The 229,276-nt window shown below is 42.7% G+C and overlaps 4 protein-coding genes and 1 long non-coding RNA gene across 17 annotated transcripts; 2 read left to right on the top strand and 3 right to left on the bottom strand.

Moving 5' to 3' along the window:
- Positions 1–21,457: 21,457 nt before the first annotated feature.
- CCNL1 (cyclin L1) lies at positions 21,458–34,615 on the bottom strand. The gene is made up of 11 exons (XM_061452696.1): positions 34,265–34,615; positions 33,999–34,073; positions 33,619–33,728; positions 27,328–27,448; positions 26,861–26,925; positions 25,439–25,538; positions 25,197–25,301; positions 24,825–24,966; positions 23,119–23,230; positions 22,861–22,959; positions 21,458–21,876 (listed from the first exon to the last, which is right to left on the bottom strand). The coding sequence occupies exons 1-11, from the start codon at positions 34,529–34,531 to the stop codon at positions 21,525–21,527; spliced, it is 1,548 nt and encodes a 515-aa protein (XP_061308680.1). The 5' UTR covers positions 34,532–34,615; the 3' UTR covers positions 21,458–21,524.
- A 25,257-nt stretch (positions 34,616–59,872) lies between these two features.
- VEPH1 (ventricular zone expressed PH domain containing 1) lies at positions 59,873–156,850 on the bottom strand. 11 transcript variants are annotated; one of them, XM_061452669.1, is made up of 16 exons: positions 151,485–151,823; positions 151,093–151,187; positions 148,892–148,962; positions 141,983–142,274; positions 140,007–140,222; positions 134,701–134,875; positions 120,700–120,866; positions 118,940–119,149; positions 109,155–109,375; positions 102,008–102,217; positions 100,702–101,093; positions 86,207–86,346; positions 82,135–82,269; positions 76,660–76,777; positions 65,242–65,378; positions 59,873–61,021 (listed from the first exon to the last, which is right to left on the bottom strand). In XM_061452669.1, the coding sequence occupies exons 4-16, from the start codon at positions 142,118–142,120 to the stop codon at positions 60,785–60,787; spliced, it is 2,496 nt and encodes an 831-aa protein (XP_061308653.1). In that variant the 5' UTR covers positions 142,121–142,274; positions 148,892–148,962; positions 151,093–151,187; positions 151,485–151,823; the 3' UTR covers positions 59,873–60,784. The 11 variants fall into 11 exon arrangements, 6 of the variants coding, with proteins under 6 accessions (XP_061308653.1, XP_061308654.1, XP_061308652.1 ...); XM_061452670.1 differs by lacking the exons at positions 151,093–151,187; positions 151,485–151,823 and adding an exon at positions 156,737–156,850; XM_061452668.1 differs by lacking the exon at positions 151,093–151,187.
- On the top strand, positions 125,349–130,497 carry PTX3 (pentraxin 3). The gene is made up of 3 exons (XM_061452675.1): positions 125,349–125,780; positions 126,171–126,704; positions 129,758–130,497. Exons 1-3 carry the CDS (start codon positions 125,633–125,635, stop codon positions 130,369–130,371), a joined length of 1,296 nt encoding a protein of 431 aa, XP_061308659.1. The 5' UTR covers positions 125,349–125,632; the 3' UTR covers positions 130,372–130,497.
- A 9,145-nt stretch (positions 156,851–165,995) lies between the features above and the next one.
- On the top strand, positions 165,996–180,414 carry LOC133268881 (lysosomal amino acid transporter 1 homolog). Of its 3 annotated transcripts, XM_061452665.1 has the most exons (9): positions 165,996–166,109; positions 167,482–167,565; positions 167,692–167,827; positions 169,083–169,212; positions 170,295–170,385; positions 171,940–172,064; positions 172,956–173,051; positions 173,987–174,172; positions 180,061–180,414. In XM_061452665.1, the coding sequence occupies exons 2-9, from the start codon at positions 167,490–167,492 to the stop codon at positions 180,160–180,162; spliced, it is 942 nt and encodes a 313-aa protein (XP_061308649.1). In that variant the 5' UTR covers positions 165,996–166,109; positions 167,482–167,489; the 3' UTR covers positions 180,163–180,414. The 3 variants fall into 3 exon arrangements, with proteins under 3 accessions (XP_061308649.1, XP_061308650.1, XP_061308651.1); XM_061452666.1 differs by having other exon boundaries at positions 167,482–167,827; positions 169,087–169,212; XM_061452667.1 differs by lacking the exon at positions 165,996–166,109 and having other exon boundaries at positions 167,480–167,565; positions 169,087–169,212.
- Positions 173,480–173,979, bottom strand: LOC133268882 (uncharacterized). The gene is made up of 2 exons (XR_009743202.1): positions 173,827–173,979; positions 173,480–173,608 (listed from the first exon to the last, which is right to left on the bottom strand). It is a non-coding gene; the product is annotated as an uncharacterized LOC133268882 (long non-coding RNA).
- Positions 180,415–229,276: the final 48,862 nt, after the last annotated feature.

Here is a 229,276-nt window from a genome sequence, read left to right as displayed (position 1 = left end):
GAATCGCATCATGAACCTTGACCTTCTTGTTATTTCTGAGTGATGAGATAGTCCTGTATGTGACAAAATGACAGCAGTAGGCCACATCTTCAATGCTGGAGAAAATCAGAGAATTGGTAAATCCAATGACATGACAGGAAATACATTTTATTCAGTAAAATCAGTGGAAGGAACATCAATTTTAGATTTACCCTCTGGAGCTTGATTTAAAAACATGCTCTATCTTGGTTTCTGTTCCCACTGAAATCATCAGTCAGCCTTACCTGATTTCAGCGGCAGCATCCACTGAAATCATCCTCTATTCACAAATTCCAAAGCAACAAAATTATAAAAGTTGTTCTGGTAGCTTCTGCTGCACAGGGATACTCTGCAGGGACCTGGAAGATTGAATGGACTTGAACAGACCTCAGAAGAAACTGGTAGCAAGAACCAGTTGATTGGGGTATGTTAGAATCAAACACAAATACAGTCCCCAGGAGAGTGTAGACTCAGGTTGGTGGAGGTCAGAATCTGGCAGTTTGGCTTTCCTCATTCAGCAGGATCTTGGTGGTTGCTGTGACTAAGGCCTGCTTGCCTTCTCTGTTGCAAAACAGGCCGTCTGTACCTTCTAACTGGAGCATGTGCCAATAGGCTGTATCCTCCATGGGTATCCTCAGTGGAGGCTTGCCCAGTTTACTAAAGCAGAATTATGCTCAATTGGCCAGTGGCAACAGTGAGTCTTAAGCCCAACCAAGATACCTGGCCAGCAGTGGAAGCTGTCCACAGGACCTGCTGGCTTTGCTCAGATACTTGTATTTTTCTTAAGGATGTTGAAAATTTGTAACGTCAAAAGATGTGAAAACAATTCCACTGAAACACAAGCCTCAGGAAATTCATTTTTTCAGCAATCCCACAAATGCAGAATAAAGGTGATGGGAAGCAGTCCCAAAGGTCTGCTTGGAGTATGGCTGGACGGTGCCCTGCTCTGGTCAGTGGTGAAGTTGGTTTTTGTTTAGAAAAGATGCTGACGTCTTCGAGCTTGAAAATTGTTATCCCACTGTCCACCCACAGCCTTCCTGTGCTGAAGTAACAGATTTTCATTGAGGTGGTTCTTAAAATTTATTGCTCTATGATGTAGATTTGTCATAACATTTTTAGATGAACATTGGTTGCATTTTCCAGCCTTACAAGAGAAATTATATAAATCCACTAACTGCTGTTACATAATGTTACGCCCTTCTGCAGCTATGGACCAGGAGTCACAGTGAGCCCTTTGGTAGCTGATGTCGTAGTGTGGAGTTTAATACTGGAATATTTCTGTCAAAGAAAAGGTGGGACCTTTACCTGTGGACTGTTTTGCTGGCTGAGATCATCAGGATGCAGTAATGTCTCTGTGCTTACAACAAAGCCAGAGCATGGGTGTGGAAAGCTACAGAGTATTCCAACTGTTCCTTCCCTTGTGCAGCTGTGGCTGCACAAACAGGTCAGACTTCAAATTTGGGCTCCTCCGACTGCTTCAGTGTTTCTGTTCTGTAGCAGCAGCAATAGCAGAGGATGACGCCGTGGTCAAAAGTTGCAAAGTGAGGAATAGCACATAAAATAATGAGAGCAGTCACAGAAATAATGTTTCTAGCATGAAGGAGTATATAAATCATGGATCCAGACTTAAGTCAGGAACAAATATTTCCCTTACTTCCCCTCCCTCACAGTAACACAGAATTCCTGCTGCTAAGCAATAAACAAAATATATGAATGTCAGGAAACTTTACCAGCTTTTAAAACCAAATAAATTTCATGTAGTCAAGGAAAGTTTAGAGAGTATTTCTTGTAATGGGATGAAACACAACAGCAAAAAATACCACGAAGAATGTGGACACCTAATTATATCCCCACATATTCAGGAAATAAAACTTCCTGGAGGCAATATATCTCGCAGAATTGGTGTCATTTATGAATGGTTTTTTTTTTGTATGCTGGACCTTGCACTGTAGGACTCATGGCACAAGGGAATGCTTAAAAATATCTCCAAGCTCGAAACAAATCTGCCTCTGTGGGGTACAGGGTGGCTGGCACCTGCACCCCACATCCTGCAGAGGCAGGATGGCTGGCTGGAGGCAGCAAGCCATTCTCTCGCCTCTCAAGGTTACAAGAAAACATCCCATGGCAATGAGCTGTCTTGTTCTTGCCTGATGCAAAGGTTTCTGTTTCTTCTTGACAGAGCTGATATTTTTGCCTGATCAAGAATAATAGCTTGTACAGTCCTAAACCTTTCCATAAAGCATTAATCCCACTAAGAGGCTCTGCCTGTTTGCATTCAATGCACTAACATACTGTGCTACTACCAAATTTATCCATTTATTTTTATCCACCAGTCTTCATTTCCAGAGCAGTTTCAAATATTCAGTGTTGTACTATTAACTGGAGAGAATCTACACACCATAGCTGAACACATCATTATTTGGAGGAAGCAGAAATGGTTCAGGCTGCCATTGCACTGGTGGTTTTGTGATGGGAAAAGGAGACGGACAAGGGCAGAGGGACAGGACCTCTCCTGGGTCATTGGCACCATCAGTGCTCAGAGCTGTTCCTTGGCTTCATCTTAAAAAGAACTTGCTGGTTCACTGTGAAAGAGGAGCAGAAACAAACAGGAAAGACTGATGAAGTACCTGTGTATAGCCTGGACTCCCAGGAGATTGGGACCCATAGCAGAACAGAAAGCTGAGTTCTTGGGCTGCACTAGAAGCACCTGGCCCATAGACTCCATGGGCTGCCCTGGGAAAGCTGAATCTAACTGGAGTCAAAGAGAATCGGAGTCCACAGTACCTGCAGCAAGAGCCAGGTATGTAATTTCAAGCACATGTCCCAGGTGCAAATCAATGGCTCTGGACAAGAAATGGTGTGTATCCAGCCTGTGGGGTGCTCGGGTGGGAGAGCCTGGACTTTCCCTAGGCATGCTGCCTGTCCCACTGGAGCAGGAATCAAATTTAAAGCAGTTGGTCTATACTACATTATGGGTCTGTGCTTTTCCACTGAAAGCTGCATAGAATTTCTGGGTTTTCCACAGACATTAGTACAGAAAGGGTCAAATCCTTGTCTGGTGACGTGGAGTTGTCTTGCTGCTCCTTTGACAGGAGATTAACTTATTGCTTGCCATATGTATCAAAGTGCTTGCCATCTGTATCATAGATATAAGTGCTTGCCATATGTATCAAACTTTTATTCCTAATAGGATATTACAAACTAAAGCAGTGATGTGCCTCATGTATTAAAAATTATAAACACATCTTTAACTGAGTTGGTGTGTATGATCTGGGATCCCAGTCTGTGGCTTGCATATGGAGTTTTTCCACAGGGGAAGAAATTCGACTTCAGAAAAATGCGTCTTAGTATCTTAGCAGCATTAAGAGTATACGAAAATAGAAACTGGAGCCAGACCCAGTGCCATATATTATTAAAATGTACTAATCAGGGGAAATAAAAAAGAGAGATCTTCTTGTCATTTAAAGAAACAGTTGTGCTGCAAGATATTATTTGCTCTAAAGTCTTGATTTGGCTCTCAGTGTTTTATAACTAGTTTCCTTTAAAGCTTGCGGTATGCTGCAGAAGCACCGTGCTTTTTTAATACAAAAGAAAGAACAGAAGAAGGCATTTAGTGAAATTTCCTTTCTCAGACAAAACCCACACATCTTTATTTTTAGTTATTTAAAATGGGGACTTACTTACATGATGAAAATGTGATGTTTGAATTTTGTGTTTAATTGTTATAGGTGGTTAAGTGTATTCTACTGAAGAAAGAGTAAACACCGTACACAGCCGCAATGGTGTGAAACAATATAGCCAAATATGCTTAGCACTTATGTGGGGTTTTGTCGTCCTTGAATCAAAGTACAAATTAATTTTGATAGGATAATTAAAAGGGTACTGCAAAATATTAATGCTGAAGAGATTTTAACACCGGAAATATAATTTGTGTGATGGAAACTACAAGCATCTGGCATTGCACTGTGACTGTTCCCAGATAATGAGAAAAATCTTCCAGGCAAGCATGGCCAGTTTCCGCAGATTATTTTTACTTGTCTCTCCAAAGATACCCTCCATCCTCTGAACCACTGCGCAACCACTGTTCCCTCCTTGCAGTTTTCCATCTGGAGCCATGAATGTGTGGTGAATTAAGGTCAGTGCCAGGATGTGGCTGTATTTCTTCCCAGTAAACCGAAGGACAATCACTGAGCAGCTTCCCGAAACAACACCTTCTGTTCTACTTAAGTGGATCCTGTTGCTTTATAACAGTGCGGCAAAACCGAGTAAGAGTTCCAACAGCACGTCACTGGCAAAAAAAAACAGTGTTACCCTGAGGTTAACTGGCTAATGTCACTCCCAGCAACCTGTTACAGTTTGCTTTACACCAGTTTATACGGACAGTCCTTCACAGTGTGCTTCCCATGGAGAAGTCCAGAAAAGCATATTTAGAACTCTAAAAAAATATGAAGATAAAAAGTGTTTACAATGTGTGTTATACCATATCCCTGCACCTTCTGTGAGACAGCCCTTGTGCACTCCACAGCTCTTGTCCACTGAAGGAGGCTTCAGTGCTTTGTCTGGTACAACAGCAGTTCACATCTCTCTGAAGGATATTTCAAAGAGCTTCTTGATGTAAATTGCTGTGTCCAAGAAGTGAGTCATGGCTGTGAATCTCTGTGGCAGGGAAGCCTTTGCTGCCTTTGATACCTTGTAGCATTCTGCAGGGACACGAAGGGTTGCTCTGGAACAGCAAACTCCTTGGGGCTTGGCACAAGGGCTGGAGGATCCAAAGCAGAATTGAAGGACAGGTGGGAGCCAGGGCAGGGAGTCAGGGCTAAGCTGAAATAAAAGCTCAGGTGTCCATTAGAAGTGGAGAAGGGCTTGGAGGGAGCATCTTGCAAACTTATGTCATTTATGAGACTTGGGTGTTACCAGGGTGTGGATTGCACTGTGCACATCACCTTCATTCTTTGCCTTTTTACTGTGGAGTTGTACATGATGACCCTCTGCATAGACTGTAAATTGCAGGTCTTTCTTACACTGCTGGCCCATCACACCATGGAGCTGCTGTATATTCACCTGCTTGTCATACTGTAGGCTGTAGCAAGTGACATTTTGCAGTGCAGTACTGGTCTGTGTGCAGGACAGCTCTGGAATACAGCAGAGAGGAAAAAAAAATAGAATCTTATAATGGTCTGGCCTGAAATGGACTTTAGACAATTGAGTTCCAGTCCCCTCCCATGGACAGGGACACCTTCCACTAGACCAGGTTGTTCAAAGCCCTGTCCAACCTGGCCTCGAACACTGCCAGGGATGGGGCAGCCACAGCTTCTCTGGGTGACTTGTGCCAGCGCCTCACCACCCTCACAGGGAAGGATTCCTAATACTTAATCTAAATCTCCCCTCTGGCAGGTTAAAGCCATTTCCCCTTGTCCTGTCCCTACAGGCTCCTGTACAAAGCCCCTCTTCAGCTTTCTTGTCAGCCCTTTTAGGTATTGGAAGGCTGCTCTAAGGTCTCCCCAGAGTCTTCTCTTCCCAGGCTGAGCATGCTCAGCTGTCTCAGCCTGTCTTCATAGAAGAGGTGCTCCAGGCCTCTGAGCATCTTTATTTTCCCTACACAACCATCTTTCTGCTTGTGAAATGTCAGCATAATCCCATGTCCACAGGTCCTGAATAAACAGATAGTCTACTTGGGGTTTTATTTATCCTCTATTCACTGTCACACAATAACAAAATTAGGAATAAAATGGACATGCTAATGCAGAAGCTGTTTCAGTAGTGCAGCTTAGCTAATTGCACTAGAAACTGTCACTGGGTCAGGTCTGAGCACTGTAACAGCCTCTTCAATAAATAAATTATTATATTTTTGTGTGAGTCATAACCTAACATACTAGAGAATAAAAAAGTAGCCCCAAATCACACTGCAGATGCCATCTAATTCTTACTTTCCTCTTACCCATGCTTGTTCTTTTAATAGGTTGTAAAGTGATGGAGTTATGCTGATTGCTCTGAAAGCTTGTGTAATTTTTATATCGTCTAAAAAAAAATTGATCTCTAAATGTCAGGAACGTGTAGGTGATGACACAAAGCCATTTTAGCCTATAAAACTCCGGTTTTGCTGCTTTCTCAAACCCACAGATTTACAGGAAATGGTTTGGTTTGGGGCCCCCCTATTTCCAAAAAGACATTTACTGGTTTTCAAGTTGATAGGATATCCTGGTTTAACATTAAAGATATGTTTTATTCAGCTTGGAATTCAATTAGTGATGTAATTATAATAAAATCCGATTAGTCCTTGGAAAGTTTCACTTTTGTTTTCTTATTTGTGGAAACCTTAAACTTTTCCAGGGCTGGAAAGCAATACCTTGTGAGACTCAGTGATAAAAACCTGAGTTGGCCATCGCACATGATGCAGAGCATTGCACATGGTGAGTGTGGAAAGAGCAGCAGACACTTCAGGTGCACACCCTCATGTCAATGCTGAGGGGTATGTATGCTGGCTACAGCTGGAAGTGCTTCAAAGCTCCTGAATTCATTGATGTAAGAGTTAAAGAACAATTTGGTATAAATAGGAAGTTGATTGCTGTGGACTCACCAGCTGCAGTCAGTGGAGTGTAAAAGGTCTTTAATGATGCAAACAACTTTTGGGCAAAGTACAAAAGAAGATAATTAAGCAGTTAGGTCAGGACGAATGGCAAGGATACCTTTGTAAGAGTTCCCTTCATGGGCTGCTTTGGAAGCTGCTTGCTCTAGGCACAAGCACAAACATGCAGACAACCTGAAGTCCAGCCCTTTTTAATACCCATTATAAAGCCAAAATCAAAACCAAAATTGGGAATAAATAGGTTATTAGCACCAGGTTTTTTACATCTTTTTGCTTAGGCTGTAATTTATTCAAGATGCCATGCTAAGATCCTGAGAGAGTTTAAATTTAGATGTGGTGAAAAGCGCAGGTGATGTGAGGTGTGCTCCAAGGAGTAGAGGGTTTCAAAGGGGACTTTGAGGTTACAGACCAGCCTGGACAGGGCTGGTCTTAAACAACATTCAAAGTGAAACTGATGTCCTGACACAGGTAGGTTTCCTCAAGTGACACCTTGGCACAAAGCTTTGATATGCAGAATTACAGCTTGTGAGACCACATCTGCAGGGATGAGTGGGCCTGACACAAAATGATGTCTCCATTATAGTGGTATGGTATTTTGCCAAAACAGCCCAATAGTTTGAAGAGTCTGAAAAGGGGAATCAGCCAAGAGCTGGGGGTGACCTTGCAGGAATGCCTGTGGAAGCCGCTTTATCCCAGGTTTCTGTCTTTAGCCACAGCAGGACGTGTTCAGTACTTATTTAGGTTTTAAACAGCAGGCAGGGACAGTCCAGATTCTGAGCCCGTCCCATGGGTGTGAGACAGAGGCTTGGTCTGAAGCTTTGGAGGTCATAGTGTTCTCCTTTGCTTGTCGCTGAGTCAGGAGGGAAATCTTTGCTGTCTGGCTGAACCCTGGCTGGTGGGACTGCAGGCAGGTTTCATGCTAAGTGAGCCCCAGGCAATACAGATGCCTGTGTATTTTAGTTTGTTTGTGGATTTTTTTTTTAAGTAAACTGGCACATTTGATTGAGAGGGTGAATGCAGCAACATCTGCCCCAGGCTGGAGACACCCTGCAAAAAAGCTTTGGAAAATGTGACCATCACTAACTCCAGAGGTGTTTCCAGTGCCCTGCTGGCTCACAGAAAGAAGTGTGCTTTGTCCCCTCCTCTTTGCCCGACATCTCAGTTGGTGCCATGAACAGACTGTGGACTTTGGGTACATGTCACCATCCATCTGTGCCCTTGGTGAGGAAGAAATGAAGTTAGCAAGCACTGTTTGCTGACACTGGTATGTGGTTTTGTTAGCCCATGCCAGGCTTTGCTGTGAGCTGGGAAGGCCTGAGTACTCCCATTGCACTGTTCGATCTGTGATTCACCTGTCCCAGATCTGGGGCCAGCATCGCCACCAGAGCTGGTGGAGGCTCCACCAGCTCTGCTGCAGACACTGAAAGGTTGGTGTAGTTGTTGCTTACTGCAGCTATGGCTATCGATAAGTATTTTGTACGTGGGCATCCCAGGTGTTGGCTAAGCAAAACAGTTCCTAAGTGGTTAAATTGCTGTAGCAGGTCAGTTGGTGGTGGTTGTACCTTGATACCTGCAAGGTGAAGGACCCTAGGTTATCTGGGGCTGGGCAGTGAAATTGGGAAGCCTGCGTCTTGCTGTCATTATTTCTCTTTTCCTTTTTCTTTGAGTGCAGCACAGACAGTGCAGTTGCAAAGGACTAATGTAAACAGGTCACCTCTCCACCCTCTTCCTCCTCTCCCTGTCACTCTGCCACGAGTCACCATCTTCTGCCTCCTTTGGTCCATCCTTCCCAGCAGGTTTGTCAGCTCCCATGTGGATACCCCACACACGCACAGGGGTCTCTATAGGGTGAAGCTGTATACGTGGGGTGCACTCTCTATAGGGTGAGCTGTGGGAACTCAGGGGAGGATGCAGTGTAGAGCCCCTCCAGAGCCCACTGCCTGCCCAGTCCAGGGACGGGGCAGGTGTTACTGAACAATGCAGAAGTTAATTGCCATTTCAGGATGCCCTCAGGAGGACACAACTCTTGGCCAGAGCATCTGGTAGTCCTCCCCATGCAGGCCGGTGGGGTATTGGTGCTGCTGGGCCAGGCATTCCCAAGCCCTGCACTGTCCCTGCCCATCTGCTGCCAGCTCCAGGGCAGGATTGTAATGCCGGAGTCACTGTGGTCTGTGGAGTTGTTTGATGAGCAATAATAGGAAATACGTGGCTTTATAATATATGTGAGGATGGTGGGTATTTCTGGCTTCTGCAGGCTCTGCAGTCCTTGCTCAATCATGCACCATGTACCATGATGCAGGCCTGCAGCTTTACCCCTGAATAATTTGAAGCCAAGTTTCTGATGTTTTTAATGTAAAATTAATTGATCATTCAGGGCAGTGCATTCAGCTGATACATGAGTGTCCCCTGGTTTTGAAAGCACCCCAACCCACACCTTTGTTTTACAAAGGTAAGACTTTAAAATGAAACCCACATATTTCCAGTTTAATTAGGACAGGAAGTTGGAAGTAGGTTATGTGAGTGACATGTTCATTTAATTTGCACACAACCAGAAACTGTGTCCCATGAGTGTCACCAGACCTCTATGTGTGATGAAGACCATTCCCTTGGTTTCCTCATCAATTATAGCAGTTCAGGCTACTGAATTTCTTTTAGCTAATTTATGTGGGTTTCATCTCTTCTGCAACCGCCATACTATGCTTGTGGCTTTAGTTCATATACTTAGAGGTTTTCTGGATTTGTCTAAATGAGGCACAGGCTGAAGACAGTTTGTCCAAGATGTCTTTGTGTCCACTTCTCTAAGCACCAGGCACCACACTGCCTTCTTTTATGTGGGATGTACCTGAAGATCAGAAGTACTCACACACTTTGGTGGTAGGCACAGAATAAAAACTGAGGGTGATATACATCAGCAAAGTGGTGGAATAATTCAGGGTGGTCCACAATGGGAGTAACAGGATGGCATTTAGCAAGGGAAAGTTTCAGTGCAATACAGAGGAAAATGTCCTCACGTGGAGTTGTGTCAGCCATGGAAGATCTCTGTGGGAGTGGTGGAGCCTTGGTGCTTGAGTCATTCAACATGGACAAGAAAAAAGTGATGGAAAATGTACTGTCAGGAGCAGCCCTGTACTGGCAGGAGCTGATGAACCGTATGACCTAAATGGTATTTTCCATCTCCCAATTTATGTGGTATGGAAAGTGATTTATTTTGGCCTACCACCACTTTACTACAATGAATAATGCCCAGCTGACAAGTACTTGCTTTGAACTCTGGGGAAAGAGTCCCTGAAGAAATCTGGTGGCCACAGAGGCACTAGGAGAGGAGCCTTCAGATCCACTGCAAGTGCAGCAGGTTTTTCTTTGCTGATGGGGTTGGTTTGAGGGTTGTGCTCTCTGTCCTGCCCAAATGTCCTTGTCATTGTACAGGTACATAGAAAATAAACCAACTGAAAGCATTCCTAACATGCAGGTTGCCCTCTCTTGACTTATGAGATCACATTTTTTCCATGTCCAGGTCAGCTGAGCGGCACTTAACTGGCAGCAGAAAACATAGATCAAACATACCCCGAAGCTGTGGTGTGTAAATTCCTGCTGCTCTGGTAACACCGCACGTAATGCCACGGGGACCATCCACAGAGCGGTGGATGGGGCAATGGAGCCTGACTCCAGCAGAGGAAGCTCTTCAGGAACCCGAGGCTGACTCTGCTCACTCAATACAAGTGTTCATGAATCCCTGGCTTTTATGGAAATCCTCTTCAGCGCCCATTTATGCAGTTGTTTCCTGTGCATGGGAAGCATTGTGCTGGCTGCAGATTTTGTTTTAAGTTACCAGGACTGAGTGGTCATTTTAATCATCGTAAAGTTCTGAACAAAGAACCACATGTGTGTTTTGGGAAAAGGACCCAAAAAAGGATCATCGGCAACAGCTGAGAAGTGTCCAGAAAGAGGTCATATGTGGAGGATGATTTATGGGTGCTGTGGGTGTAACCAAGTAGCAATATTGCCTCAGTGCTTTCCTAGATCAGCAGTTGCCAACTTCATTATATTTACCAATGTCTTTTGGGGTTTTTTTTTTTGTAGATTCCATCTAAAAATAACAATATCACTTTTGAGGGTAATGGGAGCAGCTAGAAGGAGGCAGTAATTCATCTGCTAAAACTGTACACATGGGAGCATGATGGCGTTTAATTCCTGTGCTATAAAACCAAAGGATAAAAAATTTCTTCTGAAGACCAGGCTTTTCTATGAGTTTGTATTCATAGACATTCATGCAAACACTCTCCTCTGACTATCTTTGGGCAAGGATGCTACTAAACCTGCTGTGTATCCATCTTTCAAGGAAGCAGCACTTTGCCCATAGGACCTCATATAAGGAACTGAACAGTTGCCTGACTTGCAGGGTGCACTGACTATGCAATAGCTGCAGTATGAGAGACATAGGGATCCATGGATGGGGAGGGTCATGCAGAAAGTTTGCAGAACAGCCTCTCACCACAGGCACAGCGCAGTTCATGTTTTATGTAATAAGCATTATATCTACAGAAAATACTTAAAAGCCAGCACCATAAATAACAGGGGAGGGCAAAAGCCTTGGTAGGCTCCTGAAACAGAAGGGGCTGCCCTAAGGCGATGCATAGAGTACAGAAACCAGATTACATCACAGGTCATCCCTCTTAGCCAGGGAAAACAATTCCTGGACCTTAACACCCATGATCACCATAGCCCTGAGAGTGTGAGCAGGACACACTGGCGGTGGGCTGGTACTTCTCACGCAAAGCCCTGTCTAGCTGTGCACAACCTCAGTGTCTGATTTAGGGACTTTGGTTAAGATAACACATCTAGGGGTGAAAACTAATTTCTGGCCTTGTGGTAATCAGCAAAAGCATAATGAAGCAAGGTGTAGACCAACCCAATTAGCAACGAACATCTGCTTTCCCACACCCTCTCCCTTCTCCCTGTAGACAACTCGGACATAAAGAACACTTCAGTCACATTGCTGACACCAGCCTCCCACATTTCTTGTTGCACATTCCCTATCTTAAACCTTCCAAACTCCATCTTGGCCAAGCTGTGTGACAAGCAGATGCAGATTGCCTGCTAACCCACACAACAAAGGAGTCTGACATCAGGTCACTTTGCAAATTGGGTTCCCTAGGATTTAGTGTGGCATTAAATAATTTGTATTTGCACCCAATTCTCCTGCAATACAAAGCATGTTCAAACATGCCTCAGACACACACACGTGTCCTTGTTCAATGGCCTGGGTGCTCTCTCATGCCACATAACTGAGGCTGACTTACCTGCTTGGTGTCTCTCTTTGTGTGCTGTTGTGCTGTTCGTCTCCAGTCACTTCGAGAGGCTGAGGCCAGGAATGACAGAAGGCTTCCCCGCTGATGGGCTCTGCCGTTGAAAGGACATCCTGCTATTTATTCATCTGCCATCGCTTCAGCTATGCAGCCTCCAGGACATCGTGCAAAGGGAGCTCATCTGCTGTGGTGTTCATCAATTGTATATGAGCTCTTCAGTCCCACGGCTGGATGAATGTGAGGTCAATCAGATGAGTCAGGGCTTGGAAAACAGCATCCCCCAGTTAAAACAAGGGGTTTTGTTCTCTTCTTTCCGCCTGACTTTGTCTTTGTGTCTGACAAGTCTCTACATGTGGAAAGGAGAGCCTGAAGGGCAATCCAGTGTATTGGCATCATTTACCAGCCTCCTGGTGCAACGTGGTGAGAAAATGGGATTAGGTTGAAGACATCATGAAGTTGTGCTAGCCCTTGCAATCATGTGAATCACATGGATTACTTACTGACTGGTGCAGTGCTGGTGCTTTTCCATCCCCTTTCATTACCTTGATGAACTCATAAATCTTCGAGTTGAGGATGTGCTTGGAGTCTACAACCTGGTTTTAGCCTTGCAAGATGAAAACATTCAATATATAGGCTGAAAGTCCATGTTATTTTCCCAGAAATGTAGATGAGGGTGAGGCAAGAAGTAATGTGAAAGCATTTGATCTGAGGAGCACTGTATTACTCAAGTTGCTCCCCTGGGGGCTTGAGGAAGAGGACTGCATCTGGAGAGATCATCTTTCCTCAGAAGACTCTCCAAATTTGCTCACTCCACACCGTTTCATTTCATGTAACTCAGGCTGGAGGGTGAGGAACTAGAAATTTCCATTTGAAAAGCTGGAAGCTGTAGGAACCTGCCTTCTCTCCATGCTGGGTGAGGTGCAACAGCCACTGGTGCTGTGCTTCTGTCCCCCCATCAAGACAAGCATTTCAGTATTCACTGAACCTGGATTGTCCTGGGATGAGGATGCCCACAAGGTACTTTCTCGTTTCTTTGCTTTCATTTTGTTGCCATGGAATTGCTCACATCATTTACATTGCTTGCATCAGATTAACACATGTTTCTGTTTCATATTTTTCTACATAATGATAATTTTACTTACAACCACCCCAGCCCTACTCACCCAGTTGCTGTGTCACCCTGTCCTCTCCTGGCATAACCTCGTTATCAAGAAGGGTATTCCAACCTCCTATGCCCATCTCTGCTTGCAGCAGAGGGTAGGGGTTCAGGTGAGAAATTATTCCCTTAATATCAGAGTATTTATTAGTAACCCACCCTGCCTTGCAACACATGAACTAAAACTGTTTAAGTTACACTCCCAGATCCTTGTTTAGGTACCTACATGGAAGTCACTGGTTTTCGGAACTGTATTCACTACAGAGCTCAATGAAATCCGTGGAACCTATAACTGCTTGGCTTTGGGGGAAATCAAGTCACTTTATTTTGGTATGTAAACATGGATTAAGAAGCCTCAACTGCAGCCAGCCAAGCTGAAAGGTCTGCCCAATTCGTGGTGAGCAGAACTCCCACTTTCTCTTCAGATACTGAAGTGCTACAGGCCTGTATCCAAATATGACTAATTGCTCTGGGATATTTTAAGGCTACAGCTGATCTCAAGACACAACCTGTTAGTAACCCAGCTGGCACAGCACTGAGCATCCCTGCCATAGTCTGCAGACTTTTGGTCTCGGAAGATGGGATGCTGGGGAATGTCATGCTACTGAAAGGTAGCCGTGATGCTTGTGAAGTCACCTGTGGAGGAGGGCATCCATGTAGGAGCTGAACTCTCACCCTTACCAGCCACCAGGACTTACATGCAAAGGAATTCATCGCTTTCAGCCCAGATCCTGAAAGGTATTTTGGTGTCCTCCTCTTCCTGAAACACTACAACGCCAGAGGTGCTCACCAAGTACCAAGAGCTGCAGACTGGCACATTTTGAGGCTGCTGGAAACATCCAGTGCTTGGCATCAAGGAGGACTCAAGTTACTCATGTCCAGCTGGGAACACTCCCAGGCAGCTGCAGTCCCTCCAGCCACCTCTCTGCATTTCAGTATCCAACCCTTGTTTTGAAAAGCTTTCAACATCCCAGCAGCTTCTTCCATTCTCTTGAAAACAGGACACTGGTCACCTGTACTCCCTGCACACGAGCAAGGGGGGACTGTGGCCTCCGAGATCTTACTCCGAGTCTGTCCTGGTGCCTAGCACAGCTCCTCAATGCCTGCCAGCATCTGCTGCCAGCACTTTCCTTGGCTGTTGAAGACATGCACGGGGCAGAGGGAAAGGGTTTGGGTCCTGCCGTTATGTTTTCAGCACTGGTATCCGTGTTGCTGGCTTTGCTGTTGCTAGGGGAACCCACAAGGAGTTATAAAACAAAAAACAGCCCAGAGCCGTGTTGTGTCAATTAATGTAACCAGACATATTTCCTCAAATAAGAACCATATGTTAGAGATAACATCTCTGTTTGTTGCTGCTTGTGGTTTCTACTTGTGGCAAACTACTGTGCTATAATCCTGCAGTGTCCAACTCATTTATGAAATCACTACAGATGAAAATAAGAAATACTGTGAGTGCTTGTTTGGGGCTGGGCTTTTCCCCCAGGCTCAGAGCTCCCAGAGAAGTGCCCATAGGGAAGCAGAGGGAGGCAGGAGGATGCTCTTTGCCCGGGGAGCAGGTATTTTATTCTCTTGAAAGGGACTCCTGTGATAGCTCGAGTCCTTCCCCCGCCCCTTTATTCTCCTTCAGTTATATACAGCCTCACGTGTGCTGTCAGGCCAGGTGTCTTCTCAGCATGAGAAGGGTAAATGTTGAAACATCGCCAATTGGCGTAAGATGTGTAAGGGTTTGGATTTTTTGGAGGTATTGTGGCATATAAAAGCCTGTGGGCTTTGAGCAACAATTCAGCTTCTCAGCCTCTAAATCATTTTAAGATGGGACCTAAGACTGGCTGTGAAAGGCATTTGGGTACCTACCTCCTGGTTATATCAATGAAGACCTGAGGTTCCGGGGCCACGTAGGTATTTTAGAAGGATGCACCACTTCACTGAACGGGTGTATTGGAATCTGTGTAAGCCCTTAAGTAGATTCACTTGGTTTAAGATCCTTTTGCCATTGATTTCCCCTTTTGGTTCCTTAACCAATGTGCCATTTGGCTGCATGCACTACCTCAACAGAATCAACTCTCTGGCTTGGCAAATGGGCGCAGCCTTTGCTCCATTTACGCAGACAGGTGCTGCAGCAAAGAAACCCTTCAGCATCAGGATTTGTAAGAGCACAAAAAAGCACAGGAGACAGGAGAATTTAATTATTACATGATTGTTTTTCACTTGGATATCGCTGCTGTCAGAAGGAACACTGGTATCGGTCTAATAATTCTGCCTTGGTCAATCCCTTCTGATATTTACACAGTGGCTGTGCAATATTTGGTGGGTAAATATGGTTTCTTTGATCGATACTCACAGCACTTCGGAGCATTTCACGCTGCTGTTTGAAGCAGGATGCTCAGGTTGGCATCCCTGCCAGGCCGCTGTCCCTGTACCCTCACCTCCCTCTGTGCAAGTGCACTTAGGTTATTTGGCTCCCTCCAAGCCCGACTGTTTAGCTGGCTGAGTGAACAATTTTGACCTGAGGGGAAAAGGCTGAAATTGCAGTTGTATATGTTTTTACCCTGCAAATTAAAAAAACCCAGTAGTCTTAAAGCCAGGCATATCTGAAGTGGCACAGCCCATAAAGCAGGCAGAGCCCTCACAGGCTGCACACTGTTCAAATGGGTATAAATTTTATCTTCCCATTAGCTAATGAGTTCAGACCATTTCCCTTGCTCACCAATTACCTTCACTCCTGCAGATGTATTTTGCTTTCACAAGTAATCAGCAAAGAGCCCACACATGTGAATTGGGTTTTTTTTAACATCAAAGCAAAGGGACTTGCTCCTTGCGCTCTGCATAGGTCTCCAGGCTTGCTGCCATCAGCTCATCCCCTTTCCCCCCCCCAGGTTCCCCAGTCTCACCTGGGTGTCTGGGGAAAAACTTTGGCTGGGATGAGCAGGAGCTGTGTGGACAAATCCTGGAGCTGCAGGAAGGCTGGAGCCCCGGGCTGGCCCACAGCACGGGTGAACTGAGCGCAGCGATGGGACGTGTCTTGGCTTAAGCAGCCAATGTTCTCCTCTGATATTTGGTACTAACACATTAATCAGGTCTCACACGCAGCCTCTCATTGTATTGCTCTGTTTGCACAATTAATTCTGACTGCAGTGACTCCATCAGCCTCAAGGGTCGCTGCTTATGCGCCTGTGTTTGTGATGTGATTGTGGAGGCTGCCTGAACAAAGCAGCGATGTGTGCGGTGTGATTTCAAATTGAAACTTGATGACAAATTGATTATCGTGAAACAGAAGTAGTGGCGAGCTCAGACACGCACAGCCTTGCACAGCCCCCTGTGCAGCCCCATCCACAGTCGAGGGACTCTGGAGGCTTCAAGAGACTGCACAGTGCCTGGAGGAGCAGGACCAGGCACTTGGCCTTGGCCCTGTTCTTGCCATAAGCATTAAAACCAAAGGTGTTATTTGGTCAAGCCAATGTGAAATCCCTCACCTTGGGGATGCCGGCTCCCATCCCAGCACACCTGTAATTCCCATCAGACTTCATCTGCTGCCTGCATGTGCATTCAAGGTGAGCTGCGCTCTGCAACATGCACCCAATGAATGCCAGATACTTTCAGAACAGACAGGTCAGGGTTGCATAAGGGCAAACGTAACTTAGACTGTTCTCATCCAGCATTCAGAGGGCAACGTGGCTCACTCCATGCTGGCTGGGTACTGGGGGGAGCACACAACGCCCACTCCTCGCTCCCTGCTTTACCTGCTGACTGAGGCTGTTGGCATTTCCAGCACAAACCTTTGCTGGTAATAGCATCGTGATGCCACTGCGACGTGACCAGTGAAGTTCCCCTGGTCCCCTTGGGAAGCCTGTGGTCCTGCTGTGACCAGCTGCTTGGAGACACTGTTTGGGAGTGGATATTTATATTATTTGGGAGTTACCTGCTAATGTTTCTTAAAGTCTCCTTCTGTGCTCAATAACACACGCCCCTGCACAGGGACACCTGCATGGCCCCAGGGAGCTGGGTGCAGGTGCCAAGCAGATGCTTTTACACTGACTTTAGCCTGGTTGATACCGCAGTACCTGACACATCTGGTGCTTGATGCCCTCTGCCAAGGCTGCCCACCATCAGTGGCTCAGCTTGAAGTCAGGTGCTCTTCTGTCTGTTTGACCCTTTATGATGGGGCTGCTCTGCCTGCACCACCCGCAGAGCTCAGCCTCCGGGTCAGGGCACTCATCCTCTCCTCTTCCTCTGGTTGGGTTTGGTGTGTTCAGCAGCACGGCAGCTCAAGCCAGGCTCCAGCTGAACCCGTGCATGTGCGCACACAACGGGATACTCGTGTCCGCTTTGCAATACTTCCACCTACAGAATAAAACCCAGAACGGCAGCGGGAGCAGACGGCAGCGGCCCTGGGAGCCGAAGGGCGCACCACAGGCCTGGGGGAGGCCGAGCTGCCGTGGGGGGCTTTAGGGAGCAGCGCCAAGCAGGAGCATGCCGCAGGCTGTGTGTGAGCCCTGGTCCCCTCCAGCAAACCTGGGAAGAGGAATCCTCTGCCCTGGGACAAAACGGTAATTCGTGCAACGTTTTCCCTTCCACTGGAATATAAAAACTGCTCTTGTTCAGGGCAAAGAGCTGCTAATTTTAACTTTTCCAAATGCCCCGCTGGGCTGTGGCCAGGCAGGAGATGGGAGTGGAAAGCTGTTTCCTTCACACAAGTGTTTTTTCCTAAGAGGGCCGTAACTGCCAGTGCTCCTCTGCAACAACACCCGAGCACTGTGCGGACGCCCATCAGCCCCACGGCAGAGAGGGGAGGGCAGCGCAGGGCAGGCAGCGGCTGTAGCAGGTTCATTTCCTGCCCCAAAGAGCTTGCCATCAGCAAGCTTGTGCTTTGGAGGCGGGGAGCAACAAGGAGCCCAGGGAGAAGAGCCGTAGGCTTGGTGGCTCGTGACAGCGGCTGATGTGAAATCACAATTCGACAAACATTCCCTAGCAGGAGCAGGGACCATGGAAGGATTTCCTCAAAAAGGTCCCTTCTGCTGTGATTAACAGCAACGCACAAGGCGCACTGCCGTGCCCGCTGACACTAACCTGTAGGTTTGGGGGAGGCTGAAGCCCTGACGGGTACTTATTGGGCCAACTTCCATCAAGAATATGCTTTCATTGTTCACTAGGTTTTTCTTCCCAAACCATCCAAAGCTTTTGGTCCACGCACATCCTTCCAAGGTCTGTGCCACAGGTGAAAGTGAAGAACAGTCACAACAGCTGGAGTTTACTCATTTGCATAATTTTGTTGAAAAATTAGTAAAAAAATGATTTTTTGAGGCAAAACAATTCTGAGCAACCCAGCCCAACTCCCCACATCCCAGGAGAACCAGTCAGCTGGAATATTTCCCACCAGTTCCTGTGGGCCTCTTTAGTGGTCTCAGATCTTCAAAGTTCAGTGGCAGCAACCTATTTTTGTCGCAGTATTTCTAACAGTGGCTGCAGCATCAGGTGACGCAGGAGTACCTGTACTTCCCAGGAAGATGTCCCCACTGCAGCACGCTGCAGCAAGGGCAGGCACTAAGATGCCATGCTTGGTCCTGGACACTGGAAGGTGTCACCACCATCCCTGAGCTCCTACCTGCCAAGCTCCTGCTTTGCTTACCGAGGAGCCTCCCATGGTCTCCTTTCACTTAGGGTTGCCGATCAGACTGGGCAGCTCGAGGCTTTCACAGCCATTTGCTGTTAGAGCAATGTTTTTCTGGATGCATCCGAGGTGCAGGGCTGTGGCTTGGGGCGATCCATAGATCCTGTTCCTGCTTCACCTCAGCTGCCATCTGCCAAGGATGGTGTCTGCTCTGTCAGCGTTAAGCAAATGTTTGCCTGTGGCCATCTGGGTTCAACAGCGCAGCCTGAGCAACCTTCCTGCCGGCCGTGATGCCTGTGCCCCAGGGACCACATTGCTGAAAATACTGGGAAGATGCAGAGGAAGTACTAAAATATCTTTCATTGCACGTTATCTGCACGATCTGCCACTGGTTTCTTTGGCATCCTGATATTTCATCAGTGCTGGTGAGAGAACAAGCACAGGGATGGGGCAAAGGGAAACAGGTACTGTACTGTGGTACAGCACAAGCCAGGAAAGACATTGCATTCCAATTAGCCGTCCAGTACCTAAAGGGGCTGACGAGAAAGCTGGAGAGAGAATTTTTACAAGGGCATGTAGGGAGAGGACAAGAACGGCTTTAACCTGACAGAGGGGAGAGTTAAGCAGGATGAAATTCTTTCCTGTAAGGGTGGTGAGGCACTGGCACAGGTTGCCCAGAGAAGCTGTGCCTGCCTCATCCCTGGCAGTGTTCAAGGCCAGGTTGGACGGGGCTTTGAGCAACCTGGTCGAGTGGAAGGTGTCCCTGCCTATAGCATAAGGGTTAGAACAGCAAGCCCACCAGGTAAGATGCAGCAGATGGCATCTAGACATTCACCATCACCAGATGTTCCAGCTTTACATGGAAGTTAACTTCAGCTTTGGAGTGAGGGGGGCTGGACACACAGAGGGGTTATTAGCAGTCATGCAGAAACACAAACACAGAGGCTGAGTGAGTCCTCTTCATGGCTCACTGTGATGCACAAACTCCTGACGTTCAACAGAGCCTGAGTCAGTTGCGCTGCTACTTCGCAAGTGGGTTTTTACTGCTGCCTTAGACTGTGTAAATTACTCATATCTAGGGAAAAAAAGCTACTTAAGGTTCCATGGCAACAAACAGTATTTTCCTGAAAGCAGCAAACACATGAAACAATGAATTGCAGATTTTAAAACCCAAGAGGTAACCAAGACTCAGAGGAAGACATTTCTTTCTTCCCTCTTTTCAGAAAGATACTTTTTGTATTTCTAGAGAACAGATACAGATGGGGCCTCGCAGGATGCTGGGCAGCTGCTTATGAGAATGCACCAGTTTCAGTAAAGCTTTTGCTTAACCACAATTTTTTTTTTTCCCTTTTAGGACCTGCAGAACATGTGGCCAAAGACTGGTACTTCTCCTGCAGCACAGGGTACATCTCACCAGCTTGTTTGGCCCTCAGGCTTGGCCCTCTGCTGTGCTATGGGTGGAGGTACCCAGCCAGGCCACCCTGAGACAGACCAGTGCAATTCTGAGCAGCATTCTGGGGGAACAAAGCTTCTTTTATGCTGCATTTGAAGTCTGAGGAGGACTTGGGGGTTTTTGACAAAGAAGCACAACATGACCCTGCACTGTGCGCTTGCATCCCAGAAAGCCAACTACATCCTGGGCTGTATCAAAAGGAGTGCGGACAGCAGGCCGAGAGAAAGGATTCTGCCCCTCTAACTCTGCTTTCATGAGATCGCACCTGCAGCGAGTGATGCATCTAGTTCTGGGGCCTAAAACACAAGAATGATGTGGACCTGTTAGGAGAAGGTCTAGAGGGCCACGGCTGCAAGCACCTCTCCTATGGAGACAAGCTAAGGGAGCTGGGGCTGTTAGCCTAGAGAGAGAAGGACCTGGGAAGACCTTAAGAGTGCCTAAAGGGGCCTACATGAGTTATGGAGAAAGGCTTTTCACAAGGGCATGCAGTGAGAGGACAAGGGGGAATGGTTTTAAACTGACACAGGGTAGATTTACATCAGATAGTAGGAAGTTCCTCCCTGTGAGGACACTGAGACACTGGCACAAGTCACGCAGAGAAGCTGTGGCTGCCCCATCCCTGGCAGTGTTCAAGGCCCAGTTGGAAAGGGCTTTGAGCAACCTGATCTAGTGGAAGGTGTCCCTGCCTGTGGCATAAGCAACCCATCCACAGCAGGTCAGACGCAGCAGACAGGGAGCAGTTTAACTTTCCAGGCATCCCTGCTCTCTTATTCCAACTGCTGCAGAAGTGGACTTGGCTTCCCAACGCCTCCCGAGGGAAGAACACAATTTTCTAGAGCTTTTCAAGTCTTTCACTTGCAATGAAAGCCCATCAACCCCCCAAATGCCCAATTCATGCACAATGGTCCAAGTGATGACAGTTAAAGAGAATTTAGTGTCAATGTATTTGATGTCTAACAGGCAGTACAAAAAAAGCTTTATATTTTATTTCTTGTAAAAATCTTTTAACACATGCAGACTAAAACCAGTGTAAGAAAGTATCCACCATCATTTAAACAAATAACTATACTTAAATATAAGTGTCTGCAATTGACTTGTATAAAAATAAGGTATGTTTTTTACAGATCCATTCTCCAGTTCTCATATCAATAAACAATACACAACTCTAGTACATACAATTTAACTTGATCCTTGTTTTCCACCAATTTGATACTGCTAAGGTTTTAATGTGCAAAAGTTGGTAAGTTTCTTTCCCAAAAAAGAGCCTTCTACATGTTTTAGAAAATTAGATATTGGGTTTAAATTAATCAAATGCTAATCAGTTCCTTTGCTCTCACAGAGTCCACTGCTATGTTATTATATACAGGCCTAGCTAGGAGAGGGTGCAGGGGCTAACTTCAGCGCCTATGCCTGCTGTGTCCTGACCGGCCGCCACTGTGGTGTTTGCCCTTGTGGGACCTCTCAAAGGAGCGGGATCTCTCACGCCGCTCTCTGTGGTGTCCCCGCTCATGCCGGTGCTTCTTGGCAGTGTCAGAATGATCCCTGGATTTGCTCTGCGAACGCGAACGGGACTTTTTCCTTTTGTGACCGTGTCTATTTGCACTCTTCAGCTCCTCCCTGCTGTGTTTGGTGGTCTTCAGGTGCGGTGAGCCGTGATTGTGGTGTCGGCGAGGGCTGCCGCTGTGGCTGCGGGACCTGCTTCTCGATCTTGAGCTGTATGTCCCAGACAGGCTCCGCCTGTTATTGTAGCTTAGAGAAAAGCACTCAAAGTTAAAACGTGCCTTCCACACAGAAGAGAATTACTTTCTCCCACAGGGAGAAATATAATCATTAAGTGATGAATGACAGTGAGCACCTCAGAACATGCCTTTGAATCAAGTTCCTTTGAAAACAAAAGACCCTAAGCCAAACCCAAACCCAGAATGCATCACCTTTCACAACCGCTCCTCCTTGTCAAGAATTTTCCCTCAGTGCCAGACTGGAACCTGGTTATTGCCTTTTTCCTTCAGTGATCTGGCAGTCAGCAATACTTAGGGGAACAGCTCAAGATACAAGCTGGCAGCTTCCAGTTTGGAAGTCAGCCTCAAGATTCTTTAAAAGTACCTACATAAAGCTAGTAGCTACTGCTGCATCACACTGCAGAACTCTGCCCTTTCCCCAGTCACAGAAAACAGGCAGTGCACTGAAGAGCCCAGACAGTACATCTTGCAGCACCGACGGAAGTCATGTTCTCTGGTTCATTTGGAAGAAAGCTGTGAGACATGAAACTGTCTCCTATGGCACTTCTCACTACTTCAAGGTGGACCAAGTTCCAAGAAACTTGTTTTAATTTATAACAAATTCCTTGTGAAGATCATAAAACAGGGTAAAACTACCTTACCTTCACTCCACCACAGACTCATGTGCAGTTTGCACAGCCTGAAGCTTCCATTTTACAGCAAAGCTTTTACAGCTTGAACTATTAACAGCACAGCTACCAACGAAACTGTTCCATGTTAAGAATCAAGAGCCTAAAAAGCCCAACCCAAGTCTCCCAACTTTTGCTGGCCAGCACTCAGGAACTTGTGCCAGGCATCTACAAGCTACCTGGAGTGATCCTACCTCTTGGAAGTGAAGAGCCCTGCCGAGATGTCCCAGAGAACTAAACATGACAAAAAAAGGACACCAACTCCCAAACCCCCTACCCCTTCCCTGCAACCCCAACCAACCAAACAAAAATGCACTACTACTCACTGCCGCCTAGGAGTGTGAGATCGAGACCGTGACTTTGTTCTTGACCGAGATCGACTGGCGCTTCTGCTGCTTCTACTTCTCTTGCTTTCTTTTCTCAAGCTTGAGGTGGAGGGAATTAAATAGGGTTACATTGCTGAGGTACTCATTGCTTCCATTAAGTAGCTCAGAAGTAGAGCTATTTCAACTTCAACTGTACTTCAGTTGAAGTACCAGTTTTTACAGAAGTATTCTTTTAATCAGGAAGAGATTTTTACCTACCCATTGTAAGGGCTCTTTGAAGCTTGCTGCCTCTCTTCTGGATCTTTTTTAAGGGTTTTGGTATTGAGAGATACTGGACTCTTGTCTTGAGCTTTTTCTTCTCTTGGGGAAGCTAAGGAATTTAAGTTCAAAATTAGGTACTTGTTTCACAGACTTTGTCATAAACAAATCGTATCCTTTACACGACTTTACCAATATTTGCACAAAACGTAAATATGAACACAAGAGCCACTATTTCACTTCATTTTTCCATTTGTAGCACATCATTGAAGAGAACACTGGAATACAGCACTTGCAGGGAGAATCATCATTTAAAGCCAACTGCCAGAGGGTGGGGAGAGGAAGAACACTGATCTTCAAGCCAAGCAGTCAGGCCCATCTGAGATTTCATCCACCAGGGCCTGAGTAGTACAAAGAAGAGCTGTCCTTACAGCCCACAGATACAGAAATTGTTAATCTTGGCACTTAATTCCCAATACTATAGGAAGAATTTAGACTGAACAGCAAAACTACAGATTTCATTTTTATAGTAGTCAAACAAATATAATAAACAGAAAGCTTATCTGGTTTAGAAGTAAATCTGTCTCTACAGACAGCTGATGAAGCCCGGAGATGGACTAACCTTGCAATGGAAGGGCTACTATGCAAGACTGATACTTGCTGACAGCACGACAGAGGTGCAGCATCAGGACTTAAACCACAGCTTCCTCACTCAGTAGGGACTGGAGGTTTAATACAGAACTACAGAAACGCGGAATTCTGCCAGCTTTCCCTCACTTTGTCAGCTACCAAGAAGCCTTCTAGAATCCCACCATAGGTCCTGCTTTCATTCTACCTTTTCTAACCTAGGCCCCCTTTTCATAGAAATAAGAAGCTCTCACTGTCTAGTGAGAAATCTGTACTTCCCAGCTTAAAGATCTCTGGAAACTCAGGTGTACTGTTCTTAAGGAGAAGTAACTGCTACAAATACTACTTTTTCTCAGAATACATTCAGAATAAGCTCCTGAAAAGGCCATATAAACAAATAAGAGCCTGTGCCTTCTACTTTACACACCATCACTGGACCAGTGCTCACAGCAGCCTTCAAATTTCATAGGTGGTTTACAGAGCAATAGGATTTTAAGAGGTAAAAGCACCAAGGCAAAACTGTTCTTTATCAACAGAGCTGAGATTTATTGGCTGGTTCAAGATACACACTGCAACAACATGTTCCCGCTAATACCAAGATGGCACCATGACTTTCCCTTTTCTATTTCCTGATGTCTTCTTTCACTGCACTTAAAACACTAAACAAGTACATTAAAAAAGGCAGAGAAAGCAATTTGCAGAGACAGATGCTGCAAAAGGAACCAGAAAGCCTATTGTGACATCCCTCCTCACGGATTAAATCTAGAAGGTCTCTTCACAACACAGTAATATATAATATACTCCTGGGTCTGGACATCTTCATAATTATCTTAAGGGTGCTTATTAATATATCCCTCTCCCATCCATGGAGGAATGGAGTATAACATCCCTTTCCCCTCCTATCTGCTGTTTCAAGGTACTGAAACCGTTTTATAATTTGTTGTGTGAGAACACATGAATTGTTTTGACAGCTCAAGAAGCAAGCCTTCCTCCCCCTCTCCCCTGAACACCCTGTGATGCATATTTAGAAGACCTACCAAATAGTATTACGCAAGTTTCTGTTAAAAACATATACTTACATGGTTTTGACGCAGGAGAAAAGCCACCCAGTGTTGACAGTGCTGGAGTTCCATCTGGATTTAAACCTTTTGCCTTTAGTTTAGCTTCCTGTAGCGCCATTTTTCTCTTTTCTACTTCTTTATCCAGAAATTCATAATTGGGCTGTTGAAGTAACAATGTGGTAAGAAGCTGAACTAATACAAGTCATATTTCCATCTCATTTGTGAAAAATACTCAATTATCTTTTAATCATATGTCCAGTAATGTGACTACCATAATTTGTTCTAACACTCCCCTTACAGGAGCAGCCTTTCCAACATGCTTTGACAGCCATGAGACAAGCCCAAGCTGCACTGATTATTCAATAGGAAAACCAAACATCTTGAAGTTACCTTCTTTCTGGTATAGAGCTTAAGAGTTGTTAAGCATATCTCCTGAATCTCCTCTTCTGTGGTGCCAAAGAGCAAGAACCAGTGAGGACGGGTAGGTAGTGGAATCTGGAAATAACACAACCAAAACCTTAACAATAGAGATTACAGACCATGCTTTTGTTTTCAGTATTTTCATGAATTTTCCTGAAACGAGGTTACTTGCAATCAAAGGCAATGCTAACTAAAGACAGGTGAAGACTCACCTGCAGAGCTCTAGCAGCAAGATAAATACAAGCACATGCTATAGTCTCTGGCTGAAAGCGAACAAACACATTTGTTCGAAGGCTGTCATTCATGTAATTCCTACAACAAAACAAAACAAAATAATTATGAAAGTTGGATCTCCAGTTTGTATCTTTTCATTTAGAGGATAACAAGGATATCAATACTGGAGACTCAATTGACTTTATTATTTTTTCTGTTACTTGGTTTCTTTTGAACTATTGTATTTGATGCTTACATTTGTTACTTCTGTAACAAATTGTGCACCACTGCCATTGTTTTGAAACCCCAATGCAAGTAATAGTATGTCATGGCTACTTCCTAGGTAGGTTACGCTGTGAAGTGTCCACCGAATTAACAATCTAATACAGTACTTTTCATCTGTCCAGCTGTTTGCTTTCAACATCAATGTTCTTGTATTTAAAAATCAGTATGTTTAAAATTCAAATGCAAGCACGAAAGCACGGCATATTTTTAACCTACCATTTTCCAAAGGCTAGATGCAACCTATAAAGTTCATAAAACATTGCATTTCAATCCTACAAGTGCCTCAAGTCACATTAACTTCATCCAGAGAAAAGCATCCAATTTGCTCCCTGAGTGTTGGAAAAAAAGCCTGCAAGTTAGTAATGGGTTTCCCACTTCACTAAGCTACTGTTCTTTCACCATGGTGGCACTACCAAGCAATACATGCCAAGAGAGACATTTAAACAGCAAAGACCTCCATCAGTTTCTAAATTACTGTGCTACAGGAAAGAAAGGAACAGCAGTCAGTAAGTACTGACTCTACAGAAAACCATGCCCAGCATGGCTTCTAAGTAAACATGCTGCATGCACTGCAATTTTCTTTTTTAACTCAAGTTTAGCCAAATGCTAAATCAACTAAACGCTGGCAGAATTCTACCCGATATGTCCTTTAAATACACTACAGCATACAGTAGCTAGGCAATAAAAACATTTAGAAACATTTTTAAAAGTTACTTCTAGAAACAAATATACAAATCCTTTTGACACCCAGACAGAACTAGAAGATGCTGCCCGATGGATATGGACCACTTCAGTGAATCTCGGATGAGAGCTTGCACTGGGTTGGCTGGAGAGAAGGGCAGCCAAACAGGCCATCCCCAGGTCATGGGCTGAGGTGCAGAGGACAGAGCTCTATGACTTACCATCATGGACTACCCTTTAATTAAAGAGTAGAAAAAAGAACAAAGTTAAATTGAGTTCTCCATTATGATGTTGTAATCAAGCCATGAAAATAGTAAGCAGAAACAAGCACTAAAATATTTTAAAAGCATAGATTTGTGTAATAACTTACATATCATTGCTTTGGATATGGATCATCAGGCTTGTTTTTTCTGCTACTATTTTCCTGGCTGGGAAAAGAATGGAAAGTAACTTACCAGGCTGTCTGTACCAGGGTTTGGTTACGCTCACATTCTAAGACTTGTAAATACATAACAATGATCTGAGGAATAAGGGGAAGAAAAAAAAAGAACCCAAAACTCAGTTTTAGTATATAAAGCAACAGTATAATCAAACAGTATTCCAAAACAACTGTGTCTCCTCCTTTTCGAAGTACACTGTAATCTCATATGTCATCCAATCATGTCCATGCAATTCTTAATCTTACTACTTTTTTATGATTTTCAAAACTAGCCACCTTCAACATTTCCCAAGGAAACAAATTCTACCAAAGCCAATGACTATTTGCCCAAGCACTCTTGCATAAGCATTCAACGTAACTACTAAGAAATAAAGAGAAGAAATCAGGTCATTTTTTTTACACCTGCATTTCTTGCTCCACAGCTCGCAATGAGACCATCAAAGTAGAAAAATATTTAAAATTATATTATTTTTGAGAACTCACCTTATGTGGATGCTTGACATGAACACAAAATCCCAACTCCTTCAGTACCCTTCTTTCTGCTTTGATTACTTGATTTTTGGTGTTTATGTAGTTCTGATCAAGTATCAGGGGGCTTGGAGTCCTATAGTTTGCAAGAAATAAAATCAAAACTGTTTTGCATATCCAAAACCAGTGTCATCTCTGTTTTCCCTTCCAACCAACTAATGGCAACAGAAACCTGTTTTCAACTCCTGCAAGCAAGTTTAAGCATTAATCTTGTGCTGTCCAAGTTTAGATCCTGCTTTTGAGTACCTACAGATTAGATGGCCAAAGAATAAAAAAAAAAAAAATCTTCGGCTATTGTGTATGCCAACTGTTCTGGTCCAGCTGTTGGAACAAAGTCAACTTTACAGTGAAGATCTCAAAGAGCCTTTGCACTTCATGACAGAGGTGAAAAAGGAGTGTGATACAACTACCTTTGCTAGGTAGCACTTTGAAGCAAAAGCTAGAACAAGTTGGGTTGTTTTTCTGACATTAAAAGTAGCAAGCTTGTGCCTTATAAACTGCAGTTCCCTACACACTGGATGATTATTCCTATCTCCTGAGAAGATAGCCCTGCTTCTGTGATCTACAAGAAGCCTAGTAAAGAAAGGAATTTAACCTCTGAAATGGTGGCAGATCTGCCTGTGACTCTGAATGCTGCACCCCTTAACCAGTAGGTATGTCACTTGTGCTACTTGCTTTTGCAAACCAAGAGCTCATTTCACAAAGATTTCAAAGTGTAGCACTATTAAGTCCCATTTCCTTCCAGATCAACACCTGAACTCTTCAAAGCCTTTTTTTTAAATTTTAACCATTCTATGCTTTACACACAAGTGTCACACTCCATGCTGTATTCTTTTCCTTGTCCATGCTTAGACTTGACCTTTCAACATTCCACACTGTGCATTTTAATCCACTTCCTCCTAGAGTCAAACTGGCTTTTCCCTCTATTTGTAATATGCCTCACATTCCACACATTTTCCAATGCAGAAGAATGTTTTTGTGACTAGTTACACACTAATAAACCACAGTTTGTTTACATGATAAACCTAGTACACCCCAAGCACTGGTGACAAATTTATTTCACATTACCTTCAAAAGGAAAAAAAAATTCAAAATGGATTAAGAAAAAAACAGCACAGTGTATCTGTTTTATCAGACACAGTGTTTCACTACTAACTTGTCTTTTTTGAATCAATATAAGTTCCACAAGTGGATCACACTTCTCTCCTGTGCTAGGTCACACATAGTATAAAAAAGCTCACTCAAAGCCCCCTAGGTTTCCACCCCAGGAAGAAAGGGTCCATTTTATTACAAGCCTAGGTAGACAGCTTCCCAACTTCAATAATCCACAATTCATGCTGGCTCCTGCAGTCACCTGGAAGGATGCTCATTACCACTGGCCAAAGGATAACAAGCTAGTCACTTCACTAACAAAAGCATCATGTTTTATAGCCATGCACCTGAAATGTGAGCTCCCTCTCCTCTTCCCAAGGGGTCTGATGTGAACTACTGAATTTTCTTGGTGCCAGGAAGAACCTACCATTCAAGTACAAGCCTCACTGCTCCTGTCTCCTAAAAAAAAAACAAAACAAAACCAAAACCAACCAAAGTGTTTTTCTAAATTACATGAAAAAAACTTATTTGGTTAAGTGTTACTCTCGCTCATCAGGCTAAGCTTGCAAAGTTTGTGATTTCAGCTACTCTAAGTATAACCCACTCAGAATACAGGGGTTTTTGTTTGTTTGCTTCTGCAGATCTTTTCCATAAACTGGCAAAGAGTAATCTTTAAAGCTTCTTTATGGTAGCCTCTCAACCAAGTTTTAATTTTACCTTATCACTCCAGCACTACAAGTGCTGTTTGAACACAAGAGCTCTAGAGCGGGAGACTAGAAGAGCCAAGCTGGAGTTCTTCTGATTCACTTCCAATTGATTTCAACTAACTGGGTTTTATAGTAACATTTCTTCCAATGTTGCTTTACACAATTTTACCAAGAGACCACTGGCATTAACAGGATCTGCAAGGGATCATCCAGAGCAAGTTTATGTATCCAGGCTCAGCTTATCCTGCTAACATAACACTTCACCAAAGGCAACAAATCTTGGATGAAACAGGGCAGCTATGGCTTCCAGTCTTGAAAAAAACCAAACCAACAAACCAAACCCCAAAAAACAACACCACTGGGACAACATGACTGCACAGGATCATCCAATAACCTGACAGAGTATCTTCCATGTGTCTTTACATTCTCTGAAATCTATGTAAGAAAGTCAGTATTATGAAAACACAGGTAGCTTGAAGAGCAACAGAAAAGACTGAGCCTTACTGCACAAACAGTTCATAACTTTGGTTAGACATGTTCAACAGCAAAGCAGTAAGAAAGAATGACACTCAGAAGTGTGCTTTACTCTGTTGTCCCATGTTAGCTGGTCACTTACGACACACAAGTTCTAAGTATCTACAGACGTAAGGAAGCCATGAAAATCACTAGTTTATATAGACAGTATTTCAAACAAATGCAGCTTTTTATCAACTTACACAAAAATAAAAATCTGCAGAAGACTTTATTTTGCTCCTCATTACCAGCAAAATCAGGCTCCCCACTGTATTAAGATTTACCGAGTACTTTTGCCATAAACTCCCAAAGTGGTGGCACACGTAATCATTTAGAAGTTGGAAGTTTCAGAGATTTCCCATTGGAAAACTTAATTTTATATTGAGAAAAAAAGAGGAACTTTGCTACTGCATTTGCTGCACTTTGTTCTCAGTCCAAGTAGCAATCATGTTAGGTCTAAGTAGCAAAGCAGAGAAAAATAATTTTTAAGATTATATATAAGATACAATCTTCAAGCCCTTTGCAGCCAAGTAGTAGTATATATTCTTGCTTTGAATCTGTTCTTACAGATCAGCACTAAAGCTCCAGGCAAGACTTTCGAACAGAGAGCTCACAGAGCCAGTCAGTCTAACACCTGAAGTTGCAAACTTCATTGGGATTTAGAGATTGTTTAACAACTCAAAAGATTAACACACATTATAATGTGTTTGCAACAATAAACCAATTACACATACCTGACAAAGGAGACCTAAGTTCTGAAGCTACAGCTTCATTTGATGTAATATTAAGATTTGGTGTCTTTGGAATGCCTAATGCTTTAGAGGAAATGTGCCTTGCATGTAGTTTTGCTCATAATGCAGAGTACTTCTGACAAGTACAGTGTAACAGCAGCATCTCATTTCAAAGACCAGATCCTCTCTTACGCCAGCCAGTAACACAGAAGAAACCAAGTTCTATATTTGTCTCCAACATTGTAAATACAAGCACTGCAGATTTATAGAACAATTTGAAGACCATTAAGTAGTGTGTATGATTAACACAGGCTACTTCCAACCCAACTGCATGAATCTGTTTGCTGCAACAGAAGAACAGCTGACTGAGCATCTCAAACCAACATTTGTGAGATTACACAATGACAGGAGTCATATTTGGTTCCAGTCTCACAGGGACTTTCTACAGCTTTAAGGCACATTTAAGTTAAATGAAATCAACTTCAAACTACATTCTACATGTCAAACAACAGTTGCACTTCGTTCAGAACACAGATGTTTCAGGACACAATTGTTTAAAAAGCAGGATTTTCATAATACGAGCTTTTCTCCATGCACAAAAAATATTTTTACATGCAATACTGTATGACATATGCTCGTGAAAGATCCAGAAGGAAATATGTTTGTCCAAAACACTTTTTAAGCTTTTTCTTACTTCTCAGCATTAGAAATACCACCTAGCAGTAACTCAGTTCACTACAGGTCTTACAGAAAGACAATTCCAATGCCATTCCCAATTCTGCAAACACATACATGTAAGGGACTGCTTACATTGCAATTTATATAAAAATGGCTTTACAAATTCAAGTCTTCTCTATCCATGTGAAGGCATGAATTCAAACTGCAATTATACAGAGCCAGAAAGTAGAACTCAGAACCCAAAACTGTAAGAGAGAAAACAAGCCTACTCAAACTACTCAGACTTCATGTGCAGGTTAAGAGCTTCAGTTAACAGAGAAGCTAGACTACAAGTGAAAAGAAAAGTACAGCAGCCTAACTGATAGTTTCAGTTCTGGGTTGTGTGTGAGAAACTAGCTAGAGCCTAAGTGTTAGCTTCAAATAAAAAAAAAAAAATTAAGCTAGTATTCTAAAAACCTGGACAGCAAAGAAAAAAGCTTATAACAAGATACAGGAGTTCTTCCAAATGGTTCACCAGCGGCCAACCTGTTTGTCCCCCGATTCCAGTGACCTATTCTCAGAGCACTGGCTTCTCCTTGGGGATTTTCGATACTTCACTCACTGTTGCCATGACGACAGCTTCATCTTTATGTACCACTCCACATCACCCAGGCTTTGGTAAATGTAGCTGGTCGCTGTATAGTCGGTTGCAAGGGAAAAAAGAGTTGAAGTTAATAACGTGTACAAATTATATAACTGCAATCTTGTAAAAAGTACAGAAAAATGTTTACATCCTGTTTAAAAGAAAAAGCAAGTCTGAATGTCAGACTTTAACATTTTTAAGATTGATTTCATGCAGATTCACTCAGAATCTCAGAGCAATACCCATTTCTCCAGAAAATAATGGGTAGAAGTGCACGATTTCTCTTGACATGATGCATTTTAGACACCATGTAACATGCACAAGTGACATTCTGATTTGGAACAGGCTAGCTGGAAAGATTCAAGTTCACAGGTTAAGTTCAGTTCCACTGATCCTTCACACACCACCAAGAAACAACTAATTGGTATTCTCACTGCAAAGAAAAGCACTGCATATGATTAATTAACCTTAACTGCCTGGATCAAGGCCAAAATGTTACAAACCACTGAACCAGCTTCAATAATTCAATAATAACCAGACTCTCTTATAACTGCAGTAACAATACCACCAAATTCACATTCAGCATAACTTCACGTAATTCTCACAGGGCCATCAGGGATAACAACTTTAAATAAAAAGAGAGAACAAAGCTAAATGCCAAAGCGTAACACCAAATCATTCTTGTTTTAATCTAAAACTAACTAGGAAAACAAGCACAAGGCAAAGTTTTAGATTCAACAGAAGCATAACCAGGATAAAGACACCAAGAAAAAGCTGGCTTCCCTAACAGATTTCTACTCTGCTCCTCAGAAATGGTTACACAACACTAAAGTTTACATTCCTGCTGTAACCTGGTGATTCAGAGCTGAAAAATAAAAGTGAATTTAAGAATATAGCTAAAAACAAAATCCTCTGTGTAATCATGGATTACCTTATGCTTTAAGCAGCCAACCATAAAAAGGAAAGCTACTTCATTACAGCTGATGTCTCCAATCGCACACTCTAATACTGCTGCATGACAGGTTCAATAGCAACTTAGGAAACTCCTTGCCTTAACCATTCCTTGTTCCTGCCAATATGTCATGTTAACTTGCTCCATACATGAAAACACGTCGCTTTACACACACAAAAAAGCAGTATTAGGCACTCACAACTGAGACCAGCTCTAACAATTCAGCAGGCAATTATCCAGATCTGCACACCGATCAGGTAAGCTTACACTCCACTGACACAAGCACTCAGTACCATAAAAAAAAATCCACAATCTTACTTTTTGCAATTAAAGATGCCTTCAACTTCCGAAACTCAATTACACACTAGCTGTTGACATAGTAGCATTAAAAGCTGCAAAAACTGTAGGCCAAACCATACCTTTTTTTTCTTTCCTAATACTTTCCAAAAACTCCTTTTTTAATAAGCAATGCTGTAATGAGTAGGAAAAACTAAGCTTTCCTCTTTCATGAACTGATACATTATTGGCAATATGACAACATCCGGATGACTACATACTAACAAGAGAAAAATATTAAGACTACTGAACACAGCTAAAAGTCTAGAAAACATACAGCAACCCACTAACTGGTTACTCATACCTAATACTACCTTCCCAAGACTACAAGGCATCAAAAACCAGTTAGCTAAAGGACCTAAAACTACAACCACGGACCTAGAACCGATGCTCATGCCTTGTAGCTGTGTAAGTAACGAAAGCGGATCTAGCTAGTAAACAACACTAACAGTAGACAACACCAGCATTGAACTGTACTGCCTACACAGAAGCCAATGAGCACTCCCTTCTCAGTTTTAGGTCGTTGAACTTAGCCTGGAAAGACACTGTAAACTGAAAATTGCAGCATACATTAGTGACAACAGATGGCTATATTCATAACGAAGCTAATCTTACCTTTTTGCTCTTAACTGACGTAAATGATGGAACACATTGATCACGTCCCTTATACGACGAGGTGCCTCTTCTATCTTGGATGCAAGATTGATGCAGGCCATGGCAACAATCTGAAAATAAAATCAGTTTTCATAAGAAAATTATGTTTAATCCCATTAAGAGCAGAACTGCACAACTTCAAAAACAACAACAAAAAAAAAACCAAAAACAAAACCGTGGCCTGAAAGCTCGAGGAGAGCAGCCTGTTCAGCGTGTGGCTGGCCAAATCCTCTAGTCGCTCAGCACAGGGCCCAGGGCTCTCCTCCTCCTTCCTCCCCTCCTTTTTCCCTTCTCCCTTACCCCACCCTCCCCACTTCCCCGCTAGTCTGTGCCGCACTCACCTCGAAGCTGTGCTTGACGAAGGACTTGGAATAGAAGAACCGATGAAACAGCACCTGCCCCGTCGCCATCGCCACCTATGAACGCAAAACGGAGAAGGCGCAGTAGTCAGTTACCGGGCCCAACCGCCGCCATTTTGTGTCAGGCACCAGCTGGCGCCACCACCCCCCCGCGCAGTCGCCACACACGCCCTTCCCGCCGCACCACAATGGCGGCGCCGGCCCTTGCTCCCCTCCTGCCCCGGGAAAGCCGCGGGGCGCACACCTACCTGCGGCAGGCGGAGAAGGATGCCGGCCGCCTGGATGAGCTCGCACCCCAGGATGCGCAGGTCGGTCTCACACTGCAAGTCCAGGCCGTCCTGCATCGAGGGAGTAGGAGAGAGGCGCTCCTCGGGGATAAGCGAATGATCGATGGTGAGCGACACTTCCGAGTAGAGCCGGTCACCGATAAGGATGCCAGGCGCGGTGGGAGCCGGCGGGGCGGCAGCTGTTGCAGCGGCGGCAGGAGGGCCCGGGTGTGCGGCCGTTGAGGCCATGATGGCGGACCGCGTCCACACCGGCCGCCAGCCACGCACAGACTAACGCGGCCCGGCGCTCTGACGCAGTGCACAATGGCGCCTGCGCGAAGCACGACGGGAAAAAAAAGTCCTCCTGCCCCGCCCCAACGCGCGGCTATTCCCCCCCCCTCCCCCGAGCCTGCCGGAGCCACCCAGTTCCCGTCGCTCCGATCGGCGGCGGCGGAACGGAGAGAGCGCTGCTCCCGGGGGTGGGGCTGGGGCACCGGCCTGCAGATCTCCTTTGGCCAGGGAGGGAGACGTGAGGCTGCGCATGGGCCTGTACGCCCTCCGTGGGGAGGAAGCGGCTGCCCCGGCTATGACTGCGCTGGGGATGGAGCGGGCGGCTGGCGGAGTTTATTCACTTTGTGTTAAACAGCATTTCCCACTGCGTAAGGCTTTCAGCAGTGTAAAGTACCTGCACTGCACGCTTCACGGCAGCCGAAGCAATGGAAATAGGGCTGGTTAAGCTGCGTTTTAAAGACCGCACTGATTCCCCCTTTGGCACCTGCGGCATATCACACGGGGCAGGGGGAATTCTGTAAAATTGAGTAAGAAAATAAACAGGGTGGCTGTGGCGCAATACTGACAGAGGGTGGGCTGTTTGTTCCCGGACAGGAAGTCCTCCAGCAAAGTTACCCTTCATTTAATAGAAAAAGGTTAGAACAGCTACTGCGGGTTAAATCATTGTACGTGAACAGATGGTAAAATGCTGGGGATAAGACCCACACTGAACAAGCACCCTCCCCATCCACTGCATCACCTCGTGTTTGTCTCATGTCACCTGAGGATGTTGGAGTCCCCAGGCCCGCAGAACACACTGTTCAGGGTGACAGCTGGCCCGTTCTGGTGGCTTTTCCCTTATTTGCTGCTCACTCTACAACACACAGGATCAGGGACTCCTTGGGCTGTGAGCAATACTTGGTATGCTGAGTTTTACTTACTAGAAATGGATTATTTTTACAAACTAGCATGTTCGAGTTACATCATGTAAGGCTGCACAGTAGCTCCACTGATTTCTGATGACAGCTGTGCCATGCATAAGGTTTATTTCCAGTAAGTGTTTGAGAACGGAAAACTTTCAGTGGGCCGGGGCAGCTTTACCGTAGTAAGCATTTCCACTGCGATATTACATGCTGCCTGAAAAGGATTATTCTGACAGAACATTGGGTTACAGTCCTGCAAGCTGCATAAATACAGCACCAGGATCTTATAGTGCCCAACTACCTGGCCCCCAACTCCCCAGTTCTTATTTGTAAGTGAAGCTATCGAGTGTTCTGGCAAGGGCAGCTAGCCTGTCCTCCCTCAGGCACCGGCTGTCCGTCTTGAGAGCCTGGAAACGCTCCCTCTGCGGGCCGGCACACTGGGAAGTACAGCACTAGGGTGCTCTAACCGCCCCGCTCTAAGGAGAACGACGAGGCGGCCTCGCCGCTCGGGGAAAGGGCGCAGAAGCCATCACCTCAGGGGGCATGGCGGAGGAGCCCAGCGCAACACCCGCCACTGCCTCCTCCCACCGCAAACCCGCACACGGCCGCTCCGGCCCCGGAGGCCCCACAGATACCGCCGGCTGCGGCCCGCCCGGGTGTGGCGGTCACGACGGGCAGCGGCAGCAACCAAGAGTCTTAAGCCTTTGCGTCACTTCTTGGAAGGGGAGGGCTGCACACCGCCAGCCGTATCCCTCCGCGGCCGGGACTAACTTCTCGCGGCTGTAGCTGCCCGCCAACTGGCCGGTAAATCCCGCCCCGGCGGGGAGCTTCGGATTCTGATTGGCTGTTTGAAGCTGAGTGGCATACCTCCTCGCGGCGCGTGTCCGCCATGTTGTGCGTGGGAGCGGGGCGCTGTGTCTTCTGTTGTCCCCTGGCTGGGGAAGGGCCGCGCCGGCCTCGGCCGGAACAGGGACCAGCTTCCTCGAAGGTTCTTCAGCGCTCTCCTCCTCTGCCTGGTTTATACTCCTGCCCTACCGGCCTGGAAGGGCCCGGTGTCCTGCACACTCGCAGCAGTGTGTTGTAACCCCAATCCCACGAGCCAGCCTGCTGGCTTTGCCCGTAATCCCACAGCAGCTCACCAAGCTGGGGGACTGCAGGTCAAGACAGCATGTGAGCATGCTGCAGCAGGGGTATCTCAAAGAGAAAAACCCAGGGCATGCAGGATCTGCTGGAGGGTACATGCTCCCTACTAGCCAGCCGTGGTAATTTCACACATGCCCATGGGCCACCTGCCGGTCAGATAGGCTTACCGGTGCAGTCTTGACCTTGCGGGGCAGGCCAGGAGCTCCGCAGGGAGGGTAAGGTTGCAGCGCTGCAGCAGGCACGGGAAAAATTATTCCTTCCATTGGTTCAAGGATGGACCTCATGGTCTGATGTGACCATGAGGTTGCCTAACCCCGTGGAACCAGGCCAGGCTGCAGTATAATAATTAATCAAAGCAGAGTAGTTCACTGCTGCCAGGGCTGCGGTGAAAGAGCTTGAGATAAAAGCATTTTGAGAGAGATACAAATCCAAGATTTTTAATCGGGGATAAGAAAAACGGGTGCAGAAACCTAGTCTGACAGGCTTCCAGAGGAATGGCCTTGCTGAAGGAGGCCAAGGTGCCCATGCTCTGCTCTTCCTCAGTGTGGTACACGCAGTAGCTGATCCTGATTTTGGGTCACGGTTACAATGATAAGTCAAACATTACTAGTTTTACAAGAAAGTCTTTTAGCAAGAACACCAGTCCCAGTATACTGTGTTTGCTTTTTAGCTTTCCTTTCTGGTCTTGGTTGGGGTTTGAGAGCCAGTCTGTAACCACCACCGAAATAGTGCTTTTTATAGAAATGAAGCATTTAATTGGGAGGTGCTGTACTTGCAGGTTCATGACTCAGCATGGATTTTAGTTGCGAGGTTTAGTGTGCTCATCCTGTTTTGCTGGTCCTTTCACAAGCTCCCTCCCTTCAGCCACGTACTGTGGTCAGTGAGGTTTTAAAAACAATTTTATATAGGTTAAAAGAATCACACCACCAACCTAGAACATCACTGACCTTTTAGAAACCTCTAACAGTCATCTCTTATTAATACAGCTAAGAAGAGTCCAGTGAACCCACAAGGCTAGCACTATAACTAAGATTATCCATGCCATGGCAAAAACAATTTACAGTCCACTGAGCATACTCAAGATTAAGGAAACAGTAATAAGAGGGGAGCTGGGCAAAAATTGCTGTGGTTGACTCAGTTCTCTAATCCTCAAATTATTCTGAAGATGAAAATACCAGGTACCGTGGTACTTACAAAAGGCAAACAATGCTTTCCATTTTTATAGCAATTAGCAGTGTGTGCCAGATGGGCTGGAAAGAAGGAAAAACAAGAGTCATGCAAGCAGTAGGTATCACTCATCACAGTAGAATTTGCCTACCTTTTTTTTTTTCCATGCACACACCCATCATGCATTAATTTTAATTTGCTTCAGTTTTCTAGGTTACACCTCAATGTTTTAAAACCCCAAAATGTATCTGATTTCCTTAGGTGGCTCAACCTGTCCCTACCACTCTTACCAATTCTTGCTGGTTTTTGTGCATGTGTTTTTGAGTTCACCGAAGTTGAACAGTGTGTTGTCCCATAGCTGTTACACAATTGGAAGTCTTAGCTATGTCAGAAAGTTTTGCTATAATGTGTTTGAAAATAAAGAGTGCAAACAGCATGCAGTAGCCAGTGATGAGGCTGGTACCTGATGTCTCCAAGCTGGCAAACACAAATTAATGCTTTAATTTGCAGCACAATCCACAGAAGGTGGTACCCACATCAGTGGTCCCTGTGCTGTAGAAGTCCACCCAGATGTGCACCATAGACAACTTTGACCTGTCAACCAAGGAGCAGATTAAGTCAGAGCTTTGTTGCCAGGAAGCAGTACACTGATAGAAAACAATGGCAATCAATAATTGTTGGTTGAGTCATCAATATGAATGCGTTAATGAGCTTAATTGTCTTGTGCCCTTTGCTCTGGAACTCTACAGTTCATGGAAGCTCTTTCTTTAGATCAGTTGTATGCAGATAACTACTGGCATTAAAATGGATACTAAAATACGTGTGTTTGTTGTCATGTTCACACAAACAGCCTACAGTCACATACAACATTTGCAGTTTTGGTGTCCATGCAGATTTGGCAGCAGTGCCCTGTTGCCTCCAGCCTTCCCTAATCATTCTTCACCTTCCATAGCAGCTATGGCTGCTGATGCTCCCACACAGAGCAGCACAGGGCTGCCAAAAGGCACTGCTGGAGCAGGAGCCCCATGGCTGGCCCTCTGGGAAGGAACAATTCCCCAGCTCGCCCAAGCAAATAAATGCACTGGGACTGGGATACAGCAGCATATCATGTATTAGGAATCTGTGGTGTTTGTCTTGCAGCCTTTGCACGTTTCTGCAGCATTATGCGTCAAGGCTATTGTGTTCTTCCATGCTTCCAGTTACTGTTACAGAGTCTAAAGCTGAGCAATGAACTGCATTGGCAGAGGATGGCTGAGCTGGAAAGAAGGCAGCTCAGCTTTCGAGTGAGTCTCATGTGAGGGGAATTTTAGGATATCCTAAAACTCCTCTCCAGTGGGCAGTTAGACCACCTCAGTGCCTAAAATCCCCGGAGGACTTCACAGGTTTGTCTGCAAATGTTTCAGGAAATATAATGAAAGAACAGGTTCCTAGGAAAGAACTGCAAATTGTTAACAAGCAATTACCTTAACAGAATAGAAAGGATTTGTTTGGAAAAATAAGTATCTGTGATGACAGTAAAAACCTGTTAAATGACAGATGTCAGTATGTAAGAAAACAGTGGGATGGAAAGGCAGTAAAATATTTTGACATGATCTGATAGCTGAAAGTTTCTGCTGTCGTACCAAGTAGACCAGATAAGACAACAGAGGCTATGGTTCGGTTGATTTGCTCATTGCATTCAACTAATTTTTTACCCTGGAGATTTTAGAAAGTTGGTTAATTTTATTTTCATTTTAATTAAATCATTTAGGAGATTAACTTCAATTCTTCAAGCTGAATCTGATAAATTAACCAAGAATCTAGAATTATTGCCATCTGAGTGATAAAAATAGGTGTTATCAGCTCTATATGGATTTCTGATTGCAAGTACACTTCCAGTATAGGTTGAATACTGGGTTTGTAGTCGTATAAAGGAGCTTGGCACCAAAAGACTTGGCAGCGAAATTTCTCAGGCTTGAGAAATGGTGTTTCACTCTACAAATTATGACTTGAAGGGGAATGAGTTAGGTACTTTTATAAAAGATTTATAGAGGCTCCAATTTTGGACTCTAAATTAACAGCTCAGAGGAACAATGAAGATTATTTGAAATTGCTCCCAGAGGGTGGTTTCTTTAAACTCTTACTCACTGATTTTGCAAGAGAAAAGAGAAATTCAGTAGCGTGAGTTACATCCTGCAGTTTGTACTGTGAATAACTTGGTGTGAAACCAGAAGTGTAATTATGAATACAGCCTTTTATAGAAGTGTTTCTCCATTTCATGTTAACTGATTCTTTTACCTTCCACTCCCTAAGTCTCTCACTCTGTTGGTTTCAGTGGCATTCCTCCTGTTGTTCCTCATTACTTGTTTATTCCAGTGGTGCTACAGCTGGTGACTGTCTTAAAGCCTTTATCCGGAAAAGGTTAAAACATTGTTCCTGTGTGAAAGAAAACTTTTTTTATCCCCAAGGATGCTGTCATCTAGAATGTAAAAATACACTGCTGAACTGGAATATTTGTGTTCTTCAAACTTTCTACTCAAATTACAATATTTGTTACCTTTTGCTTTCTCAATAGAGCTGCATTTCTGTAAAAGTGTTTTACAGAGTTTGCAGAAGACTCCAGTGCAGGCTCTGCAGCATCTGGATGCCAATTGAAGCCTGTGTGTCTCATTTTTGACTTTATGGACTCGGGGCTTCAGGTTTCCTGTGACAATACAGACTAACTGCTTAGCCTTTCATCAAAGAAGCACAAGGCAATTGCAAAATATGTAAATAAAGAATGCTCACCATCTATTAAAATCAGTAAGCTTTTCCTACGGACTGATGTTCACCAGCTCACGTATTTGCAAATGGTGGTTTGATGCATTTGCAAGTTGAGCGTCATGCTTAACGTAATTTTAGTTCAAACCTGTTTTCCAGCGCATTTAAGCCTCAAACCTGTTTTTCATTGAGACACACTGGTATTAAAGAAAAACTGTGTGGAATTTGATTTATCAGACCTTATCGTGGTCAGACAGTGATATGGCAGAATTCAGACATATATTCAGACACAGATCAACTACAGCCCATTTCATCTGCACACAAGCTGTGTGCCTTAAGTACATTGGCTGGAGAAACAGAAAACAAGGTATGCATCCGGCTACGACTGACACTTGAAGTTAATGCACCGGCCTTTGAACCATGGCATGGAACTCCTGAGAAAGGGCAGGGCTGGTAACAGCAGTGCCGTCACCACAAGTACAGGCCAGTCCTTCCCCCTCTGGGGCAAGACTGCCATTCTCATAAGGAAGAGGCAGACAAACCCTAGCCTGTTCAATAGCACCTCAAAGTGGAAAACATTATGTACAACTCTGAGTGCCAAACCCTATCAGAGGAATGGGAACAGCAGGTGACTGAGTAGTGATGCCTTAAACCATGGCAGCTTTATGCCTTAACCCGCGCCTGTCTGCGTCTCTAAAAGTCCCAGTGCCCAAAGTGTGGAGATGCTGACTGACCCTTAAGGCTAGAACCTCATCCTTCAGCAACTTATGAGGCTGGGTACAAGAAGCTTAACAGGCTTAGGTCTTCCACAGGTCATGTTTATCTATGGCGTGGGCCCTGTATGTTCACAAGCAGCTGGAGTTACATGTAAAAGGCAGACAAATATGCAAAAGTATAACAATTGCTTTGCAATGATAGCGATAATTACCCAAAACATGCAACAGTGAGACACTGATATTTCTGCTGCCAAGTGGTTCTGAGAAGCAGGCAGCCCGTGCTGTACATTGTGTTTTACTTAGCACTGTTGGGTAATACCCAAAACTATGGAGGGATATTGCATGAAAAAACAGGTGATTTCATGTCCAGAGATGTGCTGCAGCTTACAGTCAGCTGTTTCAGGCAGAGCTGCCACCACAGAGGCATGCAGTGAGTTCTGCTCTCTCCATCCCTTGGGGCAGCTTGTCCCTGGATCAGTAACACCACCAGCTAGTTTTGGGAACATGGAGATAAGCCCAGCCAGGCTTGATATTGTCCCCACTGGCTAGTCAGCACGCACTTTAAAGAACTGATAAGCTCCGCATGCATGCGTATACAAACGTTTGCCTCAGATCCATGCTGGGGAAGTTACCATGGGTCTGATAGTATTTCTATCTGAGGGTAAGACAACAGCAAATGGGAGAGCACGACGTTGAGCACAGGACAGATTCCCCAAACTCACAGCACAGCCTCTTGCTTCAGCAAGAGGCATTTGCACCCTGTGTCATTGTGACAGTGAAAGCCCTAACTGGCAAAGCACCCAAGTTTGTCCTTGGCATGCAGTCCTCCAGTGCTGACCCTCCTTGGGCACAGATGTGGTTCTCACAAAAGTATCACAGCTGAACAGGCTGGTAGCTGTAGGTGCGTGAACAATGAAGCAAGGGTCAGGGTGTTAACCTGGAGTAAGTCACAGCAGAGCCACTAGCACAGAGCGTGAACAGAAGCAAGCACTGATGGAATGGAAAGAGAACAGGCTGTATCCTGAAAGGCACACATCAGAGACAGATTTAGCTCTGGCTCATGCAGGATATTTGTCACTACAGGGAGAGGCCTATATTATTTTTAAGGGTTGCATCAGGAGTTCACAGCTTTAAAGGACAGGGGAGGGCTTACCCCACTCATGTGGAGCAGAGTCATGCCCATGCAGCCCTGGGAAGCCAAGGAGTGCAAGTTGGCACATACAAGTCACCAAGGGCTGCTTCAAGTACAGTATCAGATTTTATTGTTACTAGTTGCTATATTTGTAGCCTGCAAACCCAGCATCACACATGCTGTCCTCATCTGGGGCCACACAAACAGCAGTTTAACTAGCAGACTGAGCCCAGGTGAGCATTTCCTATTAAAATCCATTTAGAGATTGAACAGCTTTACCCAGGAACTTCCTAACAGGGTCATGCTTTATAGGCTCAGAGCATCGGGAACCTTGCCTCATTTTCTGCCCTTCCAAATTGTGTTAGCAGCCCTAGTCCAGTCACAGTGAGACACTTCAGTCCGACAGCCACCTTGCTCTACAGTAGGAGGCAGAGGTGGTGCTCCCAGCCCGACTGCAGTGTCTCCACCAGCCTGGCTAGGCTCCTTAGGCACAGTGAGGCTGTGGAGCATATTTGTGAGCCTGAGAGAGGCTCTGTGCTACAGCAGTGAGCCTGCAGGACCACATCCTGCTGCAGGGGCTGTGGCTAGGGGGTGGCCATCTCTTGAAACATTATCTGATACACTGCAGGAGCAGCTGAAAGGTGTAGAAAAGATCATACAGCAATCAGCCAGCAGTTTCACCAGGTGTCTCCCCTGCATGGATGCAGTCAGTACAGAAATGCTTCATCTCATGTAAATGTCTAACAAATCTCTCACCGCTTCATCTATTTGTGTATCTGTATTTACTGAAGTGTGGATCAGTGCAAAATGAGTATAAGGCAGGGTTAGCATCAGCAGCACTCTCTGCACACAAGAGTTACCAGAAAAGGCTCTTGGGCTGTCCAAAACTTCTCTGACAAGGTTGTGAGGGTTATCCAAGGGGCTGTATGCTCTCTTCTGTTCTGTGTCTGGTTTATTGCAGCAAGAACTTCCACAGCTCTGGTGGCCTTAGGAGCCTTTCTGTATATAAAGAACAAAAGACTGCTTTTAATATTGAACAAATTGTTGTTATTGCTAGCATTCAAGTACTAAATTAGCAATTGGCAGACAGAGGAAGGCACAGAGCAGAGAGGTGGTAGTGCTGGGAGTGAGTTAAACATATCAACTGGCCACCTATGGGAAGTGCTGTAACTGCCTGTGAGCTGTTCAAGCATGTCTTCATGGTTCTGCAAGCTTTTTTTGCCTTTAAAGCATATTCAAGTGTCTTATTAGCCTCAAGAGGTCTTTTATTCTATTTTTTTCCTCCTAAGGGAATGATTTGAAGCAGAAATAATTAAGTCCATCAGGTCCTTGCCTCTTCATCTCTACTCCTCTTTCAGGAACATATTTCTGCTACAGCATCCAAGTAAAAATGCTACTGAGCTCTGAGTCAGTGGCAAATTTCCCACTGACTGCAGTGAAGTGTGAAATTCTGTCCTTGTGGGCATAGTGGGGCATCTTAGAAAAATAGCACAGCCTCTCAGAGTTTAGGTATCACATTGCCAAAAGTAACTCACTGGATAAAGTGGAAATTTACTAGGAAGACTCCCTTAGTGCTCCTGACAGAAGGAGGTGATGCTAAATATGCTGCTGTTCATTGTAGCATGTGATCTGAGCCATGTGAAAGCTCATGTTGTAGCTCACAGTCCAATGTGAAAGAGATTTTAATAATACATCTTGCAAGTGGTTATTGGACAAGCCTCATTATACTCTGTGGTGTTAACTAGAAGCATAAAGTTAATTCCTTTAGTTGTTTAGGTGACGAACGTGATGTGGCTTTGGTTATACAAGGCAACCCTTTCTGTGGGCTTTGCAAGTAGTTGTTTGCCATCTAGTGGGTTGATGCGATTTCACACAAAAGCGTTTGAACGGTTATTTTGCATCATCCCTGACCAGGCACGTCAGGACAGGCAGAGAAGGGATGCTGAGATATCAAGAGCTTCACTGGCAAAGGGAGAGGAAATTAAATTGATGATGTACGGGCAAGATTTTCCTTATTCTTATAACCATCAGCAATATTAAATACACAGATATTGACGCTGATAGACCACAAGACATTTGCAAATAAACTGGTAATTTGAAGTAATAACTTATAGCTGTCATCAATAAGCTCTCTGTCCCCATAGTGCAGAGATAAAACTGGAATATAAGGATAGACAGGGTGTACATTGCCAAGGTAGACTGGGATGCCAGTATCCCAGCATATTTTCAGTATCAGTTAATTAGAAACAAGGGAAGACTGGAAAATTCATGTTAGCAGGTTATTTATGAGTGTAGGTGGGCACATGTTGTTCAATGATTGACATAAATAGGGATTTCTACCATTAGAAGCAAAGTTTCCCCCATATTCTATAATAATATATATTGGAGTAAGACTTTTGTTTAGTGTAATTCTCCTTTAGTCAATATAATTGACTAATTCTGTCATTTTTGGAACAGATCAAAGTCTGATCTAAGAGATTCTCAAAGATGTTATAAGCCTTACTTAGATTCTAGAAAGGCTGACTGTCATTTGCTAGCTCTCTAAACTGATAAAACAGCCCAACAGGTTTTTCAGCAAGTATATGAGCACATCTTGTACATTTTCCAGTGACCACCTTAGAAGCAGCTCAACACCACGTACTGCAGCAGGAAAAACTAGAGTTCCCAAGGGATTCACCTTTCCACTCACACCAAACTGGGCACAAGCAAAGAGGCTTGGCCTGAGCCATAGCTGTTTGTTGTAATGAGGGCAAGGCAGAAAAGCAGCAGCCTGGCTCTCTACCCGTGTGTAGGTGGTATACTGACAGCATCCTGCTGTGTTCAGAGGTACAAGCATGCTGCCGTGAAATAGCAGGCTGTTTTTTTTATGTAGGCCTTGTGTCCATAGGCAGTTCAGTTTCTTCTGTGTTGGGCAGTTTTCAAAATGGATATCCTATTTCATAGCAAATGGAGCAATATCTGCAAAGCCCTTTCCTACACTTTGAGAGAAAGCAATACTTTACAGTATATTACTGAAGAAAGGCTTTATTATAGGATCTTTTACCCAGCAGGAGGCAGCAGTTTACTACAAAACTAAGCAGAACTTATGGACACTTATGTTTGATCTTGGTTAAAACTAGATTTTGAAGTGAATTGAAGTGGGAAAAGAAAACAAACAAATAAACCAAACCAAAAAAACCCAAAATAACACTCATCGTCTGCCTCCAATAGCTTTGATAGAGGCTTATCCAGGATTTACAAGTGGATCCTACACTAATAAGCCTCAAAATAAGCAGCATGACAGAAGGTGTTGAACCAACTACATGGAGAAGTTGAAAAGCTCCGAGATCTTTAGAAGGGAAATTCCACATCTATCCTACATTAGTTGCAAGTAGGATGGTACTAACTTATTATGTCAGATTCAAAAGATGCTAATTTTGATTTTGTGGCCCTTTTTGCATCTGCAAGTATTACCAGCAGAGTTATAAGAAAGACCTTTTGACTTCCTTTTGTAGCAGAACAAGATTTATGCTGATTCTACACGCTTAAAAAATGCCTAACGACCGGTTTTGGTGTTGCAGTGTAACCCACAGAAGTGGCCAGCATAATTAATTTGTTCCTTTTTAAGCCTAGTTGCATACATAATTATACAGAAATTCACAGTTTACTATAACTATCATTTTTACTGCACTGGAGCTTAATAGAAAACCTAAATGATTCAGTCAGCTGAAAACATCAGAATCTCACCATGTATCTGGACAGTTGTGATTCTCCCATGGCCACAGCACATCAGGATAACCAATATATGATTTCAGATTGGACATATTTCATGGGCTGTGCTCCCCCAAATATTCACTCCTTCTGTATAGTGACTCTGGGGCAGAATGAGGTCTGTGTAAAGGCATTATGCTCCTTTCAGATAACCCCCCATGCATTCAAAGCTCAGTGCACAACACCATTAAAAACTAGGAGTGCAACTCTCCTGCTTCCCTTATGCAACCAAAAGAACACTTACCATGACTGAGGAAGTACAGCCCTGCAAGAAGATGGGGTCAGCTGTTCTGTCATGTCCATAACTCCAGAATGGCTGAACAACTCAGGGAAAACACCTATGCTGCTCAGCATCCTTCTTCTGGCAGTGGCAGGACTAATTTTGAAGAGTCCAAGACCAAAGGAGGCCACACAGTGGCTTTCTTTGGGTAATCATCCAGCTTCTAGTAAATCCAGGATCTTCATGGACTACAGCAGATAACCTCAAACTTTTGGGTAGACTTTTCCTACTGAACATTTCAAGTCTGTGAGCCTGCACAACATTTTATCATCCAGCATTCCACACAACAAGGAGGCACTGAGCTGCCATCACCTCATTCTTACATCAACAACCACTAACCAGTAAAATCTGCCCACACTCTCCATACCCCAGCTACCACAGCCACCCATTTTATAGCTTTCTGCCACCTGCAGTTTATTACCTAAACACTGGCAGCTGGTTCTCTTCTAGCTCCCAGGCACTCACCTCTGTACCCCCACCTCAAGTTCAGTTGCTTCTTAGCAGGTGAGAAAACCTTGTTTGCTCAATCATTAATGGGAACTTTGCAGAGAGTTTTGGCAAAGTCCAGCTGACTGCTTTGCAATGCTATTTTTCCCAAGTCACATTTTGGGATGCAGCTATGATTAAGGGAGAGTGTGCTGTGTAAGCTCAAACATCAGACCAAATAAATGAAAGATGTCTCCAATAGGCCATCCTGGGGCCTGCCAGACTTTAGCCTGTCTAAACAATCTGTAACGTTTAACAAGCTGCTGAAACACACTGGTGGACAAAAGGTATTTCTGGCATTTTTGAACTTCATGTCAAGCTGCATTTGTTAACCCAAAATGTAATGATCAAATCAATATGCATGTATCTGGACCTTTCATAGAATTGCCAGGCCTGGTGGAAAATGCAGTGAATCTATAGTGTTTGATCACATTCTCTGCAGGAGGTAACTTGTTAGTTACACCAACAGCTGTGGTGTAAATAACTTAGCAGTACCTGTTCCTCCTCAATGATTTATGACATACACAGAGACGCTCCACCTAGCTACATCCTGCTTGAGACTTTGCTCATTGTTTCCTTATTCAGAATTACATGAAGATCCATGAAACTTCTTCCTTTGCTCTTTTCTCTGTCTCTCACTTACTACCTATGGCTTCACACCTGTCACAGTGCTGTTCTGGGGGACACCTGAGATAACTTGGTTATCTCAGGGAAGCAGGGAACCTCTATTACGGCAACACTTCATCCCGTAGAGTCTGTAAAGTTGGTAGAAAGGAGCTGGAAAAATCAAACCACTGTTCTGTTGGAAACTCCTTGCAGGCTGGTGGATCACAAAAAATGCCATAAACATATGAGACCTTCTGCCAAAGCTGCCACACTGCATTATTGCCGGTGCCCTTGCAGTCATCGATGTGCTTGGTGGTACCTTCTGAAAAGCTACATGGCAGTGGCTTCTGTAAGATCTGTTCTAAGGAGCTTCCCTACCAAATAAATAGGCTATATCTGCATATAAATGTAGGCATCTCTGCCAACACATTTACTCTGGCAAAGCCTCATCTTTCCTGAAACAAGTAGGTGACCACTACGTTGCACTTTAATCCCATGTGCTCAGGTGCTCACTTTCCCATCACCTCCATTAATCACAATTCAATCTTTTAGATGGAAAGAACAGAGATGAACTTTGTCAAAGAAAAATGAAAAGAGGAGCGGACTAGAGAAGGTGACTGACATAGATACAGAAATGGAAAGAAAGGTCTTGCTATACCATTATTAGAGCCATAGATTTATAGAAAGGAGATTGAAAGGAAGAGGCAAAATATGGCATACACAAAGCCCTCAAATTCTGCTCACAGCCATTCTTCTGGTTGAGGCTCTTTGGGTAAGGCCAGGTTTACAGGACTTGCAGCTGACAATACTTTAGCTGAGATGCGTGTACATGATGAATTCTTCAGGAGCTGTGAAAGCTTAGAAGGCCCATTAGCTGCTTTGTGGGCTGGGGGAAAGACCTATTTTGCTAATATTTCAATGGACATGTGGTTTAGTTTGTCATTACACTGGATGGTATGAAACTCTGTGCTGCTCCTTCTGACTGAAGGGGTCAGAAGAAATAAACAACAGAAAAGTCCAGAAGATCCTGGTGAATTTAAGTGCTTAGATGCAGCCTCAGATTTAAGATAAGCCTAATGATCATGAGTCATCTTCCCTTTGACTCTTCTTCGGTGAGTAAGGGAACTCACATACCAGCTCCCATTTGCCTCCAGCACTTGCTGTGAATGCCCCAGAAAGCTTTCATAATGCCTGCTGGGCTCGTGTAAGGAAACCTCAGTGCTGGGTGACTGAATTACTTAGGTGCTTTTCAGTGCCTCCATGCTGCTATTAGAAGATTTGCAGATGAGGACATTGAAACAATCAGATAACACATGATTAAACAGTGGAACTTGTAGCCACCGAATGTTGTGGAGGCCAAGAGTATGGATGACTTTTAAAAGGATTGGACAAAATTTCATTGTTAAACATAGTGTTTGGGAAGAAGCAGCTGGTGTTAGGGGTCCTTGAAGTGTCTACTGGTGATAGCAAAGAGGATGATGCAGGAAGGGGGTCACTGGATCTTATCTTCTTCTAAGTTCCCCTTAAGCATCTGCTACTGGTTGCTGTCAGAGGTGAGATGCTGGGCAGCTGGTTTTCGTCTGAGACATTGGTCCACCCATCACAGTCTTCCCTACAGTTAGCGGGCTTATGGGTTTTACAGTTTAGTACCAGTACTGATGTTTTACACATGGGTTTTATTTCTCATTTCATAATAGTATGTACAACAGGCTGCTGATAAAATCATAATGTTTTCCCTCATCCTTCCCCACCCCCATTGCATTGCCCTGTCAAAGACAATTGGAGCAGCAGGAGGCTGCAAGTGAGACAGTGAGCTGCTGTGAATCCAGAGTTAATAGATAGCAGAAAGGGAAGCCCAAAAGCAGAAATAAGCTTTTTGAAGAGCATGGCTGCTTTTCACATGAATTCCCTTTAGTGATTAAATGAACTGGGATACAGCCAGATGTGAAGCATTCAACAGAGCCGAAACAGTTTGCAAAAAATAATTTTGAATACACAGCTTCTATTCAATTTGCTGCTTTTTTGTTTATCCACCAGAGTATCTAGAAGGCCGTAAGGTGTTTACCAAACTATTGATGAATTCTGGCTGGAATAACTTTTCAGAGGCCAAATGTTTCTCCCTATCCAATATTTACTATATTTATTTTTTTCATTACCCTATCCAGCAGCATCAGCTGTTCTGTCAGGAAGCAGAAGCATCAGCAAGTGGCCAGTAGTGTGTTTGGCAAAGTGACGAGTGTAAAGTAGTGTGTCCCCTAAAATTACCAGACATGTTCAAGGTAGGTGCAGGTGCCCTGTACTGGACTCAAAGCAATTCTGCCTATGCTTGTGGCATCCAAATGACTTTGACTGATGCAATGAGGTGAGGGTGGCTCCTGTGGCCCCTTCTTGCTGCTCTCACATAGCAGGAGGAAGGGTGCTTCCTAACCTTTTGCCTTTGCCCTGTGAAGCATCACAAGGCTCTGATGGCTCTAACCTTGCCATGAACCCAGTGAGACACCTTGGTGGTGTGTCCGTGAGCTCTGCTGGGGGCTCAGGACTCAGCCCTGCTTTGAGAGAGTATTCTTGATCGTATGGAAGATAGGACAGGCAGATTTTCAGCTAAGACAGCACTTAGGTTATGGACACACATCTTTCAGAGTACCCAAGGCCCGAGCCTTGGTGATAGAATTTAAGTTTGTCAGAGGTCCCCTGGTGTTTCAGACACATAATTTACCTCTTTAATTAACCTAAGTGTTCTACCTGGTGCAGTGCCAAGAGGACGAGTCTCTGGACGAGTCCAGCTGTGGAGCAGGAGAGCTGTGGAGCTCCTCTGAAGTCCTGTCTGTCCTACTAATGGAAATCTCAAACAGACTGGACGCAATTATCCTGGGGACATATTCTGCTGGATCCAGATCTGCAAGGCATATGGTGAAAATACAGTGAGCCCGATATTGTACAACATCCGCCAGAAAGCCAGTGTAGCAGTCGCAGTCCTTTAGACACATGGGATGTGTTGAGAAAGCACTTCTGATTTTTTGTAGTTTGGGTTGCTGTTGTTTTTAAAGACATACCTTGTAGGTATTGGTGGACAATGTGCTTTCACCATTTCTGTGATGCCAGTGTTGGTTCTGATCACTTGCTAACATGGCAGTGGGATGCAGCAGGACTTCATTGAACCAGAGGCCAGAGCAAGTTATCTAAAGCTCGGCTGGGATGAAAGGGACTCTGTTCTTTATTTCCTTATGAAATCCTGATCTGTTTCAGATTCGCTTCTTCCTTTCAAAAGAGAAGAGTGGCTGTACTGCGCTAAGGTCTAACAAAGAGAGAGAATCGAGACCATGTAGACGGGAAAGGAAAGCATTCAGGATCCATGAAACAGGAAAGTGGAATCTGGCAGGCTGTGCAAGTGCATGGCCAAGAGTCAGCACTGCCCTTGGTGTGGCGCTGAGCCATCCAAACCCTGGTGGTGGCTTCTCTGTGTCAGAACTGAGGTGCAGTCATGGACAGCTGGAAAAACATATGCTGCTGTTGCCTAAGCACCACCTGCACCTGAAGAAAAGGATCTTCACACTTGTGTTCTTCAAAGGGAAAACAACACTACTTGCCATGAATGTTTTTCCTTGTGCTGGAAGCCCCAAAGCACAACCAGGGATAGACCTCTGGTTACAGGTCTGTTTTGCACCTTGTGACACATGGCCTTGTGACATGTGGCCTTTCACTGTTGTTTACTCTTAAATAAAGCATCATTCCACCAAATACAGGTTTGCAGCCATTGACAAAAGTGTGATGTGGCAAGATAGAGTCATATTTTGCAAAAAATAAGTAAAAACAAAGGACCCTCTTACAGACACATACTTTCCATGAATAACTGCCAGTAACTAGGAAACAGGGTTTTTTTTTCTCCTAACCTGGAGGCATTGCCGTCCCTTCTGTGATTATGTTTTGTTTTTTTTTTTTTATGATCTTTAATGATGCACTGTGAAATTAAAGAAAAGGCATCCAGAGGTGACCATGGGCTTCAGTGCCACCAACCTTAATGAGCCATCTTCTCTGCAGCTTACTGCAAGCAAAAGCATTGCCTGGATTCTAAAGACCCCTCAGATTCTAATTTCCCCACGCTTTACCTGCAAGTCAGACAGAAATCACATACTGAGGTTGATTTCCCTGTTGAGAAGGAGCCAGAAGAAGAGAGGGGTAGGGATGAAAGGCAGAGATAAAAAACTTGGCTCTTAAACAATAGCTATTGCTTAAACATGTTGGTATTTCTGTCCTAAAAAAGCCAAGTGATTTCAGTGTGTACTAAATGTTGTAGTTAATTAAGTACCAGGATCACCCTCTGAAGGCTTTATATCCACAGAAGGTGGACAGGTGGGCAGTATCCACATTTTAGAAGCAAATAAATCTTAATCTTTTGATAGCTTGAGGCTGTGTGAAACCTTTCAGGGCTCTGTGGGGCTGGAGGGATTCCCCGGTGGGGCTGGGACTGGGACCAGCTCCTACAGTATTGCTGGGGCAGGACAGAGCCCCTGAGCTGGGTTGGGGTCCCAGGCAGGGGCAGGAGTCCCAGGTGCTGCTGGCCAGGGACATCCAGGTCCTGACATGACCAGCCCCAACAGAACTGTAGAATCATAGAATCAGTCAGGTTGGAAAAGACCTTTAAGATCAAGTCCAACCTTTACCCCAGCACTGCCAAGTGCACCGCTAAACCATGTCACACATGGTTTTCTAACACTTCCAGGGACGGTGATTCCACCGCTTCCCTCAGCAGCCTTTTCCAATGCCTGACCACCTTCTCTGTGAAGAAATTGTTCCTAATGTCCAATGTAAACCTGCCCTGGCGCAGCTTGAGGCTGTTACCTCTTGTCCTATTGCTTGTTACTTGGGAGAAGAGACTGAGTGCTACGTCACTGCAACCTCATTTCAGGCAGTTGTAGGTCCCCCCTGAGATTTCTCCAGATTAAACAGCCCCAGTTCCTCAGCCATTCCTCATCAGACTTATTCCCCAGACCCTTCACCAGCTTTGCTGCCCTTCTCTGAATATGCTCCAGCACCTCAGTGTCTCTCTTGCAGCGAGGGGCCCAGAGCCGAAGACAGTATTCAAGGTGTGGCATCAAAGTGCTGAGTGCAGGGGGACGATCACTGCCCTGGGCCCTGCTGGCCACACCATTTTTGATACAGGCCAGGGTGCTGTTGGCCTTCTTGGCTGCCTGGGCACAAACTGGCTCATGTTCAGTGGCCATCATCCAGCACTGCCCTGGTCCTTTTCTGCCGAGCAGCTTTCCAGCCACTCTCCCCCAAGCCTGTAGCATTGCATGGGGTTGTTGTGGTGCAAGTGCAGGACCCGTCACTTTGCCACTGGCCACAGCTCATTGATCCAGCCTGTCCAGAACCTCTGCAGAGCCTCCCTATCCTCCAGCAGATCAACACTCCCAGCCAACTTGGTGTCGTCTGCAAGTTTACTAAGGGTGCACTCAATCCCCTCATCCAGATCATCGATGAAGATATTAAACAACGCTGGCCCTGACCCCGAGCCCTGAGGGACACCACTAGTGACCAGTCACCAACTAAATGTGATGCCATTTGCTATCACGCTTTGGGCTTGGCCATCCGGCCAGCCCAGCAAAGAATCTCCCTATTCAGACCATGAGCAGCCAGTTTCTCCAGGAGAATGCTGTGGGAGACAATGTCAAATGCTTTGCTTATGTCCAAATAGACAATGTCCACAGCCTTTCCCTCATCAACCAGGAGGGTCACCTTATTGTAGAGTGAGATCAGATTTGGCAAGCAGGACCTGCCCTTTGTGAACCCAAGCTGACTGGGCCTGATCCCTCTGTTTGCCTGCTCATGCTTTCTGATCTGACTTAGGATCATCTGCTCCACAGGCTGAGCTTCGGGTGATTTCAATGAAGTCGTCAAATAAATCAAGTCTGATTTTGCTTCTTTCTTCACCTAATTAGACAACAGGGAGATTTATGGTATAATTGAGCCAACACAGTGTTGCTGTAATTTGACATCTAATTAATCAATGTCCAGTTCTTCCACAGGTGAGCTATACTTATTAACCAGTGCAGGATTGTTTCTGTGGGGAAAAAAAAACACAAACCAAATCCAAACCAAAATGGTGAAATTTATTTATTTCCTGTTTCCTCCTACCATTTCAGGATGAAAAGTCAGCTGGAGTACTGTCACTGCCTCAAAGCAAGAGAAGTGACATGTTGCTGGAGGTGTGGGTGATGCTGGATGATGGTAGAAGAGGGAGAGGCAGCTTTTTTCACTGCTACACTCCTCACTGCAAACCTGTTTTATCAAAATTTTATCAATGGGGAGGAAGGGGCTTGTGTTTCTTCAGCTGGACAAATCCAGTGGTTGTTGGTAGCTGTAAAGGGACTGTTATGACAGGCAATGATCAGAGTAAAATTCTGGCCCTATTAGAGTTAATAGGAGTTTTGCATTTGACCTCAGCGAGGCCAAGGATTTTACCCGAAGAGTATTAGTCGTCAGTACAGAGATGAATTAGATGACCTGTCAACAAGAAGCAGGCAAGGTTATTCCCATGGGCTCCTGAGCTCGGAATTGGAAAAGCTGGAAAAATAATGTCTAGCTTATTCCATTTATACCCACAATGCATGTGCTCACTGTATGCAATACCTAAGCATTTATCGCCTGTTTTATTCTGTTCCTGTCAAACACGCAGGAGAACACTTTGTTCAGGGAGGCAGGAGGGAATTGCAGAGTAAAGTTTCCTTGGAAAACTTCCCAGAACTGGGCTCAGCTCTCATAAACAAACCCTGGGAAGGCAGTTTTGGTGTACAACCTATGGTTCGTATTTCTAGGAAATATTGTCGAGCAGAGCTACTAAAGGCCCCATGGAAGTGCACGCAGCTTGGAGAGCTGACAGCCTGACCAGCACGCTCCCGCAGTGCTTCCTTGGAAATTGTTGCTCTGTTGTTTTTGAGAATGTGATCCACTTGAGACTTAGTAAACATAGCAGAAATGTCCCAAATTTTAATTTGAGTTTTCAAGCACAGGCAGTTAGCACTGGGAAGGAAACAACTTAATAAGGAGGTTTGAGGGAGACTGCTTTTGTTTGTCATCTGACTCCAGACGGTATGATCCTGCCATCTGGGCATAGAAATATCCACTCGGGCATGAAGAACTGACCAGCACAGTGTAGGTGTCAAGTGATCAGAAACAGCTATTTGCAAAAAACTTCACAAGAAGGAATACAAGAATTTCTCAGGGAATAATAGGACAAACGTATTTGAAACAAAGACTGAGCTGCTTGCGAGCAACAGGAAAATAGATGAAGTAGTTAAATTTTTCACTTTTTTCAGAAATCAGTGATCACATAACATTTGCCTGACTAAGTATCATTAATCTTCATCTTTATCTCACAAACCTTTTACCGTGGAACTACCTCATTCTCTCTGTTCCCCTGAGGTGTTGGAACCAGTGGGTGTTACTTGTGATACAGCTCAGCCTGTGCAGCAGATATGAGTGCCAGTGTAAGCTGCTTTTGCTTTACCCACTGTGCTGTCTGCTGTGGCTGGATGCAGCAGAGATGAGGCAGGAGAAACAGGGCCCCACTGCTCCTCTCCTTACTGCCACGGGCAGTCAAACCATGCAAGCCATGGGAAGGTAAGAAATCTCTAATATCTATATTCTGGAGATGAGAGAAGAAGAAGAAGGGAGCCAACAGCAGCAGGTGTCCTACATTTTGCATATCTTGGGTGCAGCATCTGCCCTGAGCACTGCACAGTGCTTGCAGTGTCCCTGCTCCAACCCAGGCAGGGCACGGGACAGTCCTCATGATCAAATGGATGTCTTAGTGATGGAGGCCTCACAGGGGCATGGGTCTGCCAGGGGAGACTCGTCTCAGGTTTACAGGGACGTGAACAGCCATAACCAAAATGAGCACAGGAAGAAAGATGGTCATGACAGCACATTTTTGAAGGAAAAATGGTGATGACACACCATAATGGAGACTGGCTTGCTGAGCCCCCCCATCATGGCCAGGACCTCCCGAAGCTTGCCTGCTTTCACAGACCCCAAGGAAATGTCACTACAGCGGCCCCTGAGGAGCTGGAGGGAGTGTGGTACCTGATACACCAGGAGGGTTTAGTGTCCATACAGCCAGGGTTGGGAATTGTTCCTCTCTCCATAAGAGTGAGGCTCCTTCCCTCCACAAACACTGCTGGAATAATAGGATTCTTCAGCAAAGGTGAACTCACCCCCAAACAGAGAGACAATGACATCTTTTGTACCAAAAGTTGTGCAAGATGGAAGGCAGATTGTTTCCTGGCAGGGAGGATCAGATGCTCGGCAGAGTCCCAGCACTGCAGCCATGGAGAGTGTTTGCATCCCTTTTTCCAAGAGCACTGCCACACACACTGGTGAGCCCAGGGACCTTTCAGCGGGGCTGTGGGGAGCTCTTGCATCGTCTTTGCAGAGGGCAGGATGGTTCCTGCAAACAAACCAAGAAAATGCAGCGCAGCAGTGACTGCCAACATGCTCCCAGTTCAGAGGGCAGCTGCTCTTTAAATCTAGAGTGTTTCGATACATGCTATTTTAAAAAGAACTAATAAAAGCTATTTCTATATTTGCTCAAGGAGAGAGTTTGCAACAGTGGGACTTTTTTTATTTTTATTTTTCCTTAAAATCTCCCTGCTCTCATCGTAACAAGATTGATGATTTCTGTGTTTCTCCTTTTAGGAGCATGACAAGAATAAGTTGCCAGCTGAATTTCTCTTTTATTTTATTCCAGGTTTTAATTTAAGACAGGAGAAGTGTGGCTGAGCTTCTTATTTTCTCCAGTTATTTTTTGGCACAGAATCCAGGGTCTCTCACAGCTATGCATTCTGTATTGTTTCAATCACTCTAAGACTGAAAGGAAGCATGTAAGTGACTAATGATGGCCAAGCGCTGACGACAAAACCTTGGAACAGCGGGTGAAGCAGGAGTGTGTTTCCCCATACATGAGTTTCATCTAGCTTAGACCTGGAAATCACTTGATGGTAAAGTGAATGCTAAGCCCTGATTTGCATATCCCCCTACTCTGGCAGATAGGTGACGACCTGTGTTTGTACGTACATGCACATGGATTAGCAGGTGGATTAAACTGATAATGTAATGCATAGGTGGAAGACTGAAACTTGGCATCAATGTCAAGAAATACAAACCATTTTGTCTGTAAAAAATGCTTTTAATGGCTGACTTACTGTATCAAACTCCAGTGACGTGCCTCAGTGGGGGAATTGAGTGTTTAGTGTAGGATCTAATTCTGGAACTTCAAAATGTAAATCTACAAGTCCACACCTATGAATTAACTTCATTCCTGTTAGACTCAGTGGTGTGTCCTGTGGGTAAATTAATGCTGCAAATTAAGTGACTGAAATCTCCTTTCCTCATCTGCCAGGGAGGTCATGGAAATTTCCCATCCTATATATCTTCTTTACCCTTGCACTGCTGCCTTTTAATTGAGGTTTGGCTCCACTGCTTCACTTAAACCCAGAGGCAGCTGAGGTGGCAGCAGTCCAGTCTGCAGACCTGCATTGTTTGTATGGACATAATACACAATTTACTGTAGACTTCCTCTTCACTCCTTACATGCTGTGTGATGTCCTGGCACACAGGATGTTTGCGTCAAGGCTGTGTCATACTCTGTGCATGAGCAATCCTGGACAAACTGTCCCATACCAAGATAACAGTAAATAAATAGTCACAGATGAAAAAGGTACATTTCCTGAAAAAAAACCCCACACTTTTGGTCTTCATCATCAAGCTTGGATTTGACTTCATGTGTTCTAGAGGTTGTAAGTATTTGTAATATTATGTTACTGGCCCAACGCGCACATTGCCTGATTCCATGTAAGCAACAGGGAGGCAGACTCTGCCCAGCCAGGCAACCTATGCAGATGTCCATAGATTTGCTTGGATAGGCTGGTCCTGGATGGGCTTTCAATATTTTCTGTAACTAAATTTAGCTCTAACAAAGTTGTTTTGATCACGTTGCTACATCCTATGATCTAACATCCCCACATTTTAGTTGTTACAAGAATTTTCAGGAATTTGAATATTTCAGCATCCCTCTAGGGCGCCAAGAGCAGCAGGAGGTCTGGAGCCATTGACAGATGCATGGGCCATTGACAGAGGTCTTCTCTTTCACCTCTGACATCTTTAGTGTGAATGCAAGTTTATCTTTTAGATCTACAAACCTATGGCTAGCTTTAAAGTCCTCCCTGATTTTCCATCATCCAGGAATGCTTCAGCAACTGCTTTGTTCTCAGCCGCTGGCCATGTGGTGCAGTCGCTCGGCACTTCCTTTTCCAGTCAGCATGGGAATGTTGGAAATAAAATACTGTCTTTCCAGACCAGGGCTTGCTGACCTCCCTGAGCTCAGATGCCAGGTCCGTTGTTTGACATATGTTAGGAGCCCAAGCTGCAGACATACTGCACAGGTCCCCACGGCAGGAGATCCCTGGGGCTGGAGGAGGACTCCAGTCTATCAGTGCTGGGAGGAACCAGGTCTCAGGAAATACTGGACACCCTTGAGCAAAGCAAAACAAATGTACACGAATCCCTGCAGAAGTCCAGGAAGGAGCATAAGAAAGGAATTGCCAGTTTTGTTTCACTGTCTCCAAGAGGATTTAGGGAAAACATGGAGAGTTGGAAAAGACACGATTTGAGATTGGTCTAGGTGGTGCTCAGTGGCCAAGAAGGAGGACAGCTGGGTGGTACAGGCAGGGCTGAAGGGGTAGTTTGGAAAGGTGGTATCAGAGCTATGGGAGGGAAGCATGGTGACAGCAAACAGGTGTCAAACATCATCTCTGCCACTAGAAGGTCACCATCAGAGCCTGATCACTGCAGATTAATCCTGCTCCAAACCGATTCTGAGCTTGTTTGCTTTTACTTTCCACCCTGCACTCACAGCACCCTGCCATGTGTGGCTACAGCAGAGCCACAGTGCACAAGGTCTGTGCATTTGTCTTCCAGTTCCCTAGTGCATCGTAGTCCCCTGGAGCCTCCATAAACATCATCATCAGGTCTGGGAAATGATTAAAAATAATGGGGAAAAAAAACAAGCAAAGAAGCACAAACATGCCCACGAGAGCAAACAACTTAAAAGTGAGGCACAGAAATAGCAAACAACCTTTCAAAGTTTAGCCTGATTTTCATTTCACTGTAAATGGAAATTAATTGCACTGGTGCTGCTCCAAGGTTCACGGTGTTTCTGCCATAAAGGTTTGATGGTGTTTTAATGGATCAGGAAGAGAAATACCTCTCTGGACCCGCCAACTCTAACTGCTGCAAGGGACCGGGCAGCCCTTAGCTCTGACCTGGCAGCAGAACTCGGGCACTCCTATGGTACCATAAACTATTTTTTTCTCATTCGAATTCAAGTTAATGCTTATTACCAAATATTAGCATCTTACCTGTAATGTACCAATTTACAGAGCTCTGATGGCCAGAGAGACAAACAGCAGCAACACTCAGTGCTTCCAAGTTGTCAAACTCCAAAGAGATAAATATTTATATGGCAAGCTACAAGACTCCACATTTCAGGCTGTAAGCGCCACTGAACAACCACATAAGGGAAGGAGGCACCAAACCATCAAGTCAAATCATTCACATCCCGTTCCCTCCACACTTCCTGCAGCCCCTGCCCATGGGCAGGGTAGGGCAAGGCAGATTGCCTGCTAATGGCCGGGCTCCTGGAGGCAGCCGGGCAGCCAGCCTTAGGTGCCAGCTCTGCCCCAGCTGCTTTCCCAAAGCCAGAGAAGTTCAACACAGGCAGAATAACATTTCTGAGCTGTCCAGAGCCCCATTCTCAGAGCCACCCACCAGCAGCAGGCCCAGGGAAAACAGGAGATCTGGCAACATTTAGCATGGTGGGAAAATCAGGCTGTGAATTCAGAGGTACACACCCATTCAAGCTGCACCCCAAGAGACATAAATCTCGTGGTGACCGCTGGGAACAGGCTGGACTCAGCAGCACCAGCACTAGCTTTACCCAACGTACTTTAACTTGAATTTATTTCCCAGATCATTCCTCTTGCTCCCTTTTGATGACACCTGGCACGTCCTCGCTGTCACAGCCGTCCAGGCAGTGCTGCCACCCTCACTTGCCTCTGCTGCCCTCTGGGCCACAAGCCAATACCAAAGCTCACCCAGAAGATGCTATGGGAAGTCGACAAGAGTATTTCTGAAAGCAGGTTATATTGCTGTGCTCTGCAAGGAGCTGTGAAAAAAGCCATGTGCTCCCTCAGCTACGGGGTGGAAGTTACCAGTTACAGTAAAAAGCATTACACCATTATTTTTTTTCCTGATTTCCCCCTCCCCCTTAAATCCACCTTTTTGGCAATAACTTTTTACAAAAAAATTAATTTTTCTAGGTCATAAAAATTCAGATTTTATTTCTGCTCAGCCTTGCCTGATTTCTGAGTTTATTTCATCACTCTCAGACTTCTCATTCAGTATTTCCCCCTCTTTTCCTTTTTTAGTTTCAATCTTTTCTACAGAACTTTCTCTACTTTTGGATCATTTGACAGTGACACAGAAAAGCAAACTGGGAATTTTCTGGTTTTGGAGAAAATTTGAAAAGTTACAGAATGGAGAAGACAATTAAAAAAAGAATAAAAATAAATTTTAAAATTACGTTCAGGTAGGAAGGGGAGGAAAACAAAGAGAAAGGGGGAAAATCAAAACAGTTAAATATTTTAAATTATTTTTCATCAGTATTAAATCTTTCGAATTGCTCAATATCAAACCTGAAAGGAGCAGCATGGATACATATAAACAGTAAAAGGATAAGGTACACAGAGATTAAATAAGAAGGAAAATTACCTGTTTACAAACAGACAGCGACTGAGGAAAACAAAGTCCTTACATGCTCGAACACTCTTGGCAGTGTCTACAGCCACTGAGACCATGTGCCTCTCAGAAGCAGAGGCTGAGGTGTTGAGGCCCAGGCATGTTTCTAACCATGTTTCCTGGCTTGCAGGCCATTAGGCTGAAGAAAAAACCCTGCATTTCACAAAGCAGTGGAAGCTGTTTTGACCCCAGTACTCGGGAGCACTCCTGCACTGTGGCACTCCATCACCTGGTCATGTCAGACCTTTCACTGCACAAAGCCCTCCCTGGCCATGCTAGCACATGCTCTTACCCACAGTTTCCCATGCTCCAGGAGCCACCAGGGCTTTTGGAGGTAAAAGAGGTCCAGGATATGGGGTATGGTAGTGGGATGCTCAGTATCTGAGTGGTCCCAGACACCTTTGGTTTGCTGGCATGGCCATGGAGGTGCCAGCAGCTCTACAAATAGGTGGTGGCCTCTCGGCTCTCCCTCTCTCTAGCCTGTGCAACAGCAACGTTGATGCACTGAAGCCACTCCTCAGCATTCTTCTCATCTTTGGCCTTGAAAACATAGGTTTTGCTGTCAGTGAAGATCTCGAAGGCCCGGGGCAGGCTGCGGTCCCTGCGTTTCTTTGCCACCACTTTAACGCTCTGCACCTTGCTGAGCTCAATGGGGCAGTCATCAGGGTCATCCTTCTGAAACACAGGGAAGACACACAGAACCAAGTTCATTTGGTAGGGATTCCATCATCTTAATAAACAGTTGAAGTCTGTAGAACTGGTCTTATAAATGTTGCTTATGTGGGCAAATGCACTGATGGAGACTTCCCAAAAGAGCTTTAGGGAAGTTAGAAACCCTGCTCCCATGCAGTGCCACACTCCCCCACATGGGCTGTCATGGTCTACTGTATGCAGCAGCCAAAGGTCCACACTGATGCCCATGAGCTATTCCCCCTCAGCATCTGCACTTTTTAGTTCCAGCTTCAGCTGTCAACACGGGCTTAGATTTTCCTTTCTCTGGCTTTTAATAATGGACACCTTTGTTAATGGTGCCAGGCATGAGTGCCAATGACTAATGCTTCCTAGGTACAAATATCAGCCAATCCTTGTGGACTGAAGAAAGCTATCTTCGCTTAAGCAATGTAAGTTGTTCCCCTTCTCAGTCTCCACCCAAAAATGGAAGCAACAACTCCTTTTATTGGTTCTGAAAACAGAACAGATACCTTGAGTCTGACCCAGGAATGTGAGGCATTTCTCAGTGGGGACAGGACAGCTGCCTTGCAATTTTGTTTGAAAACATATAAAGTAGGTATGTGGAGGAAATCTTATCATCACTGTAAGAAATATGATGCAGGGAGCATAAGAGAATTGTACAAAATCATGGAAGTTTCCTTCAGGAGAAAAGATTTGTGAGCTCATAAAAAAAATGTATGAACTGGATCTCCAGGTGAGAAGTTTAAGCCAAAGGCCCTGATTCTTCAAGAGTATTTGTTTTTGCTGTTCAGCTTCTTATGCTTTTTACTAAGAGGAGTACTAAGTTGAGTACTTAGAGTACTTAGGAGTACTAAGAGTAGAGTACTTAGGAGTACTAAGAGGAGTTACTTTACTAAGAGGAGTAAGGCAGATTTTCCAAAAGCTTTCTGCTGCTATCATACTGGAAATATCTGGACTGATCTGAATGAGAATTAGAGGTTAAGTATCTTTCAGGAGCTGAGCATGACTCTGGACAGGCTGAGGTGTGGGAACTGCAGTCTCCAGAGCTGCTCTGCCTGCCCCAGATTCGTTTGCTCTCCCAGCAGCTCAGGTCTGAAACATGACCAGAACTGGGCAGGGAGATTTCCTGTGCAATAATGTCTCAGTCCTTCTGGGAACGAACTAGGAAAAATTTACTGCTCTAAGGAAAAGCTCATCTGAAAAGACCTTCCAAAAGAAGTCCCAAGCCCAACGGCTGTGATTTCTCTCTAGGATTTGATAGTCTACTACGATTAGAATCATACAATCACTGATCATCAAGTCCAACCGTTACCCAAGGACTGCCAAAATCACCACTAAACCATATCACGAAGGGCCTCATCTACACAGGCTTTGAGCACTTCCAGGGATGCTGATTCCACTACTTTCCTGGGAAGCCTGTGAAGAAATTTTTTTGTAATCTAAACCTCCCCTGGTGCAGCTTGAGGCTGTTACCTCTTGTCCTGTCACTTGTTACCTGGGAGAAGAGATTGACCCCCACCTTACTACCATGTCCTTTCAGGTAGTTGTAGAGCGTGAAAAGGTCCCCTCTGAGATTTCTCTTCTTCAGACTAAACAACCCCAGTTCCATCAGCTGTTCCTCATAATGCTTGTGCTCCAGAACCTTCACCAGGTTTGTTGCTCTTTTCTGGACCCACTCAATGTCTTTCTTATAGTGAGGGGCCCAGAACAGCAGCAATAGACTTGATAAGCAAAATTTTGAACCCTGTGAACCTGACCCTTACACTTAGAAGCCTATCGAGGAAAAGTTACATACTCCCTTCCTAACCATCCTATGATTCTATGATTCATTACCACACAGTGTTTGACCTCAAGTTGCTAGAGAAAATTGACAGTACCCTAGGCACATTTCTGTGGAAGGAGTTTACCACAATTTTCCAGGAGTTTAGGATTTGGCCGTTTCTCAGACCTCTTATGCTTTGGTTTTCTCCTGCCTCCCCTTTACCCACTGGCCATACAATTGCTTACACAGAGCCAACATTGTTCGCATGGTTACACAGACGAAGGGAAGGTTCATGGTGGGGCTCCAGCAATAAGTAGGCACAGCCAGCTGGCCGCCTCACAATACCTCCTCTGTCTTAGGTTTGTACTTTTAAGTAAGCAGTGCGTAAAGTCCAAACACCCACACAGCACTCAGCCCTGCTTCACAGTGCCAGAGGTGGTGGGACAAAGCTGTCCTGCTCTGCCAGGCAAGAGCCCTCTGGCTTTCAGGACCAGAACAGGCACTGGATGCAGAGGGGCAGGAGTCTCTACCACTTCTTTAGCTGGCCACAGACTGGCACCCTGCATCCTGCTATGCTTTTGGCACCTGCGCTCAGCCGGCAAGGTATGGGGCTGGTCCTGCTGCTGGGTGCCAGAGGTGCACAGGAGGGGACCTCCTGCAGGGTCTGAAAATCACACTTTTATTGTCCAAACCACTGTGTCCAGGCTTCATACCTCCAGCTCTGCTTAAAGAGCTTTAAATTTTGTGTTTGGTGTCTGCATTAGTCAGCCCAGGGCACATGTGCAACCTAAACCAGTGGGCTCAGGTTTGCTTCAGGCTGCAACCCAAGCAATGGTTAACGGCGGGACTTGACGCTCGAATTTAGGCCAAAAATATAGAAGTAACAGGATATAAAATGTAGAAGCAACAGGATATAATGCACCAGCTTGAAAGACTGATTACTCAGGCACAGTAACTGATGCTGTCCCTGGGGGGCTGGACGCCAGCCTGCTATTCTAAAGAATCAGTCCAGGTATTTGTTTTCAACTTGAAAAAGAAGCGAAGAAGCCTCGAGTTTTCCGGTTAAAAAGGGAAAGTCAATCTGTTGAGCAAAATCTGCTGTTTAACAATCTAAACTGCCAGCTTCACCTGCCTGTGACGCATTGTACATTCTCTGCATGAATAGGTGGAGCACTGAGAATGCAAATGTAAGGGGACAATTGCACCCAGGTGTAATCAAGGTATTCTGATGTGCTTTATGCCTGGCTTGTTTGAAGAGCTAATTAAAGCCATTCCGTTAAATACATTTCTGTAAGCCAATCAACTTGCTAAATAATGACAATTATTCTGACACTCTTTCAAAAGTGAGCCTTAGCTGGTATTGAGCTGTAGTTATGGTACATGTACGGGTTAAACTGTCTTCAGAATCTCAACAAAAACATCAGAAAAAGTCACTAGAAAGTCAGAAAAAGGCTAATAATAATTTTCATTGTAAAAAGCTGAAGTTATTTTCTAATAATTGGGAAATAATAACTAATGAGGACTGGATTCAACTACCTGCTCTTCCATGCCCTGGGACACACTTGTCTCCGAGTCCAGTCAGTATGACTTCCATACAATTTCACAGGCATTTCAGCAGAATTTCTCTGAATTTAGATGAGGGGAAAAAAGCATTTCTTTGGGAGAAAAACATTTCAGCAGCACCTTGCTTTACACATGCTTACATTTCCTGCACAAATAACACCAATTATAATGCTATCATCTCAAGAGCAGATACTAATGTACAAAAGCAGGAGGCAAGACTTTCAAAAAAGGTGAACCGTGGCTTGATTATGGAGACTGCCCTGAGGTGTTCAGAAGGGCCTGACTTTCTTGCCCCTGAGCGCTGCTGGTCCCATGAAAATTGGGCACCCAGAAATGACAGCTCACTTTTGAGCACATTGGCTGTGGCTGCTACATGCCTTTCTATCCCATGCCATGCACTTTGTAAGTGGAAAAAATACATTTACCTGAGCAGAATTTATTGGATTTGTGTTTATACAAGGAAATAAAGACTCTCTGGTCAAAAGTGGAAACAATTTTTGAACCCACTGTAATTCCTTCAGGAACAGGAGCTTTTGCAATATCTGTGAGGTGACCCTGGGATGCTTCAAGGCAGAGTGACAATGCTCAGGCACAGGTCACCAGTTAGTAGGGTATAAATTACTGTGTCACAATGTTGAGCCCTAGGCATTTGTTGGCTGAACAAGAGCAGAGCCAGTGTGAGACTGAGTACTTGCAAAAATCATGCACTTTTGAACCAGAGAGAAAAATGTAACTAAAGATGGTGAGCAACCCCTTGGCTGAAGTTGGCCATGCAGCATACAGAGACCGCAGGCAAAGCTGAGTGGTAAAAACCGCTGGGAAATGGTGCTGGGGAGGAGGGAAAGAGAGAAATCAGATTGATGGTTTTCTGACTTACAGATTTTCCTTTCCGAAAAAGCAGCTGGTTGCCAGCCAGGGTGAAGTAGCGAGTTTTCCACCTTTTAATAAACTTCCACCGGACTTGCTTCTCTTTAAGCTTGCCTTCGATGAGAGGCTGGCCATCCTGATTTACAACTGAGGAGGTGAACATACAAAGAGGAGGTTATTTCTGTCCTCTCACTCAGCCGAAAGTCAGGCTTTTCCTATGATGCAGAAAAAGTTTTTTGCAGTTTTGCAGCTGCAAGACCACATTCCTCCCAACCTCAAACACGCAGCTGTTACTTCAGAAAGACATTTCAGCCTTTAGACATGTTTTGCTTGGGAGGCCTAGCAGATGGAGCTGACAGCTCGAACTCCTCTGTCCATCACTTTTTCTATTCCTTTAGCCATCATGTACTTAACCCCACCATTACATCTCCCAGTTCTTCCTCAGCCCTGCAATAATAAGTTATAATTTCATTGAACTGTCTCTGATGTCTTAATCCCCACTACAGAGTTCAGTACAACATTTGTGCAGTATTTTGGATAGGAATATTTTGAGGATGTCACTCTCCGTTGTATGCAATAGCTTGCTTCATTGCAGCAGGAGTCCTGTGGAGAAGGAATTAAAAACCAGAAGCAGAATGTCCACATGGGGCTGAGAGACCAGGCACCATCCTACTGGGACAATTGCCAACCTTTCATAGGTAATTCCAGCCCAGATATGTGACTTTTTGCTGAGAAAGTGGTTGGTGAGTCCAAGGGCTTTGTCTCCCAGACATGACACTTCCCATCCTCACCCTTCCAAGACAAGACTCCTTCTTCTCTTGGGAAAGGGATATATTTGTTATCAGCTCTTCCTTGTACAGTGTTCAAGCAATAACCTAGCTCTGCATTCTATAGAGGTCACTCGCTGTTGTGTCTTCGTTATTTTTTCTAGTTCTCTCTTCAGGGATATTTCAAAAGTCATTTAACATTAGCGATCCATTTTGTAATAACAGTCCTTACAGCAAACTCAGAGTTACTTACATCCTGTATATCTCATAGCACTGACTGGTTGGTAACGTGACATTTTCTATCACTTTCACATTTGTAAAATAACACAATTTATTTTGACATCTGTATGGCAAAGGCAAGAGCAACTCACAGCTCAGCCCCAGGGGCCCGGTATCCACCCTGCTCCCTCAGGAGGAGTCAAGGTCTTTTCACCATGTTCCCCATTGAGGACATCAATGTTTTTATCATCTTGAGGCAAAAATTACATACAAACCATTATCGTATCATTTGCCAATAACACTGCCTGGCCTGTGCCCTGGGTGGTAAGAGCTAAACCAGCATTTCTGCCACACATGTGGCAATCCTTACAGAGCCTGTTTTAAATTTGGGATGGATAACTCTGCCCCAAGTCAAATGGGAGGACAGAGGAGAGGGAGAGACACAAAAACTTCTGTCCCCATCAGTGACCTGTGCTGCAGCACATTGCTCAAGAATAATCTAAAATGTAATGAAAATTACTTGGTGTACCGTATCAATATTCAGTACTTGTAAGTGTACAGTACATCAATACTGTAATGACTGTAATTGGCATAGAAGCGGAAATACAGGCACACCCAGCTACTTTACCTTCAGCTCAGCCATTCCCAGCCCATTCATCTTCTATAGTGGTCTGAAAAGTGTCTTCAATTTGCCTTAGGAAAAAACCTTGTATTTGTCACTACAGATTTTTCTTCAATCAACTCCCTTAAAAATAAAAACCAGATAAAGTCTCTAGGAAAGAGAAATAAACCCTTCTTTGTTATCTTTTTGCAAAATTATTCCTATATTTAAAATTACTTTCAGAATTCAAAACAGTGTATGCATACTGGGAAGCCTTGCACTTTCCTTTACAGTGTGTTTGTAAGGTTGTAGCCACCTCTACCTCCAGCCCTGTGACCAGGGTGCTTGCCTGCCGTCAGTATTCACTGACACCTCAGCTTGAAGCGTGCAAGGTTCTAAGAGTTGGAAGAGCATTCCCACAAAAGGAAAATTGCAGCACAAGAAAAGCCGAGCTAGCAAGGGGATCACCATGGGCTATAAACCACATCCACAGAGCAGCCTCAAGCCACTACCCTTCACATGTGGAGCAAGCAATTTAAAAATCCTCTAATGTCTGGGTTTCTTTTTTCCCTTCTGTTTTTTACACCTATATACAAGACACACGGTCTAGTGTGAGGCAGCCCTGCCCATGGCAGGAGGGCTGGAATAAGATGATCTTAAGGTCCTTTCCAGCCCTAACCATTCTATGATTCTGTGAATGGATCAGATAAACTGAAAAGCAGTCCAAGGCATAAGCAGTCTAAGAGCAGATGTTTGTTGATGTGTTAGTTGACTTGGAGCCCTTCCCAGCACCTGTGAGGTAGTCAGTTATCCTATGGCTGGCAGTACCTTAGCACAAACGTTTACCCAGTAACACTTATTCTTGAAAGTGTTCACTATTGCCTGTGCGTGAACCTTTCAGAACCCTGAATACAGTAGGCTGGTGCAATGCTGAAGACATGAAGTGAGCAGGGTGGCCCAGCACAGCCAGTGAAGGTAGCACCTGGGGATTCAAAGGCTTTATAGGTTTTCGGGCACGTAACCTCTATTCACTACCTCATGTCTGGTAGAGTAAAAGCAGTGCAAATACAGTGCATCAGATTTAGATAATGTGTTTTTTTTCCTCAGCACTGTTTATACTGGCAGAGAGGCAGGCTTTGGGGGTCTTCAGTGTGTACTATTGCAATTTCCTCATGAAAGAGTATAAATATTTCTGTCTCTCTAGACAGGGAGCTTTTGGAAGGAGATGGAATGAATGAAAAGGGTAGTGGCCAAGTTTCAGCTTCGATATGGAACTGCAGCTGTGATTTCCACGATAAGAACTGGACACGCTCTGCTCCTTGTAGCCTGCTTCATTCCTAACTTGATGCAGCAGCTCTTTTCTGTACATTTTCATGCCAGCACCAACATGATACACTGCCGAGGCTGGCATGGGACAAAGTAAACAGGCTTGCTTTCTCCCTGTGTAATTTTTGCCACTGCAAAATGCCACAAGGAAGCGAATTTGGGGCTGCAGTCATTTCACAACACACTCTTCAGCAGGATGGAGCCACATTTTACAGTGTGCTGCTTTACAGTAACATTGCAATTTTGTTAACAGCAGCTTTCTGAGCGAAACACATTCTGGGAACAGAAGAGTTGGGTTCTTTTCTTTCTAAACCGCTTTCTAAGGCTATATCAGGTATTATCTGGCATTTCTGCAGCTGAGATTTGCTGGGATACCCGTAATGGTCATCCTAAGGGTCATTCCTGTTTGGGAGTGGAGGAAAAGGGCAGACCCATAGGACCACCAACTGTCTAGCAGGTCTGAGTAGAGGTCCTCATACTCTTGTAGCAGCCTTTTCATCTTCTGGTGACCTTGTTCCCCATTTATGCAATTGGCATTATATTTTGTGAGATAAAAAGAGATAATTTTTTATAATTAGTTTTAAACAGCATCTGAGCTGATACTTTGCTTATTGTGCAAATGCCTCATCAAATTTGTAACTTCATGAGGTACAGGGTAATATCCCTGCCATTCCCATCATTTGCCATTCACTTGTGCACTTTCTCATTGGAAGATGTTTTGCCACCATAAGAATACGCAGTTTGGCATCAGGATATTACCACCTCAGTAGCATGTGGGTGATAATGACAGGGCATGGCTGTTTATCATCTCCCAGGATGAAGTGTCAGAATTGCTGTGACAAAGTCTACCCAGTAAGAGACAGGAGATCAGAAAGCTGTGAATCTGAGAAACTCAAACCAGCAGCACCTAGTAGCAAGCTTTCCTGGAGTGTGCATGAAAGAAAGGGGAGAGAACTTCACTTTAATAAAAATGACAAAGATAGAGACAGAAAAAGGGTTTTTTGCTCCTACATGACAGCTATAAAGAATAATATGCAGAGTAACTTTCAGAGCACGATGACAACTGTATAAACGTCTAGATAGAGCAAAAGGAGGACTTGATATGAAAGGGCAATTGCTCAGTTGTTGGGTCTAGTGCATCTACCTGGCTCCTGGTCCTGTGGGAATGGCTTTGATACCAGTTCCAATGCAGTAGGAACATGCCTTAGTCCAAAATAAGAAGGTGTAAAGCACAAAAAGTTTAGGGCATTGAGGTGGTTGGCGGTCAGGAGTGCAACATGAGAAAGGAAGTGAATGCGTCATTTTGGTCTAAAGTGGATTTTTATGGCCAACATCTTTCAAAACCAGGGTTTACCTAAAGAAATGCTGATCTCTCTTTAAGCACCTGGTGGCTATCAGCAATGCTAACAGATCACTTCTTGCACACATCCACAAAGAACCCCATGGGGAACTCTGATGTCAGCTTCCGAAGCCATCATAATGAATCTGATGCCAGTGTGTCTGAGGGTCTGATTATAATGAAAAGATTCATGAAAGATAAGAATGACGCTCTTCTCCAATATTTTTCTAAGCCCCTTTTGCTTGTTTTCATTGCGGTTAACTTCACAGAATCACAGAATAATTCAGCTGGAGGAAAGCTCAAGGGGTCTCTCATCCAACCTCCTGCTCAAAGCAAGGTCACCTATGAGGTCAGACTAGGTTGCTCATGGATTTATTCATCTGGGACTTGCAAATCTCAAGAACATTTCTAGGCAAGCTGTTCCAATGCTCAATCATATGCATAGTGGGAAAGTTTTCCCTTGTAGACAGTCTGTTGTCTCTTACCCTCCCACCACACACCACTGAAAAGAGCCCTGCTCTGTCTTCTTAATGACTGTCTTGGAGCTATGGACAGACACTACCATGAAGTCTCCTCCAGCTCTACTTGCACCAGCCCTTGTCCCTCAGCCTCTCCTAATAGGGCAAAAGCATCAGCTCCTAAACATCTTGGCGGAGCTTGTCCCCATCCTTACTGGGGTTTTACTCAGTCATCACTGTAGCCATTCAATACCTGCTGTGTGCAGAGTAGGAGTAAGTGCATGGAGGTCTTTGAGCAGAGGACATAATGAGTAAATCTGTATTTCCTCAGAAATACAGAGCTTTACTCTTCTGTCTGTACTCTTTCCAAAATCAAATTCAGTAGCTGGTGATCCTCACTTCTTTACATGGCAGAGGAGGTTATTTGAAAGAAGTATTTGCACATCTAATATGGGTAGAAGATTTTTTAAAAAATGCAATCAAATGCCAATTGGAGCGTGAACATTCCCCTACACATATTAATTGTTGGAAAACTACGTCTAGTTTTGATTTCTTCACCTTGCATAAGGAAAAATTAAAAGACTTCAGAATAGGGATACAAGAATGATATAAACCTGATGTTTTGTATGATTATTCATATCACAGCAAACTAACAAAGTATATTCTCCTTTATCTGTCCAAGCAAATATCAAAATACGACATGATAAAGCCTGATAATGAGATATGATAAAATAGAGATCTTCTGCATAGCAGGAGAGGGCATAATGTGATGCAGTTCTTAGAGAAAGATGAGAAATACACCCACATTTTAACAATACTGTTAAACTGCCTGAGCAACAGATTAGGCATGTCATAGATTCTCCTTCATTTGACTTTTAAAGATTAGGTTTAGACATCTTAATAAAAATATGCAAAAGTAATATAGATCAAAGATAAAAGATTTATTTAAGTATTATTGGACTATATTGTTTGACTATTGTGTTTTAGAAGGTCAAATTAGGTGATCACATCATCTCTGGGCTTGAAATTACTTTGTGTGTTGGTATGCTGCCACGTATGGTGAGATCCTTAACTTGAAAAAAGGAGTTAAAGGATTCAAAATGTTATATTTACAATATATATTTGTCTTTACTTCCTTTTTTTCCTGCAGAACAGAGAATAAAGCTAAAAATATTACCCAAACTCAAAATGAAAATTATTTCCATTGAAATGTAAATGAAAAATATTCATTGCTTCTTACACAGTCTCAGTATAGAGACACTAACTCCAAAATCAATTTTAACGCTGAATGTAAGTGTCCTTTGAAATTATTTTCTGTTAGTTGTATCTTGCTTTCTTTGCAGAACTACAATGCATCAGTCTTTTAGTAGTTTGGGTAATGAATAAAAAGTAAAAACCCCTCCAAACTATTCCAAGATGAACTCAAGACAGATAAAAACAAAGCATTAAATCTTGCATTTGATGAAACATAAAATCTTCCACAAAAATTCAGTCCAATCATGAATGATCTCAGTGATAATAAACTCCTATTAACTTGAAAGAATGTAATGTGTGGGTGGCAAGCAGACAAATTCAATTAACCTAAGGGAATATGGATTCATTCTCTCATTAATCATCACATTTGGTTTTGTTGAAAACCTGGAAAGAACACATTACTGAATGCCACTTTTTATCATTTTCAAACAAGCATTATAGCTGGGATATTTCAGTTCACTAGATAATCACCACTGCTAGCAAAAGATAAATGTATTCAGAAGTTAATATGGTGTAGGCTATTCTGAGTGAATTGCTTTTTTAAAGAGGAACTCATAAAAACTCCTCAGTTTTACCCGAATCATTGCCCATGGGCACAATGTCTCTTCTGCAGCCCACAGGGATTACTGCAATTTCTTTGTAAGCTTCCAGAATAGGAATGTACTGCAATTCCCTCTCCAGTTATCAAGAGGCTTTACTGATTTTTTTTTTGTGCAAGAGCTTGTGAAGCCAACTGTCAATATAGGAGGTTATGTTGAAATGAGGTTCTTAAAAGCCAGCTTTTCCTAACAGGAGGCTCACACTACATTTACCAAAATTTCAAATGCCTTGAATGGTCATCATTAAAAAAAAAATAATAAAATAATAGTGTAACCTGGTTTTCCTAGCTCCGAGGACAGCTGCACAGTCAGGGCACATACGTGTATTTGAGCACATGAGTAGCATTTGTGGGAATGCTCTTCCTGTATAGCAGGAAAACCCAATTTGGGATGACTTAACAGCACTTCTGTGGTTGTATAAGAAGTGCTTTGCAATCAGAAGAATGCATGAGAAATGTTCAAACTTTCTCTGTGTTAATTGCTACTTTGGGTACATCAACCACGTTGCTTAAGCATAACTGCTTCTTTCCCCACAAACTCAGCCTCCAAGTGTAGCTTAGCTCCAAAAATCCTCCCAGCTACATCCAAACAAAACTATCATTGATCTGGCATCCTAAGGCAAGATTGAGGCTTTAAGGCATAATGCTTTCCTAAGTCTGGAGGATAAATGGCATCTTGCAACATGCACCCAAAAAATGCAACAAACCCCAACATTAACAAAACCAAAAGACAATAACAGAAAAAGAATTTGCCTCTGAATTCCTTCTTTAAGAAGAATTAAACAGCATTGTTGAGAGGAAGAAATGACTTTCTTGTCTTTCAAAAGTACTTGAGATTTCAAAGAGTCTGTGCCACTGTGGAATGAAAATAAAAGATGTTTTACAGCCTTTATGTTTCTTATCAATTCAAGGAGCCCTCCAAATCCTCTTTCTTGTGTCAGATTTTATATACACAAAAAGACCGGAGTGTCTCCAGCTCTGGTACAGCTTTTCTCAGCTACAGCAGCTCTACATCACCAATGCTAAGGCAAATTTGTCATTCACCTGCAGATTTTTATTCCATTAAGCACTATCTTCCACATTTCTTTCCTACACCTGAGCTTTCATTTGAGCTATTCAATACTCTGTTTGCTTGGTCTTTTAAAGGCTTTGAGAGCTAAGAAGCAAATCAAGGTATTCACAAGGTGCCATTCTTACAGAATTTTCTTTAAACTGAGACAAAGAAAGTACTTGCTCACAAAAAGGACAGTTACAGTCCAAAAATATTCTGTACTTAGTTCCTCCTGTTCCTGACCATCCTCAGAGGCATGCCTGAACTCTCAGCCCTGGCTCTAAAACAAAGACTAAATGATGATTTTGAGATAGTGATGGCTATTAATGCCTTCTCCTACCTCTCATGGGCTATGGTAGCAGAGACAGCTGGAGGCTGGGCAGGGAGGACAGGCTGAGCACCTTTCTGAATGGGGGAGAGGCAGGCAGACCTGTGGGCAGTGATAGGCCTGCAAACTCCAGGCAACACCCTCTGTGCCTTCAGTGCTTGAGGAGGGAAAACCTCCTCCCAAATGTTCAGGCATCCTCCATGCTCCTGAGTACTTGTGGTACTCAAGAAAAAGAAAGCGAAGTCTCAAGTTATTGTATCTATTGAGAATTCATCATTTCGCTTACAACCTTAGTGCTGTATTTGCATTTTTTTCCATTAGGGTTTAGTTGATATCATACAAATTCAAGGTAGAAAAAAGGTAAACCTAAAGAAAATTATTCATTTTCCCACGTCTAAAAAAGGCACTATAATTTACAAGGGCCTATATAAGTACCAGCTTATAGGAATGAAAGTCTAATTTGTACCTGGACCTGTTGTCAGGCTTGATAAGGGCAGCTGCCCCTTGCCCAGCTGGCCACGTGCTCCCACATTCCTACATCTCCACGCAGAGTGGATTTTGGCACTTCTTGTGAAAGACAGCACTGCTGCACTGCCATTTGGGAACTGCTCAGGTTAGAGGGCAAAACCTTGAATATATTAAACTCTTCTGTTCACACCAATGAATAAATGGAGAACTGTATTTACAAACCCAAGGAAGAGGGAACAGCACATGCATTTTGCTGCAGCCTTTTCACAGCAGCTAAGGGAAATGGTGAACCCTTAGAAGAGATGTGACCTTCTCTCTTATCTCTGTGGAATACTGTGAGACCAAATCTACAACCTACAACAGTGCGATGTAATTTTTCACCAGCCTGAAAGAACGAGTAGGTGAGAGATGTGGCATGCCAAACCCCTGCTGCAGGCTTTCCACAGCAGGCATTATGCTCCCACTTCCTGAGGACCACTGAGAACCACCATCAGGCAGAATATACAGTGTGCACTACTCAAGACATCAGCTCAAGCACTCTGCAAACAGACTCAAGAGCCCCTTGTCAGTGGTACAGAGACGGTCATGCTTTTGTAAGATCTTCTTGTACTTACCAAAGAGTATTGAAGAGGTCAGCAGGAATTTCTGCCTCCTGTCACAGTCTTTTATTGCCGTTTGCCTTGAGTTCAGACCTGTCTGAAGGCACCATTTGTATACTGGTAGTACTGGCGAGGTCTGGATCCCAGACCCAACTTTGTGCATCTGGCAGCAGAGCCATGGTGCTGTGCCACACAGACCTCCCTGCACCGTGTCCTGCTTGCAGCCCTTCTTAGACCTCTCCTTGGAGGATGCAGTACTTTGGCAGGAGAGCAGCAGGGAAGCAAGGTGTCAGCTGTCCTTTGGTATCTCCAGACTAGTGTCATTAGCAAAACCCAAGGTGCCAACAAGGAATGGTGCACAATGTCACCCCAAGGACTGCCTTTTTCACCTTCATCCGCTCTGTTGACTCTACTACAGTTGCCCTATCAGCAAATCAATAGCTTGCTACAAACACTACCCTTTTTGGACTAGTTAAATATCTTTGAAAACTCAGGACAAAGCTATTTTACCAAGCTTTGAAATTTTAAGCAAGATGCTCATAGAGTCATAGAACCATAGAATAGTTAGGGTTGGAAAGGACCTTAAGATCATCTAGTTCCAACCGCCCTGCCATGGGCAGGGACACCTCACACTAAACCATGGCACCCAAGGCTCTGTCCAACCTGGCCTTGAACACTGCCAGGGATGGAGCATTCACAACTTCCTTGGGCAACCCATTCCAGTCCCTCACGACACTTACAGCAAAGAACTTCCTCCTTATATCCAATCTAAACTTCCCCTGTTTAAATCTGAACCCATTACCCCTTGTCCTATCAGTCCCTAAGGAATAGCTCCTCCGCAGCATCCCTATAGCCACGCTTCAATCATTATCATGTAGCTTTATCCTCATTATCCATGTAGCTTGACATGTGTCTGTTACTGATGTGATGGACAAACCACAGTAAGAGCATGGCACTGAGATGAAATTTCAGCTCAAATCATGATTTCTTTTATGGTCATTGAGTCCCATGAGAGCTGTGGAAGAAGGAGATGGTCCCATGAAATGAACACAGGCAGCTTGTGCCTGCAGGCCTGTGGCAGAGGCTGTGCCACTCTTGCAAGACTTACTAAAGACTTACTATATTCAGGGTTGATGAAATATAAAGAGATGCTAGGTGTTAAAATAAATAGCTTAAACAGCCCATTATTCAAAGGCTTAGCCAAAATATTCAAAATTCTTGGCCAGAATTGTGCAGATTTTTACAGTGGCAAAAAACATCTAAGAAAAAAGCCATTCTTCTGAATTTCAGTGCACTGATCCAAAACATACGGGTATCAGAAAACAAAAAAGGACAAAAAAATGTTACTAGGATCTTTTATCTGTGAAAAAGTGTATTTTCCACTCAGCCTGTTTTTTCATATAGTTGAAGTAGTATGGCTGTTGTTAAGCGCTCCCTTGCTCCTAAGAGGATGTGTACTATGGATTCAGTTATACTGAAGCAAATAATACCAAAGATGACATGAATCAGGTGTCATATCTATGCCAATGTCCCCTGACATGCGGCAGCTGTTTAATCTGCAGAGGACCTGGTCCAGCAGACACAGCTGCCTTATCTGGACACTGCAAGATGATGGGTGCAGGTCCTTCCCATGCCCCACAAGTTAGTAGTTACACAGATTTATGAGTCTACATTAATTTTGGATTTTATAGAATCATAGAATGGTGAGGGTTGGAAAAGACCTTAAGATCATCTAGTTCCAACCCCCCTGCTGTGGGCAGGGACACCTCACACTAAATCATATCACCCAAGGCCTTGTCCAACCTGGTCTTGAACACCGCCAGGGATGGAGCATTCACAACCTCCCTGGGCAACCCATTCCAGTGCCTCACCACCCTAACAAGAAAGAATTTCCTCCTTATATCCAATCTAAACTTCCCCTGTTTAAGTTTTAACCCGTTACCCCTTGTCCTATCACTACAGTCCCTAATGAAGAGTCCCTCCCCAGCATCCCTATAGGGCCCCTTCAGATACTTGAAGGCTGCTATGAATTCTTCACGCAGCCTTCTCTTCTCCAGACTGAACAGCCCCAACTTCCTCAGCCTATCTTCATACGGGAGGTGCTCCAGTCCCCTGATCATCCTCGTGGCCCTTTCATTAGTTTTGGATTAGTTTTGGATTTTATCCCTCTAAGCACACACCTAATGAAGTTCGTGCTTGCCTTGCTCATCAGAGAAACTGAGACCAGAGTTTAATGGAGAATTCCAGCTGAAACAAATGCTGTCTGTGCTATGCTGGACAGTTTGCTTTCCTTTTTCCCCAGCCTCTGCCACCACCACCAGAGACACAGCATTAACTAACTGTGAGCTTCACTCCATCCTCCACCCACCACAGCTCCACCACCCCACACACCCCACCAGGGATGAAGGCAGATGACTTACCTGTTGCCTTTTCAGGGTTATTGCACATGAAACACTGCCAGCTTCCTGCTTCCTCGCTGTAGCCGAATAAATCAAAGAACCTCACTTCTGCCAGGTGCATCTGCACATGGTCCAGGTCCTAGACCAGTAATGAGAAAAACCAAACCCACTCATGAGGTGAAGCACTGCGCTCTTAACAGCTCGTAACCCAAAATCACGGAGGGATGCACAGCTGATGCCAGCTAGCATCCTTTTCCATATGTCTCTTGCAGACAACCAACCTGCTGGGGCAAATGTGCTAAGCAGGACATATCTCTATCATCAGTAGTAGCTAATATATAAATTACTTGTTAGTCTGCAGGAGGCAGAGGGCTAGTCTGGGATTTTTTGTGTCTTTTTAGCAGTGCTGCCCAACGCATTTCCCACCAGCTGAACCATCTTTATTACCTCCATCCCTCTCAGGATTTTTTCAATGATCCAAAAAGCAGTGGTCTCTGCCAACACCCTGCAGTCTTCCTCCTGTCCAACTGGACCCCACAGAGTTAGTGGTTGGGGACCACTTTTTTTTTTAAAGAAAGAATAGGGGCTGTGAACACAGCCCACTGCGAGAAGCACTGGTACCAATGTTTAATGTAAATGTTCATATGAGCATTTCCAAAAGCACAGCAACAACAGGACTGATTTAACTCATCCAGAACACATCCAGGAAAATGTGACATTATTCTGCCAGTGAGAAGCCAGGAAAGGATTATGCATCTGCCAAGAAAATGGAATGTCTGATAAACAAATCCTACAGAAAGTATACTTGCAGCTTCAAGTATGGGAAAAGCCAGAGGATACTCCTTTTGACGCAATTAATAACACTGTATAATTCAGTGTATTCTAAATCCCATTATTTAATTTCAAAACAGTTTGTGATTTCACACTTAAAGGTTGGTGTTAAATAACAGCAACCAAGTTATTGCAAACATGAAGAAAAGAGCCAGAACCAGTCAGAAAACACTCCTATTTATTTGTGAAGGGTCTTCATAGATCTGCAACAGTGCATGCTGCAGCCCAAAGAAAACATGGATTTACACAGCCAGTGGGGAAAATACAATTCCTTGCCAGGGACGTTAGTTCACAGGACTGAGCAAGGCTGTGCAAAGCATGTAGTTGTCTGATTTGGGCCTTTTCAGGCAAGCTCTAGTAAAGGAGAGGGAGCAGGAGGCTGGCTGGCTCAGGGAGACCCGGCAGCAAGATGTCTCTCCTTCAGAGCCTCTTTCAACCCAAGAAAAAGCCAGGAAACAGCTGTTTTCACAAGGACCAAAACACCCAAGAACAATTCAGACCTCTGGACATTGCCTTGGGTAACAAGTTCAGCTAAGCCAAACATTGAGTTTTAGCTTAATGGGAGCTCTCAGGTGCCCCCTCTGTATGCCAGAGGCCATCTCCCAGTGGGTTTTAGGCTGTCAGTAGGAAGGATGGCAAGGCAGAACGTGAAGCATGGCTCACGTCATCTGAGAAACTCCAAACAATAAAGGTTTTCTTCCCTTTCCAGAAGCAACATGCAGAGAAATGGGCTTCATAACACACAGGAAGACAGTGATCACACAACAACGGTCTTGGACACACATTAGCTTTGTTTGCAAGAAGGTGCTGCAGGGTAGCAGCCTCACACAGCCAGGCTTTTCAATCTGAGCCCATGTGGGAGATGAGAGTCTGGGCTGCAGCAGTGAGGTCCCCTGCACTCCCTGGCTGCCTTGGTGGGCTCCGCTGTAGCACTCAGCTGTGCAGTTCCCTATGCCTCCTGTGCATGTTCGCTGGGGTCAGGGCTGCATCCATACCTCTGTGCAGTCAGCTGCTGGGCTGCCCTAACCCAGCACACTCAAACTGGCTTGTACTGGCAATCACAGATAAAACTTGGTTGTTTTGCTCTATAACTGCTCTTTATACATTGTTGGGTGTTCTTATTGCTGAAGTTCTTATTTTCCTCCAAAGAGGAATTCTATACAATCAAGAAATTGAGCTGGCTGTTGTGTTGTGCAGCAGGAGCACTGTGCAGCTTCATTCCATGTTTCTCCAGCTGCTCAGTCAGCAATGGATCTAACAGTCCATGTCCCTGCCTCCCTTCAGATACTTTGTGCATGGTGTGGGATCCCCAATAGGTCCTCCCTGGGGTGGAGGGACAGACCACACCAGCCCACCATGGTCTCCTCCCTACTTCAGGCTCCCAGTGGAGGGGCAGATTTCCCTTCAAGAAGGGGATGGCAGAGCGGAGCATGGCCAGCAGTGCACCCTGCCCCAATGTGCCCTGATCTTCCTCCTGTATTTGGGAGGATTCAAGATGTGCAAAATAACAGTGGTACTGCTCTCAGTGGGTCAGCACACGACATTATAAGGGCACACAGATGACGTTGAACAGAAAGTCTAGGAGCTTCTCCATCCTGCGAAAAAACCTTTTAGTGGCTGCAATGAGCCAGCTCTAGACTGAAAGCGAAATAGCACTGAAATGTCAATGCAGCAATCTTTCTTTTCCACTCTGTGCTCAAGTACACTTGAAATAATCTTCAACAAGCCACTTATTTCAAGGAGGGGAAGCACAGGGGAAAAAACCCCAATTGGAGAGAAAAGATTTATCTCATCACCATGTTCCTTTGTCTTGAAAACTTCAGTGCCTCCACTGTGAAAACATAGCACTTCTTTCTGCTACATAAACAGAGATAGCAAACGAAGGAAAGGAAAGAACAGAACAATGGCTTAAAAATGTTAATTATTCCCTTGCAAGGCTGCTCAACAAAAGACTCTCTTAGAGGCATCACATGGGGCTCATAAAGTAGCCAGCATCTCACTCTTCTGACACAGCATGAGTCAACACAAAGAATTCAGAAACAAGCTCAAAAATGGCTTAGTTTTTGTAATGTGTCCTTCATATACTTTGATAAAGAACTATGAAGCAACTGAACGGAAATCTGGAAGGATGTACATCTGGAAATGCTTTACTTCTGGCACATCTTAAGCCATCTTGTATAAATATTTTTTGTGGCATGAAGAGGCTGCCTGGTGAAACACAACACCAGGCAGGTATTTGCTGCAATATCTGTAAGCCAGGTATTTGCTGCAATCCCTTGCACACCCATCCTGGGCTGAAACTGAAAATTGCTTACAGTGATGTAAATCTGAAAATATTTATCCAAATTTACCCTGGAATAAACCACTGGTGTATTTTTTTTAACCCAGGTTTGCAAAATGCTTTAGAATCCATGTTGGAAAAAAAAACAAAACCAACAAACCAAACCCTACATTAATTTATTCTGGATTGGCCACAGGGCAAACAGGGATTGCAGAGCAGTATTGCAGCACTGGCTTTGCTGTGGTTCCTGCTGGCTACTGGGGGTTGGACCTTCCCTGTGTGCTCACAGCACAGAAATTCCTCAATTCTGATAAAGCATTCTGACCCTGCTATAACAGAACACATGAAACTTAATATAAAGTGTAACAGATGACATTGAGGCTGTATTCACATCAACAGATTTCAAAACGTTTCAGATTAAAAGTGTTACCCTTTATTGTAACAACCACCTGCATAATTTTGCTTCCTGCTCTACTGGCAGAGGAATAATATGAACAACTATAATAATTTTGTCACGTAATTCACAACATTAGAAGTTCTATTAGCAATGGGAACAACTGATGAAATGAAAAAGTCACATTACAACAGAAACTCAGTCTGTCAAGCAAAGTATCGACTAGGTCATGGAAGAAATATTCCCACTAGGTTTTCTGGGAAATGTAAAAGCCGAAGGAAACAGCAAGCCTAGGTCTCACTCCCAGAAAACTCAATGGCACTTTTCTTGCTCGGTAAACCAAATGGAAAGTGCACTAGAAACAAACTCAGGTTCTGTATTAATAAGCAAAACCAAAACTGAGAAAGTACATCCAGCAGCATACTGTGGAGACCAAGACTGAATGCTGAAGTCTTTAAAAGTGTTTTAGATCTGCCTGACCTTCTTCAGCCTTCAAAGGCTCTTAAGACAATCTGCAGCTCCCGGGTTTCCAAAATTCAATTCACTGCTTAATTCATTAAATCACTGAACATCAGTATGTCATTTTCCAGCTCCAATATTTTGGGAACTCAGAGATACTGTTACTGTCACGGAGTGATGAAAGTTCCCAGAGTAGCGCAAATGCTAGTATCAGAGCAATAGTAGGATTATGCAACCAATGTTCTGGAGACTAATCCCTTTTCTGGGGTGTTTGATATGTTTTGTAGACTTTGTGTGTGTGATGCACTACATCTAATCCTACCCATGAAGGCATGTTCTTTCCTAAGCTTTTTATTCACCCCAAACTCCTTCATACTCTACCAGCTCTGACTTTTGACTAGTAGACCTTGGCACACACTGAAGTTAAACCAGTATTGAACAGAAAAGCACTTCTAATGCCTTTGGATGAGCTAGCTAGGATTTCAGTAGCAGCTAAAATACTTAGTGCAAGCTCCACTGTGTCTAAGCAAAACTGGTCCATAAGCTGGGTCTCAGATGCGGGGATGCCCTACTCCTCATACAAGAAGTCACAGCAGGAGTTCCCACTTCAATGCAACATTATCTTGGGGGTTCAGCAGGTGTTCCTAACAAAACTCCTTTATTTAAATCAGCCATAGCCTTGGTAAATTAATCTTATTCAGTCAGACATCTTCATGCGTACACTGTTCTGAGAGAGAGCATTTTAAAATCACATTTGACAATTCATTTCATCCAATTAGGCTGGATGGAGATGTTCAGGAATAAATAGATATTTGTCCTACAATCCTACAGCGTCGTTTTCCAAGAAGCCTGATTAACAGCTTTGAAATAGCATTTGCTGAAATCCCAGAGACAGTAAACAGCTTTGAAAGATTAATCTTTTAAACATCAGTAACATCAGGGGTAACTAATGGTGCCTGTGCAAATGATCATTTCCATAAAATCCAAGTCTGTGTTTAACTAGGTGAATTTCCAAGTGGCTGCCAAACAGTCCATAGTGGCAGCTAATTTGAATCTACAGTCTGAAACTGCAAACAGGGAAACATCCGCGTGTAGCATCACCATTTTTAATCCTGTTGGGAACAATCCACAGGAAGCAGGGAGGAGGGGGTGGAGAACTAGCCTGCAGACCTTTCAAAGCATGGTACAAAGGAACACCATGGACCCTTTGCAGAGGTTGTAAATACAATGGCTGGTGAACATTTTTCAACCTCCCCACAGGCGAGTGCTTCTTATAAAAGGGAGGTCAGAGACATGCACCTTACAGGCATCCAGAAGAGGACTTGGCATGTCAGTAAGTGGAAATGCTCGGAAGATGCCAGAACTAAGGCAAAGAAAGGGAAGGGGCAGGGAAAGAAGTTTTGTTTGTCACAATTTGAGCACAACAAGGGCTTGCTGTAGCTATTGTAAGGGTCTTTGTTCAGCTGTTCTAAAGGTCAGGGCAAAGTTCTACATTTTTTCCTAAGGAAAAAAAGAAAACAAGACCACTTACCTTTTGGTGTGGAAATGTAGACTGAATGATGGCAGTTTCAAAACTATGTGTCCCCTTAAGCTGTGTCTTCTCCCACAGGGCTTTAAGGACTTGCACAGGATTACTCTGTATGGACAAAGGTTCTGCAAACAAGCTCTAAAGGAAATGTTGAAAACAGGATTTCAGGCACTTTTAAATTTGTCATTAACAAAGAGCTTCTCATTCTTACAGTGAGGCAGGCATGCAGATAACCGGGGGTTAGTTCATTTCTCTGTGAGAAGTTATGATGGATCGATATGCACACAAGTAGATATATCCTCCAGTATTTCATTTCCTCTGGGGCTTTTCTTGTTTATTGTACATTACACGTCTTTACAGTCTGCGGCTCACCAAATATTATCTATCAACTACCACTATGCGCAGCCACTTGCATGTCATTTTTGTATTGAAATGCTAGTCTATCAAAACACTAGCAGCAGTGGCCTCTGTGAACCAGGTGCAGATCTCAGTGACATGCAACTTTCTGGAAAAGACACATCATTTACCAGTGAATGCAAAGTGATGCTTAGAAGCACTGCAGGTTTGTGTATGTTTATTTGGACCTGACTGCAGCTCTTGGTCCTTGTGTGGGGAAGAGTAACAGTGCAACAATTGTGACTGCACTGAACACACAGCAGGATGAAATGCAAGAGAAAAAACCCTCCACAGAACACATTCAACACAGATTTTGCTGGCAGAGTACAGGAATTTTCAGCCTGTGAACATTCACAAAACAAGATGAAACCTGTGTTGGGTTGAGTCCTTTCACTGCCAAAGCTCCCTGTTTGAAACGAAAGCAAGGATACAACCTTATACTGCTTCGAATTATTCTAGTATTTCAACAGTATTAGGTTCTTTGTTGTATATACTGCACACAACGTCAATGTTACAAGAACACTACTGTGGCTGAGACAGCTTAGCATTTCTACGTCTACTATATCTATTTGCATGCAGGAGCCAAATTAAGAGTGCACAAGACAATCTGATTTTCCATATTTCCAGTATTTGATTTTGCAATATGAACCATGAACCTACTTTTAATGTAGGTTTCCTGGATGGACATTACTCCCTCTCTTTCTAAGCAGAAACTGAACAATCCTAATCCCACTGTTTGGCATCCAACTGACACAGACGCGTTTCAGTAAGACTCAACTGGGAATTTTATCGTGGCTGAGGCAATGCATTTTTTCCGGCTAAACTCTCAGAAACAGCCAGATCATTTTGTTCGAATTAAAAGGGAGAAGCAGCCAGCTCCAGGCAGCCACCTGGCACAGGAAAATGGCAGCCCAATTAGTTTGTGTTTGGCAAATTTATGAGTAACTCTAGAGAAGGTGTTAGAAAGGGACACGTTCGACAGCCCCTTGCTTGCTGGTGCTACCATAGTGATGTGACCCTGTCCTGCTTTAATCATTAATTGTAATGCATTAATCGTATAGCATTAGAGGATTATTTTAATGAATGAATCTGTGAACCAAAGCATCCTATTGAAACCACTCTAATATTAACACTTACTCCATTTTTGTCCCATTTAATCATCACTTAACTGTAAGACAATTTCTCAGATCTTCACTGACATATACTTCTCTTCCTATTGTCCTACAGTAATAATTTGCCATTTCACAACTTCCATTCAAGGATTTTGAAGCATGATAAAACTATTCACTAATATTTTAGAAATTAAATAGAACACAGGGTCATGAAGTTAAGGATCTGTTCTGGAGACCTGAGAGAAAAAGTCTCTCTTGCTTTTACTTTTGCAGAACACAAAGATAAACAGAATATGGAGCGATTGGCAAAAAAAGAAAAAAACATGGTAACTAGCATTGAAACTGTCAGAAACTGTGTATTAGCCATCTGTCTGTAAATCTATGACAGACCTGCTGAAAACGACATTTTTATCACCAGCCTTTCATTTAAGTTATTAATAACACACTATAAATACATTTTAAGTCAAATTTATCTCTTGTACAATTTCGCAGGCTTAAATAACATCATCCCAGGGCTGAATTTAGGGCCCTGTATTTAATTTAGTAATAGTTATATACCCAGTACTTAAAAGCTTCAGGATTTCAAACAAAAGAAAATCATAAATTATCTGACATCAAACACCATCCTGATGCACAGCAGACTTCAATACTCAAGTGCAACACAGGAGAAACCCTTTGTTTAGTTCCCTTCCCTCTTCTCTCCCTCTCCCTTCCTCCCCCCCCCCCCCGAGTATTAAGTGCTGTGTTTACAGCATGCTTGCAAAGGCAAACTAAACTGTGATCCTTTGAGCCTGGCTCTGGCAGCATGGAGTAATTCTGCTGTGGGCTCCTTGGTGTGGGAGCCCAGGGCCAGGAGTAGCACTGGCAGAGCTGGAACAAACTAACAAGACTGCAGGGAAAGAGGCATTGCAGTGGGACAAATGCAATTACCTAGCCCAGAGCAGGGAAAGCAGCAGGCAATGGAAGGACCAGTGTGTAGGGGCAGTGTCTGAAGGAAGCAAGACCTAACAGAGACACATGGGGATGGCGAAGGAGGGCAGTGGGCACCCCAGTGCAGAGGAATGGGGAAGTAAAGTAGTATTTCCCCTGTGAGCTGGGAACTATGTGAAGCTCAATAGTCCTGATAAAAGATGGAACTGGCAGGGCTAAATTCAGAATTACCTGGGAAGGGCTTAAAGGGAGAGATTTTTTAGTGAAGAAATGATCAGGAAAAGGCAAGGCATGAGGCTTTAAAGGTGGAATCAGTGCTTATGTTGTCAGTGTGACTGATTCAAACCATCAACCACAGAAAGAGCAGAGGTCGTTGCGCTAAAGTGCAGTGGCAGGGGCAGCGGAGGCTGCAGAGTGGCAAGCGAGAAAAGCCAGTGCTGCCGCCTGTCTCCTCTGCATCTGCTCCTCCTTTCACATTTTTGTGTGGTTTTGTACTTTTGTTCATACTTTCCAATACCTGATTTCCTCTCATCAGGGATAAAAGGTACACCTGCAACATAATTCATTTGTTCTCTCTAGGTCCTGTTAAAATTCAATCTCTTTCTTCAGGTTTTCATTTGCAGGGTAATTCACCACCTTTATTTTCTTTGCTTCCTTTGCTCTGCTCTGTCACTGTCCTGTCCTTCCCCAGCCACCTCTCAGCTTGACTCCTGACCATCCCCATTCTTCATCTACAGCAAAGCCCCCATTCCCACAAGCAGCTTACACAGGCACCTCCAGATCCAGAGAAACCAATTCTTGTACTGAAACACACAAATACTCCCAGTGACCTGCATCTTTTAAAAACCTTTTTTTTTGTACGTATTTAGGGACTAACACAAGGAAGAGTGATTCAAGCAATTAAATTAACAGCATAACTCACTGTGAATGTTTTAAATTTCAGCTAAATCCTTTGTATTTCTAAGGTTGCTTTAGGGTTGGTTGATTCTATGAACTGCAGCAAACAGCTCCACACAGGTTGAGAAGCTGAAGCTTACCATTTTAACACAAACCCCACCTGCTTAATCTTGAAGTGTGAATGTAGTGATTTCTCTTACAATGTCATACTATTTGTAATCTATTAAGAAAGACCACATAGGTCCAAATACTGGGCTGGATTTGGGAACAGTATTAAATGGGGAAGTGGCTGTAGGGTTGGTAGGGGAATAGCAATAATCAGATTTGTAAATCCTGCTCAGTCAAAATGTCTGCAGTAAAAAGATCCCAGTGGGTGCTGCACCTCAAACCTCCACCCGCAGCCTCAGGGTTGACTCTGTTCCCCTGCAAATGTACTGCAATATTCCTATTCATTTGCAAGGCACCTGGGACTTACTGGAAGTTTTGCCTGAATGAGGGCAATAAGGTTTAGTCCCACTTTTTTATCCCCAGACTTTGTAATCTCACCAGACTGTTTGAATTTGTTGTGTTTAAAAACTTATAAAATGCAAAATCATTTCAAACTACTACAATGGCTTTAGAAGAAATCACAGGGGTCACAAAGCACAGTGGCTTAGAAGTGTATTGAACAAACATTAAAACATTCTTTCCAAGTGCAACGTGAACAATGTAGGGATGCCATGAATTTGTATTGCACACACCTGCTGGAAGAGGAACATGATATGGATCCACAGTGAAGGTTGCTGGCTGATGAGGGTAAAACTGGATTTACTGTACAGGCAGTAATGGCCCTTCAGTGGACAGCTGAAGAACAGCTTTGCTACACAGCTTCTAACAGTATCTAGAAATAAATATACAGAATATTAAAATTAACTACATAAAAGACAAAAACCTAACTGTCCATTACCAGTGAGAGGGCATGCATTTCCACTAAGGGGGTATCTCAGTCTGGGTCAACTCCTGCAGCTTTCAGAACAATACTAGGGAAATTTGGTCTCCTGTGCTTTAAATCTTACATAGTCATCATTTACTTCCAAATGCAAAAGGTACAAGACAGTGCACAGTCAGGCTGTTTACATTCCTATTGCTTTCTCCTGCATTTGATACCAATATTTATCTTACCAAAATAGACATCTGTCAGAACCATTCCCTATTACAAAACAACCACATGGGAGTCTGATATCTGTGGGATCCTTATTGAGACTTTGTGCAGCTAAAAGCTGACATCTGTAGCGATGGAGGAGTGCATCTCCTAGCCAGGAATGGGATCATTCAGCCGCTGGTAAAAGCTACAGTACTTCCCATATGCAGTGGATTCCGCAGAGCAAAAAGGTGCATAAGTCAATTTACAACGCTATTGTGCATGTCACACGTTCTCTGTGCAGGCCATCTTATACATTTATCACCAAAAATACTACCATTTCAAAGAAGAGCATCAGTGAGTATTCACTGAGCTGTGTGTCACCTCAGGGAGCTGAGTTGCCAGCCCCTGCCCAGCACTGTGAGGACTCCCAGCTTCAGTCCCTCTCCCCATCCACCCAGGAGCTGTAGCTCCAGAGCTCAGCTCCACCTGAACCTGCCCATGCAGAGATGCTCTGCCTACAGCCAGGCTTCTAAAGGGTCCAGGTCCTACAACTCCCACTTCTTACCAAGCATATGTACTACAAATCTGCTGGTCATACCCAATTTTTACACACTAGGCCAGGGAGTGGCAGCTTTTGCAGCTATTCTGAGAGGGAAAACCCACGAGGCAAACGAATCATTGCTGCTGCTGTACTGCAAGGCACAACGTGACACAACTCCTATCAGCAAGCCAATGCAAGGGCAGCCACTACCAGAGCCCACTGGCCACAATGCCACACCAGCCACAGACTTTGCAGAAGAAAACATATGGAGAAGAAAAGGCACGGAGCTGAGGTCCAACTGGACAGGAGGCTGCAGGTGCATGCACAGTTACACACCAGGAAAGGTGGGTAATCACCTTTGAATGTCCATTCACAGCCGCAACTCAGTGTCACCCACTCAACACAGAGGTTTTTCTCCAAAAGTGCAGTCTGACTTGCAGTCCCAGCTCTGGGGCACTACAGACAGGCAGAGCGTCTCCAGTTCTCACCACTCTGTTAAATACTGACCATTTATGCCAGCTGTGATCATGTCACCTGTTGATAAAAATCCCGCAGTGGTTACATGCAATCTGAAGGTGACATTTGGGATCAGCTGCTCAGTACAGAGCTATAACGTCACATAATGTTACCTGACTCTGAACTTCTCATGCTGGTTTTAACTGGAAATGAAGCCCTTGAGATGCACAATTGCACTTTTGCAGAGTATTGACCTTGAACCCTCATTTTCTGTCTTTGGATGACTACTCAGAATGATAACAGCATGCTAGGGATAACCTATTCAGACTTTTTATTAACTTAAAATAGTGGTGGTATTTTATAGCCCCTTTAAACAGGAACAAACAGCTATCCAAGGTAAAAGGTATGGAAAACAAGAGACAGAGATCCTTAGTTCATGACCATGATGCAAACACAGGAGAGAGCTGTGCCCTCTTTACTCAGCTGGAGAGTTGAACTTGGAAGGGGAGAGGAACAACCTGACCCACCAGCTAACCCAGTTTCCTAGCTAAAGGCAGGAATGATAGACAGACAGATGAGCTGCCATGAAATGGCTGATGAGCCCACTAGATCTATGCACCAAGCCACTGTTGCTCACTACTCCTGAGGCCTTGGCTTGCCAGCATCTACAGAACCGAGCTGAAGTGTTTTCAAAGAGAAGAGAGCACAGTGCAGGCTCCTGAGGCATTGGACAGCCAGATCTCACCGTGCAGCATCCACAGAATGAATCACCAGTTGAGAAGGCTGACACGGGCCAGCTGCGCAGGCAGCATTACTCAGAGTCTCATGGTATCCTGGTGAGCCCCTGTGCGTTGAAGATGTAGGAATAAAATGCTGTAAGAAAATATCCTAACTGGAAAAATGAGTTGTAACTTTTTAGAGAACATGACTAGGAGGAGAGAGTTTAAATAGCATGACCTTCTGGATCTACCGACAATGAGAGCCAGGAACAAGGAAGACAGATATCAGAAGGCCCTTCTGTCCAGCAACAGACCATCTTGAAATACTTGTTGGTTTTAACATTTTTCATCTATCAGGACATGAAAGCATAGAAGAGAAATGTAATAAACTCAGTATTTCACATAAACCACAGTGTATGAGGAGTGAGTTTACCAGAGGCACGAAAGTCTGGGTCCCTGGAATGAAAGTATCAATGGATCAGATTGTCTCTGAAAATGCAGAAAACTCAAAACTGAGAGTTTGGAAGCTGTCGAAGATGCTGTAGAGTAGCCAGACGGTTGTTAAGGTGGGAGAAAAAACTTCAGAAGCTGGCAAGTGGAAATCACTCTGATATCCTTTGAGAAATCTGTTTGAAATTGCTGAGTGAAGGAGGGCACCAGTACCAAGCTGGGGCTGCAGAGCTCACTCAGACTCCACTGAGGCACAGAAGGAATCTGAGATGTAGAGGCACAGGAAGATTAAAGGAGTTTGCAAAAAACAGTAGAGTCACTACATGTGCTGTGAGGAAACACACACAAGCCAAAGCAATGCATAATATTTGGAAATGAGCACAAGAACCAAACCAGATTGTAGCAACCATAAAGCAAGGGATGACAACAGCACTCCTTCCTCAGAGGAGCTCAGCAACATTACAGCAGATGAAACTTGGATTATCTGGAAACTAATGGGGTGTTCATTAATCTTTAATCACAGGCAGGTGCAAAAGCCAAATAGGGGGCAGAAGGAGCAATAGTGAAAGCAGAAGAAAACTCACAGGCACTAGGAGGTCAGAGGGTCAGACCAGGCAGTAAGCTTTCTTCCCAGAGAGGGAGTTCATGAACCAGGTCAAAATGAGGAGCTGAACAGCACTACAAGCATCATCTGAATCACTCCCCACCAAAGAGACAGGAGGAAGGACCTAGACCAGTCCTAGCTCCCCTAGCCTATGGGTGAGCCAAAAAGAAAACCATCCATATGTGCCTCTAGAGTAGCAGAAGGCTACTTTGAAGATGTTTCTTTTCCTGTGAAACAGCGATGGAAAGAGGAGCTGTCTTCATCAAACACACCAAAAAGAGAGGCACCCTCTGTGGTGTTAGGAAATACGGCACTCTTTCCTCCTGTGAAGGCCTGAAAAAAATGAATATGTTACAGGAGAATGTTGCCTTGAAGGAGGAAAGAACCACACAAAGTGGTGGCTTGATGCCAAGCACTGGGCATTTGTAGACTGCTCTTTGAAGAAAACAACATTAATTGTGCACATTGACTAAATCCTCTGGAATTGTAAAAGTTCTGTTTGGATCACATCAATCAACTAAGCGCAAACATACTCTTGAAATCTACAGTGGGATACTATTAGAAAGGTCTGTATGATCATTAGCTTTCAGCAGTAGAAAGCCAGGGCTTAGCTAAGCCAACAAAGATGCAAATGCTGCTAAACTGAGATAATTGAAAGACGGGAGATTTAGATTAGATATTAGGAAGAAATTATTTGCTATGATGGTAGTGAGACACTGGCACAGGTTGCCCAGAAAAGCTGTGGCTGCCCCATCCCTGGAAGGGTTTAAGGCCAGATTGGATGGGGATTTGAGCAACCTGGTCTAGTGGAAGGCATTCATGCTCCTGGCAAGAGGGTTGGAAGTGGATGATCTTTAAGGTCCCTTCCAACCCAAACCCTTCCATGATTCCATGCTGCTCCAAGGAGGCTGCTGACAGAATACTTTTCCAACAGCGTGGTCCAAACTAAAGACCCCTGTTTTATGCATCACAGATGATAACAAAACTTTAACTTCAGTACACTCAACCAGAAGTAGAGGCTTGGTGGTCTTGGTTCCTGTGTGTGAAAAGTATAATAATTCATTATGGGAAATCACTCTTAGCTAAAAGAGACTATAAACCACACACTGCCACTGCGAAAAGGAGCTGGCAGTCAACGCCTTCCTCTTCAGTTAGGATGGCAGTTATTTTTTCAGTTACAAATGTATGAATTGACAAGAAACACGGGAGACGTTTAAAGGCTGCAGGCAAACATTAGATTGCATTTAGCAACTGCAAGGCAGCAGAGTCCAGAGCTAGATTTCCTGCAATCTTCAGTGAGTCCACAGTAGGTCCACATCAATCTGATTAAATCCCACCTGGGCAATCTTCCAAAGAAGTCATTGCAGCTGGGAGCAGAAGGCTGCAGAATCCCAGGATACCAGCCCCCAGTTAGCAGTTAAGAGAAAGGATGCCCACTGCTAGGTGGGACTGTGTTTAAAGGGACTCTGAAGGAGGTTTCTGAATGCTGTAGAACAAAAAACTGCAAAGGTTATATGAAGACGCAAAAAAACCCTAACAAACTGCTTAGCAAGACATTGTGGATGACATTGAGAAGAATCCTGAGGCTGATAATACATGCCAAAATAAATGTAATTTCAAGGGCTGGAGTCCATGCTGGCTGAGCAAAAAGTTAGTTCCTGGAAAAAAGTAGCATGAATTTGTCAATACCAACTGAAAAAATGCCTCCTACTCAGACACTCTTCCAACCTTTGGCACGAGTGATTACTCATAACTATTTCTGCATTGATGTGCTGAATTTGGCAATATCTAGTAACAAGCCAAGGTTCACTACATGCGTTTTTCAGTGGTTTGCAATGAACTATGAGTTTCAACATAGAACAGCTAATATCAGTTATCCAAGGTCAGCAGAAAGTGGTATTTAAATAATAAACCTATTCTGATAAAAATTAAGATGACCCAGATACATATCTAGCACTGTTACACTATATTCTACTCAAGTACAAGCCAACATAACAGTACTATAAGAAGCCAAACCTAAGCACTGAATGTTTCTAGAAATGACAATATTACTCTTGTGTTTCCCCACTTGTGGAGCAATTTCAATTCAGTCTATTCACTATATCCTACTGTAGCAGAGTAGTAACATTCACCATGGGTTTTGATATTTCTAGTATAATATTGCACTTTTATAATATCCTATTAAAGGATCCCAATGAACCATTATTGAAACCTCAACATGTCCATCACTGTAGGTCATTTTTACTTACCTTGCGGGTAAGTTAGAAGTGTGGCATGATCATTTAGGAACAAAGCATGCATGTGACACATACATGCGTGTGCTTGTGCTCAGACATACTCTGAGTGAAAAAAGGTGCTTTTAAAATCATTGCAGTATTTATGAATTGCATAAATGTATTTCATACAGAAGTATGAATTACTGATGTAATTCATCAGTACAATACACAGTTTAAGAAGATACATTTTGGGCTTTCCTAAAACACATGTGCATAAATCAGGTTAGGTAAGCTATATTGGATACTTTTCCCAGTCCATCATTGCAAGTTATATAAAATACTGTGAAACAAGCATCAACTTTGTCTAATTCCAATGGACTTCAGAGGAGTTAAAGTACAGAAAATACAACAAAGCAAGACCAATTAACACTGTGAGATTGGAAGGCAGTCATTTCTATGGAAAACAGCTTACTGCATTTGCACTTGGCAATGCAGAGCAGCTGACAAAGGGAAATCTGATGGGTGAGCAGGGATCGGGTCTGTAGCTTTAGGTAGGAAAGGGGAGCATACACCAATTTTTGCTAGGAAGAACAAAAGTAAATCACTTGCAGGTTCGGGTTAGCAAAAAAGCTTTGAAGGTGAAAGGAAACCAGTCTCAGCCTAAGAGGTTGGAGACAATGTAGTTCCCTGAATCCCTGTGTAATTCCATGTGTGGAAACACGCAACCACTCACCCTGACTTTACGTGGTAAGGAGAGATTAATGTAGCCTCAAGAAATTTTCAGATTATCAGTAAGGTACAACACACAGGAGAGTCCTGTCAACAGAATCTACTCACTCTGCAACAGCTGTCTCAGTACACAGCACATCTTGATGAGTGTTGGCAATCCAGTGTTGACTAAAGGGCCCTTTGATATGCTTTAGAGAAGTGAAGTCCAAGTTATGGCAAAGCTGGATCTGCAGCTCTTTAAAATAATTGGTCAAAAGTATGTAAGGGAGCGAGGAAGTTAAAAATTAATTGATTTCCCTGAGGACATTAAGTCTATTACATTGGTCACATTTAAGCTACACATTTACAGACTCTAGAACAATTTTTTTTACTTTAAAACCTATTGCCTCTTCTAAATGTGAAAAGCAAATTTGAAGCAGGGTGTTGATGCTGATTTCTGTTTCACCAAATAACCTGTCCCATCTGACCTAAATTTGGAGTTATGGAAACACCATTCCAGCCACTAGATCTGTAACTCTAATAGCACTTCTGTACTGCACAGGCTCATAGAGGCTTTGACTGTAGAAAAAGAAAAAAAGCCAACCCAAAATGAGACAGACTTTGTCTTATGAGTATTTAGGAGTGCTGGCTCCTGGAGCTGGATGATAGATGTAATTGTTTTGTTTGGGGCAGTAAAATCCCTTGCACATGTCAACACATCGAAAGATAACACGAGGAAGAAAGGGACAGCTGAGGGACAAGAAAATATAACATCAGGTATGTCTTTATTGTGGCACTTACTTAGCATAGACAGGCCTGAGTAAATGCACGCATTACCCTGGTCTGCATGCCAGTCATTCCTGTAGCCATGCCACCACTATATTACTGCTGTGAGAAATGAGATTCTTGTGCACCCATGAGTGCCTGATGGCTGAGCCACACTTTGACTTTCTCAGAAACAATTATGGCAAATTTTGTACATCTCATCAGTGCTCCCATTTGTGACATCAGAGAAACCAATTTCTCAGCACTTGGGGTCTCAGTCTGTGACTCCACACGCAGGTGGAAATGTGGCCAGCCTGGATCTAACTCCTACTCAGGGAGAGGCCAGCAAGCTCTGATGCAAACCAGGTCTATTAGGTGAGAAGTCTGGGTATGGGATGAGAGTTTTGTTTACACTAAGCAGCTGCTCAGTTAACTCAGCAAAAGAGAAAAGATAAATTCGTTTCATCTCATTAGCAGCAAAGCAGTATCTGCTGCTGCCGAGTATCTGGTGTAACACACTGCACAGACAGAACAAGTGCTTCCTTTATCCAATTACCATGAATCATCCCTATTGACGAGCACCTCAGAGCAGACCTGAGCCAAGACATTTTAGAGCTCTGTGCATCCCTCCACTCAAGCAGCTCCTCATCACAGCTTCTGCCTGGGCATAGTACCTGGCTGCACCCACATCCTGCTTTCCTGCATCACTGGCAGCAGTGGCTGGTGAAACTTGGGCACACCTTCTCCATAAAGAATGATAAGTTCTCCTCCTTTCTCAGCTTGGCTTTGGCTTGGAAGGAGATTCCGAGTAACACAAAGAAAGGGATTTTAAAAGATGAAGAATGTGTGAAATGGAAGGCACAAAACACCACAGAGTCACCAAATGCCCCAAAGGTCCCCAGGAAAGGCTCCTCCAATCAATAAACATTTCTCATCACATCTGCTGGCAAGTGTCAAACTTCTAGCAAGAGAATCAGCAACAACTTGTTTTTCCTACAGGAAACAAGAGAATATATGTTGCAATTTTAAAGTTCACTACTAAGTGGTTGTGCCTGGGGAAAAGAACAAAAATATACACAGAAGACTATCAGTAGAGTTAATTGTTTTTTATTCCAACTTAATACGCTGGGCTAAAACTGGAGGTTCATAGGCAAGTAGGTCCAGAGCCACTGGTTCTGGGAACAATTAATGCATTATTTGATTTACATTGGTAAACCTTTACTATTAAATAAAATCTGTTAATAGGAGTAAAAGTACGCTCATAAATTTCCTGAACAGAATCAAACCCAGCCATAAACGTGAAATCAGGGAATAAGAAATGGATGCAACTTTTTAAATTTCAGTTTTAAGCTTTTTCCGGCTTCCTCAGTTTTCTTTGCCTGATCTCTTCATTTTGGATTACAAATAAGTGTGCAAACAATAAATACGTTTATAGGAGAAAAGGGTAATTTTTAAAGCAACCAGCTTCAGGAAATGCTGGTTTATATTTTTTTAACACTACCAGCTTTGCATGCGTGCCATAACTCGGTCTGACAGTTAAGTTACCAAAAAATACATTGAGAAGGCATAAATGTAATGGGTTCTGGAGAGCCACCGCAATGCACTCAATACACAGAGTCCAAATCTGAGTGGCAAAGGCCACATTTGAGAATGTACACATCAGCTTAACTTTATAAAACCTTTTAGCTTCCTTCCCTTTACTATTAGGGCAATGAAAATCCTTTGTCATGTGGGAAGATACAACAGGAAAGTATCTCTGCCACATTGTCCCATCTTCAGAATCAAAAGTGCATTTACGTTTCTGCTGCCTGTACTGATACAGACATGCAAAGAACCCATAAGGTGTGCGCAGGAAAGTGGGATCCTGAGAAAATACCCTGGTCCTGCTGATGCCTGGTGCTCGTGTCCCAGCTGCATCCTTCAGCTGCCTCTGCCCAGCACCCGCAGCCTGGCTCACCTTGCCTGCACAGCGGGGTGAGGAGGGACACAGGAAGAACCATTAGGTCCATCCTGGTCCCACCCAGAAGCTCAGAAGTCGAAGTCCTCTGGCTTGGCTTTTCCCCCAAGAGAGTGATTACACCACCCCACCAGCATACTCCCAGCTACCAGGTAAAGCGCATCTGGAGACCAGCCTGTTTAAATTGATGCTTCCAGATTAGGTGTAAAGCACACATGATTTCCTATTATCACATACGTGAAGGCAGCAAGTTATGAGTGTGTTCATGTTCCTATTACGCTCCCAGTTGCACTTGGAGTTTCTCCATGGTCTAACGACACAGCTCACCATGAGTGCAATTGCCATCCTGTGAGTTAGCACTTCCATTCTCACTGCCTGCCCTCGCATTTGGGATGCATTTGAAATACCAGTCCTGTAGAATAAAATGCCAACTGATATTTTCTTTTGGCTGAGCAGCAGCAGAGTTGATCTCTGGAAATGCTGGCCTGAACCTATGAAACTTTGTGATCCCACTGAAGGACCAGAGGTCCATCTGTTCCAAATCAACATTTGGCTTATGGAATGCTGGAATTTATCAGACCGGTGCAGGGGCAAGCACAGCAGGGGAGCAATGAACTTTTCCATCTATACCATCATATGGTACCGATTATCTCTCAGTACAGCATAAAACATAACAACAACCAGATTTAGGGCCAGCATACTGCAACCTGTTTCCCCTGCCACTGCCTCCTCTTTCAGCATTACTATTAATCCCACAAAATGTTTGCTGTTTGTTTCCTCCTGTAGGGCACCAAGGAGCCAGGAGTGACTCACTACTATAAAATGGTTATTTTTCATTGGATGGCATGGCATTTTGAATGTGGCTTCAGTGACTAAGGATTGAATGATCTCCCTGTGCTCTACCCTTTTAAAAAGGTGGGTAGGCAGGCTGGAGGTGTGCAAATCCTTCACAGCATCCTCTACACACAGTTATAAAATGCTTTCTTTTCAGCATCTTGCTTGACACTCAATGCTCTGAGCTGTAGGCATTAATGGTGGCAGTTTTATCCCATTTATCCAAGAGCAAGTAGAACTAGAGTGGAAAACAAAGACCTGCCCTCAAATTATAACCAAATCCAGCAGCTATACAGTCTTGTGTCTGGGAACCATCTGACATCAGCCACTCCCAGAGGCAGAATGCACACACCCATGCATTTTATCCACCATCCCTGTGTATCTGGGAAACAAGAATAAGTCATCCAACATGCACGAGACCTAAAAATTGCCCCATGAAGCAGTAATTGTGTTACACTCTTTTGAGAATGGGTTCAGGTTCCAGCTGGATGTTGTGGCACTCCCTAAGCCAACTCTGGCAGGTCATAACACCAATAATGAGTAATACAGGAATGCCATCTTTCACCTAAGCCTTTCAAAGCAACCTCCTCAAACTGCTGCCAGCCCTATCTCCCCAGAATGGTACATTGAGACCTAGAAAAGCAGAAAGGCTGAAAGACTTTTCAGAGAGCACGTACTGTGGCCAGTGGAGAAACTGCAAATGCAATGTGGGAATCTTGAACACAGTCTCTTGCTCTTAACCACTGGGACCCAAAAACAGCGGAACTCCTGCCCAGTGTATACTGAAAAACAACGATCAAACTCAGGAGTATTCAGGAATTTATAGCTGCACAAGACTGGGCCACTGCTATCTGTAAAATCCTGGAGGTACCGATAAGATGTAAGATCACAAACCATTTGGAAAAATATAGGCAGATGAAAACTGTTTGCTTAGCTCTGTGAAAGCTAAAGCATCTCACAAACATGGTGGCTTTCTTTTTTATTTTTTTGAGAGAAAGATCCACAGGATTAAGAGGATTAAAGTGATGAACATGACATAAAAGAATGCCTCAAATTGTTAAGGTATGGCAGAAATGGGAATCTGGGCAAAGTGGTTCAAACTAAGCAGGAAGTGAACCAAACCATCAGCAACAAACTGAAACAAACTAAAATAAATGGATTTTTGTGGTTTTGAATGCCTTCTTTCTGCCCCAGTTTAAATCCCCTCTATGACTGCAGTGCTAGTTCCAAGAGATTCATGTATGCGTTTACACACACGCATCTGGTAAGCTGTTGTAGCTTGTCTGTTCTTCAAAACACCCTCAACTTAAACATTTCCTTAGTAAAAGACATTTTGGCTAACAGCCCAGCCTTAACCCTGCTTCTGCTGTAGGATCATCACCCAGTGCATAACTCTTCTCTGCTTGAAGCCAAAAATAGTAAATACTAAGTCAGATAAGAGAGCTGAGGACATGTCAATTTTTCAATGTGTATAGGAGACATCTTCAGACTGTCACAGACACATCATGGGTCCACCCTTGCAGCTCTTAATCCCTTCACAGCTGTAAAACCTAACACTTAAGTTAATAATGCATAAATTTTGACACACAGTGTAATTCAAATGATCTTATAAGACAACAAGAAGACTGAAAAAGCACACCCCATAAAGCAAAAACATTTTGTGAGGGTAAGACCTACACAGCAAATGTCTGACTCAACAGCAAAAAAGAAAGTTTACAAATCAGAGACAGTGTTACAGAGCAGAGGATGCAACCAAAGACATGCAGGGAACCTGGTAATCAGATCTGCCCCCTTACCCACACTCAGAGTCAAGAGTGCCTATGACATTGTGAGTTGTAATAATTTGGTTAAGAAAACAAATTTTCTCAATTTTTGTCCTTTCAAGGGATGTTCAAACAGCAATTCTGATTCGAGTCAGAAAGCCCCATCAGGACCTCATCCTGGCATTAGCTTGCAAAGGGCAAGTAAGAGAGCTGTAAGTGAGGAGTGCAAGAACAGAACAAGCACACAGCAGTAACTTCCCTTCTGGTACCTCCATCCGTGGTTCCAGCATTTCCAGAGTTGGGTGATATTATTTTGATAACTCTTGAATGGCTCTGATCCCTGAATTTACATAACCACCTTTGAAAACAGGTACCCTTTTCAACATACTTATGTACTGTAGCAGTCAGCTCTTCCATTTAATTATATGTATATAATTATGTGTTAAGAGGTGCCTGTTTTGTGTATTTTGAATTGGCTTCCTGACAACTTCATTACATGTTCTCTAGAACTCGTATTAGGATAGACAGTGAGCCACCACTCCCAATTAATCTTCTCAGTCCTTTAAGATATTGCAAATCTCCGTCAGCTGTCTCTTTTCTGGACTGCGGAGTCCAAGGCCATTCTTCATATGGAGGCCCCTGAGTATCCTCATACTCGTGCTTACTAGTCTCATTTGTCCTTCAAGATTCAGGCTCCACTTAATGCAGACAATGCCATAATGATGTCATTTGATGTATCTAATTTTCTTAATAATTCTTCTCTTGCTTTTTTCCCCCAGCTACTGAGAAGTGAACTGAATGTCCTCTGTCCTTCTGCAAGGCAGTGACTCCATATTTGGAAAACCTTCAGCAACCTCTTGCTTTCATTCCTACTGTTCTTGGTATCAGTGACCCCATATCTGGCATGGGCTGTACACGCTAATTCTGGATGTACCCAAAGGCATGCAAGCACCTTCTGTTCTCACCAGTGTGTCATCACAGCATCCTTTTGGGGATGCCATCCAGTCTCACTTTTAAGCAGTAAAGCATTCCCCATATTCACAGACAGTCTGCCCAGAGGTTGGACATCATCGTCATTAGAAATGCAAGCAGGGGTTTGAATTCTGTTTAAGTGAACAGAATTTGACCCATTTATTACATAGAAATTCTTACAAGCGACATTAACGGTCTGTTGACCTGTGTGTGAGCTACCACTTGAAAACCCAAGAAAAGCATGACCAACAAAAGGGTATGTGGGGAAATTTGTGCCCTCTGTTATTAGCACACTGCAGTGCTATTTTCTTGCAGCACATTTTGCCACTATTTCCTTTACTCTGTTTCATGGGAGAGTGCTCTTAAGTGCATATCTTTTAATATTTCCCATGGTTTGCATATTAATTTTCCAGTTCAACAAACTATATAAGCAATGTAAAATTAGCCAACTATGTATATTAATATTTTCTAAAATTATTTTACTATTTTCTAAACATCTTATTTGAAAAGTAAGCCCTGCACATTTGAATAGGCCTTTAGAGTGTGCGGGAATCACAGGAGTCCAATAACTGAAAGTTTTTATGGGGTGATTTATTTAATATCTAAAATATTAACAAAACTATCCCCTGAATAGTGAGCCAGATTTCTTCAACATATTTAGAATGAGTCACATAAATCTCCTGATCTGCACATGTGTCCCCACTCAAAGAATTTCCCTAAGAATGCTAGTTGAGGATTTTCAGGAAATTACAATAGTTTGAATGAATTTAGAAATAGTCACATGCTTAGAACATGTCATAATAAGTACTTCAGAAAGGAAACTGAGCAATGCATTTAGAAATATTGAACTTATTGCATTTGATTAATGCAAGGTCATACCACTCAGCACTTGAAAAGCCAGCTTGTTCACTCTCATGTTTCCACTGCAATTTTACAGAACAAAAGTTTTATCATTAATTGTGTCAAGTAACTATTTCAAGTAGTATATGTGGAATTTAAGATATTTAGAATACTCTTCAGAAACATAGCTTTTAAAATACGGTTATATCCCTTTTATGGGTAGAAACTACTTTTCAGTTTCTTGAACACTGAAAAAGTAAACAAACAAATATTTTATCCACAGAAGTTGATATCTGATGGGCCTGAAGTTCTGTAGTATTAGAAGATGAGGTGTTACGTGGCGGTAAATCAGTTTGATTTATGGAGTCACCTACTCTTTGGAATCAACATGGTCCACTGAAGGGCTGAGCTGTGAATAGTTCACAACTACCAGCAAGTGGTTAGATGCACACAAATTCATGTAAATAAGAGTCTCACACACCAACCTAAAGTATTTACTTCAAAGAGAAGTATCAAAGACCCATCAAGCAGTGCATCACCGGCCTCCCCCGCAGTCTCATAAACCCAGTTTTCTCGCACTTGAAAACAAATGCCACCCCTGATGAAAGCAGAAAACATTAAACAACCCCAGGGAGGTGGTGAGATAGGATCCAACCTGATGCACTGGGGATCTCATTCTGTTGTGCCCCCAAGGAGCTTTGTGTTTAGACTGGAATGTGTTGACCTGAGGGTCCTGATTTAATAACATCATGATAATGAGGAAGGAGACACAGATCTGCTCTACACTAGCCCAGCACGCCAAGAAGGAGGCTTAAATATTAGCATGTGCTTATCCATACACCTGTGTGGCCAAGTGCAACCCATGGCACACACAGTCTGTGGTACTTGACTCTCCACAACTGTTCACACAGCTCCATAACTTACAGCCTGGAGCCAGGTCACATTCCCCTTGCTTTTCTGCCCTACAGACATGCCCAGAGGCAGTGCCAGTCCTACCTCACTGCAACATCTCTTCAGCTAAGTGTGACAGTTCCTGCCTTTTTCCAGAGAGCTCGGGGTTTGTTCCCTATGACAGCCAAAAGCTATATCCCTGAAGGAAAAGAACAACAGTCCTGGAAGGTTTCAAAACATTGCAGTTTGGGAATGACACTGTTTTATAAAACTAATGCTCTTCTCCATCCATGAGCTCTGTGCTAGAGAGTCTTTGCTACCCATTTGCTTGGACCTTGAGAGGACTTTCAGCATAGTGTTAAAGTTCTCGTAACTGGGAAGGTTTGGAGCTCTTACCTTCAACAACACACTGATCAGGGATAGGAATTTTTCTCCCCATCTCTGTGACATATGCTTTCACTTTACCCAGGTTTTCCTTCAAGTGCAAGTAGAGCTTATCCTGGTATTCCTTGGGGCTCATCGCTGCCTCTGTGCTTCCTTCGAGGGCCTTTTCTTTAGTAGAGTCTGGCAAATTTGTTGATTCCATGTAATCGATACTTTGGTGTGAAACCAAAGAATTTCCCAGTTGCATTGCTTCAGTATCAGCATTGAAAGGCAATTTGTCATTTTCTTGGCTAATGTAGATCTCCGAGGAGATACCAGCAGTTATCTCCCCATTGTCCTCATCCTGTCCACACTCTGAGTTTATGCCCTTCATGCAGACTGCATGCAAAGCGAGGCTTTTAGACCTGGAAGGTGATAAAGGAAAGAACAAAGGTTTTGGAGTAGAGGTCAGACACAAAAATCACCCAGACACATGCTCTTCTGAGTTACCTCTGTGCAGCTGGCTCAGAGAGCTGAGTGTGGGGCTCACTTAGCCAGAAACAAGTCTCTTTTGGTAGATATGCATTTCAAAAGCAAAATGCAAGCCACAGCTTTAATAAGCAAATGAAACTAAATAATATCCATATATCACAACATCTGCATGCCATGGAGGGAGCTTGTCAGCCTACGTGCAAGAAACTTGAAACCCCAGGACTGGAATATATGTATTGTTGAGCACATCATAAAAATGCCATCCAGTGCCATTTAACTGAACCAAGATTCAGCCTCCAGTTCTTCATTGCCCCATACCTATATGCTGAGGATGAAGTTAAACCTCTGTAAGAGTAAAAAGGGTAGAAAGTGAAGTGGCTGAAAAGGCAAATACTGGAGCAGGAAAAGCTCTGCTGCAACGCTGCAGTGCACAAGCAACTTAAAGACACTGTGGGTGCATGTTGCTGTCTGAGCTGCTATCTAACCCAGGGTCCCAGGAGAGACATACTCATCTCACAGCCCACAGGCAAAACTCTATTCAGACATTTGATACTTATTGTTAGCAATAATACTCAAGAAAAGTCTCTGTATTTTCCTTTCTAGTAATATCTGTATGCAAATATTTTCTCATCCCTTATACTGGTGTAGGGCACAAGAGATTAAATAAATAATTTAGGAAAGTTTTAACCAGCCTTTGAATTCATGGGTATGAGACTTAGTTAAAATTAGAATTACAATGGCCAAAGGCATCAAGTGGGTCAAATACTCAATGTTTGCATAAACTTTTATTGCAAAACTTATAAACTTATATTCATGAAAAGCACTCACACGTTTTACAGAGCCATACCTGTTAAATCTCATATCCTTCCTTTCTTCTTTAGAAACCTGGCCTAAACTGTATCTCCGCACTGAGCCAGGAGTACCATTGTTGACATTTATTTTCTCTTCAAAAGCCTGTATTTTAACTTGAAGCTTTTCATCCTCTTCACTTCCATTCATAACAGATTTTAAGTCATCCACTGGTGCAGGAGATTCTGTTTCAGTATCATTTTGCATCCTAAGGAAGTAGAAAGCAGAGATTTAACTCTGGCACACTGTGTTCATAGTGATGCTGATGCTGCATTCCTGCCTGTGACCTTTATTATGTTTCTGGTAAAATAATTATGTTTCAGCAGAGATTCTCCTAGAGGTTGATTAATCATTTTCAAAAGCATCTTCTGAATCAATGTCTCTGTCAGATGGATCAGAAACATTCAACATCTCTGACAACACCGGATAAGAAACCTCATGTGCTGTATCTGCATAAGCAAAACCCCACTCTTTACCCTGTGGTCCCATAGCAAAAAGTTTTCCAATTGAATTTAAACTATTCTCTGTAGCTTGCTAAACAGCAACTTACTACATTATTTTAATAAATTTCAAGTCAAGCTAATCGTAGAGTTTATAAAAGTCTGTGGTTTTAAAAGTTTGACAAAAGTGCACGCAGTTCCTCCTGAATTATTGTATTCTGAGTAAGGAAAACATGTCTCAAAACTCAGCACAAGTACAGAAACAGGCTCAATAAAAGTTCTAAGCAATGTGATTGAAGTTCAGCAAAAGAGAAATAGAAAACAGTGAGTTTAGATGAACTTGGTAGGACTGCAGGACAAGCCGTTTTGTTTTAAAGTTGACTGTTATGTTAGTTTTAGAATACAATCTTTTAATACACAATTTCAGAGCCTATAAGGATGCTGGGATGGACACTTCATTAGAGACTGTAGTGATAGGACAAGGGGTAACGGGTTAAAACTTAAACAGGGGAAGTTTAGATTGGATATAAGGAAGAAATTCTTTCCTGTTAGGGTGGTGAGGCACTTGAATGGGTTGCCCAGGGAAGCTGTGAATGCTCCATCCCTGGCGGTGTTCAAGGCCAGGTTGGACAGAGCCTTGGGTGCCATGGTTTAGTGTGAGGTGTCCCTGCCCACGGCAGGGGGGTTGGAACTAGATGATCTTAAGGTCCTTTCCAACCCTAACGATTCTATGATTCTATGATTTGAACATAACTTTAAAATAAATTTAAAGGAAGCTGTTAATCTTATGGAACAAAAAGAAATATGCTGTCCAATATAGTGATGTTAAAAATTTGCTTTCTAGCCATTAAAATGTCTTTTTACCAGTGAAAAATACCGTCTTTGCTGGAGGCCCAGCCATGGTGCTGCAGGGGCAGTAATCGCTACTGCCAAAGCCACAGGGCACAGCAGAAACCCTCTGCAGAAGGATCCCAGGGTGACAGACCCACCACCCCTTACCAGGGCAAGGGCAGGCACACCAGTGTTGCACCCTATCCCAAGTGCAGCCTTTTCCATGCCCAAATCCAGGTTTCCTAGGTTAAGGTTTTCAGTCTGACTGCTGGATTCCCCAAAACTGAGCTTCTGAAAATGGAGTTTGTTGGTAGGATCCTACACAGCTCACAGCCCACAGTGAGGCTCGGCTTCTCCAAATGTTGAGCCATTTGCAAGAGACCTAACCCTTGGATATTTGTATTCTTCTTTGAAGATGCTGCTTGGTCTTTATGCAACACCAGGACTGAATTTCCTGGGGGACCAACAGCACATGTGGCAAAACCACTGTTGCTCCTTCCCCTCTTCAGGGGGGTGCCTTCTGTTGGGGATTTCTACGTTTCCATCTTACTCCTGCAACTATGGAGTAATTGGACAAAAAAGTCATGAAGGCAGTATGAAGACAATTAGAAATCTCAGGGAATTAAGGGGTATTTGACAGTATTTACTTTTTAAACTCTACCCACAGCTCTTTAGAGCTCATTTTACTTCTGACCATTTCTTTGTGTGTGTTTGTTTGCTTGTTTGGTGGCGGTTGTTTTTTTTCCTGATGAGGAAACATCTGAATAGCTAAATCTGTAAAATACGGATATGGAAAGCCACAAATAAGAGTTTTAACACAGCCTTTCAAAGCAGCAGAGTCTCAACGTGTCATGCTCACAGTTGGAAAGCCTATTAAAATCTCTCAAATAAGGCAAATTACCAATTGTGGGAACAAAAAAGCATGTTAAAAAAAAAACAAAACCAAACTCACAAATCCTGCGTCACAAAATGCACTTTTTCATTTGTTTTGATAAAGGCAGCTCAGGATATTTCTCAGAGGAGTTGGTAAGTTTTGTCTTGTTTTTAATTTAGGCAAGATCTCAAAAGATATTAACAGTGCAGAACACTGAAAAAAATATTCTTCTGTAATTAAGAACCACGGTTTGACCTTTACTAACAAATCTGTCTGGAGATGGAAGACAAGATTTAATTCGTTAGAAAGCTGTCACTCCAAGATCACTCTTAACGCTGCTCCATTGTGGGAACTATGTGCTAAGAAAAATGTCTTGTTACGTATGTAAATACATATAAAACCTTCTGGCCACAGGGAGGGGGCTGATGTGGTTTTCGAATGACAGACCCAAACCAGCAAGCCCTGGTGATGTTTGGAAATAAAAATGGCCTTTTACAACAGCATTTTTTTGTCCATCATTCTCCTGTTGAACTCTGGTGGCTTTATAAAGGAAATACAAGAAAATCCTTCTAAAGAAACACATTGATGAATCCTGTGAAGCAGCAATAAGTTAGTGCATAGAAGGCTCATTGCCGCCTGGTGTTCCTCAAGCCACCACCTTGGTTTTGACCTGGTTGTTGCCTGCAGTTTCAGGGCAACTGCAAGCACTACATGAGGAAGTCAGAGCACTCAGCCCTGGCATGCCTCTCACATGTACCTGCTTTACATGTTATCAATTCCCAGGAAGCCAAAAGCACATACCCCAAGTGAAACATTCAATGAAGCCTCCACCCTGTGCCCAACGGGATGCCTGGCAGGCCTTCCTGCTGGCCTCCCCTTCCAGCAACAGTAAAATAAACAATTGTTTGAAATCTTGGCAGGAGACATTCAGTACATTACTGAGGTTGCTGGAGCAGGATCAGATTACACCAAAGCTCAGGCTGTTTTTGAGAGGAAAAGGATGCACAAACCTATAAAGAAATCATAAGGACCTGGCTTGAAAAGACAGTACTATGCTACTCACCATTTCACTGCTTTAAAATTCTCTTCAGAAAGAGACCTAAGTATACAGGTCAGCAAGTCCTGCAAAACATTTCTCCAGACCACCAGCACGATTATAACAACACCAGTCAGGTGCTTAAAATGGGAGAAAAGAGCATACACAAATGGAAATTGCTAAAAATACATGTGAGATGGGATTGCTTCCAGGGCTTCAACTCTGTGGATGGAGGCAACACAAATGGATCAACTGTGAGTCCTTGGGGTTCATCAATGAACAGGCATAATCATCTCCCCAAATACAATGGACCTTCAGGTTTGAAGAAGACAAGTGGTGGACAGCAATGGCAATCTCAAAACCTCTGGGTCATGGTTGGGAAGCCCATCAGGAGCTTCCAAATTATTGCTAGGAATTATCATGGAAACACTATCAGCCAGATAATATTTAAGGTTGAGGTTCCACAGGGAGCTGAAGGCTGCATCCTCTGTCATTTCACAGGCAATGCCACTCACAGCCTCTGCACTCACAGATACTGATGGTAGAAGCCGGAACATTTCAATAGCTGTTGCTGACAAACACAGACAGCAGGCAGTGGCAGGTGCTGCGTGCAGGGCAGCTGCTCCTGGGAGCCAGGCAGGACATGAAGTGGCAAGGGATGCTGCATGCAGACAGGCTTCTTGGTGCTTCTGCTGAATTAAATCACACCATAACACCTTACCAGTATAGGAAAGTCTTAGATGCTATTACAGCTCTCTTCACTCCTACATGTTGATTTAAAGGACACTGTAGAAAATGAAAGGCAAATGAATGGCAAAGGAATACCAAATGATGCCATGTGCTAGACCTATCCTCTCCCTTAAGGAAAAAAGATAATTTCATCCAATCATGACACTAAATTGAGCAGCACTGGTATAGCCTGTTATTCTCTGTTCTTACCCAGATTAAGGACTTGGAAGTGCCATTTAATTATCTTACTTTTGTTTCTTGCCTTCTTTCAATAGACCATGCTATACTTCTGGGTTGAATCAGTCCATTAAAACTCCATGTTCTTAAAAAAGTACCTCTGAGACTGAATAACGTGCAATTTTGTGACAGTAAGGGGCAACAGAGCATCACATGGTTTTAATTATATTCTCCACTAACTGCATGTAAAATTCCCTGTGTCAAACAACTCCAAGCCAGCCATCGCTCTAAAGAAATCAGTTTCTTCTTATGTAAACACATGATTCTGGAAGGAATGGTTATAATCCAGCCACACATTTTAAAATCCTGTTTTCCTTTCACAGCACAAATATTCTGGATTGCTGCTCTTTAAAAATCACTGCAGTTCAGTAACTGCAGCAGCTCTGGAGCTAGGAGGGTATTTCCATGTCAGTGTCTGGACCGATCCCACTTTTGCTAGTACAAGTCAGAATAAACTCTGATTAAGTGAAGAGCTCTTAGCCTTATTTGCTGTCGTACTTGTTCTTGTCTGATTTAGCAGATACTTTGCTTGATACAGGCCTGAAATATAAAACCAAATACCTAAAAAATGTAACTGTGAAAAGTCAGTGTTTCACCGTGACCTCTCAGAGCCACACTGAGATAACAGGATGATGGCAGCTGCAAGCAACCAGGGTCACAGATGATTGGTGGGGGATAAAATTACAATTAAACAAAAAAATTAAAATATCAAGCAGCAGATGGAGAAAAAGAAATCATTTCAGAAAGGTTTGTTTGAAAGGGTCCAGGCCCTGCCACTGGCTTGAGACAGCTGCGTGCAAGGCAGACCCTGCTGCAGCAGACGTCCTGAGACACTGGTCCTTACCCAGAGGAGCAGCAGGAACAGGTTTTCCTTCCCAGCACTTCTGGCTACACTCACAGCCTCCTTGTGGCAAGCACAGCTGCATCACAGGGACTGTCTGGTTTCATAATAGCAGCAATTTATCCACAGAAATGTTAAAACCCAATAAAACCAAAACAAAAAGGAAGGAGGAATGTCCTTCCTTAAACCAGAATAACCTCCAAGCAGCCTCAGTGCAGCCCTGGGATAAAGTGGATGCATTTTCATGGTCTGCCCCTACTTTTCACCCTCCGGAGGCTGTCCCCTGGACCCCGTGGCAACTCTTAGACTCCAAAGAAGGCAGTACATTTTCACTCACTTATATGCATGGCTGTGCTCAAACTTGCCATGTGGAAGCAAGTACAACTTAAAGAAGCAAACAACCAAAGCATTTTCCTTTCATGCTCAGTAGAAGCAGTAGAATTTTTCTCCTGAGGGAAAATAAGGATATCTTCTGAAAAATCAACTGAAAAATATAATTACCTCCCTTCTCCCCAGCAAGACTGTCCAACCAAACAGTATCTTGCATCTGTAACCACACTCACACAGATAAAGAAGCTTCTACTCCTCAGTAAAGCCAATCCTTAACAAAGGGGAATTTTAGAGAGGAACAGGCAAACACAATAACATTCTTAATTAAAGCTTTTCTTGCTTTTTACTCATTTTATCAACTAACTCTAGAGATAAATGTTAAGCACATGAGATAATAAGGAATAGAAATATCATAACATTTTAACAAATAATTTTTCTACTGTAAATCAGGGGACCACAATGGGTTCTGTGAAAAATTATTATACTTTATTACTGAAGCCTCAATTCCTGTCCTGCTTCACTGTGGTTCCCAGAGCACGTGACATTCTTCTGGTCCCATTTACTAAGTGACATCTGTCCCAGTTGAACTTGACTAGTTTGGAAAACATGTATGTCATTGTATGCTCATTTTACTATCTCCATTTTTTTCACTATCTCCAATGAAGCTTTATATAAACAAATGCTGAGGGCTTGATTTCAGCTGAGATTACAGCCACCAGGTGAAGTTTTCTTACAGCCTCGTAAAATGAGGAGCTATATCAGGGCTCCTCTCCTTTTTCATTTTTAACTCTCTCCAGGCTACCAATTAATTGTTTCTTGAATGACCTCAATGTTTTGGCTCCAGCTCTACAAGTCTGTCTCCAAGGCTATCCCTCATGGTTATGAATTTTCTGACATCTGTGTTAAATTTTTTCAATTACTATTCCTTTGTGCCCTCTTGACCTACTTCAGTATACACAATGCTAATTGTAAGTCCTTCCTTAATTAAAAGTGACTACTACCATATATTTCAATAACACTTGCACTTTTACTGACAAATGCAGCAGCACTCCAAATGGTTTAACTTTAGGATGCACATTTAAAAGAGGCTGAGATATGTTTAAAAGAAGCTGAGTGAACAGAACATCTTTTCATACAAGTTTGAGAATTTTTTTTTCAGACCTTTTTTAGCAAACCTTTATGAGGCAGCTATGCCAGTCATTGTTCTCATCAGCGTCAGTGGCTATCTTCTAGAATAAACTCAATGATAACTGTGTAGCCTGACCTCACCGATTTATTTTTAACTGAAGAATTTTAGACTGCCTCAGTCTACTTATCTGAGACATAGCTTTCTTCCTACCCTTTAAGCGCTAAAACTTGAACAGCTTCTTTATTCTTCAGTGCCAAATGACGCAATTTCTGGTGTATGATGTTTGGCGGTCATTCTGCCTGACAGCCCAAAGTTGGTGTCTGCAGTGCACCCACAGCTCTTACTGCCACCCTTTAATTACAGAATTCTACTTCAGTGTCAATCATCCTTATGCCTGCATTTGAAATGCATTCCTCAGGTTAGGGATATTGCCCATCAGGTGTTGGTAAACTACTTCGCATGCTTACCTGACCCTATAAATAACACAATCCAAAGGCTAAGTGAGTATATACTGGAATGATACAAGAAGGATATCAAGATCAATATGAAAATGGCAATGTAGTGACTTACAGGAACTGCAGTACTTGTTACTTTCTGCTGATCATTCATTGCAACTTGAGTATATTTAATATAAATTTACGTTGTCTCACACAGCCATAGAGATGGCTGTAGCTTTATCATACAAAAATGAGCTTTACCTGGCTCCAGACATGTTATCATTCTCTAGCTGTCGGACGAGGAGCTTGGCTATGGCTGTGAAACTGTTGCTCATGCGGTAGATATCTCTGCTCTGGGCGCCCAAGATGCTTGAGAAAGTGTCAGTAAGACTCTTAATTTCCAGCAAAAGAATATGGTGAAATGAGTGCTCCATGTTGGCCAGCTGGTTCACCAAATACATCAGGCATATTCTGGCTCGCTCCTAGAAAATGTAAGAAGAGAAGAACAATTTTAAACAAATTAATTCATTGTTTGCTTGCGCAAGGGACATTTGCATGCACGCTGTTGATTAAAACGTCACTGGGGAATAGTGGCTACCCCATGATAAATAACAAAAAGACAACTGCATCAAACACAGTTTATTTTTGTGTACTATTGACATTACGTTTATTCCTCTTGGTATTAACCCAGCCTAACTTTAGTACACCTTGTCACCCCTTCAGACCTAGAGTCAGAGTCCATAAAGCGTTTTTGAAGGCGCCTGCGTTGCTCTAGCATGGTCGATCAGCCTGGGTCAGTGATCACAGCACCAGCAGCAGACCTAGTTCCCCTTTTTCCTTTGATAAGCCTTATGAGTCTGGCCAAGCTACTTTACCTTCCCATACCCAGTTTCTTTGCCCTTTTTCTGCTTTATTCCTTGCTGTTTGTGGCAGGTAAACTCTCTTGTAAGGGGGCACACACTCATGCACGCTGCTCAAGTTCACAGGATCATCTGCCTGAGGGTCTTTTAGCTCGTGTCTGAACCCAACCTGTTGCACATTGAGCTTACACAGGTATTAGCAGAGACACAAACGTTAAAACCTGCAGGCTCAATGGAACCCGCAGCTGAGGTCTGTGCTAGTTTGTGGCATTGTATGACTCACATCCAGCTGCAGTTTTGTGTCTTCATTACAGCCCCCCTGTATTAATGGGCTAATGTTCAGGTTTTTGCTTTTCCCATGTTACTGTCCACTCCATAACTGCAAATAATCAAGGGGCATCAGACAATTGCAGTGAATTCTGCGTATGCCACTAGTTGTTACAATTAATTTTGCAAGGAATGAAAATTTATTTCTCGGACCATAAAACATTTCCCAGTCATGACTTCCTTTCTGGAGCTCTTGGATGTTGCTGATTTGCTATGTTTAGCAATGTCATCTAAAAGCCTGTTGTCACCAGTGCTGCACAGACCGAGCAGGACATCTCCAGCACAGCATCAGCAGAGGAGTGAGGTGCAGTGGGCAAGAGCCGGGGGACTATCGGAATCTCTTTGCACAAGTGGTGAGAAGTTAAAATATCTCATAAATCACATGGTTTCTCTCCTTTCTTAGCAATTCATTTAAGAGAAACACTCAGATTAGACCTGTGACTAACACTGCAACAAAGACACATTTAAAATGAGATTTTGTTTTAAGATCTTATCACATCCGATAAGGTGCCGTCTGGCAAGTTGTATCAATCACTGCCAATGCACTGAAGTCTGATATGCCCTCTGTAGCCGAAGTTTTGCTAGTCAGTTTTTCAGGGGGATGTGATCTTGCCAATTTATCAGCGAGATTGCATCCCCCACAAATTAGGATTAAAGGGGCTATTTCATATAATAATATTAAATATGCAAGGATTTTCTAGCATAGATACTTTATCATCTCTGCTTGGCAAAGGCACACAATTCCAGTTCCAACTATTTCTGTATGTATGTGTACAAATTCACAAACTAAACCAGAAATCCCAAAGGTGAAGAAATGCATTAGAATTCTTCTGTTATAAGTGTATCAGGTCCCAGAGTCCTAAAAATCTCTAAGTGGGAAAAGCAGCAGGGAAAGCAGCAATTAACTTAGGAGCTCATATCAGATCTTCCACTGGGGTAACTGGGTATGTCTCTGCTCAGCAAAACCCACTTGGTACAGAAATGGGGAAATATTTTGCTTTTAGAGCTTGTGATGAAATGCAAGCAAAAGCAAAAATAAAAAATTATCTTCTTCCCAGAATATTAGCAGAAAAGGAGAGGAAGTTGTGTGCCATACATGTACTCCAAACTCTGCGGGGCAATAGCATTATTGCCTTTTCTCTTCTGGGACCTCATAACGGGAGAGAAAAAATTGCTGAAAGTTTGATTCTAAATACAGCTGGGCTATAAAATACATGGGGGATTTTGGCAGAACATGGCCTGAGCATCACAAGACAGACATTTTTTGAAGAGAAAGTCAACTTATTTCAAACAAAAAAGGATCTGCTACACCGTAGCGTGACAGAGATAAATGAGAAAAGCATATCAGACAAATTGCTTCCCTTCAGCCATATGAGGAAAACTACAGCTACATCCTCAGATGGGCTGGGGTGGTGTGATGGAATGAGCCTTTTTTTTCTCAATGGCTTAAGAGGTTGAATTTTTGGTACATATTCACTAGTTTATTTGGAAGATGATCCTCCCTCCAAGAGATAAACACAGGCTCAATTAACATTTAAAACACATTTTTGTTTCCTAAACAAACTGTGCAGCAGACTAACTGGAAGAGAAGTTTTGACCATTTTCATGTCACTTTGATCCAGCTGGACTCCAGCCATGCTGAAATGCTTCGCCTGGAGTGAAGTAAAAGAACAATAAACTACTGAGTAATATAATGTGTAACTGTTACACAAAACAAAATTGCAGCAAAATAATTCAACATGAAAGCAGTCATTATCCCTGCCACAGTTTTTATCCAAAAAAATTTCAGGCAGCCTCTTTGGCTGTGCATAACCCATTGTTATTTTAACAATGCTTATTTTATGCATTCATGTATTTTTTATAAGCATCCCTTGCATGTTATGACATTGTATCTGCCAGCAGGTGAAGGTCTAAACCACAAGCAATGAGGTGTGGCAAAGTTTTTGCTTTGTCTTAAAATCAGGCTCAGAAGACTACAAAAGAGATCACAAGGCTTTCAGAAGTAACTCCAATTTCCAGTTGGTTCAAACATAACTGATGGCAAAAAAAAAACCAAACCCAACTATTAAAATGTTCAATTGACCTGTGCCCCAAGATGGTGTTTTGCTTTGCACAAATTTATGGTTAAGGGACAAGGTCTGATTTCAACTTCGCCCATGAAACTGTCACTAACATCAACAGAAGTGGCGTGTGTAAACAGGAGGGCAACCTTTAAATAAAAGGATCTCTTTTCAGCCAAACCTCTCATCTCTCCAGGGGTCTGTCTGAACTGCCAAGGTGGAAAGAGCAGCTCAGGGAAAGCATAAGAGGTTGTTTCTAGAAGTAAGCAGAAAGGATTTTCTGCTCATATTTGCATTCTGTACCATAAAGGGTCAAAATATCAGTAAACAAAATTCCAACACTACCATTGTCGATCCATTTCCCACTTGTTTTGCTTGGCCAGGAAGGGGATGCTGGTTCACGTCTAAGTAAGATCTAACAGCATATCTATAACATGGCTCCAGTGCAGGAAAAGGAAGAGGGGGAGAAGTGACGAGAGGTTTTCAGGAAGGCATTGCCGCCACGGTGGGCTGTGAGACACCCCCATCAGCAACAGTCTACAGGGACCATTTTGCTGCTTGCATGATTCTACTTGGACCTGATCTAAATACTGGGACACTAACACTTGTAACTTCGCAGTTACGCTTGTGGATCAGAGAACTGTTTTACTTCTTTCTCATGGGTGCAATCATTGTTATATACTGAGCCTTTAAGATCTGTCCAGCTTTTATGATGCCAGCTGTTTTCCTGGTTATTTTATCATAGGTTGATTGTCTGTGTTGCAGTGAGTGATGCCGTCGGCATCAGAGAAATCCAATGGTATTTTTTTTTTACTTTCAAGAAGCCTGATCTGCATGGGAGCATCCAGACACGACCTGTCTTCTCTTGGCTCACAAGAGGGTGGGGGTAAATTCTGCACAAGGAACCACCAGAGTAAAGCAAACAAAACCTTTACAAGTGAAAAGGAGGACTACGGGAGATCCACTGTGTTACTAAATAACACAAGATCCACAAGGACCCTTCAGTCACCACATATGGTCTGATGCAACCTCAGGCAATTGTGGACCAATGAATATCCCACTAATAGCTCCTCATATACCCTCCACCGCAAAACTGCAGGCCACAAAGCACTCAAGTTCTCCTGGGCTAAATAAAATAAAATGAAATAAAAATTCTTAGGGCAAAGAGACAAAACTCACAAATAGAAGGTGAGAGAAAGATCATCAATTATAATGTCTGTGAAGGGAGAACTTGCTATGTGAAAACATTCAGGTGATGTGGAGCAGCAAAGCACATCCCACAACACAAAGAGGCAAAAGCCCCATGAAACACAAGCATTCCATAAGGAGAAAATGGGAAACTTTAACACACACCCCCAGCAACACTATCATAACTTTTGCACCCAAAACAGTGACTTGCCTTGGCTCCAGCATGCAACTCCCAGCCATCACCCAAGCATATTTTAAGGTTCTTTCTGTACCATTTATGTCAGAGGAAATTACTGAACTGGCAGTGTGGCAGTGCAGGAAGCACATCCAAACCCTTGGAGAACACCAGCAATACAGACACACTGCTCCCCCGCCAAGGAAAGGCAGGAGACACCAGGTCTTCCAGCAAAGAGCAGTCGTGCTGGCAGAAGTGGCTGCCCGATTCCTCGCAGGCAGTGCTGGGGCGCCAGCAGACTGCAGGCAGTGCCTGAGACCTCCTGCTCCTCAGGCTACCCCAAAGCTCCTGTATACTGTGCTTGGGCGTCTCCTCACCTGGAAAGCTTGCCTTTGTTTTCTCACCAAAATGTACTCCCTAGCTGGAGGCACAGCCTCTTTCTGCTATCCTGGCTCCTCTGCCCAGAACAAAGGAGACAGGACAGGAAACAGGGGACAACCTCCAGAGAAGGTTCAGTGGTGATGTTCCACAGGGTATGTAATCTGTGTCCGGTGACAGAGATGTGCCAGCCGGACACGGATGTCAGTAGTCTCATGGACTGACAGAGTTCAAACGTGGTTGCAGAAACAAAATCCAGCCACTGGAGCACTGGTAATCGTTAGACATTTCAATCAGGGAAGATCTTTCATAACTCAGAATTATTCAGCAAAATGGAAAGGAGAGGAGATATTCATGGAAAGTTCGCTTCTGCCAACCTTTACATGTTGCTTTTCATATTGAGTGAAAGGTCTCCTGGATGTCACTAAAACTGAACCTACTATAAACAAATGAAAAGCATGCCATCTCCAGAAACACGCAGTGCTTGTGGCAGCAGAGCAGGCTGGAATGCAGTCAGATGCTATGTCAGCAGCTTGCAGCTTCTTATTAAAATAAGATATGACACACGACAATGCCAGTTACTCGACACTTACACAAGAGATTGAAAATTAATTATGCAATGCAGGCTTGCCCAGGCTGCGTGTGTAACAGTAGGTGTGGGTATCTGCACAAACCGACAATTAAAAAATATAAGGAGAAAATGTTCTGCAAATAATTTCGTCGTAAACATTACTGTAGTCCATAATTTCCACAATATATGGAATGCATGCCCAGTTAGGTCCTTGCTTAGTCTTGGTATTAATATAAAACAATAACAACAAAAGCAAAATAAGTCCAGTCCCTTTGAAGTAGCAAAACACAGCAGAAAAGGACCCTCAGAGGGTCCTGAGAAGAGCCTGGGAAGAGCTGGTTTGACACACTAAAATACAGACTCTGAATTAAATCCTTAAATTCTGATCCCAGCTGTGCTCATTTGAGGATTAGATAGCTCTAAGCTGCAAAGCTTCTAGACGTTGACTCTTAAGTAGTAAATGCAGAATTAAATGTGGTCACCTGCAGTCCTTATAAAAGTAAATTTTGCTTGGGTGATGTAAGTAAACAAGGAGAGAACAGCACACATCATTTGGCTCACAGACTCCAATGTGATTTTGGCTTCTCCTCCCCATCCCCTTGCAACAGAAATAAGATTTACAAAGCCAAACCAAATCTGGTTTGATTCTTACAAGATAAATTTTGTTTTAAATGAGTATAAAGCTCAAGATCAGTAGAAACAGCAAGTACAGTGCCTTCCTGTGCTGCATCCACAATGATCAGACACCCATTGTCCAACCAATATATTCTCAAAACTAAGTGCTAACAGAGAAAGGTTTTGCCCTATTGCAAGAAGTGAAATAAGACTTGCATGACATCCATCTGTGCCAGGGAACAGGAGAGAAGAGGAGCTGCCCCAACCCTCTGCTCTTGCCCCACACAGCTTCTCCTTGCCTCCCATCAGGCTCCCCTGCCATGGCCAGGGACACCTTCCACTAGAAGGATAAAGACAGGTCAAAGCCCTGTCCAACCTAGGCTTGAACACTGCAAGGCATAGAGGATTCACAACTTCCTTAGGCAAATCCGCCAGTGCCTCACCACTCTCACAGTAAGGAATTTCTTCCTTAGATCTAACTTAAACCTCTCCTGTTTAAGTTTTAACCCGTTACCCCTTGTCCTATTACTACAGTCCCTAATGAAGAGGGACTGTAACTTCCAGATACTGGAAGGCTGCTATGAGGTCTCCACGCAGCCTTCTCTTCTCCAGGCTGAACAGCCCCAACTTCCTCAGCCTGTCTTCATACAGGAGGTGCTCCAGTCCCCTGATCATCCTCGTGGCCCTCCTCTGGACTTGTTCCAACAGCTCCATGTCCTTTTTATGTTGAGGACACCAGAACTGCACACAATACTCCAGGTGAGATCTCATGAGAGCAGAGTAGAGGGGCAGGATGACCTCCTTCGACCTGCTGGTCACTCTCCTTTTGATGCAGCCCAGGATACGGTTGGCTATCTCGGCTGCGAGCACACACTGAAGCTGGCTCATGTTCAGTTTCTCATCAACCAACACTCCCAGATCCTTCTCTTCAGGGCTGCTCTGAATCTCTTCTCTGCCCAACCTGTAGCTGTGCCTGGGATTGCCCCAACCCAGGTGCAGGATGTTGCGCTTCGCTTTGTTGAACTACATGAGGTTTGTGTTGGTCCATCTCTCAAACGTGTCAAGGTCCCTTCCCTCCAGCATGTCGAAAATATGCTTCAAATTGCATCACTGATCCTTCATCATTGAGCAAAGCTGTTGCCTGAATGCATGACAGCTGCTGGCAAGCTGCTGTACAGGGGCATAGAGCTTGACCCCTCCAATAACATCCACTCCAAGATTTAAGAGACTGACTTTGGTTAGGGGCCAAAAGAAACTACTTTCTGGAGGCAAAAGTCTCTCTGGAGATTCTCCAATGATCACTGTCATTGACGAGAGCACATTATTATCTGTATCTAAACAAGTAAATAGATGAACTGTCACCCTAAAGGCAGAAGATGAATATATGGAGGATTTTCCCCTGCAGAGCAAAATGATGCTACTTCTCCCCCCTCCTCCCTCCAAACTGGCCTCCAGTGGAGTCAAAGGAAGGACAACCAAAAAGTCTGATTCAGAAATGCAAAACCAACAGCCTTTTTGCTGACAAACTCCAGTTGACTTAGTGCAAATTTTGCCTCAAGGATCACTGAAAGGACATGGAAACTGCGGGATTCAGCTCTTTGCTGAAATAAATTATCCAGGTTACTGCATGGCAGGCACCAGTGCCACACTTCAGCAATTGGTTAGATTTATTGCATACCATTCATTTTCTGCTATATAATTGAGTTTTGCCATATCCATAAACATTTGAATTACTTAACAGAAACTCTTTGAGTTCAGCAGAATATTTTTTTTTGCCTTTAGAGAACCATGATTTGAGGTGGAAGGAAAATGTCTAGTAACAGTGGTGAAAGGAACATAAGCTCATACCTGGGAATGAAAATAAAATCTCATTAAAGGCCATGATGTGCCATAAATAAGTTTAAGGAGTTTAGTATTCTCAGGATACCCAAGGTCTTGAGCAATCAGGCAGTTTACAAGCTCATGGTGGTAATCTCCTCCAGGCTGTATTTTTAAGAGCTCGGGAAAGCAGGAGGATAAGACAGGTCTTGTTGGGGTCTAAGGCATTTCCCAGTCCCAGCAGGACAGGGCTAATATCAGATCTTCATGAGTGTCCTGGGTTCAGCTGTAACAGTCATTTTTCTCCATCTTCGTAGCTTGTGCAGTACTGTGGTTTTGTTCTTAGTCTGAGAACAACACTGGTAATACACCAATGTTTTAGTTGTTGCTAAGTAATGTTTGCCCCAACCAAGGACTTTTCAGTCTCACGCTTTGAAAGTGAGGAGGGGCACAAGAAGCCAGGAGGAAGCACAGACAGGACACCTGACCTAAACTAGCCAAAGGGGTATTCCATACCACAGCACATCATGCCCAGTATATAAACTGGGGGGAGTTACCTGGAAGGCCCAGATCACTGCTGAGGTCAGGCTACATATCAGTCAGCAGATGGCGAGCAATTGTATTGTGCATCACTTGTGTTTATTGTTTTCTTTTCCTTTTCCCCTTTTAGTTTTATATTCTCTTCCCTTGTTATTTCCCTTATTTTTATTATTGGCAGTAGCAGCAGTGGTTTGTGTTATACCTTAGTTCCTGAACTGTTCTTATCTCAACCTGTGGGAATTACATTCTTTGATTCTCCTCCCCATCCCTTCAGGAGCAGGGGTAGAAGAAGGCGGGGAGTGAGCGAGTGGCTGTGTGGTTCTGAGTTACCAACTGGGCTTAAACCATGACAATGAGTAGCATCCCTTGCTGCTGGGTACACAGGGTTCTTTGGGCTGCTTGTCAGAGCTGGTATTATGGGGAGGGCAGAGAGCTCTGGGACCTGAGAGCTGCCTGGTGGTTTCTGCATGCACAGTGTGTTTGGGTCTGTTCATGGCACCTGGATTGGGTGAGCATAGCTCCTGCATCCAGACCGCACAGCTATGACTAAAGTTCAAAGCTACTAACTTTAGTGCAAATTCATTACACTGCCATGAAATTCTCATAATTCTTTAGGAGTTAGTCACTATAAATCCATTTTAGGCATCACGTTCCCATTGGGTTACATCTCAAACCAAGATTTTCCTGTGACAAAGCTTAAGCCCAGTATTACCATGGAGTGTTTTCATTATAAAGACGCTTGTCAGAAGTATCCAATTAACTGTGCCTACAAAGCCAAAATATCTGGATTACACTATACAAGGAAGTTCATATCTCACTGCACAATTACAACATTTCTGAAGGTTCAGTGCATCTAAAATATAATATCATACAAAGGGTGTGCAAAAGACTTTTTTCCTTTTCTCTGCCTTTAATTTCACAGGTAGGTAACACTGCAACCTAGCTTAGCTAAGCCTCTGGAATAATGACAATCATGTGCTTTTATCAAATGGGAGGTTTAACTATTCCATAAAAAGAAAGTTCATATAAACAGAATATACACATGCACAGAGATACACAGTAAATAATAATAATAATAATAATTTAGATACTTATCTTTACAGTTATGAGAATTTAAGTAATCTTTTTTTTTCATGCTCATTACGTTCTTCAGAAAGTTTTGTTCCTTCCCATTAATCTAAACCCTGTTTCTGCAGAGCCCCTTTACCCCTATATCAGCCCTACCTGATTGTTCCTTGGTTAGAAGGCAGAAGGACAGTCTTAGTCATAATAAATACCACGTCAGATTTTTGTGCTACCTCCTCTCCTAGCCATACTGATAGTACTATAGTCTAAACCACTCATGGTCTTATGATCAAGAATATGTTCTGGTAGGTTACTCGTGAAGAAAGGAATACTTCAATGTACAGAACACATGATAGAGAAGAAAAAAACAGCCAAACAAAAAGCCACACACAAACTACCCCAAACAATCCAATCCAAAACTACTCAACTTCTTTTGGTTTTGACCTTACCTCATCAGTATGTCCAACAGCTCCAAAGATCTTTGCTGTTTGCCCAATCAAACATGGAAAACTCTCACCAATTTCTTCCAGCATCGGAAGAAAAGCGGCTAAGGCTGTTGGCTCATAGTTGGATATTTCTGTAAGTATGTTTAGAATAATGTCACTATGGTTAAGGTCTCTCAAGTGTCTAAATAGAAACGGTATACACTCTTTCAGCACCTATTAAAAGAATCAGAGAGAAACAAGTTGTGAACATATTTTGTAGCTGTGAACACATATAACCAAAAGAAGTACCGTACATCAGAGTGGTAAAAATAAACACTAGACTTTGATTTAGTAAAATAGTTTTCCACCCTTGCTGACCTTTGCACAGAGCTATTGCTGAGGTCAATCAAAGTTCAGCTCAACATATGGAATAAGGGTAACTGTAGCCTTGAAATAGTGCAGTTATGCATATATAAGTAAGGAAATACCCCGTTGTTAATAAAGACTAAAAAAAAAAAATAAAAAAAACGCCAAACAAAACAAAACCTAACCTCCCCAAATATTTCCCTTGCTCTGGGCCAAACCTATACTTTATTGATTAAAACAACGTGAGACTTGGCCTTCTCCAGTGATACAGAAAATTAAAGCACTAGCTGGAATTTTTGGTTTCCACTGGAAACTAAACGTGACAAGGTTAATAGCTGGAACAGAGGTAAAAATTTGAGGAAAGGTCCTCATTGAATACAAAAAATGCTGTAGGCCAGTTGTCCTTCCTTGTAACAGCACAGTTTTCAAGTCTTTAAAATTGTCTCACAAACAGGACGTGGTATGTACAACTATTTATTGAATAATTATCTTTCAGTTAAACACATACGTACACTCATGCTCCTCTGATTCAGTGAAACTATGTCATCCGTGTAAAAGATGTTTCAACACAGAAATGGGGCATAAACTGACCCATTCTTCCATCATTTTTTTGAGGATGATCGGTTTTAGCAAGTTGATACCTATCACTCAGGCAAAATACCTCAGGTGGGTGGCTGAATAAATTGTTAGTAGTAATAAATGATAATAATAGACTACAAAACTACTTCAGATGTGTCAGCTTCAGTATGGAGCCCTGCAATTGTCAGAGATACACCCCAGACCCCTCCAGCTGACAAATCCCTCACTTCTGAAAGGAGCTGTATTTCCTCTGGGACTGTGTATTACAATAAAGTTTCCTTGACTATCTAGATACTAACTACTATTGATTCTTCTTTTCCAAGGCTGTTATGAATTTCATAAATTCACAAAGCAGGTAATTTTGTGCCTTGTTCTAATGCGCTGGGTGCTGTTAATGACATGCAGTTTTGAAAGCAGGATATATTTTGCCTTAGATAATTATTCTCCATCTTACTTCTTATCAGTTCCTAGCTCATTTTAATTTTCCTTGATATGCAATTTAGTACAGTTCATACAGTCTAACAAAAACATAGTCATGGGAATTCATGCTCAGCTGAAAGAGAAAAAGCTAAAAAAGATGAAAACAGTTCTGGTTTAACACATACATTTTTTTGGTCCAGCAGAGTCATTGTTATATTCTTTACGATTAGATGGAGAATGTGGAATGGAATTAAAGAATTCAAGGAGAATTAACGTAGGAAAGCACTATCATGCATGTTATAGGACTCCTCACTGTTTGGAGAGCAGCTAGCAGACAGACCTTGCCCAGTCATCTGAAACAAACTCCTCCAAAAGGAGTTGCAGTGTTTAGCAATAAGATATTCCAAACACAGCTTTACCCCAAGTTCCTTTTTCCTAGCCACGGTCTGGAGGAGCCTGAGGAGATGATGTTGTTCAGCTTGACCCAGCTGAGCCATCAGTGCCACTAGCTCCCTCAGATGGAGGTTTATCGGCTGCGGTTGCTTCTCGTACAGAGCAGGCAGGACACGCAGCAGCATCGAGTTCCCTGAGAACAGAACAAATGAGAGGCCAGTGACTTGATAGCAAGTCAATTCCCTACACCTGAAGAGCTCCCTGGAAAACTAGCACACACCTGCAGATACCAGTTTTAAAAGAACCATCAGTACAAAACCAGGAACACACAGAACTCACAGTAGAAAAACATACACTGGGCCAAGAAGCTCAATAAATAACCAAAAATGAATGAATCATTGCATGTGTAACAACATGTGTTAAAAAAAAAAGAAGAAAAGAAAATAAAATCCTATAAATTAGAATTTCCATTCTCCAGTATGATATGATGAGAAGGCTGCTTGAGGAGCTTTCAGATTTGGATGATATTCTGTTGAGTTCTAGACTAAACTAAGTGCAATTTAAATTAACAAAAAAAAAAAAGAGAAAAAAGAATGTAGAAAACACATAAAAGCCATATTTCTCCTTTGTTGAGATCTGGGCTTTCAAATTAAATAAGCAGCATGTGGAAAGAATAGTCAGCTATTAAGAGAACTAAATAGGCATGACAGTAAATTTGAACGTAAATAGTTAAGGGTGCCATTTCCAGGAACAGAAAGGAGCCAGAGAGAGTCAACTGCAGACAAAGATATGCAAAACCCTCTGTCACACATTTTCTTAAGATGTCTGTGCATAACTCAAATTGAAGCCCAGGCTCATACCGAAATATATAACTTCACATTGCTGTACATGCCTGCCTCCATATATTTAAGTTTCACTTGAGCAACATATGGAAAACATCTGCCTGTTGCAATGCAGTATGGCTCCTTTTCTGTGAACTTTCGAAAGTCCTTAAGGTCTCTTTGGATTTGGTTTCCAATAGGAATTAGCTCTCTGGCCTGATGCTTTTTCTCCCATTTAAATCTTACAATTTTGGAAGATCCTGCTGCTTTTTCTCCCATTTAAATTTTATGATTTTGGAAGATAAGCAGGTCACTTCATGGATGGTAGAAAAAAAGATATAGGGGCTCAGACTGGACTACATTGTGCTGTTACCAGATACAGAAAATGAACCCCAAGACACTGTTAGGTATTGCAATATCACCCATCACCTCTGAGGCAAGTAATTAACTTATAATTCATTACAGGTTCAGACAACTTTTAGTCAAAGAGCTTGTAATGATCCCTAAGGGGTCCTTAAGCTTCGGAGGAGTGCCTCCACACTATTCAGGCAGCCACATTTCTGCATTCTATCCTGAAGCATTTTTGCTGCTTGAAGAATCATTGGCTTCTCTTTGAAGGCAACTCTGAGCCTTCCACACAGCTGATTCAGCACTAAAGGCAAGGTTCAGATCCCACCTACAGTCCCATGGACATGGTGAATTTCTGTCTTATTCTGTTCTACAAATAAAGCACAAAAGCCAGTTGCAAAGGAAAGAGATTTGCTGATGAATTACCTAAACAGATTAGCAAACTGTTCAGTTCTGGCCATTTTCTAGCCACATTCTTTGTGTAAATCTCTTCCTGGTGTTACAAGTCAATCTGTATAAAAAAGTGTTACCGTTTTCACAGGTGTCACTACCGTACCATGGGAATCCTGTAAAGCACCAATTCATCCAACATTAGAACTACAACGATGAGAGGATGTATTTACTTGAACTTTTCTAGACTCATACCTGAGTTTGAAATTGAAAGCTTATGTAACTGAATACACTAAAAATTTTCTTCTCCAGCTAATTTAGTGTGTACAGAAATAAGTCCTTCCTTTGCACTTGCACACGTTTAGTTTCCACTGGAAATTGTCTGCCCATCTGGAACACACTCCTCAATCTCCAGTGGAATTTTAGCAATAGTAACAATTGCAAAAGATGAAATTCCCATGTTCCTGGACAGGCAAAATTCATCTGAGCTGAACAAAGTGTAGAGGAAAAGAATTCAGCCGAGAGTAACAAACCCTAGCAGCTTTAAACAAGAAAAGACTCTCTAACAAGACACTAACCTGAGACATGCTGTTGCCTAAACTGGGATGTCACAGATCAGAAGGTATCTGGAAAGTGAGACTGATTATTCAATCTGAGAAAACAAGCATTTGAAGTCTTGGATGTATTAGAGGACTGATGCAATTTTACATGACACAACATGACAGATAGCATCCATGAAACTTCTCTGAACAAAAATACTCCACACAAACGCAAATTGGGGCAGCAAACATTCCTGGGTTTATATTCACTAACCAAGAGAAATGAACAGCAAAGGCAATTTAGAAGCAACTCCATCACTTTGGAGTGACATTTAAGTGACCTCACTGACATGGAATTGCCTTTAATTGAATAACCTGAATTGAATTTAAATTTAAATGCACGAACCTGTAAACAGGCAGATACCACAGTTTGTATCTGTTCTTCATATAACTTAAGAAAGGTCAGGAAGCACAACCCAATTCACTATTTTCTTGTATTTTCATGTTTCAAGTTGGCTCCCAGTACCTCTTGCCATCTGTTTGTCACACCTTTTCAGTTTCTAAGGGGTTTACGCACATGCAGCTCACCAACCTTTTGATCTCAGAGCTTGTGCAGTCAGAAACAATATTGAGCCTGTTCCCAAGTAATTCACTTTTTTCCAATCTTGCTTCATCTGTCTAAACTGAGAGCTTGAAAAGTATGCTTGTTGTCTGAGAATGGAAAAACATTATAGTCAACTCCTTAATTACCTCCTTTCCCTTTTCCTTCCTCACCCCCAGTACTTTCAAGATTAGATTTTCTCAGACTTTCCAAGCAGACCACACACTGGGAATTATGCAATTCAGGCAGAAACTAATGTACAGTTGGGGACATTTGATGGCTGCAAGTCAGGCAGGGAGGAAGCACATATGGCAGAAGCAAGCACAACTGCATGCTGCAATGGTGCCAGTGCCCCCCGGCTGCCCCAGGACCGTGCTCTGGGGGTGCTTTGGCCATACTCCCTCTGCACATATGAATTGCAAATGTTGCCTTCAGCTCTGCCTTTGCTCTGCCCAGCCCAGCAGCACAGAGTGCTTGTAAAAACCACTCTGCAAACAGATAGCATGGGCAGGAGGAGCTATACAGTGGTGGTTTGATATTCACTCCAAATTGAGTATTCAAAGATAAAAGCCCAAGCACTAAGACTATTTTTTTCCCCAGAAGGACTCAAGTTGGGCACATACATCCTCAAAAACATTCACCTCTGCTTTATCAAACACTTGAGGTTTGTAACATATTGTGTTGACATTCTTATTTATTATTTGTGTTCGCAGGAGACCAGCTGGAGGCACCACAATGGCAGAAATTCCATACACACATAGGGCAAAACTGCGATGGTGTGGCATGCAGGAATAGCATGGTACCGTGGCTCACCGTCCAATGTGTGGGTAGCTCAGGTTTGCAGAAGCAAAGCTGTGTGCTAGGAGGCATCTGGTACAACATTATCAGACTCTCAGCAGCCTTCTGCAGCCACCATAGCAGTGTGCTGCTCCAGGCTGTATGGAGCAAGCCTGGAGGGGCTGGGGAGCAGGCAGCTCTGGCCCTACCTGCCTTCTCAGCAAAAGGTGACACCTGCAAAGCGCCTCTTGGCCCCACTGCAGGACGGGCAATGATTGAGGCCACACACGCCATCTCTGCTGCTTCATGCAGCCATACCACCCGCTTGTGGCCTGGATATCACAGGCAGAATGAGCAAGAAAAGAAGCACATGGCCCTCTTCACACATTGTGTGTACAGCGATAAAGGGCAAGCCCTGAGACTCAAATGGAAAGGCAACACAGACTGCAAGTTGGATGGAATTGTGTGGGATTATTTACTTTTTTTTGCTATTCTCTATTTCATAGCCCATATATAATTTGTACAATGTTACACCTAATCTTACCTAAGCAATGCATCTCTGAAATAATTAATGGCCCATGGAAATAAAAAGATTTCCAGAATTTACAACAAATTAACACCAGTACCAATAATGCTTAGCACTAGACTAATGTCTAATTCAGGAGTGCCTTGGTTTCAGGGGTTTTTGTCAGAGTTAACAGAAACAACTCTAATCATGCAGCTGCTAATCTACACATACCCCAAACAAATACTAGTAGTGATGTATCATCCACATAGTTAGGATGTTGTTATTGGTAATTAGGACTAGAAAAGCAAAGTGCTAACAAGCTGTCTTTACGAGTTCTCCTTCACTTCTTAAAGAGTAAACTGTTAGTACGTAATAGAAGTTTCTATACATAACTATCAAAAAAAAAAAAGCTACAATATTTAGTTAAACCATACACGTGTATCCAAAACAACACCAGGTATGTTTATTTTTTTACAGATTTCCTCCAGAGTGCTGGTGCATACCAACTACAAAACGAGTTTGAGGAGAACACTTTCCTTTTCACAAATAGCACAGAAGAACATAACCAATGCAGCCAGTGCTTGTAGGCAGCAAACTCTGAGTGATTCCACCCCCCACACTCACCCTCGCATTGCTGAACATTACAGCAATCTGTTCTCGGAGGGGAAGAGGTAGTTAACAAGAGCAGCATTCCCCGTTTCTTCCCCTCTGCGAGCCAGTACATCTCCCCCCAGTGCAAACCTGAAAGGCTGGAATTGAGCAAGCTGCACGCCCCCTTTTCCTCTCAGCCAAAATCAACAGTGAGAAGTGCTCTTATTACAACACTGGCACTAGCACTGCTCATTCATTCAAGCCGAGGCGCTCGGAGCGTTTGCTAGGGGCTCACTGCATCTCACTCGCAGTCTTGTCTCTGCTGAAGTCTGACTTGGACTCAAGCTCCATACAGCACAGCTATTTTCAGGAAGCAGCTAGAGAATGCTGCCCCAAGAAATACTTCCTCTGCTTACCCTGTTCTGTGTTTTCAGGGCTTCTGTTTCTGTTCTGGATGAAGATGATGATTATGATCTCATGTATGTGAACTTGGATAATGAAATTGAAGGTCCAGTTCTTGGTACTGAGGAAAGTAAGTAGATCTAAACTAAATTTGTGTTAAGTGCAGAATTGCATTATTTGTTACCTAGCTCTTGTAGCAGTTATTGTTACAAACATTTTTTCCCCAAAGGAAGAAGCATCTGCTTGTACCAGTAGATTGGTATGGACAGCAAATGCTAAAGCACTTGGATGGTGTGTCTTGGAATTTTCTTTATATTCTTTATTTTTTAGGCTGCCTGAAAAAGACTGCCGATGATACTTAGTTTTAGAATTGCTATAATATATGCTCCTTTACTTTTCTGTTTTGATGTAGAGGGAAATACATTGACAGTCTGGAGCACATAAGCCTTGCATGGAGCCAGATTTTGTCAAATACTCCTGTTTAAAAATGTAAGTACAACATCTGTATCTCCCATTCCAGCTGTTTCATGTGACTGCCAGCGAGAGCACACCAAATGGGACAAGCTCTTCATCATGCTTGAGAACTCGCAGATGAAAGAGAATATGATGCTGCAGGCGATGGATGAGATCCTGAAGGTGGACCTGCAGACCCTGAAAACAGAGCTAAGCCAGCTCACCACCAACCTCGCGGGTACCTTGGACACAACAGTTGAGAAAGTCACCTCCCACATTGTGTCACAGGTAGAGCAGGCGCTTGTGAGTAACAGTGATCCAGCTGGAGAAGCCAAGAGGCTTCATGAGTCTGAGCAAGGAAAGCTTCTCGAGCACATTCTGCTGCTCAGCCACAATGTGTCCAGCAGGCTCGGCCAGCTGGAGAGCTCTTGGCTGAGGAGGTGTGAGCTGGAGGCTCAAGAAACAGCTTTTCATCAGGATAAATTCAGTCCTACCAGAGGAGACGATCCCATTTTGAACTCCCTGTGGAAAGAGCTACAGCAAACCAGGACTGAACTGAAAGCATCACAGAAATGGGTAGCTCAGCACTTACTGCCAGGAGGTAAGTCCACATGTGCTATGCTTTACCAGAGAGCTCTCTTTCGTGGCCCTGTTGGAACGTATATCCTATAAACACCCTTCTTACACATCTTCCTCTGCTTTTGATTCCAAAGCGATCTTACGAACAGCACAGCAGCTTTGGGCAGTCTGCACACATATGGAGAAAACCTATTATCTGTTCTTTAAAAAGAGGTGCTGAGATTTTCAAATGTGGGATCAAAGAAGGGTTTAATCAAGGAAGGCTCCCACCTCTCGCAGGCTGTTCCAGACCAAAATGGTTTCCAGAGAGCAAGAAATATATTTTAAACATACAAATTATATTCTTTCACCTTTTACCTTCCAAGCTGGTAACTCCTTCACATATGCAGTAGTAATTGAGCTCTCCTGTTCTCTTCATGCATGTACCCACTCCTTCTTCTTCCTAAACTAAACATTATCTCCTCACCAACTCCAAATGCCCAAGAGCAGAGTGAGATCTGAAGACACACTGCTGATGTCAACCAGCTAAGCACACTTCCCGCAGCAGGGAGGGCACATTTGCTGCATGCAACTGTCAGGACAGAACATTTCCTCAAGCATGGAAAAATTAGTAACACTGTGGTATTGTTTGGTTTTTGTTTCTTCTTCCAAAATGCTTGCATTAGTCAGCAGGCAAGGCGGCCATAGAAAGATGAGCTCATATCTGAAATTTCATGTTGTTTTTTCTGTGCAGTGTAACAGTACACCCAAAAAGCAGCTACAGCAACTTGGGTATGGCAGAGCAGTCCCCATCTATTCAAAATGTGAGTGTAAAATTGCTACCTGACTCTACCTGTCAGACAGCTCTCACTCTGACAAATTTTAACATGTCCTTAATGACTGTATTTTCCACAAATGTACGTTACTGCAGCTTAAAAACCCCACAGAAATTCACACTCGCAGGATCCCACATTGCATATGCAAATAGGAAGTTGGTGGGGTTACACTAACCTCATCACCAACCCTTAGCAGCACCACCAGCGTGAGCTTCTACATGGATGAGCAAGGAGGATGCTTCTTGTAACTGCTAAAGCAAAGGCAACAACTTACACAAGCCACTTACAATATATACTCAACATAACATTAGTTTACGTCAATGTGTTTAACAATCTAATATGAATCTGTACATTCATGTAGGTCATGAAATCAGCTTTATAAGTAAATTACTTTTATTGCTTTATTTGTCATAAGGCTTTAGTAATGTTTGCATTACAGCAATACTGGGGGGTAGATCTTAGACCGTATTCCTTTCCTCCCCAAACACATCTTGCCTTCCAGAAAGCATGATCTCATTATCTCTCTCCTGTAACACAGCCAGCCTTGCAAACAGTTACTCAGTGCTAGGTGAGAGTAACAAATTTGATCAGCATTAACAGTCTCAGTCTCATCAGTGGAAATCCAGATTATTTTCATTGGTTCCCACATGGTTTTATATAAAATGTTCATAGTTTTTAATTTAAAGGATATATTTTAAATACTTCCAGAGCGTCTCTCTGGAATTTTTTTTTCAAGGGAATTTTTAGCAACTGACTTTAATTTCTCACATCTTGAATTACTGCCAGCCACACTCTTGAGAGATTTTCTAATCACACTTTTTGTTCTTCAGTGAGGCTGGTTTTAATTTTACTTAGGCCTTGATAATAAAGCCTGAAAGCTTGTTAATTAAAAGCTTTTTCACAGTGGTGTTCTTAAGTGGCATTTTAAGGAGTATCCAACAGTTGCTCACTGACCATGCCCCTCCTCAAAAAAACTAATGAAGAAACATAAAATCTGCTCAAAATTTAAAGGAAACAGTCTGCAAAATAACACAGCAGCACAATCCTGAAGGACACAAAGAGTCCTTCATTCACTGAAGCAGAAATTTCCACACACATTTTAGACATTTTAGATCTTCTAGCTTGTTTAAATAAGAAACAGACCAGCCTAATTGTAGCAGGGGGCTGCTTTCAACCCCCACCCCATCACCTAGACTGTATATGCATAGACTATACAGCTAGGGAATAGTACACAGAATACCAAAAATGGCTTGGGTTTAGTAACCATCCATTACTTTTCCGTTTAATTAATTTTTCTTAGTGCTTTTAACTAATTTCTATTATCCACATGTTGATTAGTTGGAGCTGAGAGCTGAACTATTTTAAGAATATCAGTCATTTCCTACATTTCCTGTGCTTAACCAGTGCATACAAAAATCACCAACCAACAGCCCTAAAGGCAGACCCAGGAATGGGAGTCATTATAATAAGCACACATCTCAGCATGCTTCTGCTAGATGTTCCCTGTGCCTGCTCTTCAGTAGCCTGTGTCCTCTTCCCCTCTGCTGCCCAGTTAACCATGGGACATCCACAGGACACAGCTGTGGTTGCTGCTCAAGCCACAACTACCCAGTGCTCCGTTTCTCAAATCTGACCCTGCTTCTCCAGCTGCATCAGCAGTTTCACGCTGCTGTCCCAGGAATGACACAGTTACTAAACCTGCTGTTTGATAGACTACTGAACCCATCCCCACACTACAATGCTGTTTTTATCACTCTGTACCAAAAAATAATACAGAGGCTAAACCATGACCTAAATGAATCAGAGAGACCTATCGAAGATAATTACCCAATATAAAGTGCTAATTTCTCTAGGTGATCCAGCAAAAGAGCAGCTCTCCTAAGAGGTATGTCAGAGCAGAAGGCACCTGCCTCACACAGACCCTCAGGGTATCACAACTTCCCCACGCAAGCACCAGGGCAGACAGGCAGCATTAAATGTAAATGAACCTTTGCACAACCTATGTAGAAGACGCTACTGTTGCAATGAAGGAAGAGCTAAGCCTTGTTTCTGCAGCCTGATTAACCCCTAGACCTATTGCTATAGTGTTAGACCTGACAGTTTCTTCAAAGCATCCTTTAGGATCCCTACATGCTGCTGGATAAGCTGAGCTCTCAGCCCCCTTCGAAAAGCCCTGAAGTGGGCATATGTCAAGGGTCCTAACTGCATGTGTACAAATAGACTATTTTTTATTTACCTAACAATCTTTCTAACTTTTCAGGGTGTGAAACAGCAATTCTATTCCCCATGCGTTCAAAAAAAATATTTGGAAGTGTTCACCCAACTGCTGGAATGACCCTTCGCTCCTTTACTGCTTGCATCTGGATCAAGGTGACTGAGGCTTTGAACAAAACTATCATCTTCTCATACGGAACCAAGTTAAACCCATACGAAATCCAACTTTATCTCAGCCAGGAGTCTGCAGTGCTCGTTGTCGGTGGTGACCAGCACAAGTTAGTTGTCAAAAACGTAGTTGTTCCTGGGAAATGGATCCATCTCTGTGCCACCTGGAGCTCAGAGAATGGATCTGCATCCCTGTGGCTGAACGGAGAGCTTACAGCCACTGCCTTGGACATTGCTGATGCTCATACCATTCCAAACGGAGGGATTTTTCAGATCGGTCAAGAAAAGAATGGCTGCTGTGTTGGAGGTGGATTTGATGAAGCTTTAGCTTTCTCTGGAAAATTAACTGGCTTTAACATGTGGGACAGAATGCTCAGTGCAAAAGAGATAGCAGCACAAAGCGGAGAAGATGCATGCAGTATGAGGGGCAACATTATCGGGTGGGGAGTCACAGAAGTTTTGCTATATGGAGGAGCCCAGTACATTTCTTAAATTCTGGCAAGGCAGTTTCTGAAGCAGGAAACGTATTTTATGAATAGTTGAACACCAGTCCATGCAAGTAAACATGTAGGAGCCCACATTGCTCCAATTCCCAAGGAAGATTAGCATTGCAAGTTTCTGAAAGGAGGTACTGTAGATACAGGATTTTATCTCTGCTTGCTGCTTCAGCAAAACACTGAAAAAACAGTACATCAAGGCATGACATTGGAAAAAGCTGTTCCCGAGCACAGATGACTGCTGTCTCTCTAGCACGGTGTTTTCTGATGTATAAAAGTGTCACTGTGGACATTTCGGAGCTGAATAGTGCCCCTGGCATACCTGCCAAGGCAAACCTATCTAGCTGACCAGCCTTCACAGAAGGATGAACTCCTTCCAAGCTCCTCCAGTCACTGAGGCTTATAGTACTAATGTGAATTGTACAGAAGAACCACATAAACCACAAAATGTGTTTATTAATCATTGTTAGCAATTTGTAGACTGTAAAAAATCTAGCTCATTGTTTAAAACAATATTTATGCCACGGGTTGACCTAACATATAAGAGTGATATACCCCACCTTAATCTGATGCCACATTTGGAGAAAAAGCAGCTGTATTATATTGTAAATTGACTTTTTGATAATTTTATTGAAATTATTTTTGTAAAGTTGTTCTGTAAATAAAGGTACTTTATTATACTAAAACTTTCCATTGTTCTTATGAACTGAAACTCTGAAACTAAGTAAGTACAAATTGGGAATTTTTCCATATTTTGTACCATGCAGTTTTAGCTGCCAATAGAAACATAAACATCTCATACAAAGGGAAAGACCTCTGGAGGACTGAAATCCAAGCATTAGCCAGAGACAGCTTTAAAGACCCTTCATGATAACAATCCCTCTTGTGAACGCTGCCATGTGCAAGGATCTGCCACTCTAGTTCTCCCATGTGGACATGGTCACTTGTACAGAAGAGATGCTTTGACATACTGGCATGTGTGCGTTGGAGGCTGAAGAAAGGATTGGTTTTGACCAAATAAAAAAAAGTCAGTCGATAACCTTTGCATAATGCTGGCCATCTGAGAAGGACATGCTCCGTTTTAATACCCAAAGTAACCAACTTGTTTGGTGCTAACAGGAAGTTTGTACAAGGCTGATTGATGAATATTTGGTGGCAGCAGGTTTCTTTTCTCACATTTACAAGCTTATTCAAAATCCAGTAAAAACATAGGGCTGGATACAGTGCTAAGAAGCAGATGCAGCGAGCCAAGATTTTGATGGTGATTTGTATGTAGAGAACAGAGCAGAAGTAGAAATGATGAACAGTTGTTCACTGGATATGTTATCATTTATGACAAGAAGAATTATTCACTACCTGTTGAAGCCTCTGAACAATTTATTGTTGAGAATGTCTTATTCAAAGCAATTCTCACTCCCACTGGAAGCAGCATACCTTTCTGCTGTATTCACGTTTCTCTTTCTCATTCTCTACAGATGTCCTAAGAATGCGCTTTGAAAAGTTTCTTGACATGTTGCTGCTACGCTTATTCCCAAATACGATGCAGCTACCAGATCCTTCTGCTACTATACAAAAGTAGTAAGAAAAAGCTATGAGAAGGTAATTTCCACTTTACTAAGCCATTCAAAGGGGCTGTCCTTCATACCTAAAGTTGTATGACCTGCTCCAAAGTTTTGGCAATGCTGTTTTTTTAAGATAACTGCTCCAATTGATGGAATTTCTCCTATTACCCTGTAATAAAAAATGTGTCTAAATTATAAATGCTTAGTATGACAAAAAATCCCTTACTAAGTTGTAGCTGTAGGCAACCTTAACTACAGAACAATGAAAGATTACCTTTGTTCATCTCATTTCAGTCAGAAAACAGATCTCCAGAGCTACAAAAGACACTTGATGTCCCAACACTTGTGTAAGTGCAAAGACACTCCCAAATCCTCTTTCCATACAGCGCCCTCCAGTAAATGAAAACAAATGTCCATGAAACAAAGCAGAAAAAGCAAAATCCTCAAAAAGATTACCAGAAGTCCTTCTTGGTTACTTTTCTTACTGTACTTCATACCTGAAATGCTCTTTCTTGGAAGTAACCTTTTCCTGTCTCTGTTCTGCTTTGGCAAATGACCAAATGCAAAGCCAGTCCTCTCATTCTCACTGGCTCAGCTGGAAAACTCTCTTCATCCCAACTGTTTTGCTATTCCTTTATCACTATTGTAGACTAGCAAAGCTTTCACACAGTCTACCCCCTCCTGCCCAGCACTACAAGTCATCTCCACTGGCATGCTTCTCTCTTTTTTTCCCAGACTAACTATATTTTAATTCATCAACAGTTACTTTGCCTGTTTGGGAAACCCTGTAAAATAGTATTTTGAGGGAGTTTGGGCTCCAAACATGAAAAAGCCACTGCAACCCTGCTCTTTCACTGCAAACATAGAAATGAAGGAGCAAGCACAAGACGTGCATGCCTGGGATATGCTACTGAGCCCAGTTTTGCTCTCTAACAAGCCTCTCCGAATGCAACATGCACATTCCTTGCCTAAACTCCTCTGGAAGGTTGAGCAGCAGTGGAAGTCTCAGATTACAGCAACAACTGCAGGGTAGGTTTGCTGCTATCCACTGGAATTGGGACTAAATCTGCCCGATCCCTTATGCTGATGGAAGGTGTCAGCACAGGGCCTGTCAGCATCGAGAGCATGCCATAGACGCTTGCATGTTTAGAAGCTGAGTTCACACTAACTGCAACAGAGTAGGTAAACACTCTTTCTAAAGAGCTCTTTTTTAGCTAATAAGATAAGAAACTAATTATTCAGCCAGACAGTTGCCCCAAGTAATCAAAAAAATCCAGTTAGCTCTCAAACACTCCCAGGCAGCAGGCCAAAGTCTACTATCAGTCTCACTGGTGCCATTAGGCTGAGCCATGTGTGTGCAGCACCAGAACAGGACTCTTTGTCTCCACGCTGCTTTCTAAATTCAGCTTTAGCAGCTTTATCCTCTTGCTATCCTTCTCCCTTCAGCAAACACTCAGTCTTTAAGCGCAACTCTTAGCCTGCTGCAAATCAAATTTTCATGCCTGAAGTATAAATTAATGTACAGTGCAATTAAACCACTATGCAAAACAAAGCAATTTGACTATTCATAGTGCCCTCTTCCAGTCAGGAATTTCCAAACCTGATGTCCACAGCAACATCTGCTGGTAGAATAACATTAATACACAAAACTGAGCAGGCACAGTCATGATAAAACCTTCAGTTGTGGGTAGGTATTACTTTCCCAAACCTATGACTATATCAAAAAACCTTTTACCCTATTAATAGCACTGAGTTAACAAGTGGTAACGCACAATGTTAACAGATAAATACTAACATCACGAGTCTTAAGAGTTATCCATGTGGCTTTGAAAATTGTTAGCAATATTCTGTTGTTGGACTCTACCTAATCAGTATTATCACATAGCTCATATATATTTATCATGTTTGTCACACATTTGTTCCTAAACAAAGCAGACAGAAACATGAAAACTCTTACCATAATGTCATAAGGACAAAATTACTTTCTAGCTTAGCTGTCCCTCCATAATACGCTTGATTATGGTGTTTTTTTTAATAAATACAGAATGCACACATTTAATTTGAGTGATTAACATGTTCACAGCAATGTTCTTGGAATAAAGAAAGAGCTGCTACCTGTACTTGAAGAAGTGATTTTACTATCACAGTAGTACTGTATTGTTACAAATACCATGAACTTTACTACTTCAAATACACTGGACTTCCTTTGTAGAGGTATGAATATTTTTGGCTTTCTAAACCACAAAAGTAAAGCATACAGAGCTTAGCAACAATATTCTTTGTAAAGGTAATAATGCAGGCAAAATTAAGCAGTACAATCCTTTTATATCTTACATCTGACTATTTTGCCACAGAATGGGATTAATTTCATTCCCATCTATATTTTGGGGTATCGTCAATGACACCAAAAGAAAGGATAAGAGCCTGACAACTAGTGTCTCACATCATGGCTTATAATTTGCTGTCCATTAGTATAGTATACTAAGAAGTACAGATGTGTTTTCTGCCCTATGGGTCATCCAATCTATAATGAAACTTCCATATTCAAGAAGGTTCAGTAAATTCACATATTCTCAAAAGGTCTCCTTTGATACAGTCTGGTTTCACATTGTCTTAGATGTTTGCAGATATGTCCATATGTCTGCCTTATACATGCCTCATAGACGTTTTTTTATGTAGCATGTTAAATTGTATATATGCCTAACTAAGCTAATGGTGGGTATGCTGCAGGACTAAAACTAAAAATCTCAGTGCGTTCATACCTCGAAGGACACTGTTGACAATGGTGTCTGTGTGATCAGCCAGCAGATCTGCTTTAGCGATTGCAGCCAAGGACAGATAACTTGACATGTTTCTGCACAATTCCTTATTGCCCCTCTGAAGAAATTTCACTGCCACTGGAACAGCTAAGGCCATTACTGGAGGTCGGTTGTAATTCTGTAAAAACATTGAAAAGCACTGAAAAATAAGGAGCTGTAAAAATTATTAAAATGAAGTTTCGTGCTGAACAGAGTAGAAAAACAAAAATCAAAACAACAAGGAAAACAAGAAAAGAAAAAGTCAAGAAAGGTTATGTTTTGGTAACACTACTGAAGGCATGTTCAAAAAAACAGCAAGTAAAGGAATTTAAAACTAATTCACCAGGAAATGCTAATGACGCACCTATTTTTGACTTCTGCAAGAGGAAGAGAAAATACAAAGTGCACTACTTAAGTGCTAATTGCTGTAGCGTTTCTAACAAGACATTTTGTGTTTGGTGCTTTCAGAGAAGACAGCAGAAGCTGTATCCATCATCCACACAGAGTAGGTAATTTTCATCCCAAAGCATAGCAAACACCTTGGAACAATCACTTGTGCTGGTGACTGGTAAATATTGCCCCCTGCAGTAGGAGAGGCATTGTTGCCTTTTGTTCCTGCGTTGCAGCATTCTGCCCCATGCCCATGTCCAGACCCAAGTGCAGGCTCAAGGCTCAGGGAAACAATTTCAAGCATGGGTAAATCTTCCTCAATGGAAGTCATAGCTTACCTTATCTAAACTGAAGTGTGCTACTACTCTGAGTTTCAGCCTATCTTTATGCTGACAGAAAGTACATGAAGAAAGGACCCCTCTGCCCAGAACAGGATCTCACGAAAAACCACTGGACTAAATCAAAGGCAAACTGGTCAAACAAGGAAAAAGAATATTGCATGGGTAAGTGTACTTGGAGACTTGCTCACAGGGTAACAGCTTTAGCATTGACTGAGTGATGTCCCCCAGGGATCGGTGTTGGGACCGGTCTTGTTTAATATCTTTGTCGCTGACATGGACAGTGGGATTGAGTGCGCCCTCAGCAAGTTTGCTGATGACACCGAGCTGGGTGGTTCGGTTGATACCCTGGAGGAAAGGAATGCCATCCAGAGGGACCTTGACACACTTGTGAGGTGGGCTGATGCCAACCTCATGAAGTTTAACCATGCCAAGTGCAAGGTCCTACACCTGGGTCGGAGTAATCCCAGGCACAGCTACAGGTTGGGCAGAGAAGAGATTCAGAGCAGCCCTGCAGAGAAGGATTTGGGGGTGCTGGTCGATGAGAAAATGAACATGAGCCAGCTTCAGTGTGTGCTCGCAGCCCAGAAAGCCAACCGTATCCTGGGCTGCATCAAAAGGAGCGTGACCAGCAGGTCGAAGGAGGTGATCCTGCCCCTCTACTCTGCTCTCGTGAGACCTCACCTGGAGTATTGTGTGCAGTTCTGGTGTCCTCAACATAAAAAGGACATGGAAGTGTTGGAACAAGGCCAGAGGAGGGCCATGAGGATGATCAGGGGACTGGAGCACCTCCTGTATGAAGATAGGCTGAGAAAGTTTGGGCTGTTCAGCCTGGAGAAGAGAAGGCTGCGTGGAGACCTCATAGCAGCCTTCCAGTATCTGAAGGGGGCCTAGAGGGATGCTGGGGAGGGACTCTTCATTAAGGACTGTAGTGATAGGACAAGGGGTAACAGGTTCAAATTTAAACAGGAAGTTTAGATTGGATATAAGGAGGAAATGCTTTCCTGTTAGGGTGGTGAGGCACTGGAATGGGTTGCCCAGGGAGGCTGTGAATGCTCCATCCCTGGTGGTGTTCAAGGCCAGGTTGGATGAAGCCTTGGGTGAGATGGTTTAGTGTGAGGTGTCCCTGCCCACAGCAGGGGGGTTGGAACTAAATGATCTTGAGGTCCTTTCCAACCCTAACTATTCTATGATTCTATGATCATCTCCTTTCCTGTAATAAAATTTTTAAACTCCAGCCAATTTCTCTGAACAGCAGGCTAAACTGAAATTTTTCAGGACTACTAACTTCTGTTGTCAAAATGGCACCAAGCTTCAGCAATCTCAGGGGTATCTGCACATACACTTGGGGTTTGACATTAAGGTCATAAAAGGTTTTCTACAACTATTTGTATACATGAAACTGTGGGCACAGATTATACACATCTATTAGCCATAAATTCCCATACATAACTGCCCTTGAAACTAGCAGGGTACGCTTATGTGTAACTGAGGACCTATATTCTCTCTGGAGCCTCCTTAATCAGTGCTTTTCTCTGCTTTTCACTCAGATTTGGACGTATCTTTGAAACTGGAGTACGTTACTGTTTTTGAAAATAATCCTGCAATATGATTATTTTTAATTAGCATCTGAAATTACAGGCAGCCACTGGAACCCAGATGTTTCAGAAAGCAAACAAACAGTGCAAAGAAAGGCATCACAGACCGAACATGTGCTCATTCTGGAGCAGCACTGAACAAATAAATTTGGACCTGAGAAAAAACAAATCTGTCATTCCATATACAATGCTACATTGCCTCCTAGGCCAGTTCTGCCTCCATCAGCAGTAACTGCCTTTGCCATCAGTTTCACAGAGAGGACTCACCCCAATTAAGGCTGCATTATGATACTCAACTAATGCAAAAGAGCCAAGTTTAAGTGGCTATGATGGTTTTTCCTTGCAAGGGAGACCTGCCAAGCAATGGAATGCTGCACCTGCTCTGGGACAGCCCTTTTCTGCTGGCCCTTGAGGAACAAGGGGCTGCAACAACATATAGGTGTCAAGACAGCTCATCACGGCAACTGCTATATGATCAAGAGCCACATTTTTAATGAGAAAAGGCCTTGAAATGAATAGCGCTTTATACAGCAGCATGCTTAAACCCACATAATGCCTCATTATATTTGGCTGAGAGGCACTATTGAATAAAGCCAAATTCTGCCCTCAAGTTATACTTTAGGACTCCACACAAAAAAAAGTAGGAAGATAAGGTTTGCGCTTCTGACTAGGGTTTAAAAGATCTAAGAAAATTCCAAAGAACAATTTATTATAGTTCTTTTCCCTACAATAAAGATAAAATGCTTAGTTAAGAACATGCTTGAATTCAGATGGAAGGAAAAAGGTTTCATTTGTTCTATTATAAATATCAGGGCATGAATGCATACTTATGAAAATGGGAAGGTGACAATGAAAAACAGATTTCAATAATATGATATAGTGATGTTTGTAAACCTAGGGGACCTCCCTGCTGGTAATATCAACAGAAACATGCTGTGAGATTCAACCCAGCTGTCAGGTGTTCATTACTACTTCAACTACCCCTCACGTATTATATGAAAACTCATTTTATGCCTTTTTTTTTTTTAATGCAAAGGAGCTCACTGATAATAGCTCTGTTTCAGGGAGCAGTAAACGTACTTTTAGAAGTTGCTCATTTCACTTCAATGAACCCCTTTCTCGAAGTAATCTGCAACAGAATGCAATCCCTCAAAATCAAGCTGTCTTGATCTAGGCCCACAGTTGCCACCAGCAAAATTAGACAAGCCATGGCATACTTTAGAAAACATATTTCATAAGAATGCTAAAGTACTGCAAAGACAACATTTGTGCAGTGTGTACATCTGTGCAGTTGTGCAGTGTGTACATCTCTGCAGATGTACAGTGTCTCATCTGGAAAGTTTAAGCTGCGTAGCTACTGATATCCAAAGCCAGTTACTGTCTCACCTCCAGGGACGCAAGACAGAAGGGAACACAACAAATGCCTCCAGAAACACGCTGCCTATTGGAAAGCGTGGTCCCTGCCAAACCAGTCGCTCACTGGGCAAGCCCTGGTATGCAGATGACCTTCACAGGATGTGGTTCTGCGCCCTGTGCTGGGGTGCAGCTTATGGTTTGTGGCTCAGGGATGCCAGTGTGGTACAGAAGAAATCTTGCTAAGCCTCATCCACACTCTTGACCAAATGTCTGGCTAGAATGAATCTCTGCGCTTCCCAGATTAAAATGAACAGAAACCTAGGCTTCAGAAAAGCAGGTTTTTTCCATCTTTTAATATACTGTAATAACACTTTTTTGTGCCTCTTCAGAGTGATGCACTGGGATTAAACAGAACTGACCACACAAAACTAAAATTCATTGAAGCTAATTCAGCATTGATGTTATTTTTTCTGAAACTCCTTGTTTCTTTTGGACTTCAAACACTTTCAGCCAAAGTAGATGAGTAATCTCAAGTTTATGGAACAATTATGTCCTACAAGGAGCTAAGCAAGCATCATACTGTTTCTCCATCTGCCATGGAACTCATCCCCATGAATTGTACCCACAGCTGAAACTTTAGAAACAGCCCTGATTTTCACTTCCAGTTAGCTAACTGTACACATAGGTTTCTCTGTGGGTTTCTCCAGTGTGTTACATTCCTCACTCAACAGAGAAAGATGTTGCCTGCAGTCCCAGCTAAAAAAAAAAACAACAAAAAAAACCAAACCAAGCCACAAACAAAAGCAAAAACCCTCGTCAAACTCACCCTGATTTAATATCAGGCTTCCACACACTCCCCTTTCAAATGTCTCTTCACCCTCAACTTACTTCTTAGAACACCTTGGAATAGCCCATTCCTATCTCCAAAAGATCTTGCATTCAAGGACCAAAACACCTTTTTGATCATCTTGTTGCCTCCAACATTCGTAAAATATTGTAAGAAAGTACTCCAACACTCTTGGCCAGAGCATAACTTCTTTCTAGTCCTCTGCTTAGAGTAGTAGAAATTGGATTTTAGTTCAGAAATCAGTTTTCTGTGTTGTATCTGGACTCAGCTTTTACAATCAAAATGTTGAGAGATCCTCCTTATTGACAGATAATCTACTGACCTAAATTTCATGTCATTAAAATATCGTCAGCGTTTTGCTGCTTTCCAGAATGATTCGAAAGAATAACCTCTTCCCTGATATTAAGTGGTTTCAAATTAATCTTTCTGTAACCACAGAAAATTATAGAATATTAATATTTACATGAACTGCAAATACTTAGAATTAACAGAGAATTAACAAAATCTGGCACTAAACCTTCAAGACATTTCTGAAGATAAGGAATATGTCAAAAGTTTTTATTCACTGCAACAGATGCCATATACATTGTAATAATATACATTAATATTTGGGGTCATATTCTTGGTTCTAAACAAATGCAACCATTCCCATGCTCTCTCAGAAACCACGAAGTACAACCACATTTTAAAAGATAAAATCGAATAGCCAACAAATTCATTACACTTCCAGCTAATTCTTACCTGCAAGATACAGCTCATGATATCGGATGCAATTTTTGCATGTGGTGCATCCTCATCTTTCCCAGAAGGCTTCAAGTTGTGCTCTAGACATGACTCCCAGAGAGCCACAAGGGCTTTCCCATGCTTTTCTATGGATGCTGTCTCCCTTATGGCAGTGGTGATGCGAGTGATGCAGATTTCCACCACAGCCTGGTCATTGTCATTGTTCTGGTAGTCCTGTTCCAAGTGAAAAGAGATTTGGCAATGAATGCCCACCCTTTCCAAGGACCCAAAAAAATTAACTTGAATACAAAGTTTTTCTAACTGTCCACTGTCTTTTTCTCACTTCCACCTTTAAAACAAATGGTTAGTGTGCTTAAACACAGAAATTACTCATCCCATAGACAATTTACTGGTTTAGTTCTTAGTCATTGTTACTGTAGAGGTATTGCATTGCCAAATGGGTTTTAGTAGTCTATCTTGAAGTATTGTCTTCTTGAGCAAAGACTGCAGCTGCACAGCTTATAACCACTCACACAGGCCTCTTGTCCCATAACTATCTTAAAACTGAAACTGGAATGGCTATATCCACAATATATACAGCCGAATACAGGGTCTCAAATATTTCATATCATGTTGGGTCCCTGATATGAACAGACTTAGTTCCAATTAGTACCAGTGTAACACGAATAAAAGTTAATTAAATAGGCTTTATCACAAAATCCTGTAATCCCTTGTAATTATTGACACAGATGCCATGTGGGCATGAAATATCAGCACTGTGCCATAACTGGAAGACTCAGAATATGCCATCACTGTCCCTCAGGCTAACTTAGGCTGTTCCACCCTAAAAAGCAGCAAAGATGAAAGACAGGCTGAAGTATTGAAGCTCATTGGCTTTGCCAGATGAAGTATGTACATTTTTAAAGGGCTGCAACCAAGTTCAGCGCTAGCTTTTACAAGCACAGCTCCAGAGCTAGGCCTGGGGTTTTGCACTGCACTGTGGTACAGCGTATTGCAGACATAAGCCATGATGTTTGGGTCTGTCTCAAAGCAATTCTCTGTATTTATTCACAGACAGCTGTCTACAAACTCTGCATGGCATGCATGAAAAATCCATGCACTTACTAAAAAAGAAAAACACACTTTTTCTTTTGTATAAAGTTACCTATTGATAAAGATGTGAACAAGTTAACAGCCACTGGCTAGGATGGCAAAAGAGTGAACCCCTGGCGAGAATCCTGGTCTCTGGCTGTGTGTGGACATGGAGAGCAGAGCAGTCCTGTCCACACTGCTGCGGAATTATTCCATTTGGGGAGAAACACGCGTCAAAGCCAAGCTGCAGGGATGGGGCAGCGCTGGAGCGGCTCCCCGATCTCTGGAGCCCTCTGGTGGGCACCTCGAGGTAAAGGGATGGCTTTGAGGGATGCTTCAGCTGCTCAGGGCAGACCGGTGCGTTTGCAAAAACATTTTGTAGTGAATTCCTGCATTTTCTCTCAAAAAGTATATTAGGGGGAATTTGTGTCAAGTTCCTGATAACCTGCAGTTAGGTGAGTTGAAGTACATCACACACAGCAGAGGAAATGGCCAAAACAACTTGATTAATGTTCTGAAGTCTGCTGATGTAACTGTTGTCAAAGAAATGACTAGAGAAGAGCCAGTGTACAGTGATTGTCCTGATGGATGAGTCAGTCTTTGTAACATCATTCAGAACACTTTCTGCTGCAAACAGAATACACAGTGTACATACAGTGGACCTGTAACCTCTTCAATATGCCTTAAATAACTACTGAATAAAAATTATGATAAAGATGAACTTGAAATATCTTCCAAGGAAATCCAGCTGTTGGGAACTAGATTTGGTTATCACATTTTTAAATATTACACTTTGCTTGGCATTCTTTAGGTTTTTCTAGAAACTTAGATTGTGCATGTCCTCTTAGTATTTTATTTATACATCTATTCTCATGAAATATGATTAAGAGTGTTTCACTTACCGCAGATGAACTAATTATTCTTATTTGTTCAAGAGCTTCTGAGAGGCTTCCTTCAATTTCAGCATCTTCTAATGAGAAAAGATCCCCTGCACGTGAAAGGTCTTTTTGTGCCAAAACCAGCCCAAATAGATGATGCATGGCTGCATTCACTGTCACTCAGCTAGATCTCTGCATGCACCATGTGCATGAATGATTCATATGAGGGCAGAATGGAAACAATCCTGTGGACTAGCAATCAATCTAATATGAAGAATAAAATTAGAGCATATTTCAAGACTTCCTTGGCCCCAGTCTAAAAGGGAAAATGAAAAAAGGGTGTGAGGGGCAGAATTAACAAATATTTCAGATTAGCAAAGCCTTTTAAATAGTGTCTGTACACAGCATACAGGATGACCTGATCCAGGGACATCCTTAAGCACGTATCACAAACTACATGTTGAAGGACCTTTTGCCCTCAAACACTATATAGCTTAAAATGAGCTAAACAATACATAACTTTTAGTAAATAAAGCCAAGTATTTTTTATTTCAATGCATATTACCTGAGCAGGATAGTGACTAGACGAACTGAACTGCCTTTCTGTGGTTTCTAGCTCCAGTAGCAGAGCTAGAGGGGGCAGATGAAGCTGCTTCCTCTGTTTTCTGGGTTGCTGGGTCTTGACTCTGGAAATACATTAGCAAGATTGAGAAGATACCGATTTTTGTTAGAAAAAATCAGTTTTGTTGCCAAAATGATGCCTGCGGTCTTTTCAACTCATGTAAAACAAACAGTTGGCTGAGCTGAAACCATGCATTTTTTGGCTGGGGAATTTACCAAAAGCCAGGCCAAGTGGAGCCAGGCTCAGCACCACGCACACACTTGTGAGAGGACAGTCTTCATTTGTACCCGAAAACTCTGGTGTTTAAAGCATCTGCAGAGGAGATGTTTGCCTTAATTGTATGAGAAGTTTGGGTTTTCCATATCTCAGAAGTGTTATTTGTTATTCCAAACCTGCTAGGACTTGCCTCACTTTGATGGGTTCCCTCTACTCATACACCTTTGAGGGAAGAGTCTTCATGGCCATTCACAGTGCACATGAGAAAGAGGCCGACAGCATAAGGTCCTTCAAGATCAGAAAATCCCACAGGGCTTGAACACCACCCCTAAACTTTGCCTAGGCAAGTAAAATTCATGCAGACAGAAAGTGTCTGTCCTTGAGTCTTCCAAGGGTCTCCACGATGGCCCTACAAGTAGGAAAAATTATAAGGGCCACCCCTCCTCCCTCAGCTCCTCACTGTACTGCACTTCATAAAATAATAGAATGGTTCGGGTTGGAAAGGACCCTAAAAATCATCTAGTTCCACCCCCCCTGCCATGGGCAGGGACACCTTCCACTAGACCAGATTGCTCAAAGCCCTGTCCAACCTAGCCTTGAACACTGCCAGGGATGGGGTATCCACAGCTTCTCTGGGCAACCTGTGCCAGTGTCTCATCACTTTCATAGCAAAGAATTTCTTCCTAATATCTAATGTAAATTTCCCCTCTGTCAGTTTAAAGCCATTTCCCCTTGTCCTACCACTACATGCTCTTGAAAAAGGCTTCTCCTCAGCTTTCTTGTAGGCCTCTTTAGGTACTGGAAAGTTGCTCTAAGGTCTCCCTGGAGCCCTTTCTTTTCTAGGCTGAACAACCCCAGCTCTATCTGCCTTTCTTCTTCCACCCTTTCCCACCAAAACTATTCACAGTGACAAAGAATCCCAGTAAGCCAGAATTTCTCAGCCCCAAAGAGCATCTCTAAGTGCAGATCACTCCAGAGGCTGCTAGCACTTCAGAGAGACCTGTGAGGGACACGGGGAAGTAGAATACCCCTGTTGTTCAAGACCCTACTGAGAAAGGGCTGAACCACACAGAGAACATTCACTGGCACTCATAGCAGCCATGCTGGCTAGAATAAGCACACTGAGCTTCTGTCACCCGAAGTGAACACAAATACTCATAGTGCCATGGCCCTGAGTAAGCTTAAAGGAGAAGTTACAAATAAGAATGCTGTAACCTGTGTCCTGAGAAGCTGCTGCATAGCTCAACAAGCTCACTCTAAACAAGTTCTGCCCAATGGTCACTTCAAGTTCCCATTGGCTTTAACTGCACCTGTGTTGGCCATCTTTTAGTGCATAAGTTATTCTCATTCCTTCAACACCAACATCATCCACATCATCAATATTTTCTCTACAATGAATTTTGGGAAGATAAACACAGCATCATTCAGAGAAACTGTGAAGCAGGCTGCTGTTAGTTGCTGTTTAGTGAATCAAAATATATTTCTGAAATAAACATACCTAAATATAAAGGACATACATATATGTATGCAGATATATGTCCTTTACCTTCAGATGTACAACAATCTGAAAGTTTCATCTTAGCCACTAGTGGCTGTCTTTGCAGGAATACGAGATACATGACATCCAGCTGACAAAATTATGACATTAACATAGGCACACTCTGATATTCATTAATCCAGGAGTTTGAGTTAGCTTCAAAGGTTATGCTCTGGAAAAGCAACTACTTGAACAGGATCAGTCTGCCTTTCTGCACATCCCTTAAATGACTTAGTCTATGTTTACAATGAGTAAAATTTCACTCTAGTGTTATAGAGAGGAAAGAGAAATGTCTGAGATTTGACATATATTACTGAAGTAAAAAACAACGGAAACAGGGATATAATGAAAAATAGGCTATTTGTAATCTGGACAGAGTGATGAAGAGGCTGGGTGTGACAAAGGCCTAGAACATCACCACATTTTCCATGCAGGCTCGCATTAGATGAACCTTTTGTAACAGTGTACAGCCACTGGCAACCCCGAAGGCATGTGCCATGTGGGGCAGGCAGAGATGTCCTGCCCACCGGAGCACTAGCGGCCTGCAGGAAGCTCTCCAAATGTGTTTCAAACCCAGATGCATCTTGACATGAGAACACGTATTAAAACACTGTCATAGATTAAAACTTTCCCTTTGTCGTCAGTTACTAATCTAATATAGAATATTTACTGATTCTAGGGCCAGGAAGAGATCTACCAAGCACTACTTCCAGATGGCCCATGTGGATTCACAGCCAACTCCTCTAAGTTCTTTTCTTGAGGCCATAAACAAAATACTACGTTGTCACAAACAATCTCTTGTAATTATTGAGATACAGAGTATTCTTAATCCCCGTTAACCTATTTTATGTTATTTTTCAGGGCAGGGGGGTGAGGGAACACACAAAAACAGAAAACACACAAAAAAAAACCTCAAAAACCAAATTACCAAAAAAACACAAAACCCACAAAAACCAAAACAAACCTGAAGTTTCAAATAAGGGGCAAAACCAATGCAAAACACTGAGAACCTTCTGGAAACTATTCAATGAAGCAATCTCTTTTCAATAGCATAGGCAGCACCTTACACTTGATCTGCCCAAAGCCTTATTGTAAGGGTTTTTTAATTTTCCCAAATCCATTAATATCATTACACAGGATTTTTAGTTGGATTATTTGCAACAGGACAGAAGGAGAAAAGAGCCAATAAGACTGCAAACACGGAAGCACAACAGGCTACAACCTCCTGACAATTGCTATGGCATAGATCACCAGTCACCAGACTGAAGGGAATGGCATAAGAACAGAGGAGATAGGTCCATTGTACTCATATGCAGCAATCCTCAATTCAAAAATAAAAGTTCAAAAAGCCACCGACATAAACTGATTTTTTTTACCTGTTCATGATTCCTTTATGACATCCTCAGTGATGGTTTGAGGTGCAAAGTTTGTGCTCTTTAAACAAAACCTGATCATTTGCTTTGCTGTCCTGCTACGCCAGCAGCATTCGAGGGCACAGTGAGTGGAAAGCCAGGGAATAGGGTGGCAAGCAGTGAACCTGAAGCTGTTAGTTGCAGTGCCAGGAGTAAGGCATTTCAGGAATGCAGACTAAAGCAGCCTAAAAGTTACCAATGGCTCTGTCAGGTGACTACAGGAGCCTAAATGCAGAGAGGCCTTATCTCTGAATGAAATGCTCTGTTACTAGGACAAAGCTTACTCCACTTGAGGCAGTTGTTTTTAATAGAGAAAACAGAACTCTCTCTATTAGTGGAAAGCTATCCTTCCGGGGAAGAAGGTAAAAAAAATTCAAAACCACCTCACTAAACTCACAGTGTTTGAAAGAAAAAGTGAGCAAACTTGCTCAGAAAAGATTTTCTATGCAAATGAATAAATGCTACTGTTCTGTAGCATTTTACATTAATACCAAATTGGGCAGAACTTTGCTTTGGCTTTTAACATTACTATATGTAGCACAACAAAATCTGAACACATAATTTCTAACATAGCTCTAGGAACAAAGATCTATTTGAACTCTCCCCTGGATCAGCTGCACTGAAACACAGCAGCCCATTCTTGGCGTTGGCAAATGATATTCTACTCGATGTGCTTCTGCACAAGAGTTTCTCAGAAAGGTCCTGCTCTCCATTTGATGAACAGACACTTTTAATGTAAGTTTTTTAGACAACACTAAGGACAATACAGGAAGACATTCACTTACTATAAGCTCTTTGAATTATAGAAAATCTTCTTAATGCTTACATTATGTAACAGTGCCTAGAATACTTTTCTTGCATAGGTCTTAAAAGAAGAAAATTGTCCTCTAAGCTTCTCCTTTCTCACTATAAGATTGTACTGTTTCCTTTTAATAGGTACCTGGCACTGAGGAAAAGGAAAAACATAACACACGTGTCTTCTAAAAATACCGTATTTTAACTTTCTTTTTAGAGGGCCAGGTTGGATGACAAAATCACTTCAGTGTATGGTTCCTGAGATGTCTCATCATCTTAACTGCAAAACACCTACCAATATGTTCTCATTCAGATACGACACAGATTATTGTTATCAGTGTCTGATACAGGTGAGTTACATTTGTGTCACATGTACACAATGGAAAAGAGGCAAAGGGATAAAAAAAAGCTTCCAACACAGGCCATTTCCACTTGTTTGCATTGAAGTGCCACATCTAATTCAAAGTTTTCAAACTGATTTTTCACATCTAGTTTCCCTTTTCATGACAAGCCAAAAGAGCCATACTGGACCTTGAATCTGTTCCCCTCCAAGGTGAGTCTCCCAGCTTGCTGGAGGCACAGCATTCTTACCAAAGGTCCTTATCACAAAGCAATCAGAATAAAAGCTAGCCTGACAGGTTTCAGAGCTTGAAGCAACTGAATTGGTCTGCTTGAAAATAATTCCCCCGATAATAGGAGATTAACAATAAAAATTCCATGTAAAAGGGCAGTTGGACCTAAGGACATCCAAAAGCCAATTGAACTTTGAGCTAAAAGACTGAGACTTACAGTTTAACAGAAACAGATTCTTCAGAATGACTTTAGAAGGAAAACAAACAAAAAAATATCTTTAAATCAAAAAAGAAGGGGAGAGGATAAAAAAAAATAATAAATATACATTGAAGGAAATGCTACAGGAAATCAGAATAATTTCCTTAACTTTGAAAAGACTTGAAATGTAAATATAGTTGCTTGATTTTAGCAGATGCTGCAGTCCCACTGAAAACAAAAGAAACCCTTGTAGAACTGTGCAATAATACTGTTAACATAGCTCCATGCTAAGCAACATAAATCGATAAAACCCTCATTATATTTAAGGAATTTTAGGAAATAGAAGGAACCTGGAGTTCATGTTAAGTGAACCTTATAGTATCACCTAGTCTGCAAAGCAAGAGGCAATTAAAACCTTACTACACTGCTGACCAATCTTGTGTGTGAACTGATGTAATACTGCATTTCAGAAGGAGATTAAGCAAGCACAGTACTAAGTCATAGAATCACACATTGGGTCAGGTTGGAAAGGACCTTAAAGATCATCTAGTTCCAAACTCCTGCCATGGGCAGAGGCACCTTCCACTAGACCAGGTTGCTCAAAGCCCCGTCCAACCTGGCCTTGAACACTGTCAGGGATGGGGCGGCCAGAACTTCTCTGGGCAACTTGTTCCAATATCACATCATTTTCATAGCAAAGAATTTCTTCCTAATATATAATATAAATCTTCCCTCTGCCAGCTTAAAGACATTCCCCCTTGTCCTACCACTACATGCTCTTGTAAAAGGTTTCTCTCCAGCTTTCTTGTAGGCCCCTTCAGGTACTGGAAAGGGGCTCTAAGATCTCACCCCAGCCTTTTTTTCTCCAGGCTGAAAAACCTCAGGTCTCTTAGCCTGCCTTCATAGAAAAGGTGCTCCAGTTCTCTGATCAGTCAGTCCTGAGCTAGCTCACCCCTGCAGCAATATCCATAACCTACCGTCATTGGGGATAGTCCCTGCAGGCTCTTGAAGCCACTAAATATTTGCAGTTGAATACAATAGACAACAGGCTGCCAGCATAAACCACTCTCCCTTGCTGGAGCCACACTGAGGACAGATGATACTCTGAACACAGCACACAGCCAGAGCTCCCTAATGAACCCAAGATCAGTTCAGCACTTCCCAAACTCCATTCTCCACTATACATTTAGTTTGCTACGGGCACCATGCATGGTTCTCCTCAAACTCTTTAGCACAGCTCCCATCTGGAGCACTTCCAGCTGGGGCTTCTTGTCCTGTACTGAAAGACCAAGCTACCACAGCCACCAAAGCTCTTTGACAAACAAAAGATGACATTTGTTTTCTGAAATGTTCAAGAAAAAAATCTAAAAGGTATAAACCTTTAGCTAGATCATAAAAGTAACTTAGACTCAAGTGTCAAGCAAATTGCACAGGAGAGGAAGGTGAGCTGAGAATTTCCCTTAAATGGACAGACAGAGGTCTTGTTCTACCACAGTGATCCTGGGAAATCACAGCCCAGTGCTTTGACTACTCCATCTATAAAAAGGAAAATGGGGGGGTGGGGGAATCAATTTCCTTACCTCGCAAATATGTTGCCATGCTTAATACTCTGGACTGCATGACGTGCTTTGGATGCCTTGGATGAAAGACGCTATAGGAAAGCAAAAGCAAAATAGCATTAGTAACTCTTTGCCTTTCAGTACTCTGTGCACAGACTATAAAATATATGCTGCATTATACCTCCAGGAATACAACTGAGTATTTCTCCAAACAGGGTTTAATATTTAGGACATGGTCCCATAAAAAAACAAACAGGACAGCAGCCCTAGTAAACCCTGTGGGAGTTTGTGAAGTTATTCACACATGCATAGATTGAACAAAGCAAGGTTTAGATTTCCATTCTCTCTGAGGGTGGGTACAAATGTTTCCAACAACTGCATGTTTAGTTTTGTTTTACTTTTGCATGAATAGGAGGAAGATTAGAATCATCTCCAAAGCAAAATTTTACCCTGTGTGTATGATGGGATTCCCTTCTCTTGGAATCCTTCTCCCCCAGCTCATAGGAAAAATCTGTTTTCTGAAATTAGAAAAAGTATGTCTCAAACAGTTACAGAAGTTTGTAATATCTCACAGACTGCTGGATACTTCCTTCCCCACACGCGCCCATCCATGAAAAAGAGAAAAAGAAAGCCTGGATACATTTCCTGTTGTTTTGGTTTTTTTTTCACCCTAAAACTTTCCCAAGAACATTCACATATGCAGTTTATAGACAGAATATTGCAAGATGTTTCAGAGAACCTTTCCCCTCTGTGTTACACTAATGATTTGATTTATTTTTATGATTGAAAAACATTTACTCACTAAAATAGAGCCCTCTTTCAAAAATTATAAATAAACTTCTCACATTTTTCAGTGAAAGAAAAGGATTAAAGATTATATTGAAAGAGCATAATTTTCACACAGGGTGAATAGACTAGAGCAGTTCCCATGGGATCAGCTGCATATATTTAAACTCTTCCCACAAGACAACCATTGTTTCCTACAAGCCTCTGTTTTTTTTCTGTCATGACAGGTTTCCACACTTCATGTTGTCTAGAAATCCCACGGATGCTGAGCTGGACCAGATGATGAAACAATAAATTATGAAGTCTACTAATTAAGCTAGTGTTAAAACAGTTTTTTGCTAATGAAATGCCTTGCTGCAGTGCTGGGAGCTGTGAAGTGACTTGCTCTCAACATCCAGATCTTACACACAAGGAAGCGGTATTTGTATTGAAGACAACTGGAAAAATAATCAGAGGAATTACACGGCCTCTTTTAAACTCCATCTCTTCTACCAGAATTGAAGGGCTATATGACTATCCCTGGTTTGAAGTAAGTTCAGTGTTCTTTCTAGGTGTGTAAACCAGCATGCAAATACTCTCCCCTGTGATAAACTGGCTTAATCTATAGGTTTTATAGGTCAGATGCTGCTTGAAATGAACCAGATTTCTCAGATCTCCGAGACAATTTTGGCTGCATAATCCATACAGAACCCAACTGATGCAGAGTGGTAAGAAGGTACTTACAAACTTGCTGAGTGCTATTTTTTGAAAATAGCTTGAAACTTAACTTGTATATATATAGACAGATCTCATTGATAACCTACATGCTTGAGAGAAAGTTTTTTATGATTTTCAGTATATAAGAAATCAACAAGACTTATGTTTGACTCCTATTTCAGAACACACCAATGCTATATACAGCACTTCATAAGACTTAACATTTTTTAACATCGGTAAAACATTTCTAAATATCTTCATTAAAATATTATGCTAAAATAACGGCTAATATGGAAAAAATTGCTTCATGTAACAAATACCAATACACTCATTGTTACAGGGATGCTGTCAAAAGCTGGACATTTTCAAGTGCTACTTAATGAGCTTTCATATTTGTGACAAATTTTCAAGACTTATGATGTACAGAGAAAGAACTTGTTATAAAATTTTACAAAATGTATAAATATGCATTTCTGTCTAAAGAGAGTGAAAGACTAAATGGAACAGAGCATGAGGCACTACCAGATAGAGTCTCTAAGAATGTTATTCTGGAAGTGAAGATTGGACTAGAAAATGCAAAGTCACCGTCCTTCAAAGTCTCCTGGAACAGCAGGCACTGAACAATCACTGAATGTCCCAAGGTTCTTCCCAGGTACCTGGCAATCCACTCCAGCTTCTCTTCAGCACAAATTTTAATGGGGCCAACAGCTTGCCCAGCCACATTTTCAAAGTTCCCTTACCATAAGGCAATAATTCTACGGCACTGGGCACAAAGTACCTCCTGAGCATGGAGAGGAAAGGGTAACACACTGAGCCCCAGGATGAGACCAGAGCACTGCAGAATTATCATATGTGCTGTCACACACCACCATATACAGGGACTGCTTTTTAATTCTGTGGCATTTCAAGCTAACTTACAATGTTTTTCACAAACATCACTATAATAACCACAGCTCCTGCTTTCATAAAAAAAACAGTAACAGTCACACCATTAAAGACTACATTTCCTCCACTCTCAAAAACCTCTTCCATTATTTAATATTAATATCCACTACTCGACTTCTTTCCATACAGCAATTTATTCATTATTGATAATGTTACATGAATGCATATTTAAGTTAGTTATTCATACCTCTCAGAAGAGAAACGTCTGAAAAACATCAATAATTGAAGTCAAATTGTCGCACTTTAGAGAAATTCTGATAAAATCCATTACAGTTGTCAGTCCCCTTTTCATCCCCCTGCCTCTGGTATGCGAGGGTGCTGGCTCGGTGCACAGCCTTGTCAAACCAACCGTACAGTCTATTCAGTTACCCTGGGGTTGTCATGTGGAATCAAGCAAACAAGTATCTTCCCTCCATTTTCCCCAACTTCGGCACTCAAAACCAGATCGGAATTAATTCTTCACAAAGCTTAACCTCAGCAGCAGCTTGAGTGAAAACACTCCAAGCTTGATATGGAATTTGAATTAGTTAAAAGGATTTATCAACAGCCAGTGGTTACATTCAGTTAATTAATAACTTGCTTAAGAGTAACAAGGAAATTGCAGAAGTTAATATTACTTATGGGGCCTCTTCTCAGAGGCTGGTGAGAAGGCTGGACCCTTTCAGTGTCTTTGGAGGAAGATTAGCCAAAAGAATAACTGGAGGGGATGCATCCTTTCAGTTGACACTCATTGAATCTCAACAAAGCATAGAACACCAGACAGCCTTTCAGAAGTGTGACTGCCTGGGTGGAATGAGTGCCCAGGACCAATCTAACACCTCTAAAGTTTGGCAGCCATAGCAGAGAAGTGATTTCTAAATCATTCCAGTGGCATCCTGCATGCTTTCCTTCCACTTTAAGCATACTACACTTTCCCCCTAAACTTCTCTTTGATAAACAAATTCCAGGCTTGCAATGAATCAACCATTACTAAAGCTTATCCTACACACAGACCCAGAGGATCTTGATGGAACTGATACTGGCTAAGTCCTCCTCTCCTGGGAGAGCATAGGAGCAAACCCACACCAGGAGTGTCCCAGCACTGACATTTTTCTAGTAATGGCCAAAGTAATATCAAACAAACCAACTCTCAGAGCAGCAAAGTGTAAGGTCAAGCTCTCTTTGCCAGCTGCTGGAAGAAAAGAAAGACTGTTTGCCCAGAGATAATGAGGAGGTATGTTTGTACCATTCTTGTTAGGGCTTTTATCTTTCTGCAATATGGAAAGGATTTATAAAATCATACAGTTTAAAAAAAAAAAAAATCTGCTCCACAGAATATGCATTCAGTCATATGAGTCCTCAATTTGAGTGGCGAATCCTCCAAACAGCTTTTTAGCTTCTGTTCATTCTACAGTGGCCTCCACAACCAACTACAAGATTAATGCTTGGTGAACACATACTTTCAACGATGTTAAGAAAGTCATTGTTTTTTATATAAAATGCAACTGTGTGTTCTCTACATCTTCCTTTTAACCTAGTAGGTATATCAGGAACACAGCTTGCTTCTCTCCTACCTCTACAAGACTGTAAAAACCTTGCAAGCTGACAGGAGAATATTCTCACTCTGAAAATAATTTTCTAAGCAAGAGATTTAAAAAGAAAAAAAAAGGCAGCATGGTCTAACTAGAAGAGTATAAATGAGTCTTGGATTTTATTTCTGCATCTGATAACTACTGAAGACATTGTACTCATTATACAGTAGGAATTAAGAGGTTGATTCTTTCACTCCTTGCGAGCCTACTTTTGACTTCTAACAGCAACCAAAGTAACATTTCCCCCCCAGTGTCTGACAACCTTTTAATGTTTCATGTGGAAGGAAAAGTAGAACCACAAGCTGGTTTTGTACTCACTCAAACACAATTACAGTTAAGGTTAATGACAGTCCTCGAAAGATATACATTGAAAATCTTTTCTGATAACTATGCTGAAAGGAGCACTGTTGACTATCTTCTCAGATAATCACTCTCTTAATGTCACAAGGTGGACAGGAAAGGGGTTCCTCTTGCTGTGAGGTGAATGTGCTCTGCTCCCAAAATCATCTGTACGGGACAGCAGGCTGGGGAATATAAAGTAGCAAAGGATCAGCGAGAGACACCCAAACAAGCTTTGAAAAGAAGATAAGGAATTACCATGGAAAAAGACAGTGACTTTGGCCCTTTCCAAGCTAAGAACTTGGATCCTTTCCAATCTGTACACTCCCTGAAGATGTTCAACATGCTGGCATCCCCCTTTACAACCCTGGCCTAGTCATGCCTTAATTCTTTTGCTTCTGCTTTATCATCAATGGATTCATTGCTACAAACCATTAATGTCACTAAGACAATGAAGTCTTTGTTAATGTATAACGGCATGTGAAAGATATAGCAGGAAAACTGACTTAAGCCACCCAGCATAGTTGTCTTAAAAGTTCTCCGATTTTCCCCTTGCTGTTTCTAAACACTGTAATCAGCTATGCAGAGAACCAAGAAATTACCACTGGACGAGGATATGCTTTCAAAGACAGATGAAATCAGAGACCGCAAAGAGCACTTGAGCTACTCACAAGTCTAAAGCACGTTATGTGCATGGTAAACAATATGTTGTAGTAATAACACAAAGCAAGATACTGTGACAATAAGGCAAAGATTTTCACATACATTTCACTATCTGAAAAGGAGAATTTACTTTATGAAAATAGTTTTTCCCATTCTAAAAAAAAAAAAACAACTTAATTTTAACTTGTAATAGTTACATGTCCTTTCTAAACAAAGCCCTGAAAATATTTATTTTGTTACACTTTGAAATAAACATCTAGTTAGGAAAGAGACATGCTATTGTTCTCTGTCTGACTAATGGGTGAAGAGAAACAGAGTATTCCATATTCATTGCATTTAGCCTAAATAAGTCATGTTATCTTCCACCCAGACAAAGCATTTTAATTTTAATAACAGCAATGCTGACAGCTACAATACTGTTCTTGCAGAATTTTGCTTGTAAATAATTAACAATTGTATAATGACAGTGGGGTTTTTGATAGCTCTATTAATTTCACAGTCAGGCTGGAGTCTCTTTAATTTAGGGTATTCATAAAAATTCAACTCCCTCCCAACTTACTAAATGGTAATAAAAAAACTAATGGAAAAAACAGGTTTACATCCCTGCAGTCTGTATCTATGCCAAAAATCTGTTGTACACCAAGAGTCAGCTACAGAAAAGCAAGGAGTTTAGTACAGAAATCACAGGTCATAGCTCTAAATGGTTTACATGTTTGACCAATAATGATCTGATTTTCATAGAATTATAGAATAGTTAGGGTTGGAAAGGACCTTAAGATCATCTAGTTCCAGCCCCCCTGGGCAGGGACACCTCACACTAAACTATGTCAGCCAAGGCTCTGTCCAACCTGGCCTTGAACACCGCCAGGGATGGAGAATTCACAACTTTCCTGGGCAACCCATTCCAGTGCCTCACCACCCTAAGAGTAAAAAATTTCTTCCATATATTTTGACCTTTAAAGTCTGCATTGCAGTAAATAACAAGTTCACGTCATGAAATTCTGTTCTGTGTTGTAGGTCCTGGTCCGTCACTGATGGGGCACCACCTTCAATATGTACACCAGTCATACCTCTCAAAAACTTGCCAAGCAAGACACTGATGAATATTCCTCGAATCCACTCATATTTTAAAACCTGGCAACATTCCTCTGATTCTGATGGAATCAGCAAGGATACAAATACCTAGAGGACCATGAAAATGTTTCCCGTGTAAGTAAGTTCTTTATCCATCACAAACTATATAGTTCACTAATTCACAGCTACGTCTTTTACGTACATACTAGGAATTTCATCCAAAAATCATAGAACCGGATACTATGTTTCCTCTACCACAATAACAGATGTCCAATTTGATTTTTTCCCTCCAGATAACACATCCTGCTGTTTCTATTCCATTAAGGATGAAATATTTCACTCCAGAAATAACAGAGCCTCTCAGAAACCCACTGAACATAATGGAGACACTCTTGCTGTCATTACAATCTCCCGGTGCTCTCCCAGTAGGTATTTCCTGAAGTTATCTTATGCCCATTGCTCCATCAGACAAAAAAAGTGGATAATGATATGGATATTTATGAAGTAGTCTTTGGTTTCTCTATGGACTACGTAACAAAAAGCATTTCTGGGCCAAGGATTTGGCTGGCAGCAGCCCAATATTTAGTTTACTTGCATAGTTTAATATACTAAGTGGATTATTCAGGATTGTAAAATGTCCTGCCAAAATAAAAATGTTAGATGTCAACCTAATATTTCTATCAAATTCCATATTAATTACTAAAACTATTTATTCTTTTTTTTTTCCCCATATACTAAGTATTGCTTATACTCCCATTACCAGCAAAGCACAGCAAACTTGTTTGACACTTTCAGAATAGCTGTTTATTTCTAAAGGCCAAATCCTGTGTACTAGACAAAGTCAAAGCTCCTGTTAAAATTAAAAGAGGTTTTCTCTGAACAAAGTCTAAAAACTATAGGATTTGACCCATTGTCTCAGAGGAGCTAGACCCTGCCTCAGCACTGTAGCTGTTTGTTAGACAGGTTTGTAGGTGGTTATTGCCTGGCAGCCCTATCCTGTAACAATACACAGAGCTCATTATCAGCTGCATTGCTCCAAAAGGCTCATCTGCATCTCAAAAGACAACATCTGCTGTGCATCTAGATGTCATCTCCTTGATAAAGTATATCAGAAATAGGAAAAGTTTGCACACTCGTTTTTATATAGCCACTGCTGTTTTGGAGCCAGTTCCAAAATATTTATAGGCAACAAACAAATGTCACTGCAAGTCCATCTGACAGCACTTCAGATGCTCTGCAGCTCCCTTTGCTGTGATGGACAAACTGCAAACACACCCCATCTTTTTTTTTTTTTTTTTTTTGCATACACACATACATGTACCACATTCTCACATTTTGCATATCATGTAACTTTTTCATTAACTATCTGCATCATTTTCCAATTGAACTGCATATTTTATTACTCCAGGCATCTATTTCCATTCACTTTGCTTCCCACATCCAGGGCTTTCTTAACTGAGCTGCACAGCTTATGAACTCTGCTAATTGAGCTGCTTAACTCCATTGCTGAGTTTTCATATACTCTACCAAGCCAAATATTGAGTGCTGGATTTGTGCCACTGGAGTTACAAGCTCCGCAAGTGGAGGAGCACTTTAACAGTTCTGCTGTATTTTTCACTTCTTGGATTTCTGTATTTTTTTCCTACTTTCCTGTACCTGAATGGATTGAAATCTGCATTTGGCTTCAGCAGAAGTTTTTTAAGGATAGCCAGAACAAATTAACTAAACTGTTGATGGCAGCCCACATAACCCTTGTATTCTGCCCCCAAGAGCAAAAGTCAAGAAAACTTACCCTAGGAGAGCAAAGGCAGCTACTCCCACGCAGAAGAAAAACTGCCTGACTACAAAGGACTGTTCCAATACGTACTCCTTGGTTTTGGTTAAAAGCCAGGAGACTTTAAAATGGTCCTATAAGCAGGAAGGAAAAGCAGTATTGATAAGTAACCATGAGGACATGCTGTTCTCAGCTGCCACAAGTTGAGAGATCAGCAACCAGGGCATGCCTGCTGCTGAGAGACACAAGGTCCAGAGGCAAGACTGGTTCTGCAGAGCATCCAGCTGTTTCTCATCCTAATTAAGTCTATAGGCTTAAACAGTAATTATTAATATTAAAAACCTACTCTCTGAAGCTACTAATGAAACCCGATAATCCACACCATAGACCCACATTTAAAATTAATACAGGCATTTATGCTAATTTACAAGAGAAGCAGTACACATGCCACATGTGCTCACCCTTTACTTGTGGGCAGGTTCTGCTCTTGGCTATGGACAGATGCCCCGGTAAGAGCCAATATTTACAAAAGACTAAATCATCTGTCCAGATGCTTGACAAGCTTAGCATCATTAACACAGAGATGAGCACAATGCTTTGAAAGACAAACAAGAGGAATAGCACTTCAACCGGAAACTAATTTCAGTAGTGGCACCAGAGCTAACTAGTGGCAGTTATTTGTGGGCTGAGGAAACCAGGGGGCATAATAAAAAAAGAGAGGCAGCACCTCATGGGACAAGTTAACTAATTAGTATGAGCACTAAAATGGCTTGTAAATGCCTTTCCAGGACAAAGTTTTGTTTGCTAGCTTTGTAGAAGAAAGCCTCTGTATACACAAATGAGAATAAAACCATAGAAACGTAGGACTGGAAAATCCTCAAGGGATTATCTAACCTACATCCTTGCGTTGAGGCAAGACCCGTCAGGTCTAGGCACACCCAGTGTTTGTTCTGGTCTTGCCTCCCTAAGCAAAGCTTTTCAACAGTTCATAATTAGGAGTATATCCAGTAGGCAAAGGCTTCTTCCTATTCCGTTAGAAACAGAGGACAACTATTTTGAGATTGCCATTTTGTTACTGTGTGCGAGTTTATGATTCTTTCTCCTCTCTAATATCTCCTTCTGGAGAAAACCCCTCTTTCAGGTTCTCTCTTTTCACCTATTTTCTTGCCCTTCCCCCCCCCCCCCTTCTTGATGAACCTTCTCTGGGCTCTCATTTCTGGAGTTTCTCAGCTTATTTCCATAGGGCATTTGGCCATCAGGGAACTGCAGGTAGCTGCTGATGTCTTTGGGCTTGGATTGGGCACCAGCAGGATGTCAGGATGTTCCAGCCATCTGTCTGTCCACCCAAGCACACCGCTGAAGCCTCCCTGCCTCAACTCCTGCCCACAAAAGCAGTTTTGGCTCTTGTGGCATGGTCAGAGCAACCAGTTTGGTTTACCATCCTTCACCAGCTGCAGTGATCAAGCACAAGAGATGCCAACAGGTACCCCTAGCCAGCACACGTTATCAGCACCCTGTCCTATTTCTTGGCCATCCTCTTCACCTCTCTACCTCATGCGTGCCTCTCTGTACACATAACAAGTCTTATATAGTATTACAGATACAGTTGTCTAGATAGAGCTGGCCTTGCAAAATTTCCCTTTGCAGAAAGCCCTCAGTATTCCCCCCAAGTGATCTATGAGGTTTGACCATTTCCCTAACAGGCCCTCTTAACCAGCTGTGCAATCCAGCCCTTGCCCATAGCTACAACTTTTGTTAGCTTCCCCCACTTTCACTTGGCACATTTGGCAATTTCACACCTCCTGCCCAGTGCTTTTCCATGTCCTGGACACGTGGCAAAATTTACCTTACAAAACGTTCATGACCTCAGTTTCCTTGTGGTTCTGTTTGTTCATTTGCTTGCTTTTCTCAGGTTGAGTTTGTGGGGTTGGGTTTTTTACCTGTTGCTTTTTTCCTTTAGCATTTCCCGTAGCCTGAGAACATCCAGACATGGCACACAGCCAAAAGCAGAGGCTCCACTATGAAACTGACTCCCTGAGTTTTCAAGACATACTGCAGAGAAACCATTTTTTTTCTCCTAAACTAAAAATTTAAACCGAGACTCTGCAACAGACTCTGCAATAAGTCAACATCTGATCATTCGTGTCCAAAAAGTGGTTCTCAGTTTCCCACCCCCCAAGGTCTGAATTTATCAAATAGTGATGTGTACACATTGCATTAAAATCAAGTAAGAGAAAATTTAGTGCTCACCTTTCAAGTCCAGCTCAGTAGTAAACTGACTCAATTTTGCTGTCAATTATGTTTGGGAGAAAAAGAAGAAAATAGGAAAAAAAAAATCAGATTAACACATTCTGAGGTAAACGGTATTTCAGATAAGTTTAATCTTACTTTTGAAAGGTGCAAACTCATCAAATATATCTACACAGAGAACTCTGCAGACCACGAGGAAGGCTCAACACTGTAACAGTTCAGCACCTAACTCTATTAGTTTCCTCCCCCTCCAGCAGGACTCATGGGAAAAGACAAGAATTTAAGCTGGGCCTCAAATTCCCATATCCAGTCTAACTGACTTTAGCCATAAGGGTAATTTTCTCCTAATCATTATTATATTACCCCTTTAGTGTCCCTGTCCCTTCTCAGACTGTAAATTGATGTTCTTCTCTCCTCTTGGAAGAAAAAGGATTAAAGAAAAGGCATGGAAAAAGAGTGAAACCCATACAAACTAGAGGTAGATACTATAAACTTAGGAGCTGTTATTAAGAAGTACCGGCTCTTAAGTCAACATTCTTGAAGTCTAACCATACGAGCAACAGTCTCATTCTTTTTAATTATTTCTCATCCCATTTCACAGAGTCAGAGAATCACAGCATGGTTGGGATTGGAAGGCACCTGCAGTGATCATCTAGTCCAGCCTCCTGCTCAAAACAGAGAGATCCAGAGCAGGTTGGTCAGAACCAACTCCAGCTGGACTTCGCATATCTCCAGGGAAGGAGAGTGCACAGCCTGTCCCAGTGTTTGACCTGCCCCACAGTAAAAAGCTTTTCCTTACATATAACTAGAATTGCCCATATTTCTACTTGTGGCCACTACCTTCTGTCCTGTCTCTGGATACTGCTGAGAGGAGTCTTGCTTTGTGCCTCCCCGTCAAGTAATTATATACATCCAGGATAGGCAGTCTCTGTTTTCTCAGCTTCTCCCTCTACATCAGATGCTTCTACCTCCTGATGATCTTCACGGCTGTTCACTGGACTTGCTTCAGTATGTCCCCACCTTTCTTGTACTGAGGAGCCTGGCACTGGACCCAGCACTCCAGATGCATCTCACCAATGCCAAACAGGAAGGGTCACCTCCCTTTAGTTGTTGGCTATATGCAACACAGTGTGCTGTTATCTGCCTCTGCTGCAAGGGCACATTGCTGGCTCATGAGCCACTGAGAGTCCTCTGTATTAATAAACTTCTGTACATGCTGGCTCAGCTTTCCACACGTTGTTTTCAAATGTTTTCAATCACTACTTTTAAGATCAGGCTTTAGAACAATGCAAGCAGGTGCTATGGAGAAAATTCATGGCTGTCAAAACTGGACCCAACCGTATCACAGTAAGTAAGACGTAAGAGTGATACTGATATTGTACACAGCAACTTACAAGAGAAAAAGGATTGGCAATTCCAGAATTAAAACCAATCAAACAGAATTGTCAGCCTTACCTGGAAGTTTTCTGATGCCTAAATGAATCTTCTCTAATTCCACGTTCTTATTAATTCTTGTAAATAAACTCTATCCTCTGGGTTACTGTAATGATACACTAGCAATAGAGAGGATAAAGAACAGCATTTTCTTGTCTAAATAAGACCCAATATCTGTTCTATTTATCACATTTCATTAACAGGAAAAAAAGTAAATCCTTCCTGAATGTCTTCAAATATGACAAATTTCATTAGCATTATTTAACCTTAAAAATGATAAAAATCTATTTGAAACTTGCAGTCTAATAGTACCTTCACCCACCCTATATTATGTTATCAGAAATGGGTTACTGTCATGCATATACATACAGACCAAATATTTTTTTATTTATTGGCAAGGCAACGGGGAAACTCACTTAATGACAGGTTCTTGGACTAATGTATTATTAATTTTGTTACATGTAGAACAAAATTGTACCTATAAATATATAATCTTGTACACCACTTTTTAATGTAGTTTACATTTATGAAAAAATTGGCTGGTTTTCACCACATTATCCTCTCTTTATTCACTTTTTTTCAAGCAGGTGTCATAAGATGCAGTATGTGACATAGAAGATGCATTCATTCCAGGAACAGAGGCAGCAACCAGCCTGGATAAACCTAAGAATTTCAACCTCCATTTCTGAAAATATCTTTTCATCTCTGGAAGGATTTTGGAGGTAGCTTCACAGTATTTTTCTACATATAAATTGCTACTTTATTAATTCTTCCTTATGATTAACATTATGTACTTTTAAATATATTAACACATTTGAGGTCAACAGACTGTATCTAATCATCAGCACACGTGCCTTCATGCATTTAATGATATGTTGGGCACTGACTTAAATAATAAAAATACTCAAACCTTCTTAGTGAATATCCTACAGCAAGGCAAGGCATGAGCAGAGAGACATCTCAGCACAAGCAACACTCTCACTGGCAGGCCTGGGTGCTGGCAATGCTATCCACTAATGGTCCCAAGATAGTCAAGCAGTAAACCAAGTCCCAGATACACCCAGGGAGCCCAGCCTGAGGAGACACAGCCAAAGAAAGGACTACCCCATAGGTCCAAAGTCCATTCAGAAAACAGGGCTGGATGCAACCTGTAACATGTTTCATAAGGGGCCCATCCAGGAGACAAGCTGCTAATAGCTGGACCTGAACTAGGGCCCCTGGGCAGGTGAGGATGGTAGGACCAGGTGAGGATGATCAGGTGAGAGTGGAAGGCCCAGGTGAAGACAGGTCAGGGTAATCAGTGCCCTTAGAGCACAAACCCCTTCCAGCTTCCATCACACATTCACTCAAGCTTTGTTTGCCTTCATAAATTGTTATGAGGATCATCTGTAGATTATTTTCTCTTCTCCAGTCACTTGCATGGTCTCTTCAGTTGCTGCCCTCACAGGTTCACATCCATTCTGGGTTAGGTACTCTACCGGTTACTTACACCAAGAGGTGTTTCCTTTAGGCGGCAGGGAGGGGTAGGAAACAGTTCTCTGCAGTCCTTGTGCCAGTGCAGCACCTCCTGCTGTGCAGGTGGCTCCTTTCAGCCTGCTCCCCCCTCCTCCCACTCTGCACCAGCTGTGAAACTCCATTCTGTCTACACAAGTGAGGAGACTCCAGCTAGCAGGCTCTGTAACAACATTGTAAGGCATGTAACAAAACCTATTCCTTCCTCAAGTCTTCGAAACATTTTGCATATATTTTGCTTTTGCCCATCAATAACAGATGAGTCTCATGGACAGGGAATTTCACAGTGCCAGACAAATGCTGCTCAACTGCCAAAACCAACACTGAATCATTGCTTGAGCAGCAATTAAACTAGAACAATGCAGTTACCTGGAGCCTTCTTCTAATCATTCTCCCAATCCTGTGTTAATTACCTATGCTGGAGTAACTACAGCAATGATGAGCCTGTATGAAAATAAAAGGTAAAATGATAGTAAAAATTCCATAAATGATACAATATTACTTCCCATCAAAATATTCTAAAATATTCATGTTCCTAATGTACATACCCTACAAAGACCCTAAGATTGTTTGTTAGACTTTGTATAGCAGATCACTAACTGCCATTACCAATGAAGTTAAAAGAAAGCATTTAAGAGCTGCTGAGGCCCCACAACTAGGCACTACTGCTGTAGTGGCAAGGTCACCATGGTCTAAGAGGCAGCCAGTGGAGCACAGGCTTTGGGAAGAAGAGCATGTTGGCTTCACTTGCAGTAAACAAACGGCCAGGGGCCTCTTCACACAAAAGCCCTCGCTTCTCTGTTTCTCGCAGCGGCTGTTTGGCATGTGTGCGTCACACAGGCTTGAAAGCGATGTTTTTGTATGAAGAAGGGTAGCACCACTGACATAACCGCCTAGGTGTTAAAAATACTGTAGTTATTTATACCCGGCCAGTGCCACTCCAGGCACCTTTCTCTGTGCAGGTCTGTGGTAGCTCCCCCAGCCTCTCACCGCTGAGGCAGAAGAACGTCGGCCGCGTTCTGCGGTAGCAGCAGCACACCTGTGTGCTTGCTCGCAGCCCCCTTCACCCTCCGTTTCCTCACACCACACCAACACCGCCTCTCTTCCCCGGGGCTACCGGGACCGCAGCTCTCAGCTGCACAGCGGCTCCGTGGCACTAAGGGCTGGCTCCGCGGTCCGCCCGCAGAGGGCGCCCGGGCCCCGCTGCTGCGGCGGCTCATGGTTGCGGCGGGCGCGGCGGAGACCTGCGGGGGAAGGGGAAAGCAAAGCAAAGCAAAGGAAAGGGAAGGGGCGGGCAGCCCGGCCCTGTCTCCCGCCTCCCCTCCTCGGGCTGGGCAGCCGCCGGGACTGGTGGGGCGCTGCGGGGCAGGCGACGGCTGCTGGCCGCGGGAGCGTAACCCCGTCCCTGTCCGCGGGGTCTTCAGTGGGGGGAAACCGCCCTCCGGTGGCGGCGGCGCAGGGTAGAGGTGTGTGGCGCCCAGCGCAGCCGGATCCCCGAAGCAGCAGCCCCCGGAGCTCTCGCCAGGTCGGTGCCTGCCCCGCTCGGGTGCGCGTCCTCGTCCCCCCCCGCCCCCAGACAGGCTCTGCCCGGTCCGCCGGGGCCGACCCCGCTCCGCTCAAGCTCGCTTTGCCATGTGCGTGGGGCTATAGGACCGCCGCCCTTGTTTAAAGCCGTTCTTCATTATTATTCCTTTAACGTTGCCTCCCCCATTCCCGTTTCTCCCCTGAGGACCGATTGCTGTCAGGGTGCGGGGGCCAGGCCGCGGTCGCACCCGAGGTCTTCAAGGCCACAAGCAGCTGCTGCCCATGGACCATCCTTCCCGCGAGGGATGACGCCCAGGGGCTTCAGGGATGCGATGCCGTCCGGACTCTCCTGAAGAAAGGCGCTTCCTTGTATTTTGTTGTTTTGTGGTTTGTTTGTTTAGTGTTTTTTTTTTTTTTTTAATCTGAACTGGAAATAATCTGCGATAACAGGACTAGGTTTCTGGGTAAAATTTGGTCTTGCTTTCTCATCAGCTCTTTCTCATCATCATTCACAATCAGGATTTGTGTAAAAATGTGTTTAGAGAATAGCCTGAGATAAAAATACAATGATTTAGTTAATATTGCTGTTTGAGGAAGCCCTGAATTATTCCTTAGCTTAGCTCCACTTTTTCTTTTCACCAGGAATAACGAAATTATAAATACTGTACAACTGAACATCCTTTTGGATTTCAAGCTGTTATTAGCTGCTATTTGGAGAACTTGCAGATCTGCCAAACACACGTATCTGACATCTTTACACGTTACTAGCAATGTCTCATACTTGACATGCAGAAGGCAGCAGCCAGGACTCATGGATATGCACGGCAGCTTGGCCACTGGAGAAGCAGAGAGTGTGGCAACTCTCCCAAGTTCCAGGGAAAGCTTCCTTTTCCTCACTTGCACTGTGAAGCTATTCTTAATGAAGTGGGTTTCATTTTTAAACCATTGACTATTAGTGTTTGCATGTTTTTACTCCAGAATAAGGTATTAAAATAAGAAAAAGGTGTCCAAATAAGGGGTCTCAAGCTCCTAATTCTTTATTACTAAATGTCTTTGAACATAACGGTTTATTTCTAGCTAGACAAACACTACATCTTTCCAGAAAGGTATGATGTCAAGTTTCCAAGTTAATTGTTCTGTGAAAACAATATCTTTACTTCAACTTTTCCAAACAATAGTAACTAGTATTTGGGCAATACTCTAAGACAGAATATGAGGTTACAGGCAAGTTATAGGAACATAAATCATTGTTTAGTATTATTTTATTTCCTCGTCATTGGCAACATAAATACTATAGGAAGAAGTGTCATAGCAGTCTCCTTATCCTCTTTTCAGTTGGAAAGCATTTAATGCAAGAAAAGAAAAATGAAAGGCTTTATTTTTAAATGTTGAGGAAAAAGTCAAGCCTCTGTGCAAGAATGTAGATATTGGAAGAGGGAGCCATCTGTACTGGTCTAGTTCAAACACCTTATACTTTTAAGCTAAAAATGTATTTATGAAATACTTCAAGGTCAGAAGACAGTTTATTTGGTGAAAGGTACATCCTAATATGATACAGCCAGTCCTGGTGTGAGAATAGCTGAGTATCAATCACTGACATCATTGCCTATTGCCTCCCCAGTTCAGGTTTATACATTTACTTGATGGCCTCCAGTTCTGGCCACCAGTGGAATGCTGATATTGGGCCCTTGCCGGGACAGAGTATTTTGCTGGGGATTTAAGAAAAGTAGCAATTATTGTAAGATCAAGAATACATTCACAAGGACTGGCAACATGAACGTTATTCTGCTGTGTAAATGTTAAGTAATAACAACCCAAGAATACCCACATGCTTGAAATGTGTTAAGTGGGTTGTGTGGCAGGAGGCCAAAGCTCAAGACTTCAGTCATCTGGGAAGTGTAAGTGGCCCATCTAATTCCTACCGCTTTTTAAACTGTTTGGTTTTCCATAATAGCTGCAGGGTTTTGCAGTGGGGAATAGCAGAAGATCAGGTGGTCGAGCCTGAACTGCCGTGGTTGGACTCGCTGCCACATAGTCCTTGACCTTGTAAGAGAACTTTTGCATGTGTGAGTCCAGCAGCAGTTCTGATATTCAGACATGGTTTTGCATACCAGGATAAACCTAATTTTTCAGACATTATTTTAAAATACCCATGTTCAGTCTTTTTTTTTTTTTTTCATCTGACATGTTTTGCTTACCTTGAAATGTGCATTTTGGGATGAAGCTTAATAAAATGTCTAAGGTTTTTTTTACAATGTTTCTGAATGGTTGAAAATTCATACCTAAAACCTGCCTGCTAAGTAGTAGGTATGCTTTGGTGTTTCTCCCTGTTTAGCAGGTAGTAAACCCCTGCTCAGCTGCAGAGTACCAGAATGGGAAAGTTTAACTGAAACATTGCTTAAAACTTTTTTTTTTAGCTTTAACAGTTATCTTCCAAGACGGCAACAAACTCTCATAACTTCACAAGTCTAAGCTGACTATATCTAATAGGCTAAGGTGAATTCTTAGTGTATGAATACATGCTTTTTTTTGTTGTTCAGCTGGTTTATCATCCAATGATGACAGCTCTCCTGAGAGGCAACCAGTTTCTGCAGAAAATTCGCTCCAGTTAACGCTGCAGATACCTGAAGTCTCATGAAAAGAAAAAGCAGGTTTCTCAACGACTAGAAAAGTGAGTCCTAACTTTGCACTGAATGATGTTCTATGAAAATAAACTCTGTGAAACTTTATTGGGATTTAATATAGTGTGATGCATAATGAGGGTGGCTCCAGACTGTTGCATTGTGAAAGGGTACATTGTCAGCCCTTCCAAGACCTGTCCCTGTGCGTGTGAAGAGCATCAAAAATCCCAGCCAAAAACATCAGGCCTTTAGGGACTGCTGTCTGTGAGATACTGAGTAACTTTATTCTGGTATAGAGGGTTACTCTTATACCTCAGTATTATCTCTTCCTGGTTTTCAACTTCTCCACATCTGAGGTGTTCCAGATGGTCTTAGCTATTTTCTTTCTTGTTACTGGTTCTACATCTGCTTTTAAATACTAAACAGATGAACCCGCTAGCGTAGTAGGCATTTTGTTGGGTATTGTTAGATTCCTCTATATAAGGAATTATTGACCTTCAGAGGACTTAAATTATCATCAAAATGAGTAGGATACCAGCTATTTTTTGTCAGCAGGCAGTTTCAATGAATGGTAGTTGATAATTACACATTTTTGTTAAGATATTCTTCAATTTTGTAGTGGTTAGCCTTCTAAGTAAACATTAACATTTCAAATAGAATGGATATTTCAGCAGAACAAAAAATATCCAGAATTATATAATTGGTTACAAGAAAATATTTTTGAAGGTCAAACTCACCCCTCTGTTGCTTCAAAATTTAAGCCATATTATACTATTATGTTTCATTCTGGGGATTCTGGGGGCAGGTTTGCCCTCCATTTGCCTCCTGCAAGTTTCTCATGCTTTTAGTCTTTCTTCATATTAGTGTTAAGTAAGGCAAACTTCTTGACACTATGTTGAATCAGTTGTTAGTCTGATGGGCCAGTTAGATTCAAGCAGACATTAATGCTAGTCTGGAATCTTGAGTCATAAATTACTTCTTTTTTTGTAACATATCCTGAAATTAGTTGCATAGAAAACATCATTTTATTTATGTTTTCTACATATGAGTGGAGTATTCAGAATCTGGGCTAGTACCATTTAAGAAAGTACTGTTAACTTACTGGCATTACATTGGACACGAAAATCAGAGTTTTGGTCATAAGTACAAATAAATTGCTTGGTTTACTTTACACTTGGGCAAATTGCTGGCACCTCGGTGTAACTGACAGTCTCAGTCTAACACAACCTCAGACTAAAATGCTATAGTGATATAAATCTGGAGTGTTGCAGATTTGTCAAGAGCTAATGAGTGTTATGGGCTATGAAGCATTTTTCTTTCTTGGAAGACTAACTTCTCTTCTGTAAGCAATAAATGTAAGCAAGCTTTGTACAGTTAATGTCTTATTCACACTAGCTGTGTTTATTTCTTTGAATTTGGCAGGTCCGTTTATGAGATTGGAAATAACTGCGATATCAAGCATCCGTCTGGATGCAGAGGTCTTTTCACAGAGGATAATCAGCATTGGTAAACAGATTTGAGGATTTGCATGGGGTAGAAAAGGAGGCAGAAATAAACTTGTGACATCAAATCGTGGTCCAGGAATGGTGGCTTCTCAGCTGAATACCCATGCTTTCAATATCTCCCCAATAGAGGATAGGAGATTGTGCATAAATGGAACACCATGGATTTGGCATCTCCTGGAAGAATGTGTCGAGAATGCGTGGGAGTATTGGAGCGTTGTCATAGGGCTGATTTCCATTGTCTGTTTTCTGTTTGCTGCACTACCGTAAGTTTAAAGTCTTAAGCAGTCTTCAGATTCAAACATGAGTAATCTTGCCTGCAGCCTTTTTCAAAAGCTGCATTTTTTTCATTTTATCTTGGATATGTTTCTCTATCTGCATAATACAGATATAATATGCCAGAGAAGCATGTTGTTCATGTTTGCAAAAATATTTGGTGGCTGACAAACGAGCTTGATGTGCTGTTCTGGTGTACTGACTTGACACTAATCTCTGCCACTTAGAGCAAATGAGAATAAATCACCTCTCTTATCTTTGCCATCCTGAGATATGTGTGCATGTGCAGGCATACTTGCAGTGGGAGCTGGCTTAGTGTTCATTCAGACCATGTACTATGTCACCAAAACTATTGTGCTGGCTCCTGCCAGTAAATTTGGCCTGGGAAAAGGTGATACAGAAGTGATACATGGGTTAACACTTCGGTAGTGCTAAATCAGCTGCTGTTTGGTTGCTGGCACTGGGTTCAGGTTTCAAACATGTAGGGGGGAGATGACAAAGGAAAAGTAGAAATGTTCCCAGCAGGTGAAAATGCCTGAAACAAAATGGGATTGACTCCAAAGTCTGTCCCCATAAGGGGGATATAATTTACTGAACTAGTAAAAAGGCTATGGAAATGAAGCAAAATAAAACCAGTCTTAGTAAGCTGTTCAGCTTCAGAAATACTAGTTGAAATACGAGGTGAAAAGCAACTTTACATTAAAGCTGTCATATTAGTCAGCATGAAATTCATCAAAGTATGTCTAATGGACTCATGTTTGGGATTGCTTCATAGTCCCCATTGTGATTCTGAATAACAATTTTCCAATTTAGAGATACAAGCTAAATATAGCTTATTTAGCTGCTCTTTTAGCAGCTTTGTTCATTCTTAGCCCTTCTCTGTTAAATAGCAGTGGATTTTCTTATTTCAGTATCTTAAAGGCTGGTGTCTACAGCAGGCAAATATAAAATGGTTCTGGGGCATTCTGGAGCATGGTTCTGGGGACCAGAAAATGGTATTTTAATACAAGCCACAAAAACCGAGCTCATGCAAGCAGTAATGAGGTTGTGAATTGAGTCTTTTGTTATGTTAGAGATGGTGAACTATAGTGATACTGAGTTCTTCAAAAGGTAAGTGGAGTATTGCTGTGATAGGTCTCTTGTGGCTAGAGTTTTAATTTTTCTTTATTCAGATTTTGAAAAATATTCTTCTGAACTTATTAAACATTTTTTGGTTATTGCAATTACTTCTGGAATTTGTGCCAGTCAGATTTACATTGCCTATCAGAATGGAAGAGTGGATCAAGCACTGTCTTTGGGCTTTCTGCTGGGTTGGATAGCTGGAGATCTTACGAATTTCATAGGCTGCTACTTAACAAATCAACTGCCAATTCAGGTAATCTGTCAGTATTCGTACTTTTTGACTTATCCTTTTCAAACCGTCTCCTTAAACTCTGAGACAACTTAATCTTGCACAGTGAAGTAGATACCGGGAAAGAAAATAGTTCTGTATTCTGTTCACTGTGATTTGCAAAATAGGTCATAATTTTCTAAATATTTACATTGAAACTGTTATGTTTTATAGGAATCATTTCACATGTAATTAACGTTCAGAGAGACTTCCTGGGAGTTACTCAGTGCTGAATGAAGTGGGGAATTTTTGTTTGAGCTTCAGTGTCAAAATAAGATTGTAAAGTACCTAGGGCTGGAAGGGCCTGGAAGGCTGTTGTGTTGTTCAACTGGTTTGGGGCAGATACTCTTTACACTTCCTCTTGTATTTTTATTTATTTTAAGAAATCTGTTTATTAACAGGGAAATACTAGTTCAAAGCTGTTAATATCTGACTATTCTGAAAATACATTTTCTTCACTAAGAGGAGGGTTTCTCCGAAAGAAACAGTCATTTTCAGCAATACATTGTGCCTGAGACTGTATCTGCAGTTCTTATTTTTGACTGTTAATTAAAAGAGAAAGGGCTTTGTGTCAGCCAGCTGCAGAAGTTTTCACAAGCTGGAAATGGACCCCAAGCATGGATAGACTTGTTTTCCTTTTTACAAGCTAATGCGTGATGGTAAGCGTTCCATCTCCCCATTATGAAAAGGTGAAGAGAAAGTGTAATTTTGTCTTATTGCAGTAGAGGTACTGAGTAGAATTAGTAGCTTCCGAAGTGCTGAGGAAACTAGGTGGAGCAGACTTAAACTTCTGGAGAGGAAGGATTTATAAGTCTGCCCAGGTAGGAATTTGTGCTGTGCATCCTGGAAAATTACCAACTTTTGCAACTGTGTTGCATAAGGTTTACACTGCATTCATCTGCAGTGCTCCAACTTGTCTTGTACAGGAAACTTACTTTCTTTTTTGGCAGTACTTTGTTATTTGTCACTCACATTATGATTACTAGGCAAAAATTTCCATACATTACATTAATGTGTTTTGAACTACTATTTGTATACTGAACAAGCAAATGGATCTTCTCTTTCAGATTGTCACTGCCATTTTTTATGTTAACATGGATATAATCATGATCTCACAATTTGTCTACTATAAGCTCAAGAATCAGGAAAAGAAAAAATGTAAGTTTTTTTCAACAATTAAAATGTTTTCCATAGCGTAGCACACTCTTCCCTTGGATATTTTCTACAGTGTTTGAATATTTTTTTCAGAGGGATCAAAAAATAGAGTGCACAAATTCTGGTTGAAGTTGTTAGGCCCATTGCTTCCAGTTTTCTCAGGTCTTTTTGAAAATCCTGCCCTTTCTGATTTTCTCTTTTCTTACCACTTAATATCTGTAAATATTTTTAATGTAGTACTTTCAGTTTACATAGACATAAAAAAATACAATAGTTTTGGGGAACCTGGCCCCATGTTTTAACTTACTCCATGGTTTTACTATCTACTTACAGCTATTTAAATGTATGTGTAAGTTGAAAGCAAGCGTTATTTTTTTGCATGGTTCAGTTAGTTCCCTCCGTGTTGATTGAAACTGGACTTTATTTGCTTATAGCATAAAGTATATTGACATCTTCATGTGTTCTGTTTCCATACATACGGTTAAAAAACATTCAAGGGGAATGAAATTACTTGAGTTGTGCTTCCTAAAATCCTGGTAATAGTTGTAGCATTCAGCCTACCAATGGACTACTGTTTTAACTGAAATGGAAGACAGAAAGCTCTATTCACATTGTATCAAATCAAAAACATGAATTCATCAATCTAAAAAAAGTATCGAAGAAAATCCATGGTGCATCAGAGGTAACAAAAAGCTGAAGTAAAACAGATGCCTGCCTAGCAGACTGAATAGGGATAAAGCAGATTCATTCAATGTGGAACTGATAATAAACCTGGATATAGGTCAGTGTGGAAGATCCTTCCTTCCTGCTGCCTACTCTTGAAAACAAACACAAGGTTTTGTACATTTTAACTGCCAGCGCCTGTTTCAGCTCAATGGTTTGCATAGCTGTAGAGGTTTTGCTTAGAGCTGAAAAATAACTTTTCAGTACCCACTTCTGGAGTGCCTACCCTAGCAATTTGGTCAGTTTTGCATCTCAAAGTGCATCCTGTGGAACAGCAGGACTAAGTCTGTGTTACTTTACAAAATCCTATTTAGGCTACAGGTCTTTAGGGCAGGCTTACTAATGCCATAAGCAGTTTGTTCCACTGGTAACAGTGATTGCAGGAGTTTACTAGCATCTTACAGATACGGAAGGTACTGTAGCTCCAGAGTTCTGTATGGTTGTCTGCCAGTTTCAGGCTATCTTGTCTATGGAGACTTGCTGAATGAAGTCTGTATTTGAATATGTGGGTCTCAGTAAGGCTTGTTATCTAGCTAACTATAGACATTGAGACTGGTCCACTGTATGAAAATTTTCTCTCAGTAGCAATGCACACTGAAGGAGCCCCCCTCCTGTTCCTGCACTTCTACCCTCAGTTGTTGCACAAAGGCACAGCACAACTATGATAGTGAGCAGGAGTGGGCACAGAGCCCAGAAGAGGTGAACTTAATTGCTGCCAAGAAAAAGATGCATGAAACTGTACCTTTACATTTACATATTTATTGCAAACAAAAAGTAACCTCAAATTAACAGCAGATGTTATTTTTCAGCTAATTTGTTTGTATGTCATTCTAGGCAGCAAAAGCCTGAAGAATTTCTGTATAACCTGGATCATGGTGAGCATAGCACTGTGTGTTATTTTACTCTGTCAGCTATTACTAAGAAACCAAGACCAGAGTGGAGTAATCGAAAGAAGTAATGTAAGTTCTTACCTGCTTCCATTCCAAAAAAATTTCCCACCCAAGTGTCTTGAAAAGATTGTGTACTGTAGGCTTTAAAGAAATTTGGATGACATTTTTAACAATGCTTCAGAAATCATAACTGTGGCATTATGTGGATGTTTTAACTATGGACCATACATCCCAAAATAAAGAAGTTATAAAACTGCTTCTTTTTTCAAACTGTGTTTCAAACTTATGCTGTCCCTTGGGTCATTAGGATGTGCCACTCTGCAAAATAACTTGTATACGTGTTGTGTTTCTGCTTGTGTTAAATACTGTAGACATCCATGCAGAGACTACACAGCCACGAGTGAAATCAATAGAATTGGAAAATTAAAACTGTACCTGCTGCTGCTGTCAGTTCAGTAGGAAAGTTCACAGGCTATTGTAGCAATTTGATGGCCTTTGTACTAATGCCAGTAAAATAATTGTAATCCAGCAACATTGCCCAGCAGGGAAGCAGTTTATTTTCAAAACACAGCTAGAGTGAGAAAACTAAGAACTGTTAAACTGTGAAAATGAGTATTCTGCTTTCTCCAGACAGGATGATTCATTTTTTTAGTGGCCCTAGCTACAGTTCTTAGTTTTGGTTTGAATTATTGTGCCCAAGCTTTTTTAGCAGGATTGATATTAGTGTCGTATCCTAAAGCCTGGCACTAGTTTTGATCTCAGTCATGGCTACAACACAGCAGTTTGCATTGTTGCAAGATAAAGAATAACCCTTTCTAGCCCTCTATGATCATTTGAAGAGCAGCACTGAAGTGGTTTGAAAGGAGTTCTATCCAGAAAATCAGCCAGTGGACTCTCAGTTTAATCCTCTGAAATGCCTGAAAACATTCTTGCCAAAATATATGTACCTTTCTTTTTCAGAACTCTCTTGGTATGATTGAAATGTCAGGCTTCATTTGTGGCTATATATCCTGCGTGTTTTACTTGGGAAGTAGATTTCCTCAGCTGTATAAAAATGTAAGTAGGTTTTTGGCTAAGTATACTTGTATATTTTATAGGATACTCTTTGTTGCTTTAGATGTTGGATTCTCCATAACAGCGAGCCCTCTTGAACTCTAAAATGATAAAAAAAAAAAAACAAGGGGGGGGGGGGGGGTGGGTGTCTCCCATTCAGAGGATAGTGAGAATTTTAGGAAAACACTGGGTTTTGATGGAAGAGGATGGGAAGAGGATATGAAGTATTTACAGCTGAGTTTATCAGATATGAGCATAAACATAGTGTGTGATTGTCGTCGTGAGCAAGTGATATTTCCCCTTTTCTTTCTTCAAACTAGTCTACCTTAAGTAATGAACCGTGGGATCAAAAGTTAGAATTAGCACAAAATTAGTTTAGAATTTTAGCCCCTTTTCACAAAGATACCATTACTGACTTTCTTTTTTTCCACAACCTCTTTGTTATCAGTATATTAAAAACCAGAAACAAACACAAAAAAGACCAGAAGGTTTTACACTGTCAGTTCTATGCAGGCATTTTAATTGGTTATGGAAATGATTAGTTCATTTCCTAACCTATTCTTCTTCCCCTTCTACCTTTTCCTTCACAGCTGGAATGCCACAATATTTTCAAAATGGTCTATTAAGCTGACTGAATAGACCAACAGAGTTTTTAAGAATGAAATATAATTTGGAATCAGATTATTCTTGCTGCTTTACACTTACATAAAAATCACATTAGTCAGAGCTGCTTCTAAGAACTGTAACAACTGCAGTTTTCAGAGATATGTGCTGAAACTACTAAGCTTGGATAATTCAGAGCCCCAGAAGAGATGGACAAGAATGACTGAAAGTCTTTGGATGTGTTAGGGGACAAAATGCCAAATTATCTCTAATTGGCTACTGTGATACAGGTTTTAAATTTTTTTTTGTATTTGTAAAAACTTCCTTGTATTTAGTTCCGAAGAAAATCAACAGAAGGCAGCTCTTACCTGCTGTTTGCGTTAGCCATGATGGGAAACTGTACGTACGGACTGAGCCTTGTTTTAAGGATGCCAGCTACCAAATCCTTCCAGGCCCTCTACTTCTTACACCATCTTCCATGGCTTATTGGGAGCTTTGGAGTTTTGTTTCTAGACATTTTTGTATCCTTTTTGTGTTATACCTAAAGTTTCTCAATATAGGCTTGTTAATAAGTAGATTAGAAATTTAAGTGGGGTTTTGTTTCAAAATCAGTCTGTTTTTTATAATTCTAACCTGATCATAAAATCATCTTTCTAAACAATAATTTGTATGCTTTTTATAACGATATTTCTCCTTTATGGGTACATTGCACAGGTTAATTTATATATTGTAGCCAATGTGTAGTGTACTAAAAGTTGTGGGGGGAGGTTGGACACTGTGCCACTGTTTTTCTTAGGTTTGCTCTCTGTTAAAAAAATCCCAAACAAACAAAACACAAAACAACAACAACAACAAAACAGACAAACAAGTAAACCAAAAACAAACCTGCTTCTTGTTAAATGCAAATGCAGAATTAGAGCTTTGGGAATTTGGTAAAATTGTGTTATTGCAAGATTGCATTAACGTCAGAGATAAACAATGAGGTTTTGGCAAGCTTAGTTTCAGAAAATAGCACTTAACAGAGAAATGCTGTAACTACCCCTTAACTGCGTGATTAGGGGCAAAATCAGATGTGTTGAAACACTGAGTGCCTCTGAAAATCAGCAGCTATGCTCATGGAGTCATGCTGAGGGCTAATCAATTACTTGATTATCTGGACTAGTATGCGAGTTTTTTGAAAGTCCTGAGCAAACTTAAAACACTACAATTTTTTATTCTTCTTTTCAGGAGACATACATGAGATGCCCACAGTATATTAGTTATTGTTAGTCATGCTTTTTGTAGATTAAGTGTTAACATTTTGTAATCAGGAAATTAAAAGCAAAATGTTTAGAGTAATTAGTATACTTTTGCTTTAAAAGCCTAGTGAATAGTAATGTAGTGGTACTTGGTCTTACTATTCACTATAGGTTTAGAGTCACCTGTTTTGTTACTATAGCTTGTATTTATTTTAAAAGAAGATAAAGAGGAGATTTTCTGTTTTTTCCTAAAGTAAGAGATTTAGGTTTGTGTCTGAAAACATCTTGGTTTTCTGAAACCATCTAAAAGGATAGGTCCATGAACTCAAACTATAAAACAGGGTAAAATGAAGAGTGGTTTCAGGACCATACTGAAGCATGTTATCTTAATACGTTCCATATTAAAAGGAGTTTCTTTACCAGATTTACCTGGAACAGTTCCAGAAGTTATGATTCCCAGGCATCAGTTTTGTCCTTCTGATTAATTTCATAAGCCACTCCAATTAGACTAGCGATGCAACAGCCGACCCTGGCGTTTGGATAGACTGTTAAATTACACTGTCATTCAGAATAGCCATCTGTGTTTTTTGTATCTCCAGCCATGGCAATTTAAGTGGGCACTTCAGTAAAATGTTCTGCATTGTGGGAACACAATATTCCACTGCACTGGTAACACTGAACACACTGTGGCCAATGGTCCGTTCTGAAATAAATTGTAGTTTTATCTTTTAGGAACTAGTGCAGATTCTTCTACATGAACAGACTGTAGAGAGTCAGGGTTGCTGGCCTGTGTGGCTGGTTTGAGTGCTCAGGCCTTTTGTTCCACGAGCAAAGTAGTAACTCTTTCTTCTGCCCCCAGCTGGAAACATAAACCAGCCAGTATTTATTTACCAAAAAACCACTAGAACTTGATCTTGATGACCCTTACAGAGCATTATGTGCATATTTGCAGATGCCTTTCAATGATGTACTCTGCAAAGGAACTTTTATATTTGCCACAAACCTCCCCCCTGTCTGAGCCCTGCCCCAGGATTGCAGTGGCTGTATGCACATGACATTCATTTCTGGGTTCTGTCTTGATTGGAGTCTGAATCCAATCTTGCTAATAGTCCTCCAGTTTAAGTTATATTGAAAACAGATGCTTTCAAATCAGGTTGAGGAGCTTATAGGAATCTAGTCAAGTATATAGTGTTAGTTGAAAATGTATAAAGTATTTGTAATCAAGAGAAAACAAAAGCAGACCTCCTGCTTTGAGAAGCCCTGAAGGTAAGGAAGTCAATGCTTTTTAAGAGAGAGCTTCATTACTGTCTCTTGCCAAGCAAGAAAATAAAAAAGTCTAACAAACTGATACGTCCTGTTAGACCAGAAAACAAAGAACGGCATCACCTGGGTTTTGAAAAATTGAGGAATTAAATCAGAAGTAATGATTTCTAGGAGGAAAGTGTTTCATAATTGATGATTTGTGTAACACAGTCTCTGTTTTGAGGGGTACTTGCAGAAATTGACTAATTTTAGTAGACTTTACTCCTGATAGTATTCAGAGTTTCATTACATGGAAAATAAACTCTCATTTCTCTAGGTCCAAGCCAGGATTAAGAGTTCACTTACTCTGTGTCTGCTGCAGTATTCTTTTGCTTCCATCTGACACTGCTGGTGTGGACTATTTTTAGAAACAAATGGACTCCTGATCATAGCTTCAACAGCAGCTCCAGCATTATTTAGTGCAGGATTACACTGGAGTTGTTTCGCCTTGGTTTAACAGGATAACACAGTCATCCTGTTTCTTTGGTGTCTACAGTAAAGTTATTTGGTTGCACAATAAGCAAGTTATTTTTGATAAATAATGGAAGTATCCAGTTGTTTGTAAAGTATGAATTGTCGTCGTTTTTATTTTAAGAGGCATTTTGTAGCATCACACATTTGAATTATAACTGGGACATGTTCTTCTTTTCCACTAAATGTGTCCTTCCAACTGCCGCTTTGCAGCTGAAGGTGTTTGGAGCCTCTCAAGAAACCACAATGCTCAGGGTTTAAATGAACCTAAGAGCCAATTGGTCCAGGATTGCCGACTGTGGGCTTTATTAGAGCTTTCTTTTGTGATTAATATTTCACTTGTACACAAGGATGCAATACTACGTATTTTGAAATACTAAATCAGTTGATGAGCAATTCTGCCCTCAGACCTGTAGCAGTAGTCATCACTAAGCTTTTAAGAGACTGAATCTAGTGCAGTTTTTTTTTAGAAAACTTAGTCATTTTCTGTAGGTCTGTTACCCTCTTTCACCCTGCTTACTTCCTCCCCTGCTCTTACCAAAACCAAACAGCTCTGCTTTGTGCTTAGTTCAGACAAAGCCCTTTACCAAGATTTTTGCTTACTCTTTTTTTTTTTCCCTTTACATTTATTTATTTATTTTTATTTGACATCACCCTATTGTCACAGAACTGTGTTCAAATCCTCCACATGTGCTTCTTTTCATTCAGTGTGGCCAGATTGTTACTAGATAGCCAAAGTATACTCAGCAAGAGCCAAGCTGTTGTACACAGACTCTTCTCTTGCACCTTTTGTGATTTGCAGAGCAACCACTTGGAATCTATTATATACTTCTACAAAACATCATGCTTTGTAATTTAATTACACTGTGCAAAGAACATAAGTCTTACCTGACAATGCAGCCAGGAGTTTCCCAGCCAAACAACTTCATTCTTATAAATGCCTGCTTTTGTCTCAAAACTGTTCCGGATTTTTAATTGTCATTAAATTGTTTAAAAATCAGCTCAGTGGCTGTCATAAACTTTACTCTGAGAAGTCAGTTTGGTTGTCTCCTCTGCTTTGGGCTGTTTGCATGCTTAGGTCTTAACGTTTCCCCTAAAAAGGCAGACTTGAGCAGCAAGTTAATTTCTGTATTTAGTGGTCTTGGCAGTTTAGCATTTATTTAAAAAAACATGAGCAGCTGAGTACATCTGCTACAAAAACGTATTCTAGAAATACAGTTTGATAAGCTCCACATAACTTGTGTTTATAATTTATTCTACCTTAAATGTTCTGTTGCTGTTGCCAACTTGGTGGCTACGAGTGATAATGCAGTGCTAAAGAGCAGGCTTGTCCTGACACCACCCCCCCCCCCCCCATGTTTTCAGCAAGTTTGATTCACAGTTCACAGGTTGTTTTTCCACCAGTGCAACTGTTAAGGCTTGAGGAGGTGCTCAGCTGCAAGTACAGTAAGGCCTAGGAGAAAATAAGAAAAAAGCAGGAAATTTGAGTGGTAGCTATATATACTATAAAAGTAATTTGCGAAGCTGTAAGGAGAAAGCGTTCCCCACATATTGCTATAGAAGTACTAAAAAAGGCATGCAGAGCTGCTGTCTCTCTGTCTCTGAAGGAAATCCTGTCTAGTCTTTAGCTGGGGAGCCTCAGAGGTGGGTCACTGGAAAGCTTTGAAAAGGTGGGATAATTCCTGGGGCTCTGCCTAGGACGTAGAGAATTTCCTCTCCATTCACCCAGGCCTCCCAGAAAGCTTTTTTTTTTTCCTCCCCCCCTCCTTATTTTTATAGATAATTACATACATTAGCCTCAGACTTCTCACAACTATTGTCTACCAGCCAAGTTATTTTAGCTGATCTAAAATGTTTCTGGCAGAATTCTACATGTCAGATTCCTCCCAGAGAAACTAATTCATTTTTAAAATGGGATTTTATGTCTAGCAGTAGTGGTGATCCAGGCTCTGTGAAACCTGAACTTATACATTGGACTTGGTGCAAGGTACCTGGGCATACAGATGGCCGCTTTTGTCTCCGCTCTGTACCTTTAAACCTGCTTTCATGCAGATCCTTATGTTGGAGGCTCCGTACTTGACCTCATCTACTATACCTGCTTCTACTCAGCTAATATCTTTTTTAAAACTTTAATGAAGAAAATTGGATAGCGAATAATGCTAGGATTAGAATACTGCTGAAATCACTCTGTCTTTTAGAAAAAATTACCCATAATGAGTAAAAAAGGTAGGAGCCATAAACCTTCCCTGCAGAGAGTGGCTGCTTTGCTGGCGAGCATTGGTTTGCCCTTGTGACTGCTTGCTGCTTTGCATTTCATGTCACTTCTATATCAATTTATTCCTTTATTCTGTAAAATACTATGCGTATTTCATACAATAAAATAGAAACAGAATACTTAAGGGCATAGCTGGATAGAATTGTACCATATCCTTGTATCTCAAAATGGTATCTCTATCTGAAAACAAAGTGGTTCAGTGCCTCAAGTATAACAATCCTCAACTATCTAACAAAAATTCTGCAGATTAAGAAATCTCTCCTGTCCATTGCTCAAAGTCAATAATTTCATTTGAGAGCTGGAGCCATCAAGAAAACAGGACAAGTACATACTTGTTAATGCATTTTAGATTAGCAGTGTTTCCAATGGTCTGTGTTACAGTAGAAATAAATAATTATGTCTAATTGCAAACAAATCTGTATAGCAAACAGCATTAAATACTGACTCATAGTGGTATATGCATGTCAGTGCCTGTAAATATCAGACTGCCTAGAATTTTTCAGGAAGTGAAAGTTTTGTTTTCTGAATAGGCACTGCTCATCTGTTGCTAAGAAAATTTTCTTAATAACTTCTCCCTTTACCAGTGCCCACGCTTAGCCCAGACCACTGAGGCTAGAGTAGTACAGAGCAATATGTTTGATTCCACGTTATTCCTAGGCAAACCTTGCTTCTATTCTGCTAATGAATTTCACGCTCAGGATCCTTGCATCATGAGGATGAGGTAGTGAAGAATGTTACCATGTGTATTCAAGCCATATAAGCAGGAGGAGCTGAAGTTTTGAGTTAGAATTTTTCTGTTCCCTTTTCTAGTGTTGGAGTAAAATTTGATTAAACCTTTCACCCTAAAGGAGTAGGAAAATGGGCATTAAGTAGGGTTTGGAAAAGGTTATATGTGAATGTCAAAAATTCTACAGTTGGGATTAAATAAACAGTAATACTGACGCTGAAGTACATGACTTAGATGCAGCTTTCCTCTGTGGACTGTGGTATTTGGAGTATGTGCCAGAACTAAATGGATGGCTGCTTTTATTCTGTACGGCTTATTTTGGTTTTAATTGAAAGCAAGTACTGCAAACGCTACCTCTGTATCCTAGTTAATTACTTCCTTACCCCCAAATAACAGGTGACTCTGCAATTCATCCTGTATCGTCAGCAGAAGGAAAGGCAATCTGGTTTAGTAACACTGGAAGTGGAACCATTGCTGGTGAATGAGGAGACGGCTTAGTGTTGGGCTGTGTTCTGCTCCTGGGTTTTTCATTGGATTTTGCTCTTGGATTATTTTGGCAAACAGTTAAGAGTGCAGTTGCTAAGGGACCCAATTTATTCCTAATTATTATTTATTTTGTCATTAATTTCTCATTACTTATTTGCAAATTATATGCCAATAATAAAATATTTAATATTTACTGTCTTGTTTTAGGCTAGATGCTTTTTTTTGCCTGAATTATTTTTTTTTTCCCTGAGTTTAGCTGTTTCTCCCTAATTGCTACAGAGTTTGAGACAGCAGTAATGCTGTAGAAATATTTATTTGACATCATGATACGGTGTGTATTGTGGGATGACTTTGTTCTTAGATGAAGGTGTACACCAAGGTTAGCAATCATGTGGCTGGTTTAAAGCCAATGAATGAGATTATCCCATGCCTTGAACCCAACCTGGAGTTATAGGCTGCTCAGTCCAGTTGTGTGATGTGATAAGATTTGGCCTTTTTTTAATTCATAATTTTGTATGCATCCGAATAAAAAAAACATTAAGTGACTTTAGTGCAGAGGATCTGCTAATGATGCAAAAATGGAATCTTGGTGTACGTTGCTGGGAGTCTCAGGTACAGCTCATTGCAGAGCATCATTGTGCGTTTTATTTTAAAGAGTTAAAGCATTTTACCTGTCAAGGATTATAATTACTGTATGTCATCATATACCCCATATAGTGGTTTTGAACACCATGAATTTTCTTCTGGCTTAGGTAAGTACCATGGAGGGAAAAAAACAAACAAAAAAACCACCTAGAAGCTAAGGAGACTGTAGCTTGCAATCACTTTTTTTTTTTTTTTGCAATACTGTGTTGTGTTTGAAGAAAGCTTTAATAAAATAATCTCAAAGAATAAACTTGTTAATTTTTTATTGAATATATGTATAATGATTCACTCTTCAATAGATATGTTTGTGAACAAAAGGGGTCTTTCTTTAAAAAGGCCAGTATGAACATTTTATACATTTGTGGGTTTATTGTGAAGCTCCTTCCTTTTGATTTCATGTGACTGGTAAAGGGCCACGATTTAAATTTTGTTTTTAAATAATAAAACCTAATGAATAATAAATTAATTTTTAAATAATGAAAGAAAATAAGTGCAATCGATTGTGTTTAAATTGCTGCCAAAAGCATGCACTCTATGACCTTTTATGGGACTTCATGCACACTCATATAACCCTATTGAACAGGACTGGGATGTTTGGGAGTGGGGGGGGTCAGCCTCATCCCTGTTGACATAGATGGAAATTTAATTTCAGCTTCTGCTGCAGCAGTAAGTTACATGAGGAGCTGAATTCTGTGTTTTTGCTAGAAATTAATTGGGTCCTGTCAGGTGATGGCAGACACTGAGATGGTGGATTAGGTGTTAGTGGCACAACATGCCATGGAAGGATAAACCCATTCCAGTGGCTTCCAGTCCTGCCACCTGCCAAAAATACTGCTCAGTAATCCCTGTGCTGGTGGTGTGGGTATAGGCAGTGCCACAACAGCTGAGTAAAAGAGAATTGCAAAATTGTGTTGTGAAAACGCAAGTGCTTCTGAAATGTTTTACAGTTATGCAAGACATGGAGGGTTTACACAAGTTCTACCCCAGTGAAGTTAGTTACTTTATTAGTCTCAGCTTGTATTTAGGAAGAACACGTTTTCCATGATTTCTGAAGGGAGTAGAGGGTATTAGAAATTAACCTTTTCAATACATAAATTAAATGCAGTTTGTCTAACTAGCAGATTTATATGCTATGCACATGAGATTATCAATCTCTTGCCTGACTGGTGATTGAAACCATGACTTCTCACTTCTTAATGCAGTTAGAAATTGTTCTTATATTATGTCTTCAAAGATCATTTCCTCTTTTATAGCTATGTGTAATCCTGGTTTAGGATGGTTTTTTACCCGTGTTTCACGCTGCTGTTTGTTAAAACAGCCAAATATGGGGTATCTAAAGTTACTGTGATTTGAAACTTTTAATGGAAAATAATTTAACTTTTTAAATGTGAAGCAATGATACCTATTTCTTGATAGTTCAGATATATATAATATTTAGTATATGAGTTCAGTGAACACTTATACTTGAGAAACTATTATTTCCAGTTAGCTATTTGACTTCAAGAGCTGATCAAATGCATACAGTAGTCCTTGCTGTTTCCTGTTGCCTGTAGGATGATACTGTCTTTGTCACCCCATTCTCAGGCCATAATTATTTTCTCAGAACCAGATCTTGCCATGTTGGAATAAGAAGATAGAGCAATGCCCAAATATACCAGATTAGAGACTAAAGGGCAGATCCTCATCACCTCTTTGTTAATCCCAGGCAGGAAAACACAGCATGTAGCTTTTATCCTTCTATCACAGCTACTTGGTTATAAAGCAGTGTCTTAATCTTCTTGCTTTATGCTACTAATTCTTTCATGCTGCATGTAATCCAAGATTAATGGCATTGTTTTCTAATTTTGTTTTTTTTTTTACTATCATGGAAATCTCATTAACTAAAGGAAATCTCTTTGTCTTCAGGGCCTTATTTTTAAACAAATTCATCAAATAATTTAGCTAACATAGTTCTCCATTGTCCACAGAAGATTTTCCAGGAATGCAGTTACTCCTGGCTGTTACAAATCAGTTGTGATCACCTGTTTCAATAAGAAAAATATGTACCTGATTTGCCCCTTCTGACTGTCTCTTGGAATTTATGTTTATTCTACATTGTATTCTCACTGGAAAAAAATAAGAAACCCACCAAAAAAAAAACGTGTTATTAGTCAGTAGGAAAGCAAATTGGTTCATCTAGTAAAAAGCGGAGAAAAAGCTGCCATTGTTGGCTGCTCCAGGATCTCATTCCCTCTGTTTCTTACGAACTAGCTTTTAAGGTCTGCAGCATCTTGTGGAAGTAACAAAAGATGCTCCCACAAGGTTTTTAGTACAATACCATTGAGAGGGGGGTTGTTTACAGCTGTGCCAAAAGTACAAGAAAAACAAGCTGATTTTCAGGTTCAAAGACCAGAAGCCAACAATGTGTCCCTATTTGCCATCAGTGCTTAGACTAAACCTGTGCAAGGTCACAGCTTTATCTGTAGGTATAAAAAAACTTAGAAAAGAATATCCAAGAATGGGCAACAGCCAGCTTGTTCTAATTATTCCATCACAATTTGTTTAGTTATTGCTCTGTAACCTCAGAGAGGCAAGAGAAAATCACTTTTTGTTACAGCAGCAGTTATTATGGATATGAAATATCATTTTCCTAATAGAGTAAAGGTTGTGCAGAAGAATGTCAGTTGTACCTTGTGCCACTCACTTTATAGCCACCTCTTTGTGTGACTTAACACTTCCATGATATTTTAAGTTTATGGATGTTTAAGTTAAGAGTTAAACGTCTGTGTGGCACCATGTGTAAGAAGCTGCATGTTAAGTTAAGCAAAGCTTTCTCTGAGGGAACCCTAATAAATTGCTGCCAACATCTAGGGCTTGGGTTGCTTCAAACAACATAGTTCTCAACTAACAGACAACGGAGACTTTATGAATAGTAAGGAAGAGATGGATGAGCAGCTGCTGCTAGGCAGTGTTACCGTGGGTACCACGGCTTCAACAAGGATGCACCCAGAACTGCCTTTGCCTTTGCAGCACAGCACTTCCTTTGACAGGTCTGGATCCATCCCCTGAAAGCTCCTCAGTACTGCAAGAATGGCTGCCCCAGGATCTCTTCCAAATCCCCATTCTGAGTGTTTCCCAGCCGTTGTTCCGACAGTCAGGTGTTAATGGCCCCCATCAACTCCACCATAGGTAAATCCAGCCACTGCTGTGGTGTGCTTTGAGGAAATTTTAACGGTGGTAGGGATGATTCATGAATATTAATTGCTTTTAGTACTTTGGTGTCCATCCATGATACTGTTGAAAATATATGGTTTGGAGACAGGGCATTGATTTGTACCATGATGAGGGGAGTTACTGTAATGTGCTCCAAACAGCTTTTAAATCATGACTATAGAGGAATTAAGACTAGTTTAATACAACTAAATAATACTCCTAACGATAAGCCATTAAAATCAAGTTGACTCCTAGATTCTAGCAATTGTATCAGACAAGGTGATTACACTCAGCATCAGTATTGATAATCATTAAAATAGATTAAAATATCAACTGAGAGATAAGAAACACTGGTTGACTCTGGCAGAAGTGGAGGTTTGATGTTACAGCTGTGTCCCTTCTGCTCTCTGAAACTTCTTGCTGCTACATGGAGGTTCAGTAGGTACCAGCTCTTCATAAGCATCATGTGCCTCAAAATTACCACCGTTCTAACAGCACATTTTCTCTTTGAATCTCTTTGAAGGACATGTTGCAGACTTCAGGAAGAATAAAGCATTGCATCATTTTGACTGACTTGCTAGTGGTGGCAGACTTGTACCCACTCCTGTTTGGACCCCAGTTGTTCAAATAAAGGACATCTTCAGGGTCTTAACACACCCAGAGGAAATGACCCTCACTGGGAAATATGCCTTTACTCCTCAGCACAACTAAATTTCTTAGTTGTTTAGGATCCTTAAGCGTGCAAGCCTCGGAGAGGAAGGCCAGACTCTACATTTTCTTCAGGGGCAGCCTGACCTTTCTCCTCTTAAAGGAAGTTGTTATAGACATAGGCCTGAAGAGACTTGTACATGAAATGACTCAGTTCTTCTGAAGAAGCTGGACAGAAAAGAGTTACTTAATGGGAACACAGCACAAGCAAAGTCTAAGTATCTCAGGTGGAGCGCAGATGGATCCAAGGTAGCCCATAGGCCAAACATCTCTCATGGACTAATGCTGTCTCCTTAAGGAAAATTAGCTCAGCAGAAGGTAGAACACTGAGCTAAAACCAGTGCAGGTTCAGAAAAGGCTGAGGGCTCCCCCAGGCATCATAGCCCACAGGGCAAAGTGCCTGGTGTGGATGAAGAGGGAGAGGGAGGGAGGAATGCCAGAGCAGAGCAGATCAGTGGGACAGGGTGACATAGTCACCCACAGCCTCTCTCCTCCAGGACTGCCCCCTAGCACTGAGGTTATGGCATCCATAGCAAAACCAAACACCTTTGCAGGTCCAGTAGTAAGTAAAGATAATGGGAAGGACCAGAAGAAGCTAAGGAAGAGGGATGTAATGCTGGGAGAGAGAAGAGGAAGATGTGTGTGAAGGGGAGTAGAAACCACCTAGTCAGACTTGATCCTTTTTTTGCCATAGGCGGCACTTGATACCTGATGGACTGTCCGTAACATGGGAGCTTGATGTTAAAAATATCCTTTGTATCAGCAAGAGAAGATGTTTCGCAACAAGAAAAGATGTTTTGCAAGTGGGGAGAATGGATGATGTAGAAGAGTTCTTGAGCATGTCAGAGGAGAAATTGCTCAGTGTTTAAAACAGCTTCTTGGAAACACACTGTCCCGCTCCAGAGCTCTTTTGTGAGAAGGCTTTTAGTGGGTGTGTTACCCTCCACCCTTTGCTGTAATGCAGTGTAGCCATATTCAGAGCACTCTGGGGAAGCATGGCTGCTGATTTTGCTTTGGGGATATTGAACACTCACTTGTTTGTGCCTTCAATTGCAAATGGCTTTTTAAAATTTATTACTGGTCTGGCTCAAGTTATTGTATGATCCTGTAAATACAGGCAGAAGATGGGCATTTTATGATGTCTGACTTGCCTACAATATTTTTTTTATTAAGTAAACTGTAATGGTAATATTGGGTTTTCATTTCTTGCTTGCTTCTTTTCCAACAATTGCCAGTAAATCAAAGTTGCACAAAGCCATCTCTCCCTCTGTGCTGGCAGAGCTAACAGCAGCTTGGTGGTCACTTATTTTTGGAAATGATATAGCCTGATTTCTAGGCACTCAGCAGACTTCAGTGCTGATGTATTGACACTTGCAGCTTTCAGATCAAGGAAATAGTGGAGGATAGCATTTCCAGCAGAGAAATGTCCATATTTTAAAATAAGGACTGTCAGCTGTAGTTATGCCAATTCACTGAGACACAAAAGTGCCATGCTTAGAAAGCAAGCAAGTATTTCTTTCCCTCTTCTTCTAGCATCTCTACTTTTGCAGCAGGTCTCCATAAGCACATCAGGCTTGTTGGATAACACAGACACCCTCTGCAAGCCCCTAGCCATGGGCCACCAGGGCTGAGGTCAGGGCAACCTCACCCATCACGCATCTAAGGATCCACAGCTGGGCATTTTGACCCGTTTTGTAGCAGGAGCTCATTTGGTTTGTTCCTGAACAAATGTACCGAGTTAATGATATCTAAGCATTAGATCATTAATATGGAGATGCATTCAGCAGTACACCCTCTTCTCTCAGTGCTCTACCTGGGCTGTGAACAATCAAAATTTCACACAGAAGGAAAGTTTGAATGCTGAACATAGACTTTTTTTTTGCATTTATGCATCTGTTTTTTCAAATACAAAAGCCGGAAGCTTTCCACAAGTCCTAGCATGATGCAGTCCTCTCTTGTTTGTAAATTTATAGTGAAGAAGCAAGAAATATTTGATGTAGGATGAAAAGATAATGGGCTGTTGAATTACTGGCAGCTGCAGGGGCAGAGCTACTGCTAAGCTGTGAGCCAGACTTCGTTCTGCTCAGCCAGGACACACCACTGCTTCACAATTGGTTTGTTTTGTTGAACTGAAGCTGTAGTGAAAGCACATCCTCCCACTTTTATCTTTGCTCATTGCTTTTTCTCTAAATATTAAGATAATTCAAATAATCAGCAAAGAATTTGCTTGCAAACATAGGTAAAGACCAACAGAAACAGGGTCAACAGGCCTCCCATCCCTGCCCTGTGCTGTGATACCAGGCTGATCCATGCTCTGTGAAACCTCCTTTTAAAGCTCTGTAATGTCATATGCTTAAAGGAAGCCAGTATCAGCTCAGCCCCAGGTTTCTTTAAGAATACATGCCCATAATTATTCTCCCTTACACCAGGGATTTGTTCACTGAAGCCACTGGCCCAGTCTATCAGGCTGACCAGGCTTGCTGCTGTGGTTGTGCTGGTTATGTGCTGGCCTTGTTCTTCAAACACCCTTGGATAAAGCTCTTCTACACCAGGATTCTCAGCAGCAGTCACTGTTCTCTGGCACATCTGCCTTCATTTCCTCTTTGTACTGTATGAGCACACTCATCAGCTGTTGGCAGTCTGCTCCTCTTCTCCATGTGTCTTTTATCAGCAAGTACATTTCCCTAGGCCATCCTTGCCTCATCAAGCCAGGGGACCTGGTGCACTCCAGCAGATGACGGTGGTGTTGTGGCAGTCCCGCCATGTGCCGGAGCTGGCCAGGGCAGCACTGCCTGCTCTGTAGGGTGAAGCTGCAAGCCCGCAATCCCAACCAAGACGGAGCCGTTCCCACCAGATGGAGCAGTTGCTGTTCCAGTGCTGCAGAGCTGTGAAACCCCAAACCCTGTGGGCCCAGAGGGGCTGCATCCCCCAGCCCTGAAGAGGGAGCCTGCAGCGTGTCCTCACAAAGTGCCCAGGCTGATCTCGTCTTTGATCCTGGGGTATAATTCCAGAACAGAGGTCACAGAGCTGTGAGAGCTGAGCTGAAGCACTGCCTCTGGTTTGGTCCTTTGCTTTATAGCAGCTCATCACTTTTCAAGCATGCTCAAGCCACTGTCCCTGTTTTATCTAACTTTGCTCTTTGCAATACGGGCCAGGCTCAGGGGACTGGTGCTTTTTTAGTAAACTGTCTCTTTTCAACTGATCCTGCCAAAACACCAAACAGGTGCTTAAAAATCATACAGCACTTAAAAGTAACATGTGACCTAGCTGTGGATGCGGGTGTGCTGTTCCCAGGTGGGAGCAGAGAGCATGCTATCCATGCAGCCACCAGCATTGCTCCAGCAGTCACTGGCTGCAGCACGGCGACCATGGTGCACGGATCTGGCTGCTTGTCCTGCATCAGACAAAGTTTTGCTTTGGTTCCATGGGTGACACTGACAATGCAGTGGGGCAAGGTGGGCCCGTGTGGGGTTGTCTGGTATGTGACCTGGTGTGTGTGCTCCCCAGAACTGCAGCAAGCAGGTGAGTAGAGGCCTCCTGGCAATGCACTGAATAACCTGCCTCCATCTCAGAAGATCTGTGGTGACCACACATTTTTGCAAAGCTCTTAATGTTTTGCTAAGTGTATGCTTGTTAATGGAAACATGGAAGGAATTATGTCAAACTGCAGCGGGACTCTTAAGCCCTCATTACCCAAATTTTCCTGAGAAGCCAGTCTCTGTACAGGAGACAGAAGTTGCTGGGGTGAGCGGTGTCCCCCAGCAGTGGGATGCCCGCAGTGCCATGCCATGCCATGCAGTTCAGAACTGGCTCTGTGCTGGTGAAACATAAAATTATGATTTATTATTGCATGCAGCATAATTAATTTTTACATTGAAATTAATATTATGTTACACAATCGAATCTCATTTGCTATTTATGACAGTCTGTCCCTGCACAGATGTGGAAGCTTCACCCTCTCTCCCAATGGATAATGTCCTTCATCCTTTTCTGAGTGTGGCTGTAGGGAACTGTTGCAGGATGGTGGGCAATACCAGGGAGTCAGCAGTGCACCTGCCAGAGGGCTGGAGGGATGAGGCAGGGTAAAGGCTCTCCAGAGAAAACCAACATCTTTTGCCCATTTGTGCCTATAAAACTGCAGTAACTTCTGCAAACTGTGACCTCAGTGCAGCTGAGCTGGCTGGTAGTGGGACAGGTGCCATGGCTTGTCCTGGAGGATGTATCTCAGCCAAACATTTGCAACGGAATGCTTGGATGTCAAGCTGCTGCCCACAGGCCTCAAAACCCACTCATTTTTTGTGCATATAACTCTCCAATGCCTATTTACTGTCTTTTCTGATGCTGCCATGGGAGCATTACAGCAGGCAGGGCAGGCAGACCCAGGCAGGCCCAAGCACTCAAGGGTTCCTACTGTGCTGCCCAGGCACCAAAATACATATCTAGGTGCTGCTAAAGTACTAGTCTTACTGCTTAGTGCAATGACCACCTGCAGCGGGAGCACTTTCATCTCCCACGCTTCCTGCCAAACAGCTTTCCATCTGCAGAACATCTCATGGCAAGCCAAGACCTTGCTCTGCCAGTGCCTGCTGCCCATAGAGCACAGTCCTTCCCTGCCCTGTGTAAAATCCACATCTTGCTGAAAGAACATGAGATTTTTTCTTTATGCAAATCACACTGCATTAAGCCTAGATAGCTGATGTGTGCCCCTGCTCCATACTGTACACCATGTCTGGCTCAATTTAGAAAGGATATGAGCTAAAGGGACTTGGAAGGATGTCTGCATTGCACCAAGGTCTGCAGGTCTATGGTGCCAACTCCAATTGCTGCCCACACACAGCGTTTTGTTTAGAATAGATGATAAATATATTCCAGATGTATTAACCTTTAGAGCATATCTGTGCTCCTCATCTTCCCCATGCCAACATGTATCAGTTCAATTGCCCTACCTGCAACAGACAAATTACTTTTGTTTTGCTTTGGAACCTGATGTAGCTGACAACAAATTAATGCAATCCTGGCAGCTACCACTGCTGCGTGAAGATGCCCCAAGCACAGAGCTGGAGACAGGTTTTATTTTAAGCCCTCTTTATTCAGTATTTCATTTCATACTTAAAAGTGGGTATATGATGGGGACATATTAAATGTTCATCTTCTTGCTCAACTATCTAATATGATTTTTGGTACCACATCTTGGGGAAACTGAATTCTGTTATCTTTATGTAAAAGTGCTGTCATTAACCCAAGCAAGCTTTCAGTGTGATGAAACCTTTAAAAAGAAGGATTTGTTGTTGTTGTTGTTATCGATGCCTTCTGAAAGGGCCATCCTTAAGATACAGGAACAGCTACAGTTACCGATACTCTGAGTTGTTCTGATGTCTTATCCTGCAAAGGGAGCCTTGACAATGATGGATAACCTCTGCAACTTCTCAGCAGTAGGTTTGGATTATCCTGACTTTGCTTTGTGTTTGTGTCAGGTTTTTCACATGGGACTATGCTCAGCCTTTGTATGCTTGCTGGCTGCCTCCCTCTTCCCCACCACAAGCAGAGCCAGCAGCATGGGCAGCGCTGGAAGGGGCAGCAGGGAAAGTATGCATTTTCAGCACAGTATGCACCGCTACAGTATGCACTTCCCCTGCAGCCCTCCAGCCCCAAAGCTCCCAGGCAACATCCCTAAAACCACACAAGAAAGCACCAGGACACACAGTTGGGCAGGGTTTTGCTCTTGCAAGTGAAATCTGGGCAAAAGAATGCTGGTAGCTCACAGTATAGGAATTATTTGTCAACAACTCCATGTGTGTGTCAGAGCAAACTGCTTTCAAACAGTGCTGGGGGCAGCATAACCTTTCAGGAGCCTGTTGTTTATAGGCAAACACCTTTAGGTAAAGAACAGACCTTGCCAAGACATCCCTTGCACCCCCAATCTTTGCAGGGGGGCTTTCTACCATCTCTTATCCATGAATTCTTCTCCCCACCCCCCCACCCCCAGTATATTTAAGTTATTTGCTTGTTGTTTCTTGAAACCTTTTAAATAAAATCACTGCTCTAATATAGAAAGACTTTTCTTGACAGATTAGTATTACTTGTATAAACTCATTGATTTCATTAAAGTGATCTGGTGGTAGCAAGGAAATGACTGTGCACTTGGGAGTGAGGATTTAGGGGAATTGTTTTGTTGTGTTTGAGGTCTTGGAGATGAGACAAGTGCTTTGGCCATATTGCCTTAGTAATAAAATGTTTATAGACACAGGAAATGGCCCATGACACTTTGTAAACTCTTCTTCGCATAAAAAGAAATGACTAGGCAATAGCTTTAAAAAAGAAAGAAGAAAAAGATATGGGAAGATGATTGATAGGAATTGGAGTGAAGGTGCTGAGATAGAAGGTGTTATCCTTGAGGTTGTCTTTGAGATTATCCTTGAGGTTAATCTTGAGGTTATCCTTGTGGTTGTCCTTGAGGTTGTTACTCTTGGTCGGTTGTGAGTTCAGGGGCAGAAGCCATCTCTTGCCCACGTTGAGCCAGCAGCACAGGGCAGCCTCAGTCCTGGGGGCATTGGCAGCATGGCTGCCCGTCACTGGAGAGGATACACACAAGCTGTGGTTCAGACCTTTCTGAGTTTGAGCATCCTCTGATACAGATGTGGAAATTAATGCTGTTGTGGTTCATTACTGTGACCTCTCTGCTGCTCCTCACACTTGCAGGGTGGCAAATTCCCACTTATATCTACTACATCAGGGAAGAAAGGCAGTAGGGACTGTGGTAGGCTCGTTTGCGCTGGCTGGAGAAATAAGGAAAAAATTACCCATGGCAGTTCTTCAGGGGTGCTTGAAGTGTCCCATGAAGGCCAGGTATTTCAGTGCAAGCCCACCTCTAATTAATAGCAGTATTTGTTTAAATGGATCAATGTCTTTCCTTGACCTCAATGTACAATTTAAACTATTACCCTATCACTAAACATGAAAAGAACTATAATGCATTGGAGAGGCAAACCACTTATATCAAACCCAGCAGTACAGATGAGAATCTTTTATTACATCCAATGAAAGCTATGTGGTTATATTTAAATACTCCACTGATAAAGGCTGCGATGAAAGACTTCTCCACAACTAATTTACTGAGGAGCATCACGGAAGCTAACCCAGGCCTCCAGTGCACATCACATCTCCCAAGAAGAAAAATTGTTTAGGAGTGAGGAGTTCTGCTACTTGTGATTAAAATAGTTTGTTTAATGCATTCTGAAAATAGTGCTTGCAGTAAATACATGCAGCTATAAATGTGGGAGGAAAGATTGAGAGCAAGGTATAAGATATGGTGAAGGTTTGCTGGTGCAGCTTGGGGTCTGATGATGGTGTCATGCCCTTCACATGGGGCAGCAGATGCACCCCAGGCAAAATAAAAGGCAAACAAAACACAGGGTGCTAGCTCAGCCCTCATCAAACCCAGTGCAATCATGATTAAGAGATTGCCTGTAATGGAAGTGATGACAAAGGAGCTGTGGTAACTACCTGAAGGCTTGGCCTCAGTCTAATTAGCAGCAAGTTTAAGTCTCCTCTAGGACATGGGTAAACAATATCTTGGAGTAATATAAGGGTTGTCAATGATGCTTTTATGTTCAAAAAAAGCCTGTATTGTACTTTGGGTCAATGAGAAGCTGTGAGAGGTGAGGACTGTTCAATACTCATGGCCTAAGGTCTGCAGAAATCTCCATAATACAGAAATGGATTCTGCAGGGACAGGAATGCTAAAAGGCAGCATCACCACTTCAGGCAGTGGCTGGTATGGTGCTCCGTGCACCATAAATATCATCTGTAGAGGTGTGCCTTTATACTTTCCTATTATATTTTAAGGACAAAACAGCCAACCAACCAACCAACCAAGCAAACAAACAAAATATAGGAAATTATAAAAATTAAGACAAATTATGGCAGTAGGACAAGAAAGAGGTACTGCCGGTATGGTTCTGCCATCAGTCAGGCTGGATTCCTCGTGTGCACAGCTATGGTTGTGCATGGTTTCCTTAAATCATTGACAATTCTTTCATGGTTTAGTCTTAAGGTATCACATGGTGCTGTAGCTTTCATGGCCACCAGATGCATTAGGTCAATTTTGTAAATTCATTATATATTTAGGGGGAAAAGATGGGATACTGGGGCAGTTTTCCTCTCTGTGCAAATCTCTCCAAGAGTGCTGTCCTGGCTCTGGCTGCTCTGCAGGATGAGAGTTTTTCATTTACAGTCCCAAAGGTAAAGTTGTTAGTGAATACTGATCATTCCTCTTTAGTCTAAATTAATTAAATGACACAGTATCTATTGTATGAAATAAATGGGGATCATTTTACATGTTATACTGTAGACAGTGATTATAATGTGTGATCTTTCTAGAGAAATGTGGGAAAACAATGTCCTTTGCTGGAACAGGCAGAGCATTCCCCTGCTCTGCAATACATCTTCTTGTTAAGCCGTAATGCAATGTAATCCTCAGTGACTTAATAACTAACATGACAGATGTATAATCTAGAGTAATGTAAAACGTTGTAAGCACAAGATGCACGTGACTATCCTTCATCCGAAACATGTGTAAATCACCAGCATTCCCGTGGCCCCGCAGCAAACAAAAGCTGCGCCCATGCAGGCGGAAACACAGCCCATCAGCACATGAATGTTGCAATGCTGCTTGTGTTTTCAATCTGTATAAAATAATTATGCAATCAGATCTCCAATGATACCTATACCCCAAATTAGTTTGCTATAAACCAAGTCTGGTTTGCTAAAGCTTCCTCCCCGCCTGGTAACCTTCACTGCTTCCTGACTAGAATCGGCTGAGTATTTCAAAAGAAAAGCCTTTACACTTAGTGATACTCCACTTCAGGGGCACTCAAATATGCATTTATTGCAAATTGCAATTTTTTTACTGAAAATGGCAATGGGATGTGAAGCAACACAGTGATACACAGCTGTCAGCTGGAGAAAAGGGGTTGCAGCACACATCTGTTCACAGGTGACATTCACACATCCGTTTACAAACCAAGTGACGGCTGCTGTTGGAACAGAGCCTTGTCTTTGGAGTAATTATTAAATCTATATAAAATGTTGCTGAGAGAGGGGCATCAGCCAAAATATGTCATTAATCAGTTTAAATAATAAGACTGCAGTCAATAAAACACATGGAAGAGGAGGAGTTTTGGAAATTTCTTGGGAAAAGACCCAGCTCCTCTCAGAATTATCCTCTAAGATGCTTATAGCAGTGGTGAGCAGCTCCAAGGGCATGGGCTTGCAGTGCTCAGGGTTGTGCCTGGGAGCCAGATGACCAGCCCCAAGAAAGATGTGGCCCCAAGGCATGGACCAGGGCTCCCCAGAGGTTGATGTGTGATGTTGACACAGAAAGTAGACATTTTAATTTGGTTTTATTAAGTTTCAGTTAGTCTGTGCTTAATTACCACAAGTGGGCATCCTAAAGCTCCTCTCACCTTTTCCTATTCTGAATGTTTGCTTATATAAAATACCTTTGGAAAAATTATAGGTTTTGTGAATGTATGCACATACTCCTTGTATGTGTAGTATGCAGTGTCTTTCACTAAGAAATTTTCTGTGATATTGTCCCAGAAAAGAAAAACTATTTAATACCTTTTTTTTAAAAAAAGGAGCAGCTGGGGGGAGTGTCTTTAATATGTAATATTTCCAGCAGCATCTCTAAGAATCAGTTTCTCCTCATGCTGGTGGTGTTGCTGCTGGGGTACGGTGCTTCCTAGAACCCTCCACATCTACAGCAGGAGTTTGGGTTTGGGTACTTTGTTTTTGCTCAGCATGCAGGATGCAGTTAGAAATACATTTAGGAGAGCATTTACCTTTATTTTTGCCATTCCTTGGGAATGCAGTACAGTGGGCTCAGAGGGCCAGGGGTATAAATCTGGCTAGGATATAGAAGGTCTTCAAATAGGAGACAAAAGGATAATGTACGTGCATCCACAGCTGCAGCAGTATCATCGCTGAAATGTGCCCAAGAGTGGAGCTGCAGTGAAGGCTGGTCTAATCTGGATCTGTCTATCCACTCCATCTCTGCTGGAGTAGAAGCAACCATGAAATAAAAGCTTTTGAGCATCTGTATTCAGACCCATCAAGAAATTTTTTTGATCAGAGGTTTTGCAAAATTTCTCAGCACTTGATTAGACATACTGCTTCCAGAAAAAACAAATGGGTTTTGTATCTTACAACCATGCTAAACTTGGACTCCTGATACTTGATTTGAACCTTGTCCCAGCTGAGCTCTTTGCAGTTGCCCTGAAGGAAAATGGAAATATGAAGGAAATATGGGAAAAGGGAAATCAAACACAGTACGATAAAATGAAGAGCTGAATTTTAGGGAGTGATGAGCACTTCTGTACACAATACTCCTGCTCCTGTGCTGTCTATGTTCATATATTTGTGTTTTGACTCATTCTGTAAGTCCAGCTGTGGCAGAAGGCTTCTGAGAAAGCAGTTCAAATGCTAATTTTATGTTGAAGTGGAGGAAACAACAGAATTATTCAACTAGTGCAGAAACAGCCTTAGTAAAGCAAGTGTGTGCAGCATTTCAACTATTATGTATTATTCCCTAACAGCATTTCTCATTCTTTGAAACTGCAGAAATGCATGATTTGGAGTGCTGCAGTTTAGATAAGAAAATGAAATATGCAAAAGCTCTTCCAAATAATAGTTTTTATTGATCTCTGGTGTAATCGCATGAAAACCAGCTCAGGGTGATTTGGCACACTGCTCCCAGAACCCGGGTCCCCTCTCCTGCAGGTCTGGGGCAGGACTCCCCAAGCAAACCCTGTGCCCTACATCCCTGCTCCATTATGGGTGGAAGGGGCACTTGGTGCCTTATTTGCATAATAACTTAATTAGCAGGTAATTAAAAGCCAGGAACCAACAGGCCCTACATGTGGCATCTCTGGGTAGCTGCACACTGAGCAGGCAGGGCGGTGCTGGATGGGCAGGATTTTACTGTGGAGAAATCACAGAATCATAGGATCAGCTAGGTTGGAAAAGACCTTTAAGATCATCAAGCTCAACTGTTACATCAAGACTGCCAAGCCCACCTCTAAACCATGTCTCTAAGGGCAAACTGATCCCCCCTCATGGCTGCCCCTCATGATCTCCAGTCACAGCTACCCCTCATCTGCCCCTTCATAGTACCCCACACTATGGGGTACCCACATAGCTGATGCCCCTACCCCTCATGGCCACCCCTCACAACCCATGGCTGCCCCTGATCTCACCTCATGATCTCCCCTCACAACCACCCCAGCACTCCTCTCATGATCTTCCTTCATGGCTGCCCCTGCTCTCCCCTCACAATTTCCCCTCACCCCTCACGGCCACCTTTTCTGCCCCCTCGCAATCTCCCCTCATCCCTCACAGGTGCCCCTGCTCACACCTCAACCCTCATGGCTGCCCTTCCTGTTCCCTCATGATCTCTCCTCATCACCACCCCATGTCTCCCTTCATGATCTTCCCTCATGACTGCTCCTGCTTCTCCCCTCATGATCTCCCCTCACCCCTCATGGCCACCTCCCCTGTTCCTTCATGATTAACCCCCATGGCTGCCCCTCCTGTCCCCTCACTATCTCCCCTCACAACTGCCCCATCACTCCCCACATGGCCTTCCCTGCTCTCCCCTTACAATCTCCCCTCACAACCACTCCTCCTGTCCCCTCACAATTTTCCCTCATCCCTCACAGCTGCCCTTGCTCTCCCCTCATGATCTTCCCTCACAGATGCCCCTGCTCTCCCCTTTCCACCTCCCCTCACCCTTCATGGCCGCCCCTGCTCTCCCCTCACGACAAGCTTGATTCCTGCATCTTGTATGGAATAACCTTATGTAAGCATATGGAGTTGGGACTGTCAAAGAGCTTTTCATAAAAATGGTGACATAGTTTCATATATATTTTCTTGAAACAGTCTTTATGATGAACCAGAACCCCACTGCATAGATTTTTATCAGTCCTGCTGATGACTAATATACTTTTATACATAGTATTTTTCCCATGCACTATGCTTTGAGCAATGACACAAGCCTTGCTGGGGTGGGAGACGAAATCTGGACATAAAGCAGCACGCGTTTGACACTGGCCTACTGGTTTGATAAATTCTATTTTGGTATAAATTTAAAAATCCTAAGACAAATCCTCAGAGTCTGGCAGATGTGTGTGCCACAGTGGGGTGTCCACAGCCATCAGGAGCGCTGTGAGGGCAGGGCTCCTGCCTGCAGCACCTCTCCTGCCTCCCAGCTGGGCTTGCCCTTCCTGGTGGATTTGGCTGATAATTCTCTTTAACTGAGAGCCACTACCTGGGAAGTGGCTTCCCATCTAAAATGATGAAAGGAATCCAAATCCATCCTTCAACCATTTGGACTAATGAAGTAGTGACACCCTGAGCAAATGAGCATCACCGCCACACTACCACTGGCAACAGGCTACTGCTGGTGCTGGGAGAACATGAACTGCATGCGGGTGCTGGCAGACATCCTTCTAAGGAGCATCCAGAGAACCGTTACTCATGGGAGCAGAGAACACAGCCCCATGCTGGGGCCACGCTTGCTTTCCATCCCTCCTGTCACCGCAGCCGGGTAGGCAGTGCTGTACATGAGGCCTGGTTTAAACCTACAGGGAAGTGGATGTGTCCTCCCAGCTGGAGGATGCTGCCGAAGGAGTAAGTGGTTAAATATTGATATAAATATTTAAACTTCACTTACAGCCTTCAGCGTCTATTTACTCAAAAGTATCCCCTTGGAAAGTTTATTCGACATGATCTGCAAGTCAAACAACTTTTCAAAAGGCAAACCAAGAGAAACACAAAGGACAAAACCTCTCTTTCTATTGTCATGGGATCACACTTTAAGCCTGCTTTAAAAATGGGTGGTGAGCATGAACTGGGGGAGAGCCAGGCATGGAGGGTGAGAGGAGAGTGGGTGCCAGGGCAGTTGTGCCCAGTGCTGCCTGCCCGCACAGCGGCTGCCTCCCCTGCAGGGGTAGGCACTCGCCACAGCCTGGGGAGAGAAGCAGCACATGAAAGTGGGTCTGGATTTGCCTTGCAATGACAGCCGCATATTAATCTAAAGAATTTCTAAAAAATCAAAAAGACATTTTTCAGCAAAATACACCCCTAGAGCCTCGATCATAAAGCAAGGGAATAAACTTGAAACAGGATTGATTTCATCTTAAAGGGAATATTTCTTTGAAATGCTACCAACTGCAGTTGTCTTATTTGGTTTTCAATACTTTAACAAAATTGTGCCATATTGTGTCAAATAAAGAGATAATATAACAGCTTTAAACAAATTTTGTAATTATGGGATCAATCAGAAATGAATTAAATCCATGTGCATTAGGTAAGTCGTGCCACTGAATACTGAGTAGCTCCAAATACCAGCCCTGAGCCCATCTCCAGTGGCAGCCGTCTTAAACCTGTGTGTTTGGGGTGACACTAGCCATGGAATACAGGGGATGTGGCAAACCCCAGCACCAGGCATGACACCTTGATTAAAAGCAAAGAAAACAAAATTATAAATTCCCAAAACTGATCTATGCCAATAGAACAAAACTTTTTCCAGAAGCCCAGGGTTTGGATGGGCTGTACACATCATTGTACAGCAATGTCGATCAGTCCCTTGCACTATTGTCTATTTTTCCCCACTGTTTTCATACTTAGTTTCAAATCTCCTTCACAAGCCACAGAGCAAAGTGGTCCAATATAAGTGAATATTGGACCCTTTGTGAATATTGTGAATAGATAGGGAATATAGACCACACTTCAGCTAGGGGACATCCTTTGTATTCAGGAAAGTGTTTTCCTGCTTTCTGTCTTCGTTACATCACTGCAGAGCCTCCCCGAGGATGGGAGATTGTTTCAGCCAAGCTTCAGTAGCCTTTAACCATAGACCTTTGCTGAAGTTTTTTCCATTGCTGAGACCTTCATGTAAATATTTTCCAGACTTTGGGCGCTGGAGTGACATGGAGTAGGGAAAAGAAAGGAACCTGAAGGATGTGGCACTTTTGCCCATATCCCATCAGCAAGGAGAATGAGCCTTGGAACCCCAGCACCGTGTTGTAGTTTTCTCAAAAATTCAGGACAACAATTGTCTCTTGTGTAACTTCATTAAATAACATTAAACACCCTTTACTCACCAACATCATATATTTATGCCTGCAAAAATCAATGAATAGCACATTACCTAGAAAAATTTGTGTTTGGTTTCTTTAGGAAGTTTGACACAAAGTCACCTTTATTTGGATTCAGTAAAACTCCTCCCTTTTCTCATTATAAAAATCTAAGCAAAATAAGACTGGAATATTTCCCTGGGCAGCTTCCACCCAGGATCTGCCCTAGCCAGCACCCAGCCTGCACCCAGGGCCAGAGCTATAAAAGCATCCCCACCAGCTAGCTTCCTCTCATGGGAAGTTAATTAGTGCAACAAAAGCTTTCTGCAGAGGGAAGTACTGGATATTTTAGAGAGATAAATCATGCAGCATGGGGGGTGTAGATGTGCAGTTTCACACTCCCTACTGACTCCTGGAGGTTCATGTGCTCTCCCTGAAGGAGACTCCAACAGCAAACACCTACTTCAATTTTCACCCTAGTAAATAATTCATTTTACTCTTATTTTAAAAATAATATATATTAAAAAATCAAATGAGGTTTGATGCTGTGTGGGGACCAGGATGAGATTGGGAGAGGTGCCTTACTCCCCTACAGAGCAGGGGCACTGTTGGGTGCTGTGGGAGCTGCCCTGTGCAGGGCTGACTGTAGGCTGGGGCAGCCCCTTTGAGGGTTTCTCACCCAACCTGCCTGCTCAGGACATGGAAAAACCCTGTTACAGCCCAGCAGAGATGTTCCTAGGGTTTGCCCAGGGTTTTCCTCAGTGAGCAGGAGGACACCCTCAGAGGTGCTGGAGCTTCTGCTTTGCAGAAAATACTGCATCTGCTTTAAATAAGCTCCCAGGAAAAAAAGGAAAGGAGTTCTTTTTTTTGTTTTCTTCTTATTCATTTAAATAGGAAGAAAGCAGAAAAAGGTTTATTTAAGTGCTCCTAAAGGCTCTTGAGTCCCCTCCACAACTGTTTGCTTCCTCTGAAGGGAGGGAGGGAACTCCATTTTTATGCTGAAGCATAAACCCAGGCAGGTGAGAGCAGTCTTGGTGCAGTGGAACGTCAGCGCCCTTGGGAAGGGGAGGAATGCCGTTTTGGTGGAGTTTCTGAATGCTTTAAGAGCTCGTCTCTGAACAGGGGCAGGGAACAGTCTGTTTTCTTGAAACTGAGGCTTCACAGAGAGCCCCGTTCTCCCATGACATCTTCAAACGTGGTGCCGGCAGAGGCTGCGCAGCTGCAATGAAACCACTGGTTTGTTGGAAGCCACAGCCAGCGTGGGTCCTGGAGGGACCAGGAAGGGGAGCAGAGATAAAATATGCTTGGCTCCTTAGAAGCTTGGTCCTCTCCATCCTCTGCCTCCCATCACTGATTTCTTTAAAACTATGATTTCTCTGCTTCCCTGTGCTTCTCAAACTGGTCCTTTGCTTGTGCAGGAGGCTCTGTGAGCAGTGTGGTATCTCCCAGCACATCCAGCAACAGGCATCAGCCACCTTGTGCTGGATGCTGGGGTGCTGGCAGTGCTGGGGGTGCTTGGAGTACCCTGGGAAGAGTGTGCTTGTTCCTCCCCACTCCTCCAGCGGCACCTGGACTTGGTAGCAAATACTGAAGAGCACTGGTTTTGGTTGAGCTCTGATTCAACCATGCGAGAATGTACAGACAAATTTGCGAATAAAAGCTAAATATCTCCTGTGTGCATTTGCTTAGTGCTTATCTCTGGCCCAGGTGCAGTGGGGCATCAGGGAGAAGAGTTTTCACTTGCATTCATTAGTTGCTGAAACCCACCTTCTCCAGAAACACAGTCAGAGCTTGTCCCAGCTTGACTGCTAATGTGCATCACCCTGCTGCAGTCCTCATATTCACTCTTAATTCATTCAGTGGGGTTTTGTGAAGGAGCAAATGATATTGTAAGACAGATTTGGTGTGAGTAGAGTGATTGCTTTCCTGCCGTCTTGCAAGGGCAAGGCTCAGTGGAGCATCTTGGCTCGTCCTCCACCTCCTTTTGAAGACCCCTTCCTGCAATCAGGTGACATAGCATATTTGGTTCTCAACTAGGACCATCCAAGAGAAAGGAGAGGACAGCAGGTGTAAGAGTTATCCTTTCTGCTGGAAAAAGTTGGTGGAAGGTCTGGTTTTGTTATATTGGGTCTATGATGAGGACTGTGACAACCCTAAGAAGATTCAATGGATGCTGGAAATAGCTTGATAAACAAGGTGTTTCACAGGTGGGGCCACAGTTGGTGAAGCCTGAGCATCTCGGAGAGCAGATTCAGAAAGATGAGAATCAGTGATGCTCAAGGGTCTTGCAGCTCAAAGACCCTTGTTTTGTCTGCTTTTGTGTGTAGACATTTGAAAGAAAAAATGTGGACAAACATGTCTTTCACATGTCAGAGATGTAATGGATGTGGAGGAAGATCCATTAGCATGGGAGGAGATTTAATTTACCTGAAAAGCAGAGAAAAATGAAGTAGTTGCACCACTTCTGGATCAGGCACCATGTTTTGTGGCCCCACAGTGGATGCTGTCAGTAATGCAAGCAGTTCCTTTGGCCAAATGTCATTTCCCCTCAAGAGCACGTTTATAAAAGGGTGAGACAACAAACCTGAGCTTGCAAACCAAAAGAGCCGCTGGCAGGTTGATAGTTGCTTTCTTTATGAACTCATGTGTGTCTATAGCAGGAAAAGCACCCATCTTCTCCAGTGAGGAGTGCTTGAGTGACCCATCTCTACCTACCAAACTGCATAAACCTCCCAGTATGCTCCAGAGATGTAACAGGGACAGAAGCAGGTCTTGAGATGGAGCAGAATGATTTTATATAATACAGATGCTTGGTATTCATCTGCATAGCTTTCTATGCTCCTCTACACACCAGCTGAAAAATATAATGAATGCCTTACATGTTGTAGTAGTTTAACCCCAGCTGGCCCCTGAGCACCACACAAGCAGAGAAAACCAAGGGATTTGTTCACCATATCAGCAGGCAAGTGTTCATCCATCTCCAGGAAAGCAGGGCTCCATCATGTGTAATGGTGACTTTGGAAGACAAATGCCATCACTCCAAACATCCCGCCCTTCCTTCTTCTGACTGGAGAAGATGGCTTCAGTAACTTATGAATCATCTCCTCTATGGACTGCATACTCCTCTCTACATCAGTTATGTATCCCTGTGCAAACCAGACTGCCTAGCTCTTGAACCCAAATAAACCTTTCTCAATTTATCTTCCAAAATCCCAGTTATTAGTAGATGTGAGCTTAGTAGAGGTTTAAGAGGTGAAAACTTGCTGCATTGATCTCTAAATGTGCAGTTTCACCCAATTAATTTCAGTGAAGCAAATAGAGTTTAAATTTCTGCTGAAGTGATTTGTTAAGTCAGGAGATAAATATGGGCCTTCACCTACTCCCTGTTAATTAGATGTCAATTCATAAATGCTGGCATTTGACACTTTTGTAAAAATTGCCCCCAGAAGTGATTAGAATCTCTCTTAAACACTTAGCCAGTGGAAGAGATACGTCTTCCTGCCTATTGGTCTTCTACTCCTTCCTGGGAATAAATTAACCTCCTGCTTACACCTCTGTAGCTCCGGTAGCCACATGGTGACTGTGGTGAATTATGCCATCTCCTTTGGTGGCAAACATCTAAATAGGGCTGATCTATTGCCAGCCTTGCTTCACCTCACCCTGAAATTAGACTTAAGCCTAAAACTAAGAAGTCAAGGCTACTGCACTGATTTAAACCACTTGCCATTTTTTTTCTTGCTTGAAATAGTCTTTCCCTTTGCACTCACGTAATGCAACAAAAAGCCATCTTAATAAATGAAAGAAGTGACATTCAGCAGTGCAATTTAAGACCTAGATAAGTCAGATGTTAAACACCTAAGGGGTATAATCTCCTTTTAATGTGAGCACAATTCCTATTAACATTAATACAGGGTTGTACGGTAGCTTCAAAAGGAGAATATGCACCTAAAAGTGCAAATTAGCACTTACAAACTCTATTGATAAATTATTAAAACGTAGCATTAAAGCATAGCCACACCTCCAGATCATTAGAGCAAGCCAAAACCAGCAAGGTGGCATGCGCAGTTCTCCCTCATTATAGCAAGAGCTAAAATGCCATTTAGTCATCAAAATGAATCTAGTACAAATATTGGTTCATCAGTCCCCACTCCATGCAGAATTTGGAGTTTTAAGAGCTTGAACTTCTCTTCTTTAAATGCAAATGAGCACCAGGGGATGCTTTTAATCCAGGTCACTACTTAGAAATCAGCGCTTAAAAAGTAAATTAAAAGCAAAACCCCAAAACCTTAGGGAGTATGCTGTCATCACAACTCTTTGTTGCTGTTTACGTGTCACCATGATCACAATAAACCCAGCACTTCCTTCCCTCTGGGGGATTCGGACCTGAATTGTCAGGTCTGCCACAATTTACTCACATTTGCTCCAATGAGTACCGTGGGTGACGCCAGCAGGTTTGAGGGTACAGCAAAAGCCACTGGTGCAGGCACTCCCCTGGTGAAATCCTGTTGGTTGTCCTCTCCTGGTCCAGCAAGGTGGACCTCCCTGAGTTCACAATGTCTAGGCTCCCATGGCCATGCAGGCAGCAGCTCGCCCCTCTCCTGGTTGCTTGCCCAATCCAGTGGATGTGGGCTCATTGGGCATTTTGCAGACCAGTACTATTTATTCCTCTCAGCAGTGACTTCCCCAGAGCACACATTTTGTGGAGTCCCCATGCTGTGTGCATGGTAGAAACAATCTTGGAAACACTGGGCACTGAGAAGGATGGATGCAGTACATGCCTGGGAGCACTGTGTTTGGGCATCTATTCCCACTTCCAGCACTAACCCATATCTCCAACAACATGAGAAAACAAAGCAATGTCAACAAAGCAAGCCCAATTCCTTCTGAACCCCAGGCTGTTACTATGATACCCATATCAGAGGATCTATCCTCAGAAAATACTGTCAGCCCATTACCTATGGCTTTTAAATTATTAACTGGTTTTGACATCTCATCCACATTAATTCCCTACCTTTCAGGACACTGCATCTCTCAGAGATTACCCTTTTACTCTCCCTTTTGTTAGATTAACCAGACGTGGGTGTCTCCAGCTTTCTTCATAATTCATGTCCCAAAGCAGAGTTGCTTTTTAGTTGCCCCCCACAGCACCTTTACAACCCCAGTGATGTCTCCCCTTTTACAGGAGAAGCAGGATTGCTGGCATCAGTCTCAGTCTATCTCTCCAAGTTACGTATTTATAGGATTACAATCACCCTATAACCCAGGGAGGGAGTTAAATAGGGCATAGCTGTCTTCTTCTGGGAGGGCGTAATTTACTCAACTTGTGATGATTTTTAATGCACTAAAATAGTATTTCCCCCCATGCTTCAACATGTAGATTGACATGGTTCATAGCAACCCAAAAACCAATGCTACTCATGTATAGGGTATTGTCTTCACCCTTCCAGGGATATTTTCTTCATTATAAAAAAAATTGGTTATTTCTGTAGGAAGGTTACATTGTGTTGTGTAAGAAGCACTGTCCTTAAACACAGGTCCCCAACTCCAAACCCATTAATAACTCAAAAAATAAAAATAAAAACAAAAAAATATTCACATTAATGTTGCTGAATGAGGAGTAGAAGTCCAGAAAACAGCACCTCAGTGGTGATTCTGAGTTTTAAGTAATGCCAGTTCTCTATGTTATTGTCATTCTTGCAGTAGCTGAAGTGAGTGCAAGAAGCCCCGGTTTCCAGAGCCAAATAAATATACAAATTCAGCTGTAGAGGATAAACCAGACCAAAACAGATAGATACATTCCTATGAAGAAAAGTGGTTAAAAAAAGTGCCCAAGAGATCTTCTAAAATTCAAATAAAAAATAAGGGCTTTTTAGTTTTCAAACTAATTTAGCTAAAAAACCAGTATTGTGAATGCGGGGTATCTGGACCCCTGATCCTGCAAGCTCTGGAGCTGGCAGCACCAAGTGAGCTACGGTTTTGCACATAAAATACTAGCCAAGATGAGATGGGAACAAGAGAGGCAGAGTAAGATGAAGGTTAGAGTGACAGCTCTGATGATGGCCTATAATGAATTTTTTAAAGTTTTCCAACAAAGAGCAATAAAGGTCAGCTTCCTTCCACTGAATTCAGCTAATACTTTATTAATACCAAGTGAAATTACATGCATTTAGCAAAAGAGACAAGTCCGTATGTGTTTGGTTCCTGCTGAAATCTAGGTTGCCTGATCTCTCATCCTCCTCTAGCTTAATACTCCATATCATGCTTTTGAGGTGGTCTCTGAAAGCACATGTTTTTCTAATGACAACTTAAATAAGCGGATGACTACATAACATCAGACCTTTCATTTTCATTTCCTGAATGTTGGTTCGGATCATCCCAGTCCCTGACTTGAAATGAAACCTTGCTGGCAGCTTTCCACGCTGCTTCTCAGCTCACAAATCCACAAACCATTGCCAAAGAGTAGCTCCTTTTGCTGCACCATGGTGGAAGACATATGGCATGTTATCTCGCCAGCTTCTGTCATTGGAATGTTGAGACAGAAATCAGGAACTGAACTGGAAGTGCAAAAGAGCATTTCTCCTGCACCGCAATGCATGTTCTCTCCTCGGACCTAGGTTTGAGGACACCCATAGGGGAAGACCAGATAAGAGGCTGCTGCAGCACCAGCTAGAGCTGGTTGCTAGCTTGGGTGTTGCCATGGTGGTATTTTCCAGCAAAGTTGAAAATACAGACTTTTGGGGTTGGGTTTTAACAAAGGTTAGCTCTGTGTAGGAGGCTCCAAGTGAGCCAGCTGCCTAGGGACTTCACTAAGACCCAGTGGTGCCCACAACAACATCTCCCTTAGAAACCCAGCAAGTGTCATCACCATTAAAAGAGTTTTAATTATTCCACACATTATATTGAAAACAGTCCTTCCTTTTGAAAAATAATTATCCCGTGAAAATGCATTTTATCTCTCTAATAAGAAATCATTAATTAGGAGATGTTGACCCAATGAGCTGTGATAGTTTGGTGGATGATGAACACTGCTTTTAATCAGACCTTTTACAAGCTAGTGGATGTTAACTTCTGGTTGTTAATTATTCACATCTTCAAGTATTCAGATGGTTAGAATATTTCATGAATGCCCTTCTTTTTATTTAATAACGACATTGGATTTTATGAGCTAGGAATTGCACTTATTAATTTGCAGTCATTTTGCACTTCCATGCCAGTCATTTAGCATTAACTCTCTGTTTAAAAATAATAAATGACCCCTGACTCTCTATTGTCTGTCATAATTAGCATACTGTCTTTTAAAGAGGAAAGCATGTTTTCTCTTCATTAACAGTAATATTACCCAGGAAGACAATCAGTAAGTCCGTGATCTAGAAGCTGCTGTGGACGCCAAATTACCTTCTCTACCAGGACAAAATCAATTAACACCACTAGGGATGTCATTATTGTCACATTATGTCACTGGATATACTCCAGGGTAAATAAATGATTTGTGGAATTTTTAATGCCGCCACTGGAAACCTAAAGCCGAGCCACATGGGTGGTGGGACCAGCCAGCTGGGGGGTCTGAGCACTGTGTATCTTTGCCCTTCCCTGGGGACCAAATTGCTGGTGGTGCAAAAATGGGGGGGAGAAAGGTCAACTGAACATGGGGCCAGGGCAGCACAGAGCCTAGGCGCTGTCAATGGCACTCACATACTACCATCCTTTACAGAGCATCACCCAAAGTCACTTAGCATCACCCACACAGACTGGGACAGTGCTGTGACTGGGTGGAGGTGAAGAAGTGGGAGGAGGTGGGAGAGGGCTCAGGGTTGAGAGATAGATAATTTTATAAACAATTTTATTGCATAACTACGTCCAGGTGTTTGCTACTCCTCGGTATGGTCGGGAACTGCCAGGTCAGTCCTCAATGAAGCTTTCCACACGTAACACCTGGGAGATGCTTTTTCAAAAAGTATCTGTCTTCAACTTCTATATTTTGTCCTGCATCGGGGGGTATTTAATTAAGTCTATTCTGTCTAACACGATCTGATGTCATTGTACAAGGAGATGTTCTTTGTTAGCAGCGCTCTTAGTTTCAGGCTCCTCTGTGTATTTGAAACCATGGTAACAGAAGAGTAAGCTAAAGCCAATGAGATAATGAGATATTCTCATTGTAATTGTGTTTCATGAGGGCACACGTTCCCATGGGTGGGATCTGACTGTCTTACAACTGCTAACAGAATTTAAGGAACAGGCATATATTAGCATAGCGGTGTTTTTCACAACAGCCATGTAAACACTCCCGACACTGCATTTGCTGTTATTTCCAGCACATTCAACTACGTAATGTGCCTTTGAGTTCCAGGAAATCACACTGCTAGTGGGTATCAGTATTTAAAATCCTCAGAACTTAAGGAACTTCAGGTTTGAAAGGCATTAACGAGGCTGCAAGGTGCTGGTTTGCATTATAATTGCAGTCGGGGCTGGAGCTGGAGTGGGGAGGAGGTGATGGAGGATGAGAAATGGAGAACAAGCTGGAGCTGCCGCAGTCCTGAGTCACTGAGGTGGTTATGGAAGAGCCCATGTGAAGCACAGCCCAAGTGCCTCACAGAGTTCCTCCTCCTGCTTGTACTGGAAATGAAATCTGAAAGTTTGGTCAACATTTTAATTCTAAAATTTTCAAAAGGCACTAACAAAGGAAAGTGTTTATCTTTTTCTATTATAAAGGCAAACAAAACCAAGAGGTTGGGTTTTAGACATCCCTTCATGAGATTTTCATTTTACTCACAGATGAGGGTGGGAGGTTTTTGCCGTTTGTTTTCCATGCCTCATACAATACTTTATGTCTAAGACATACTTTGAATGGTATGTAAAAGTGAAACAGAAAGTATAATTTGGGGAAGGGAAGTAAACAGGATCAGATCTGTTTCACACTACAGTTGTCTGTCCTGTGTAAGTCCCAGCAAATCTACACTTATTGCTCTTTTTCCCAGGAGCAGCAGATCACTGAGATGGGGGTGGGCAGGATGATCTGGGATAATGAGCATGGGCCAAGGGAATGCAGGGTGATCTCCTGAAAACAGTCACAAAATGTCCAGGAAAGTAATGGAGCAGGACTACTGACATTGTTCACTGGGAGCAGTGGCTGGGAGATGTATGGCAAACATGCCAGGAGCTGCTTCGTCCTGCCTCTGCAGAGGCTCATGCTGCTCCATCACCAGCAAGGTGAGCATTTCACAGAAACAAATGCTAATGATCAATGCCAGCATTACGTTTTACAAGGTGTGCTTCTGCTCCAATCTTCTGGGGGGGGGGCAATTCTGTCCTTCCTTTTGGGCACAACGATGTCAGTCTCCCCTTACATATGCACTGTCATATGAGGGAGAAACACACAGTCAAATGCTCTGTCTCATCGGCAGAGGGAACCTGAGCTAGCTTTGGAGCAGGTCCAGCATGGCCACCACTGCTCTGCTGCATTGTTACTGGGTCAGCTGATTTGACTACCATCACTGGCTGAAACCCTCCCTTCTCTCTGTACCCACCTTCTGCTCACAAAGGCAAAACTGCTTCATCAGTGCAAACCTGCATCCTTTACTGCATCGCCATCAACTGTGGGAGAAGCAGCTGGCAGGGCACAAGGCTGGTACCCAGCCCCATGTTTAGCCTTCCTGGAAGCTCCATCCCCAAATGCTGTGGACTTATGCATGACAGCTGGGACCAGCCTGGACTGTCACCATGTTGGTGTGGCTGGCAAGCACCAACCTCACTGGTCCCTGAAACTGCCAGGCTTGGACATTGCTCCTCCAGCTTTCCCAGTGATGACCTTTCCTGTCTTCCCTTCCGTGGGAAAGACAGATGCATGAGGTGATCGCAGCTCATAATACCAGCGGGCAGATGCAGGCAGGGGAACAGAGAGAACTTGCTTCACATTGTAGTCAAGGATGATTTTTATTATTATTACTACTACTTTAAAAAATGTTCTTCTGATGTGGGGAGAGCTGACAAGATAAATTATATCTGTTGTCAGCTGTATGTATAGAGCTTTGTAATATTTTAATTAAAACCACGCTCTCCGACGGCCCAGCATGCATCTTCACCAAAGCTGCAGCAAGGAGGTGGGAGCCACCAGTGCTGTCACCAACACAACTACACGATTGAATCTCCTTCCCACACCATTTATATCTTACGTTTATCTCATGCACACCAAAACTCAGTACCTGTATTTGTTTCATGTGAAACAGGACCATGAAAGTGTATGCGATGTTTTAGATATGATGGGCACCACTTTCAGAGCGTGGATTTCCTATTAAAGATGTCTGCAATGCATTACCAAAATGGAAATACTGAGCCTGCACAAAAATTACCTTTAACTATTCAAATATGCTGCAACTTTCTCTCAAAAGTTGGAGTGCAAAGGAAAGCTATTTTTGTTTATACTCTTAACGGAATACTATTTCCATCTCTTTAGCTTAAAGCTTCAACAATTCAGTCCCAATAAACAGGTAAAATGACTGCAACAGCATTTTTCAAAAGGAACATGTTATCTCTTAGGTAATACATTAAAGCAATGACCTGTCCAGCCCCAGATGGGTGGGGTGAGGCAGATGGCTCAAAAGGTGCTGTAAAACAGTCCCACTCTCCCAGCACACAGATCTGTTTTATCCTGCTGCAGGTATTGAGCCTAACAACCCATATGCAACCAGAGGACAACAGAGACTCTTAGAAAAGAACATTTGTGTACCTCAGTTACTAGCATTTCACTGATTCCATATTAACCCACAGCTGATATAACATCACAGCTTTGACCTTCTGTGTTAGGAGGCTCTTGCTCCATAATCACTTCATGAGGCCTAAAATCCCAGGAATTGCCCCCAAGCTACCCAAACAACCCAAACTAATGACAAGCAAAAGTTCAGTTCACATTCACAGCTTCCAACTTTCTCATCTCGGCAGCTTTTTCCCCAGGTTGTTATTACAGCTGTGGATCATAGTTCAGCACTTGTAAAATAAATCTGCTACCATAGCTTATGTATAATTAGTGCTAAATGTGTGTGGTTTATTTTCAATATCAGGATCCTCATTAGGCATCAAAAACATTTGAGATGCTGGCTATCACTCTACTTTATGACTCTGTCATTTACTGGCTCGAAGCAACAAATATTTGATGTGACAGTAACATTAAAATACAGCTTAGCCAGTAAAGCAGCATGTCCTGCAATTTGCATTGCATGATGCAATGATGAGCCATACATATTAACTATGATGCAGCTTGTCTGATTAAGAAAACCTTTGTTGTAGAGACATGGAGAGCCAAGGCATGTGTCATGCTGGTAAGGAGACGACAAATATTTTTAGGTACTAGTGTAAATAAGCTGTGGGGATTAACCTGGATTTCAGTAAAAACGGTTGAGTCAAGATGCTTTTGTAGGTGTGCACCTGCTGTCATGCAAGACACCTTGCTCTCATGTTAATTAAAATTTATGGAGCGTCTCCTGTGAACGTGATGCTTTTATGGGTGCAAGAGATTACCTGGATTTTCATATTGCTCATTTGCTTTGGTGATGCTCACTAGTGACTCCATAACACAGGGGAAAGGCAATACCAAGAACTGACCCTGTGTCTTACGCCCTATCCCTCCTGCCCCAGCACTTCCCTGTGGCTTTTCTGGAGTCAGGGTTTGGGGCCCATTTATGATTACCCCTTCAGTGGGTGATGGGGTGGGGACAGCCCTGGGTGCCTCTCCATCTGCAAGTACACGCCAGGTCCCACACTCAGAGGGTGCTTGAAGTTGGCCTGGAAGTGAACGCAGCCTTTGGGATGGGCTGACACGCAACTCATAAACTTTGTAAGATTTATAACTTTTAATGAGATATAAGGGTTTTTATAAGGTTCAGGTCCAAGTTCCTCCGAACTTCGAAAGTATCTGTAGGATGCTGAAACTGGGTCATATTTGGTTGAGAGCTTTCCCCAGATCAACTCCCTGCCCACTGGCAGTGCTGAGCAATGGCTGTGCATCACTGCCACTGCGTTACACCCAGCATTGGCCATCTGCCACCACTGTTCCCACTTTCCCCGGTGCATGGATGAATATCCACCAGCCCTGAGTAGTATGGAGCATCTCTCTCTCCCCAGGATTTGATAAGAGGTGTGTGGAGCACATGGAGAGTTAGGGGATTTGGTGTGTCATAGTGAAAAACATCCTAAAATTCATCAAGTTAGTATGCTCAGGAAAGCTGAAGAGAAACAGATTAGTTCCACTCTCCGAGCTGTCTACATCCACCAAACTCTACTAGATAGCCGAGCCTCAGATGTTCACAGATGCACCAAGAAGGAAGATTATTTTAGAAGTTGTTCAAAAGAATTCTGCCCGGAAAGAAATACGAACCAAATGCTAATGCAATCCCTTCTTTCTCCGTTGCAAACATGCCCATACACAGAACAACATGGCAAGATCCTTCTCGCTAAATTTACTGCAGCAAAAACTATTTGACAGGCTTGTACAGGAAATCGAAGTTCTGTAACATCTTTTTTTAATTTAAGAAATATACACAAATCAAGTATATTTATTAAATCAATGTATAGTAATTTTTTACAAGGAAGTGTAATTTAAAAACAGACATAAAAGATTTCTAAAGTAATGATACACATCTCTTTTGGACAAATGTTATTTCAGGGATTTATGATAATTCCTTTTCTGAAAGAAAAATGAAGCTAATTGAAACAAACTTTGTACTTTATATTAATGCCATTTGAATACAGTATGTGCTGCCAGTTATAAAGTGACATTGAAAGCTGATGCTGTTCTCAACAACACCATGGTTTCTCAGTTTTATGTACTTTTTAATTTCCTCTGTGGAAAATCTGTTCTTCATAAAGGGCTGCTAAAGAAAATGTGGAAAAAGTTGATTCATTCCATATTTACATTCTTGCTAGTACCTGGAAATGAACCAATTACCAATGTGAGCCAAAAAAGAAGTTAGAAAAGTCATTTAGAAAACTCATCTTCCTACAGGCACTACTTCAGAAGTGCCCTGGGAAAGTTCTGCTCTGATAACAAACACCTTTCATCCTAATAAGATTTTGGATTCTCAGCCCCTTGGCTAGTGCAGCCTGCTTCTCACTATTGATCTTTACTTCAGGTCCTCTTTAGCTGGGGGACAGCTCTGGGGAGGAGCCTGGACATATAAACCAAATCCAAACCTGAACTCAAACTTGGACTGGAACTTAAACGTTAACTCAAACCAAAGCATGAACACAAGCTCAAGCCCAAAATCAAACCCAAACCAAAGCTGAATCCCAACCTAATCTAAACTCAAAGCCAGACCAAACCCAAACATGAACTCAAACCAAAGCTGAATCCCAACCTAATCTAAACTTAAAGCCAGACCAAACACAAACATGAACCCAAACCTAAACCTGAACCTGAACCCAACTCAAACCTAAACCCAGCCCAAATCCAAACCCAACCCAAACCCAGCCCAAATCAAAACCCAACCCAACTGAACCTCTCCCTAAACCCAAACCCCAACCCTGGCTTGAACTTTAATCTAAATCAAATCCAAACCCAATGTCAAATCCCAGTCTGGATAAAACACTTCTCTCATTAAAACTCTACCAAAGCAGAAAGCGATTAACAAATTCCTCAAAAGAGGAAGAAGAATGGGGGTTGCTTGTCTTTAAAGATGAATTTTGTCATTGCTGACATCCACCCTCTCAGAGTGGTCCCTGATTTTTCATCACGTTTCCCAATGCCATCTTAAAGCCACCACAATGGCTGGCCAGAGATGCCTTGTCTAACCTCTGGCTGCTGCTGCTGCCACTTTCAGCCTGAGCAACTGTTCTCTCTTTCCCTCTAAGTTGCACATAAGCGGATATGATCTGCTAAAAAAGCCAGTCATCTCTAGAGAGTTTTTGTTTGTAGCTTTTGCATCTCCTGTTTGGTTACTCAGTTTTGCAGAAACACACTTTTTTCCCTAGGACTGGGTTTAATAAAGACTTGATGTGGCGTCTGCATGGTGCGGTCGCTTGCGAGATTGCTTGCTTGGGGCTTGCATGGCTTTCAGCGGCGCTGGGACTGGGCAGGGGTTTATTAAATTCTGGTATAGGAAGAAAAGTAGAAAGCTGAATTTCGAGCACTAATATGATTTTTATTCTTTTACTTTTTTTTTTTCTTTTCTTAGCCTGTTGGTTTTTTGCACTTACATTGTGAGTTTCATTTCAAAAAGCAGTTTGATGGACACGGCACAGTGCTGCTGTTCCTCATTACCAGAGAAAAGCCGGCCTGCAGTGCTGCTGGCTCTGTTCTCCTCCATAGTAAAGGAGAATCCTTGTCCCATTTCTCGATCCACAAACTGAAACATAACGCCTGGAAATGTGGATATAATGAAGTGGAAAGTTTTGCCTGTTGGACTCACGTTTTCACGCAATATACCTGTAATCTCCATTTGAGTTTATTTTGCCGAAGAAGTAAACCCAGCATCAAGCATCTGCACTCTGGGCCCAGCATCCCTGTTGCTGCTTCACTGCCACAGCAACATCTGGAGGATGCAAAGAGGATTAAGCCTTCCTCCTTGCAGGAATGGATAAAACACTTAGGGAGAAACTTCCCACATTCAGGAGAACTGAAAAAGAAAATACCTGATTTTCCCAAAGAGAGGGAGAAAGTGATTCCCCTATCCTGCCACTGCCCTCACTGCAAAGCTGGGGGGGACTTAGAACCCTCAAAGCAGATTTGTGGCCCCAAAGCCAGCCCAGGGCATGCGGCTTGGGGTGCAGAGCCCTGCTCAGAACTCCCCCAAGGTGCCAACTAAGACTGGGGAGTGATGCTCATTGGGAGGTGGCAGCGATCCTGGGTGGGAAAGATTGACCCATTGATCAGGTACCTGATTCCCACAAGTACCACAGCAGTGGCTGCACAGTAAACAGGGCATGAAGGAGATACACGAGCATTGATACATTAATAACCTTTTGCACTTCCATAGGGCTTTTAGGGAGGCTCAGGGAATTTATAAAGATTGTTGTTCATATTCATAGCCCTTGAAATAACAATGGCCTTTAGCAGTCCACTAGAAGTCATGGGAGCACTGCAGCCATTAAGCTTTTTCAAGTTGCAAAAATTAAAATTGCTTGATATGCAACAGGCTTATCAGGTTCCCTGCTCCAAATTCTCTTTGTAAATGCAGACTCTTATGATCCTTACAGCCAGCAGTAAACATGGAAGTTGGTTCATGGCCTCCAATTAAGCCAAGATTGATTTTATTTTTTTGTTCTACAGGCAGACTGAAGAAATATCTCTACTTAAAATTGCTTTAATGCCACTTTAAAGTACGCATGCTTATACTAATTTAGTGCATAGGCTGTCTTGCTATTTTAAATTAACTAAAAAATCAATTGTAAAGAGCAACTTCCATGCACAGCTGCAGAAACCTTTAGGAGCTCCAGTATCTGCTAGAGTGATGCATCTGTGATATCTTAAATATGACAAGAGATTACATGAAACGCTGAATTCAGAGGCTTTAAACTCAGTCAGTTAAAATATGCCACCATGTCATTAATTAAGCAGCTAAGTATAGATTTCAAAATTAAAACACCATTGTGTTGAAAACACAAATAAATGGAAATTCTGCTTTCTCTTGGAGTGGTGGCTGTATGTGCTTACACACAAAAAAGTGGGGCTGTTAGATCAGGCTGGGAGGGGATGAGGAACCCCAGGTAAATGAGACATAAACACATCAGTGGGAAACAGACCGAGGTTACTAATTGTGTTGCAAAATATATCCCTTCCATGGAGCTTTGATAAAACAAAATGTATTGATCAGCAACCGCAATTGCTAATGAAATCCAGTGGTTATTCTAATCTTATTGACATATATATGTTATATATATATATATATACACACTGAAATGTGAAGTATTTGCAAAAATGTGAGCGTTATATAATACCGATTAAATGTCCTCTTAAAAAAAGAAGAAACTACTTTTTCTGTCCCCTAAACCTGACCTTCACTGGTGTTGACATACATGGGTCCAGCACTGCCCTCAGATACAAAGTGCCACTCATTAAAGTTAGACCAAGCCATGAGTGTGAGAAAAGCTTCTTCCTGGAAATACCTTAGCCATTTTGCAGACGATTTCATCCTTGTCCCGTTTTTCCGCAACTCTCCAAAAGAAACCTTGCTTCAAAATTCAGGGATTGCATTGGCTTGGAAGGCTAGGAGGTGTGCTGCCAGCTGGCACCCCCAGCACAGGGACAGGGATGTGACACCACAGGGACCAGGCTCTGCAGCAACAGCAGCATCTCTTCTGGAGGGTTTGCTGAGTATTAACCCCAATTAATAAATCAGCCCCTTCTAAGCCAAATGAACAGCACCAAGTAACCACTGCTCTTCAATCCGCCCAGCTCAGGCATTTGTTTGTGTTCCCTTCCATTACCGCTTGCTTATTCTTAGTGGTTCACTATGTATTTTTAATTTCCAGCCTTCCTGTTCCTCCTTACAGTTTCTTCTACCCATTTCCATAAAGCCAGGCTTAGAGCACAAAATGATTATGTGGCTTTTTGGAGCTATTTCTGCCTGGTTGAATCAAAGTTTTCAGGAGACAAGACCCAGGTAATATGAAGGCTATTATGGCCTTTCAGTATTAGGACTGACAGATGAAACGTTGTAATATGTTTGCAAAATTTTATGAAAGGAGAAAAGCAGATTCTCAGATAAGCTAGGAGGGCCATAGTCCAGGCTACCATATGTGCAGCTGCTCCAGCAGGAACACCTTGCACCATCCAGCTGTGTTTTTCCCCTGTATTTTACATTTCAGTAAGGTTATAGGTTGTACACAGGATTTATGTGCTGGCTTTTGTTTTCATTTTGATTTATTTATGATGAGGCTATGAACTGAGTTACTGCAAAATGTCTGCTATATGCCATTTGAATATATCACTTCTAGTATTTATTGTATTTTTTGCCGATCCAGTGTTACGTACACTGATATAAAAAAATTGACAGGAAATCAATGTGGCTTAGTGTAAAATATCTTGACAATAAAGATTTTTTAGATGTATCAAACATTTGCTTGGTGTACAGTGTGTTTACTGTATCTTGAGGCTGTTCCCTTGACATGATGATTGTACTAATTGGCCAAGTATTTGATTTAATCTGCAGTGGGAGCCAGAAAGGGGCATACAATTTCTACTTAAGGGATTTCAGTTTGAGTTCAGGGAAGAAAATTCTATGTACATAGGCAACCGCAGGATATAATCCCTTCCATAAATTTGACAAGACCAATCCAACCCCCCTAAGGCTGCTTTCCTTTCCTCCTCCCTCACTCCATCATGCACATATGTGTATGTATGGCTGCTGCAGAACGTCATTTTTCTCATCACAGAAAACAGAAAACCAGAAACTCTATTTTGAAGCCAAGCTCTTGAGCATAGTCTGCTTTTTGTGCCTCTTCCTCCTCCTCTATTATGGTCGGCCAGTCTGAGATGACGTCTCTTGAAGGTGATGCCTAGCTGAGCAGTGCTCCCCACAGCTACATGGAGGTCCTGCAGCAGGGTTGGATGTGACCCTGGGAAGCCATCTGGAAGCCCACTAGCTTCCCTTCATGGCCATACCACGCTGGTGGCCCATGCTTACCTTGTGGTCACAGTGATGGTCCTTCATGCACTTCTCAGCTAGTTTGCACAAGAGTCACAATGTGATACTCCATTCCAGCCCAACTGCATCCTACTGGTGGAGGTCTTCCTACTTCCCTGGGGGAGTCAGGTTCTTATGGTGAAGGTCTCCCTCCCAGTGGAGACCTCCATCTTATGCTTTAGCTGAGCTTTTCTGTGGCACTGCATCAAATGTGGCATGGAGATGTAGACTAATTGCACTTACTCCATTTTGCTTGTCAGGCAAACCACTTAACTCACCAATAAGGGTACATATAGGGGGAGAGTGAACACATCTCTTCCTTGTAAAACTAGGATTAGGTTTGTCTAATATCCATTTAATTAACTATTTTTCTTATCAAACAGTGTCCAAAGACTTGCACATCATGGAGGGTACAAAAATGGTCTGCAGTGGTGTAGATTAGGGTTTTTTTCTCTATCTCTTAGCAGCAGGTTATGAATTTTCTGTGCTACAATCATTCTGTATCCCATTGAGGGTCTGCTACAAGTCCCTGGAATTCTCTGTGCTGGGTCTTTCCCCATGCTGAGGAGGGAGATGATTTGCCCCTTCTTTTATGACCCCAGGGTGGGACAGCAAACATGGGGCACCTGTGAGCACTTCAACAAGTGCAAGCACTATAGACTATTTTAAAGGAAAACAAAACAAAACAAAATAAAATAAAAACCTGGGGCAGTTTTACATACGGCAAAGAAACAAAGGAAAAAAGTAATCGGGCTTAATTTCTGTGCTATCCAGTAACTACCAGGTGATGAGAAAGAGAGTTCACATGATGAAATTAAGAGGAAATAAAATTAAAGCAATCAAAGTACATATTTCTTCAGCTTTTGAAATTCAGCAGCATGCAAAAGCTGTGCCAGTGATTTCATCTATACTAACACCACATGGCGTAATCACTCAAAGTCTTTTTGAAAATGCTCAACTCCTCTGGTAAATATTAGAGTAGATATGAAAGACCATGTCCAGTAAAACTTTCTCTTATTCCCATAAAAATTGTTTACTTCCACAGCAGAGTAAAATATGCTGCTGTTTTTCCAGGGAGAGAAAACACAACAGATGTGTTGTCTGAGTTCAGGAACTGTGTGCATGTAGAAGTTGCCTTTATTAGAAATATATGATGCCTTAGATATCTTAAAAGCTTCAGAAAAATGCCACAGTATTGGTCCCTACCTAGATGTCTGCAGGCATGAGTGGCTACACAATACTATTTTAGCCAGCAATTAATTGTATCTGCAACATAGTCACTTTTTAAATCTGTCCCATAATGTTTGACACCAGGAGGATGCAAACAGGCTTTTTTGATAAAGAACTGAATTCATAGTTCATAAATGGAAATACATTTCTGTGTTCAGTTCATTTTTGGAAGATTAATAATCTGAGTGTTAGGAAGATTAGAGCAGTGCACTGAGGACCAGGGGTTCAGAGGAGAGAGGTGATAATCCTATCCAGAGCTGATGGGTGGGTATGGGAGGCCAGGGAACAGCAGGACCCCCCATACCCTCCTGCAGGGCTTTCCTGAGGGCTGAGGTTCAGCTAATGTGTTCTGAGGGCCCAATCCTAATTAGACCTTCCCCTGACAGGCTGGAGGTCCCATTATCAAGAGACGGGCTGCAGATAATTGCATATCCATACTGCGAGGCTGCGAGCACCTCTATATTTAGAGGTGCGTGTGTGTGTTATACATTCTAGGATCTGCAGAAGCAGCTTTTATGGAGCTGTAGGTAGATGAGATGCTGCTTTTCCAAGCACATTGCTTGTTTAAACAAACCTCTGCAGCTATGACACCACATGTCCTATTTCAGTGGACACCGTGGCTTTGGAGCCCAGTTAATATGAGGTTAATTGTGAAAGTGATCGCTCTGCGATAAAAGAGCAAAATGTTTCCCCCTCGGAGCAGCACTGGCTTCGCTGATGACGCCTCACTCTCCTGTTTGGATAGAAATGAGCAGAACAATTCCAATATTTCAAACATCACTCAGGCAGCTGGCAGCCCCGCCGCTCTAATCGCTGCCTGCTAAACCTGCCTTTGGTCACTAATGCATTCAAACATTGCTAATGACACAGAGGTATGACAAGATAAGAATGGGCTCGTAATGAATGACTCCACAAAAGCAAAGTGGCAAAAGTAATTATAGACTAGCATGGGCAGCTGGCCCCGGATGGTCGCAGACATCAAATTTCATGTACCGCTAAAATACCACCCAGATAACCTTGTGTTCGGCGGGAGCTGGGGCTGTATCACTTGTGTAATTCAGCTGACATTTGCTGCCATTAACATGAAACAATTTGCAGAAAAGAAATAACTTCCATTCCCTTCAATTAATTAGACAAATTAATTAAACCGCTCTTTGGTATTCGGAATCTATTCCCTGTTCAAGAATAGGATGCTGCAGCGATTTTTCTAAATGGTTCAGAGAAGGCTTATTAATCCTGAAATGAATTCTATCAAGCCCTTTAAAGCTCCAACTTCAAGTGCATTTATGGAGAAGAAAGCTTTTTAAATCAGATAGGAAAGCTACAAAAGTGCAGAGTATTATCATAATCTGGCTAGTGTTTAATTTGACACTCTTATGTCAAGATATTAGAAGAGAATGAGCAAATGGTCTGATAAATATGTACTTAAAGAATGACAATCCTTATAATCAGTTAATTTCTATTTGTCTTATGATACCCTTTTTCATAGAAATATGTAATAGAAAATAAATAAGATTACAGGATAATTTTGAGAGCTCTAGAAACATAAAGCACTTGTCTTCCTTTAAATGCAGAAGGCATGTTTTATTGTACGAGATTTCAGTACCAATATCATCCATGCCATGACATTGGATTGGCTTCTGCAGGGACTGATACCATCACTCTCCCACAGCAATCATCCCCTTTCAGCCACTTGCCAGTTCCCAAGTATGGGGCCTGATCCTGACAAGACATCCCTGGCACAGTGAGCTTTGGGCCACATCGCTGCCTCATCCACCCTGGCTCTGCTGTCAGGCACAGTGGGGATGGGGAAGTGTTGAGTAGGGAGTGGTATGATAGGGATGGGATGAAGCTTTTCACAGGTATGAATTTGGGATGGTGGTAGGATGAGGATGGGATGGGGTTGCCCTGGGGATGAGGACGCCCTTGGGACGTCTAGATGCATCTGCACTAAGATGCACCAGGATGGGACAGAAACAGGGACAGGGATGGGATGAGAATGAGCACCAGCAACCACAGTGTGGGAAAATCCATTGGGGGGGGGATGGAATTAGAGAAAACTGGGGTCTAACAGAAGTTGTAGCATTATAGAAACCTTTTTAGGGTAAAATACAGTTGCCACTTCCAGGACAGTGGGCATGCACGGAATCTACTCCACCATGGTTCCCTATGCAACACAACCTCCTATCCTAGAGGAGCAATGGAGGGAGGAGAGCAGTGGAGATACCGTGGCCAGACTCCAATCCCTGCAGTACTTGGAGCCTGATGGTAACATACAGCTGATAAGACGCATAGCAGCTGTCAAGCCAATAACTGTGGTGAAATCACTTTCTCTAGGTGAACCTTGCTCGTTATAGTCTCACTATAATACTAACGCACTTTGTTAGCCACCTCCAAGGCACAACCATCCCTCACTGAGCATGCGCTTTGTATTTTTTATCAGCTATTTCTTTAAACAAGAAGCAAGAGAATTTTACTCCAATCAACATTGAAGAATGCATGACTAGAGTCACTCAAGCTCCACCTGGGAGTAAAGAAAAGTATAAAAGTGAATGACAGAGGGGAGGAGACAGGGAAGACTCCATTGTAACTTCTGGGATCAGTCGATGGGCTGAAACTGTCTTCTTCCCCACAGGGATGCCTACTGTGTAAAGAGATTTATCTTATGTGCACTAAATAACTAACTCATGCTAGCTGTTATTAGTGATTATAGCCTTGTTGTGTATTCCTTCAAGCTTGTTCTTGCAGACAGTCCCTGTCAGTGGTAATCATGAACCTTAAGTTGTCACTATTTTATATTAATAAAGAGTGTTATTCTGTAAATTATTGTTAGTACTTCATGAGCGCTAGCAGTTGAAGGCACTGAGTAACACATTCAAGCAAAGCGGAAAGACCTGCTGAGAGGTCTCCCTTATCCTTTTGGTGCATTTTGCTGAACAAGTCAGTCAAATCACCCTCTGATCCAGCAGAACTGTTCAGTAAAGGGTCCCTATAACGGGACAGTGACAGACTGGTTGGCCACAAAGGTATTGGCTTTCCTGGGGCACTGAAAAACACAGGGATCGAAAAAATCTTCCACCCCTTTCACACGACACACAGCAATGGGCTCAGCCCAGCCAAGGCAGGACCACGCAGGACCCAGGACCATAACTGCATCTCTCCTGCTACCCCTTAGGCTAGGTGGGGTATTAGGTCCAGGAGCAACCACAGGAGAGGGGTCAGGTCTTGGAGTATGCGCTTTGCCCACCCCTGCATCTCTCTGGCTTCTCCTCCTGCTCCAGCTGAGTGCAACTGGGGAGGCTCACTGCGTCAAACCCTGCCGATCAGTTCTAATGGAAGGTTTCCATCTTCGAGGTTTCAGTGCAAAGGCCAGAAGGAACTGTAAAAGGGGGACCTGTATTAGCAAAGCTGTTCCTCAGCTCTAAGTTGGGGAATCAAGCTGAAGCCATTAATGTCTATAAGAACTTTGTGAGAAAAGCTACTTGCTTTTAAGGTTGTAAGGCTTTTTGTAGAATATAGCAGATATGGAGTGCTATTATATGATTTATTCCCTCTCATCTAAGAAAATAAAATATTTCACAATTTGTTACGAATGCAGCCTTTCTCCAATATGCATATTTTGAAAACAGTGTCAAGATTTGTCTCCTTCCATCCAGAGAGCTGGTATGATTAGATTAAACTAACTTACTATGACAAACCTTGGTGCTTTCTTCTGAAAACCATGTTGCATTGAAGAATTATGCCTGTATGAGGGAAAACTTGGTGGAGCTGCTTTGTGGGTCACTGCAGGAACCATGGGGCAACAGCCGTGCTTGGGCACATGCCTGAGAGGACTTTAAGGCAAAAATCCTAATCAGAGAGGCTAAATGACAGTGGTGTTAAAGGCAGCAGGATATGACCCAACACAGAAACAATAGCCAGCCCAGAAGAAATGAGTTTATTATCTGGTCTAAAGGGATTTTATTTACTTGCTGAAAAAAAAGTCATATTTAATATTGAAGTATAACTTTTAAAAACAGAGATGCTGACTGTATAAAAATGTGCTCTCAAGCTGAGACCTTGGCTCCAGAGTGTAATCCAGAGGTTTTTTATAGCCATGCTATAAATCATCAAAATTAAATGTTTGCATTAGCAGTGCCAGGAGAAGCCTATGCAAAGCAGTGGGGATGTGTCACCCAGCACAGAGCACAGGAATCACTGAAACCCTCAGATGGTGTCTGACATAGGAAAGGTGTGTATGTGTTGTATGCCCCAATTTGCACTGTTTGCTGCTGTTTCTCTGTAGGTTTTAACCTAGTGGGGCAGCCAAGGTGCGGGGGAGCCCCAGTTCCCTCAGGTCTCAGCATGTACACCCTGAGGGCTGCATCTTGTGTTCCCAGGGACTGCTGCTATGGGGTTGAGCTTGATGAGCGGGAGCAGTATGGTTGAGGCTGCCCAGGCTGGGGACTCAGCAGGGCAAGGAGGGTGAAAAGGTAAATGAGGGTTTTTCACCACTTTGCATAGTGGGTACTAGGCTGGCTGCACCAGCCCTTAGCACTGCCTTTCTGAGGTGTTCCCTTTGCAGTGATCATTGGAGTAATACCATCTTTTAAGGAGTAAATAGTCGAATCCTTCTCACCTGCCTGGCCCTGGAAGGGTTGCAGCCTGGCCCTGGCCAGCATTTCAATGCTGTCCTGCATGTGAACCCATTCCCATGCGCTGCTGAAAATGCTCTCCAGAGTCCAGCCAACCAACCTGTTAACATCCTCTCCTTCACACTCCTGCAATGAGCCAGCTGCTCTGACTAGGAAAATACAGCTGGAGAGGTTTATAAATAGTAAATTAAGCCTTGTTCCAGCCACTCCAGCTGGGCAATGTTATAGGAGCGAGTAATTCATCACCAGGGTGTCATCCCTCCCTTGATGTACTGCCCACCAGCACTGCGCTGGTGCACGAGCCAGGAAGTCCTCACTTCACATGGCTCAGTCATAACTGCTTCTAATTTTGTGTTTAAACCTTTTTTTCAGAATTTATTCTGCTAAGATAATCTAACTAGCTGGAGAAGTGTTGGTGATAGACAGCTCAGAGAGGCAGGCAGCTCCGGGAATGCTGAAGTCGATCCTTCCTGGGAAGCAGCAGACACTGCAGGTGCCTGGGAGCCTCCACTCTGCCCCTAGGTCTCCCCTTGGCCACATTTCAGGGCCAAAACACTGCACCCAAACAAACTCCATCTCTGCTGGGCAGGAGGAGATGAAGGATGTGAGGGATGAGCCTGGACATCTGACACTTTGCTTCAGGGAGACAGGAGAGAGGGCTCAGTCCCTCCATCTGGCGTGCATCAGCCTGGGGTCTCCTGGGTGCGTATCCATATCAAAACTCAATTAGAAAATGAGACCTGAATGTGAAGGACTATTGTATTTCAAGTATTTTTATAATTAAATCTGGGAAGGTGTAACAGGGTATTTATGAAGGGCCTTCAGAAAACATCACCTTGTGCTAAAGGAAGAGACTAGAAGAGTTTATCTGGTGTATGGTTATATCATTTTCAGAGAGCACAATAGTAAAAAGCTCACGTTCAGGTAAGGATCTCAAATGCACATCATAATAAGCCTGCACTGCTGCTGGTTAAGTGCATAATTCCCTACAGTAGTTAACAGAGGTTTCATCCTACGAGCTGATAGGATGTGATGGGGACCCCTGTCCCCATCTCACAGCCTGAATTTCTATCCCCACAGGGGAGCCTCCCACAGATGCTGCTGGTGGTTTTCTTCAGAAACCATGAAGCTTCAGCTTTGGGTAGCTCCTCTTGAAGTCCTGCTCTCAGAAGAGAAGTTATTTCTTTTCCACACCACTGACTGAATTATTTCCTACTTGCAGAGCTGCTACCTACAGGATATAATCATGCAACTCAGTAAATCATTGCAGCATGTCAAACTGCAAGTGGTTTGGAGTTAGATCCAGAGTTTAAATGTATATCTGATTGTATATTTTCTCTCAAATGTACTTTTTAATTTGTCCATATGAAATTATTCTAAATTTAAGGGGTATCCAGCAAGAACAGGAAAATTTTTCCCTAGTAACTGCGGTTATTTTTCTGCCAAAGTCTCTTTGCAAGAAATCTCAGCCCAGCGCTGAAACTGTAGCTGCGCTCAGAACTGTGCATACTTTTTCTGCAGGCAAAATGCTTGTCTGCTCTGCCCAAGTATAAACCTGAAGTGCATATACAGAATTTTCATCTGCACATTGCATTTCAGTTGTTTGAACATATATCTTTAATCTCCATCATGTTTTATATAATTCTTATTGCCAATGGGATGGTTACTGTTAATTGTCCAAAGGACTGGGTGTTTTAATATTCTTTACAGCAGGTAAATATTGCATGTGCAACCTCCTTTGGTGGCTCTATGATGGAGACACTCAAGAGAAGCTTTACCCCAGGTGGGAAGGGTGGCAGTGAGGGGACAGGGAGGGATGAGTCCCACAGCCCTGTCCTTGGGGCTCCCCTTGCTGAGCAGGGCAGCAGGCAGGGGATAAGGAGGACTTAGCCAGCCTGCCATGGGAACAGAACAATTCAATGTCCAAAATAAGACGTCTTGGCCGTTTCTCAGCTGGCTCTCTGGGGCCTGGCTTGCGAGGCATGGCAGGGCTAGCATGCTTGCTCCCCACTCGCTCACTGGGCTCGCTTTGCTATTATCAAGCTGCCAAGGCGAAGGCTTTGCGCATGAGTTTCTCTGGAGTGACATTCATGCCTTGGAGTTTACATTGTCTTTGGAAAATAATCTCCACTTCATAATTCCCCCCTAGTTTTTCAGATATGGGTCTTTGCTGCAGAGCCAGGGGATGGGGAACACAGTGTTACTTGCAGAAGCTCTTCTGCAGCTGGTGCTATTAAAGCATGTTGTGCCATAGAGCGATACCAGCTCTGCTTGCACCAAACCCCAGTGCCAAGGCCTTGTCCCCCGCAGCCCCGTGTCACAGCATTGGTACCCATAAGCAAGGGAAACCACAGGTCATTATTTCTGAATTTGCACATTAAAAAATAACATTGAGTCAGAAGGGAATGTCTTTAAACCACAAATACCAGAAATAACAATTGTATGAAAATGCATTCATGAATACATAATAAAGTTCAATTTGCCATTATTTATCATGTTACTTAAAATTAAATTAAATTTATAATGCAAAAGAAAGGATTTTTGTGCTTTTTTGAAAATAATGCAAAATCTTTCATGCCATTCACAAAGCATTTGTATTAGCACCAGTGTATACAGCTTAATTTATTTATTTTTGTTAAATTATCACTGCTTCCCATTGTTCCTTAATCCTCGGAGACAATCTTTATTCTTTCATGCATTTTTTTAGGAGCTAAAGAGGCACATAGACAACGCATTAAAAAGTTTCAGGGGTTTTGGTGTCTTTGTGTTTGAAGTGCTGGAAGAAGTTAAAAACAAGGAGCCATCTCCTGGTTGAGGAGGCCATCTCACTGGTGTTGGCATTGGTATGCCAGGGCAGGGTCAAGGAAAAAGGGAGGCATCAAAACAGAGCAGCTCCCCAGTGTGAGCTGGACTGTCAGAGAAGGGAGAGTGGCAGCAAACCTTTGTCATGGTTAATGCACACATCTGAAATAATGGAAATCAAATTGTTTGAGCACCAGCTGCCTTTTGCCCAGTCTGCACAAATTTTCTGTGTTTCTTCAGCAGGAGCTGCACACAGGGAGCCTGTTGCCCTCTGCAGAATAAAGAGCAAAAGCCAGTGAAAGCCTTCCTTCTCTCATCTCTGCTGAATGTGCTCCTTATCGCCACGTTTTGTGAGCTGGACTAAAATAATCATTTGTGAATAGTGCTCTAATTACATTATAGCTAATCCATTTTCTTCTCTGAAGCTGGTAGTCAACAGTTTATTCTCTCACCTCAAAGATGAAACCGAATGTCAATTTTCAAGATAACATTGACATGAACTTATGTATCAGGCAAGTAGACAAATACCATTATAATCATTTATAATCCTTTAAAGCTGTGACTGAGAAGTGGCATTTGGACTGGATTTAAACTTGGCGTTGTCCGTGCAGAAGATTAACCACTACATAAGACTTTGATTTCTGAATATTGCCCATTAGAGAGTTTTTACATAGGAAATTGAAGTATTATATATAGTTTTAACATGGTTAACAAAGTCTGACACAAACAATAACATTCCAACTTCAGTTATTTCTTTCACATCCCATTTTCAGTGGAGAAAACTGTATTGTCGTCCAAAAAGCACCCCAGTAGGACTTTGAAGATTATTCCTGCTTGATGGGAATTACACATCCCGAGTTCATTTCTGCTGTTGCCGATTGCTATCGGTTGCTCTCCAGGAGCCGCTCTGCATTAGCCAACACGCAGTTTGTGCAAACAAGCCAAGGCCTCTGAGGGCCCAAGAAATGTGCATCCACCACCTTGGCCAAGACAGCCTGTCCTAAGAAAGGAGCTTGTCATGGAGATTATGGGGCAGAAGTGCTGCAGTGGGGGCTGGGATGGAATGTCATGCCCCTCTCCCCCAGGGTCACTTTGCACCTTGGTGTCCCAACACCCTGCAAGGAGCTTTGCGAGGGACAGTTCTGGGAAGGTTTCTGAGGGGTCACATGTAGTTGTGGGGATCGAGGTGGGACTTTATAGACACGGAGTCTGCTGGAAGGAGCAAAGAAATGGGCAACGTGCTCCAGTGCTTAGAGTTTGCCCTTCCAAGATGCTTTCTAGAGGCTGATGTCAGAAACCAGTGCTGACAGCTGATGAAGGACACTGCATTTTCTTGTTGACTTTTGTACTAAGCCTACAAGTTATAAACGTTTTCTGTACGCAGGTGAGGAGCCAAATGCCAGCAGTGAACAGTGCTGCGACCTTCCAAACCAAGAGCTGATACTCCTGGCTTTATATCTGCTCTGGGAAGCACAATAAACATCAGGGTCACACTTACAGAACCTGCATTAAGAAATTAGGAATTAGGGTTTGACACTTTTTATTGCTGCTTGTTCCTGAGCATCCAAAGAAGCTTAGGAAGGGTATGAAAGAAATTAAAATGTTGGTTCCTGCTAGAGAAAGCGGAGGGAATATGGAAGGCTGGACAAGCGAGCGATGCAAATGCTCATTTACTGAAAGTGCTTTAGACATTCTTAAATGCACAGGTATGTGCCAGATTACTTTTGGCTTTTGATGTGGGCTGGGCACTGATCTGCTTTCCCCCCTCCCCAGCCTTCGAAAAGGTGAAGGTGCTTTTCATGTGTAATTCACACGATTTTCAGGATCCTGTCTCTATTTGAAGCCTCTCCTTTGCCTTATGAAGGGATGCAAGCAACTGAAGGCAAGTCCCAGGTGTAGAGATCTGCCCAGTCATGCTCAGACAGGGATGCTTTTGTCACTGGAGGAGACAAAAGGTTCTTGAGCCACCCAGGGCTGCAGGTGCCCCCATCCCAGAGACCTGGGTGCCTACAGAGTCTGTTGGAGGCACATTCCAGCCTGTACAAGCAGCTCTCTATCACCTGGGTTCAATCTAGTGATAAATGGGCTCCAGAAGTTTTTGAATATTTGTCTAAAACCACAGTGCTTCTTATCAAAACATTTCCCATTATTATTTTCCAGTCTTTCCTCAATCCCCAGCTACCTCCTCCCTCCCTTTGGGTCACTGCTGTGCCCCAGCCATTAGCAGTGCTATCATTTTTTCTCTCCACATGGGAAACGCAAGAGAGCTTTCCTCTAAAGAGGGTAGCCCAAAGCCTCCTGGGGCTCTAAACCCATCCTCCATCTGCGGTCATGCAAGTGTTTCCTCCTGGGCATTATCGAAATGAAAGAATGTGAACACACCAGGCTCATTTGTTTTGTGTGTTTAATTTCTTCATAGGTTTGTGTAAGTACTTATCATCTTCTCCCTAGAACATAATCGAAGACAAATGTGCATATGAGATGCAGGCTTTACAAATGAGGCTGCCTTCCGAAAACGTGGTCTGAAAAATAAATAGAAACATAAGAGCATCACCAGTGCCTGCAAGAAGGGATGCTTCCAGGAAGCACAAAAAGTTATGAATACAGCTAAAATCAACACTACCCCATCATCAATATTCATATAGCCCAGACAAAACATTTTCTATTGTAGCTGCTCATAAATCAGATAAAGAAGAAGGAGGAAAAAGGAAGAGGCAAAGAGAAAGGGGAAGACATAAAGGAAGAAATAGCTGGGGGATGAAGGGATGGTGAAAGGGGACTCAGATCATTCAGGCTAACATCTGCTCAGTCTGAAGTGGAACCACCTGTTAGTTTATTAAATTGTACGATTAATTTCTGTGGAAGGAAGATTGTATCATCTCATCAAAAATCTTCCATTTTAACCCCATCCCCCAAAAGTGAGCTAGGTAAAGCCAGTCATTCATGCCATTGAATGCATGGCATCATTGTTTTCACATGGAATGATGGAAAGTGTCCAACATCTCCCTTCAAGGAGTCCACCATCCTGGCGGGTGCTGACAGATGACATCTGCTCTAAACGGCATATTCTCTTGCTGTGGGGAAGTAATGAGATGGCTTGCACACACGTGCCATCATGCAAAGCCAATTCAGCAGGAACTCCTCAAAGCCCTCCTCAACCTTGTCCTGGCATTATGAAAAGTTTCCATCTTTAATATTTCTGCCACTGGCAGATTTCATTTGAGGCCAAGTTTTAATCAAAAAAGTGCAGTAGTTTGTATGGCAGTAATGATAAGTCAACTCCCCTGTGCTCTCTGCTCCCACACTACCTTCTTCCACCCGCCAGCCATCAGTCTCTGCCTGCAATCTCTCCAACTCCATAGGGACAGAGGCTGGCGATGTCAGAACAGCTCTACAAGGGACTTCAGCATCATGAGCATGCAAACAGGGACTGCAAACCACTGCCCAAACGCATCCCAAAAGTTTGTCTCCAAAATACTAATGGCCTTGCAGCAGCAGTGAACAGGCCTTTGCTTGTTCATACCAACCTTTTGCAGCACTGCTCTACAGTGCTTACCCATGTCAAAACATTTGAATTTTTCATTATCAAAAAAAACCCAAACATTTTAAATCACTTATTTCAGGCATCTATTTTGGAACATGTCCTAACAGCTTTTTCCTGCTAGTCCATACCAAAGGAGAGTCCAGAGCAGGGGACATGCCCCTTCCAGGCTTGCAGGATGGGGCTCCAATTAAGCTCAATGCTCTCCAGATTTGGTTCCCATTATTGTCTTCCTTTGGCACGACCAACTGGAGCACTTGAATTGGAAAGGTCCCAGAATCCTCAGTCTCCTAAAATATTTTCAATAACGTTGGAGCAATTTTCCTTAGAGCATGTAAGGATTTCAGCAGAGGAGCCAACTTTCCCAGAGGAATGATCCAATTACGAGGACTGGATGCTCTTGTCAATCTCTCCCTCAGGGATGTGGAAAATCAAAATTACGATTTATTTTTTCTGATGTGACAGGGAGCGTAAAGGCAGAAATCTAAACCATGCCATTATCTCCTCCGGCACCCCCCGCTCCCTCTGCCTGATACTGTTAGCTAAAAATACTGACTCGTTTCAGGCAGAACCTCCTTAAATTCTGCTCTAATGACAGCATCGGCAGGACCCAGCCCTCAGTGCAGT

Source organism: Pezoporus flaviventris, unplaced genomic scaffold (assembly GCF_033815535.1).
Source record: "Pezoporus flaviventris isolate CSIRO_AGI_PZ_B2104156 unplaced genomic scaffold, CSIRO_AGI_Pfla_v1 ptg000013l, whole genome shotgun sequence".
Taxonomy (NCBI): Eukaryota; Metazoa; Chordata; class Aves; order Psittaciformes; family Psittacidae; genus Pezoporus; species Pezoporus flaviventris.
Note: the sequence above shows the minus strand (reverse complement) of the source record. Positions and strands in the feature narration are given on the sequence as shown.

Coding starts and splice junctions, on each gene's coding strand:
- CCNL1 (XM_061452696.1), bottom strand. CDS start 34,531: ATGGCCTCAACGGCCGCACACCCGGGCCCTCCTGCCGCCGCTGCAACA. Junction 34,074..34,264: donor TCCTTCTCCGCCTGCCGCAG/GTAGGTGTGCGC, acceptor TTGCGTTCATAG/GTGGCGATGGCGACGGGGCA. Junction 24,967..25,196: donor AGCTCTATACCAGAAAGAAG/GTAACTTCAAGA, acceptor TTACTTCAACAG/CCCAATTATGAATTTCTGGA.
- PTX3 (XM_061452675.1), top strand. CDS start 125,633: ATGCTGCCCCAAGAAATACTTCCTCTGCTTACCCTGTTCTGTGTTTTC. Junction 125,781..126,170: donor AGTTCTTGGTACTGAGGAAA/GTAAGTAGATCT, acceptor CTCCCATTCCAG/CTGTTTCATGTGACTGCCAG. Junction 126,705..129,757: donor TCAGCACTTACTGCCAGGAG/GTAAGTCCACAT, acceptor CTAACTTTTCAG/GGTGTGAAACAGCAATTCTA.
- VEPH1 (XM_061452670.1), bottom strand. CDS start 142,120: ATGCATCATCTATTTGGGCTGGTTTTGGCACAAAAAGACCTTTCACGT. Junction 82,270..86,206: donor TCATGTTCCTCTTCCAGCAG/GTGTGTGCAATA, acceptor CATTTCCTTTAG/AGCTTGTTTGCAGAACCTTT. Junction 76,778..82,134: donor CTACATTTCCACACCAAAAG/GTAAGTGGTCTT, acceptor TTACTGGTCTAG/GACCTGGACCATGTGCAGAT.
- LOC133268881 (XM_061452665.1), top strand. CDS start 167,490: ATGAGATTGGAAATAACTGCGATATCAAGCATCCGTCTGGATGCAGAG. Junction 167,566..167,691: donor ACAGAGGATAATCAGCATTG/GTAAACAGATTT, acceptor TCTCCCCAATAG/AGGATAGGAGATTGTGCATA. Junction 172,065..172,955: donor GAGTAATCGAAAGAAGTAAT/GTAAGTTCTTAC, acceptor TTTCTTTTTCAG/AACTCTCTTGGTATGATTGA.